Here is a 243,932-nt window from a genome sequence, read left to right on the forward strand (position 1 = left end):
TCACGTTCATGGGAGAATGACCTGTTATTTTCCTTTCTCATCCTGTCTTTTTCAGATTTTAAGATTATGCTACCCTCATGCCAAAGATATAAGGAGCGGTACTTCTATTTCTATACCATAAAATAATTTGCATAAGATTAAAATCATGTATTCCTTAAATTTTGTTATAAATGTTGGTAAAATCACATGGCTTATTATTTGCTTGGTCAATACATTTATTATTGTCTTTATCTGAAAAATCTTCATAGAAAATTGTGGTTTCATGTATTAACTCTCGGCAGCCTGTTTCTGAGCTCTAAAGAAGCTTGCCTTCTTCTGAGCTACCCAACCTTTCTTCCGGGCAAGTGACGTTTTGGGATGGTTCCACTGTTTTTCAGGTTCTTTCCTAGGCTTCTTCTCATCCCCTGGATTCTCTTGTATTGCAGCATGAGCTTTCTTATGCGCCTCCCCCATCATGTCTGGAGCTACAGTGTCCGTCCGGTATTGAGAGAACTGTTTCCTACGGCATCCTCATCTTCTTCAGTCGGGTTATGCATGCAGGTTGCCATGCTTTACCCATGGTGTGCTTTCAGTGAACCTCGGCACTGAAGTCTTTGCTTCCTGACTCATAACCAGGGAATCACACGGTGCTGTGAGGGACAGACAAGCCTCCATCGACAACTCCCTTGAGGGTCCCCAACTTTATTTCCAGTAGTACTCCTGGCAAGTCTTGCATCCAGATAACAGGTCAGGGCCCCTGGCTGACCACCAGTGCTTTCTACACTGCATTCACCTACAGTCACCTCGACTTGGCCTTCGTAAATCTTGCTGATACCAAACCTATTAAGAAGCCTGCAGGTCAGCAGCAGGCCAGTACAATATGCTGCAGCGTTATTTGTCAGGCCAACCATCACACCTTATTTTGGGAGTTCGTGAGCATAAGCTGCGTATCATATCTCCTTTTAGACTGGCGTAAGCAATCTGACAAATGATACCTCTGTTGGTTACATGAACTGTCATTCTGTATTTGAGTGTGTTGTGATTATTTTTATCTTGGGTTACCAATCGTTTCTGAGCATAGTCGTCAGTTTTGCCCTCTCTCCATCCTCTAAATTTCAGTAGTGTCTCTTGAAGTAGGCTTTATTCTTGACAACTTCAACAAACCCCATCCTGTGGGAAAGAGCCTGGAGTTTGCAGCTTGCCAAAGAGCTGGCTTATTTCTTCTTGAACCACGTTTGCAGGTTAAATTTTTCTAGAATTTATCAATTTTATTAAGATTTTGAATTTATCAGGATTAAGTTATAATATCACCTGTCTTTTAAATATCTGCATTATATGGCATTCTGACCCTTTTATATTATAATATTTTTTGTTTATAAATTCTGTTAACTTTTAAAATTAGAATTTGCTAGATTTGTCTCAATTTATTAGTGTCTTCAAAAAAGCAACTTTTGGCTCAGGTCATCGTGTCATAATAAACTTATTTTCTATTTCATTAACTTCTATTATGTTCATGATTTCATACCTTCTATTTTCTTTAGGCGTGGTCACTTATTCTTTTCATACCAAATTAAACTGGATGCTTAGCTCATTACTTTGTAAACTTTATTTTTTCCAATGTAAGTAAGTATAAGTCATAAATTTTCATCTGAGCACAATTTAAGCTGTATCCCATGAACTTTTAAAAACAAGTTTATTAAGATATAATTCACATATCATACAACTCACCAAAGTGAATAAATTAATAGTTTTTGATATATTACATTATTAATCTTTCTAAATTGTGGCAAAATATAGATAAAAGTTGCCATTTTAACCATTTGAGGTGTATGGTTCAGTGACGTTAGCGACACTCTCAGTGTAGTGCGGTCATCACCACTATTCCCGAAACATCTTCTTTACTGCAACCAGGAACTTTGTAGCCATTAAGCATCGATTCCCCATTTCCTCTCCCCTAATGGGAAATAGATGGGGAAACAGTGGAAACAGTGGCTGACTTTATTTCTCTGGGCTCCAAAATCACTGCAGATGGTGACTGCAGCCATGAAATTAAAAGACACTTACTCCTTGGAAGGAAAGTTATGACCAACCTAGACAGCATATTCAAAAGCAGAGACATTACTTTGCCATCAAAGGTCCGTCTGGTCAAGGCTATGGTTTTTCCAGTGGTCATGTATGGATGGGAGAGTTGGACTGTGAAGAAAGCTGAGCGCCGAAGAATTGATGCTTTTGAACTGTGGTGTTGGAGAAGACTCTTGAAGGTCCCTTGGACTGCAAGGAGATCCAACCAGTCCATCCTAAAGGAGATCAGTCCAGGGTGTTCATTGGAAGGACTGATGCTGAAGCTGAAACTCCAATACTTTGGCCATCTCATGCGAAGAGTTGACTTATTTGAAAAGACCCTAATGCTGGGAGGGATTAGGGGCAGGAGGAGAAGGGGACAACAGAGGATGAGATGGCTGGATGGCATCACCGACTCGATGGACATGGGTTTGAGTAAACTCCGGGAGTTGGTGATGGATAGGGAGGCCTGGCGTGCTGCGATTTATGGGGTTGCAAAGAGTCGGACACAACTGAGCGACTGAACTGAACTGAAGCCCTGGTAAACAACGTACATTCTATCTCCATGAATTTGCCTGTTTTGGATATTTCATATAGGTGGAATTATACAATGTTTTTCCTTTTATATCTGACATATTTCACTTAACAATTTTTTCAAGGGTCAATCATGTGGTAGCATTATTCAGAACTTCATTCCTTTTGATAGCTGAGTAATATTCCATTGCATGTATATACCATGTTTTATTTACTCATTCATCTGTCAGAGGACACTTGGATTGTTTCTACTTTTTGACTATTGGATAATACTACAATAAACATTGGCATACAATTATATGTTCCAGGGCCTATTTTCAGGAGTGGAATTGCTGGGTCATATGATAATTCTGTGTTGAGGTTTTTGAGGAAGAAACAGTTTCTGATAGTAGTTGTACCATTTTATACTTTTACATTCTTATCAGTAATGTACAAGGGCTGCAATTTCTCTACATTGCGTCATCGAAACGTCTTTTTTTTTCTTTTTAAAAACTATCACAGCCATTCTAGTGAGTGTGAAGTGGTATCTCATTTGCATATCTTTCTTTGAGAAATGTATAATCAGATCTTTTGCCCATTTTTAAATTGGGTATTGAGTTATAGGAGTTTTTATATATTCTGGATTTTATGGTTTTTCATATTACATAAAAAAAGTCATTACCTTTTTAACTAATAACATATTAACTACCTCAGGTAAAATGTGTTATTATTAACATAGTGATTGGTGTGGCTTCACAGAGGATTGTGGCTTCACTCTAAGTCCTGTTCTCAAACTCGAGGCAGATTTGCTGCTGACTTCCTTCCAGCTACAACCAAGTCACATAAACCACCACCATGATGGTTTCATCACTGTTTATTTCCCACATAAAATTTTTTAATGAATTGTATATATATGTATGTGCATATATATATTTATATTTGTAAGGATGGAATTCTAAAGGGAAGGAGTAAAAGCACAGAAACCCAGAGACTATAGATTACACTTTACAATGCAGTAGGAAAGCATATTGGAAGAACTACTCCATTTAGAACTTTTCTCTTCACTTCTACTTCAAAATAATACACAGGAAGGAGTAAGTTGGGCTCCCTTCCCTTTATTTTCTCTTCTGTTCTTCATTTCATTTCCTGGGACCTTTTATCAGAACTGACAGCGGCTTCACTGGGATGTGGAGAAAAGGAGTGAGCGAAGGTGTCCTTGGCTATCTGATCTCTAGCTACCTGCCAGGCCAAGGAAATGGCTCTCCTCGCTATGTGCTCTAGGCAAGGACCTGCAAAGTGTGGACAATGAGGGGGTCAGATAAGGGAAGTCCACTGGACACAGCGCTCCTTACCTTCTTGTGAGTTTTGCATGAGTACGCAAAGGGAGTAGAGTTAATGGGAGGTCAGGAAGAAATTGGGTGAGGAGGACAGGGGGGGATTAGAGGAAGCAGGAGAATCAATCGATCTGGTCCTCGCACTCTGGGCAAGCTACCAATTTAGAAACTTTTTCATTTGTTGGCATTAAATTGACCTTTGCCTGTTTAACTTTTCTTGTAACACTGCACAAAGTTGGCACTGCCTTCTCAATCACAAATTCACTTGTGGATAGAAGTTTGAAAAAAAAAATTGCTTTTTAAATGCTTATTTTGGTGTTTAATTACTCATCATCATGTGTTGGGAGCCGTTATGGGGGGTCCCGCCCATGACGAGGTCATGAAGAAAATACCGGGCAGGCAAGGCCGTCTGGGACCCCATCCATGACGAGGTCACGAGGACAATACCTGACAGGCAAGGCCGTCTAGGATAAGGGACCCTCCAGGTTGGCCTCGGCCTCTACCCCACCCTATATCCTCCCCCCTTTGCTGCTGCTGTTCTTATTTGCCCTGCTGCAGATTCTTGTGTTGCCTGCCGAGAGCTCTCCTGCTCCTCTTTCACTGAATAAAGACCAACTTAAAAGTTAATTAATAAATCTCCTGGACGCTGGTACCCTATGAAGGGGCCAGGGATGAAGGAAATGCTTCAATTCAAGCCCTTTAGCTGGCATTCTGGCTTGTGTGATAAATGTGTGCTCTCATAGCACAAAATGCTCATGATTGTTCTAAACATCCTAAACACAGTATGCTAACAAAAGAAACTATTAAGCATAGGTCCCTCCGCGGGGTGAGAAAAGCTCCACAAATATTATAGCCACAAACGTGCCTAATAGAAAATAGTTTAGATAGAGATCAGCTGGTGACTTCTTGCAGGTAATTAACTTTTGGACTAAGAGCCTGTTTTGTGCCATATCTGCTGTTTTTGCAATCCTTTGCATTTCTGTTCGTAAAAATGTAATCCTATCTAGTTCCCATGGAGATGATGCCTCATAGAAAGAAAACAGATTAACCACAAAAAAGACAGGGTCGGCTACTGAAGTTGCTTAAAGTTGCACCAGGTGCAAGCCATAAATTGTCAACAGGCCTGAAAGCCAAAAGATATTATACATAGAGATTAACCATAAAAAAAGGCCCTAATAGGCACAGAGCCCTTTGGGGGGTGAGGAAGCCCTATTAGAGAATACAAAAAGTATTGTTTTAAAAGTGGTTATTGGATCAACGTTTGATTGATGTTAATGTGCTGAGGTTGTGCAGTGGAAACTATTGTTAATATAGTTGGAGATCTAGTAAAGTAAGAGTTTAGCCCTAGTGTAAAAACAATAAGATAATTGTTAATTTTAACCAGGAGTGCTGAACAGGGGCTGCCTCACCAGAGCCGCAGAGTCTTTGTGTGTTAAACTTTTTAGATAAATTTAGCTGAGAATTTCTGCAAAAAGACTGACTCTCATGTTAACAAGATTGTGTTTCTATTATGTTGCAACTTGCTGTACCATGAGTGCCACTTTTCTGTTTTCTGCTAAGCTCAAGGTCAGAAGATAATGTACAAAAAAATCTATGGGAAAATAAACAAAAATATACAGAGAACACCTGGTTTCATGAAGGACAAGCTGATGTCATGTTAATCTAAGTCTGTGTGCTTATCTGCCCCTTAGAAATGTGCCAACTTAGGGTATAAAGGCGATGGTGAAAAATAAAGCAACTGCCAGACTCTGCCGCACCTTCGTGGTCCGGTCTCTCTCTCTCTCTCTCTCTCTCTCTCGCCAACGCCGTTCATCCTGAGGGTTCCCCTGGATCCTGCTGGGGGCTGGACCCCGGCAATCATGATTAGAAACTCCAACTGGAAATGGCCCAGTCCTTTCCAGACCTTTGAACAAAACATTATTAGGACTTTCAACACAGTCAAAAATAAGTGGAAGAGGCTCAAGGTAAGGGTCCCAAACAAGATGTCTGTGCAAAAGGCTACCAGTGAGATTTTAAGATTGGATGTAAGTAAAGAAGTGTATTCAGTAAGAACTACAGGTCACTGGCTCACTACCCTACTGGACTTCAAGCTCTAGGAGAGCAGAGATTTCTCATTGATATATCCTTAGTGCCAGAACAGCATATGGACATAATACATATCTTTTTTGAGTGTATGAATGAGTCTCAAAACTAGTAAGTTTTATTTTGTAAAACTTATTTTTTTTAAATGGTGATATAAGAAAAATTTTATACTAAAAATGCTAATTATGATATTTAAAAATAACATTTCAAATGAGGGAATTACTTTCATTCAAAAAAGTTTTCCTTAGTGTATGTATCTCAGCATTTCCTTCTGTATCATGTTTATAAGTGTTCATAAGAAATACCACAAGGTGGCATACAAGGCCTCATGAAGACACTGCTGTTTTTTTGGTCAAATTTTACTCTATGCTCACAGAACAACTGCCTTAAGCCCTGGTTAGAGGGACTCACTCTGGGCTCTTGGCTTACGGGCTGCGCTCCGGCCCCCTGGGCAGTGTCCCTCAGCATAGAAGCTCACGGGGCCCAGGGACGTGCCCCTTTGCCACCGGGAGAACCTCGTCAAAGCCTCCCTCCCAGGGGCGTGGCAGAGGCGGAGATCACACTCCAAAGGCTGGGGCTGGCCAGAGGGTGCATCCGCAGGGGCTCAGATGGAGGAGCGGTGCACAGGGGGCAGCGGAAAGTCCTCCTTGGGGGAGGATGGAGTGGAGTGGGTGGATGCTCTGCTATCAAAGGAGGCCAGCTATCCCTGCTTTGCCACTTAGTCATGTCAGTCTGAGGAGTCTAAGAATTCGAGGAAGCTTGAGGCACATTTGCTGACGCAGAAACAGTTTATTAGCTTGATTCATAACTTCTCAATATTTAGGTATATATACCATATGGTATATATATGGTATATTAAAATCTATTTTCACTCTTGACAGGACCCTGTAAACATTAAGATAAGATTATGTGTATGTATCTAATTTGTAGGTATTTCCTGTGTATTTAATATCTGTATTTTAGAATCTACATTAGAATCCTGAGATTTCAATAATAAAATCAGCATTTTTATTTGAATAGCTTATATTCACAATCAGGAAATAATGTAACTTTCAGCACAAATGGCCTTTAGTAAAACCTGCAAACAAAGATGAGTTTTGGCAGTCACTGCATCAGCCCACCGACGCTAGTGCTCCTCCTTCCGAGGCCTGTAATAGACTGCACTAGGCATGGCTAGGTGGCTAGGTTTTGTTTGTTTTTTAAGCTTTTGTTTAGACTCTTACACAACAAATGTATTGAGATATAACTCTCATAAAATTCAGCTTCTTAAAGCACACAGCTCAGTGGATCTTAGTATTTTCAGTTACATATCCATCACCATTAACTTTAGAACACTGCTGTCACTACGAAAAGAAACCTGTACCCGCCAGCGGTGCGTGACTAGATCTGACCGTCGTGATGGGAGGAGGAAGGATGTCCGCGTCTTCTCACTGACCGAGCCAGCCAGCGCTCCGTTCACCGTGCTCTGCCCCTGCCATGGTGACGGGGCTGTTCCAGAAGTCAGTCTCTTTCAGCCTGCATCCTGGAGTTGAGGGCGAAAGTGGAGCCTCAATGAACCAAGAGGGTGGCTAAGAAGTCAAAGTCTTATTTTAAGCCACTAAGAACTTGGGGTGATTTGTAGACAGAGTGTAGTGTAACACAACAAGATCAGTGCACACAGGATGAAGGTCTGTTTGAGAAAGTATTTAGGGAAGCAGAATTCTAAAAGAAAAAAAAGGTTTAGAAACTATAATTCTAAAATGACTCATTACTAATTACCCTGTTACAGTGGGAAAATATTTACTCAGATATTGAAAAGAAAATCACTTCATTTCAGTTAAGAAAAGGAAACCTGACCACTTACATTTACCAAAGAGATTTCAGTATGACTCCATCATCAACTTTGTTCTGCTAATGGGAGAAGCATAGGAATCATGGTTTGAGACAACTATGTTTTCCTAGGCATTCTTTGTGGAATTCTATGTGGAATCTATTTGGTCTGCGATACAAGATGAAGTTTTTGATTTCTTTCCTATAATTATTTTTCATTTTGAGTTCAGTTCAGTCACTCAGTCGTGTCCGACTCTTTGTGACCTGATGGACTGCTGCACACCAGGCCTCCCTGTCCATCATCAACTCCCGGAGTTTACTCAAACCCATGTCCATTGAGTCAGTGATGCCATCCAGCCATCTCATTCCTGTCGTCCCCTTCTCCTCTTGCCCTCAATCTTTCCCAGCATCAGGGACTTTTCCAATAAATCAGTTCGTCACATCAGGTGGCCAAAGTATTGGAGTTTTAGTTTCAGCTTCAGCATCAGTCCTTCCAATGAACACCCAGGACTGATCTCCTTTAGGATGGACTGGTTGGATCTCCTTGCAGTCCAAGGGACTCTCAAGAGTCTTCTCCAACACCACAGTTCAAAAGCACTGGTGCTCAGCTTTCTTTATAGTCCAACTCTCACATCCATACGTGACCACTGGAAAAACCCACAGCTTTGACTAGATGGACCTTTGTTGGCAAAGTAATATCTCTGCTTTTTCATATGCTGTCTAGGTTGGTCATAACTTTCCTTCCAAGGAGCAAACATTTCATTTCATGGCTGCAATCACCATCTGCAGTGATTTTGGAGCCCAGAAAAATAAAATCTGACACTGTTTCCACTGTTTCCTCATCTATTTGCCACGAAGTGATGGGACTGGATGCCATGATCTTGGTTTTCTGAATGTTAAGCTTTAAAAGCCAACTTTTTCACTCTGCTCTTTCTCTTTCATGAAGAGGTTTTTTAGTTCCTCTTCACTCTCTGCCATAAGGGTGGTGTCATCTGCATATCTAGGTTATTGATATTTCTCCCAGCAATCTTGATTCCAGCTTGTGCTTCCTCCAGCCCAGCGTTTCTCATGATGTACTCTGCATATAAGTTAAATAAGCAGGGTGACAATATACAGCCTTGACGAACTCCTTTCCCTATTTGGAACCAGTCTGTTGTTCCATGTCCAGTTCTAACTGTTGCTTCCTGACCTGCATACAGATTTCTCAGGAGGCAGGTCAGGTGGTCTGGCATTCCCATCTCTTTCAGAATTTCCCACAGTTTATTGTGATCCACACAGTCAAAGGCTTTGGCGTAGTCAGTAAAGCAGAAGTAGATGTTTCTCTGGAACTCTCTTGCTTTCCGATGATCCAGTAGAGGTTGGCAATCTGTTATGTACGTGGGTTGTGTGATCTATGTTTCTCACCAGATGCTAAGTCTTTTGGGGACAAGGCACACATAGCTTTTATGTATCCTACAACATTCTTCAAAGTGCTTTAATACAAATATTTGTTGAGCAAAGTTGTAACTATTATAGAAATTATAGTTTAAAATCTTTGATATCAGTTATTTTATAATTTTCTTTTTTTTCCATTTATTTTTATTAGTTGGAGGCTAGTTACTTTACAATATTGTAGTGGTTTTTGCCATACATTGACATGAATCAGCCATGGATTCACATGTGTTCCCCATCCTGATCCTTCCTCCCGCCTCCCTCCCCATCCCATCCCTCTGGGTCTTCCCAGTGCACCAGCCCTGAGCACCCATCTCATGCATTCAGCCTGGGCTGGTGGTCTGTTTCACCCTTGATAGTATACTTGTTTCAATGCTGTTCTCTCAGAACATAATTTTATAATTTACTTTTTTAAGACTGCAGAAAAAAATTTATTAATGGATGCTTTTGACTTTAATATATACTATGGAAATGCACACATTTTCAAGCCAATATATAGTTTCAGATCCTAATCCTTAGCCTGTCTAACAAGGTGAACTTACCAATACCCTATAGGAGCCCATTAAGTAACTACAATATTTTTAGATGTTTCAATGACACAGGAATAGGTTTCATTTAACACATTCAATAAATATTTATTAATATAGTTCTACGTAGTTCAAACAGTTTTTAAAAGGGGGGAATATTAAAAAAAAAAATGGAAACTGAAAACATGGTAACAATACCAAAGTTTTGAGTTGGAATTTAGTTTACTTCCCAAGAAGCAAGCATGCTTTGCCTGTTGTTTTTGTAGAAGGAAAAATGATATCCATATATTACATGCTTCCTTTGCCTAAATATATATACATATATATATATATATATATGCACTGACATTCAAATGAAGAACTTCAGATAAATAATTACAAAATAAACCTTCAGGATTTAGTCATTAAGAGTTTGTCAAGATACTTTTTCTATGTAATCTTTTTGAATGGAAAAGATAAGATTCAAGGTGATATATTCTCTAAACAGCACTTCAAATGAATTTTTGTGTTTACTAAGTTAAGTACTCAAGGACTTGGTTTGAAGAGTCCAAAAGACTAAAAGTCTGCTTTTCAAGAGCATTATGATCTTCCATCAGCGGAGAGATTTTGGCATTTCTGTATTCTAATAGCTCACGATCCTTGCTTGACGTCAGTAACTCGCTGTCGACTACTCCAATGGCCGCATCTTCCACCAGAATATTTGCTTGGTATGCTCCAACTGGAAGCTCAGGCATTCCAACGTAGTCATGATCCGCCACTACTGCACCATGTAAGGGATGGAGACCATCTCAAAGAAGGAACACAAGTTTGCCTTTCAGAACCATAATTAAACCACTTTAAAATGAAATAATGTAAAATAAGGAATAAAATCCTAAGTAATACAAATTAACTACCAAGATTAATTTCTGGTGGGTTCTCTTATCTCCTAAATAAATACATGTTGAAGGATGAATAAAATGATATATGAATTTGACAGTTCATGCATACAGAATTCAGGAGAGATCAAAGAATTAAGAGAGTCAGACTTTTTAAAAAAAATAGGAATAGTATAAAGGAAAAAAAATAATAAAAATAGGAATAATATAAAGGGATTTTTCTTTTACGAGTTAAAAAAATTTTTTTTATTGTGGTACTATTGATTTACAATGTTGTGTTAGTTTCAGGTGTATAGCAAAGCGAATCTGTTATATACATATACATATACCCAACTTTTGGGGGGTTCTTTTTGCTATAGGCCATTACAGAGTATTTTCTTGATCTGTCTTTGGTAGGTTTAAGTGAGGGGGTGGAAAGGGCTGAGAATCATGGTATAGGTTAAAAACAAAAGTTATAAGCTATATTTTTGATGTTGATGATACCCTTAATATATATCTCAAAGCATTTCTGGATGCATTTATGGGGTCCTGAAAGATAATTTAACAAGTGGAATTGTTAAATCCTTATATTTACAACTTTAGATAATTCTTTAACCTTTATAGAATTCATATTAGGACAATAACATCAACTTGTCACACTGTGAAGTGATAAACTACAATGAAGATAAAGTTCCTAGAATCAGGTTTACATAAGAGGTATGCGCAAGTAGGCAGGCTACAATGGATTAGATTAATTAGCTTCCTTAAATCTAACTTAATATTAAAATGCTCATGAACTTTCAAGGTGTACCTAAATCCATACTAAAATCCTGACAAGGAATTTTCCTTGTCAGTATTTTATTCTATTTTCAGCAAATTTATCTTCACTATCAGGGGAAAAAAGTGCTTAGAATGAGGGTAAAACAGATAGCAAAGCAGCAGAATCTTTATAAACAAAGGTTAATGTAGATAAAAGAATTCCACCCTACACAGTATTCTAATTCATTACAAAAAAGAACTATTCCACTACTACTGATTAGCTTCCTGGACCCCTGTCTTCTCTTTCTGAATAGTCTCCCAAAACATTAACAGAATCTCTTAAAGATTTTAATAGCTTAGTTCAGTTCAGTTGCTCAGTCGTGTCCGACTCTTTGCAATTCCATGAATCGCAACACGCCAGATCTCCCTGTCCATCATCAACTCCCGGAGTTTACTCAAACCCATGTCCATCGAGTCGGTGATGCCATCCAGCCATCTCATCCTCTGTTGTCCCCTTCTCCTCCTACCCCCAATCCCTCCCAGCATCAGGGTCTTTTCCAGTGAGTCAACTCTTCGCATGAGGTGGCCAAAGTAGTGGAGTTTCAGCTTCAGCATCAGTCCTTCCAATGAACACCCAGGACTGATCTCCTTTAGGATGGACTGGTGGGATCTCCTTGCAGTCTAAGGGACCTTCAAGAGTCTTCTCCAAAACCACAGTTCAAAAGAATCAATTCTTCAGCGCTCAGCTTTCTTTATAGTCCAGCTCTCACATCCATACATGACCACTGGAAAAACCATAGCCTTGACTAGACAGACCTTTGATGGCAAAGTAATGTCTCTGCTTTTTAATATGCTGTCTAGGTTGGTCATAACTTTCCTTCTAAGGAGTAAGCATCTTTTAATTTCATGGCTGCAATCACCATCTGCAGTGATTTGGGAGCCCCAAAAAATAAAGTCTGACACTGTTTCCACTGTCTCCCCATCTATATCCCATGAGGTGATGGGACAAGATGCCATGATCTTAGTTTTCTGAATGTTAAGCTTTAAGCCAACTTTTTCACTCTCCGCTTTCACTTTCATCAAGAGGCTCTTTAGTTCTTCCTCACTTTGTGCCATAAGGGTGGTGTCATTGGCATATCTGAGGTTATTGATATTTCTCCCGGCAATCTTGATTCCAGCTTGTGCTTCCTCCAGCCCAGCGTTTCTCATGATGTACTCTGCATATAAGTTAAATAAGCAGGGTGACAATACACAGCCTTGATGTACTCCTTTTTTAGAACCCTCAAATTCTGAGTTCAAGAAACAGCAAAAGGAACATCAATGGCTCATTTAGACTAGAGATCAATGAAAGTTTCTCAGAGCAGATAAATGTGCTAATATATCCCAGAACATGATTCCACCATACTTATCCTCATACTAATATTGGAAGGACTGATATTGAAGCTGAAACTCCAATACTTTGGCCACCTAATGCGAAAAGCTGACTCATTTGAAAAGACCCTGATGCTGGGAAAGATTGAAGGTGGGAGGAGAGGGGGATGACAGAGGATGAGATGGTTAGATGGCATCACCCCCTCAATGGACATGAGTTTGAGTAAACTCCGGGAGTTGGTGATGGACAGGGAGGCCCTGGCGTGCTGCAGTCCATGGGGTTGCAAAGAGTCGGACGTGACTGAGTGACTGAACTGAACTGAACTGAATATGTGAAAAGCTAATTGAATCTATTCCAACCCTGTAAGCCACACATTTATGAACTTTAAATTTACAAATATCAAAAAATCAAACAAAGCTATGCTCTTTCCTAATAGGTAGTGTAAGTAGACTTGAGCTTGTATGGACATTTAGTTTTGCCCATTTACTTCATTAGGGTATTTTAGTTTTGAGAGGTTTTCTAAGTTTAACCTCACCAATTCTTATTAATGCAAAAGCAGTAATTACATTGAAAATGCTGTTAAGATACACATAGTTATGATGGAAATAAAAGTATGGATAATTGAAGGTGATAACAAAATAATTCTATGTTAGTAGGCAATGAAATGCTGAACAAGAGAACAATTCTGAAAGATCAAAAAAAAATCATGCAACCCATGAGATGTGCTATGCTCAACAGTAGCAGGAAAGAGGAAAAAATGATCGGTAAAATCAAAACACCTTTAGAATGTGTTGCTAGAGGTTCAACATCAAAGTTTGCTATTAGTCTGTTAATAACAGAGAAAGCTAGGAAGTCATTTAAAAGAACTTGAAAGGTTAGGTAGGGTAAAAATGTTGCTGATGAAATTTTTCTAATTAGTCGTGGAGAATTTCATAGGTTCAGGGTACAATGCCACAATGTATTAGTGAGAACAGTTACCATAAGCATTTTAAGTATTCCAAATTGGATCTTTGCAGAGATCTTTGATGAAGGAAATTTTCTGTCTCAAAATGTTTTTCCATACAGATAAAGCAGGTCTACTATAGAAAAATATGTTCAGTAAACATGTATCAACAGGGAAACTATGGATAGATGTAAAGTTTTTAGAAGTTATCCCTTTGATTTCCTGAAAATGAATTCAAAGACCTTGAGGGTAAGCACCTCCTAGTTACACAGACTTTGAAACAAAAGGACTTGATCAACCTCACTTGTTTGTAAAAGAGGAGAGCGTCCATGTGTAAGTAACCAATATATACATCTGAATGTATACACACACACTTTCTTTTAAGTAAGCTTTAAAGTAACTGAGTGGGACAAAACTGCAGCGAATCAGGATTATACTCAGCAAAGTCTAAACAAGTTACTCTGTATGCAATGGAAAACTACTCTGGAGATTTCAAGTTGCCATTGTACAGAAAAAACAATTCTCATTCATTTGGAAAGGTCAAATATGTTTCCATCCTACTTTGTTTTAAATCTAGTGAAGCCAACAGAAATGTTCTTTAACTTCAGAAAAGATTACCAAAGATTTACCAGAAAGAGAGTTTTGAGGCCTTACATGAATGCTGAAATAATACTATTTTGGATATATTGGATTATTATAAAATATATTACTAAAATTATTTTCACCTACTTTTTTAAACATGATTACTAGAAAATTTTAAATTATATATTACATAGTTTTTTCATTATATATCTATTAGACAGTACTAATTTAGAATAATCCTGAGTTACGGATAAAGAAAAGAACAAGATAAGTTTTTGCCCCCAATGTAAACAGAAATAAACAAAACCATATTAAAGGACTAGTCTACTCAGTCACATTACATGACAAAATTTACTTAATTTTTATTTTTTCATTCTATTGATTTAGTTACTAATATAAATGCTTGATGAAAGTATTATTTCAGTTTTGACCAGACTGACTGATTAAGTCTTTAGTTTCTCAGAAGGAGAGGTATTTTCAAGACATGTCAGGAAGATGTTATCAGCAGTTTTGACATACTTTTCCTTATTTAGAGTAAAAACAAAGTGAGATAAGAATGTTACAATTTCACTAAGGAGAAAAATAAAAAGCACATATTAAAACCAAAGCCTCAGAAAAGTCTCAGTGATTTGGATTAACTTATTTTTTCAAATAGAAAAAGTATAAGGTTTCAGGACAACTTTCTAATTCTGAAATGAAGTGTCCTGACTAATTCTATGCATGGTCTGACACCCTAAAACTAGCACAGTGTGCTGCCCTACTAGTGCTTTTCTCAGGATAAAATAAATAACTGCAATTTGATACTACTTAATTATTATAGTAGCTAAACCAATACTAACAGAGAACTGAATGATTCTTACTTTGAGATGACATAACTAAGAGGTCAAAGGGAGGCACTTTGCAGAAACTACAATTGGTCTTCATACCCCAAGGGTTGCACCACGGATGTGGAGGTGGGGGAGAACAGGGCCATTTCATACAAGGGACCTGGGTACGCGTGGATTTTGGTGTCCATAATAGGGGTCCTGGAACTGACCCCCTGTGGATACCAACAGATGACTGTGTATTAATAATAAAGTGAAGCTTTATTTAATATAGGGACTAAGTTTTGTTTTCTATTGTAAGTGCAGACCATAACTGTGTTAGGCAGAATAGTGGACCCCTAATGGTAGCTATCGGAGAAGGCAATGGCACCCCACTCCAGTACTCTTGCCTGGAAAATCCCATGAATGGAGGAGCCTGGTGGGCTGCAGTCCATGGGGCTGCTAGGAGTCAGACACGACTGAGCTACTTCCCTTTCACTTTTCACTTTCCTGCATTGGAGAAGGAAATGGCAACCCACTCCAGTGTTCTTGCCTGGAGAATCCCAGGGACGGGGGAGCCTGGTGGGCTGCTGTCTATGGGGTCGTACAGAGTCGGACACGACTGACGCGACTTAGTAGCAGCAGCAGCAGCAGCAGCAATGGTAGCTATGTACTAATTCATGAACCTTGTGATTATGTTACCTAACATGGTAAAGAAGGATTAGGGTAGTGATGGAATTAAGGTTGCTAACCAACTGACCAATCAACTTTAGAGTAGGGAGAGTATCTTGGATTATCAGGATGGGCCCAAGCATAAGTGTCCTGAAACGCAGAAGATGAAGGAAGAGTAGGAGGCTGGAGCGATGTAACGTGAGAAGAACTCTACCCCACTGCTGGCTTTTAAGACAGGAAGAGGACCACAAGTCACGTGATGTGAGCAGCCTCTGGAAGGTGGAAAATGCACAAAACCCCCTCTTGAGCCTCCAGAAAGGAACACAGCCCTGCTATGCCTTACTGTAGCCCACTGAGACCTACACTGGGTTTCTAAGTACAGAACCATGAGACAGTAAGCTCGTGTTGTTTTAAGCCACTAAATTTGTCATAAATTGTTACGGCAGCAATGGGAAACTTATAAAAGAATAAAAACCATTTCACAAACTCTGAGACGCAATCAGACCAAGGCCTTTAGGGGAGGCAGACACATAGTGATCATGACAATTTCCAATCAAAACAAAATTACTCAGAATCTATGTCACATGCAATAATGAGGAGTCAATAGCATTTTTCCACTCAAAGGAAAATATTATGATTATGAAGAGACACGATGGTATGGCATAAAATTTCTTGTTAAAATAGTCTTGAAAAGGTGCCTGGAACTGAACTAGACAGAGAGACACATAGGCCTGCTTAAAACAGCAATGAGAAACACTGCCAGCCTGGTGCTGAATGTGCTCCCTCTGGGTAAGAATGGGTGAGGAGTTGGCAGCAGAAGCCTACCTGTTCTGGATGGTGAGCTTTAATGCCGTTATGATATCTCGAAGCTGGTAAGAGCAACAATGCAGACAAATTCATAGTCCTTTGGGCTACACTATGTTCAAATTTATGTCAAAAGAATGGGATGGCTACTCAGAGACATAATATTTGCTTTAAATTTAGTTCAAAGACTTTAAAATCAGCTTTTGAGGTGAAGATTTTGAGGAAATATGTGATACCAGAGGAAAAGATGACAGAAATCACATTTGTTTTGAATTTCTACAAATAGAGAAACACAAAAACAGACCAGAGTAAACAAGAACCGGACTCCAGGATAGCTAGATTAGTACTTCTCTTGATTACAAAGAAAAAATAATTTTATCCATCAATCTCAGGTTCCTTATATGTACACTAGTACTAATTTTGCAATTTCCTTTGTATTACTGGAAGAATAATCTGCAGAGAATTTAAGCATGAAGCAAAAATTGTCCTGCTTCTGTTTAGAAATTGTTCTATTCAGCTGGATTCTGAAATATTCAGTAGTAGCAGAATGTTAGGTCTCTTTAAGAAATTCTTTGGCAAGAGCAAGTTACAAAACAGTGAAACAGATCCTGATGCAGTTAACGTTTTAAAAAAAGATTTTGCATTAATTTAGGAAGGTTAACACATTAGAAGGAATCAAGTCCTGAACACCAAAGATTGAGGGGAAAATCAGAAGAAAAGACAACCTGCACCTTATAATCTTTTGTTCCTATTTAACTTGCAGAAGGAAGAAATCATAAAGGGTAGCTTAGAACTGAGAAGGCACAAGGAATAAAAATGCTTCTTTTAATAGAGAATGAAGGTACTGGGAACTTTCTGAGTTGGAATGGTCCAAGATAAGTTTACTAGAGCAACTGCTTCTGTCATAAGCAGAAAGAAAGGTACTATAGGAGCTTTCAACATGAGAGTTGTGACCCAGATCAGAAACAGCTGAGCAGCCTCAAGGGCTTCATATCCTAAGAAAGAGGGTTATCTATTATCATTATTTTTGTAATTATTATTTACTTAAGGCTGTTAAATAACACAGTTGTTTATACTGTTTTAAAAGGCACTAAATTGCATCTTTCTTGTTACTCAGATTCAAATAATTTTGATGCTTTATCTTTCTTTACAGAAAAAACAAAAGTAACTTGCTAAGATACCAATTTATTCCCTCTCAGTTATCTACCTCAAAGAAACTCTAGAGAGCAGATACAATAGGACAAAATAAAAGCTTCAGTAAAGTAGGATTTAAACTGAAAGTCATGTCAATTAGCTCTAGTCTACAAAAGAAAGTATTAGAGAAGATCAGGATATCTTAACTATTCAGATGCACGTTTTGGCGCAAGTAGCCTCGTCTAGGGCGCTCTTCACCTCCTGCAACAGCGTTTCATACCATCCTCAGTAGGATGATATGATGATATGATATGCTCACTCTCACCTTCTCCTCATCTACGGTGGCCGTGACTAAGATGCAACATTAAAAGTGAATCATATTTTTAAACATCCCTTAATATATTTATCTCACAACAGAATTTGGCATTATTTATCTTAGCTACTACCATGTCATGCTAAAAGTGACAAAATATGCTGAAAGTGAAAATAATGAAGATATAATTCTTCCCTCTAGGAAAGATGTCCAGTATCTTGCACATGAACTGTGGGAAAAAGTGTGTGAAAGTACACCAGAAATCAAAATAAAATCTCTTACAAACTTGACAGTTTCAGAAGTCATATGCTAATAAAAAACACTCTTTGGGCTCCAACACTGTACGAAATTTTATAAAAACGAAAAGGGAAAATAAAACCCAACCAAAAGAAAGGCAGGGAGGAGGAGGAGAGATTTCTTGTAATTTAACTTCTCTTTTCATTCAAAGAAAGTAAAAATGTAGAGAAGGGACAGATATTTACCTTGTTCACGCGATTCTCTTACATAGGGCTTCAGGTGGGACATTTTGATAGGTCTTTTGAGTCTAGCTCCAGTGCTGTCCCGCAGAACAGCACATCCATTTTCTGTAATATAGTCTATGACACAAGGACCGACCCATTCAGACTGGAAACGACCATCCTTCCACCAGTTTTTCCTCTGCCGTAAAACTTCATGACCCACTTTTAGATGAAATGGATTTAATTGCTTTGGTTTCTTTTTAACAATGATTTTGCTTTTATTTAGTTCATCAAAATTGTTTTCCACCTGCAAGTGTGGAAAAAAAAAAAAAGAAGGATGAAAGAGCTATACTTTCTTGAAAGTAAATACAGATAATATTATAATAAAAACATTATTGAGATGCTACTGAAAGCTAGGGAAGAATCTCATTTAATTTTTTAAAACAGTATTTCAAAATCAGTATTATTACCCTAACTTTATAAAGAAAATAAAGTAATATGAGATGAAGTAACAGGCCCAAGTTAAACAACTGGGAAGCAAGACCAGGGATTTGAAAATTCAGCTGTACCTTCATTCCAAAACACATGGTCCTATTAACGTCTCTCAGAACTTCACAGCTAATAAACACACTGTTTAATCACAACATGCAGAATTCAATAGAAAAAATTGGGTTTAAGTGTATATCATATGTATGTGTGTGTGTGTGTGTGTATACTGAAAAAACATTGTTATATCATTTAATAGACTTTTTATAGTTTTTTTCCTATTAGAATCACCTGGCCCACTGAAGTTGTCTTATTCTCCATTATTTTATCAGCTTCTTTAATTTCATCTAGAATTTTGGCAAACATACTTGTATTATCACCATCCACTTCACGAATATCTGAAGATTCAGGCATGTAAGGATTTCGATTAAACATTTGAAAATATGGTGTATTTTTAGTAGGTTCCTATCAAGAAAAATAAACAACCATTTGTAATAAAACATGCAGTCAAGAGATAATCATAACTCAAAAGTACTGAATTATAAAAAGATACATACCAAGTGAGTAACATTGAAGGCGAATGAAACAGCTGATAGGTGATCATCCCAGTCGTTTGGGTAGTCAGCACAATGTTTGGAAAGAAATGTTTTGATTGTGCTAGATGTACTTTCAGTTGGATTCATTGTTTGGGAGGCATGAGAAATAACAATTTGCTTTGTGCCAAACAATTCACATAGTTCTACATTGATCTGAAAAATATATTTAAAAAACAGTGACTTTAAAAGTCTGTACTTTATTTTTCCCTTGATTGAAGGGTTTCAAAAGAATTTAAATCTTGCCTTTTCCTTGACCATTTGTGTGCTGTGTCACTTGCTAAGTCGTGTCCGACTCTTCTGCGATCCCATGGACCATAGCCCCGCCAGGCTCCTCTGTCCATGGATTTCTCAGGCAAGAATACTGGAGTGGGTTGCCATTTCCCTTCTACAGGGTATCGTCCCGACTCAAGGATCAAACCTGCATTTACCGCCGAGCCTGGGAAGCCCATTCTATGAAGGGTAGTTTGGTGAAAACTGGACAATATCTAGAAACTTGATTAGTGTCAGTAAAGCAAAACAACGAGTGAGGGGACCACTATGGACTCCATGTGTTGCAGATTCTCACTTTTCTCCCAAGATACATTTCCATACCATGTGCGACGCACGATCTGCTTTGCTGATTCAGGAGACTATTATCAGTTTATACATATCAGTAAAAGTTTCATTTCTTTCTTATTGGATGGAAAAAAAAAAGCTCTAATATTGTCATTCCCTATTTTGCAGATGACTGCTACTTTAGTCAAGGTAGGCAAGTTACAAAACACAAGCAGGCTCAGGGTTCAGCTCAGAACGTTTACTACTCGCTAGGACAAGGGCCAGGCTGGGCCTCAGCAGCACGTGAGTCGGGCACCTCCAGATGTTCAGGCTGGTTTTAGAAAAGGCCGAGGAACCAGAGATCAGATTGCCAATATCCGCTGGATCATCGAAAAAGCAAGAGAGTTCCAGAAAAACATCTATTTCTGCTTTATTGACTACGCCGAAGCCTTCAACTGTGTGGATCACAATAAACTGTGGAAAATTCTGAAAGAGATGGCAATACCAGACCATCTGACCTGCCTCCTGAGAAATCTGTATGCAGGTCAGGAAGCAACAGTTAGAACTGGACATGGAACAACAGACTGGTTCCAAATAGGAAAAGGAGTACGTCAAGGCTGTATATTGTCACCCTGCTTATTTAACTTGTATGCAGAGTACATCATGAGAAACGCTGGGCTGGAGGAAGCACAAGCTGGAATCAAGATTGCCAGGAGAAATATCAATCACCTCAGATATGCAGATGACACCACCCTTATGGCAGAGAGTGAAGAGGAACAAAAAAGCCTCTTGATGAAAGTGAAAGAGCAGAGTGAAAAAGTTGGCTTAAAGCTTAACATTCAGAAAACTAAGATCATGGCATCTGGTCCCATCACCTCATGGGAAATAGATGGGGAGACAGTGCAAACAGTATCAGACTTTATTTGGGGGGGCTCCCAAATCACTGCAGATCGTGACTGCAGCCATGAAATTAAAAGATACTTACTCCTTGGAAGGAAAGTTATGACCAACCTAGATAGCATATTAAAAAGCAGAGACATTACTTTGCCAACTAAGGTCTGTCTGGCCAAGGCTATATCATTTTTCCAGGGGCCATGTATGAATGTGAGAGTTGGACTGTGAAGAAAGCTGAGCGCCGAAAAATTGATTATTTTGAACTGTGGTGTTGGAGAAGACTCTTGAAGGTCCCTTGGACTGCAAGGAGATCCAACCAGTCCATACTAAAGAGATCAGTCCTGGGTGTTCATTGGAAGGACTGATGCTGAAGCTGAAACTCCAGTACTTTGGCCACCTCATGTGAAGAGTTGACTCTGGAAAAGACCCTGATGCTGGGAGGGATTGGGGGCAGGAAGAGACGGGGACGACAGAGGATGAGATGGCTGGATGGCATCACCGACTCGATGGGCATGAGTTTGGGTAAACTCTGGGAGTTGGTCATGGACAGGGTGGCCTGGAGTGCTGCAATTCATGGGGTTGCAGAGTCGGACATGACTGAGCGACTGAACTGAACTGAGGACAAGGTCAGTCACAGGTCAGGGTGTCTCTCCAAAGCAACTGTCCTCCCCTAGATACCCTAACAATCCTGGATGAGAGAAAATCCGCTATCGCTTACGGTAATACCTGAAATATTCAGTTGATTCTCCAGAGAGAGAATAAGACTGGAAGAATGAAGAATTGAGCATGAAGTTTTCAATACTTCGGGATAAAAGTGGCACACATTCATTCATTTAATTTCTCTGGCTAGATGTGTTACTTGGGTTTACCCACCTGCAAGAGGCTAGGACAGGCTATCTGGAAGGCTAGGAGAACTAGTTATTGCTGAGCACCAATCAGAAAACAATAAGATTGTTATGTATATTTTAATCACTAAAAACTATAGAAGCAACATAAAGATAACACAAACTGAAAAATTAAGAAAGCAAATCTATAACCTCATTACTCTTAAAAACCCCGTACAATTTATATAGTTAACCATACAAATTTTTGTTTTAGCTTCTTTACATCTATTTTTTTTTAATTTCTAAAAAAATTTTTTTTTACTGTATTTATTTTTAATTGGAGAATAACTGCTTTACAATGTTGTGTTGGTTTCTGCCACACATCAGCGTGAATCAGCCTTGGGTATAGGTATGTCCCCTCCCAAAGAACCTCCTTCCCACCTCCCACCCGACGCCACCCCCACGGTTGTCACGGAGCCCCGGGCCGAGCCCCTGCGGCATACAGCAGAGCCCGCTGTCTGCCGTACACGCGGCGATGTGTATGTGTCTGAGCCCCTGCGTCATACAGCAGAGCCCGCTGTCTGCCTTACACGCGGCGATGTGTATGTGTCTGAGCCCCTGCGTCATACAGCAGAGCCCGCTGTCTGCCGTACACGCGGCGATGTGTATGTTTCTGAGCCCCTGCATCATACAGCAGAGCCCGCTGTCTGCCGTACACGTGGCAATGTGTATGTGTCTGAGCCCCTGCGTCATGTTTCTGAGCCCCTGCGTCATACAGCAGAGCCCGCTGTCTGCCGTACACGCGGCGATGTGTATGTTTCTGAGCCCCTGCGTCATGTTTCTGAGCCCCTGCGTCATACAGCAGAGCCCGCTGTCTGCCGTACACGCGGCGATGTGTATGTGTCTGAGCCCCTGCGTCATGTTTCTGAGCCCCTGCGTCATACAGCAGAGCCCGCTGTCTGCCGTACACGCGGCGATGTGTATGTTTCACTGCTACGCTCTCAGTCTGTCCCAGCCTCTCCCGCTGCTGTGTCCACACGTCTGTCCTCCCTGTCTGTGTCTCTACTGCTGCCCTACAAGTAGGTTCATCAAGACCATTTTCTAGATTCCATATATTTTTTACATAGTTATCTACATAAAATATGTATGTATAATATATGTAATAAAATCTTTATCCAGATTTTTAATTTAGTCAGAAGACATATATGCGCATGTGTGTGTGTGTGTGTGTGTGTGTGTGTGTGTGTGTACGGCTCTTACTGGATCTCTGACAAATTGTTTTACAAGAGTTACTTTCAAGTTGCAATTCTACCAGTAACGTAAAGCTGTATTATTTTACCTGTAGTCTACTTGGCATTTTTGTTATTACTATTTTTCTTGATATAGATAACAAATAATGGTGTTCATTTACCTTACTCATTACTATTGGGTTTGAACCTTTTTCATATTATTTTTATTCCCTCTTGTGAGTTACATTTCTGCCACTGACTCAATTTTTTGTTTGAATCTTTTATAATAAAGGCATTAGCACTTTCCTGCATGAGTCTGATTTTTGTTGGCCTGTTTCTTGGCCTTTATGTTTTGGTTATTTTACCACATATAAATTTCTAATTTTTAAATATTTGGTGATTTTTCCATTCAAATCTATGCCTCTATTCCCTAAGCCTGGAATGTTAACTCAGTCTTTGGAGATTTTTTTTTTAAGTAAATTGAATTTTTGCTTGTTTCAATTAAAAACCACAAAAATTTTAATTTATCTGAAAATAATTTTGGTATGCAGTAATTCTAAAATAATATTATAAAAATAAATAGAAATAATTAGAAAATTTTTATTTATGCTGTTAATTAAATTAAATGTATTAAATAATCCTTCCCCAATCCACTCTCTTGTAATACCAGCTCTCATTTTAAACATAATTACCAAATTCTGTGCCAAAAGGCCCCCTTGGCATCTGTTGGACACCTTGGAAACTACTAGCTTAAGGTAGTCTACGGTTTCAACATTAAATTAAATAAGACTACATTCCTCTCGATAATGATGTATCTTTACAGAACTGTTCTTTGATAGGTGCTATGATTCCCTAGGAGCTCAGAGAGTAAAGAATCTGCGTGCAATCCGGGAGACCAACGTTCAATCCCTGGGTTGGGAAGATCCCATGGAGAAGGGAATGGCAACCCATTCCAGTATTCTTGCCTGGAGAATCCCATGAACAGAGGAGCCTGGTAGGCTACAGTCCATGGGGTCACAAAGAGTTGGACACGACTGAGCGACTTTTGCTCTATGCTCTATGATAAAGAGCTACAATTGTATAAAAGTCAGTGTGAAACAGGAAATGATTATAGTGTCCAATCTGATTCCAAGGTTTGAAAAACTGAGCAGAGGTCAACAGGTATATGTGTCCCATTAGTAACTAACTGCAGCTATTTAAGAATGAAATGAAAATAGTTTTCTATCAATTTATGACTACTATTCTCTTAAATGGCTAAGTGATTAGGACATAGACTCTAAGTTGTTTGGACCTGTGTAGAAAGACTTAACACAACAGAACTAAGGCTGCTGTCCTGTGAAAGTCCTGCTTACAAGGTTGGCCCTTGGCTGATGACTAGGAACTTGGATTCTGTGAGGGTTTCCACCATTCCCTAACCGATTAAGGGTGGTACATGGTGCCTAAGGGCTTCCCTGGTGGCTCAGAGGTTAAAGCGTCTGCCTGCAATGTGGGAGACCCGGGTTTGATCCCTGGGTTGGGAAAATCCCCTGGAGAAGGAAATGGCAACCCAGTCCAGTATTCTTGCCTGGAGACTTCCATGGTCAGAGGAGCCTGATAGGCTACAGTCCACGGGGTTGCAAAGAGTCGGACACAACTGAGCGACTTCACTTTCACTTTCATGGTGCCTAAACTGTTTTACAAAGAAGGTGGTTTACGCTGAAAACTTCTTTGGAGAGTCTAGAATTTTTGGTGCCAATGTGATCAACTCCCAGTTAAAATCCCAGGCACCAAGTCTCTAATGAGCTTCCCTAGTAGACAACAATTTACATGTGTTGCTACAACTCTTCACTGGGAGGATCAAACATGTCCTGTGTGACTCCACTGGGAGAGGATGTCTTCCAAGTTTGTTCCTGGTTTTCCCCTGGACTTACCCCCATGAGCCTTTTCTCTGCTGATCTTGCTTTGTATCCTTTAATCATATAAATCTCGGGCATGAGTATGACCGTCTGCAGAGTCCTCCTAGTGAATTATTAATATAAAACCTGGAGATCACTTTAGGAACCCCCTGGCCCAAGCCCTAACTATTTATAACTTTAGGTATTTCTTCTGGATTGAGATATCAAAGGTGCTGTGAACTTAGACAGTCTGGTTGCTTATACCAGTATTCTGTCAATTGTAAAAATTTAATAATATGCCTGAAGTATAGTAGTTATATTCCTTTGTTAGAATTTTTGTATATATTACTGCCTGCTTATTTTTTAAGGTTAACTTTAATTTGGATAAAGGCCAGGGCAAGGGAAAATGCTTCCTCCTTTTTAATGCTGATTAGAAATCCATTAATTATATAAATTAATTTTGACTTGGGAAAAATTGATATTTTAATATTGAATATTCTCATTCATGAACATGATGTATAATACTTCTCCATTTAGTCAATTCTCCTTCTACATGTCAATCACAAAAATTTTAAGCTAGTAGCAAAAAAAGACTATTTGGTCCAATCTCCTCATTTTAGTTTGAAGAAAACTAAAGATAACTTTACAATTTTTTAGTGGCATAGTAAGTAATGATACTAAAATACTGGTCTCTTAATTTCCAGTTCAAAAAAAAAATTTCCAGTTCAACTACTTTTGTACTATACAATATTAAACCTTTATATCTGTAGGAATTTATCTAAACTTATTAAGTATCACATAATAAACTTTGTTGCGTACTGAAAAGTGAGTAAAATATGCTCCTAGATCTAAGTAGCTTATTTGTCTTACCTGATGAATGAATTCATCTCTTTGGTCCATTATTATTTTCTGAGGAGGCCCATATAAGAAAAATATGTTGATAATAGCTTTAGAAATTTCTGATGCTGAAACATCACAAAGAGGCAAAATCACAACCCATTTTGTGAACAAATCTGTCATGATTATAGCATATACATGACTTCTGTTGCTTGTATGAAATGGGCCCATCAGATCAACAGTAACTATACTCCATGGATTCTCCACTTTGAGAAGATGATGTTTAGGTGCTAGAATAACTGTATTTTTTGCCACTTGGCAATGCGGACAAGCATATACCTATAAAACGGGCATACAATAAAGAAAAGATATACAAGTGTTAATATATCCAATATAAAAAAAGCAGTATTATAAATCTGAACTTTGTAATGGTTGATACAGGGACTTTATATCTTGAGGGAGAAACTTTTGGACTGTACTCAGAATAAAATGAAACTTATTCAGAATAATCAAATATTACTTGCTACTACTATTCAATGACCACCTTAATGGGTCTTATTTCACATGGAACATAATTCTGGTTTATAATCAATAAATATTTATTAAATGAATAGATCTCAAAACACATTTGCTATAATTTTACATCAGTATGTGAGTATATAATTTCTATAAGCAAAAAAGATTTTTCTTTTAAAGATACCACTCTAATAAGTTCATTCATTCATCTACTGCAATAATAGTTACTAAAATATAACTTTATTCAAACAATATTTTTAGGTGCCAGAAATTTCTCTAGGTCCTAGGAAAAGAGTATGAACAAAAATACAGTTCATTCTGTCATGGAGTCCAACTTATGGAAGATGCCATTGTTCAACATATTTCTGGAATTCTAGTTTGAAAACTACTTTCAAATCAAAGCCTGAACAGAATTTTTAAAATGATTTTACTGAAATATAGTTATTTTTGATTAAAATTTTTATTTCTAACTTAAACTAGTTCTCATCACAAATAACCTTACATCCAAAAATTATTTCTCAATGATAAAGATTTGACAAAGATTTCACTGAATGTCAGAAAAGGCGTGTGTGGCAGGTTCTAAAGGTGAATACAAACACTGAGGTCTTTGGGATACCTTCACAGACTCACAAACGATACTTGGTTAAATTAAATATGTTAATTTTTTATGCCTGAAATGACAGTCTTTTAATGCACTATCACAATTATTAAAGAATCCTCACACATAAACCAAGGAATTTCTACCATTTGCTACAGAGAGCACACGACCACACTAGTAGGGATCAGCTGACCTAACAGCAAGAATCCCTGAATTTTCTATCAGAAGAAGCTGAAGGTCCTAATGGGTTATAAAGTTACAAAACTCAGAATAACTTCATTATCTTCACAACTTGATTTGTTGGTTGGGGGTTTCTGTCATACTTGACATTTTCTATGTCAAGACAGTTAACAGGCACAAAAGATGAGAAGCATACTGGGCTTGATTTATCACGAACATTCTCTTGTCAAGAAAAGACTGTATGAATGTTATTAAAAATGTAGTAACTTATTTTTAGTCAAAGAAACTTCAGCCCCATTTAAATTCTGCCACACAAAATAGTTCAATGATGAAAATCTGTGCCTAAGATAATCTAAATATAGAAAATTCAAATATTTAAATAATGCCTTGTTCTAGTTCAAATTATATTTCAGTGATTTTAAAGAAGACTTTTGACGGGAAATAAAACTCTCTTTAAATGTTCTGTACAAAAAACTACAAAAAGTACTTAATGAGGAGTGACCATACAAAAAGTACTTAATGAGAAGTGATATCTAGAGTTAATCTGCAGCAACAATGAATTTTGAATGTATACCATAAAGACATTTCCAAATATTCTGAAGACAGAAGCCATACCCACTGTCTGACATCACTGGTCACGGAAGTCCAGTAGTAGCGGCACTCCACCAGAGTGAGGGTTCTGGAGATGCCGTGGTGGGCGCCGGCGTTGCTTTCATGGCATTCCCTTAGGACTTTCTTTTTTTCTTCTTCTGAGACAACTACCAAGCGATCCTGTTTTCTGTCTTTTCCGACATAAAACAGCTTCTTTTCTGGAATAAAAAACACCAAAATGATATCATTGCAATTTTTAGACATCTATATATTTTTAAGATAATCACAGCCTTATCTTCAAACCATGAGGTTTTTTGTTTTGGTTAAATCTTTCTCCCTCTAAGATAGAATATTTGTGATGAGGCTACCATACAATCTGAAACATCTTCAGCTGCTATACTTACTGGATATGTAGAATGAGCTGCTATAGTTTTGTAGCTATGAAATCAAGTAGAGCTAGCCTGCTCACCAAAGCACATGGTAATGTGGGGGTATAAAATCACCTTCCTGTGGGAGTAATCAAACTAGAAAAACACTCGCAGCAGGCACCTCCTAAAAATGGCATGAATCAGCAAATAAATTATACACAGATAAGTAACTTCTGGAATAGAGTTTTCCAAAAGAGTGTTTCATCAGAGCTGTATTTTTGTAAGCCACTACCTCTCTTAGGTTTTTCTGCATTGGAGTAGGAAATATGGTTGGTAAAGCCAAGAAAGTAGCAGAACTTGAATCTTCAGGACAGTTCTGCTTTCCTTTGGATACACCTAAAAGAGTCTGTGACTGGGCAATGTAATCAGGGCATGAAGAGAACTGCCACTTCTCCAGCGTGGACGAATATTCAAACTCCAAAAGACACCATTATTCGTGTGCTTAGCTAAGAATATGCTGAGTGGAACATTCCTTACTTGGATTAGAAAGTAAGCAACTTGAGGCCAGGAGGCTAATCTACTTCATTCACCAGCGTGTCCCAAGGCCTAAAATGTGACTGCACGCAGTGGGAGCTCGGTAAACAACTGGTGCCTGGATCATCAGATGAACGAACGGACGAACGCCCTTCAGTGTAAGATGTAATGGGTGTGAGAGAGACAGAAGAGACGCAGGTCCAGTCCCGGGGTGGGGAAGACTGCCTGAAGATGGAAACGGCAACCCACTCCAGTCTTCTTGCCTGGAGAGGCCCATGGACACAGAAGCCTGGAGGGCTACAATCTACGGGGTCGCTAGGAGTGGGACGTGACTAAAGCAACTTGCGTTCTTAAATTTAAGGGAGTTACTGGAAGGGATGTACACAGGGAGAAATAAATAGGTATTTATTTATAATCTTAGAATTTTCTTGGCCTGCTTTGAGGAAAGCCTGATTCTGTACCTATAGGCAAAATTCCCATTAATACCACCAACACTCATTTAGCCATCTGGTGACTGGACTTTTTGCTTATCCATCTCAAACTTCTCTTCCCTTTTGGAGGAGGAGGACAAAGAGGGGAGAATGATCATAATCTTTCAAGATAAATATTCCACTGCCTTTCAAACATTTAATTCACTCACGGAGATTAGGAGTTCAAAGATAAATATGATCCTAAAATCATTTAACAGCAGTGAGAGGGAGGAACCACAGAAACAATAGAGTAAACATTTTCCTATCAGGTATCAAGTCAGTTCTTCATTGAGCGTGACGTGAATGCTTGCAAGTGCACCACTAAAGTAGGACTCACCAAGGGACAAGAGCGGTGTTAATTTAGACAAGTGTTCTGGTTTTTTCCATGCTATCATTTTCTGTCTATGATTTAAAATGCCCTTTTCATGCTTACTAACCTTCAGTTAGCTTCAATGTGATTTTTACTTTGCTTTTGACTGAATGGCATTATCAATTTAAGCAACAACCAATTGCTACAGAAATTCTCAGGACTCCACAAAGAACTCCACATGGAGAAGCACCTATATAAAACTCTATACTAAAAATTGGGGGTATTTTACCTTTGAAGACAAATTTTTTTGCTGCTCTTCTTATGCCACTTCTCTCACTAGGCAGTGTAGTTGGATGATATTCACCAGTTCGTTTATAATATGCAATCTGTTTAAGATGAAGGTCACCATTTTTTCCACTACGAACCATCATGAACCTAGGTAAAAGGTATTTAAAGATACAATTTAAGTGATAAGCTAATTCAGTTGCTATTTCAGTTCAGGCTTGTGTCATATTTGTGCTTATCCGTGAATTGAACTTTCCTGGAATATTATCAGTGACAAGAAATAATTGCAGTACAGAAAAGGAACAGTATGATGTATATTAACTAGAATATTCAAATGCTATTTTTGAGATACAACATGACACATTATCTTATCTCTTTCCAAGTGAAAAGAAATACTGAAAAATTTTCACATACTAGGAAAAAAGGAAATAAACAAGCACACTTCAAAAAGTTTGCTTAAAGTCTCTTATTACACATCACTTGAAATGTTACTTATATAGGATGGTTCTGTTATGTAACATTTAAATAAATGATAGGTGATAAGAGGAAACTGTAGTTTTATGTTACTCCTAAATATACTCATGGTCACAAAAAATCTAATTCATTTATGAAAAAGTTCCATTTTTAAAATGTTCAAATGATAAGTGACAAAGAAGATTTTAGCTATGCTAGATTTCATATACTATTCTGAACAACATGTAAGCTAATTTTTCTTGAACAGAAAAGATTTTTGTTCTGTGTGTACTTTCTCTGTGTTATAAAGAAAAGTCTGGCTGTATTGGCCAAAACAAAACTTCTCTATTTTAGACCCAAAGCATTATGAAAAACCAGTACATTAAAAGAAAAACATCTTTTCTTTCATATTTTCAGTTGAAACAAACTGTTCTGTGCTGGTTATTCTGTCTGTCACCACCCAACTGATCCAGATGTATTTTTGACCTTTCTCTCCCTGCTGCTCTACCCTAACAGACTGGCCCTTACAGACTGCATTTACAGTCTTTTGGTTGGCCTTGGCCAGCAGGAGGGGTGAGCAGCCAAATCGGACAGCAGAAGACACCAGGACATTTATTTCCCAGGTCCTTCCTCGTGTAAGCTGCAACCCTCTACAACCACAGCTCCTCACCAGGAAGCCCACCTGTGTGTCTCTAGCTCTCACTGCACCATTTCCTCCTCCTGACACTTCAGCCCTAGCGGCGGTAGCTATTTTCTGCTGTCGCTAGTCTCCAGGAGCCATGCTGCTTTCTTTGACCCTTCCCATTAGGTGTGTAAACAGGAGCTTTATTAAATTTTCTCTAAAATCCCAGCAGAGTATATCTTCTGTTTCCCACTAGAAATGTTAATTGATGCAAAGACTTAACATTTTGAATTTTCAAAATCAATATGGACGTTTACTGACCGCTAGAAGATCTAAGGATAAGGCTAAAAGAAAATATTCCTGCAGAGAGAAGGTCAGAACAAAGCAGAATAGACCAGGCCTATGAACTAGGTCTTAAATAGCCTATTAAGTCTCTTTGCCAATGAAACAGCACTTTGCACATTTAATAACCATCTTTCTGATCTTTTTACAACTCTGGAATATCATATGTTTCTAACGTCGCTTAACCTTAGATTAGCATAAAGTGTAGGCTATTTTAAAAGCAAACATTCTGCAAGGCTAATTCTCTCCTATCATAACCAAAAGACAGGTTAATTATGTCTATAAAACAGTTTATTCTAAATTAAATTCTTAATTAAATATATTTTCTTCATTTTGTAATAAATGGTTGCAAATGAAAATCAAACAAATGTACCTTATTACAATTTCTAAAACATCTCAAAAATAAATGGGTCAGACTTTAAAACCATCTATAAAACTACAGTAAATACAACAGTGAAGTCTCGGCATAAGGTTAGACAAACAGGCCATGGAAATAGAATATGGAGTCCAGAATTAAATCCACATGTATATAGTCAATACTTTACAACAAGTGCATTAATACAATGGGAGAAGAGATGGTCTTTTCAATAAATGATGCTGAAGCAATTGGATATTTGTATCAGAAAAAAATTAATATCAACCATCTACCAACATCTTCTACAAAATTCCAGATAAATCATAAACCTAAATATAAAACGTAAAGTATAAAGTTTCTGGACAAAAACATAGGAAAAGATCTTCAAAACCTTGGAAAAAAACAAAGGTTTCTGAGACAGGAACAAAAAGTCCTATTCATAAAAGAAAAAAATTGTAACAAGTTAGATTAAAATCAAAATCTGTTCATCAAAAGGTCATTAAGAAAGGGAAAAGATAACTCACTGACTGGGAGAAGATATCTTTAATACATATATCTAACAAAGGACTCACACCCAGCAAATACAATGAATTATGACAAAATCAAAAAGAAAAGGATAAAAATATTAAAAAATAGTGAAATACCTTACATGAGATTTCAAAAACAGTGACTGCCCAAAGGGATAATAAGCAAGTGAAAATGTCCTCAAACATCATTATTCTCAGGGCAATGCAAACTAAAGCCAAAATGATTTACAACTATACACTACCAAAAAGGCTAAATTTACAAACACAGACAGCAGGTATTGGGAGGACACTCTTAGGCATTGTTTGTGTAAGTGTAAAAGGCTACAGTCACTTTGGAAAACTGACAGCTTCTTCTAAAGCTAAGCATATGTCTGCCCTGAGGACTTACAATTCTATTTTTAACTTTACATCTTAGTGAAATGAGTGTATGACCATCAAAAAGATGTGTATAAAAGCTTTCATGGATGAAACCGGAAACAGTAAACGCATCAAGAGGGTTTACCCTGTGTACACTCGGTCCTAGCCCTGTAGACACCTGTTGTTTTCCAGTTCCCTGTTGCTCTAAATCTGTGCTTTTCAAACTGACTGTGGTGAAGCACTACCTCTCTGCAACCTCAATCTGGGACAGTAAACCCCTTGATGCTTTTACTTTCATGTCACCCATCCTGTCTATAGCCTTTCCTCTGCCAAAGGATTCTGTTAGCAAACTTCCATCCTTCATCAATTTTCAATTTAGGAAGCTGTGTGTGGTTTCAAGTAGGGAGTATAGACTCTCAGTCTACTATCTATTTGCCTGTCATTCCAGTTTTGTATTAATTCTCCTTCACTCTTAAAACAACCAACAAACCAGCAAAAATCATTTTCCTGTCTTACTTTTATCTCTAAGATACACTGACACAAGCTCTTCCAAGTCTAAGAGAGAGAAGAACCTGCTTTTTCTTAGTTTAAATCATTATGATCTATATTCTGTAAAATTTATAATATACTACAAATGACCCCAAATTCTTGTTTTCCTTTATTGGCTTGTGGGACCACCAATATTCTAAATCATCTAAGAGAAAACTTTAAAAAAAATCCCAGTTTAGCCACTGGGAGCACAGTACCTGCAGAAAGATGTTTATTTTTTTAAAAATGTAAAATTCTCTGTTGCTTCCATTTCAGAGACCAGTAAAGGTTGCAAAATTTCCTGACGGACATTAAAGGAAAGGGGAAGAAGTCTCATCGGGCCTCTAAAAAGCCTGCAGAAGTGAAAGACCAAACTCGCACACCTCAGAGGAAGCACAGGTCTTAAGACACAGGTTTATACTAGGGAAGCAAGGATTCTTCAGCATAAGCAAATCAATCCATGTGATTCACCAAACTAAAACATAGGAGGATGTGGGTAATTGTAACCGGTAGGAAAAAACTGGCCATGAGGAAACATGAATGTCCACAAAAAGCAGAGAGATGTCTATATTTTGCCCTTACAGTTAAAAACCTGAGTTCCCATAATACCCTTTCTCTCTTTCCCTTCTCCATGGTGTCTTAGTCCATTTGGGTTGCTGTAACAATGTATCATAGACTAGATGACTTAATAATAACAAACATTTGTTTCTCCTAGTTTTAGAGGCTGGGAAGTTCAAGAACAAGTGGTAGATTCCCTGTCTGGTGAGAGCTTGCTTCCTGCTTCCTAAATGGCATCTTTGCTACATCCTCACTTGGTAGAAGGGGTTCAGGAGCTCTCCGAGTTCTCTTCTATAAAGACACTTGTTCCATTGACACTTATTCCATTCCTGAGAGGTCTACCCTCAGGATTTAATCACCTACCAAAGGCACCACCTACTAATGCTATCTCATTAGGGCTTAGAACTTCAACATATGAATTTTGGAGGGACACAAATAACATATAGCGTTGAGGTAACTCTAGTTTCTTACTAATGGGATGCATGCATCTCTGGTCAATGTTTCACTTCTCACCCCTGAGAATCAGATTAAACACTGTCAGCTTCCTTTCTTCCTCCATACTGATTTTCATGCAGTATTTGCATTATTACCACAGCCAACATCCAAAACCCAGTTTTGCAAAGATGTAAAAGAAAGGAAAGTAGTGTGACCTAATGTTGAACTGTGAACTAGTAGTCCACAAGGCATCTGACAAATGTTGAATGTAGCTGTGTTTTCTCTGAAGCTTTAAAACACTTCATGGTACCCTGTGAATTCACTGTGATGTCCTGGAAAGCCTTGGCACAGAGTCTGACAACTCTGAGTCAGGCATTTAATAAGTAAACACAAATTAGATTTACTAAATTTTCAGAGATTAAGAAAAGGTTGTAGACTGATAACACTGATATTATAAGTTGCTTAGAGGTACAGACTAAAAATTTTCAGCATTTCTTTAACTGAAATTAAAGAAACCTGGCAGAAAACAAGTTAATACTAAGTTCTTTAAGTGTATAGCAAAAAGCACCTATCAGGTCATTTCCTTGTATCTCTTTCCTAAGCACTTCCTAAATAAACAAAATAGGGTAGGAGGTAATTTCACAGAAGAAAAAGGCTTTGCATTTCATTTTCTCCTTGTAAAATTAATTTTTACAGTTCTTTAACACATCATTCTTGATGATGTGTACTTCTAATTTCCAAAAAGTTCAGGAAATAAGAGTCTCTAATTTAGAAAGACCAATTATTATTAACAGGAGAGTTAGTTTATTTCATTATCTCTATTCGGTTTCATTATTCTATTCATTATTTCTATTCTTTCACACAATTATAGCAAAGGATAATAAAATATATTTAATCTTCACGTAGGGAAAGATGAAAAGATTTTTGAAAAATTAAATATACCACATCACACAATGAAAAATTAGATCTCAACTAAAAACACTTTAATACAGCACTGAAAGGAAGCCCATACAATATCTCATTTCCCAGATAAGAAAAAAAGACCTCAAGGGGTTAATTTAGATTGAAATTGGCTGGTAAATTATAATATCAACAATGGAAGTAAATTATTCCTTTCTGAAATACATTAAAAAATTCCTCTACAGGCTTCTGCCTGGTGGAAAAAAAATCACTCCCCACCCTAACAATGAAAAAAGTTGTATAAACTCACTAAGATGTCAGTTCTCCCCAAATTGATTTACAGAATCAATGCAATGCAAACAGAAACCCAACAAGCTCTTTAGTAGAAACTGACAAGCTGATTCTAAAATTGACATAGTAGTCCAGTGGTGCTGGGGGTATGTTAAATTCCTGGTCATGGAACTAAGATCCTGTATGCCTTGTGGCACGGACAAAAATAACAATAAAAAAAAAATCAATATGGAAAACCAGATGACTCACAATAGCTAAAACAAGTTTGGAAAACAAGAATATAGTTGAAAATTTGTATATGACTTTGTTTCAAGACTTACTTTAATGCTATTGTAATCAAGACCATGTGGTACTGGCAAAACGATAGCCATCAATCTATGGAACAGAAAAATATCCAGAAATACAGCTACACAGAAATGGTATTTATTGATTTTTTTACATAGATGCCAAGGTAATTCAACAGAGAAAGAATAATGTTTACAACAAATAATGCTGAAGCAACTAACTAAACATCCACATTAAAAAAGATAAATCTCAACAAACACCTGGCACCATACAAAGAAATTAAAATTATTTACGATGGTTTACAGATCTAAATGTAAAACCTAAAGTTAGAGAATTTCTATAAGACAGTAAAAAAGAAAATTTTTGTAAGCCTAAGTTAGACAATGACTTCCAGATAGCAAACATAAAGAACTCCCCATAAAAGAAAAAATTAAACTTACGTTCTCTTTAAAATACTGTTAAGGAAACAGTAATCACAGCTGGGAGAAAATATTTGCAGTACACATATATAATAAAAAAACTTGGGTCCAGAATCTATAAAGAACTCTCAAAGCCCTATAATTAGAAAGCAAACAATCAGATTTTTAAAGTGGGCAAAAGATGTGAACAGATACCTCATCAAATAAGATACGGTTAGCAAATAACATGTAAAGACGTTCAACACCATCATGCAATGAGAAACGCAAATTAATACCACAAGTTTTTGCTGCTGTTCAGGTGTTAATTCGTGTCTGACTCTTTGTGACCCCATGGACTGCAGTCTGCCAGGCGCCTCAGTCCATGGGGTTTTTCCAGGCAAGAATACTGGAGTGGGTTGCCATTTCCTTCTACAGGGGGTCTTCCCAGACCAGAGATTGAACCCACATCTCCTGCACTGGCAGATGTATTCTTTATCACTGAGCCACCTGAGAAGCTCCCAATCGCAATAAGATACCACTACAAATCAATCAAAATGGAAAAAAAAAATCTGCCAATACTAAGTACTACCAAGTATGCAAAGCACTGCTGGTAAGAATAAAAAATGGTGTAAACATGTTGGAAAACAGCTTTAACTTAAGAGAAATGAAAGTACATGTCACACAAAAATCTGTATGTGAATGTTTCTAGAATGTTTATTCATAACAGCCAAAACCTAAAAACAGTCTAAGTGTTCACCAACAAGTGAATGGATAAACAAATTGTGGTAGATCCACATAGTGGAATACCCCTCAGCAAAAAGCAACTACAAATATATTTAATAGGGACGAATCTCAAAATTACTGTACTAAGCGAAACCCAGACACAAAAGGCTACAAACATACTACATGCTACTCTTTTTATGATATCTAGAAAAGCCAAAATTATAGATGGGAAACAATTTTTTAAAATTAATTTTTAAAAAATAACTACAAAAGCAAATTTTAAAAATAGCTGCAAACATTTATACGGTACTATACTGTGATGATCCTCACAACATCCCAAGGGGTAGGTAGTAATTTTGCATATATTTCAGAGATTAAAAAACAGAGCTTCAGAGAGAGGAGCTTCAGAGAGATTATCTGCTCTCCTCAAGGCAAAAAAGTGAGTCCATCCATTGACATTTAAACCTTGGTCTCTGTTGTTTCAAATTTCATGTTTTTCCAACAGCAACCCCTCTCCCCCACTAATTTAATTATTTCTCATCCTCAGCTTTCATAACATTGATACTTGGTTCAGTCTTCTGTTAGAAAAGCTACAAGGTGACTTTTATAGGGACACAGTGGCTATTCAACTATTTGTGAATGAACAAGAATTACTTGCATTTTCTGACAGATGAGGTAGCACTGAATTTAAAAAGAGCACACCTTTCAAAAGGTGACAGTTACTTCACTTCAGAAAGGACCTATGGAGTACAGCAGGAGAAACGCTGGGCTGGAGGAAGCACAAGCTGGAATCATGATTGCCGGGAGAAACATCAATCACCTCAGATATGCAGATGACACCACCCTTATGGCAGAAAGTGAAGAGGAACTAAAAAGCTTCTTGATCAAAGTGAAGGAGGAGAGTGAAAAAGTTGGCTTCAAGCTCAACATTCAGAAAACATGGCATCTGGTCCTATCACTTCATGGCAAATAGATGGGGAAACAGTGGAAACAGTGGCTGACTTTATTTTTCTGGGCTCCAAAATCACTGCAGATGGTGATTGCAGTCATGAAATTAAAAGACGCTTCTTCCTTGGAAGGAAAGTTATGACCAACCTAGACAGCATATTAAAAAGGACAGACATTACTTTGCCAACAAAGGTCCATCTAGTCAAGGCTATGGTTTTTCCAGTGGTCATGTATGGATGTGAGAGTTGGACTGTGAAGAAAGCTGAGTGCCGAAGAATTGATGCTTTTGAACTATGGTGTTGGAGAAGACTCTTGAGAGTCCCTTGGACTGCAAGGAGATCCAACCAGTCCATCCTAAAGGAGATCAACCCTGAATATTCATTGGTAGGACTGATGTTGAAGCTGAAACTCCAATACTTTGGTCACCTGATGAGAGGGGCTGATTCATTTGAAAAGACCCTGATGCTGGGAAAGATTGAGGGCAGGAGGAGAAGGGGATGACAGAGGATGAGATGGTTGGATGGCATCACCGACTTGATGGACATGGGTTTGGGTGGACTCCAGGAGTTGGTGATGGACAGGGAGGCCTGGCATGTTGCGGTTCATGGGGTCACAAAGAGTCGGACACGACTGAATGACTGAACTGAACTGAATAAGGTAAGGCTTTTAGGAGTCAAAATTTCTAGCCTGCAACAGTTACCCAAATCTCAGTATCCATGTTTGACAAAACAGAAATATTACTTATCCTTTCTTTTTCACAATTATAAAGACCAATGAGATAAAGGATTTGAAATGCTCTTTGCACATGATAAAGCAATGTATAATTATTGTTAAAATGTTCAAGTATTATCATCCATAATACTGTTCTGTCAGTAAAGACAGATGACAAGAAGAAACAGAAATGCATAAGAAAGAAAAATCAGTTCACAAAAAGTATGGCCTTCTAAGTGAAAGTGTTAGTCACTCAGTCCTGTCCAACTCTTTGCAATGCCATGGACTGTAGTCCGCCAGGGTCCTCTGTTCACGGGATTCTCCAGGCAAAATACTGGAGTGGGAGCTATTCCCTTCTTCACCTGGGTCTCCTGCATTGCAGGTAGATTCTTTACTGTCCGAGTCACCAAAGAAGCCCAAGTGGAAGGTTAAAAGTTTCCTGCAAATGTTTGCTATTTACTTATTGGTGAAATTTAAAAGAACTAATAATTTTTCCCTTCTCTAAAGTACATTCACTACTTGGACCCTAGAAACCACCCCAGCAGTTACTTTGAGAAAATGGCTTTAAGCTGTAATACTCAGAACAAACATAAATAAAATGTCTGTCTGCAAATATTATTAAGGAAAGAAATGATTTACAAGGGAGAATTAAGTGGCTTGAGTTATAAAGATGAAGATTACACTACACCTTTTTTTTTGGATATGTTCATATTTTCAAGAATTCTTTGACAAATAATTGCTTGTGTGCTGAAATACCTAGGAGTAAAAAAAGGCAATAAAGTTGTCTGATTACAACTCCTAATTGATGACTCTCAGGGTCAAATCTGATTATTTTTTACACTTCGTCCCTGGTAAAACATTGAATGAAACCAGTGAATACTTCTTTTAAGTGTAAATACTTATTACTAATTCCTTTAATAATTTTATCTTGTGTTTAATAAAGGTAGTTAAGTACCACTTTAAATAAAATTAGGATTTCACTGTGTTTCACCTAGGGCAAAACCCAACAGGACCACCTAACTGAAGCTTCTAAAAGGTTATAATATGCACAAGTTTCAACTTTAAAATTTAAAATCTGTAGTATTTCAATAAGCATTTTACTTGGGATGATTAACTTTACTCCTCCATTACTCTATTTTAATCTCTGAAAAATTGGAAGAGCACAATTTTATGTTACGAAAACGACTGGGAAATCCAATTACACAAGACTCTTCCCTATAATCTGCTTTGCTTCAACGTGCAACTTTCACTTAAAAACGCCTTCATCTCCATATGCAAATGAAGCCACGTGTGAGAAATGAATTTTTAAAAAAACTATTTTTCCATTTTGGTTCAGACATACTAATTTAAAAGAAAACTCACAGAGGTGTAATTTTCTTTCAAAACAAAAGGACAAGATTCTCCTGTAAGCTCGCATTGCTCTCACCGCACAGAGTTTTGATCTGGGTCAAAAATGGAAAATACCCGATGAAAGGACAACCAGGATAAAGTAAGGGGGGCGGGAGGGGAAGAAAATCCTTTCCTGTCGGACAAATGCGACACTCAAACTTCCGAGTTTGCTCCCAGTTTCAGATGCCACTTTGAGCATTTCCAGGGCGTTCTGGTTACCCGTTAACTAACTCTTAGGGGCAAGGTCCAGCTAAATTTAGCGTAAGCAAGAAAATGACCTGTTAAGTAAAACTCAGGGTCCAATCTGGTTATTTTTTTTACTCTTTGTCCCTGGTAAAACATTAAATGAAACCAGTGAATACTCCTGTTAAGTGAAAATACTTATTACTTAATTCCTTCAATAATTTTATCTTGGGTAGTCACCTCCCGCAGCCCGACAACGGAACTCGCCCCTCGCCGCTCGGCGGGCGCCGGCAATGTAACGCCCCAAACAGGGCCCTCCCGCCCAAAGGGCGCCTGCGCAATCTCCACAAAGCCAATTAAACCCTTCTTTAAATTGGCTGTCTCTCCTGGCTTTGAAATTAGTCAGGTCACGCCTCATTTTAAAACGATCAGCAGCTGTGAGAGCACACTAAAACGACCACTCACCGAAGTGGTCCAAAAGGTTACCGTCAAGATTTAAGCTTCCTCTCGCGACTTATGTGGTGCTGCCGGAAGCGGAACTATTCGCGTGGTTGTTCACATGGGGCGTGTTTCTGCCGGGGGTGGGGGGGTGTCTCGGAGCCGCGGTCAGAAAAGGTTAGGCGGGGATCGGCTGGCTCTTGCCGGAAGTCGTTCCGCCCGGGGAGGTTTCTGTGTGAGACCGGGAGCGGGAGGGGAAGAGGCGTGACCGGGCTTCGGGAGGTGCGGTAGTACCTTTGGTACCTCTTTGTGGGCCCTTCAGCAGCTGCTGAGGAGAGAAGACCCACGTTCCCGCTAGCAGCTGGAGTCTTCTTCGACAGGCGCCTCCATCCTGCCCGCCCCCCAACCCCCGCTCCCCCGGGATTAAGGGGGGGAAATGGAGTCCCTGAATGAACTCGGACATCTGCAGTTCGCGTGACGACCGCAGTCGTGGCAGGTGCGGGGGGCTGGGGGGGGCCCCCCCGAGAACTGAGGAGAATGGAGATGGGGGGAACTGAGGAGAATGAAGATGGGGGGCCCGCGAGAACTGAGGAGAATCGAGATGCGGAGCCTAGTCCCCAGCGGTTGGCAGGGCAGCTGTTTGAAAGCTGGCTGCCGCTCCTCCGCGGCGCGTGTGGCCAGAGAGAAAGGCGGCCCGGGTGTGGCGGAGTGGCCGTCACAGCCTGGAAGGGATCCTTCGGCGTCTACATTTCTCCTCCGCGACTTCCTCCTCCTCCACTCCTTCCCTCTTTCTTGTCTGGGCTTTGAAGTAACGGAGGTCTCACCTCAGCTCGAAAGGCACTAGCGAGGCGCTGGCGGTTTCGTTCCCCCAGAGTCGGCAGTCTCGAGTTTGGGGAGGGGAGGTAGAGAGCGGCTGCTTTTCTTTTCCCTCCTCAGCCTTCGCCCGTCTGCCCCTCGCCAGCTCCCTCCGCCCCGCTTGAGGACACCCACAGCCGCGTCCTCCGCGGAGGAGGCTGCGGGGCCCTGTCGCGCCGAACCGGTTGGGAGAGGGTGGCGTCCCCGCGCGCTGCCGAGGGAGAAGGGGTGAGGCTGGGGACCGGCGGGGTCCCCGGACCAGGTTCTCCGCGGCTTCCTGGCGCCTGCGACCTTTGCAGCCCTGTGCAGAACGCCAGCCTCGGCGTCCGCGTGCGGGCACGCTTAGCTCTGGAAATAGGAAGCTCTCCTTGCTGACTTTAGCTCTGCAGTGGGACAGGGTTTTGCTTCTCTGCTGAAAATTCCGCGTGAAAAATAAAGGTTTGGTTTCAAGCAAATTAAGAAATAGCTGCCGTTCACTGAGTTCTTGTGTGTCCCAAGTGCTTTACGTCTTGTCTTCTGTACTTCTCTGAACGATTCCAGGAGGTGAATTAGACTGTTATTCTCATTTGACAGAGGTAGGAACTGAGGCTCATCTCTAAGCCTCACTTCACTTGCTCTAGTAAATTTTTGCTGTTAGTAAACGTTCGAACCTGTATTGAAAAGCCGGCTTTTCAGACTTCACCAATCTGAATATTTTAAACTATTAACATTACCTTTGTCCTGCCAGTATGCGTCATGGCTTCCAGTTTTCTTTACTAAGGTTTTCAGTAGCTGAAAGTATTGCTAAGAAAAATATTTGAGATTTCTGCTTGTGTCTAACGACCTACACAAGCTGTCTTCATGGAGCTTTACTATTCTGAGGCAGAATAAATAATTCAGAAGCCAGGATAATTTACATGGCCTTGTTTAAAGCAAGTGATTAAATGGTTGGGCAGAAGGTGCAGGTTGTATAATCAAAGCTTGCTTTTGCAAGTTTTAAAATCCCGACTTGCAGGGTAGTTGTGAGGGTATTAAATTTAGCAATTGGTGGAATACTTACTCCTCACCCGAATAAATGCTATGTAAAAGTACTGGGAATTTATAGATGACATCTTTATTCTCTAAAAGCATCCATTCAACTACATTTGAGTAGTATTATAGAACCATTAATTTTCTCATGTGGAAATGATATTGTGGTTATGTAAGAGCATGCCCTTGTTTTTAGGAGATGCATACAAAAGTATTTAGAGGTGACATGTATTCATGTCTACAGCTTAGATGGTAGAGCCGTTGTTGAGTTCAGTGGTGGGTATATAGGAGTTTATAGTAAGCTGTTCTTTCAATTTCTCTGAATATTGGAAAATTTTCACAATAGAAAGTTGGGGAGGAAAACCATAACTCTAGTGGAGACATTAAGATAGATCCAGAATGCTGTGGAGCATAAAGGATGGGAGAGGGTACTGATGTGTATTTGAGGGTTGGCAGAGGTGTGACTTTCAGGCTCTTAGTTTAGTGGTTTAACAAGCCTTCCAAGTGATTGCAACGCGATATAGAGTTTGAGAACCAATGCTCTGAGTGTGGATACTTCAGTAGCATGTACTAATTTCAGATTTAGAAATCAGCCTTAAGAGGTATTTGTGTTTTGCACAAATAAACAGATTACGAAATCTGGCTGTACATTGATTTGCTCAAATATAGATTATCTGGTTAAGAAATGCTGCTGCAGAAGATTTGTGGTAGGTCTAGTAACTTCAGCTTTTACAGATATTCCCAGTTAATTCTAATGTAGCCAGTCCTTTATGGGACTATTACTATAGAAAGAATCTTAAAAATGGGAAAGGCTCAACTCTGATATTTGTCTTTAATGTCTTTAAAGTCAAACAGTTGCATGTTTTGGAATTTATGACAGGATGTAGGTTGATTGAAATGCTCTATAATGCGGAAAGGCATATGCTATATTTGGTTTATCAGGGATTCAGGTGAAATAGCAATTCATTTAGAATGTCTTGAATCTCCTGTCGTGCCCATGAGATTTCATTTTGTGCTTCAGTGTACATTCCACTTGGGTAGGGGGAACAAAAAAATAGATTTATTTCATACTTTTAGTTTTATAAGTATTTATTAAGTATGGGTAATGCTGTGATAAAGACTGTGGAGTCCTGATTTTGCCTTTAAGTGTTTATGATGGTCTTTGGACCTGGATTTGATTTGTTTTTACAGCTCTTATTGATTGTGTGATTACAGTTGAATTTCTTGAACTTTCTATGCTTCATGTTCTCATTTATAATGATGGACATTTATGTACTGCAAGCATTTATTAAATGAGGAATATATCTCTAATCCTAGGATTGCTGAGAATAATTGCAAAATCACAAAGTCATAACTGCTTCCCAACTTTCTTTCTTGTTAGAGCATGCATAGAAAATGATAGTGTTTGTGCAGTGTTTCCAGGAGAAACTGTAGAGAGCAGTGTTGGAGGTAACTGGCCAGGGGGTTCTGGGTTCCAAAAATGCTGAGAAAATTTTTTTGGCATATGCTTAAAGTATTGATTCATGGTGAGGCTATGTGTTGGGAGGCTCTGGGTTAACAAATTACTTGCCAGGTAGCAGTGTTGAATAAATGTTCATTCTCTTGAAGCTTATCATGTTTTGAAGGGATATACGTAACCAAAACAATTGCCAAGGTTGCAGATGACCAAAGGTCAAAAGTGAATGATTCAGAGAAAAAATCTTGGAAATTGTTAAGGAAAGGTTTGTGGAGGAATATTTGTTAGCTACTTGATATTTGACGTGCCAAGCATCAAGAAGACAAGACTCTGCTTCATCACTTCTGTTTTTTATCAGATCATCAGATTTCCTATAATAATAGCTTGCTCTCATAAGGAGCAAACACATGTTTTGCTTACTATGTGCTTCCATTGTTCTACACTCCCCCTTCTTTTTTTGGGTTGTACACTGGTTCTCAAACTCAGCTGCACATTAGAATCTGAGGAGCCATAAAAGTACCTGGGCCCTTCTCCCAAATGTTTTGATTAAATTGGTATGGAATATTGCCTGAGCAATGGGATATAAGACTTTTTAAAATATAACTTAATCTGTAAAATGACTTAAAAGATATGAGAGGTTAATTAACTTGCTCAAGGTCACACAGCTACTGGAATTAAGATTCACCATCAAGTCTTTTTGGTTCTAGAATCCACACTTTTAATCACTAGCCTGTTCAGCCTATTTCTGGTATTTGTAAGTATCATTCATATATCAAAAGAGAAACAAAAAAGAAGGCCTTTGCCTACCTTTATAGCAAAGCCCTCCTAAAGAATCGTCAGGATAACTTGCCTCTACTTCTTCCATTCTCTTAAATCCAGTCACATTTAATAAAATTGAAAACTCTCACTGTGGTTTCTCAGTCCTCTGTATGCATCCTATTTACTTTTCCAACTTTATTTCCTGCCATTTTTTCTTTGTTTTCTTGCTCTGCTCCAGCTGCAATGGTCTCCTTACTTTTCCTTGGTCATGGGAAATATGCCACATATTTATCAGTTTTAGGACCTTTATAGTTTGTTTCTTATCTGGAATGCTCTTATCATATAACTCCATGACTGGTTTCCTCATTTAATTCATATTTCTATTCAGATATCACTATATTATTGAGGTCTTCCTAACATACATTTATTTTTTGATTTGTCTGTTGTCTCTCTCCAAATGAGTGAATGAGACTTTCAGACCTAAACTCATAATCAGATGGGGGACATACATTTTTATACTTGAAGCAGTGTTAAAGACTGAAACAGAATTTAAGCGAAGAGAAGGAGACAGATAAATCATTAATTAATACTCTTGGAAGAAATGTACAGGATACACATTTTTCTCCACAAGCACATTTATACTCACACATAATACATGTATAAAGTAGCTTAAAAATTTGGGAAAATATATTGTAAAGGGACTAGTAGTAAATACAACCCAGTAATTCCATAACTAAGAACTACAGTCAGTAGTTGTGCCACTGGGTCATGGTATTATTTATCTCTAAAATTTCATTTTTATGCACTCTAGACTTTTCATGATGGACACTAATTAATTTTGAGGATTAATTTTAAATTCTGGCTGTAGAACAGGATTTTTATTGCTTTCATTAGAGTAGCTAAATTAGAAAAAAGTACAATTTTAAAGTAATGCCATAAAGTGTGTACGTATATACATACTTGCATACATACATGTATATATAAGTGAACATACTTTTATATGTACTGATAAACAGCTCTCTCTGTTGCCTCCTTAGATGACTAGAGACCTTATAGCATATTTCTATTGTCCAGCTTTGTTGGTGCACTTACCACACTAAAACAGAAAATGTTAATTTACTTGGCTGTCTTCCTTCTAGACCTTAAGCTCCTTAAGAAAAAGGTTCATGTTTACTTAGTATTGCCACATCTAATACTGTACCTTCTCTATAATAGGTTAAAAGCTATTTGTTGAATAGATTTACATCCACAAATAATGGGCAATATCCATTCTGTTAGGTTTTCATGTTATGTTAGTAGGGAGCGTAGTTTATAGAGTGCCTGTGGAAACGAACGTTTGAGTGCTTAGTCTATACCAAACATTTACTTACTTTTCACAAAGGTACAGGGTTTTATGATACTCCCTTTTTTTATAGCTGAAGAAACGGACTTAGAGAAACTAGCATAATCTGTTTGTCATTTAATGAAAGATTTAAATAGGTATATCTGACTCTAAAACACATGCCCTTTCTGTTAGTAAATATTAGACTAGTTTTAGATGGATTGGAGAAGTAAAAAAGTAAAAAGAAACCAAAGATGTTTGCCTTTTGATACAAAAGAAAACTGAGATCAACTTACCTCCAAGTTTTACAATTGGAAACTTTATTTTGTTCTTTTTCAGCACATATCTTTTATACATAAAACAGTGCAAGGGAAATAGGAATAAAAAGCACTGATATATAAAGTGAATGATTTTGCTTTTATTCTTTAATCACAAACTTTAAAATTTCATAACAATGTAGTTACAATTTTAAAGGTGGATAAAGGCAAACCTGGCTAGGTAAACTAATTTTAACGTTTCATAGGGTATCACCAATTAAACTGGAATTAGACCTTTAGGAATAGGATTTTTGGCATTATGCTTTGCAATTCTAGCTAGCTTATCATTCAACTCTTAAGAATGTTTAATCCAGTAGTTTCTTTTTTTTTCCCCATTTATTTTTATTAGTTGGAGGCTAATTACTTTACAATATTGTAGTGGTTTTTGCCATACATTGACATGAATCAGCCATGGATTTCCATGTGTTCCCCATCCCGATCCCCCCTCCCGCCTCCCTCCCCATCCCATCCCTCTGGGTCTTCCCAGTGCACCAGCCCCGAGCGCTTGTCTCATGCATCCAACCTGGGCTGGTGATCTGTTTCACCCTTGATAGTATACTTGTTTCAATGCTGTTCTCTCAGAATTTCCCACCCTCGCCTTCTCCCATAGAGTCTAAAAGTCTGTTTTGTACATCTGTTTCTCTTTTTCTGTTTTGTTTGCATATAGGGTTATCGTTACCATCTTTCTAAATTCCATATATGTGCGTTAGTATACTGTATTGGTCTTTATCTTTCTGGCTTACTTCACTCTGTATAATGGGCTCCAGTTTCAGTCATCTTATTAGAACTGATTCAAATGAATTCTTTTTAATGGCTGAGTAATATTCCATGGTGTATATGTACCACAGCTTCCTTATCCCTGATGCCTGCTGATGGGCATCTATCTAGCTTGCTTCTAATCCAGTAGTTTCATCTTGGTAATTTTTAGTTTTAACATAACCAAGGAACCGAGTACATGTAAACAGCTTTACTAAGGAATATTTTGTGGTTATATCACTGTTATGATAGTTCTTAAACTGATGTTCATGGGCATCAGTTTTTGTGGAAAAGTTTGGATGCTCTGTCAATCACATACAGTTCCTTGCAGAATTTAGTGTACATGTGCATTTTTTTTCTGAGAAGATTCATAGATTTTAGTAGATTTGCCAAAGAGGTTTTTTTTAGGCTTTATTTTTTACTTTAAATTTTTATAAATTGAGGTATAGTTGACATATTATGTGAGTTAGGTCTTCCCCTGTGACTCAGTGGTAAAGAATCCACCTGCCAGTGCAGGATACGGAGGTTTAATCCCTGTGTGAGAAGATTCTTTGGAGAAGGAAATGATAAACCACTCCAGTATCCTTCCCTGGGAAATCCCATGGACAGAGGAATCTGGTGGACTACAGTCAATGGGATTGCAGAAGAGTTGGACATGATTTAGTGATTAACCAACAATTATGTAAGTTCAGTGCAGTTCAGTTCAGTCGCTCAGTTATGTCCGACTCTGTGACCCCATGAACTGCAGCACGCCAGGCCTCCCTGTCTATCACCAACTCCCAGAGTCCACCCAAGTATATAATACAGTGATTCACAATTTTTAAAGGTTATGCTTCATTTATAGTTATTACACAGTATTGCAAAAGAGTTTTTGATGCTAAAAGTTTACGAGCTGCTTTTATAATGAAATGTTGTTTTCATTCTAATATTGTTTTGTTGATTTATATGTGAGACCAAAATGCAGAATGGTTATGGTCCCCAAAAAAATCTGTTTGCAAATTGAACTTTTACGAATTGAAGCCTTTTAGAAATTGATATAATGTAATTTTAGATTGTTGTATAGTTGTCAGTCGCTTTTAAGCCTGCATTATATTTCATCTATTCTTTTCCATGCTCTTCAGATATTACTGACCTGTGTCCAGAGAGATTTGTCTTTTTATGATTTTGTTATAATTTGAGTAATTTTCTCTTAATTCATTAGACATTTTTAGACTTAAGGAATTTAGTGTAGTCTTTTTTTTTTTAATCTTGTTATTTTGTATCATCTTTGTCAGTTATTCAAGATGTATATAGAAAATGAGAGTATAAATTTCTTAAATTTATGAGAGAAAATGTCTTTTCATTTGTAAATCAAGTTATTGGTAATGATTTTACATATGTCAAAGTTATTTTTACTTGAGTGTTTTTGAAGTACAGTCTCCAAAATTACTTTTTTCATTGCCTTTTAGGTAAAAGGATTGCCACATCAACTCACCAAAGAAGTAACCTCACTATCTTTGTCTTTTAAACTGCATCAGCAATGAAGTAATGATATCTGAGAACACATGAACACTTGCCAACTAACTGTCACCACACGTTCAAGTGATTGTATAAGCAGAAACAAGCTGCAACAGACCCATGTGTCAGTTAGTGTAGAGAGAATGCTTTTTTCAGGTACTGTTTATGTAGAAACAGCTTTAGCATAGCACGTTTAAATTATATTTATGTCAAATGAAATAAAAATGAGTGAAGCCCCCAGATTCTTTGTTGGACCTGAAGATACAGAAATAAACGCTGGAAATTATCGACATTTCTTCCACCATGCAGATGAAGATGAAGAGGAGGAAGATGAGTCTGTAAGTGTTTGCTTGAAGACCAGTAAGATTTTTACTGATCACTGTGAAGGGGAATTGATACCATTGTCTTAAACAAGGGAAGACTTTCTTTTTCCCCACATTGAATTTTGCTGGAAATTTTTAAACTGAAAAGACGTACTGTGTTTCATTAGTTACACTATTGACTCTATAGTGCTTCAGGAAGACGATTAGAGGTCACATTTCTAAGTTGTTTCATAATGACTATTTTAGTGTCTTTCAGTGATATGCCTAGTATAACGCAGGGCTGGGGAGAAAAGATGACAAGGAGAAAGAGTAATTAGGGCCATAAATCAAAAGAGTTCCTTGTATGTAGAAGTACATAGCAAATACATCAAGAATAAAGGACTTTAAAGGTCCTAAAGAAGACAGCTTAACCCGGTTCATTGAGTTTGCAGTGTTGTCAACACAAGTGGTGCTTATTTACCTGAAGATATCCCTATTTATTAACTATTCAGAAGTCTAAACTGCATAGCTAGGAGAAACTACCTCAAGTATCTATGGGAATTTGTATGTGTATATGTATAAACCATGCCAAATCTTTAACACACGTTTATTATGTCTATTTTGCTATGGTTAGCTCAACATTTTTATTGCTCATCATTTTTGTCCCTTTACACATACAGATCTGATTTAAAATACAAACTTAAAATATGTTTTTCTTTTATTCCCAATTGAAAAGATAATTTCATTTTAAAACAAAAATGTATTATCCTTGATTTCAGTAGCAAAAATGTACTAAAAATAGTTATTAGATGACTTCAAATTTTGTCATACTTATTTAATAACAACTTTCACGGTGCAGCGATATATTTGAAATGCAAAATCAGGCTGTCACCCATTTAAAATCTATCCCACCCCACGTCTCACCCCTGGGGAAAAAACAATGATTTTCAAACTTCGTATCAGCTAAAACTTTTTCATCTCGAGTCTCATGTAAAAAAGTCTACCCACTAAAAAATAAAAGCAGAGCTTCTCTGACTGACTTAGACAGGAAAGTGCCGTTGCTTCTGCCTCTGCTACCCTTAGCTCTTTGTTAGGGTTCATCTGGGCACGTTGAGAATAGCACTGATAAATCCCGTCCAGTCTTCTTCCGTAGAAGGCCTTTTGTTTCTCCTGTGTCTAGAACTGCGCTTGCCTGTCTGCTCTTCCACCTTTCATGTTGCAGCAATACCAGATTGTTCCCCACATACTCCGTCTGTCTTGTGCCTCTTTACTAGTGTAAGTGCTCCTTGACCTCTGAAATGTTCCTCCTTTTTGGATACCTTGTGAATGATTTGTTATTCTTCAAAACCTCAGATTTCCTGTTGTTCATTCTTTCCCCTCTCCTTGGCTCTTTTTCCCATGAGGAACTTGAATGTTTTTGCATAGGTAGTTCTTGCATACTTTGACATCTGTACTTCTGTTATCATTATGAACTGTATTACTGTGTTCCCTGTTAGATTCAAAGTGCTTGAAGACAGGTGGTTTCTATATATGTAAACTCTTCAGTGTTTAGCATAGTTCTTGGAATACTGGTATTAATTAAATAGAGTTCACTTGGTGGTGCATAGTTGTTACTTCTGAGGAACTTGATTTGGTTCATTTGACCAATACCTTGAGGAAATGATATGTTGTAGATTGATTTTAGGATATCAAAGATGTTAGGCTGAGTACTCTTGTTGTCTGGGGAAGTCTACATTAGGAACATCATAATGAGTTGTGTCAAGCCTTTTGATAAAGAAAGAACTGAAGAACATAAAACTGATTGATCGGAGAGTGAAAGCAGATCCTAGGGAGGTTAGAATTTACAATCTTGGTAACATCAAATCCAGTACCAATTTTGAACTCTAAATTTCATGAGTGAGAAGAGGCAATAAAGAAACAATGCTAAGCATGAAGAAGAACAATTCAGGTATTATCCAGTGTTACTTTTAGATATATAATAAGAGAGTCTAGTGAAACACTTTTGAACCTGGATTATAATGTCATATGAAATACAGAAGAGAGAAGAACTGAAATGGAAAACTGGACACTGCTTTATATTTGATAAAGCTCAAAATATCTGAATGCAAAGACCTTAGGATGAATCTTGAATAATTGTAGAACTTCATAAGTTGTTTCTGTACTCTGCATTTTAAATTTCAGGCTGAATCATGGCATTTGAGCTGTAGCAATGAGCTGTAGCATTTTGCCAGAGATGGGCAACACTGTAAACTAGGAATGTTGAGTGTGAAGATTGGGGTGTCAAGAGCATAGACACCTCTGTTTAGCACTGTGGCTTTCTCTAAAATTTCCTTTTAAGTTTTCATTGGTGATCAACATACATTCAAACTCAATCTACAAAAGTAGTTTAACTCTGCATAGCTTTATAATGAGAGCGTCTTATTTTAGGGAAGAGAGTTCTTTACCTCTCTCCCATTGTCCTTTTTATTTTAGGCCTTATTTGCTCTTTTTTGGTGTGAAGAAGGCAAATAAATGCCTGAGCCAGTTAAATAAGTATTTAAGTTTGAAAGCTGAATGAAAATTGTAGTGGTGTTCTGAAACTCAAAAAAGTTTTTTCCAGACCTTTGTATAAACCTATTTTTTTGTAACAACAGTATAATCTTGAAAAATGTCTGTTTGGTTAATTTGTCACTTCTGTTGATTCATTGCATGCTTTATCTACTGCTGAGAGAGATTTAAGATAGCTGTACTTTGGAGATGTTATCAAGTCAACCTTATTTTTGCTTTCTTTTTGTTTTAGCCTCCGGAAAGGCAGATTGTGGTTGGAATATGTTCCATGGCAAAGAAATCCAAATCCAAACCAATGAAGGAAATTCTCGAACGGATCTCCTTATTTAAATATATCACAGTAGTAGTATTTGAAGAGGATGTTATTTTGAATGAACCAGTGGAAAACTGGCCTTTGTGTGATTGTCTTATTTCTTTTCATTCTAAAGGTATTAAAAAAACAGGGAGGGAAACCTCTTCATTTTCTCTGACTATAAAACTAGTAGATAAAATAGAAAAATAAAACTCACCTAGTCTTACAGATAAGTGATGTTAACATTTTGATACATTTTCAGTCTTTTTTCTGTTTATTTTTTACAAACACATTTAATGTTATAGTGTACATGTAATTTTATATTTAATTTTTAACCTAATTACATCAAGCAGTTTTCTCCTTTTAACTCATTTGTCAAAAAGCTAGTTTTCAATGGTATGATCATGTATCATCCTGCAGATATAATATATCATGCTTAACTAATACCCTGAAAGTAAGATGGTTTCCAGTTTTTACTATTAAAAATAGGGCTGTGATGAACTTTTGAATGTTTATCTTTGTTTGCAGCTCTTAAGTTTCTTGGGATAAATTATTGATTTTTGAGTATTATAAACCAATATGTTTTGCCATACAGAAAATGATCTATCATTCCTCCTATACTTACTCATACTTTATTTCTTAACAACATAATATTTGAATTTTTATTTTGTTTGCTGTTTTCTATAAATCACACTGAAATATCAATTAAGCTTAAGTATATATTTTGGGCTTCCCTGGTGGCTCTGATGGTAAAGAATCCGCCTGCAATGCCAGAGACCCGGGTTCGATCCCTGGGTTGGGAAGAAACCCTGGAGAAGGGAATGGCGACCCACTTTAGTACTCTGGCCTGGAGAATCCCATGGACAGAGGAGCCTGGTGGGCTACAGTCCATGGGGTTGCAGAGTCAGACAAAGTGCACTAATCAAAAGTTGTTAAGTGTATACCTGAAAATTTATAACCGAAGAATCTGAATTTTCACTTAGAACTCTAAAATACTTGCACTCAGTTATATAATAAATGTGTTCACAGTAAATCATTTTTGTTAGCCAACTATGTGGCCTCCAGCTGTGTTAAAGTTTCACTGTAGTTAGATATTTAAAAAGCATCACCTTTAGCAATAAGGGGATGCAGCAGGTCAAAACTGTATTCCCATAGACGAGATATGTATATTGATTTTCATCATTTCATGGAGAAGACAAAACCCTGGTCTTCTTTACAGACTGAAGATACTCATTTCAGAGAATCTTAAAAGTTGGCTTAATCTGGAGGATAAGGTGTTCTTCCCTTACCATCACATGGTTCTTCATATATATTAAGTAAAAGTTAGTTATTTACTTATAAAATCAAGCTACCACCTAAGGTCATATCCCATATGCTGTCTCTTTAACAGCAGCCAAAGCAGGATAATGACTATATAGGGGTTTCTTATTTCCTGAATTCTGTTGGAAGGCTTCAAACCATACACGTTGTGATATCTTTACAGTAAGTGATGAATTCTTAGTCATAAAATGGGAAGGGCCTGTGATTTATGGCCAAGTGATTCTTGGTATAGAGTATTTAAATATTAATTTAGAAATAAGTCTTTTTTAACTAACCATAGCTTTTTTTTTTTAACTTCAAGTTTAACACTTCCTCTCAACTATTCTGATAATGCTACAAAATAGTGTCTTCACAGATACCCTGTAGCATACTGTAGTTAAATACTATGTGTGCCTGCTGGCTGTTACTCTTTTCCTTAGATAAGAAATGTATCAAAATATTGTTACTTAGGGAATGATAAGTTAACATTTATTGAATATTTATTATGCCAGATACTGTAATAAATGTTTCATATGGACTATTTTATTTGATTTCCCAAAAACCTTTCTAGGTAAGACTGTTAAAATATTCCTTTATAGCTGGGAAGCGGAGACTTAGAGATGTGAAATAAACTTGCCGGAGGTCACACAGCTGATGAAAGATAGAATTAGGATTTGAACCCTAGTTTATTCTGTTAACTTCCCTTGTATTCTGCCGTTCTTAATCATACATGTTGATGGATAAAATTGGAGTCTTTTAGTGTCAATACAGAAAGTGAAGTATAACCATTAAAATAATTTAGATTTTTAAAAAATCTCTTATTATATCTGCCTTTTGATTTATTTTTCATTGTAATTAGTAATTTTACCAAAGTCTAGAAATTTTAAGAACTTAATTTCTGGTGTGTTAACATTGACCTAGTATCAGTATATTTTATATTTAGAGCATGTCTGTTGAATATAAATTAATTTTTTCTTTTGCTGTTTTTAAAGATGCCTCAGTTCTTTGAATTATCAGCTAATTTGTGTGTGTAGCATCAAAATATCTTTAGTGAGGAGTCCCATAAACTTTTTTAAAAAGAACACCAGGTGATTGTAATACAATTGTGTTATTTATGTATAGATTTCTGTTTGTATATGAGGTAGCCTTACCTTCTCTCAGCTGACTTGGAAGCATCAACTAAACATATCAGTACTCTAAATGGAGTTATATAACCACTGACTTGCTGTGAAGGCACAGCAAATCAAATTAAGAAAAAATAAGATTTATTTAATAGTACAAGATAAATCAAATTTTATGTATTTATTATTTTGTCTTACAAAAAACAGCTATATGCATAATGAACTTAGTCTTTTATGGGATGTGGCATAAATTAAAGTTGATTAAGTTAGAAATGTCAACTTGAGATTGTACAGAATATGTTAATAATATGTATTCTTAGGATTTCCACTGGACAAAGCAGTTGCCTATGCCAAACTCAGGAATCCATTTGTAATCAATGACTTGAATATGCAGTATCTCATACAAGATAGGTGAGTGGTTAAGTTGGCTACAGTAAGGGAAGAAAATCAACATTTATTTAGTATCTACCTAAACTGGCATAGTACCAATGCTTTTATATATATATATGTATAAATTTGTGGTATCCTGGAAATAATACTTAGTAATAGATACTTGTATCCAGTTTTATAGATGAAGAAATTACGGTAAAGTGGGACCATTTTGAGAAATATGTTACTATATATCTTAGCAATTCATTTAACAGATCAAAAACATACATATTTAAGAGAAATTGTAAAATACAAATGCATATATTGCATTTATTTGATGCCATTAATGGCTACCCTTATAATTTCACTAGCATAATATTTTATTCTGTGTTAGCATTACAGTAAGAGATTATATCTAAGAAAATGCTATATAAAATGTGAGGTCTTAAATTTTTTATTTTTCTATTTTTTTTTCTTTCTTAGTAGTGTTACTAATATCTGAAATTTTGTAACATTTTTCCAAGGTTTTTGTATTGATAGATGTCTATAATATTACAAATGTGAATGTATGTGGGAGTGCATATATATGTGTGTGTGTGTGTCTGTGTCTGCATTCATTTCGAGAAATTTAGAAAATAAATGAAGAAAGGCATTTAATTTAACCCTGCCATTACATCTACCATATTTTTTCATAGAAAGCAATACATATATGCACTCACATTTTACAGAATTAGGATCAGTAGTCTCTTTAAAGACCATAAACATTTTTCCGTGTCATTAAATATTCTTTGAATATAAGATTTTTAATACTTTAGGTGATATTTTGTCACTGTGATATAGCAACTTTAATTAGCTGTTTCTTTTTATACACTTATATTCCCAGTTTTAAAAATTAGTCTTTTAATATGCCACAGAAAGTTTTGTGCATGCAGTTTTATTCTAATATTACTGAATATTTCCTTAGAATACATTTCTTCAGTATTTTAAATGACATTTGTTTAGTTACAAAGAAAGACTATATACATGACTTTTTTAGAGGTAGAAAAGTAGTAATACACTTTATGAATAGTAACAGTAATATACTTATCATGAAACATTAGAAAAACAATAAGGGTTTTCTCTTTTTTTCTTCAGGAGAGAAGTGTATAGTATTCTTCAAGCTGAAGGTATTTTGCTTCCTCGTTATGCAATTTTGAACCGTGACCCAAATAATCCCAAAGGTAAGAGTAAGAGATTTTAAACAAACTGTTTTAAAAGTCTCTTAACAAAGACCTCTGAGCCACTCTCCTCCATAATTAAGTAGAATTTAAACAACTTATGCATTCTATTCAATTTTTTTAAATGATCCAAATAGGCAATTAAATTTCAATTAAAATGGGACATTATGAGCTAGAAGGCTAACTATAACCAGGAGGTGTATATCATATATTCATTGGGTCCATGTTTGGCATATCTGAGAATCATAAGGAAGAAGTTTTACATACTTAATAAATTTGTATTGATTGGGGTAAGCGAGTCTATAACAGTTGAATTAAGTGTTAGAAACTTCATGCTAGTATAGCACAACTAAACTTCTGATGAGTAAGAATTTTGAAATATTAATATTTTAAAGCTTTTGCTTCATTTTCCTGCTTATTTACAGCATAGCATGTAAGTTACACATACTGTAAAAGGGCAAGATAAATGCTTATTTGTCTTACTATTGAATATTTTGATAACAGTATTTTGGGGAATTTTAATGACCATATTGTACATTAGAGCAACTTTGATTAAAACCCAGATACCAGCATTATAGCAGGTCCATTAGATTTTTGAAGAATATAGTTTCTTATGTCATCATAGATAATAAATGCTGGCATATGTTTGCATAAATATTTTTAATTAAAATCAAATCAAGGACTTCCCTGGTAGTCCATTGGTAAATAATCCCCCTGCCAATGCAGGAGACAAGGGCTTGATCCCCGGTTCGGGAAGGTTCCATGTGCCACAGAGCAACTAAGCGTGTGTGCCGCAACTCCTGAGCCCACCACTGCAGCTGCTGAAGCACGCACACCCAGAGCCCATGCTCTGCCACAGGAGAAGCCACTGCAGGCAGAAGCCTGTGCATCGCCAGCTGAGAGGAGGCCCTGCTGGCTGCAGTTAGAGAAAGCCCCTGTGGGGCACCGAAGACCCAGCCAACCACAATAAAACCAGTACATCATCCACAGTTAGGTTTCTTTGTAACCTCTGTTTAGTGAAGAAGTCCTCAATAATAATAATACTGTGGTTATATTATATCTAGGTACTAAGCCGTTTGTAACTTTTCTTGATACTATGTTTGATTTATAGAATGCAATCTGATTGAAGGCGAAGATCATGTAGAGGTAAATGGGGAAGTTTTCCAAAAGCCTTTTGTAGAAAAGCCAGTCAGTGCAGAAGATCACAATGTTTACATTTATTATCCAACCTCGGCTGGTGGTGGAAGTCAAAGACTTTTTCGAAAGGTTAGCCTAGTGACTACTGTTCTTTATACATTGTTGCATAAACTTTACTAAAAGTAATCAAGTATTTGTTAGCCTAGTGACTACTGTTCTTTATACATTGTTGCATAAACTTTACTAAAAGTAATCAAGTATTTAATAAAACTATGTTTAAGAATGTATCATTGAGAGATAAATTCATAAACTTGATGTCATCATTTGTTAGAGAAAAAAAGGCATCATTTTAGTTATTAAATTTACGTACAAAATACCAAGAAAGTTATTTGATCTTTCTACCTTCCATTTATGAATCTGTCATATGAGAATTTCAGGTAAAGATCAGCATTTTTTTAGAAAAATGGCCTACAAATGAATAGTTCCTAGAAAAAATAATACCAGTGATCTTTTAAAAGTATGCTCAAAATTGCACCCATAATAAAAAAAAGTGTAAATCGAGTCTAAAAGATAATGACATTAAGTTACTTTTTGAATCAGCAAGATCAAAAAGATTGAGGTAGCTGGAAAACGAGCATAAGCCCAGACGTTGTTATCGCAATATTTCTTCTAAAATATAGCTTAGCAGTATGTCAGTATTAAAAGTGCACATGTAAGCAATCGTGGAAATGCAAAGCAAGAACACACTGAGGTACTTGTTCTATGTCCATTAGGATGGCAAATATTAGGTCTGACAATACCGAGTTATAGATGATTGTACATCAGTGGGAATACCTACACATTGCTGGAGAGACTCTAATTAAAAATGGTTTTTAAAAGATTTTGGCATTATTTTGTAGGTTGAATGTGAGCATATTCTGTCACTAGTGGTTTCACTTTGAGTATATGCCACAGAATACTCCTGCACATACTTGTCCCAGGAATATTTAAAAGAAAGTTCGAAGCAACATTTCTTTACTAGCTAAATCTTAGACAACAGCCTGCCTAGATATATACTATAGGCAAATGAATGAATTACTGAATATTATACAGAGGAAAATTCTGTAGTAGTGACAAAGCAGAGTTACCTGCAGCAATATGGTTGAATCTTCGAAACACTGTTCTAAGTGTTCATTGTATTTTTATGCTATTTAAGTTATAGCAGGAAATAATATAGTGTCAACTGCATAACGTGTTGTTAAATATTTGTAGACTAAAAAAATTTTTGGAATATCAATGATAGAAATAAATGGTAAAAGAGAAGATTTTATAAAAAGAGGAAAATAATTTGGTTTTTACATTGATAGGCTTCTTTTCTTTTCAGATTGGCAGTAGAAGTAGTGTTTACTCCCCAGAAAGCAATGTACGAAAAACAGGCTCCTATATATATGAAGAGTTTATGCCTACAGATGGTACTGATGTTAAGGTAGGATTGATAAAGTATATTTTAAGTTTATATTTTGAGTTTGCCAGTGATATCAGAAAAAGAGTTTACAATAGTTGCTGTTTTTGTTGTTATATAGTTGCTAAGTCGTGTCTGGCTCTTCTGCAACTCCATGGACTGTAGCCTGCCAGGCACTTCTGTCAGTGGGGTTTTCCAGGCAAGAGTACTGGAGTGGGTTGCCATTTCCTTCTCCAGGGGATATTCTTGACCCAGGGATTGAACACAGGTCTCCTGCATGGCAGGCAGACACTTTACTGCTGAGCCATCCGGGAAGTCCATTTAATTAGCTATCTCTGACCTCTATTTTGGCTCTCTTTCTTTATAACTAGGTATTCTTAATTTATTTACATTATGAATGTCTTTGGCAATCTAAACCTATGGATCCTTTTTATAGAATAATATTCTTCAGTGCTTAAAGTAAACCACACAGGATTACAGTGGAGACAAATTTTACTGAAATAAAGTTAATCAAAATATTTAAAAATCAATCCAAAATATAGTGGGTTAGAGTCTAACCACCACAGTTTCTAAGCATCAGTCAGTGTAAAAAATGTTTAGAGAGCTTTGACAACTGTAATGTGATTCCAAAAAATAGGTGTGATTTCTGTTGGTGACAAATAAGGTCTTAATTGCTTTACCTTTAGCCACTCTGTCTAACTTGTTCAGTCTCTAAGTTGTGTCCAACTCTTAGCGACACTATGGACTGCAGCACACCAGTCTCCTCTGTCCTTTACTGTTTCCGGGAATTTGCTCAAATTCATGTCCATTGAGTTGGTGATACTACGTAACCATCTCATATTCTGCTGCTCCCTTCTACATTTGCCTTCAGTCTTTCCCAGCATCAGGGTGTTTTCTAATGAGTCAGTTCTTTGCAGTAGGTGGCCGAAGTATTGGTGTTTCAGCTTCAGCATCAGTCCTCAAATGAATATGCAGGACTGATTTCATTTAGGATGGACTGGTTTGATCTCCTTGCTGTCCAAGGGACTCTCAATTCTTCAGCATGCAGCCTTCTTTATAGCCAACTCTCACATCCATACATGGCTCCTGGAAAAACCATAGTTTTGACTACATGGACCCTTGTCAGCAAATTGATGTCTCTACTCTTTAATACGCTGTCTAGGTTTGTCGTAGCTTTTTTTGCAAGGAGCAAGCATCTTTAATTTCATGGTTGCTGTCACTGTCCACAGTGATTTTGGAGCCCAAGAAAATAAAGTCTCTCGCTGTTTCCACATTTTCCCCCTTCTATTTGCCATGAAGTGATGGGATTGGATGCCATGATCTTAGTTTTCTGAATGTTAAGTTTTCAGCCAGCTGTTTCACTTTTCTTCTTTCACTTTCATCAAGAGGCTCTTTAGTTCCGCTTCACTTTCTCCTGATCAGTTCAGTTCAGTTGCTCAGTCGTGTCTGACTCTTTGTGACCCCATGAATCGCAGCACGCCAGGCCTCCCTGTCCATCACCAGCTCCCGGAGTTTACTCAAACTCACGTCCATCGAGTTGGTGATGCCATCCAGCCATCTCATCCTCTGTCGTCCCCTTCTCCTTCTGCCCCCAATCCCTCCCAGCATCAGGGTCTTTTCCAATGAGTCAACTCTTCTGTTAGAGTGGTGTTATCTGCATATCTAAGGTTGTTGAAATTTCTCTCAGCAATCTTGATTCCAGCTTGTGATTCATCCAGCCCAGAATTCTGAATGATGTACTCTGCATATAAGTGAAATAATCAGGGTGACAATATTTTAAGTGTTACCTTGCTAGCATATGGACTTCCCTGATAGCTTAGTTGGTAAAGAATATGCCTGCAATGAAGGAGACCCCAGTTCGATTCCTGGGTCAGGAAGATCCGCTGGAGAAAGGATAGGCTACCCACTCCAGTTTTCTTTGGCTTCCCTTATGTCTCAGCTGGTAAAGAGTCCACCTATAATGTGGGAAACCTGGGTTCGTTCCCTGGGTTGGGAAGATCCCCTGGAGAAGGGAAAAGCAACCTACTTCAGTATTCTGGCCTGGAGAATACCATGGACTAAATAGTCCCTGGGGTCTCAAAGAGTCAGACACGACCGAGCAACTTTCACTTTGCTTGCATGTGAAATGAATGCGGTTGTGTGGGTAGTTCAGACATTCTTTGGCATTGCACTTCTTTGGGATTAGAATGAAAACTGACCTGTTTTCAGTCCTGTGGCCACTGCTGAAGTTTACCAAATTTACTGACATACTGAGTATAGCACTTTAACAGCATCATCTTTTAGGATTTAAAATAGCTGTGCTGGAATTCCATCACCTCCACTAGCTTTGTTCATAATAATGTTTCCTAAGGCCCACTTGACTTCACGCTGCAGGATATCTGGCTCTAGGTGAGTGACCCCACCATCATGGTTATCCGGGTCATTAAGACCTTTTTTGTATTGTTGTTCTATGTATTCTTGCCTCTTCTTAATCTCTTCTTCTGTTAGGTTCTTAGGCTTTCTGTCCTTTCATGTTTACATCCTTGCATGAAATGTTCCCTTGATATCTCCAGTTGTATTCGAGAGGCCTCCAGTCTTTCCCATTCTGTTGTTTCTCTCTGTTTCTGTGCATTGTTTATTTAAGAAGGCCTTCTTATCTTTCCTTGGTATTCTGTGGAACTCTGCATTTAGTTGAGTGTATCTTTCCCTTTTTCCTTGCCTTTTGCTTCTCTGAGTCTAATAGAGAGTTCTTTCCTAGGTATAAACTGAATCATGAGTCTCCTCTTAAAAATTCTCTTGTGGATCCTCATTGACCACAAGGTAATTAATCAGATTTTTAAGGCTGGCATACAAGATACTTCATGGCCTGCCCTCTGTACTACAAACCTTATTTCATACAGTAGAAACCATAGCAAATAACAAACTCTCACCTGAGTATGTCATGCTGTTTCATTCCTCTGCCCTTTTCGTTTATTAGCTTTGCTTAGAGTGCCTTTCCCTCTCTTGTCTGCTTTTGAATTCTTGCTGCTCTTATAAATCTTCCTTCCATGCTTAGATCTTTATTTTGGCAGTTACTTTCTTCTATAATTTTTTAGTTATTTATACCTCTCTTTTGTTAAACAGTTTGAGAAGGATCACAGCATTATGCATTCTCTTAGTCCCTTATAATGTTCAGTATAAATATTTTTTAGCGAGAACAGATCCTCATTTTACCAGTTTTGCTGTTTAATTACTTATAACCTCTTCCAATGTTGAAAATTTTAACATGTAAAATAGAAAGATGTGTCAAAAAATTCTGCCTGGAAACAGAGGTATTTTTTATTTGAATTTGTTGCTTGCTGTTATATATTTACATATATATCTTTTTAAAGTAATGTATATATTTTAACATTTCTGAAAGGTTTATACAGTGGGTCCAGACTACGCCCATGCTGAAGCTCGAAAATCTCCTGCACTTGATGGCAAGGTGGAACGAGATAGTGAAGGAAAAGAAGTGAGATACCCTGTTATTCTCAATGCACGAGAGAAATTAATTGCTTGGAAAGTCTGCCTTGCTTTTAAGGTAAGATGTTATGCAGGTCATGTAGACTCTTGTAAAAATTTGAATTTTCTTTTTTGAGTGAAAGAGATGTTGTTTGGGCTTATAATAGGAAAGATAAGTAGAGAAAATGAAATAGTATATCTGAATAGTTTTTTTTTTTAACTTTACAAAGGATTCTTGTAGTGCCATTAATAAGAATATATAATAAATGAAGGCCTTTCCTTCTTATTCTTTCTTCATTATGTAGAAGGATACTGAGTTTATTCAGAAATTACAGTTATAGAAGAAAACAACTGAAATGGTAGTTATAGGAGTATTTTTTTAATATACTCCTGTAACAGAACTGGTTATAAGTATTTACTCATAGAATTGATACATGATTTTTTTTTTTTTAAAAAAGAATTCTTCTAGCCTTCACAGTTGATCATTTGGCCTGTTAAATATAGTAAAATATGTTCATGAAAACTACTAATACACTTTTTATTTTATTATTTTTTCTAATACACTTTTTAAAGAAAACTTTTTACTTAGATATTTGACTTGTTCTCTCAGTCTGTATTATTGGGGTTTGATATCCTGTGCAGTAAAGAGTAAAACAGAAGTAGTACAACTTACATCTCATAGAGGATAAACTTTACTTTGTTGAAGCGTTGTCTTGGATATATAACTTAAAACTAGTATATATTGCTAGTTATTAAATAATAAGTTTTTTGTGTCTTAATAATTTGAAGTCTCTCATGGAAAGAATCTTAACCTGAAGTATGTTTTAATAGCTTTATATTAATTGGTTTTTATATGAACTGTTTTAACTTTGTAATGCCAGGATTCCAAAAGCCATGACTTAAAATCGTGTTATACATATACATAATGGTTTGAACATAAAACCTAGAAGATCAGAAAATTCCTAGAGCCTAAGCAGGAAATTTATGCTTTTCTAACTGTTATCTCCCAAATAAAGTAAATTTGTTTCAGGAGCTCACAAGTGTGTAGTTGTCAGAGTTTAAAAGATTCATGAGAATAATTGGACATTTCTTCTGGGCTGTGTCTTCAAAGATTTCTCCTCTTTTTTTTTTCTTTTTGGGTTTTTTTTGTGTGTGTGTGTGTTTTTTAATTGTTAGAATTTCTGCTAGCATAAAATTTATCAAAGCCTTTAAAAATTTTTTACTTTTGTTTTTTAATTAAACATTAATTGAAAACCTTCTTGAGTTCTTGGCCTCTCTAGTCTCTTAAGCATTATTGTTCTACATTTACTTCATAGGAAAAATTTAAATAATCATGTGACATGTGCTATATATTTTAGAGTATTCAAGTTACAAATAAGTAGCTTCCTTGTTTTTTACTTACTCTGAAGTAAAGGGCGCTTATAAAATTTGTATTCTAATAAGACTGAAAAACTCAGTCTTAATTAAATGGAATTTTAAAGTGTATAATTTATTTTAAATAGCAAACAGTTTGTGGCTTTGACTTGCTACGGGCCAATGGACAGTCCTATGTCTGTGATGTCAATGGCTTCAGTTTTGTGAAAAATTCCATGAAGTATTATGATGATTGTGCAAAAATACTTGGGTAAGATTTTTTTCTTTATATTTCTTCCTCTTTACTTTTGTTATAGTTAGTGCATACTCATTATTCAGAAACTAAATAATTGTAAACATCAAGTGATCAGGGCTTTATAAGTACTCTAGAGTAAAAAATCAGTGTTCGTAAAATGATATCCCCAATTCCTGAATTACACTTTGGGTTATGTAAGACAATTTAATTTATGAACAGTGTAAACTTTTAAAGGTATTTAACCTTAAAGATTTAGAAATGCTATATAGTAATGATTTACACAGTGATGGCTGATCATTCATCAAAATGGCTGATTTATTAGATTACCTTATTTCTCAAGTTTTTGTGAGGTAATTATAGTATTTAATGGTACAGAATTAACATTTGTGAAATAAGTAACAAGAGTAAAATAGAAATAATTGGAATTTAGAAATCTTGATTTGACTTTCTACAAGCATATGTTACTCAAAATAATCTCATGAGATTATCAAGTGAACATAAAAGAAATTATTGCATACAGAAATGCCATTTTTCTATTCTTTGGCTTATTTTCATACATCTTGATTTAGAAGACTTGAAAGACAACTTGTAACATTATTTGTTTGTTTTATTTCTGGCTGCGCTGGCTCTTCATTGCTGTGTGCACGCTTTCTTTAGTTAAGGCAGGCGGGGCTCCTCTTTGCGGTTCTGCACAGGGCTCTCACTGGTGGCTTCTCCGATGCAGAGCAGAGGCTCTGGGCACACAGGCTCAGTAGCCGGGCACGCAGGCTTAGCTGCGCTGGCGGGGTAGTCACCAGACCAGGGATCAAACCCACGTCAGGGAAGTCCTGACAAGGACTGTTTTTAACCACTTCAAAGTGTATACGACAAAATACTTATGTCAGAGCCATAAAAACTTACACTATAAAATATATCTTAATCATTGGAGTCAACAATTATAGTATATTTCAAAGGTTTGTGAACTTACCCTTAAAGTAAAATTTAGGGGGGCTCAGTTAAATTTTAGCATGAATAAATGCTAAATTTAAACAAAACAAAAAATGTCCCGTAATTACGTAAAATTTTGATTGTTAACCTTTTTAGCAAACTGTGATGGAAGTGTGTTAAAAATGAACAATGGCATTTAAAATAGCTTTATAGGTGATCAATAAAAGCTAGTAAGAAATACTCAGTGTCCACAGAGATAATCTTGGATTTTAGAATCTATGGAAGTAAATAGGCAGCTATAGTGACATGAAAGGGAAAGTCACTCAGTTGGGACCCATAGACCAGCCTGCCAGGCTCCTCTGTCCATGGAATTCTCCAGGCCAGAATACTGGAGTGGCTAGCTGTTACCTTCTCCAGGGGGTCTTCCCAACCCAGGGATCAAACCCAGGTCTCCTGCATTGAAAGCAATGTGATTTATATTTTTAAAAAGTAAAGAAGTAAATTCTAAATTCATGATATCCCATCACTGTGTTCTGTATATCAGTTTAGTGCTGCTGATCTAATTTTGCTTGATCAGGGCTGATTTTTTTCTTAGTTTACTTTTTATGTACTGCATTCACATAACTACTAGATAGTTTGATTTTTAACTTCTATGATTTTCTTTTGTCATTAACACCCAGGTTTGTCTTAAAATGAACTAGTTTAAGATTTCTATTTTTGTCTTGAAGGAATATTGTAATGCGAGAGCTTGCTCCACAATTTCATATCCCCTGGTCAATACCCTTAGAAGCTGAAGATATCCCGATTGTACCAACTACATCTGGAACTATGTAAGTTTGAATATTTTCATTTAGAAATTCCTTATGTTTTCCTGTTGGCCTGTGCTATCACAGTGAAGATTACATATCTGAATAATATTAAATTCTTTACTTTGTATATTTTCATATGATTCACTTTCCAAATGGAAAAATAGTAAGTGCTTTTACATGGGCTATTTATTTATTTACTTAAATTATTTATTTATTTTACTTTACAGCATTGTATTGGTTTTGCCATACCTTGACTTGAATCCGCCATGGGTGTACGTGTGTTCCCCATCCTGAACCCCCTCCCACCTCCCTCTCCATCCCAGCCCTCTGGGTCATCCCAGTGCACCAGGCCCGAGGATTCCATGGGCTACTTAGAATGAAGGAGTTTCCCAGGTGATTCAGTGGTAAAGAATCCTCCTGCCAATGCAAGGAGATGCAGGATCCCTGGAGTCGGATCCCCTGATCGAGAAGATTCCCTGGAGGAGGAAATGGCAACCCACTCCAGTATTCTTGCCTGCAGAATCCCAGGGACGGGGAGCTTGGTGGGCTGCCATCTGCGGGGTCGCACAGAGTCGGACACGACTGAAGCGACTTAGCAGCAGCAGCAGCCAGTATTCTGGCCTGGAGAATCCCAGGGACAGAGGAACCTAGTAGGCACCGGTCCATAGAGTCATGAAGAGTTGCACACGGCCAACTGAGCACTCACACATGCATTTAGACTAAAGATCTTTTCTGTTGTTAAAATTCCGAAAAAATTTTGGATGATTATAGAACTGTTGAATTAAGCCATAAGAATAAAGGAGGTGCCAGGAGATATATTACTTAAAGGCTCATGGTCAGTGGTTTACAGTTTTCGTGCTCTCAGCATGTAAAGGAAAAATACAGTTATATTTGAAGTAAATTAATTAGACCAGTATTGCCAAAGTGTTTTATAAAATTTCTAGGGAAATTTACTACCTGAAATTCACTTGTTATTCATGTGAGCTAGAGCTTTATGCTAGCATGTTAAATATTCTGAGGATTCCTGATTGGGGCAGAAGATTTCCAAACTTATTTAATACAAAATATATTTTCGGGTAACTTACTCTAGAGAGTTGTGTTCTGTGTCTCATAATTTGAAAAATGGTAGTTTAAACCCTCCCTTGTGGCTCAGCTGGTAAAAAATCCGCCTGCAACGTGGGAGACGTGGGTTGGGAAGATCCCCTGGAGAAGGGAAAGGATACCCATTCCAGTATTCTGACCTGGAGAATTCCATGGAGTCGCAAAAAGTCAGACACCACTGAGGGACTTTCACTTTCACCTTCTTTCATTCTTACTAAGACACTTTTATCTTCCAGTAATTTAAGTTTGAAATACTTTTCTTCTTACGTGGGCAAAATAAATATAGCAGCTTTATTTTGTTTAATTTAATGAAATCTCTCTGTATAATGATCTACCACACTAGGCAGGTAATTAATGAAGTTAGGGAATTATAGTCCATTTGCTTGTATCCAAAGTTAGTATAGTCATCTCTGGAGAAGCAAGTATTATATAATTTGATATTACTCCACTCCAGCCTCTTAAAATCTTTTTAGGATCGACTTCATAAAATTAAAGCTAGTTGTTACAAGCGCTGTTCTTAATGGGAACGTTATCTTAAAGTGGTAAAAGATAGTTCCAGATAAAAAATTAGATGTATTAATCTTAGTTATATAACACAAATCTTTGTTAGAAAATTGAGAATGTTGTTTTTTTTTTAACTTAAGGATGGAACTTAGATGTGTCATAGCCGTCATTCGTCATGGGGATCGAACACCAAAGCAAAAAATGAAAATGGAAGTGAGGCATCAAAAGTATGTTTAAAGGGGAATAATTTAATTCACAGGATGTGATAATTCAAGATTTCTGATGGGTGCTTATCTATTTTGATTAATACATCATGAGGAAAGACTGCCACTATTTCTTGACCAGTAATATTTAAACCACTGGAAAAAATAAAATCAAAACAAAATCCATCTTAAATTGTGTGTATCAGTATCAGAAAATTACTGTAGCAATATATCCATAAATGGTCATCATCCTGACTTAGCTCTTATTTAGTGTTGTAAAGATGAAAATTAGTAGAATGGAAGTTTATTACTTTATTCAGTTAATCTAGTGATTATTAGTTTAATATGGTTTAGGAAAATATTGTTTTATCAATCAAATAAAAGAGTAAAACTGTAGAGTGAAAGAGGGCACTCCGTGTGTGAAGTCCATAGACCCCAAGTCTGTTATTTGTTACTATTACCTTAGTCCCTTATCTATGTTTTATTATAGCTACTTGTTCTATAGAGATAATATTATTGCAAATGCCTAACAGTATTCTGTCTCTTTCATAAGATTCTTTGATCTCTTTGAAAAGTGTGATGGATATAAATCTGGAAAATTAAAACTCAAAAAACCAAAACAATTACAGGCAAGTGCATTTGCTTTCTTGTTGGGTTTTAAACTACTAATGGCAAAATTACATAAAAATTCAGTTCTTTATTCCTTTTACAGGAAGTGCTGGATATTGCACGACAACTTCTTATGGAACTTGGACAAAATAATGATTCTGAAATTGAAGAAAACAAATCAAAACTTGAACAACTTAAGACTGTGTTAGAGATGTAAGTATCTTTTTGAAACCTTTAATTTTGATAACTACTTATAGTGCTTTTTTTTTTTTAATATGTGTGACTTTTCATGTTAATTTCCTTCACAGTTTGATCTATTTTTCTTTTTCTCGCTGTAAATCAGGTGAAATTAGTGAAAGTCTACTAAGTTTTTATTTTTACCAGTGAGAAAAGAGATCATTACATTGAAGGTTCTGTTTTATAATGGTATTAATTTTGATGAGACCATCAAAAGAGAACATCACATTTGGATTGTCGGTGAAGTACTACATAGGATGAAGACCACATTGTTACGTTAACCATAGACTCAGTGCTGTTTAAATGAAAAATAACTTCACATTATGTTTTAATCAGGTGAAATTGGTGCCACCAATATTCCTTTTACAAGATTTATTTCTTTGACCACTCAAAATTTTTTAAAAAGTCATTATTTTAATTTTTAAAAACAAGCTAGATTTTAGTTTTTCTTTAGGAGGTTGTATTGCGTGCTTATTAAATATTCTCTGTTGTATTTGCCATTTTATTTTTCAGGTATGGCCATTTTTCTGGCATAAATCGTAAGGTCCAGTTAACATATCTCCCTCATGGTTGTCCTAAGACGTCTAGTGAAGAAGAGGGTATGTCACTATTAATGCCTATTAGTTTCTAATTCTGTGTAGGAACTTGCTACTCATTGTTGACTACCTTTTTAATCTTCTGTCAGATAGTTCAGGGGTTGGCATGCTGAATAGAGGAAGAATAATGTACAGCTTTGGTAACTGTGTTTTCTATCCTTAAAATAAAAGGTCTTTTACCTTTTCTCCTTTAGGTAAAGGATACCTTTTATTATTTTAAAAACTGCTTAGGAGTGCTCTTTTGTTCTTTTTTATTTAATGGGTCCCTAACCCATACAGGGTAAAAAGGAAGAAAACTCAAGAAGTAGGAAAAGAATATTTGAAAAAATACACCATCACCATGTTTCTAAAGCAGATATTTTTTTCCACTCAATAAATCAGAATAAGCATTTAAAATGAGTCTCCTAAGAGCAGTGAGCACAAAAATCCATAAGTTCATTTACTTTTCAAAAGAAAAATGGTCAAGGGTTGGGGCGCCATTTTATGGAGAAATGGAGATGCCCAGTACAATAGTAATAATAGTCAGTCTTGCCTGTCACACTGGCAGAGTGTTTTCTTATTTTATTCTTTTTTCAAATGGTAATAAGGAATGCTGATGAAAATGCAGTGTGACAGAATTTTATCCACTGGTAGGACTGTAAATTGACAATAACTCTTTGAAAAGTAATTTGGCAGTACATACCAAAAACTTCGTGAGACTTCCCTGGTGGTCCAGGGGTTAAGCCTCCGCGCTTCTGCTGTAGGTGGCGTGGCTTCCATCCCTGGTCGGCGACCTGAGATCCTGCACGTTGCGTGGTGCGGCTGGAGGGTGGGTTGCAGGGGAAAGTTCAAAAATTTTTCATATACTTTGACCTTAATTATACTTAAAAGAATCTATCCCAATGGGATAGTCAGATCTTTAGAGAAAGATCTTCTATAGGGATATTCACAGTGGCCCACTATTTATAGGAGCAAAACTTAAAGTAAAGATTAAATGCAAGCAGAAATTTGACTCTGTTGATCTTTATTCTGAAAGTTTGTATATTGCTCTCCTGTCACACTGCATGATTAGTAACAATGCAGATTAATTTTCTATATTTTGATGTTTATATCAAAAGCATTCCATAAATAACTATAATTAAAAGTCAATTAATTGTCTTTATTATAAGTGAATCTTGGCTTGCATGTACAATTACTGACTAGCCCCAGGGTAAAGGATGATTTTCTATCACTTTTAGTGAATCATTAAATTCTTTAGTGTTTTTTGTGCTACTTTTAAAATGACCTTTATAAGAATAAAATGACCTTTGTTTCTGGAGCCCAACACAGATCTTAGGACATAATAAAGAGTAGGTCAAAATTTAGGATAGAAACTCAGACGTCCTCTGTGTCTGAGAAAATACTTTGTTCTGGAACATACAGATTCTACCACTCCAAATTTAAAAAGTTGTTCTTGGCTATATTTTATTGTATATCTCACTCGTAAGTGTAAATTATAATAAATATTAAGCTCTGTTGTCTCATATCTTCTTAAAAGTTATACAAATCACTGGTTACTAATCATAAAAATGTATATATCTTCTTCCCTTCAGATAAAATTACCTTTTGTGTGACAGCACTGCAAAGACAAACTCTGAACCTGTCATCAGGGAGCTCTTAACCTAGCATATCTAGTACAACTAAAAACATCCTGCTAATGCCGTTGGCCCTCATACCATTTTGAGAGCAGGGAAGGGAGAGGTTTCCTTTCAGAAAACTGGGCAAGAGCCTTCTTTCTAGAGTATGGGAGAGATTTTGAAATTTTAGTAAGATTTTAAGTGAAGCAAGTGGTATTCCTAGTAGAAGCAACAGCCTACAAAGGATAAATATGTTTAAGGAACAAATTAATCTACATAAGGCCCGCATTCCACTGCAGAAGAGACAAAAAGAAAAAAATAATCATGAAATGTATCTGTTTAAAAGAAGAAAACTTGACATTTGCTCTATCCATTCACATGTATCTTAGACAGCCGACGAGAAGAGCCGTCCTTGCTTCTGGTTCTAAAGTGGGGAGGAGAACTAACCCCTGCAGGCAGGGTCCAGGCTGAAGAACTCGGAAGAGCTTTCAGGTGTATGTATCCTGGAGGTCAAGGTAAATCTTGGCGTTTCTTTACTTGAGTCAGATTCATACATCGTCTTTCCATATCCTCATTTTCAGATGTTATTAAGTATAGAAATACAGTGAGATAAAAATATAGCTTAAGTGATTTGAGGATTTATTTTCAGGAGATTATGCAGGATTTCCTGGTTGTGGTTTACTTAGATTACATAGTACCTACCGACATGACCTTAAAATATATGCCTCTGATGAAGGACGAGTTCAGATGACTGCAGCTGCTTTTGCAAAGGTATAAATAAATGTTTTTAGAATTATTAAAATTTTCATCTGATATAGCATTTTAAAAGATTTTTACTGAGGTAATATTTTAATATTCTAAATTCAAGACTTCAGACTAAAACCCTGAAATGACCATGACAATTTGTGTTAATAAAGTTTGTTATAACAGTAAGCATATACCCTGTGAAATTCTGCATGTAACAAAATAGTAATTAAGATGCCTTCTGTTTTGCATACTAATTCTTAAATCTCTTTTGGCTTTTATTTAATGTGTTTAGGGTCTGTTAGCTCTAGAAGGAGAACTTACACCCATTCTTGTTCAGATGGTGAAAAGTGCAAACATGAATGGCCTTTTGGATAGTGATAGTGATTCTTTGAGCAGTTGTCAGCAACGTGTAAAGGCAAGACTTCATGAAATACTTCAGAGAGACAGAGATTTTACTGCAGAAGATTATGAAAAGGTGGGTCAGTGTCTGACGTCTTTTTCTCAATATTATGTTTGTGAAATTCATCCATATTTTTGAGAATTTCCATAGTTGATTAATTTTCATTTCTATGTAGTTTTCAGAGGTTGGCAAACTTTTTCTGTGAAAGGCCAGATAGTAAATATTTTACACCTTGCAGATCACATATAGTTACCTGTTGCATTATTCTTTACTTAACTACCTTTTACAAATTGTAAAAACCATTTCTTAGCTCATAGACTATTACAGGTCATGTTTGGCCTACAGGTCATAGTTTGTTGATCTGTGTTCTATTTTATGAATATGCTCCAATTTGTATATGCTTTCCAATATTACAGTCTGGGGCTGTTACAGTTCATGCTGCCATGAGTATTCCTATATACCTCCTCATGTGGACGAGCGCGTTTCTCTTGGTACATCATATTCTAGGAGGGCCAGCGTTGTGCCTCGCAGTGTCTTATGTTTCAGCATCAGTGTGTGCTGTCAGACATTTTCCAGTCCCTGAGGCAGTTTACACTCCCACCAGAGGCCCGTGAGAGGTGTCGCTGCCCCGCAGGGTCTCTCTTCTCAGTGAGTTTGGACTGTTCAGTCTTGACTGTTCTGAAGGCGAATGTATGGCAGTACCCTACTGTGGCTTTAACACTCAGTTGACCATTTAAGTACCTTCTAAGTACTACCAAACATAATGATTTCCTTTGATAAAGTAGAAGTTCTTATTTTCCATGTATTTCCAGGTGAGTTTTTCCTTTATGTTCAGTTCAGATCAGTCGTTCAGTCATGTCCTACTCTTTGTGACCCCATAGACTGCAGAACACCAGGCCTTCCTGTCCATCACCAGCTCTTGAAGCTTGTTCATACTCATGTCCATCGAGTTGGTGATGCCATCCAACCATCTCATCCTCTGTCATCCCCTTCTCCTCCTGCCCTCAATCTTTCCCAGCATCAGGGTCTTTTCCAGTGAGTCAGTTCTTTGCATCAGGTGGCCAAAGTATTGGAGTTTCAGCTTCAGCATCAGTCCCTCCAGTGAATATTCAGGACAGATTTCCTTTAGGATTGACTGGTTGGATCTCCTTGCAGTCCAAAGGACACTCAAGAGTTCTCTCCAACACCACAGTTCAAAAGCATCAATTCTTCGGTGCTCAGGCTTATTTATGGTCCAGTTCTCACGCATCAATTCTTCAGTGCTCCAAGGCCAAACTTGCTTGTTACTCCAGGTATTTCTTGACTTCCTACTTTTGCATTCCAGTCTCCTGTAATGAAAAGGGCATATTTTTGGGATGTTAGTTCTAGAAGGTCTTGTAGGTCATCATAGAACTGTTCAGCTTCAGCTTCTTCAGCATTACTGGTTGGGGCATAGACTTGGATTACCGTGTTGTTGAATGGTTTACCTTGGAAATGAACAGAGATCATTCTGTCGTTTTTGTTGACTATGATGGCTACTCCATTTCTTCTAAGGAATTCTTGCCCTCAGTAGAAGATACAATGTTCATCTGAATTAAATTTGCCCCTTCCAGTCCATTTTAGTTCACTGATTCCTAAAATGCCAAAGTTCACTCTTGCCATCTCCTGTTTGACCACCTCTGATTTGCCTTGATTCATGGACCTGACATTCCAGCTTCCTATGCAGTATTGTTCTTCACATTATTGGACTTTACTTCCATCACCAGTCACATCCACAACTAGGTGTTCTTTTCGCTTTGGCTCCGTCTCTTCATTCTTTCTGGAGTTATTTTTCCACTGATCTCCAGTAGCATATTGGGCACCTACCGACCTGGGGAGTTCATCTTTCAGCCCTGTCTTTTTGCCTTTTCATACTGTTCATGGGGTTCTCAAGGCGAGAACACTGAAGTGGTTTGCCATTCCCCTCTCCAGTGGACCATGTTTTTTAGAACTCTCCACGTGACCCACCCACGACACCATGTAGGGCTTGGGTGGCCCCACATGGCATAACTCATGGTTTTATTGAGTTAGACAAGGCTGTGGTCCATGTGATCAGTTTAGTTTAGCTTTCTGTGATTGTGGTTTTCAGTCTGCCAGCCCTCTGATGGAGAAGGATAAGAGAATTATGGAAGCTTCCTGATGGGAGAGGTTGACTGTGGGGGAAACTGCATCTTGTTCTGATTTGCAGAGCGATGCTCAGTAAATCTTTCATCCAGTTTTCTGTTGATAGGTGCATTGTTTGGCCACTCACGAGCAAGTCTGGCTCAGTCTCCCACTGTCCTCCAAAGTCAAACTCTCTGGGGCTTCTCAGTCCCTTTGCCGGATCCCCAGGTGGGGAATCTGTTGTGGGTGCTAGAACTTTCCTAACAGTGTGAGTATTTCTTTGGTATAATTGTTCTGCAGTTTGTGGGTCATCTGCTGGGCAGCCCTATGGTGGGGCTCGTGACGACCTCCTCCAAGAGGGCTTGTGCCACACGCCGGGTGACCCCCGTCTGCTGCAGTCAGCGCCCGTCCCCATGGCAGGCCACTGCCGACGTGTGCCTCTGCAAGAGACACTCAGACACTCACAGGCAGGTCTGGTCAGTCTCTGTGCGTTCAGGGCATTTTAATTTATTATTTATAATACCTTTTTCTAACAAGGGCGTCACAGGATATGCCCATGTATGGTCTTCTATAAATTTTTTTTTCATGCTCATTTATCTGCCATACAGCTAAAAATTGACTTTTGTGTGTGCCATTAGATAAGGATATCAAAGTTGGTATTTCCCACCAACCATATGTACATCTAGGTGTCTCAACACCATGTACTGAAAAGACTATCCTTTCCCACTACCTTGTAGGATCAGCTTTATCATATGTGTGTAGTTTCTGGAACATACTCCTTTGTTGGCTTTTCTGCCATTGAATGAAATCTCCCAAATCCTACATGGGTCCTTCTTCAAGTTTTCTTGACTTTTCTTGTATTTCCATATGAAGTTTAAAATAAGCTGGCCAAAGGTCTTGTTGGGATATTGATTTAGATTGAATTAGATCTTTAGTTTGTAAAGAAACATATTTTTAAAAAAATATTTGTGTTACAAATGGTACCTCTAAAACAGTTACTGTCTGTTGCTGCTATGTACAAAGTTTTTTTAATATTGACTTCATATATGTCAACTATATTAAACTTATTTATTAACTTGGTTATTCATTAACTTGCTAATGTATCTTGGTTTTTAAAAAACCTTTCCAAAAGATATCCACAGCTTTTTGTCTTCCTTTCTAATCTTTATGCTTTTAATTCTTTTTCTTGCTATGCTTTAATTGCTAGCACCATCAAAGTCATATTAAATTGAGTGGCTTTTCTGTGTTTGTTCATATTCTCAAAGGGAAAGCTTTTTAACACTGTGCATTAAGTATGATCTCTACAGATTTTTGTTGAAAGAGTTTTTGTCATGCCAAGTTTTTACATTTTATATTCTCTTTCTGTTTGTTAAATATATGATTTTTGATAGAGTCTACCTTGGTTTCTAGAATAAAGTCATTTCAAAACTACATATCTCACTGGTTTGGGTTTACTAATATTTTTGGTTAGGAGTTTTGCATTTATGTTCATGAGTTGAATTGACCTTTATTTTTTTATCCCTGTTGTCTTTGTCTGCTTTCAATATCAAGATTATGCTGTTTTCATAAAATTAGGGAGTCCTCCTTGGAGGGAATAATTCATGTATATATGTTTCATTAGATGTTTGGTAAAATTTACTGATAAATTCCATGGGCATTTTCTTTATGGGAAAACTTATAATTATGGTTCCTAGAGTAATTTAGTAATTTTTATTTATTGTATCTGTGTCTGTATTGTTAAATTTGTCTAGAAATTTGTTTATACAGTCCTCTTGAGTTCTTTGTAATGTCCGCAAGATCAGTAGAGACACTTCTTTTTGTTTCATAACATTGTACAGTCTTTCTCCCCCCTTTTTTTTCTTAATCACTTTTGCCATAGTTGATGAGCTTTATTAGTCCTGTAAAAGAGCTGTCTTTCAAATTTATTGGTTCCCTAAATTATATACTTGTTTTCAGTTTTATTAATTTTTATTGTTTAATTTATTCCTTCCATTTCTACAGTTTTATTTTGCTCTAACTCTTAAAAACTAATGTCCCTAGAAGGATGTTTATTAAATCATGCGTGTTCCGTCTGTTCTAAAACACACACTCTATGCCATAAATTTCCCTTCATACACTGTTTTGGCCGTATTCATAAATTGAGGTTTGTGCCATTTCGGGCATTTTCTAATTGTGATTTCCTTGATCATAGGTTATTTAGAAATGTACTTTTATAATTTCCAAACCTATACATTTTTAAGTTATATTTTTGTTATTTCTGACTTTATATCATTTTGCTAAAAACAGATAGTCTTCCTGATATTGTTTGGTCTGTATTTTCTTTCTTTACTATTGTATGTTAAATTTCCCACCTGTAATTATGGATTTTTCTTGTCTTTGTACTCTCTTAATCTTTGTTTTATGTGTTTTGATGCCATGCTATTAAGTGCATACAAATTAAGAATTGGTATGTTTCAATGAGTATTTTTTTGCCTCAGAATACTTTGAGATTAATATAGCTGCAAAAATTTTTTCTTTCACTTGGTTTTTATATAATACCCTTCATATCTCTTTTAGTCTTTCTGAAACTATTTTTAGATGCATCTCTTAAAATCTGCATGTAGTTTTTTTTAGTTATGAAAATCGTTGTTTAGGGCAATTATTTCATTTGTATTATAAAATACTCAAATTTATGTATGAATCTATTATTCTGTTAAGTGCTTTATATTTATACTGCCTATTTTTATTTTTCTCTCCTTTCTTGCTTCATTGGAATTGGTACTTTTTATTTATTTATTTCCCTGGTAGTTTTAAAATTGTGTTTGATTTTATTATTTGTTTTGTCATTACCCCAGAGTAACAGTAGGCTTTAATGACATCTACCAATTGAATGTTTACATCATACTCTTACCCTCTTCCTGAACAAGGCAAGGACTCTGGAATGAGAGTATTTTTCAAACTTATACTTGAATAAGAGTCATCTAAGGTCTTGTTAAAAATGCAGACTACAGTTTATAACTTTTTTGAACCCCAAATGCAGAGTTTACCAGAGTTCCACCTCTGGAAATCCTGGACTTCACTTTTGTTCAAGCTTCAGTCTTTAGCTTGACCCAAATTAATTAGTTCACCATAACAAGAAGTGGAATTCCACTTTACATTTTTTGTATTTATAAAAACTTATTTAGGGTTGAATGGCCAAGCAAAGTTTCAGCAGTGAAAATTGAAACTGTTTTGTCGTTAGTGGCTTTTGTTGACTTGGAAGAAATCTCATTACAAAGGCATTTACATGATGGTTAAGAGCTCAGGTCTCTAGCCAGGTTACCCGCTTTTTTATGCCACTGTCTACATACTAGTGGTTTGATCTTGGGAAAGGTTCTTTAATCTTTCTTAAGTACCTCATCTGGGAAAACCGATGATAATCATAGCCTTAGGGTTATTACTTGTCAATATGTGTCAAATGATTAAACCATATTTTCAAATACTAAGTGAGTCAGTAAAATATCACTATGTTAGCATAAAATCTCCTTGTAAGTTAGAGCACTTTTGTTAGATTTTCCCTGTGGATAATCTAATGTTAGCTAAGGTTTAGGATTTTTTTAACATGAAATTTTTAGTTTTTTATTTCCTCCTCTATATCTGCAGATTTAATTTAACTACAGATCTGGGGATTTGTGGTTTGAATTTAATCTCCAGCTACTAGAAAATTTTGTATATTGTCCTTTTGGTCAGTTGAGCATAACCAGATATAAAAATGTATACTCTATTCATTTGTAGCTTACTCCATCTGGAAGCATTTCTCTTATCAAATCAATGCATTTAATTAAAAATCCTGTAAAGACCTGTGACACGGTGTATTCTTTGATACAAAGTTTGACTTCTCAAATCAGACATCGAATGGAAGATCCCAAATCATCAGGTAAATACTGTTTTCCTTGGGTCAGAAAATAAAAATCATTATCCCATTTCTGTAAACATTTTAAAATAAGATTCACCAATCATAAAAAAGCTTTAATGCTATCAGTTCAGTTCAGTTGCTCAGTCTTGTCCGACTTTTTGTAACCCCATGGACTGCAGCATGCCAAGCCTCCCTGTCCACCACCAACTCCCAGAGTTTACTCAAACTCATGTCCATTGAGTTGGTGATGCCATCCAACCATCCCATCCCCTATTGCCCCTTCTCCCACCTTTGATCTTTCCCAGCATCAGGGTCTTTTCAAATGAGTCAGTTCTTTGCATCATCAGGTGGCCAAAGTATTGGAGCTTCAGCTTCAGCATCAGTCCTTCCAATGAATATTCAGTACTGATTTGCTTTAGGATGGACTGGTTGGATCTCTTTAAAGTTCAAGGAACTCTCGAGGGTCTTCAACACCACAGTTCAAAAGCATCAATTCTTCAACACTCAGCTTTCTTTACAGTCCAACTCTCACATCTATATATGACTACTGGAAAAACCATAGCCTTGACTAGATGGACCTTTGATGGCAAAGTAATGTCTCTGCTTTTAATATGCTGCCTAGATTGGTCATAACTTTTCCTTCCAAGGAGCAAGCGTCTTTTAATTTCATGGCTGTAGTCACCATCTGCAGTGATTTTGGAGCCCCAAAAATAAAGTCTGCCACTGTTTCCCCGTTTGTTTGCCATGAAGTGATGGGACTGGATGCCATGATATTAGTTTTCTGAATGTTGAGCTTTAAGCCAACTTTTTCACTCTCCTGTTTTCACTTTCAAGAGACTCTTTAGTTCTTTGCTTTCTGCCATAAGGGTGTCATCTGCATGTCTGAGGTGATTGATATTTCTCCCGGCAATCTTGATTCCAGCTTGTGCTTCATCCAGCCCCAAGTTTCTCATGATGTACTCTGCACAGAAGTTAAAGAAGCAGAGTGACAATATACAGCCTTGACCTACTCCTTTCCCAATTTGGAACCAGTCTGTTGTTCCATGTCCAGTTCTGACTGTTGCTTCCTGACCTGCATATAGGTTTCTCAGGAGGCAGGTCAGGTGGTCTGGTATTCCCATCTCTTTCAGAATTTTCCTCAGTTTATTGCTATATCTAAGTATTATTTGAGTTAATATATATCCAGCAAAGGAATAATAGGAAAGTTGTAGTTGCTTTTAACTATGGTAGTGTGAGAAAGGTAATAAAACATTGTTAGTTGATTAATTATGTAGCATTACTTTATAGTTGGGGCTTGCCTGGTGGCTCAGTGGTAGAGAATCTGCCTGCTAATGCAAGAAACAGATTCGATCCCTGGGTGGGGAAGATCCCCTGGAGAAGGAAATAGCAACCCACTTCAGTATTCTTGCCTGGGAAATCCCATGGATAGAGGAGCCTAGTGAGCTATAGTCCGTGGGGTCATGAAGAGTTGGACACGACTGAGTGACTAAAGAACAAACAAAAAACCATACAGCTGAGCAGCACAGAGGCAGCATGACAAGGAGAAAGCAGGAGGAAGGTGATCTGTGCTCTGGCGCTGAGAGTGGCTTAGTTAATAACTAAGGGGAAACTGACGTATGTAACGTATGGAAAGGTCTTTTATAAAAACAGTTCCTAACCCATGTATTTGTACCTTTATTCAAATCTACAGAATATATGGTTGCTAATAGTATATGCCTATGATGATATTTCCTAGCTTGTTAACAAGTTTAATATAGTAAAATTGTTATGTTGTTTTAGATATTCAGCTTTATCATAGTGAGACCTTAGAGCTCATGCTCCGTAGATGGTCCAAGTTGGAGAAAGACTTTAAGACAAAAAATGGAAGATATGATATTAGCAAGATCCCTGACATATATGACTGTATAAAATATGATGTCCAACATAATGGTTCCTTGAAATTAGAAGACACGATGGAATTATATAGGCTTTCAAAGGCATTAGCAGATATAGTTATCCCTCAGGTAAGTAATTTCTACATTTCAATTTTCTGGTATTTTTATATAGATACTTTTAAAATATCTATCCACTGTTAAGAGAGAGTTGGTTTCTGTGCCTCAGTAAACCTATAACTTTAAAAAGGAAATTGAGTTGTTATGAATTTACAAAAACTTCTTGTATTAAATCACTGTTTGATTTTTTAATAGTTTGTAATGACCTTTTAAAATTTAAGAATTGATACTCTTAAAGAATAATTCAAAAATAATTAAAGGACAAACAACTGAAGATACGATGGGATAAATCACTTTAGTATTTATTGAACGTTTCTTGTGTGCATGCCAGTACTGTGCTATGGGAGTGCGTGTAGAGTGGGAGATAAAGGTAGTTGTGTCTCTATATTAATTTTGGAAGTTTTTTTTTTTTTTTTACTTTATGTGAAAATATTTTGAAAAGAATATTTAGAGGTCAAGATGTAAATAGTTATTTGTATGGTGTGGTAGAGGGGTCTTTTCATTATAGAAGAGTAAAAATAAAGGTGTACTAAAATTCAAATAACTAAAATTAAACATGGAATCAGATTGATAATAACAAGTCAAGTGACAAAACAAGTTGAGATAAGAGATGTGTTAGAAGAAAACAGTGACAGATGCCGTTTGGCGATCTTTTCTCACCTTCATCACTCAAAGGTTATTTGGACATTGTGAAAGGGAGATTGGAGTGAGTCACACATTTCCAACTGTGAACCGAGGTTACAAACAGGAGAAGGAAATGCAGTTGATTCTTGAACAACGTGGGTTTGAACTGTAGTGCATCCACCTACATGTGGATTCTTTTCAATAGTAAATACTACAGTACCACACGATCCACACATCCGTGATTGGTTGCATCTGCTGTGGATGCAGAGCCACAAATAAGTTACACTTAAATTTTCAGTGGCATGGAGGGTTGGCACTCCTAACCTCCACGTTGTTCAGGAGTCACTGTACATGAAAAGTGTAAGGATTGAATATTTTTAAAAAAGCCTCACTTAAAGATACTCATATGTAGGAAACAATAGGGAAGTTCTTTAATAACTAAAACTGGAGCTACTGTATGATCCAGCAATCCCTTTCCCTGCCATAGATCCAGACAAGATAAAAACTCTTATTTCAAAAAGATACATGCACCCCAATGTTGATAGGAGTGCTATTTATAATAACCAAGACATAGAAACAACTGAAGTGACCATCAACGTATGATTGGTTTAAGATATGGTGTATACATGTATACATGCATGTGGAATATTACTCAGCCATAAAAATAAAATATTGCTGTTTGCAGCAACATGGATGGACCTAGAGAACATTATACTAAGTGAGCTAAGTCAGAGAAAGACAGATGTTATATCACTTGCATGTGGAATCAAAAAAAAATACAAATGAATCAATATTAAAAAGTGGAAGCAAACTCATATACATAGGAAACAAACTTACCAAAATGGAAGGATAGAGGGGAAGGAATAAATAAAAAGTATGGAATATAAACTACTATGCATAAAATAGATAAGTAACACAAATTTACTGTATAGCATAGGATACTATATTCAGTATCTTGTAGTAACCTACAGTGGAAAATAATCTGAAAAATATATATATATAAAACTGAATCACTTTGCTGTACAATTGAAACTAACATAGTACTGTAAATCCACTACAATTAAAACTGCAGTTTCCCTTTCCTAATATCACAGAATGTCCATGAAAAACTATAGAGACTTTGAAAAATTGGGAATTCAGACTTTACAACTAAGTATGTGTGTACCTGTTAAAGTTTAGCTTATCCTTTCAACATGAAAGAGCAACTTTTTTTCTTTTTGGTCAGTATATATAATGTAGAGAATTATAAATATATTGTATAAGTCAGTGATTCGAAAATAAATTGATTTCAAAAGAGGGTAAAGATAGCTCATACTTCAAGAATATGCCTTTGGGACTCATTTTAAGAAACACAGACTTAGAAAACATGAATTGACTCTCTGATAGCATCTTTCATTTGTTAAATAAAAGTTTCATTGTGCGAAACAAATTTTATTTTACACAATAAAAAGTTGTATTTTTATAACATTTTAAGATTAATATCAAAATGAACACACTAAATTCTGCAGAACTCTGTTTTAGCTACATGGTATACATAGAAGATTATAGAACTAACACTGGTTGATTATATCTCTTTCAGTAAAGTTACTAAGTCAGCATCTATCTTTGTTATGAAATTCAAGAGAGAATTTATTCAGATTTTGCTTACTAAAAAATTTGAGGAGAATGGTTACTCTTAATTCAGATAAGTATGTAGTTAGTTTGCCCTGGAAGCATACATAGACTGGGTTTTTTTCCCATTGTATTGAATTGCTTTTACATTATTCCAGGCTCAGTGCATCTTAGTTGTACTTACTCTTAAAATGAAGATTATTTTAAAGTATACTTTTAACAGATAAGCTGTAAATATGTGACCCTCTGAAACATTTTTGTAGCTGTATGCATTTGTCAAGGTGGGCTTTCAATATATCTTAACGTCTCACCTACTTGGTGGCTAAATAGATACAACTGAGTATTAGCATAATCATGTCTTGTACATGGCTTCTTCAATCTCAAGCCTCTTCTTTCTCAATTATGTATACTAAGAATTCTAGAGTTGGGAATGGAAAGTTTGTTTCTAAGACTTGGGCTCAAAAGAAAACTTACATATTAATGAGTTTTAGATGATAATTTTTCCTACTTCCATGGTGTATGTGTTTTAGGTACGTTACTTACATAGATGAAGAAAATGTTCACCATGTCCTTGTAATATAAATATTTATAATGAATTTTTAAAGCTTTGTAATTAAAAGAAACACTAAAGATTAAAAATGGTTAGGAAAAGTTTGAGATATTTACCTCCCTTTTTGGTTTGACATTATTATGCAGAAATGGGATTTCCTCTTTTTTAATGCACAGTTGAATTCAGTTAGTTAAATTTTGTTACTAAAGTCTTCATAAATCTAAAATCATAGACAAGAGATAGACTTTTTCAATCACTGAACAAATAACTAAAGTTGTAAGCATATTTAATTATAATGAAGCTGTAGTTTATAATAAAAAATGAGAAATTTGCGTGTTTACTTGACAGATATTTCAAGGTTAGAGACTTGATGACTCAGTCAAATAATGTATTAATTTGGCTAACTTAGATTGAGAGAGTATCAGTATCTTTGTAAGAAAAAGGTATATGTATTCTGCTATGCCTCAGAAAAAATCTGCTTTCACTCTTCCATTGCGTTAATTGTTACAACTATGCTTTGTGAATTATGTAATTCTAATCACGTTGTTGTGGCTCCGACTCTGCAACCCTATGGACTGCAGCACGCCAGTCTTCCCTGTTCTTCACTACCTCCCAGAGTTTGCTGAAATTCATGTCCATTAAGTCACTGATGCTATCTAACCATCTCATCCTCTGCCATCCTCTTCCTCCTTTTGCCTTCAGTCTTTCCCAGCATCAGGATCTTTTCTTACATATGATAAACATGATTTATTACTTTTAGTTACTTTAACAGTTAATAGTTGTGATTATGGTATGTATTTTTGCTGTGATAGACTCAACGTTTCAGCCTCAGTCCTTTAAAAATGATACTTAAAAATTGAAAATACCCTGGCAATCCAGTGGCTAGGACTCGGCATTCACACTGCTGAGGGCCTGAGTTCAATCCCTGCTTGGGGAACTAAGATCCTGCAAGCTGTGTGGCACAGCCGAAAAAAAGAAGGTACTTTAAAAATAGTCACAGTGGGATGTGACGGCAAGCATCATGGCCGAGTGACATGCTCCCTTTGTCTATCCCCCTCAGGCTACAACCAGTAAAATATATACAACTCAACAAAGGTGCCTCTGCTTTGGGCACCACAAAATTCTGTCCGCTTATACCTGAAAGTAGCTGGGCTAGGAAACAGAGCACGCGCCTGTGTTCCCAGACCTCTGGTCCTAGTTGGCTGAGCCTTGAGCCTCAGAGAGCACAGGAGCTTTAGGGGCGGTGGAACACACAGCTCCAGCGTCTCAGCTGCAGCGGCACCCATGGCTGCGAGGACTGGGCGTTAGCAGTCCTGGGGCCTGCCACCCCATCCTTCCAGCCATGGGGGTCCTCCCACTATGGAGGTAAGAGCTGCAGCTCTCACCACGCTAGCCATGGCAGTGCCCATGAACACTAACAACCCTAGTCATGAAAGGGGTTCCTGTGATCCTGGCTGCCTTCCCCCATCTCTTTGTCCCCTTGTAGGGGCGAAGCCTGAGACCTAGGAGACCCTGGACGCAGTGGAGGGGCTCCCTTTCCCGGCAGCCTGGGCAGAGACCCTGGCAGCGCTCATAGAAACAAGGCACCAGCAACCCTGGAGGCAACAGTAGGGACAAGGACACTGGGTGACCATACCTAGCAGGTGCAGTGGAGTGTCAGAATTTTGTTTCTCAAATACAACCGGTGGCTTAAGAAAAACCAGAAGCTTGTGCTATGGTGCCACCTACTGGAGGAGAGATCAAGATTGCCGGGAGAACTATCAGTAACCTCAGATATGCAGATGACACCAACCTTATGGCAGAAAGTGAAGAGGAACCAAAGAGCCTCTTGATGAACATGCAAGGGGAGAGTGAAAAAGCTGGCTTAAAACTCAACATTCAGAAAATGAGGATCATGGTATCCAGTCCCATCACTTCATGCAAACAGAAGGGGAAACAATGACAGACTTTATTTTCTTGGGCTTCAAAAATCACTGCAGATAGGGACTGCAGCCGTGAAATTAAAAGATGCTTGCTCCTTGGAAGAAAAGTTATGACAAACCTAGACAGTGTATTAAAAAGCAAAGACATTATTTTACCGACAAAGGTCTATCTAGTCAAAGCTATGGGTTTTCAGTAGTCATGTATGGATGTGAAAATTGGACCATAAATAAGGCTGAGTGCCAAAGAATTGATGCTTTTGAACTGTTGTGTTGAAGACTCTCGAGAGTCCCTTGGACTGCAGGGAGATCAAACCAGGATATCCTACAGGAAGCCAATCCTGAATATTCATTGGAAGGATTGATGCTGAAGCCGAAGCTCCAATACCTGGTATGGAGAGTCGACTCATTAGAAAAGACCCTGATGCTGGGAAAGACTGAAGGCAGGAGGAGAAGGGGACGACAGAGGCGATGGTTGGATGGCATCACCGACTCAGACAGGAGTTTATGTAAACCCTGGGAGATGGTGAAGGACAGAGAAACCTGGCGTGCTGCAATTCATAGGGTTGCAAAGAGTTTGTGACTGAGCAACAACTGAAGAAGAGAACAAAAACTTACAAATGGGATTACATCAAACTAAAAAGCCTCTGTACATTAAATATTGAAAAGACAAATTACCAAATGAGAAAAGATATTTGTAAATCATATATTCAATTTGGAGATAATAATCAAAATATGTGAAGAACTCCTACAGTTCAACAAAAAACCCAAATAACCCAATTAAACAGTGAGCCAAAGAGCTAAGAATTTTTCCAAAGAAGGCATATAGACTGCCAAGAGACCCATGAAATGATGTTCATCATCACTAGTTATTAGGAAAATGCAAATCAAAAACAGAATGAGAGATCATCTCAGGCCTGTTAGAATCATCTCAGGCTATTATCAAAAAGGCAAGAAGTCATAAGTACTGGAAAGGATGTGGAGAAAAGGGAACCCTGGTACACTGTTGGTGGGAATGTAAATTGGTGCAGCCACTATGGAAAACAGTTTGGACGTCCCTCAGAAACTTAAGAATAGTACTCGTATATGATCCAGCTATTCTACTTCTGGGTATTTATCTTAAAAATATGAAGAGAGTAATTTGAATACATACAGCCCTGTGTTCACTGTGGCATTATTTACAATAGCCAAGACATGGAAATTGCCCATTGATGAATGAACAGATGAAGGAGGGTATATAATACAGTGGAATATTACCCAGCCATAAAAAAGATATGTGTTGTCTTGCCATTTGTGGCAACATGGATGGACCTTGAGGATATTGCATTAAATAAGTCCTTCAGATAAAAACTGATACTATAATTTCACATAAATGTGAAATATTAAAATTTTTTAAATAAGTGAGCAAACCAAGCAAAAGAAACACACATTTATAAAGAAAAGAGTAATAATTACTAAAAGGGAAAGGAGGTGAATTGAGTAAAGGGGGTCATTTGTATGGTAATGGGTGGAAGCTAAGTTTTTGATGTTGCACATACTGTAGTTTATACAGAAGCTGTATGCATGAAACATGTTATAAACCAATATTACCTCATTAGACTGAATAGTAAAAATAGCCTCAATGGTATGATGGACGATAAGGATATTTAAAGATTATAATAATATTTGATATAGCTAAATTATCCTTTGGAAATGTTTAAAATACTTCAGCATTTGCAAAGTTTTTAGAATTCATAATATTTTATATGATTTTTATATGTACATTTTAATAAATGAAATTTAATTAACTTAAAAGATTATATTTAATATTAAGATTCTCTTAATTGAGATGGCGACTGAACTAAACTGAACTGAACTGAGATGGCACACATTTGTTGAAGTTGGAAGATCATTTCTTTGGTTATTTGTAGATAATGAAATGCAGAGAGTTCTTTATAATAGTTTTTGCAACATAAATTCCAATGATACTTATTAAATGTGTCACATAATAAACTTTCAGATATCTTCAGCTGTTATTTTAGTCAGTTCTTTTTATGGCAGAAATACTATAATTATAAGAGAACTTGGGCATCTAACAGTTAATTATTTGGTCCTAACTGGTTGTGACAACTTGCTTTTTCAGATTCACAATATATGTCACTGTCTTGAAGGGAAAGAAGTCTTTACTATGAAAATAATATATCTTTGTTGTAAAATTAGAAAATATATGGCCAAAAAGAAATCAATATGGCATTATCAATTAGACAAAAACATTTCACAATTACAGAAAATTCTAAAAGGCCTTTTCCCTTAAAATTATTGACTTTTTCTTTTTTGTAAATTCATATATATAACAAAAATGTTCTTTGCAAAGATGGAACCAGGAAAGCATACTGTTTTACAACCTGATTTTTTTTTTTCTTGGCCTCAAGAAGTTTTTTCCAAATCAGTAGAGCTAAGTATACTTCATTTTTCCTAATAGCTGATGAAATACTATTTAACCAATTTTTCACACTTGGAAATGAGGATTCCTTTAATTTCTTACACTTTCCTTATGTATATGTCCTTACGTGCAGTTAAGACTATTTCTGTAGCTCCAGATCTCTTTTACCAGCTTTCTTCCAAGCTCTCAGTGTATGAGAGTGACTGTTTACTTGTACCTTGCCCAATAATGACAGAAAAATTTCCTTTGATGATTTTAAATTTCAGCATTTTCCTTTTGTTTGCACATACATATGCAGTTACATACACATTTCATATTTTTCATGCCCAATTTCTTTATGTTGGTGAGATTACCGCACCAACCAAACTTTTGTGTTTAAAGGTAAACGACCCAAGAAGTTCCATTTTCATACATCTTCCATGTGTAATCAGTCAACCTTTTTTTTTATTAGGCAGCTTTGAGATTCATCCATATTAATTTTTTGCCATCTTGGAAGTACCTGATGTAACCTTTAAATACAGGTGTCCCAGAAAAATCTTGGGGAGAGAATGTGTGCCTGTTTCTTCACTCATTATGTCTACTCTTCCTTCTTTCTCTGTCCCTGCTTCCCTCTTCCTTTACCCCCTTTCTGCCTTCTTCCTCTTAAACCTTCTCTTCCTATTTATACACTTATCACAGATTTTTCTTCAGTTCAGTGGCTCAGTCGTGTCCGACTCTTTGCGACCCCATGGACTGCAGGTCGCCAGGCTTCCCTGTCCATCTCCGACTCCCGGAGCTTACTCAAACTCATGTCCATCGAGTTGGTGATACCATCCAAGCATCTCATCCTCCGTCATCCACTTCTCCTCCTGCCTTCAGTCTTTCCCAACATCAGGGTCTTTCTAATGAGTCAGTTCTTCACGTCAGGTGGCCAAAGTTTTGGAGCTTCAGCATTAGTCCTTCCAATGAATATTCAGGATTGATTTCCTGTAGGATGGACTGGTTGGATCTCCTTGCAGTCCAAGGGACTCCCAAGAGTCTTCTCCAACACCACAGCTCAAAAGCATCAATTCTTCGGCGCTCAGCTTTCTTTATGGTCCAGTTACCATTTATGAAGACAGAGACATGAGCAGTGGAAGATAGACCATAGAATTAAAGATCCTACCTCCAGGTGGAACCCTCATCTGTCCCGCGGCCGACCGCAGAATGTCCCCCTACCTCCTCTCCAGAGCATCATTCCTTCGTATCTGCTGCCAGAGCCACAGTGCCATTCACTCCAAGGACTGACTTTCCAAAATTCCACACCTGGAGTGACCTCTAGTCGCCCAGCATCCACTTTGTGTCTTCAAATTGTGTAGGACTGCAATCTTTTGATTAGTTTCTGAGAAAACACAATGAAGCATTTCACTTTTTAAATTTAAAGGGACTAATAAAATATGCAGTTGGTCAGCTCCACAGTTTATTTCTTGCCTGCCACCAGTACCAATATTTCTTGTCATTCCCTGGGATTCAACAAGTCGTATCCTAGCCAGTGTTCAGCCTTACTCCCCCAAATGCATGAAACACTTTTCTCCAGGATTTTGGTGAAGGGTGGGCTGTGTCTAATTTTGCTGACACATCTCCCAGATTTCAGAGAACTGCCAGCTTTGCCATGAGTCAAAGCTTAAAGATCTAGTTCTGCTGTTCACTTTATCAAACCAAAGCTCATTGGAAAAATAATGTGTAGTGTTACTTGTTTTATTACAGCAATTTCCTAATTAAAACAGTTAATTAATGCAAAAAATTATTTTTTTCATGTCAGATCATTTTCTCCTCTATCCCTGTGAACTGTAATTTTTATTACTATTATAATTACTGTTATCTTAACACTTTTGATTATAATTTCTCATAAATTTAATTAACTTATAATGGCAATATAGCTCATTAAATTTGATAATTTCATGGCATTTTTGGCTCACCACTCGTTAAAACTTTGTATTGGCCAAAGACTAAAATAATTTGTTAATCTTTTTAATCTTTGACATTCAAATAGACAAAAATATCATGGCTTCAATATGTATTTCTTTATGTTTATTGACTATTTGTTCTATGCTTTACTAGTTGTGCACTTAATCCATCTTTCTTCTAGGGTTGTTTCTACATTTAAAACCTTATCGAGTTGAACACTTATCTTAACGGTTGCATTCATCATTCATCCTCTCCTCTTTAGAAATTACTTGTTTTTTCCGTTCCACCAAAAAATATTCTTCTAATTACACTGAATAGTTTGGGGACTAATATACTTGAAGTTGTAGAAATGTAAACTAGGAATTGTGTAATGTTCAAAAAAGGCTTAATAAAAATATTTGTTACTCACTAAAATTCTTAAATTTAGTAATACCTTTATTGGAGTTCTTTATTATTATATCCTTTTTCTAATAGTGTGTATTTTCTGCTCAGGAATATGGTATAACTAAAGCTGAAAAACTGGAGATTGCCAAAGGCTACTGTACTCCTCTAGTTAGAAAAATTCGCTCAGATCTTCAAAGGACACAAGATGATGACACTGTAAATAAACTCCATCCTGTGTAAGAGACTGTACTGGTATTTAAGTCTATAGGCATCTGTTTTTGCATACTTGAAATCTAAATTTTTGTTGTTCCTGTGACTAAGGCAGGAGTGTATCACTTGGTACACTGTGGAAATACAGATCATGTAGATGTTCCTAATAGGGAACTTTTCAACCTGTTTTCTTTTTGGCTCCAAACTGAAGAAAAAACTGAGGGACACAGGGAAAGGGGATGTGTGTTACCATTCACATGCGATCATCAGTGATCATCCTCATTCAGCAGCATTAGCATCTGTGAGCTCCTTTAGTGCTGTGATCTTTCTTATTAATAAAGGTGCTTAAATGACCTTCTTACAGTGAACTTGACTGATATTAACTCTTCTTTGTCTAATCTCAGTGGTCTCGGTTAGTTTCAGTTATCTTCATGTTAGAGAAATGTCTACTAAGAACACCTCAATTTGTGATTGAAAGAGTGATAGATTGACTTACTATGTTCTTTTACTTCTAGAAAGATTAAATTCCATTTTACAAAATAATTTCAGTACTTAATAAGTCTTAACTGTATGGTTATGTTTTAACAGTGTCTGATCCTGATTTTTAGGTATTCCAGAGGTGTTCTGTCACCTGAACGTCATGTCCGTACCAGATTATATTTCACCAGTGAAAGTCACGTACATTCTTTACTGTCTATTCTTCGCTATGGTGCCTTATGCGATGTAAGTAGAATAAGTTACCTCAGTCTACTTAACAAATATGTGTTACTGAATTTGTAATCAAATCACTGACATCATTTTTTATTGTACAGTTTTTAATAATTCATTATTTGCCATCATTTGTCAAGAGTCTACTGTTTACCAAGCACTGTGCTAGATGTTGGAGATAATGACTTGTTTTCTTCCTTCTGGAGAAAACCCCTTTAGGCTAACAATAATACAAAATATTCTAAGTGATCTCCAAGCCGGTGACAGAAAGATGAAGAGAAGCTAATGAATTTGCATTATTTAGGGGTTAGAATCGATGGGATTTGGTGTTTGGCCGTGTGACTCTTACTTACTGTAACATAATGAATCAGTGCTGAAGCTTACCGGCTTAAAGCAAGCACAGACCTTTTTTCTCTGTCTTGGTTAAACGCTGGACTTGGGCCATGTAGGCAGCTTTGCATTGTGTCTCATGAGACTGCAGCCAGACAGTGGCTGGAGCTCAAACCACCGCACAGCTGTTTTCTCATGCCTGGTTCCCAATGTGCTGACTGTCAGGTGGGGGCTCAGCTGGGGTGATGGACCAGAGCACCTACCATGGCCTCTTCATGTGACCTCAGAAGACAGCTGCTGAGCTCCAGAAGTGCACTAAGAGAAAAAAGAGCAAGCACAACGTATTTTTATGATCTAGCCTACGAGGTTACGTGCTTTCACTTTTACCAGGCATTTTTGGTTGAAGTGGTCACAGAGATCCATCCAGGTTCAAGGACGGGGAAGTGGTCCCATAGCACTAGATGAGTGGAGTGTCACTTGTCACTCGCTGTCAGATGAGGCCTTGGGATTGGACATATTTTGGCGGCCATGTTTGAAAAGCAGGGTCTGTCACAGTATGTTACCATACAGTCCACATTGCCCCCCCGTGCAGGATTCACTTAATCTCCTCTACAGTATTCCTCTAGGCTTACCTATTATAGCATAAACTTGACCTCCAGGATCTCGTTATCTAAATAGTCCAGGTATGGATGGGACTCTTTGGGCAGAACCCCTTGAGTGCTCAGGAGAACTCAGTCTTGTTTCAGAGACCTGTGAAATGAGGACACCAATTATCTGTCTGTCATATATTTGACATATAGTATTGAGAAGCATAGAATAACTGCTGTAGGCACCCTTTTCAAAAAGAGGGGAAAACAGAAGTTACACCATGGTCACGGGTCCATAGCAGCTTTGAAGTGTGCCTAGGTACTTAATGCCCATTCCTTAATCAGGGCTCTGTCGTACTACTAGGAGTTGTTTTCATGGTTCATGGCTTTATACTTTTGATTCTTGATGGCTTCATCTAGGTCATCCTTCCTTCTCCATAAAAAGTTGCTCATGCTTGCAGCTAAGTAGTTTTTTTAATCTGCTTCCTGCCCAAAGAAGTTTGGAGATCCATAGGTCTGTTTACTTTTAGTTCAAGATGGTATAATTTAAAAAAAAAAAAAAAAAAAGGAATAATTTATAATCTATTCTATTAATTCATTCCCACAGATCTCTTAAGAATAAGTCTGTTTGTACATTGGACTCCCTCTTTGGCTGCTGAGAGAGTACTCAGCAGTCTTTATTGTTTAATAGGGAGTATCTGAGAGACATGCTCATATGATCCTGAGAAGTCATCATGTCTTTGAAAAATCTGTGAGCCCCAAGTCTTTCTGAAGTCTTAGCAAGTGTTTTTACCATAATACCCATGTTTTCATGACAGATTCTTGTGTTTCCATTCTTCCTAAAAGCCACTTTTTAACTATAGCATTGTTTACTTTCTGGAGAGGCTGGAAATAAGAAACAGTTTTATTTCTGATTCCTGCAAGTCTTGGTTCCTTTTTAATTAACCATTTCCTATAGCTTATCTCCCTCTCCTCAGTGTTTATCAGAGGCAACAAGAAGAATCTTGGTGGTATTTTCAGAATTTTTTCAGGAAATCTTGGTAGCTAGTTCGTTGAAATCCACTATCTACAGGCTATAGTATTTCTATATTTTATGCCACTACGTAGCAAGCATTTTTTATCCTATAGTTTCCAATAAGGTTTTTAACCCTCCTATGATCCCTCACCAACAGTCTCCTCAGTGTCCTTTAGGTTTTCATTAACACTCTTTTTGAGGCATCTTAACTTACCTTAACACTCTCCTTGAGGCCCTTCCTGTGCTTACAGGTATGGAAAATAAGAAAGGAGAGTCAAGGAATGTTCCCATATTACCAACATAGGATCATACACAAAATTATCCATCATTCACTGAGATGAGTAACATTTGTGGAAATATCAGGCGTTAGAAGGAAAGCAATGAGTTTAGTTTTAGACAGCTTGAGTTTGAGGCGCTAGTTCTCAAGAGAACTCAATCTCATTTCAAAGACCTATGAAATGAAGACACGAATTATCTGTCTGTCATACGTTCGACGTACAATAGTGAGATAAACAGGTGAAGATAAATCAAGTGAAGAAGACCAGTAGTATGTTCATATGTAAGGCTAGAGGTGTGAGTTGAAGGCACAAGAGTTCGGAAGCCAACACATTAATGATGGCTGAGGCAGCAGCTGTTGATAAGATTTCCAGGAAGTCTGTATTTGAAAAAGTGAGGAAAATGACATTTTAGATATTAGCAATAGGAGTGCTAACCAAGCAGATTTAGAAATTATAATACCCCTTTCTCAGTACACTCAAACCACAGATTATCTAGAATACACTGTCACTTCTATTATATATCAAAAATATCTTTTCAGCCATCTCTAAGCTACCAAAAAATAGGAATTAAAAAATTTACTTACACATATATATATGTGGGTATATACATTTATGCACATCTATAAAAAAAGTAATCCTTAAAAGAAAATGAATTCAACTTCGGATTTTTTTGTACTTATTAAGATAAAGGGCAGTGAAATATACATGAAGATTTGGCATGTCTCTTGATTCTTAATCTCTTATCATTGGGCCTTGGTGAATAGTTATTAACAGTTACCCTAAGGCTGTGTAAGTGTTCCATTCCCATCAACTTTTCTAATTGATCTGTTCTTTCCCCCTTGTTTTTCTTTTTTTATTCCTTAATGGAATAGCAAAGTGGCATCCCTTGACTACATATGCAGATTATGTGTGCTCAGTCGCTCAGTCATGTCCAATTCTTTGTGACCCATGGACTGTAGCCTGCCAGGCTTCTCTGCCCATGGGATTTTCTAGGCCAGAGTACTGGAGCGGGTTGTCATTTCCTACTCTAGGACACCTTCCCGACCCAGGGATCAAACCCACATCTCTTGCATCTCCTGCGTTGGCAGACGGATTGTTTACCACTGAGCCACCTGGGAAGGCCATGTGGATTAGTGAAGCTTTAATTAAAGAAACAGAGAAAAAAATGACTCTTAATTAGCAAAGGCTAATATATCCGTTAATAATGATGAAATTGTTTTGAGGGGGGAGAGATACATTTCTTATGTGATCACCCTTTAACCTTGCACTTAATTATAAGATAGAAAGAACAGAAGATATGGGAATGGATAGGAAGCCTGTGGTTGGAGAATAAAAGTGAATGATGGATAAAATTGTCGCAGATAAGATTGGAGAGCCATTCCAGGATTGGGAAGCCCCTGAAATGTTTTAAGCAAGGAATTGAATGGCTTTGGTTGCTGTGTAGGCATTAGATAGGTAGAAGGATGTGAGGAAGCCAGCTAGGAGGCTGTCTCACAGTGATCTAAAGAGTGTGGTGGCAGTAGTATGTATTGCATTCAGCTACATTTCTAAAACAAAAGCTGGACAACTCCACTGCCATAAAAACCTGGGCTTCTGGGGTTTAAAACAATTAAAGTGAAAATTAAGCTGTATACCAAAATGATGTCCTGTTTGCTAATTTTAAAACTTTAAAAAATTTATTTGAACCATAATTATCCCAACTCATATTATCCTAATAAGAGCCTGTAGCTAATATAATTAAAACCTTGTATGGTCTCTTCCCAGTTGAGATTTCTCATTTTTCAATGTAGACTTGGTAAAAGCTGTCTCTCCATAATAGATTTTTTTAAAAAGATTTATTGAGGAAATAAGACTATAAATAAGATTGCAAGGAATATATTTAATGATCCTTAATTGTTTAAAAAAGATTTTTTATGAATTCTTGCATATTAATTGTGTTTAAGAAGATGCTACAAAATATTTTGTTTTATCTTTTCATTACAGCAGACCTAGCAAAGTCTGTATCTGTACCACTGAATTAGATATTACATGGTGTTCTTAATAATGCCATATCACAGAATCTAATAGATCTTTTCAATCTTGAAAATTTTTAATATTTAACTTCAGCCCATCACTTACAATCATTCACATCTAGTGGTATTCAGTATTCAGTAATGCTATGCTAATTTGTTTTTCCTATCAATTTTGAAAGAAAATGTATGCACATCTTTGCACATACCCCTCCTCAGGCATAGGCGCACACAAGCACACAGAGGCAGTCTACTGTGGAGTGCTGCTTGAGTTGGGAGCAGCTGCTCTAGAGCATTTACATGTGTTAATAGCCATTTGTTGAAATGAGGCTTAAGTATACATGTAATTACACAAATTACATGATATTGCTTTAACCTTACTTTCCAAAAACTTGGAATGCTTCCTCAGAGATAGACGATGTCCAAATTTAAAAAAGAAATATGTGTTGAATTAAAAAAAATCAGTGTGTGGGCTTGACTTTTGGCTTTTACATATCAAATTTTATTTTTTCTTAAAACACACTCTATACTAAAGCCAAAATTCTTATATACTCTCAGTGTATATACAAAACCCTTATATACAAAAAAGTTGCTGGGTGCGTTTATATATTTGTAATGTTGATGACATGAGATGAAGGACATTATCTCTGATGTACATAAGATTTCAGTAGACCTTGTTGATTATTGTAGAGTTTGAACTTTGAGTAGTTTTGCCTTTTGAGATAGAATTTTCTACTTTGAATGCTTGTAATACATGTTCTGTAAGGTCCCTTTCAGTTCCTGAAGCTCTTTAATTACATGTTTAAAGACCATTGATTCTCTAAATGATGGTGGAGTGATTTTAAGAATGGAGGAGATGGTTTTAAGAATCTGCCTGTGCTTTCTCCTGCTGATTGTTTTAAAATATCTACAGTTTAAAAAACTACAGTGGAATGAGAGATATTTAATTATAGTCATTACTTTCATGGGATAGTGTTCTGTTTATGAAGCATGACACTATATTAGTTACATTGGAACTTAAGGTTAACAACTGCCCCTTACCCTCAAAATTCAATTAATAGGTGTCATATCTCAAGATAGTCTTTATTTTTACTTTCTATGAGTTACTAAAAAAAAAAAAAAAAAAACCACTAGAGTTTCTAATACTACTGATAAGAGAATTAAAATTATTTAAGCTTAGGTGATTTATTAAATTTAAATTAGTGGAGTTATTTTGAAAGATTGTGTGTGGAAGGTATTTCATTTGTGTGATGTCAGCTAGGATTAAATGAGCTGTCATAATGAAAATAAAGTGATTTTCAAGGGATATGAGAAAATGCTTACTATATACTTTTGTTCAGGAATCAAAGGATGAACAGTGGAAACGAGCTATGGATTATTTAAATGTTGTCAATGAACTCAACTACATGACTCAGATTGTTATCATGCTGTATGAAGATCCTAACAAGGTAACAGAGTTCTTGATTTGCATGTGTTGTTCAGTCGCTAGTTGTGCCCGACTCTGAAAAGCCATGAAATGCAGAACACCAGGCTTCCTTGTCCTTCACTATCTCCCTGAGTTTGCTCAAACTCGTGTCCGTTGAGTCGGTGATGCCATCCAACCATCTCATCCTCTGTTGTCCCCTTCTCCTCCTGCCTTCAATCTTTCCCAGCATCAGGGTCTTTTCCAATGAGTCAGCACTTCGTGTCAGGTGGCCAAAGTATTAGAGCTTCAGCAGCAGTCCTTCCTGTGATTGTTCAGAGTTGATTTCCTTTGCAATTAACTGGTTTGATCTCCTTTCTGTCCAAGGGGCTCTCAAGAGCCCTCTCCAGGACCACAGTTAGGAAGTGTCAATTCTTCAATGCTCAGCCTTATTTATGGTCCAGCTCTCACATCCTTACATGACTACTGGAACAACTGTAGCTTTGACTATATAGACTTTGTCGGCAATGTGGTATCTCTGCTGTTTAATACACCGTCTAGGTTTGTCATAGCTGTTCTTCCAAGGAGCAAGCATCTTTTAATTTCATGGCTGCAGTCACTGTATGCATTGATTTTGGAGCACAAGAAAATGAAATGACACTGTTTCCACTTTTTCCCTATCCATTTGCCATGATGTGATAGGACCAAATGTCATGATCTTTGTTTTTTGAACGTTGAGTTTTAAGACAGCTTTTTTACTCTCCTCTTTTACCTTCATCAAGAGGTTTTTTACTTCCTCTTCAGTTTCTCCCATCTGCATATCTGAGGTTGTTGATATTTTTTCTGGCAATCTTGATTCCACCTTGTGATTCATGCAGCCCAGCATTTCATGTGATGTACTCTTCATATAAGTTAAATAAGCAGAGTGACAATATACAGCCTTGATGTACCTGTTTCCCAGTTTGGAACCAACCTGTTGTTCCATGTCCAGTTTTGACTGCTGCTTCATACAGGTTTCTCAGGAGGCAGGTAATATGGTCTGGTATTCCCGTCTCTTTAAGAATATTCCAGTTTGTTGTGATCCACACTATCAAAGGCTTTAACGTAGTCAGTGAAGCAGCATTAGATGTTTTTTAAATTCCCTTGCCTTTTCTATTATCCAGTGTATGTTGGCAATTTGATCTCTTTGGCCTTTTCTAAATCCTGCTTGTACATCTGTAAGTTATCAGTTCACATACTGCTGAAGCCTAGCTTGAAGGATTTTGAACTATTAAGGATTATCTTGCTCGCATGTGAAATGAGTGCAGTTGTGTGGTAGTTTGAGCATTCTTTGACGTTGTCTTTCTTTGGGATTGGAATGAAAACTGACCTTTTCCAGTGTGTGTGGCTGCTGCTGAGTTTCCCAAATTTGCTGGCATAATGAGTACAATACTTAAACAGCGTCATCTTTGAGGATTTCAGATAGCTCAGATGTAACTCCATCCCCTCCACTAGCTTTGTTCATAGTGATGCTTCCTAAGGCCCTCTTGACTTCACACTCTGGGATGTCTGACTCTAGGTGAGAGGTCACACCATGGTGGTTATCTGGGACACTAAGAGCTTTTTTGTACATTTCTTCTGTTTATTCTTGCATGTGTTACCAGAGGTAAATCAATAATTTGAAGTTTCTCATTTTGAAGATGTTCTATAATATTTTTTTAGGATCTTTCCTCTGAGGAACGCTTTCATGTTGAGTTACATTTCAGTCCAGGAGCCAAAGGATGTGAAGAAGACAAAAATTTACCCTCTGGCTATGGATATAGACCAGCTTCAAGGGAGGTAATGAAGATGAAATTTTCATTGCATAGTTACTACAGTCCTAAATTTAAATGTGACTTTAAGAATTTTCTGTTACATACTGTAATTCTTATCTCAACTACTAAATAGAAAGGTGGTTTAAACTTCTTGAGGTATGGTTTGGATTGATACACTTTTTTAAGCATATTAGAATTTTATATTTTCTCCTTTCTCTAGATTTTTTGGGGGGATTTTTAATATCATTATTTAGAATAGGTAACTGTAGTTTCTGTTTTTGGCTGTTGTTTTACTTGAGGACAGTCCATGCTTTACTAAACACTTGGAGTTAATTACCGCATTTTAATTCTTATAACCTTACAGAGTTAAATATGTATTCAGCCTTAAACTTTTTTTTACTACTAAACTATGATACATGTTGGTAAACATTCCTAAATCATAAGTGTATAGTTTAATGATATATCACAAAATAAACACAGTTGTAAAACAGCTAGCTGGGTCATAGAATAATAAATATCATTTGAGAAGAAATAGTTGTGTCCCTCAATATCATAACCTTCCTGCTTTCTCCCCAAAGATAACTACTATCTTGACTTCTGGCACATAGATTAACTTTGTCTACTTTTGGACTTTATATATAAATGAACTCACAAAACATGTGCTTTTTTAGGGATGGGAAGTGGATTTGGCTTCTTTCATTATGTGTTTGAAATTCATCTGTTCTTCATTTCTGTTGCCATGTAGTATTACATTAAATAAATACGGTGCAGTTTGTTAATCCATTTCACTGTGATGATCATTTGGTTTGTTTGCAGTTCAGGGTTTGAAGATGGATGCTTTTATGGGCATTCTTGTTCAGGTCTTTTTCTGAGCATATGTATGCATTTCTTTTGGATAAAATGTATAAAATTGCTGGGTTATAGGGTATGCATATGTTCAGTTTTTAAAAATACAGTCAAATAACTTTCCAAAGATACTGCCATGTCTTTATCAGCACTTGGTATGATTAGTGTTTTTAATGAGTTGTTTGGCAACTCATTTGTGTCTTAAATTTACATTATCCTCACAACCAGTAAGGATTAGTACTTTTTCTTACATTCATTGGCCATTTGATTATGTTTTTTGTGAAGTGCTACTGGCTAGGACCAGTATAGTGCTGAGTAGAAGTATTGATAGCAGTCATCCTTGTTCATTCCCAGACTAAAGCAGAAGGTAATGTTTAGGGGTTTTTATTGAAATTAGATAACCTCTGCAGATCATGTTGAGAGACATAACACTTCTAGTTTTCTCTGGACATAACACTTCAGAATTGAATCTTCTGGTCCTAGGACTTGGTATATATATCTCTGAATTTAGTTGGCTATTCTCTATATCTTTTTGATAAAATTGTTTTAATATCTTATTTGTCAGGTTAGTTCCTAAATTCTTTTTTAATGTTGTCATAAATGAATTTTATTTTGTTTGCTATTTTCAATTGAATTTTAACTCAATTTTTGTATAAATATTTTATAACTATCAACCTTACTGTATGCTGTTTATTCATTCTGATAATTTATCCAGTCATTTTAATTTTCTATGTATATGATCATGTCTCTGAATGATGACAGATGTCCAGTAAAATGTTGAGTAGATTTCGTGATAATGAGCATTCTTCTCTTTCAGTGATTTATTATTAACTGTGATGATTTTTTTCTAGTTTTTAGATATACCTTACCTGAGTTGAAGAAGTTTATTTTTTATACCCCTTAGTTTAATGAAGGTTTTTACATACTTTGGCTTCTTTTAGCTAACATATATTTGTGAGGTTCACTGATGTAATTAGTTTTAGTTTGCCCATTCTTACTGCTTTAAAATATGTGTTTCACTGTATGACCTTGCCCCAATTTATCCATTCTATTTAGATGAATATTTAATATAACCTTTTTAAACTTATCTGTTTTCTGTACTATACTTTGAGACTCTTATTTTTTGGGGACAGTATCTTATTCATCTGAATCTTGACACATGGTAGTACTCAGTAAATAGTCAGTGAGTCATCAAATGATTGTTATTTAAGTGTGCAGTCATCACATTTGTTAGAAATATTTGGAATAGAATTTGAATTTTCTATAACCAGATATTGTTTCAGTTTGTGCTTGAGTTGATGACATTACTGGGAACAAACTGACCTTTTTTTTTTTTTACTGTCATTTATGAATATTGCTTATTTATTTGGGCATTGGATGAAATTTTATTAAGCATTTTGTTTTATATGACTTTTTAATTGTCATTTTATTATTTCATTTATCCAGAGAGTATATGTATTTCTTGAAGTTAGGAACTCTGTCATCTGTCTTAAAATACCCAGAATAATACTAGATTTTCATAAGAATTCAGTTATCAATCCATTTGAATAAGTAAACTTGTATATATGTACTTCAAGCGACGATAGCAATTTGTGGTTTAATTTGTTCATCTAAAAAGAGTGACTTGTTTTATTTGAATTTTATTATGTTATATTCTTTCTGCATAGAATGAAGGAAGGAGAGCTTTTAAAATTGATAGTGATGATGAACCACATACTTCTAAAAAAGATGAGGTTGATCGAGCTGTGATATTGTTTAAGCCTATGGTATCAGAGCCAATTCATATACACAGGAAGTCTCCACTTCCAAGATCTAGGAAGATGGCTACAAATGAAGTAAGTATATTTGTCAGAGCATGTTTTTTTAATGAAGTAAACTAACTATATTTTAATAAAACAGAAAAGAAAATACAGCTTTAATTATTAAGCTTGGGAACCTACCAGATTTTTAACTGTCAATTTTATCAATTTTTCAAATAAATTTTTTAAAATGTAGAGGCAGAAAATACAAAGATTACTTTTAGAATTTGGAGCTTTATAGATTTCATAACAAAGTTGAATATAAGTAGTAAAATAAGGCCTTTCTAAAAACTGATCCATTTTTTGCCTTGTTACTTTAGGTTAGTCTAATAAAAAGCTTTTTAAAAAATCTGATTTAATGGGTCAGGAATAATTTTTGGTTAAAAGTAGTGAGGAATTGACAGACACTTCAGCAGCAGCTGATTCCAGTGACATTCTAAATTGTTAAACTGATTGTAAAAGTCAGAATAGGAATTTGAAAATTTGATGCTGTAATTGAAAAATTTACCTTTGTATTTAGATCTATAATTAAATAACTTAGGCTAATTCTTATGCTAACAAAATAACATTTAAGTAGTTACTAAAATAACATTTAAAAGGAAAGTTGAGCAGTTGGAATGAAGTTTGTTAAGTAACATCTTTAACATCTATATACATTTTTATTCTTTAAATACCTTCATTTTGGGTTATTTATATTTTCTATAGGATGACTCATCTCTGATCTGAAATCAGTGCTTATATTTTCTAAATTCTCAAGTAAAAGTATAAAGATAGGAAGCACCATCAACTTTTAAGCTAAAATATTTTTTGATGATTAAAGACGCCAAATCTTGTTAGGTATACTATCTAGCAGTTGGTAAGTAAGAATATACACACCAAAAAAAGAATATGCTCATTTCTCTCGCCCCAAATTATACAGGCATATGTGCTTTTGAGTCTCCCAATTCAACAATTATGCATAGGAAAAGCATCATCTAAATAAAATAGATTGTTGTAATTTTATAATGGAAAGTGCATACTAGTTAGGGTTTCCCATGAATGGGATATTTTAAGTTAATTATAAAAGAGGATGATTAACAGTTATAGAATTTGGGGTTATTTGTTCTAATAGCTTAATTTAAGAATGAGAAACCTGGGCTTATTTTCATTTATCTTTAATTTCAGAAAATTGGGAAATGACATTTATTAATATAACCTAAAATATCATTTGTGTGAGGGCAGTTATTTTGATGATTTTGAACAAAGCAATCTGTAATTTATCAGGTTGTTTAGAATTTCACCATTAAACCTTTTTCTGCACTCCAAAAAATGTCCGTAACACTGATACAGTAAATGTATTCCTTGACTGCATTTTCCAACAGAACTGTATTTGTGAAATCTTCAACAAAATCACTGCCCTTTGTTTACTCTTAAAACACAGAACACAGTGCTAAACCTTTTTCTCATAAATATTTAAATAGTTGCTTTCAAGCGATTATTTCTATGCCATGCTAAACTTTTACTTCCATAAGGTAAATTATTCAAGTAAAACCTTGAAGACTTTTTCCAGCGTCCATCATCTCCATGGATATCAGAAGTTTGTACCTCCCAAAGACACACAGAGAAAAAGACTATTCTCTTCATTTTGTGCAAGTAGATTTTACTATGTCCTCACTGTCTGAAACCTGAACATGCAAACATGTAAAATGAGAATGTTTGCTGCATGTTTTGTCTACTGAACTCTACAGATAATCTTTGGAAGGAGTAAATAAATAGATAGCATAGAAGTGTAGACAAGTGCAATTTGAATCCTTCATCTTATGGTCTCTAATTTTTTTGTCTGGCAAACAACTTTTCCTTTATACATTATATACACTAGAAGTCTCTTTAACCCTTTGAAGGGTTCTTCAGTGCTTTGGGTTGAAAAGTTTACCCAGTATAGCATAAAACCTCTTGAATATCTAAAATTAAGCAGAACACATTCAAATTTTTAACATTGCCAAGATAAAAAATTGTTAAAATCTTTCCAGCTCTAAGAGAGAAGACAACTATTAAGCAGTATAAATATTTTGTATTTTAAGATAAGAAAGTAATTCTCATAATTATTACTCACAATTAGAATTATAAGTGAGTCCTATCAGTTTCTCAAATATTAAAATATTTGGCTCCCAAATTACTGTTTAATAGTTTTTTTAAAAAATTGGTAAGCACAAACAAACTGTATTTTTTTTTCTTTCTGGTCATTTGGCTCTGTTGTATCTAACTTTGCATGCTCTGCTTTTTTTTTTTGCCCCTTTTCTCACTTCCAGGAAGAGAGCCCCCTGAGTGTGTCTAGCCCAGAGGGTACTGGTAGCTGGCTGCATTACACCAGTGGTGTGGGCACTGGGCGTCGAAGACGCAGATCAGGGGAACAAATCACCTCTTCCCCTGTCTCCCCCAAATCACTGGCTTTCACATCCAGTATTTTTGGCTCATGGCAACAGGTTTTTAAACTTTACTTCATTAAACATTTTTCCTCCCCGCATTCAGAGCAACAAACAGCTGTCTTGGAGGACATCTAATCCCTTATATTTTACATCAGAGTAAATCCTTCCGTTTTTTAATTTTGAATTCATTTTGAAACGCTTGTGATGTCTGACAATATTTGAGGGAAAGAAACCACTTACATTGCTTGTGTTTAGCATTTTTACTGGAGGGGGTTAAATATCCAGGATTTTAAAATTAGTCAATAAAATTTACATTCCTGGAACTTTAGCTTGTTAATAACATTTTTTTAAAAGGAAAGACATTGTTTTTAATTGTTCTTTAAAACTTTCAGAAATAAGGTTATGTAATTTGATAGTAAGGAAATTTAATAACCTTTTCCTCCATAATTGAAAAATAGATTCCATTTGGAATTTGCTGAGAACCTGAAAATTTTTTTAAAAATGTCCAGATTTATGTGGCCCTGTGTTAATTAGCAGGATACGTCTAATACTGGTGATTCTCTCCCTCACTTTGTATTATCTGAAAGTATCTTAATTACATACAATATGGTTTTTTTTTAGCTGTATATTATCTTAATACTTTCTTTAAGATAAAGGGTTACAATGTATGTGTGACCATCAACAATATGCCCCAACAAAAGGAGTCAAAATAAATGACTTCAGAAGGACTTTTTGTGGTGACGTTTGGAAACTTAAAATACTGTGGGCTTGGGGGATTTTTCACAATGGAAGGTCTGCTGTTACACATGACTTTTCCAAGAACTTCAGCAATTTCCTTTTGGAAATACAATGCACTGATTATAGGAAAAGGGATTATGGTATCCATTAAGGCTGTGAATATTCAAAGGTTACTCTGATAAAGCCTGTGCATGGATCAGTAATTGTATGGTGATCTCAACAGTCTCTGTCTGTCTTTTCTATTGTTTGTGATTGTTTTCTCCCCCTTTAAATACAGGAGCTGTTTAAGAGTGGGCATTTGGCTTCTTTTAAGGGAGAGTGAAATTATTCAGTCTATATTAATTGTTTCTTTTCATCTGTCTTGTTTCATATGTGATATTTATTCTGAATGCCTGCTTCGCACCACTTCATTGCAAGGACCTCATATGAAATGGACTCCCTTCACAAGGGGATCTTGCATGATCTTTCATATCTTGTGTATTTCTACTAATATTTATCATACAGCTTATTAACCTTTGTCTGTCTGAAACAGGCTGCAAATGAAGTATGGACTTTTTGGTTTATTTTACTGTTTTACTTCATTTATTTTGCTTTCCTTCTGCAGGTTGTATCTGAAAATGTTAATTACTTACGAACACCAAGAACTCTTGTAGAACAGAAGCAGAGCCCTACTGTAGGTATGTGGTCTGAAGGAAGTTGTATTCCAAACCTTAGACTCAGGATTTTGCACACATGTAAAACTCTTCAGAGGTGAAAGCATGACCAAATGCTATGCTTTAGTTTTTATTTAACATGCACTAATTCAGAAATGTTGAGTTGTAAAGCTGGAAATATACAGTAAAGTTTTGATGAAATGAACAAGAAATGACATTAATTTTGTTTTATAATGCTTTCGAATGCCCATAACGTAAACTGCTCAGTCTAATTGCCAGTGCTCATTTTTAATCTAGCTCTGTAAGTTAAAATCCCAGCATGTTTTAATTTAGGAATGAAACTTCATTTTCCCAGTTGATAAAGTTGAAAATAGGCTGGTGCATACAAAAAGAACCTACTTTTCTGGTTAAAAAATTTTTGAAGTGGAGAGTATTTCACTTAAAATTAGTTTACCTAGTTATTTACCTGTCTAGGTATACTAGTGATCTTTTTGGTCATCCCTTAAAGAAAGCCAAAGCAAAACTAATGTTTAGTGGCAGTGTTGATTTTTTTATTGACCTATAGAACATAATTGATTCTTTGTGAACACTCAAGCAAAGCAATGTTGAAGAAAACCTTTCTAAATTTATTTTGGCTTTAAAATCATTATTGATAAACTGCATCAGATAATGACAGTTTCTGTAAATAGTTATCTAAATCAGTTTAATAACAACAAATTTCGTAATGTTTTAACTATGTATATACTATTATCTATTCTAAGTATATGAATGGTCCCTTGATGCCTACATACTTGAAAAATCTTTAATTATGCATATGTTACAATGATACCTTTTGATATCCCCGCGGTATTTTGCTAGATACACACACACACACACACACACACACACACTGCTCCTTTCTTTACATATTGTAATGTATCTGATAACACACACACACACACACACACACACACACACACACACATTGCTCCTTTACACACACACACACTGCTCCTTTCTTTACATATTGTAATGTATCTGATAACACACACACACACACACACACACACACACACACACACACACACACACACACACACACACACACACACACACACACACACACACACACATTGCTCCTTTACATATTGTAATGTATCTGATAAAAATTTACTTAATCCCTACTTAATGGTAAAAGGTTTCCTTGGTTGTAAAGACTTTTACTACAAGTTAAGCATCAAATTGGGCTTCTTATTAATTAAGATCTTAAGTTTTTTAAGTATTAGAAATTTAGAGTGATTTAGACCTGAATGACCACACTGTAAAAAGAATTGTTTCACCTGGCCTTCTTGCAAATAAGTAAACTTTGATTTACTTTATTTCATAACAGATATTGATAACTCACATTCAGGGGCATCAGGAAAGCTTCTTCATTCACAGATATACATTCAAAAATATTGATTTAATATTATTTAATTTGTGCTAGGAGAGGTTTTCTAATATTGCCTGCTCATGCAAACTGATTGACAAAATTCCTTATCATCCTAAATAAATTTTTATGATAGTGTTTTTTAATACTTTTAATATGTATATGTCTAATTATTGTGTGGGTATATTATTTTCCTCAAAGAACATTTTCTCCAGTGTAAAATGCCTCCATTTGTACATATGGTAAATGGTGGTGGTGACTCTATTAAGTTGACATTGTAAGTGAATTGTGACCCTGTTGAGGGCACTGCCAAATACGTGTGGTAAGAGCCATGTTGTTGCATGCTGCATGAGTTCCCAATGTGAACAGAAGAACACCCGTTGTTGTGTGTATTTTCTCTAACTCCCATCAGGGTCTCACTGTGCGGGCCTGTTTAGCACCTCGGTGCTCGGGGCTTCTTCAAGCGCACCTAACCTACAGGATTATGCTCGTACTCATCGTAAAAAGCTGACCTCTTCTGGCTGCATAGATGGTATGTGCGCACATGCACACACAGAACCGTACCTGCACCCATGCACACACCCATGAGCACACGATACTTCTCAAAGGCCAGCCGAAGGCCACTGGCGGATGCAGACAGGATCCCGTCTCCGTCTGCCTAAGCGACTATCAGGGTGCTGTTATCCACCCCTTAGGTCCACCTTTCCTCAAGCAGTTAATCACAGTTAGACTTACAGGACTTGTTCAATGAGTATTTCATTGAAATATGAAATTTAGAACTGTATCACATATATTCTTTTAAATAGCTAATAAGCCATTTTATAAAGAATAAATATTTCTTTGTTCTCTTAAACATTTTTTTTATTCTTAACCCTTATTTTACTTCTAAATAAAATGAATGGAATGTTTACAAGAAAACATATTGGCATTATTTTTGTAAGAATAAACATAAGGTGAGAATATTTTAGGATCGCTAGGTGAAGGAAATCTCACTGTTAATGCACCTTGAGTTTTAATATTCAGAAAGTCTCTTGCGGCTCATCAAAGCATGCCCCTTTTGGTAATAGGAGTACTTACTAGCCCTTTTGAAATTAGCTTTATCTAAAACTTTTTCTCATGTATCCACAAGTTCATTTTAGTTAGTAAAACATGGATTTATCAGAATTGCCAGCTCATCCTGCTTTTCTTTCTTTTGTATATTTTATTGAACACTTTGCCTCTATCATCAAGCCATTTTACGTCTTTTAACCAGTATTTGGCTTATTTCCCTCTCTCATTGTCCCTTCTGCATGTCACCTAATTCTAACCTCCTTATATATTTGTTTTTCCTCCTCTTTTTTTAAGTGTCCTTCTTTTGGTAGCTGTTACGAATTTCAGGTACCTGTTTTTCTCTTTCTCAGACGCCACACGCGGTTCTGCTGTTAAAAGGTTTTCTATCTCATTTGCTCGACACCCAACCAATGGTACGTTTTGCTTTTATTTTAAAAGATAATCCCCTGCTTCATCCTTTTTTATTTTTCTTTGATTTTAAAATGTGGGATATACAGTATCATACATTTCTCAATCCTTAATTTCAATTGGCATACAATTCTAACTTATTGTTCACCCCAAATATTGATACTGTCTAACTCCCTTTTTCAGCTGTAATTTACGCAGTGATTTAGCACTACTCATCAAACTTTTAAATGACCACAGTGATGAGTTTTAATACTTAATTAGCACCTAAAAGTTCCTTCTGATTTCTCAAGTGATCAATCTACATAATTTTAAAAATGCAACAATAAATATTATTTATTTTCTTGTTAATTCTTAGTAATTTAATGATCTTCTTCTGAATTTCTCTTCTGATCACATGATTGTTTCATTGAGTTATTTATCTAAAATACGGGATCATACCTGTCAAATAACCAAATGAGATGTGTCCTTGAAAAGTTCTTGGGAACCAGGGGATGCAGGTTTCACTGTGTAACATTATTGATCCCTGACTGTCTAAAGCAAAACTCAGTTTTGCCTGGAGCACTCTGAAAACATCATTCAGCATTCACTTAGTCCTGCTATGGCAGTGTGGTTTGCCACTGTCAGGCAAACAGTTTTGGGAAGAGTCCCTTGCTTTTTGTTAGAATTTGGAGGGCTACTCACAGGAAGATGATTAGGCTAAAAATCTAGACAGCCAGTTCAATTAAATTCAGTATTTGAGCCTGAAGAGGAAAATTGTGTGGCCGTTACTTACACACCGAATTTTGCACTATTACAGGTTTCTTACATAGAGTTTTTTTCTTGTGGGACAAAGGAATATTTACTAATCATTAAAAAAAAAAAAAAAACTCAGAATCAAAGAATTTCAAAGAAAACCTACATGTTTTCACTTTTATTCAGTGTGAAGTTGTTTTTAATCCCTGCAACTTTTTTTCTTTTTCTTTTTAATTGTAAGTAAGTCTTTCAAAAATTCAAGTCAGGTTTTTCAGAAACTTTTTTGAAGCTCAAGGATTGAACACAAGTTTGTTGTCATTTCCCTCCTTCTGAATCCTTTTAAGAGGACACCTAAGTAGCAGTGCACTAATACTTCTTGAAGGTGGAGTATGAAGATCCAGTTCTCAACAAGTGAAAATTTGGCCTTAAAGCTAAATATTCTTTTCCTCCATTGTGCCTGTTTATATGCATCTTTTTGAAGAAAAAGACCCTTATTTGATACAGCTACAGCTTCTAAAGAACCAACATGTGTAAGAACTTCTTAGAAGAAAACTGAAGTCACAAGAAAAACAAAAATCGCAAAATTCTGAAGAAGAGACGTTGAAGGTTTAAGACTGTAGTTTTTGTGCAGAGTGCTTATGTGTTATTGTGCCAGTATTGCAAGTTTTATACAGGAGAAGTCTTTGCCTATTGAAGCTTAAAGAAAAAGCCTTTGTTAAGTTTAACAGAAAATAATTTTATATTCTTTTGATTTAGGCTTTTTTAAAAAAATGTGGATTTTTCCACACATTGTGTAACTTGATGCTTATAAAATGCATCCCTTTCAACTCTAGAAATATTTCTCTTGGGTTTTCAAATTTTCTTTCTTTCTTTTTTTTTTTTGCTGTGTTGTCTGACCTGTCCTATGAATTGTCATTTGACTCTTTCTTTTACTTTTTATTTTCCTTAACTTTCATGTTTTTTCCATCTTAACACATATCATGGACTTAACCCCTCCCCTTCATCTTTAGTTCAAGGAACATGGTGAAACAAGTATCTTCTGACAGTGCTTTACCTTATTTTCTGGGCCTCTGTGCAGAACACCTCCACCTCTATAGGTGCTGGTCCGTCTCCTCTGTGGAGTTTCTAGGCTCCAGTGGTATGTTTCTATAGCTTCTAAACATGACAGCAAGGCGGCTTTTTAAATTGCTGCGCTAACCCTTTCATTGTGCATTAAAGAAAAAGTTCACTACAGATAGATGGAAAAAGATGCAGTCCAAAGGGACTCGATTATATTGTCATTTGCCTGTTAACAAAATTTAACAAGCAAATGCAGGAAAATAGTTTTACAAAAAACTAATAACCATTCTGAGGAAAGGATTTTTTTAAAAAGCCACAGTGTTTAATGTAATGCAAGGAAAGGGTTTGCGCTTTTTTGCATGAATCTTGTAATTTAAAAAAAATGTAATACTTGTGCAAGCCTAATTTCTTTAGTGCTTAACGTAGGTGCTTTAGCTGCTATTATGGTATTATAGTTTTGTTTTAAGTATATGTAATGTTCTGTCATGCTTTGGTTTGCCCCTGGAAATCAAACATAGCAGTTTTGTAAATCATTTGGTTGTTTTCATTGAAAAATTAGATTCTCTTTTAACTAGAGTTTCCCTATTCCAACTAAGAATTAGACAATTCTTACGTCAGTATTTTCTCCCAAAATCAAATATGAGTCAGTGTTAAAATGAGCACATGTCTATTGAAGCAGAAAGTTTTCCAATCAACTTAAGTTTAATTAATTTTTATTTTAAGTTAAAAATATTAGACTTTATATAGAAACTAAACATTAAAAGTATTTCTTTTTGGAGGAGAATTAGTTTAAATTCTTGAAAAAATAGATGCAGAAAGACTTGGTATTTTAGTTGTATCTAAAAACAATTTTAAAAGTCACTCAGTTGAATAAAATGTAAATAAGCAATGTTTATAAAAAAGTAAATAACCTAGGTCCTATTTGTTTAAAGAAGCTGTATATTTAAGTGCTTTCGTTTCATGGATGGTATTAATACATACCTGCATGGTTTGTTTCATGAAATTTTTGTATTTGTGCCATTGTTGAATGCAGAAATATTTGTATTTTGTATGGCTTTTTACTTGACCTGACTTCACTCAGCTAGCAATTTCCAACAATAGGATTAATTGTGTTAATTCAGTCAAGGTAGGTGAAATATGTTTTGAAATTTTAATTTCAGCATAAATGAATGGATGTTGCTTTGGGGTTACACTAGAAGTGTTGTTGGCCTTGGTATGACTAGAAAAGTATTTAAAATCACTCTTCATAAGCAATTACTTAATTGTTTTTCAACAAGAAGTTACCTTTAGCATTCCAGCATCAGGGACACATGGCATCAGCTTATTCATCTATCAAATAGACCTGATTTTAAAAAGTAAAAACCGTGAAAACAGTGTATTTTTTTGTTTGTTTTTTATTATTCCCCCAGGTTTTTAAAGCATTACTCTTAGATTTTCCAAATACAGAATGAATCGTGTGCATGCTGAACCTTGTGATTATATTTAAAATGAAGTCTTTGTCACATCTTGTTCCAGCCCCATACTGCATAGCATCTGATGTCATGACTTCAGAGATCTTGTGTGTTTGCATGTGGTAGATTGAAAAGACCTAAACTGTCCAGTTCTAAGCAATGATCTTTTTCAGTTAATGAATTTTAAGATATCCAACTTTTGGTTTTGGTTTTGTTTTTGTTTTTTCCCCTCAGGTTTTGAATTGTATTCGATGGTGCCATCTATTTGTCCTCTAGAAACTCTTCACAATGCCCTGTCCTTAAAGCAGGTGGATGATTTTCTTGCTTCCATCGCTTCTCCATCAAGTGAAGTTCCACGGAAAACCCCTGAAACTTGTAGGAAAATTATTATTATTTGATTTTTAGACAGTAAATTTTATCTGAATATAAAATAATTATGAAAATATAAATTCAAGTAGTGATAGTAAGTAGAATTTTAGGAGAGAAAGGGGTATACAAGGACATTGTTTGGAATCTTTGGTGTAATGTGCAGTGTATCACTTGTCTTGACACTTCCCCCAAATTTTTTCTCTTACCAAAAGGAGGAAGAAATCTAAGACCCAGCAGTAGAAATCAGCAATATATAATACAAAAATCATAGTCTTAAAAAAAAAAAAAAAAAAAAAAAAAAAAAAAAATCATAGTCTTATTTTCTACTGTCATTGTATAATTAGCTTTTTTTAAAAGACAGGATATTAGTCTGCATTAATGCCCATGTGTTCATCCACTCAATACTTTTGACTCAGAGCTCTTAACTGAAGAGAGCAAATTAGGGCAACAGTTTTTCAAATTGTGTTCTGTAGGAAATATTCTGAAGAGGTTAATTCCTTTGTGTAAAGTAAATGGGTTTGTGGCTAAGCCAGTTTTGGAAACTTTATTATAAGGAAAACTCCATACCCACATTTTCCAAAACTTATTTGTTGAGAAAACATTTTGGTAACACATTTAAATATTGTATAGAATTATTCTGAGGGACTTCAGTTTGGGAAATGTTCAGGGCTTCCTTTTTAAGTGTGAGAAGTCAGCTGGCTGTTGTCATTTTCAGCACTGTAGGATGCTTTGCACACTGGAATTCCAGTGTAGGAAGCATGCATTTTGGGAGGGCATGCCCTGCTGAGAGTTAAGAGTCTTGCTGGTCTTAGTCGTATGTTTGAAAAGGTGGGCTACTGTCCATGGGGTCTCAAAGAGTCGGAAACGACGGAGAGACTAAGCAGATCCCAAGTAGTATTTCGTAAGAAGAACACTGTAAATGTGTTTTCCTGAAGAATAAAATTGGAGCTCTTGGGATGAAAGCCACTATCTCGTGTGGCTGTGACTCTCCTCCCTCTCCTGGGCCACCACACTGTGTGATTCTGTAGAGGTCTGTTCAGCGTATTCTGTCCAGATAGGACCCCTTGCGTTTTTGCTTTTCTCTTTCACATCTGGTGGCAGAGATCAGCTTTCAACCTGAGAGGTATCTTGGTGTGAAGGTTTTAAAATATATCACTTTAGAAGTGGTTTGGAGAAGCAGGTTTCCATTTTAAAATTGCATATGAATTTGTCTGATGCTGAGAATTGATAATAATCCAAATGAAATAATCTGCAAGCTGTACAGTTGAAGTGAGGAAACTAAAGGACGTTTCTCCTTTTCCGTTCTCTGTTAGCTAATAGAAAGGCCAGTGCTGTTCCTCAGAACACAAGAGAGAATCTGAATAAATAAATTCTCATTTTTATCTTCTACCTGACTTTATGCTTCCTTGGGGCAGGGAATTATAATCTTAAATAGAAATTAAAGAAAGACTATAGTTAGTAAATAAGAGTTTAGGGTAAGCATTAAAACTGTTTTGAATTGAGAAGATCTTCAATCAGTGACTTAAAGCTAAAGTAGCAGTAATGACACCTGTTTTGGAAAGAGGCTTTTGGTGGGATATTTACTAAAAGATAATCTTTGTTTATACTGTGGCATTGCAGTTTTATGATGGCTTCATTTCTGTGGTTAATGAGTTCTGTTCCTCAGAGTGTATTACTGAGATATGTTAATGAATTGAAATATTCATTAATTAAATTCCTTTTAAATTCCTTTTCCAGTTCTCATTAACTTTTCTCTATACCACCTTGAACACGCCCGATCTCGTCTCTATATCATAGATACAAGTTGTACCACAATCCCTCTAGCTCTCTTAAAATTTCATTCCATTACTTACTAAGGGAACTAAATGAGAAAATATATACAGTTAATGCAGTTCATAAAACTGGATAAACCTTAGATTGTATTTAGTTCATTGGTCTTCAGACTGTATTCCCAAGAGCTTTAGGAAGTTCCCATGAGGAAGAGAAAGAAGCTGAATTATTAGGCCATTCTTTGATTGATTTTAAGTAAGATTTCATTTGAGAGAAGTTTACTGTATTGATGGAAAAACTTAGAGACACCATTGAGGAAATCAACCAGTTAGTGGTCAAGCAAGACTAAAACCCAGCTCTCCTAAAGTGTGTGACTTTTTTCATTCTCTTTGAATATTAAAGAAAGTAGGGTGCCAGTTAGGGCTTTCGCAGGTGGCGCAGTGGTAAAGAATCTGCCTGCCAGTGCAGGAGATGCAAGAGACGTGGTTCAATATCTAGGTCAGGAAGATCTCCTGGAGTGGGAGATAGCAACCCACTCCAGTATTCCTCCTGCCTTACCCCACGGCACTGACCCTCAATTTCAGAATACTAATTGGTTAAATTAGAGGTTGGAAGTTATAGTAGAAGATGTAAGCAGAAAAAAGCTAAGTAATGATGTACTGCTTTATGAGATGTTTTAAGCACTTTTTTAATCAGTTTGGTTCAGTCACTCAGTCGTATCCGACACTTTGCGACCCCATAGACTGCAGCACGCCAGGCCTCCCTGTCCATCGCCAACTCCCGGAGTCCACCCAAACCTATGTCCATTGTCACTTGTATATTATTTCATTAGTGACTACTTTGATATTCTGCCAGTGTGAACTTTATATTCATCCCGCGTAGTTACCAACCCCTGCAGTCACATGTGCCACAGCTGTTCCACGTGTTGATTTTTCAGAGACACACTCTTTACTGCCATCAGGTCCTCTTCTAAGATCGCAAAAATTGACAAATCTGCCTTGTGTTATCTCCACCATCATTTGTTTGGGATCCCAAAAGCTCAATGTAGTAGCACCCCCTACTGCAGCCTGTCCTATTCCAGAGGTCTTCATACTTAAGAATTGTACCTACTTGTTCTTTTCACACTTCTCAATCTCCCCACTTTAATTAGAAAGAAGAAAGAATCTTTAACATTTTCTTGCATGAAAATAAATATCATCTGGGTACTATATTAATAGGAAGACAGTCTGACTCAATTATTTATAATTTGATTAGTTTATATTTGATAGACTTGCCGCAGAAAATTACTGAATTACTTTGTTTGATTTTTCTTTTTCAGCCTGTTTAACTTCACGTTCCAGTCCAATAATGAGAAGAAAAGTATCTTTAAATACATATACACCTGCAAAGATCCTCCCAACGCCAACAGCTAGCATCAAGGGTACTAAAGCAGGCAGCAAACCAGGTTAGGCGTGTGTGCGAATTTGTGGATTCCATATAGCAATTAGAGGAGTAGTAATAGCTTGCTTTGTAGGTGTAAAAATCTGTTTTTAAGTAGGATGATTACAGTCTACAGTCGAGGAAATCTGTTACTGTATTGATATGTTTGAGGTGTTTTTTCTTTTGTTAATTATCCCCCTTCCCCTCACGTATGTTAAAATATATTTGATACTCACAGTTTTCTGAACTGATTCATGGACTGTCTTCTCTTGCTTTTCTGTTCAGCCCGGATTCTACCTGAATCTTTTTACTATTTCTTATACTTCGTATTTGTTACTCTATCTGAAAATAATCTTCATTTTACCTTCATTTTTGAAAAGTAGTTTTGCTTGACAGAGAACCTCTGAAGTTTTTTCTTTCAGCATTTTAAGGATGTTGTTCCACTTTCTTCTCATTCCCCTTGTTGCTGATGAGAAGTCCTTGTTAATTTGAAGACTTGTTCTTACATGTGCAGTGGGTTGATGAATTTCTTTTCTCTGCCAGCTTTCAGTGTTTTTGCTCTATCTTTGGTTTTCAGAAGTTTGACTGTGGCATGCTTTGGACTTTTTTTTTGGTAATAAAATCCTGGTTGATAGTCACTTTTACTTGTCATCTGCATTCTGTGGTTAAACCATCCAGTGAATTCTTATTTCAGGTATTTATTCTTTAGTTTTAGGCATTTGTTTTGATTCTTATATAGTTTTTTCTTTCAGAGATTTCCTGTATTTTTATTCATTATATGAATATTTTCCTTTGTTCTTGAGTGTAGTTAAAATAGTTGCTTTAAAATTCCTGTCTCTTAGGCTGTTCTCAGGACTGATCTCTTATGAACGTACCCATTCCCAAGAAGGAAGTTTTTTTCCATGTTTTTCATATATTGAGTAATTTTGGATTGTATTCTAGATCAACTCTTGACTCTGTTTTTCTCTTATGTTCCTACAGAGAGTATTGGGTTGTTTGGATTTTTTTTTTAAAGCAAAGTATTGACCTTGGCTGAACTTAGATTGCGATACTATGTCCCCTGACGTAACTGACAGCTCACATTTCACTTCACTGGCTTCAGTCTGAACTGGACTTCTCTGGAGCTTATTCTGCTGAACTCATACGTTGGATCAGTGTTTACACAAAGAATTGGAATTTCCCACCTGGCTTACCAGCCACTGTTGTTGCCTCAGTACTTTTCTGGTGCTTCGTACTGGAAAGACTGAGTTTTACGTTGTAGTTTTAGGCATTCCACGTGGTGCACACCGGACCCTATCCTTAAGCCAAAGCTTTTTTTTTTTTTTTTTTTTCTTTCAAAGGACAGGGAAACTAATTCCATGTTGTTCCCTTCTTTCAAGTATTGATTCTTTTCTAGTATATTGCTGCTTTTGTTCCCTCTTCAGTGTCTTCAGATAATTGTTTTTTTCATATTTTATTCGGAACTTATACTTGTTATCTGCAGGAAGATTCATCTACAGGACCTTACCCATCCATACAGAAGTGTAACTTAGAATAATTTCTTGATAACTCACTGGGGCCTGAGGTTAGTTTGGATATAAAAGGATGATTCCTGAGTCAAGAATGTTTCTAGTTTTCTAATCTTTCAGCTTTTTAGACAGTGGTAAGATAGGTAATACCAAAGAAAATAGAGGTTGGTAGGGAAATTGATGAGTTCAGTTTTAAACATGTTAAGTTTATATTTCCCATCCAGTATCTATATAGAGGTTTCTAGTAGGATATACAGATCTTGAGGTAAGGGAGAAAGCCTGGGCCAGAGTATAAATTTGAAGGCTGTTAGCATAGTCATTGTGGCTTCCTAGGTGGCGCTGGTGGTAAAAAAAAAAACCCGCCTGCCGATGCAGGAGACATCAGAGATGTGAGTTCAGTCCCTGGGTCCGGAAGAACCCCTGGAGGAGGGCGTGGCAACCCACTCCAGTATTCTTGCCTGGAGAACCCCACGGACAGAGGAGCCTGGTGGGCTGCAGTCCGTGGGGTCACAGAGTCAGACACAACTGAAGTAACTTAGCAGAGTGCAGCACAGTAGTGATAGTTAAAAATGATGGAATAAATTAGTTTCCCAGGAAGAAGGTAGGGAAAAAGATAAGTTTTGTGTTATTTGATCTTTTGTTGATTGTTTTGTATTATTTGAACTTGGATTGCTCATGAAAATCTAAGCCGTAATTTTTCTTTTTTTTTTTTTTGTATAGCTCCCAGCGGACCTTCTACTACAGCTGCTCCTAATACCTCATCGCGAAAAAAGGGCGTGACTAGCAAAACAGAAATGCATGAACACAAAAAAAATACTTCGAAAAAAAAATGAACTCTTCTAAGCAGAAGCTGCAACTCCTTGTAAAAAACACGTGTTCAGTAGGGAAAAAAAGGCATGTAATAAACCTTGACTGAAAAATATCAAAGCAAGTAATTTGTGTCTCCTTGTACATCTCTGTATTCATTTAAAGATAGATTAAATCTAGAGAATTCTTTGTATATATTCAGGTAAGGAATTTTTGTCATGATCTGGAAGTGTTTGAGAACAATGTTTATTAGCATTTTATGAATAGCAGAACTTAGGGTGATAAAGGTCCATTGTTAATGTGATATGTGCCGTGTGCCCGTGGTAAAGAAAAGAACCGTGAAAGCCTGCGCCTGTCACACAGTGGCGATGGTTACTGAAGAGTCTGTGAGGCGGTCTCTGTACATGTTCCTTTTCATGGGGTTGCATCTTGGCTGTAAAATCCTGTAGCTTGAAATCTGATGGCTGTACTGGAGACTTCTTAAAAAGCATATTTCCAAAGAGACTTCATTGACCACAGTTTAGAATAGAAACTTTCTTGCCCCAGTTGTTATAATAACATATATGCTGCAATATTTAGTAACTGGAGTATTGGCATATGGGTTATTTTTTCAACCTGTGCTTTGAATTTTTTATTGTGTTTGATTTAAAATACGTGCCGCTGGGATGACTATGCCTTTATGCACATAGATTTGTGCATTAATTTGTGGGAAATATTTTCTTTATAATTTCCTTACATAAGGTGCTTTTGTTCATCAGGAAGTTTTTTGCTTCATATATTCGGCAAGAAAGACATCTTTAGGGTTTCTTTTTAAGAGATATAGTTGACAATTTATAAGTGTTAGTTATTTTCAGAATTCTTTTTAGATCTGAAAAACTGAGTTCCAAAATGAACCTCATCAGTGTAAGGAGAATATCTGAACTCCGCTGTCAGTAGATATGATTTGTAGCACCTGTTTTAACCATTTCCATTCTTATCTTTAGAATGTCAGTTGATCTCACTAAGAAAACTTATAAAGATTGAGCATTTGAAATAAATGCTTATTTCAAATTATTAGATTTTGGAGGAACATTGAGATTATTGTATTGTGATTTCATCTATGATGTGAAAAATATTTATTATCCTTGGTGCTTATTTTCCCCTGATGCACAAATAATTATAAACCAATTGAAATGACTTAAACTATAAACCGAACAGTACATCTTGATAAGAATTCATCCATTGCTAGTCAGGTAACTTAAGTTGCTAAAGCTTTAGTTTGAGACTTAGGTTTAGAAAAATTACTGAATTCTTGTATGAATGCATCTATTGAAATTCTTCAATAGAGACTCTCCTAACCTTAAATCATCATATATGAACTGACTTTTAGAAATTAAGCATATTACAGGTTTATTTTAAAAGGTACCAGATGCAAAAGTCACAAATATGTACAATTATATGTTAGTATGTCAGTACTTCACATGAATGTAAATGTATTATGGAGACATGTTTTGTAAACGGTTGAATGTACCTAAGCTTTCTGTATGTGAAAATGTGGTTAATGTGCTCATTGTTGGAGTAAAGAAACTGCTTTTATTTTTTCAGTGGAATTGAATTAAAATATTTTATTTCTGGAATCAGAGAATGACTTAAATGGCAAATTATTTTTTTATTCTTTTCTTTGTCCCTTTACTTTTAGCTTTCAGAGTAGAAAGAAGAAGGCAACTATTTTAATATTCAACAATGCTCATCTTAGATATTCGATAGAATTTCGTAGTCTTAGCCATAGCTGTTGCAATATCTTCCCTAGAAATTAACAAGGAAGTTCCGTACAAGTCACGTTTTCCCGTGGTTACACGAGAACTAGAATTTCACTGAAGTCACCGAACTTGGTAATACTGCTGTGTAAGCAGGACAGTTTTATTTACAAGGATCTTAGATTCATTTTCCAAAACAAACAAAGTCTTCTATATAAGAGCGAGAAATTCAGTTACCATTCAGCGGAAGTTTGACTGAAGCATCTGTTTCTCACTCGATTCTGTCCCCATAAAGTGTGTTTTTTGTTTGTTTTAAATACTAGAAGATATTTCTTCTCACAGCCTAATCCTCCAACCGGCAAAGAGATGGGAGGGCGCAGCTGAGGTGCTCTCCTTACCCTCGCATGTTAGTCTTCATAGTGCGCTATTCAATCTTTTCACCCTTAAAAACCCTATGTGTGAACTCAGACCCAAATTTTGCCCTTGAAGTCCAGAGGCAGCAAGTTCTGCTGCTGTGGTTCTAATGAGGTCTTGCGGTCCACTGTTAACAACCAGCAAACGTTCTGGGGGTGTTCTCGAAGTCCATTCTTAACCGCCAGCAAATGTTCTAGGCGTATTGTATAGTCTCAGGTTATGGGGAGGAAGTGTGCGAAACACTTTGTATCATGTTTCCTTTGAGCAGGAAATGGAGGCAGTAGGAGACCAGTATACATGTGACAGTATGCTTTTTATACATATACCTGGAGCACGAGGTTAGTAGATGGCATTATGAGAGAAAAGTTAAGTGATAGTTTTCAAGAACTGTCTTGTTAAAACTAGACAAAGGGAGTCTTTTTTTTTTTTCTTTTAAGTCAGGTCACCCAGATTTTTCTCCAGGTTCTGATGACTGATCTACCTTACGCTTCCACTATTTAGTTCCACGCCAGTTTGAACGAAGAGTTTGCTTTTTTGTCGTGTGTAATGCACTTGCGTACAAAGTTCTCCGTCTTTCCTTGTGTGCTTATCACAGTTTACCTTGCATAGAGCATTCACTAGTTTTTTGTCAGTTTACCCTTGCCTTATTATCTGGACAGTGAAGGCTGCTGTGTTTTCCTTGGTCAGTTTGGGGTGACTTCTGTGAGGGCCCAGAATGCCCTCTCTGGCCCCTCTCTAATTCTCTTTCTTTGTACCTGGTCTTACCACACGCAGCAGCATTCTTACCCATGGCGACAGTTTTCACGCTTCTGGAGTCCTTTGTGATCAGGAATCTAAGAAGAAACAGCTATCCCTGTGTGTGGAATCCTGGTATCAAAACTATTGCCATGTCAAGTTTTCTTTATATGGGTCAGTTTTTGTGGAAGGTCTAGTCACTTCAGAGAATGGAGGCTATATAAAATGTATGTATTGTTTTATACTATATATGAATTATATTGGGATTAAAGATACTTAAATTTTCTATAGCCTTTTTGGTCCGTATGCTTAGTCATGATTTGAGAGGGAAGTAAGTTAAACATTCCACTTACAGATTATTGTCAAGTTCTCCTTTTATTTTCTTTGGTTTTTTACTTTTTTTCTGTACCATATGTGGCTATGTTTTCTGTACAATATGTTGCTTATGAACTCACAATTGTCAAATTTCCACTGTGAGTTTTACGTTTACCTTTATATTTTTATAATATTATTTTTTTCCTCATTGGATGCTTTTGAAATTCTAGATACTATGATTATGACCTATTTTAGTTTGGCTTGCATTTGCGTTATACACCTTTATTTGTCATTTTATTTTTTATACTGTGTCGATTGATTTAGGGATTTTATTTTAATATACAATACTACGTGGTAGATTTTGCTTTGTGATTCTATTTTAGTATCTTATTTCATATATTAGTATAGTGTAATTGTATTCATCTATATGTAATATATCTTTGCTCTTAAGTTATGCTTTCTGGTATTATTGTTTATCTTTTTGTAGAGGGATCCTTCTCATTGCAAGTAAGAAAAACTTCAACTGAAATTGACTTAAAGTTCTAAGGAAATTTGTTGTAAACATTTCTGAAGGTACAAAGTTGGTGAGTCCACCCACAGTTCTATCAGGCACGTCATCAAGGGCCCAGGCTCCCTCCTGATCTCCTCCAAGTAAACTTGATCCCAGAATTGTTTTGCCTCATGTTCACAGGATGGCTGCATGTTGCTGTGTTCATGTCCAGCACAACAGAAACGGAGGAAGACTCTCCTTCAGCCATGGAATTGTAAGTCTTCTACTTCAGTGTGACTGAGCTGACGTCTTTGGTCATCTCTCCACACTCTGGATGAATAACATTCACCAGGAGAATTCTCTGACCGTAGAGCTGGTGATGGGGTCACGTTCCCTGCAAAGCCCCAGCACCGCTGATACTCTGGAGAGGGTGATTCACTTTTGGAGGCAGTTAGGTACATTGTAGAATGTTTTGCAGTATCCCTGTGCCAAGCTACAGAAGTGACACAGTGAGCCAAAATGAAAGTAACAAGTCCTATTTGTTTAGTGTGGTAAGTGAGAGGCCGAAAAGGAAAGTAGGGCAGGAGAGCTTGCGCCTCACCGTCCAGCCTCCCACTCGCTGTGGGGTGGCCCTGGGCAAGGGCCGGTCAAATGACGGATACACAGGTGGAGGAAACTGTCTGCTGAGAGCCTGGAGCAACGGTTCCTGCTGCTCTATGAACCAAGGGGAAAGGCCAGGAGTGAGAAAACCAGTCATGTGGAGAACAGGGTCTTGGTCAAGGCCGCCCCATGAGGGGGTCTCAGTGGAGGGACCTAAAATGTGCCTCAGCCGAGGTCTCCTCAGGCGGCCTGTGAGTGAAGGTGTCTGCTAGGAATACAGATAACGCCTCTGACCACGCAGGCCCAGGGGGAATGACTGTAATTCCTTTGGGGAGCTATGTGGGAAGGACAGCCTTTCCCCATGAATCCTGCCTGGCAAAGCCTTTGTAGTGGCCTATGATAAGATCTGAAAGATCACACGTAGGATTTGGCCTGGAGCCAGCCACCTCATCTGGCCTCTACCCTAATGCCAGGAGTACTGTACCTCTGTGAGAATCAAAAACCTTCAGACAGTATCAGATGTCCCCCGCAGGGCCGAAGCATCTTCAGTCAAGAAAGAATGCCCTAGGGCCCATGACAGTGAGAAGGAGGGGTGGATGTATGAACACAGGGCTCTGATAGGAAGGAGAGGTGAGGGGATGCGTAATGAATAAGTAATCGGTACAGTACACTATCAATTATATTATCCACGTCTGCTGTCGTCTCTTTGGTCCCACTAGTGGCTTTCTTTTTAGCTATAACTTTGAATTACACATTGTCTAGGTGCTATTGATCCCCTGCTATGAGCAGTGTTCTGTTGGTATACTTCCTTCTGCCTTTCGCTACTGCAGTGTTGGCTGATTTACTTGGTTCTCCTGTGTTTAACTTGATGAGTGCCTTGTTACATGCTTATCAGCTTACGTGTTGTATTTTGAACTCCTGGGTAATCACGATAAAGAGGACATTTCACCTTATGTTCTCTCTGCCTTCTCTTAGTTTAGCTCAGTCTGTATTCCTTCAGGTGGGACCTTATTTCTGGAATGTCTTTGTTTCTCTTTCTTTTCTGAGCTGTCACTCATATTGCATCTCCTCTGGTGGTTTTGCCGGCTAGCTTCTGATCACCTGTATATCTGGATGAACTTTCCCCTAAATGTTTCGGTGTTTGATGGTACATTTGGTCCCATATTTTGCATGCACAGTGAACTCGTTTTCTCTGTGGAATGATTTTTTCTGCTTTTATGTCCTGTTCCCTTTCTTGGAGTGTTTACATGAGCACCGTGCAAGGTCATTCTCATCGATTACTCTTTAAAAGAGGTCAGTTTCTTTCCAACTCACCTACTCGGTATTAATTCATATGGTGGATCAGGCACCATTTTGGATTAATAGTTCTACCAGGGTTACAGTGAAGCTCCTCAGGACAGGACTGTGGGTCTGAGGAGCTATTTGAGCCTTTTTTCCTCTCCAGCAAACAGGGATTGGCCACTGCAGAGCTCCTCACCTCAGAATCTTTCCTCCCTTCTGACTCATCTACTCACTGCTGACGGTACGTACATGGCGTGTCTATATTTCCTCCTCTGGCTTTGCTATTCCTGTTCCTCTGTCGTACCAGGTAGTATTCAGAAAATCCCCTCCTGCTGGCGCTCAGTCCATTTCCATTTTTTCAGACAAGGAACTGGCTTTTTACCTCTCCAATTAGGCAATCTCTTTTGGAGTCTTTTGGTCTAGTGATTTTGAGATCTGGAGCTGTAAGCCTCCTCTCCAGGCGTCATCCTGTTTGACCTTGACTGCATACGTCATCCATTTCTCATATATTGTGGTTGAGGTTATACGTGACTTCTAGTTGTGTTGAAGACAGTTTATATTTCTGTTTTATGTTTGGGGATAAATTTTTAGTTGAGAAATGATTCCTCCTTGATTTTCAAACGGGGAATCGCTTTTTTTCTTGCTACTGTCCTATAATAAGAAGAAAGAGGAGGAAGGAGAGGAGAAGAAGCCCTTGTCTTCTCATCACAGTTATATTTTATCCATGAAGCTGATAATGCCAGTCCTGCCTTCAGTACAGTGTCGGCAGGGTCAAATGAAATGCTAATTTCATAAATCATCAAGGGAAGAACAAAACTGAATTCTTGTTTGCATTCTTCTGTGGTAGGAGAGTTGTATGTAGTCCACATGTTGACCAGGCCTGTTTTCAGGGCATTTCACCATTTTTTTAGTCAAGGATATTCTGAACAGCTCCTCGTACACCTTTATGGTTACTCTCTTGTTGCTATGGGAGCAGCCTGCCTAGTAACAATCAGATAAACACCCCCCTTCCCCGCACCGCCACTCCCAGTCGAGGTTATTCTGGCATCTTTCTCTTTTTAAGAATAAAATATTTAAAGTAAGGCCATACAGTCCTTCTTAAAAGCAGGTTAAAAACACACACACACAAAGTAAGTAATCAGGCCTGCCCTCCCATGCATCCGTCTCATCTTGTGTGTGGTGTGAAGGGCACAGTTGTGTGACCCTGGTGAGATACTGGCTGTAGAGTTTAGAGGCCTGTCGTCAGGCACTTACAAGCATGTATGCTGAGGAAAGGGAGCTACTTATTTGCCATTCTGTGTAAGGTGCTTCAGGAGTGCTTGACACACGGAAAGATGATTTTAAAAGGAAAACAAAAACGGTGCCTCTGAGTGTTTTGCTGCTTTTAAAACCCAGGCTCGTCAATGCTGAATAGAAAGCTCAGTGATTTTATAAAGGTTGATGGATGGACGGACAAATGAGAGACAGTGAGAGAGAGGTGAGGCAGAAAATAAAAGAACACAGGTCCTACTTTGATTAAAAAGCATTATGCTGATGTGAACTGGAAACCAAATAATTAAAAGCTCTGTTTCAAGTAAAACACGGAAGTGCACATTTGTCCTGTAATGTCTAGCACAAGACTCATGACAGTAATATGAGACCCAAGAGTCTCAAATGTTATAACACTGCAACTTCCTATTACCTGTTCTTCATTGGTCAAGAAATCATTTTGAAAGTCCTGTATGCCATACCCACATCCCAGTGGAATAGATGGAAAAGCCACAAAGAGAGTAAACCACACAGTAGTACCCATGTTGGAAGAAAACAGCGTCTGCTCCACCCGTGGGAAATGCAGTCACTGCAGAAATGTGAAGACTGAAAGAATCACAGTTCAAGGAAATCACGGAGTCCATTCGGAAATCCTGTATGAAATGTTCAGTGTCCAGATGGGAATCCGGTGACTGAAATCCCCTCGTGTGGTCTTTCCACAGGCTGGGCAAGAGGACAGAGTACAGATTAGCTCAATGCTTTAATTCCATTTTTAGCAATGAAATCTGTGCATGTAAAACGTGCATGTGGAACCACCTGGTTACAAGGTTTTTTCCAACACTGTCAAAGCCTCTTCAGGAACACAGCAAAGTCACCGCTCTGAAAGTAAATAAGAGACTGGGAGAAAGGAGACCAGGTTTGGCCTCCCACGTCTGCTGCTGACTCTGCTGAACCTCAGATTCCTCATCTCTGCATCCAGAGGGTTTGCCTGAGGCCCTTTCTTCTGAAACTTTGCGTGAACTTGCTTTATCTTCCCTTCAACTTTAGTACCTTGACTATTCCCTCTAATATCACTGGCTCCCTCTTCCTTTATCAGAGTCAACAAGTGTTTTTGTGAACCCTTGTTTAGTTAGACAGCATAACTCAAAAAACAGTTAGTGGTACTAATTCCCATTACTACTCAGTCTTGTTCCCCAGATGCTCTTTTGAGGAATTTACTGTTAATACAGTTAATGCTACAATATTTATAATAATAACTTTGAGAATTATTAACTACTGGTTCTTTAAACCAACATCCATAAGATTAATCTGTAAACAATCATGTAGATCCTGACCTCTCACAGTTTATGATGCCATGATTCTAATAGGGAAGTTCTTTCCTTATTATCTTCTGTCTTCTATATTCTGACCAATGTGGCTATCACATATAAGTACCTGGTATCCTTCCATCATAACACTTGTTTATAAACAGCTATAATTCATTTTGACACACCAAATTATCCCAAAAACTTATTTATAAACAAGTTTTTGTAACACTTGTTTATAAATAGCTATAATTCATTTTGACACACCAAATTATCCCAAAAAAAACCAGAGTGACTCCTTAGAAATTGGGTGAGCTTATCTTACTAGGTTGGGCCAAGAGGCTACTACATAAGCGAAGAGTAAGGTGTGGGAATTTGGAAGGAATTTATCTGTTCAAAATATCACCTACTTACTAGATTTAGTGTCTGAAATGTCAATATTGGAGATTCTTTGAGGGGGAAAAAAGCATAAAGAAAGCTCAATGAACTCCCCTGTGAACACATAGATAGCCCCTTTTAAAATGCAAATATCCTTGGAAGGTTACCCCATTAATATGGCCATTAACCTCATAATTAATCAAATACTTTTCTCAGTCATCTGAGAATAGTCATTTCTTCCCCAAATGTTTGATGATTATAAACCAGTTACTGTGCTGAGCCCAGATAATAACAAAGGTGACAAGTTCTGTTTTCTTCAAGGAATTTACTGAGGACCAAGTTCTGTAAAGTAATCAGAATTCATTCTAAGCACTTAAAAATTCTGGACAAATTATTTATTTTGAAAATACATATGACAGTTCAAAAACAAGAAATTAAAGCCAGAAGCTGTTCGAGATATAAAAACAGTAGATAAACTTGAAGGCTTTTTATACAAGGGATTTAAAGAGTACCTTGATCTCTGATTTTTCAGGGCTAATTTATTTAGTCAATGTGAGCTATAGCTAAAGGTTCACTTGAGAAGATACAATAGGGGTTGTGGTTGCAAACTATATGCATGGCAAGTTGCCGGAACTGGGCTCCGTTCATAAAGGAGAAAGCGGGAAACACTTCACTGTCGATAATCGCTGTTAGAAACTCACTTATTATCTTGATTAAGTCCTGCTGGACCATGAAGAGAAGCAGATGCCAAAGCATACCACGAGGACACTGACAATCCAGAGCTCACACAGGGCGCTGACAATAGAAAATCAAACTCCAGGGAATCTCACAGTTAGAAAACAACTTGAAAATCCCAGGAGAAAACCACAAGAGACAGTTGGCACCCTTGGAGAAGAGACTTCTCATCTGAGGAACTACTTGGTGGTGTGACTGTGGCATAAGGCATAGAATAAAGCTGGAGCAGGAAGAGGCATTCAGAGGGGAAGCTCGGAAAGGCGAATGACAACTTCATGGACGTGCCTGGGCTGGTCTTGAGTGGGAGGCTTCAGTTTAGGAGGCTTCAAGAATTCCAGAATGCTGGAGTATAAACTACTGGAGGCAGGGCTGGTTTTCGTCCTAATAGAATCCCAAATAAAAAATATACTCTAAATGTTATTCTGCAAGCTTTTCAAAATAAAATGACATCAAACTAATATAACATGAAGTTAAGAATATTTGAAGTCATTTATTATCCCGTTACCCTAAGAAAGCTTTTCATTTTTCCATCATCTCTTCCAGTTATTGCATTTTATGTAGTTTTAATCACTGTGCCATAAATGTACAATTTTGTTTTCCCCTAGGTTCTTTATTTCATATTAGATGACATTTTCCCACATTCATATTACAGTACTACCCCCCCCCCAACCTTATCCAAGAGGGATGCATTCTAAGACCTCCAGTGGATGCCCGAAACCACGATACTGTCAAAATCTGTGCGTATTGTTTTTTTCCAACATCACTACTGTTGCACTTTGGGACCATTATTAAGTAGAATAAAGGTCACTTGAACTCAAACAGTGCGATACCATGACAGTTGATCTGATAACCAAGACAGCTGCTAAGTGACTCAGGTTTGAGGGATGGTACATACAGGGAGGATATGCCGGACGAAGGGATGAGTCACATCCTGAGCGGGATGGGGTGGGACACCGAGAGATTTCATCACGCCGCTTGGAATGGCCTGCAGTTTAAAATTTATGAATTGTTTCTGGAATTTTCCATCTAATATTTTCAGACTTTGGTTGACTGCAGATAACTGAAACCACAGAAAGTGAAACTGCAGATGATGGGGATGACTGTATTCTTAATGTTAATTATCATTTTAAAATTCTGGCATTTTACTTAAAATTTTAAAAAGTAATTATTAAAAGATACATTAGGTCATTTAGAATGTAGCAAAAGACTTGAATTCCCTGCCTCTTCTCCTTGACCTTTATCCATCCCTACCCCTACTCTCATTTTCTTAAGCTTTATTTTCTCCTTCCAAATTTTCTAGCTTTTTCTCATATATTTGCCTCCATATTTCTGTGTAATAATCTTGTACATCAGTGCTTTGATTTACCAGTTTTAGATACTATATTGACTTCTTGGACTTCCTATATGGCTCAATGGTAAAGAATCTGCCGGCCATGTAGGAGACACGGGTTCGATCCCTGGGTAGGGAAGATACCCTGGAAAAGGAAAGGACAACTCAATCCAGTATTCTAAACTGGAAAATTCCATGGATAGAGGAGTCTGATGGGCTACAGTCCATGGGGTCACAAAAGAGTTGGACATGACTTAGCAATTAAACAGCAACAAGAACAACAATTAACTTCTTGTTATGGCAAGAATTAACTTTCTAAACTCTATTTTTCCTCCCTACCCTCTAAAATTATAATATTTTAAATCATTAGTCAGTATTTACAGTATTCGTGGCTGTGTAAACATTGCTTATTGCCAAGCCAAGTAGTGTATTATAATTGTTTCCTTTCTTGTACAATTTAGGTCTCTTCTTGGAATTAATTGTTTCATCAGTTTTCATTCAGTTCTTATATTGCATGTTCTTCAGTTTCTCCAGTGGATATGTAAAGCACATTTCAGTATTATTTTTAATATACTAGATAACAAATTAGTTCCATTTTCCTCCCCTGAATACATCCTTCCTGTATCTTGTCAGTAGAATAACTTTAGAAGTTGGGCCCACAAAGCTAGTAAAAAGCAATGGCAGATACGCAGAAATCAATCCAATGTTATCATACTATTCCTAAGAATAGTGTGGTCCCACCAGTCAGGAAAAATTTGAAATGAATGAATGAATGATTTATAAAGTTTAGGTTTTAAAGTTAGGCAGGGAGATATTTATACTTTAAGAAGAACCAGAGAAATACAAAATCCAGTCAAGTCATATGGTCAATTAGATGGAGGTGGCAGACTTTGTCTATGAGTAGACAGAAAAATTGGGTATGTACATTTCCAGTCTAACAGATGGCAGACTACTTAAAAACCTACTTCTTTAGGCATCAAGTGCTTAATGCAGCAACTATAAAACGATGCTCAGTAAATCCCATCAGTGTTAAAGGCAAGAATCCAGTCCTTGCCCAGGCCAAAGTCTTCTCTGAACATGAAGACACTTAGGGATTGTTTTGTTTTGTTTTACATGAAGAAACTGAGCAAGCTGAAAGGGTGGTTACAAAAATGACATGGGATGGTAACTTCAATATTCTGGTGGTGGATAGCAATTTTTTCTAAATGGCAAAGAATCATCTTTTAACTTTGGGAAGATTTAGAAATAAGTAGAGGAACATTAAGGAGAACAAACCAGTCAATCTTAAGGGAAATCAACCCTGAATACTAGGAAGGACAGATGCTGAAGCTGAAGCTCCAGTATTTTGGTCGTCTGATGCGAACAGTTGACTCATTGGAAAAGTCCCTGATGCTGGGAGAGATTGAGGGCAAAAGGAGAAGAAGGCATCAGAGAATGATTTAGCTGGATGGTTTCATTAATGCAATGGATGTGAACTTGGGTAAACTTCGGGAGCTGGTGAGGGACAGGGACACCTGGTGTGCTGCCATCCATGGGGTTACAAAGAGTCAGACATAACTGAGCAATTAAACAATGGAGGAATATTTAAGAGACTCAAAATTAAAGTAACAATATTTTGTTATATGTTTCCAAATCAAGAAAGGATTACGTCAAGGCTGTATATTGTCATCCTGCTTATTTAACTTATATGCAGAGTACATCATGAGAAACGCTGGGCTGGAAGAAGCACAAGCTGGAATCAAGATTGCTGGGACAAAAATCAATAACCTCAGATATGCAGATGACACCACCCTTATGGCAGAAAGTGAAGAACTAAAGAGCCTCTTGATGAAAGTGAAAGAGGAGAGTGAAAAAGTTGGCTTAAAGCTCAACATTCAGAAAACTAAGATCATGGCATTGGGTCCCATCACTTCATGGCAAATGAAAGAAAGAAAGAAAGTGAAGTCACTCAGCCGTGTCTCACTCTTCTAAAGAGCCTCTTGATGAAAGTGGAAGAGGAGAGTGAAAAAGTTGGCTTAAAGCTCAACATTCAGAAAACTGAGATTATGGCATTGGGTCCCATCACTTCATGGCAAATGAAAGAAAGAAAGAAAGTGAAGTCACTCAGCCATGTCTCACTCTTTGCAACCCCATGGGCTGTAGCCTACCAGACTTCTCCATCCATGGGATTTTCCAGGCAAGAATACTGGAGTGGGTTGCCATTTCCTTCTCCAGGGGATCTTCCCAACCCAGGGATCAAACCCAGGTCTCCCACATTGCAGTTAGACACTTTACCCTCTGAGCCACCAGGGAAGCCCTCATGGTAAATAAATGGGAAAGTAATGGAAATAATGAGAGACTTTATTTCCTTGGGTTCCAAAATCACTGCAGATGGTGATTGCAGCCATGAAATTAAAAGACGCTTGCTCCTTGGAAGAAAAGCTGTGACCAACCTAGATAGCATATTAAAAAGCAGAGACATTACTTTGCCAACAAATGTCCATCTGGTCAAGGCTATTGTTTTTCCAGTGGTCATGTATGGATGTGAGAGTTGGACTATAAAGAAAGCTGAGCGCTGAAGAATTGATGCTTTTGAACTGTGGTGTTGGAGAAGACTCTTGGGAGTCCCTTGGACTGCAAGGAGATCCAACCAGTCCATCCTAAAGGAGATCAGTCCTGGGTGTTCATTGGAAGGACTGATGCTGAAGCTGAAACTCCAATACTTTGGCCACCTGATCCAAAGAACTGACTCATTGGCAAAGACACTGATGCTGGGAAAGATTGAAGGTGGGAGGAGAAGGGGACGACAGAGGATGAGATGGTTGGTTGGCATCACCAACTCAATGGACATAAGTTTGAGTAAGCTCCTGTTGGTGATGAACAGGGAAGCCTGGCATGCTGCAGTCCATGGGGTCGCAAAGTGTCAGACATGACTGAGTGACTGAACTAAACTGATTTTGTTAGAAAATCTCTGAATTAAATATTTAAGAAAACGTGGTCAATTGAGTCAGCTTGTGATTCCAATTGTAAGACGTGTAATTGATTTAATTTTATTTTAACCTGAAATCAAACTTATTTTTTAGATGTATAAGAATTATATGAGCACCTTGGATTATTTGTTAGACCTTTAAATATTTAAAATACTTTAAAAAAAATGCTTAAACAAGTGTCATAGACCAAGCTAGTTAATGAGACGGAGTATTAATAAAAAGATCCTTTGAAAACTGATTAAAATTAGCTAGAGTTACAAATAAAATAATGTCTTAAAGTTAAGTGCTTAGGAATTTTGAATTTCTGACTTTACTAAGTGGAATATTTTAAAAACCAAAGTCTTCTCTGGGTGATCTCTCTCGTATCCGCAGGCTGCCCTTGGAGGTATTCTAGAACTCTCGCGTTAACAAGTCTGCTGCCCTTCTGTTCCAGTCTGGACTGATTGCTCTCTGAGCCTGCTGCCCCGCCTCACCTGTGTTAGCTTCACGTTACCCAGACTCTGTACATGCGTGTTGCTCCGAGTCTCAAGGCCACATCATCACACGAAAAAGGGTTCAGCGTCTTTCAGGAAGGGAGAGGGGCAAACATGCCACGGGCTGGGGAAGAAATAGATGTCGAATAGAAAACCGTTGCTTTCCTGGAAATCTTGGAGGCTGTTTCAAAGGCTGTCTGCCACGCAGCCTCTGCTCCAAGCCCCATCCCGTCCTTGCCTCCACCGCGCTCTGCGCCCCCACCCTCAGCATTTCTTGGTTTCTTGGAGCAGCTGGTTTGCTTTTCTTTGCTGTTTCTGTCTGCGGTGCCTTCGGATGCAGTTGCCTCTGTCTCTAAATGCAGTATCACGATGTGTGCCCTCCACTTTCCAAAGATCTGTCGATACCCTGGTACTCCTTTCATTCATACTCTTTATCATTTATTATTGTTCCTTTCTTGTCATTTTAGAATGGTTTGAGAAGGCATTAAATTGCATGAATTCGGCTTTCATTATTGGCATCGCCCATCATTTTTACAGTATGTATTCACGTTCTACTAGTTGAACTACCAGAATTTGTTGAAAGTCCCAATTGAAGAGCACTTAAATTTCTTCTTTTTCTTTCCTGTCGGCTTGTTTTCTTCTGGTTTGGTCTTTGGTACTGTTCAACCCTTAATTTTGTATATTGCCATCAGTGTGATAAGCAATTTATCTTTTAATCTACCCAAGTTTCAGTACTCAAATTTAGATTGAAGTGAAAGTGAAATCACTCAGTTGTGTCCAACTTTTTTTGTGACTCCAAGGACTGTAGCCTACCCAGCCTCTCCGTTAAGGAATAATATTTATTCCAAAAATCAAAATACTCTGCAAAGTAAATAAGTAAAATTTAAAGTAAAAGTCTGGCTTTAAAAAGTATGAAGTAAACCCTTTGGGGTTAATATCCTTTTCCATAACCACCTTAATAAATTTAATTCCATTATTTGCTATATTCCACCCTTAAAATGTCTCTCATTTTGAAACTTCCTATGTATCAAATCAATGCTAAGTTTTATCTAAGTGTCCATACCCTTAAGGCTTCCTAGGGTAGGCATCTGAAGGTTAAACAATGCTTTTCGCACCTAATTAGGGTTTAGCAAGTGGAATTATAACAAAAACAAATTCTTTCACTGTCTTTTGTAACCCACATGCCAAGTTATTACACCTTTCTTGAATCTTGCCAGCTTTCAGGTAATTACATTAAACTAGTGTGAATGGGTGGAGAAGGCATTGGCACCCCACTCCAGCACTCTGGCCTGGAAAATCCCATGGACGGAGGAGCCTGGCGGGCTGCAGTCCATGGGGTCGCTAAGAGTCGGACACGACTGAGCGACTTCACTTTCACTTTTCACTTTCACGCATTGGAGAAGGAAATGGCAGCCCACCCCAGTGTTCTTGCCTGGAGAATCCCAGGGACAGGGGAGCCTGGTGGGCTGCCGTCTATGGGGTCGCACAGAGTCGGACACGACTGAAGCGACTTAGCAGCAGCGGCGTGAATGGGAGGATGGTTTGCTTGCCTCGTTGTCCTACTTACATTACCGAAAAGCTGATTGCCAAAACTGCACAGAACAGATTCCTAGCTTTTCTGTTTTGGTTTTCACTTTACAGAGACTAGTTTGCTACAAAATGTGTTTGATTTGAAACCTCCCCAATTTTTCATTCACTCTCCTCAAGCCACAGATGAACCATTAAGTATTTCCTCGAACATACATCTCACCTTCAATGGTACTTTTTTTAAAAGAAAAGTTCAAGCAAACAGTCAATGGGAGTAGTTATTAGAACATCAGAAAGGAACATAAAATTGTTTAATGACATTCTTCTGACTGTTCATGCATTTTACCATAAATAAAGTACACAATTAACAATGCTAAGCCTGCTTATTATTCACATGGCTTAAAGAGCTGAAGCGATTCAACCACAGGGCTTTCATTTGTTTAGAGACATTCTTTTTAACTTCATCATAGATTGTTATGCCAAGTCCTTCAAAGATCCCTGGGCGGTAAGCACAGCGTGTGTTCTTACTTGACAGATAAGGAAACACATCCAGAGAGTTTGCCAGAGGAAACATAATGAGGCAGTGACAAAGCTAGAAAATGCATTCAGGTGCCACAATGGTACATTTTTGTCTTACAGAATCATCTCTCGGTGACTTTAGCTCTCTCACTGCTTATGACGCAACACTTTAACTTTCTAACCTTGCTGAGTGGCCGTAGTTCTCAGGGAGTATCTTTTCCTTTCTGTAATTCATGATGCAATGGTTAAAAATGAATTTTCATGTACACCCATGGCTGCTTCATGTGAATGTACAGCAAAAACCACCACAATATTGTAAAGTAACTAGCCTCCAATTAAAATTAAAAAATAAAAATAAAAAAAGAATTTCCTAAATTAGAAAAAGTATTTTAGCTAGAAATTCAGGTAGCTTGACTGGGTTCTAAAATGTCTTCATTCAAGAACCACAGCTCAGTGCTGTCTTTTATTTATTCAGGCTCCATCTCCACTCTGTGATGCAGTTGCAGGGAGAGAACTGGACGAAAATCTAGGAGGCACGTCTGTTTTAGCCCTGTCCTCTGCCGGGACACGACTCTGGGCAGGCAAGTTGGTCACGCGTCCCTAGCCTTGGTTTCGTCATAGGAAAAACTGAAAATAACATCTACTTTTCCTGGGTTACTGGGCGTTTTGTGATGAGCACCAATAAGATGGCATATGGGAACGTTGTTCATAAATTGTAAATCGCACCACCAAGGTAAGATAGTATTATTTCCTCAGTATCGCAGAACAGGTGAAGAGAGACCTCTTAGGCTAGTATAAGGACGAAAGTGAAAGGCCATTTAAGACGTTTCAGCCTGAGCTGTTGTTGGGATTCGTTTGCTTGAATGATAGAAGTTGACCTTTAGCAAAAATTTCCACTATGAAAACAATCTAAGGCTGCTTAACACCAGGCAGAGCAAGGTGACATTCCTAATCTTCACAGATGAGAGTGCTGGGAGTAAGCTCTAGGATTAAACTCAGTCAGTCTGTTCAGTCGCTCAGTCGTGTCTGAATCTTTGCGACCCCATGGACTGCAGCACACCAGGCCTCCCTGTCCATCACCAACTCCCGGAGTCTACTCAGACTCATGTCCATTGAGTCAGTGATGCCATCCAACCATCTCATCCTCTGTCGTCCCCTTCTCCTCCTGCCCTCAATCTTTCCCAGCATCAGGGTCTTTTCCAGTGAGTCGGTTCTGCGCATGAGGTGGCCAAAGTATTGGAGCTTTAGCTTCAGCATCAGTCATTCCAATGAACATGCAGGACTGATCTCCTTTAGGATGAACTGGGTGGATTAAACTCAAGTACAACATAATTTGGGAGTCTACTAGTTGTTGTCAGATTTTCTCTCTGGCTGCTGGGTTTTCAAATTCTCTTACCCAATGAGAACATCATTTTTTTTTTAAAGAAAAATAATAAATTCTGTGTGTGTGTGTGTACATGTAGGCACTCATGCAGGCAAGAACTAAATCTTTAGAGAAAAATTGAATTGTTCAAAATTATTTTTGACCTTTTATCATTCATGGAAGATTAATGAAGCTTAGAATACAATCTAATGCCCAGCATGGAATACTCATCTGATGGAACACACTGACAAGTTTTAGGCTTAAACTTTCTGTTCCTTTAAACACATATTTTTGATGGTGGACCGCACTACATGTCACACAGAAAAAGTTCAGAGGTGGTTCTTCGTTGATAGCATAGCAAATTCTTTTGACTGAGAACCAAAAAACAAAAGTAAATGCTTCCTTTTGTTCTTTCCAGGCCACTTCATTCCTCTGATTTTACTAAACCTTCTTCTGGAATCCAGCCTGTTCACATATAATGGTGTTGGTAGCACCCAGGCCTTTATGAATGGTTTATAAAAAGGTGTTCATTTAGAACAGTTAATAACGTAGATACCCTGGATGTTAGCAGCAACTGCTTGGGGGAAAAAGTTAAATGATGGATTAAATCTGGGAATAAGCTTACATTAAACAAAGTTAAATGGGCTTCATTAATACAGGAGTCCTCACACCCTTAAAAACAAATCTGTGATTCTTCCAGTGGGGAATTTAATAGACAATATTCCCCAAATGTATTTGATCATGAAATCCTTTTCTCATGAAGGCAACTTTTGGGAAAGAGAGACCATTTAGAAACTGACATTGGTGTAAACATTAGGAAAGCCTTTAAAATAGTCTAACTCTGACTAGAATCAGAGTCATAGTCTGATCTTTGCTGTTTATTAACTAAGTCCCTAAACAAGCCTTTCTGAACCTGTTTTCCCATCTGTAAATGAAAATGAGAATACTTCAAGTTGTAATTATGAGGATTAAAAAAAACTATGCACCAATGCTTATAAATGTCAAGGCATAAGAATTAATGAAAAATATGGTTACAGCACTAAAAATTGATCTCACTAAGAATGTTTGACCTACTCATTTTTTTAACATGTGCTTTGACATTAGATTAATGAATGTGTAATAATCAGATTCCCTTATTCAGCACGGGAGAGTTGCTTTCTTCCAGGTCATTCAGATAGTGAAGCATTAACTTTAGGGGAAATAACCATAAAGTAATGAGGCAAAGGTTTCTATGTGGCTCATTATTTTATAACACTATCACATGTGAATTCTTGCATAGTGCTTATTGAACTAGAGATGATAAATGTTAAAGAGTAGGCTTCATCCAGTTGGTGAAATACCAGACTAAATTTTTCTCACTTGGATTACTATGAAAATACTTAGAAATGAGGAGGAAAAATTATGTAAATAAATAAAATGGCTTTGAGTTTCATCCCCCTAGTACCAACTGGATGGCTGGTGGAGATGTTAATAACCCTGTAAACTGACAGTAAGCAGGTTGTAGAAAAGTGAGGAAGCAGAGGTACTAAGACGTTTTGCAGTCCTGAGACAGAGTGAGTTGGCTGATAATGCTCCCTTAAGATGTAATATAAGTGCTGTGGGCTGAATTGTGTCCCCCTCAAATTCATATGTTGAAGTCCTAACCTGCCTCAGAATGGGACTGTATTTGGAGACAGGGTCTTCAAGAGGTAAAAAGATAAAATGAGGTCCTATGGGTGGGTCCTAATCCAGTATGACAGAGGTCCTTACAAGAAAGGAGACTAAGACACAGACTGGAAATCCCATGTGGACACAGTGAGAAGATGGCCCTCTACACTCCTAGGACAGAGGCTTTAGGGGAAACCAGACCTGTCAATCCCTTCATCTTGGAAGGACACATGAAAATAGATACTGATAACTCTAACGTAGGCTTATCCATGGTTCCTATTTTAATCAAATCTGTGCTATTACATACAATTGTTATCTAATGAAAGTTTATGTGGCTTAGTCATGGACGGGTTCCTAAATTAGAAAGCCTTGAATGTTGTGTATTAGGGAAATAGTAGACTATAATAAGGAAGAAGGTTTGGAGCCAGACAGCCTGAGATCAAGACCTAGTCCTGCCACTATACAAATCATCTATAAAATGTGTATGCACGTAGAACCTGTTTCATAGGGTACAGCAACCCTATGAAAATTCAACCACAGCAGAAAATTAAACCAGTTTGACCTTAAGGTTTACTGCAGACTTTGAACTTGCAATTCATATATCCAACACCAGATGGCAGTGTGGCCATCCAAGGTCAGATAGCCACGCAGTCAGGCTGATGGAGCGGGCACCGATTCATCTGAAACACAAGGTGACCAAATTCTGTAAGATCTCTATGAAACTGAGACACATTTAAAACCTCTGTGCATGTGCACAAAATAAAAGCTTTTTTAGAAAGGAGAGGCTTGAGTGAAATGTCTCTGATTACCGTTAGTTGCTTGCCTTCACTAGTTTATTCAAATGGTAGCTCCATTGTTTCCCTTTTTTAAATGATTTATATTTTACTTATTTTTGTCTGTGCTGGGTCTTCATTGCTGTGCGGGCTTTCTCTCACTGTGGCAGGCAGGGGCTCCTCATCACGGTGGCTTCTCTTGTTGCGGTGACCAGGTCTAGGGCGCGTGAGCTTCAGGAGTTGTGGCTCACGGACTTAGTTGCTCCTTGGCACATGGGATCGTCCCAGACCGGGGATCAAACCCATGCCTCCTGCACTGGGCAGGCGGACTCTTTACCACTGAGCCACCAGGGAAGCCCTCTATTGTTTTCTAGCTGAATAATCATGGACAAGGTATTTATCTTTAGTTCAGTTCACTTGCTCAGTCATGTCCGACTCTGCAACCCCATGAACTGCAGCACGCCAGGCCTCCCTGCCCGTCACCAACTCCCGGAGTTTACTCAAACGCGTGTCCATCAAGTCGATGATGCCATCCAGCCATCTCATCCTCTCGTCCCCTTCTCCTTCTGCCCCCAATCCCTCACAGCATCAGGGTCTTTTCAAATGAGTCAGCTCTTCGCATCAGGTGGCCAAAGTATTGTAGTTTCAGCTTCAACATCAGTCCTTCCAATGAACACCCAGGACTGATCTCCTTTAGGATGGACTGATTGGATCTCCTTGCAGTTCAAGGGACTCTCACGAGTTTTCTCCAACACCACAGTTCAAAAACATCAATTCTTCAGCACTCAGCTTTCATTATAATCCAACTCTCACATCCATACATGACCAGTGGAAAAACCATAGCCTTGACTAGATGGATCTATGTTGGCAAAGTAATGTCTCTGCTTTTTAATATGCTGTCTTGGTTGGTCATAACTTTCCTTCCAAGGAGTAAGTGTTTAAGTCAGGTTTCTTATCTGTAAAATAATATTTCATTTAACAAAATGTTGTTGGGCTCCTACATGTGTCAGGCATTGTTCTAGGCACCAGGGATGTAACACTGAAAAAAGAACAAAAATCCTTGCCTGCGTGATGCCTACACTCTTAGTCACTAGACCGTAATGAATAGACAGAACCATTATCGTTTAATATCAGATACTGATCACGTACCTGGATGTTACAGTGAGACTCTGTCTCAATGTGTGCCGAATTCCCAAGGGCACAGACCAAAACAGTGGGTTGAAAGTGGCTCTACATTTTATAACCATTGATGAAGAACCTGGAAAGGGGATGGTCAGCAACTGCAAACCTCAGCTGAATGCCTACCTCAAGCATATAAGAAAGCCTGGATAGGCTGAAAGAGAGGATTGTTTTTAAAAGGTAATTTACTTGGAGAGAGTTTTGGAGGACTGCGCATATCCATCACCTCACTGTAGTGAGGACAGGGTTGCATTCTTTCTCACCTAAATGAGAAAAGAACTTCAAGAGAGTCGCGGGAAGGGCTGACATGAGTCTCCTGGAGTTAAGGCACATAAAACCTGGGTGAGAGGGTCTGCGGCTGCTCCAACCTGAGGTGACAGAGCTGAGAGAAGAGAGCTGCTCTGGAAGCAAAATGCGCTGCTGTAGCCAACAGACAAAAAAGCACAGGTGTGTGTCTCATGGACCACACGTGCCCTCGGAGGGATCCCTGTCCGGAAGGGCAGTGTGATATGCATGCTCAGTTGCTCAATCGTATCTGACCCTTTGTGACCCCATGAACTGTGGTCCACCAGGCTCCTCCATCCATGGGATTTCGCAGGTAAGGATACAGGAGTGGATTGCCATTTCCTCCTCCAGGGGATCTTCCCGACCCAGGATTGAAATCACATCTCTTGCAATGGTAGGCAGGGTTTTTGTTTTTGTTTCATCACTGAGTCACCCAAGAAGCCTGGACAATGTGATATCCTCTGTTGAAAGATACAATGAGGCACATCAAAATTTTCAATAGTTAAGCAAACATCAGTGGGAATCAGGCATTGCAAAGCTGGAAGCTGTAAAAAGCTAATAATCTCCAATACTCTGACCACCTGATGCGAAGAACTGACTCATATGAAAAGGCCCTGATGCTGGGAAAGATTGAAGGCGGGAGGAGAAGGGGACGACAGAGGGTGAGATGGCTGGATGGCATCACCAACACAGTGGACATGAGTTTGAGTAACCTCTGGGAGGTGGTGATGGACACGGAGGCCTGGTGTGCTACGGTCCACGGGGTCGCAAAGAGTCAGATGCGACTAAGCAACTGAACTGATCTGAAATGAATAAACTGAAACCTCAGTTTAATACAGTTGGGATTCCAGAAGAAGAGCCTTCATACCCTGTGATGGTAATGGAGCCCAACTGGAAGAAGAAAGACTCCTCTTGTTTCCTAACAAGGACACAGCCAATGTCCTGGGCTCTTCGTTTATTATAGCCCTCCCAACTTCCTTCTCTTTCTTCTCTTTGAGAGGGTTCTCCTTCTCTTGCTGAGTGGGGACTTGGCATGTGACTTGCCATGGCTGTAGACACCAACTGCAATTCTCTGTTGATCCCTAATGAGCTCAACCTTGCTGGAGAAACATTTGGTGGTCTATTTGTTTCAGGCCCACAAAGACATTAGGAGTTCTCCTCTGAAAGGAGTGAGGGGAAAGGCTTTTATAAAAGCAAAGCAAGGAAATTATTTGATTGGCTACAGCTTCAGTGGTTGCCTTATCTGGGAGAACCTAGTTGGTTGGTTGTGATTGGTTATTCTTAAATTTGGTTTTTTCCATACAAGTGCATTTACAGAACTGACTCTGGCTTGACCTACGAAGGCATTAGAGTCACCTGGTGTAATGGCATCTGTATTTAATGACTTTAACACCACAAAAGGGGCAGACTGCCAGATAGTTGCTCAGGGCTCGAGGGAGGAATCCTGATGACCAGCGGGAGCCAGGCGATGTTGGCATCACGGTGTGAAGGTCCCAGCTGCAGGGTCTTTGAGGAGCTGCCCCAGGGAAAGAACCAGTAGTGCGGAATCCACTAGCACAGAAGAGCCCCAGAGGTTATGTCTGTGTCAGCCAAGTAGAGCTCTTCCATCCCTCACTTCTGCCATCCTCATTCCAGCTCAAGTAAGGGCATGAGGAGCTGCCCACGCTCGGACAGGGAGGAGCACGACCGCAGAAGAAAGTTGGACTATTAATAATCACACTGCACTGAACATTTTAATTGTTCAAATGACAGCATTCTTGTGCCTAGAAGGGATTACAGGATTCATGTTATTATTAAGATTCTGAAGGTTATTATTGGCTTCCCTGATAGCTCAGTTGGTAAAGAATCTGCCTGCAATGCAGGAGACCCCGGTTCAATTCCTGGGTTGGGAAGATCTGCCGGAGAAGAGATAGGCTACCCACTCCAGTATTCTTGGGCTTCCCTTGTGGTTCAGCTGGTAAAGAATCTGCCTGCAATGCAGGAGACCTGGGTTCAATCCCTGGGTTGGGAAGATCCACTGGAGAAGGGATAGGCTACCCACTCCAGTATTCTGGCCTGGAGAATTCCATGAGGTCACAAAGAGTCAGACATGACTGAGTGCCTTTCACCTTCACTTTCAAAAGTTACAATGGCATCTGCCCAGGATTTCAACCAGGGACAGGAAAATACTTAGCCCTCCAAGTACAGTGAAAATGGATGCAACATATATAAAATGCTTCATATGGGAAATATTTTCTGTTTTCACCACTGTCCTTACAATCAGACCTTATTACATTATCTGACTCCCAGCTTATAGCTTTAATACTGAAGGTTAAGAGAAGGCTTTGCCAAAGATGCTAAAATAGCACACAGTCAAGAAAGAACCAAGTAGAATGCAACCATTCTTTTCCTTCCTTCAACATCCATCCACACCCAAGGGCACGCTCTGCTCTTTAGGGTCCCAGAGGAGGAGAAAGACTGAACGTCTGATTCACATTTTCTGTTCTTTGGTATGTAGTCCTTGTGAGCTGTGGGTGAGATCTGTGGTCACAGCCAAGGAAACAGTCAGGAGTGCTCATCCGGAAAGTCTTGCGTGGAGCGGGCCCTCCGGAAGCATTGGTAGGTTGAGGACCCTCGTGGAGGTCCTGACCTGGAGCTGGCACTCCATAAGCGATTGTAGATTGAAGATTCATGTGGAGGTCACAGCATGGAGCGGGTCCTCGGCAATCGTTTGTAGACAGGACTCGCGTGGAAGCCCCGGCCTGGAGCAGGCACTCTGGAAGCCTTTGCACAGTGAGGACTCGCGTGGAGGTCCTGGCATGATGAGGTTGCCCTTCAGAAGCATTTGTAGATTGAGGACTCGTGTGGAGGTCCCGGCAGGATGAGGGGGACTGAATCACTCCTGGGATTTTGGTGATGAACCAGTTCCGGCCCCCAGATTAACGTGATGTCCTGTGAATGGTGCCTTCTGAATCATGTCTTTCCCCGCCATTTCTTTCACAGCAGAGCATCTGTCTTTTCAGCGGCATTTTCCCAAATGATGTTCTGCCAGCTCTACCAGGAATTAAGAGGGATACAGAAAGAGTATAAAAGCCTCTGTCATGCAAGCATTTGGGGAATTCCGCACATGTTTTCGTCACTACTAGGACATACACATAGGACAGATGCATATTATAGAGTCTCCGGAATGGCATACACTAATTTTGCTAAACTCAGCGTGTTCACTGACTCCATAGGAGCTCAGAACACCTTCGGTCTCAGCACACTTGCTAACATTCCTCTGACCACTGTTCTGTGTCACACCATCTGGTTAGAGAGGATGAAGTCATCGTCTCCAGAAATGCCCTGTGCAAAGGAGCCACATGTAAGTCAACTAGCGTGGAGATTCCCCCCAGGCTCGATTCTGGAAGGTAGAGAGCCCTGTGAGGAGGAAGGAGCCATTGTGAAGCAAATGGTAGTGTCTGATGAGGTGACGGAGGAGCAAGAAGAGATTGCGGAGCACTGTATCTGGAAGATGGGGAGGTCAAAGGCTGCAGCGGCCCGGCGGTGAAATGCAGTGTTTCACAATTCCGTGTGTGACAAGATCCAGAAGGGTTATTTCATGTTGCTGTAGGGAACAAAAGGCTAGAGGATGATCAAAGAGCTGTAGCCTATAATTTAGTTGCAGTAATGTTATCTCTGTAATAGCAGTGAGTGCTGTTTCTACAGCATTCACTGTGTCCCAGGCACTGTTCAGAGCGGATTACAAACATGACTTCATTGACTTCTCCACACTGTAAGGTAGGTACTATCACTTTCACCTCCATTTCAAAGACGAGGGGACTAGGACACAAAGATGTTTACTGACTCGCTCGGGGTCCAGGTCATCTGTCTCCAGACTCCAAGCTCTGAATCTGGGCTCGGGCGGCCTTTGTGAATCCATCAAGTAGAACGAGATGTGGCTGGAGGTGATCCCAGATCATTTACTACTACGAACAACAGCTGCATGTGTTAAGGAAAACCTCCCCCTCTTCCTGGTCCTCTGAAATGGAGAAAGTTCTCCACTTTAATCAAAACTGACTGATATTAATGTTTATTCCTGTAACTTCTTGATATGACCTTTTATATACCCAAGATGAAACGAAAATTGATGTCAGGGATAGCATTCCAGGTAAGACAACTTCAGTGATAAAACTTGTTGCTTCAGCAATGTTGCCCGAGGGGCAAACTTACATTTTTCATGAAAAATGTTAGGCAGAAGGTCTTGATGTCATTTCATGCACCATTTAATCAGATTTCGCTCAAGAGACAGAAGGATTTGGAAAGCTATACTTTCCCTTTTAAAAAATATAGCTCACATTTTTGGTATAAAAGTAATTCATGCTCACTACAGACAATTTTGGAAAAACACAAATTATAGTTAAGTAAATAAAAATTATACATAATTCTACCACCCCAAAACAATTACTTTGATGTATTTAGTTCCATTCTTTTTTTTCTGTATTGAATATATATGTATGTGTTTAATGCAATTGAAGTCTGAATATATTTTACATCTTACATATTTTACTTAACATTGTGTTATGGACGCTGTATGTTGTATGTATGTTTTCCCATGTCTCAAAACAATCTTTGTATAATTGTAGTGTTTGTTCTGTCTGTTATCTTAAGTTGCTTATTTTTGTTGTGGTGCCATCTCTGTCTTTTAATATAAGAAATATATATTGGCTTTTGTCTTCTACAATGATTTGTATGATTTTCCCTTCTTGTTTGTACTGGCATTGAATAGGTAGGACTCTATGCAAGTCAAGATTAAAACTGACTTTTTTGACTCAGCCCACGTATATGGATGAGAAGTTTTCTTGAGTTTCTATTTCTACGTATGTCATTTTGGGATTTAAACTATTGTTTAATATTTTACTTATCTATATATATAAGAGGTTTCCTTCATAGCTCAGTTGGTAAAGAATCTGCCTGCAATGCAGGAGACCCAGTTTCGATTCCTGGGTTGGGAAGATCCCCTAGAGAAGAAAATGGCTACCTACTCCTGTATTCTTGCCTGGAGAATTCCATGGACAGAGGAGCCTGGTGGGCTATAGTCCACAGGATCATAAGAGTCAGATACCACTGAGCGACTAAACCACCACCACCTATATAAATAAAGATGATTTGCTAGCATTTATAATAATTATTATAACCATATTTACAAGTTTTTTTCTTTTTACCTTTTTATTCAGACAATTTCAGACTTTTAAAATATTGCAAAACCAGAAGTAGTATTAAAAACACTCCTATAGACTCCACCCAGATTTACAAAATATTTCAATATAGTTAATACATACTTCACCAAAGAGGTATGTCGATATTAAATAAGCATGTGAGAAATGTAACATCACTAGTCATTAGGAGATTGTCAGTTAAATCACTATACCTTTATTAGAATGAATGAAATTAAAAACACTGATTACACTAAGTATTGTCAAGGAAGCAGAACACTGGAACCCTCATACACTGCTGGTGGGAATGTAAAATGGTATGACCACTTTGGGAAAAGAGTTTGACAACTTCCTTAAAAATTAAACATATGTCTATTGTATGACCTGGTCATTGCACTTCTAGATATCCACCCTAGGTAAGTGAAAGCATACGCAACAAATACTTGAACTTGAATGTTCAAAGCAGCTTTATTTGTAATATCTGTATATAGGTGAATAGATATGTTGTGATATATCCATGGTGCAGAATATGATACAGCATTAAAATAGAACCAGCTATAGATACATGCAGCTGTATGAATGAGTCTCCACATAAATATGATAATTATAAGAGTAAGAAAAGTGGAAGTCGCTTAGTCATCTCTGAATCTTTGCAACTCCATGGGCTGTAGCCTGCCAGGCTCCTCTGTCCATGGAGTTCTCCAGGCCAGAATACTGGAGTGGGTAGCCTTTCCCTTCTCCAGGGGATCTTCCCAACCCAGGGATCAAACCCAGGTCTGCATTGCAGGCAGATTCTTTACCAGCTGAGCTACCTGGGAAGCCCTGGTAGGAAACCAAGCCCCCCCAAAACAACATAGTTTCAGTTCATGTAAATAACACTTTAGAATATAAAAACCAATGTAATGACAGATCAGCGGTTGCCTGGGTGGGAGGGAAGACGATAGAAGCACAGGCAGCTTTTGCAGCTGGTGGGCGTCTCCATCGTCCTGACTGCTGGGATGGCTTCACGAGTGTGTATATGGATGAATACTTCTCAAATGGTACTGTTTAAATCAGTGCAGTTTCCTGCATTTTCACTATACTTGAATAAATCTGTAAAAATGTATACAGGGACAAAGTATTTGTTGTATATCAAGTACTGTTGTTTGGCTCTTTATAAAACATATAAAAAATATATAAAAGCATTTAGCACTATAGTAGGCACTTAAAGTAGGCACTCAATATGTTACTTGGAAATAAATCTGATTTATGTGAATTTTTTCTATGAAAATGCTTGGCATAGAGTAAAAATGTTATCTCTAATTTCATGCAGAATCATAGTTTTTTAGATACATTTTTTAGACTAAACAAAAAAACAATATAAATATAAGGATAAAACTTTTCTAGCCTGTGACACCCAATGAGAAAACAGCATGAACAGACTCACAGTCATCGGCCTTAGACTCTAAAAATAGATATAACATACATGTATACATGCATGTAAATACACATATTAATACAGACATGTAATACACAGAGATGTAAAAATTTAAATTCATCCAGGGATTAAATAGATTCTTTGGAATCTATTCATTGGTATCTGGATGTCAGAGATTACAAAGTCAATTTATTAATAAATTGCCTAAAGCATAGTTGGTGTTCAATGAATACTTTTAAAAAATGAATCAATGTACAGTCTTATTTCTCAAATTACTTTCATATTCATGCAAAAGCCTTTCAGAGAAAATGATTTCCAGTATTTAAAAAGTAAGTTAGTTTTGGTCCTATAGCCCTAAAAGTTGCTGCTATTTATGAAAACCACCAGTTTTAAATAGTTCCTAGTCCAAGATGCTAAATAAAATGAATGCTGTTTCCAAAATTGTTTTGGCATTGAAGTTAGCATTATTTGTGTAACACTAATTGGAAACAACTAAAAATGAAGAAAGTCATGCAATGGTTCAATATCAGGACATAAAAAGTAATACCATAATATCTTTGTAACTAGTTTTTCACAATTTGAATATCTGCATGTTGTCTTTACTTACAATCCTGGTTTATTAAAGGAGAGAGCTCATTGTAGAGTTAATACTTTTAAAAAAAAAAAGTAAAGCTAAGTTGTGAAGGTGGAAAAAGGTGAAGAGGGAAGAAATATGAGAAAAAGAAGGTGGGAAGCTGAAGATTTCTTCTATTCAGCATGCAAGACGACTAAACGTGTATACCAAATATGTGATTTCCAAAAATCATTGTTGAGCCTTGAGACGGTGTTTCATTGATTCATCAATCATTCAGAATTTATTAAACTTCCATAGTTAAGCAACTATGAGAGATGCATGATCCCTAAATCTACAAGAAAGATAGCACATATAAGAAAGATAGCCCCAGGCTGGAAACTGAACCTGGGGAAACACACTTATGAGGGATATGGAAGAGGTAAATCCAGTGAGAACAAAGAGAGAGAATAGGAGAGATAAAAGGAGAGTCTGAGCAGCATGTCTTCTAGGAAATTGAGCTTATATTGTTACTGAGAGTTATATAACTGACAGGCATTTAGGACATGTGCGATGTTACCGGTGGCCGCTGTTACAGGCTTGCATCCTGTTCTCCTCTCCTTTCAGGGTGCAGAGCGCATTTTCCAGCCCCCTTGTGGGCAGACGTGGAAACCTGACTGGCTGCAGCCAACGAGCTTTGAGCCGCAGTGGCAGGCGTCTGCGCCGGGCACCGGTGAGTGGACAGATGTCCTCCCCCCCTTCTCTGCCTGGTCGGGGTGGGGAAATGTCCATCACCGCGTGTCCTCGAATGACTCCCCGAAGCAGAGCACTTTCCTTCCACATGTAAAGTGAGGGAGAAATTAACTTGTGTGGTGTGAAAGGACTGAGATTGGAGGCTGTTTGTTTTTAAAAGGAGAAGTTTAGCTGTCTTAACTGAAAAGGAACCAAGGGGTTAACATTGCTATGTGTCAGAGACGTCAAAGCAGATTTTTGACAACCAAATATGCGAGAACCTGAGGTGGCTTAAAAATAGGTATGATGATATCTTAAGGGGTTTTCTCTGTGTAAACTGGAAAACCAACATAATCCTGTGGCTCAGAGAGATTAGATAAGGCAAATACATAGCACCATTCTTTGGTGGTATGTATTAATCTACCCTGTACAATTTCATATCCTTAGTATATTTAATCGTAGAACACAGTTTACATACGTAAAGGTTCCACATGGCAATTATCGGTGTATTGAAGTAGACATCTTACCACTGCGGGCTATGTAAAATTTTAACAATTTCCATGAAGTATTTGGAACACTAAAAGATTATTTTCTACGGAGTTCTAGTAAGGTAGGCTTTAGTCACCTCTTCTTACTAAGACGTACTCTTAAGTATCACAGAGTCATTCCTCCAAGATTAACTCCAGCAGAAATAGAAGCATCAAGAGGGACATGAAGCTGTCAGAAATTCCTGGGGAGATGCAGGGCTGTTTTAAACTGTTGTGTGAGGGGTTAGTGATTAACAGTCCTAGTCTAAGGCATTTTGCTCTGGACCTCAGTATTCTCTACCTTGCCTTGAGGCCATCAGTTGTGCCAGAATCCACGTAAATGCAGCTGTCCTCAGGCGTAAAATCTTGGCAGCACAGATTCTGATTAGGAGCATCAAAAGTGTGCGATGACTGATAAACCTTGGATAGTCACGTCTCTTCCCCACCGCCTCATTGAAACCTCCAGGATGGGTGATGCATACTAGGATGGTTTTCTGGTACTCAAGCTACTGCACCTTTAGGCTCCCCCCTCCATTCTGCCCCAACAAGCATCAGGTCTGAGACAGATGGAAGTCTGACCCTTGACTTTCCCCCATCTGTGCTACTGGACAGAGCAATGAATATCTCAAGAGGAATACTAACTGACAGGCCAAAAGGGGAAGATAGCTGGAAGCATAGCTCTTTCCAAGGAAAGCAGCAGAGTGGATGGCTGAGTCCATCAAAAAAGAAGCAAGCTTTAAAACTGATGGGGCAAAGATAAAAAATCAGCATTTAATATATAGCAAAACAGGTAAGGAAAGACATTAACAGCATGAAACAATAAGGAAGTGTAAAAGAAAAGGACCAAGTAGAAATATAATGTGTAAGAAAAAGCAATAGCTGGAATACAGGACACAGTGTGGCTGTTACCGTTGTTCGGCTGCTGACTCGCGCCCAACTCTGCAACCCCACGGAATGCAGCACGCCAGACCTCCCGGGGTTTGCTCAGGTTCTTGTCCACTGAGTCAGTGATGCTATCTAACCATCTCATCCTCTGCCACCCTCTTCTCCTTCTGCCTTCCATCTTTCCCAGCATCAAGGTCTTTTCCAATGAGTCGGCACTTCCCATCAGGTAGTCAAAGTTTTGGAGTTTCAGCTTCAGCATCATCAGTGAGTATTCAGGGGTGATTTCCTTTAGGGTGGACTGGTTGGATTTCCTTGCAGTCCAAGGGACTCTCAAGAGTCTTCTCCAACACCACAATTCGAAAGCCTCAGTTCTTCAGTGCTCAGCCTTCTTTATGGTTCAACTCTCACATCCATACATGACTACTGGGAAATCCATAGCTTTGACTATACAGACCACAGAGCACAATAGATGAGGTAAAATGTAGAATTAATACAGCTGAGGAATTGATTAACAGATTGGAAATTTTGATTAAGGCACTCTCCTAGAAGGAATCAGGAAAAGATAATGACATAGAAAATAGAAAAGTTAAGCAATATGAAGGTGATACATTGTCCATAAGAAATTGTTACTTTTCTAAGCTATCAATTTGCCTGTTAATTGAACCAAATTGGCCTTATTTAACAAGGCTGATCATAAAGATAATCCAATCTGGTTTGAGGACATGAATAACTAATATAAGAGCAAAACCACTTATTCAGCAAGACCAGGGAAAATGTATTTTTCCTTGGATAGATGCCATATTTCTTATTATTTTAAAATCCTAAGCATATAATCTTCTGACTGAACATATTATGCTATCTGATAACTATGAAGAATTATATACAGATTAATATCCTAATGGGAGAAAATTAGAATAAACATAATCATATCCATTTAATAGTGTTTATGATCATTGTATTGCAAAGTAACCTTGCTTAGATAGGTAGCAGTTCCTGCAAATGAGTGTAAGTAATGTTTTATAACCAATCAGAATTTTTGTTCTCTTCTCATTTTTTGGTCCTCCAGCTAAACATCAGTGTTTCAGGGAAGAATTACCATCACTGTCGTCACCATTACCGCCATCGTCTTTATCATCGTCACCCTCTTGGATGTGAGTATTCCCAGCCCTCTCCTTCTCCTCAAACAGACACAAACCAGCAAAGGCTTGTTTCAGATTGTATGAGCGTTGGCATTTCCTTGCCACCCATCTCCTTATACCATGCCTTAAAGCATAAGTGCCCAGTTTTTTTGCGTGTTTGATTTTGCTAAATCATTGGCAAAATGTTCCATCCTTCTTTTCTTCCTTCTTTCCTTGCCTCAGCATTTGCTGAGCGCTCATTATGTACCAGTACTGAATGATGTTGGTGATAAAAGAGAAGAAAAAAGCTATGGCCCCTGACTTTCGCAAGACCTCAAGGGCTGGTGACCAGTTGTTATACACTGGGCTGTCCTGTGCCAAGTGTCCTGGGAGCTGGGGGATTCAAGGAAGCAGAAATTCTGAACCATGAAGATACTGACTACGTGTCACAGATATGTTCTCAGGGTGTGGGGACAAAGAATGTTGCTAGTCCAGGATACGCAGCCATGGAAAAGCAAGGGGGGAGAATGTGACTACAGAGATATGATGAAGGTAAGCTGGGTTTTAGGGAATAAAGAATGATCAGCAACTCCTCCAGGAACATAGGAATGTTTCTGCCTCATTCTCTCACAGACTTCACACACATACACAAACACACCCCTGGTTTGAGCTAAGGACCAACCCTCAGCACACACACTGTGGTTTTAAAAACCAGCTCTTTCTGACTCTGATGATTTAGCACTGGGAAACAAAGGCCTTCGTTTGCCTGATGACTATGATACAGTTAAAAGTGTAGTGTCTCTGAGATGGCCAGGTTGCTAAGTAGCACAAGAACCAAAGTGCAGATTTATGATTTCTGGCTGATGAGTCATGAGGATGGGTTTACCTTTCAAAAATAATCAAGTGATAGTGCAGAAATCGCAGTGCCTTATAAGGAAGGCACAGTCATGCTACCATTTGCTAATGGTACTTAATGTGATGACATGTTGACTAAGGTCACTGAATTGATCGCGGTGTATGTATCACTTCCTTGAAAGACTAGAAGCTGTCAGATGTTGTAGAAGAGGTGAATACAGGGAAGATCTCTGTAAGACAGCCACGGGTCTTTTTCCAGTAAGTAGTTAGATGTTCAAAGAACAGAAAGCGTAGCTAGAAGAAACAAACTCTAAGGCTCTTGTCTTCTGGGTTTCCCTGGACAGAGGTCTAAATAGGCCAACAAGAGGACCTTGATAACCTGTCTAAACCTATGATGGTGTGTACACTTCTTACGCAAGTCCTACATAAGCAGGTTTCTAATCTCAAATTGGTTTTCTCTGCGAGGAAAAAATAATTCCCTTCAGAAGTGATTAAGTAGACTTTCTACTCCAAATTCATCTCGAGAGACTTTGGGTAGTGATTTTTTTCCAGGAAGTGGGTAAGTTGATCTTCACAGTTGGAAAATCACCAACAGCAGTATAGTCTGAGAGAAAAAGAAATCGCACAATACTTTTTGAGTCCCAGTTTATCCTCCATAGCTATATGCCTCACAATAACGTTTCAAAGCCTGTGTCACACACAACGGAAGGGGAGGCCAGTCTTGGAATAAGCCAATCTCTTTCTATAAACGAAAAAAATAGTGTCACTGAGATTGTGAACATTTAGGTCTATACTATTCTGTCTCTGGGAGTCTTCTATTCATGAATTCTGCTGAATACTTAGGCAGAATGATAACTTCAATACAAAAATCTCCTCAGAGTTAAAAGAAATCTAAGAAATGATAATGATTTGTTTGGCATACATTAACATATCTGTTCAGTTCAGTTCAGTCGCTCAGTCATGTCCGACTCTTTGTGACCCCATGGATCGCAGCACACCAGGCCTCCCTGTCCATTGCCAACTCACGGAGTTTACTCGAACTCATGCCCATCATGTTGGTGATGCCATCCAACCGTCTCATCCTCTGTTGTCCCCATCTCCTCCTGCCCTCAATCCCTCCCAGCATCAGGGTCTTTTCCAATGAGTCAACTCTTCACATGAGGTGGCCAAAGTATCGGAGTTTCAGCTTCAGCATCAGTCCTTCCAATGAACACCCAGGACTGATCTCCTTTAGGATGGACTGGTTGGATCTCCTTGCAGTCCAAGGGACTCTCAAGAGTCTTCTCCAACACCACAGTTCAAAAGCATCAATTCTTCTGTGCTCAGCTTTCTTTATAGTCCAACTCTCATATCCATACATGACTACTGGAAAAACCATAGCTTTGACTAGATGGACCTTTGTTGGTAAAGTAATATCTCTGCTTTTTAACACGCCTTCTAGGTTGGTCATAACTTTCCTTCCAGGGAGCAAGTGTGGTTTAATTTCATGGCTGCAGTCGCCATCTGCACCATCTTAACACATCTGTACTATTATTGAAATGAGTATATGAAAGTTCCGTGATTTGCTGTCCTCTCGACTATAGTTTGACCTAAGAACTTAGTATATGCAAATTGTACATCAGTTGCGGCAAAATACTTTGGGTAGTGAATGTTAGTGAAAGTGAAAATTGCTCAGTTGTGTCAGACTCTATGCAACCCCATGTACTGTAGCCCGCCAGGTTCCTCTGTCCATGGTATTTCCCAGGCAGGAAATACTAGAGTGGGTAGCCATTCCCTTCTCCAGGGTATCTTCCCAACCCAGGGATTGAACCTGGGTCTCCCACATTGCAGGCAGATTCTTTACTGTTGAGCCAACATGGATCTTAAGTGAATGTGAAGTGTTACATGTTATTGTAGGAATTTCAAAATGGCAACTGCAAACTTATTGTAAAAGGTGTGTCTCAAAAATGTATTCTTTACATTTCCAACGTTTCAAAAACTCATCTAACACATGTGCCTATGGAAACAATATGGAAATACAGAAACATAAAGAAATTGTCACTTACATATTTGCAAATGTGATTTGATGAACACCAGCTTAATGTCTTACGGAATTGCGACTCTGTGGGTGCCATTATAAATTAAGGTGGACGCTTGTGTAGGTGCAACTCATTACCAGTGCTACTCTGCCGATTTAATAGGAATTAACCTGTTAAAATGGGCTCAGATTGATTTGCTGTCTTATTTGGTTACCTGACTACACATGTGACAATTCTCTGACATTGAAAGTTTACTTGTAATGAAAGAAAGCCCCCAAGATAAAAAGTGGAAAGGCAAGTGTGGGAACTCAGGTTGCTTTTATTAAGGTTTTTTTTTTAGGCTGTGTCTTGGGATTTGCGTGATTTTAGTTCCCCGGCCAGGGATCAAACCTGTGTCCCCTGCAGTGGAAACAGAGTCGTAGTCACTGGGCCACCAGGGGCGTCCCAGGGGTGATTTTCCTGTTGTGAGTAGGAGTACTTTGTGTCTTCCCAGTGTGACCTATGTGGGCGGCTCCTCCGATTTTTATATTCCACACCTTGTCTTAGTACCGAATAGTCTAATTCTCCCAGAGTACCAGCCGTCAAGGCTGTATGGGTGAAACAGTTTTCCCTGAAGAATTGGGGGTAATTAAAGAAAATTAATTACAACAGAGGAAAAAAAAACCCTTTTAATATCATATCCCACATATGTCTGTCTTCCTAGTCAAGGGAAGGAAAAAGACAAATTCAGCCCCTCACAAGGGGTCACTTAAGGGCACACACCAGCCCTGCCTTGCTCCCCCGCCTTCTTTTTCTTTACCTTCAGCGCACACCCCTCTCCTTTTTAGTAAAAGTCTATCGCCCACCCCCACATGGATTTGTTTGACCCTGGTTTCCATCTCTCTCCTCTAGGAGAGTAATCCAGAGAATGAAGTCATCTGCAATCATATATTCTCAATGACATATTTGATCTGGAACAGTATCAAGGGGACTTCGGCAGAACGTCCTGGCTGAGCTCACTGGCAAAGCAGAAATGTCTGCAGAGGCATCACAGGGAAACGTGAAGAAGGCTGGATTTGGAATTGAGACTCCAAGGCCTAATCACTGTACAGTCATTAAACTGGAAAAAGGAGTAATTTGTAATCCAAAGACGTAAAAGTGATTTTTTTTTCCCAATGGACAGCCTGAGTTAACGACTAAATGAAAGGCTGAAGACTTCAGAGGAATATCTCTGAAAGGAAATTTGAGAATTAAATCTAGAGTTAATGTAATATATTGTAAGATATCTGAAAGACTGAGATATATATAAAACAACAACAAGGAAGTCTCTGTTTTACAATGAGTGAGAAATGGAGGGATTCATTTTTCCACTCAAATATTTATCAGGGGCTTAATATGTGCCAGGAACATTTGAAGTGCTGGGAAATAGAGCAGTAAATAAGAGAAATAAAAACATCTATGGCTCAGATGGTAAAGAATCTGCCTGAAATACGGGAGACCCAGGTTCAGTCCCTGGCTTGGGAAGATCCCCTGAAGAAGGGAATGGCTACCCACTCCAGTATTCTTGCCTGGAGAATTCCATAGATGGAGGAGCCTGGTGGGCTACAGTCCATGGGGTCACAAAGAGTCGGACACAACTGAGCCAATAACACTTTCACTTTCACCTTCATGGAGCTTACATTTTAGAGGTGGAAACAGAAGGTAAAGATGATAATTAAATGAATGGGTTGAATGCCACAAATACTTTCAAGGCAAACCAAACAAAAAAGGGGGAGACGGACTTGCTGGAGATGTCAGAGAACAGTGGCTTTTTAACTCTTGTGCTCAAGGAAACTGTATGTTTGTAGATACCGATGAAAATTTTTCTGTAAGTCAGAAATTACTATAAACAGAAGCATGAGGATCTACAGAAAACAATATGAATCTGTCACATAAGAGAAAAATGTGATCTTACCTTATGTCTCTATTCTAAAGACATCCTTTCACTGTAAGATGAGCATGACTACATTGTTATTTAAACAATGGCTTCAACAAGGTGAGGTTAGGTGCCCCTTCCACAGACTTCCGTAGTACCTGCTACTTCCTTATTGAAGGAGACCCTCACCCCCAATATTGTTCTTGGAGAAGTTGAATATGACAAAGACGCAGCTAATGAAGCCTCTGATAGAAAAGACTTCTAAGCTTCTGCTAACTTTTAAGCTTCCACAAGGTTGGCTTACTTTTTGTTTCCTGCCCTTATCTTCTGAGATATGTGTCCATAAAATGTTCCCACCCTTAGCTATTTTGATGGGCCTCTGTTTTTTTTTGCAACTAAGCTTTTTGCTTTCAGTAATTGTAGCTCTGAGTCACTATCCTGTATTAGGTACTGTATATAGGTTATATGAATACTCAAAGCAATCTAGAAAAATGGATATTATTATACTTGTTTTCTAGCTGGGGGAACAAATACAGGTTAAATAATTTTAACAAGGTCACATGACTAGAAATCCTGGACTATATGATTTCAAACTCCAGGCTATCTTGATTTTATCACATTTCTTGTAAAGTAATTTGTTGATAAGGTAGCATGTCAATTGACCTATAAATGTAAAAATAGTCCACAGCTGTTGTAACAAATAGGAAAAAATTTTTCCATAAACTCTTTTTATTCTGGAAAAGATTGCATATACAAAAGTGAATCTTTATAATTAAAAAAGAAGGATTTTGGCTATTTGGGAATAATGAGAAATTGCAGTAATATACTAGGCTTTTTTTTTTTTTTTACCTTTTTATTTTGCATTGGGATATAACCAGTTTACAACGTTGTAATAGTCCCAGGTGAACAGTGAAGGGACTTAGTCATACATACACATATATCCATCCTCCCATAAACTCCCCTCCCATCCAGGCTACCACATAACACTGATCAGAGTTCCATGTGTTATATAGTAGGTCCTTGAATACTATGGTAGGTTAATGATTAGAAAGGTTAAAAAAAAAAAAGCCCCTTTATGTAATTTCTGAATAGAAAGTAACAGTGTAATGTCTGTTAACAATTCAAAAGCATCAAGTTTTGACGGAGGAATTTAAAAACTGATATCTAAAATTTTATTTTTTGACTAGGCATTCATTTTGCATGGATCAAAATTCAAAATATACAAAAAATATATATAGTAAAAAGCTGACTTCCTACCTTTGCTCCCCAGCCATCAGCTTTTCCTTCCTGGGGCAATAATGTTTTTCACTTCCTGGCTATGCTTCTAGAGGTATGTTCTAAATATGCAGATGTGTTGCTTTTAAACTGCCTTAGGTTTTAAAAACATATTCTTTTGAGATGATTATGTGTTCACATGCAGTTATAGGAGAGGATACAGAGGATCCATATGCCCCTTACCCAGTCTTCCCCATTGGTAATTTACAGTAGAGTACTATATACTACTATGCTACAGCTCACCAGCACAACCAGGATATGGAACATTTGCTGTCCCCCAGGGTGGCCTCTGGGCTCCAGAAACCCTGCCTTCTCCCTTTGTTTCTCCAGTTAAGCTGTAGTCGCTAATTTCTGGACTACCTCATTAACCACCTTTAGTGTCTTGAGTTCTTCTTGCATCAATGGTCTTTGTTTGTAAAAATCTGAAGTAGTCTCTGTTTTCCAGGCTAACCTCTGCCTGAAACAAGGTGGTGATGTGGCATTTCTTGCACACCTGGCTTTGTAGTTTCTGCTTTATATCCACTGTGCTGTTGTCAAATAGATCAGGTAGCTCTCCTGATCTCTCAAACTGACTGTTTGCTAGACAATGCTATTTACACCAATGTATACTCCTTCCCAGATAACCATCATTTTTTTTTCCCCTGGTCTCACCCTGCACCTTGTAGAATCTAAGTTCCTGGACCAGGGATCGAACCCCGGGAGTTCTAACCACTGGACGAGCCAGGGAACTCCTGACAACCATCATTGTAAAGTAATTTTTGGGGAAGGAGCATTGAGGCAGAGATACAACTTACAAAAGGGGCATTCGAGATGGAGTGTCTGACCCCGCAGGTTCAGAAGGCCTTTCAGAACACAAGGTCAATCTTCATGTGCACCCAATTTTTTATTAGCATCTCATTTTTCTTTATAGATTGAACAGATCATCACAGAACATAGGAAACCTCTGTTTTGAGCCTTACCCCCACCCCAGATACCCCCTTCAGTCACAGCCCTCACAAGCCACGACTGATCTGAATTAAGACAGTACCCAGTCACAGGCTTAGGTGCCCCAGACACGCCAACGAGTGCATGCGTGTGTGTCCAGTTCTATCTGACTCTGCGACCCTGCGGACTGTAGCCCGCCGGACTCCTTTGTCCGTGGAATTTTGCAGGGAACACTGGAGAGGATCTTCCCAACTCAGGGATCCTGTGCGTCCTGCATTGGCAGGCGGATTCTTTACCACTGCGCCACCTGGGACGCCCACATCAACAAGGACCCACACATAAAGCTGTGATCAGCCTTTAACTGCCTGGTGAATTGGTTTAGTGGGTGTGCGACACTCAAGAGCCCGCTGAAGTTTCAACTGAGTGGAGTCAGGGCTAGGGTGGGAGAATGAAGTGCCGCCACGGAGGGAGGCGGTTTGGACACAACGCCCTCTCAAGCCGGCTAGCCTTGAGCCTAATAAAATTAAGGGCAAATCAGAACTTTACCGCTCTGGCCAAAGAACACTGCCAACCTTCCAGAGCAAAGGGCAAGAACAAGGCATTCTTCTGAAAAGGTTACAAGATTTCAGACAGAACAAAATGAAAGTAAGTTTCTGAATATAAAATATACTGTGTCTTGTAGGTGATTTTATGAGAATGATCATGGGAACACTACACTACTGTGTCAAATATTATAATCTGAAATAGTTTTTGGTGTTCTCCTAAAGTACTGATGAAAGAAATGTCCATTCATTTGTTTATTCAATGCACGTTATGTCATGCCAGGTTCTGTATTTGAGAAATTATACATAATTTGTGCCAGAAAGAAAGTAATTTATGTTTTCCTAAAATTGTTCTATGATCTTCCCATAGGTATTTTAGGGTACATAAGGGCTTCCCAGGTGGCGCTAGTGGTAAAGACCCTACCTCCCAATGCAGGAAATGAGAGGTCAGGGTTGGGTCCCTGGGTCCAGAAGATCCCCTGGAGGAGGGCATGGCAACCCTTCCAGTATTCTTGCCTGGAGAATCTCATGGACAGAGGAGCCTGGCAACTTACAGTCCAGAGGGTCGCACAGAGTCGGACACAACCGAAGTGACTTAGTCCCAGCACAGGCAAGGTAGTATAAAATGTCTTCTAGCTGAGGAGCCAGCTAGAGCTGGCGGGCTCTAGCTGCAGACATCACTGTTGAAATAAGGGTTTTCAGATTTGTCTTTATCATTCCAGGGGCACATATAGATTTTGGAACAAGTTTGAATCAACATTTGTTTAAATTTGTATTAATTTACACCAAGATTATGCTTTTTATGTGCAGATAAGACATTTTGTTAAAAAAAAAAAAAAAAAAGGAAGAAAACAAAAAAATGACAACAAGCTCTCTTGGATTGAGACCGAAACGCAAATTAGCAACACTTACAAACAATTCTGGGGTTCCACGGCTTGGGTTCAAACCTGGCTCTGCAAAGAGCTCTTGTGTGTGTGACCTTGAGAAAATCACTCACATTTTCTGCATCTTTAAAATGCAGCTCATAATTAATCGGTCACTTCTCTTACAGAATTCTTGTGGACTCTCAGTCAGAAAATGCATGCAAAAAGGCCTGGCACGTAGTGAGAGCCAAATGAATGTCAGCAACTACTCTTATCTCTGAGTCTATTAACCAAGTTGACAGAGGAGATGCACATGCCTTGGGAATAGGGAAGAAAGATCACAGGAGAGCATTTATTACAAGCATGGAGCACATCGAGTCTGAGGATGCGAAGAGCGGCTCATCCAATGAGAATCTGAATTTGCCCCTTGTCCCCACATGCACCAGATAGTCAGCAATTTTCCCAGGTTGACCCTACAGTCTGTCGTTCCGCGGGTTTCTCCTAGTTCTTCTCTAGTTCTGCTCAGCGCCGCGTCCTCAAAGCGGAGGCTCAGGACGAACACCGCCTAAAGTGGGGCGACTTGAGCCTCGCCAGGCCTGCGAGGGGGGAGCTCTTGCATCCTCGTGCCGGGTCTGGACCGGGCAGGGGGGTGTGAGGACGCCCCCTCAGCCGCCCCCCTCCCCCCTCAGCCCCCCCAGAGCCCTCCCCGCCACCCTCAGCCCCCCTCGGCCGCCCCAGCCCGCCCCTCCCCCTCTCAGACCCCGTCAGCCGCCCCCCTCCCCCTGAGCCGCCCCCTCAACTCCCCCTCAGACCCCCTAGCCCCCCCCTCAGCGCGCCCCGCCCCTCTTAGCCCCCCTCAGCCGTCCCCCCAGGCGCCCCCCCAGGCGCCCCCCGCGTCCCTCGGCCGCCCCCCCAGGCGCCCCCCCTCAGCCCCCCGCGTTCCCCGGCCGGCCCTCCCACGAGCGCCTTTCCCGCCCGGGTCCGCCCTTCCTCAGGGCGTGTGAGCCGGGCGCGGGAGGCGGGCTCGGCGCTGACGGGGCTGCGCCTCTGCGGCCTGAGGGAGGAGGGCGGGAAGGCGGCGGCGGCGGCGGCGGCGGCGGGGAGGAGGCGGGGACTGCGCCGGGCGGCAGCTGGCGCCGAGCGCGCCGGGAGCGCGGAGAGGCACCGGCAGGCTCGAACCGGCCGCCTCAGCGCCGCAGCCCCGCGCCTCTGCCGCCCGCCTCGCGGTCTCCGCGGCCCCGGGCACGACGGAGACGGCGGAGCTGGGGCCGCTGGTAGGTTGCGCGGGGCCGGCGCCTCCTCCTGCAGCCTTTTGTGCTGCGGCAAAGGGAGCGGTGGGGACGGGCGGGTGGCGGGGCGGGGGACGGCGGGGAGGCTGCCTCAGCCCTGGCTGCTCAGCGCCCGGCGGCGGCGCCGCCCCCTTCCTTCCGCCTCGTGCCCGGGGCCGGGCGCCGAGGAGCGCGGGGCCGGGCGGCCTCGGCAGTGGGCGCCGCCCTGGCCTCGGCGGTCGGGCCCCCGCCCCGCTCCCCGGCGCCCGAGCACGGGGCTGGGGGCTGCTGTGCGGGGCGCGGGGCCCCGGCGGGGTGCGGGGAGCCCGCCGTTCCTGGGCCCCGGGGTGGGGTCGGCGACGCGGCGAGGGGCCGCGCGTGTGAGGAGGGCGCGGCGGCGGCGGCGTGCGCCCGGGTGCGCGCGGCGTGCGCCCGGCGGGGAGGTGCGGGGCGCCGGTGGGCGCCGCCGCCGTGCGGGCCCTGGGGGTCGCCGGGCCCCGGGCCCCGGGGAGAAGCAGCGCCCTTCCCGGGCCTGCCGCGCCTCTGGCCGCTCGCCCGGGCCGCGCGCCGGGTGCGCCTGCCCGGGCCAGATAGCGCCTCGGGGCGAGCCCGGGGCCCTTATCTCGCCTGCCCGCCTCGCCTGTTCTGCGGTCTGAGGGGAGCTCGGGGGTGGCGAGGCCGCCCGGGAGCCGGGGCGGCGCGGGGCTCGCGTGGGGACCGGGAGCGCACGCGGCAGACGGCGCTGGGCATCGCTGCCCTCGCCCCACCTGTCGCCTTTGGGCCCGGCGGGAAGCGGAGGGAAGGGTTTCCCGGGCGGGCGGCGGTCAGACCTTGAGGAGGCGGGCCCCATTGTGAAGCTGCCAAACTCTCTAGTGGTGGAATCTGCGCATCTCTGCCAGGGAGGAGATGGGGAGCGCGGCAGGGACGAGGGCCGCGGCCCCGGCCCCTTGCAGGTGTTCGCATCCTCAGGGGCTCGGTGCCGCTCCGGCCGCGCCGGTTGGCACGCGGGTAGGTTACCCATTGACTTCTGTCGAGCCGAGATGCTCGAGTTGTGTCTGTGGTCCGACTGGGGCGCTCAGGTAGAACTGGGGCTAGGAACTTTCTCATCATTCGAGGAAAGAGGAAGAATGCAGGCGTTTATCGTGTGCTTGCTACTCCTAGCCGAAAGAGCAGTGTCTTGCACAACGATTCTGACGCTTCTAGACTCTTCATTTTGCATTGTTTTTCTCAGAGAAGCCACACTGCAGTTGAGAGTTGTAAGTTGCCTTATTACTATTATTTTTTAAAACCCTGTGGAGCAGATTGGGCGCTAGGGAGATCGAAATGACCTCTTCCCCAAGTTTATTTTCGCAGTCGTTTCAAAATACAGTGTTGGTTATTATGGTGAAGCTTTTTGGTACTTTCTTAATTCAGATCGTGATTTATGCTTACGCAATTACACTTCATGAATATTTGACAGATTTCTCAGTGTTTTCATTATGTAACTGTACATGCATTATAGACTTAATAAAATGACCAGGGTGAAATACAAGGATTAACAAGCCCAAAGGCCTCTTGATTTGATGAGAACTGTTTAGAATATGCTTCTGCCTTCGTTATTTAAGTGTAAATGAGACTGTTTAGTAGTAACTCTTCCAGGATGCAAGATAGAAGGTGTTTATTGACCTTATATAATGATCAGTGATTTTGTTTACTTTCTGTGTATCATTTTGTATACTTTGGAGAGCTAGTGGGCACATTAATCCTTAAAAGTATTTAGTGTTGTGGAAGTAACACAACGTTACATACGGGATTTTTTTTTTTTTTTTCCTGATATATATTCTCTGGGGGGAAATCAGCTTTTCCTCCAGAGAGAGCTCTGATTTCGTCACATTCCTATCAAAATAAGTTCTTGGTTTTAAGCTTTCATTTGGAACGTTAGGCAATTCCATAGTGTACACCTGTCCCAATTCAGTTATGTTTCCTGAAGGGGAAATTTCTTGTAAAGACTTCATGTAGACCTATAGTTCGGTTACTGTCAGTCATATTTGTAGTGAAACTGAATTCTAAAAGTAGAAGGATGATTTCACATAATGATAACACACTGGTAATGTAGCTTTGATTTCTACTAGTAGAAATAAAATGAAAATGAATGCTGCTTTTTAAGGAATTTGCTATTAAAAGAACTGATATTAGAAAGAGAAACACATATTTTTCTTTCTGAACCAATTATGGGTTGTCTGTCTAGTTTGGTGTGGTTAATGATTTGTTTGTAAGGTCAAGGATGGTTTCAGAAAAGTCACACCCTACTTTAACAACTCTTCTTAAAAATTATTGATGATTTAGTTTTTGTAAGTTGCAAAGAGAAAAGTAAGATTATTTTAAAGTAAGCTTTAAGATGAACATAGCTAACCGTTTTATTTTCATTGTATTGTGCGTAGGCAGTTAAACCATTTTATTTCTGCACAGTGTTTTGTTACTTTTAAAGTTGCTTTTTTTTTTTTTTTTGCCAAGTCCTTGTTCATTATTGATCTCTCCTCAAATAGCCACTCTGAGGGAACTGCCTGCTTCCATTTTTTTTTTCCCTTCCTGTTTTGGGAGCCAGAATTAGAACCAATGACTTCTTCTGTACCAGTTTTCTTTGCCTGAAATTTATCTTGCTTTCATAATGTAATCTTTAATGATTTGTGAGATTTATTTACCAAAATTCTTGAAGGCTATATGCTGGCCTTGATATTTACAACCTTATGATGTTTAGAAGTTATATTCTGTTAAATTTTTTCATATTGCTATTTTGTTAATAGATCTATGGTGAAGTTCGAGATTTGTGGCTTTTCTGTGTGTAGGAATTTTGTGTGGCATTGAAAATTTCCATTTGGAGCTTTTATATTTTTGGGAAAATCACTCCCTTCTTTAGGTTCACAATGCCATTCAAGTTTATTGTTACGTGTATTAGATTTATATATTTCCATGTTTGTCCTCCCTCTTGTCTCAGGTTTCACTTTTTATTCTTGCACCAGCACCTGTACAATGCTGGGACACAGTAAGACCCAAGAAATATTGTTGAGTGAGTAAATGAATAGTTGAATGACTGAGTGGATACAGCCAAAGAAATACTCTTTGAAACTGTAAGGAAAGCCACTGTGTGAGCAGAAGGGTCTTTCTTTTGTAATTCATTGCCGTTCCATTGTTATATATTACTTTTGAGTAGGATAACAATACAGTTACCAAACTGGGACACGGTTGAGAGATAAAGGCGGGGTGCTGTGAATAGTTATGCCAGGGTACCGGCTCTGAACTGAGACATATAGTCAACCCTACTTTTGAAGAACTTGCTTCTTTTTTTCTTGTGATGGTATCTGTCACCTGCCTGAGAAAATCTGACACACTTGCTAGTTTATATTTGCAAACTTTTCTGTTTGTAGAGGCTTCATTTGCAGTCATATGATGGGTGTCTTTTGCTTAGTCACCCTTGACCTAGAGGCCTATGGGTAGCTCTTGGCCAGGCTTGCTTTTTCCTAATTTCATTGCTTAGAGGATAACGTCACAGGACTTTCTGTTTGTAGCAACTGCTTATAGCTTGAAGGTTTATATACTCTAACCTTTGCTCTGTTTACTTCCGTTCATTTTTTTATGCAGTGTTTATTCCATCTTGTAAGAATTTCCCATGAGTTCATTTCCCTCTGTCTGTTTTTGAGAGGGGATCCATTGATAACCTTGCCAAAGCTTCATGTTCAAACCATTGGCTGAAATCAATTGCAAGTGTTGAGATTTATAGATTTTAAGGTATTCTAAAGTTATTTTGGAGGTCTGTATTTTGGGGACTTTTGGATTATAGTTTTTTAGTTGTTTCTAATGGGAGATGATAGCAAAATCCTTATTAAATTTTTACTAAGTTCCTTTATAAGTAATCTATTCTAATTAAAAAAAGATTGATTGGCGTGTAGTTGCTTATAGGCAATCTCTTAAAGAAGCTATCTTCTTATACTAGTTTCTGACCTTGTTCTATGTTATATTCTTTTCCTCTTTTTCATCATCTTCATCATCCTCTTAGCACCTGTGCGTAGATAGCATGCAGTTACACACCAAACAGTGAGTGGAGTCTGAAATGAGTGAGACATGGAACAGAGTTCCTGCACCTTGGTTTTGCACTGTGTCGCTCCCTTGGACTCTGTTTGTATTCTATTTTTAGCTTGGCATTGGCTTAATAGGGATAATCAGTTACTACACTTTGTTTACTATGAAATTACCAACCATTTCCTAGACTTCCACATCAGTTCTAGTGCAAGAGTTGGGTAGTTACTTTAAAGCTCCTCTGCTTTCAAATCCAGAATTAAGTTTTAGGCTGGTTTTCCTTTTGGTCTTGAAAAAATATTGGAAAATATATTTTCCCAAAGCATTTGAAAGCTTGAAAAGAAGAACCTATCACCAGAAATATGGGGCACATTATATGAAAGTTTGAGATTTTAGACTGTTTTCTAAAACTATTTTTACTTGAAATTTGAGCAGTTTTTGATTTTTCTAATGTACCTATTTCTGGGCTTTCAGTGAAGATTTCTAAAAGTCTAACTGAAATCTGTCTTGCTTTGTGATAGACGTAGTCCTGAAAAATTAAGTGGAGATATCTTTCTGTATGTGGCATCCAGCCACATAACCAGCAAATATTGACTGATACATTTTTTCCTGCTTTGGAATTTTTGACTTAAAAAAAATCTTATAAGCTCTGAGGAGGAAGGGTTCACGATTTAGAATGGTTTTATATAAGACTCTCATCTATATGCTTTAGAATTCTAACACTTTTCATGTTGAAAATAACCCTAGAGTTAGTAATTAAAGTTACCTCCCTCTAACCGTGTCACAAATGTGGCAATACAGGTTTTAAATAAAATAACCCTCCACATATTTAAAATAGGATTCCACTTACAGAAATTAATGTACATTTTTCAGGAATACGAGTATTGTGTAAAAAGCTATATATATACCTGGTCTTATCACTAAACAGAGCCATTATGTATATAAAGTGATGTCAGTGGGCTTTGGAGCCAGACAAATTGGGGTTTGAATTTTTGCTCTGACTCCTAAATAGTATTACTTGATTAAATATTTTAAAAACAGGGGTAATATTTTCCTGATGGTAGTATGTAGTTGTTAAAGTGATATAAATGGCATATGGCTTTGACTTGTAGAAAGTGCTAAAACAATTTTTTTTTAAGTTTTAAGAATTTCTCTTCGCCATTAAAAATCCATTTACTTAAATAAGAAATCAATTTGAACTGTGTAACATTAGGATTGGGGAGATTCTTTAGGGTAATTGTATTAAATAAAAAATTATCACTAGATAACAATTTTTGTTACATTGTAATTCATTTTATGTTAAAACTAGAGGCTTCATTTGTGAAGCAGACTTAATTATCTAGGTTTCTTGGTTACCCAGTTTGAAAATAGTTTATGGCAAAAAATAAAGAGAAAGTGTCTGTAAATTAAAGAAGTTCCAAAGGTTGGTAACCATGTTGTTTTCTGGGAATGATAGTTCTGGTAAATACTTTTATTAATTCAGTAATAATCCATTTCCTTTGGGTCAAACTCTTCCCTGCTGATAAGAAAGATAATAAAGTAACAAATGTTTGGGGGAACAAGTTGCACTGTTGCCACTTCTTCAGGCTTTGTGCACCTAAGTAGGTAAAATGAATCTCCAGCTGATTTGAGCCACCAGGCTCCTAACAAGTTAAATACCACAAAAAACCCAACACCCAAAGGAAGTTTTACAGGTGGAAGAAAGTTTTGAGTTTTCTTGATCTCAAGAAATTAACCCAGTTAACTGGGGAGGGAGGAGATAAAGACAGATTTTCTTACACATTTCCTCCTCAGATAAGAGGTGAAAGGCACAGAAACCATGTTAGAAACTTGTCAGCACAGCAGTAACTCTCCAGAAGTGTTTTTCAGGTTGCTCTCTTTTAAAAAAGTGTTTTCCATGAGTCTTCTAATCATATTCCTCAGAGCAGTCTTAGGGAGGATTGTTGCTGTTTTATGGCTAAAAGGAGTAGACACCAAAAATTAATTGCATAATAATATCACACATTCCTAAGGGCTCTACTGCATGAAAAACACATTCACCTACCTCTCATTTCATCCACATGACAGCTTTATGAGGGAGGAAGGATGGGCTTGTCCTCATTTTAAAAACTGCTACTGATGCAAAGTCAAGGGGCAGAGTTCGTAGTAAGGCAAGGCCTAGGAGCTTTTCTTTTGACCCGGTCTCAGCATTATTTTTTTCCATGGTGTAATACTGTGCATCTGTTGAACACATGCATAGGATTTGGAACTCACTTTTAAACCCCTAATTTTTCTTGGCCCTTTATTTAACCTACTTAACAACTATTAGTCTCCAGGTAGAATTTAAGCAACAGAACAGAGGGGAGCAAGCATGATACAATGTTTGAGGTTTAGCTGAACAAATTTGAAATTAATTAATATTGTATTCTATGTAACTTGTACCTGGTATTGATACCTCCTGCTAGTTTCGTCCTGTTTTGCAATTAGAATTGTTATAATTGCTTTATAAGTTGTGTTACCTGTTAAATTAAAGGTTTATTTTTATATTTCATGTTTAGTATCTGGAGTAGAGCAGAAAAATTATTATGCCTGTGTTCCCTTGGGACTCACTGGAAATTGTACAGTGACATCTTCTGGGATTTAGGCTGGTGAGTTATATTTTGCTTTTTCTGTTAACCAGTTGTATGAACATAATATTATACTGTGTTTTAAGGACTATATAAACCAGATGAATATGAAATGTCAGTATATTGTTACAAATGTATATACTATAGGTACGAAATTTTTAATGGTGAGAACTGAAATTATTATTACAAAATGCTAATGTTATTATATTTGAAATGTCTGACATTTTGATCAAGTAGATTTTCCTTTTTTTTTATTCTTATAAGATAAAGGAGGTTTCATAGAGTAATATTTTGAAATATAGTAGTTAAGAGGTAGTTGCTCTGATTTCAGGAAAGCTTAAAAAAATGTTCGTCTCCAAAGACTGGTGAAACAGCTTGCAGAAAGTTTGGTTGTGTATCATCATGTAAAGAATGGCGAACCCGTGACTGAAGGGAGTGTCATTTTCAGGTAGTTGTTTCGAAGTTCACTGCGAGTGTGACGTTGGTTTTATCACACCGTGGATGTAAACTGTTAAAGACAGGCAGTGCTGATGTTGTCTTTTACCTGCGTGTCTGTGCATCTGGACTGACATTGTTGTCCTTGTGGCTCCCAAGTCCTTGAAGGGGAAACATTTTAATAATTTTAGCATTTAAAAGATTATATTAGTGTGAGTTCATGCTTTGCTGTGTTATTCTGCTTGGTCAGGATCTTTCTAGGTCTTTGCTTTGAATCATGTAGAGTGTTTATAAGCTTTTGAAAAAGCAGTTTCATAATAAGTGATTTCCAGATTAGCAGTTAGTAGCAGAATGATTCAAAAGAATAATAGGGAAAAACAAACACCCTGTTTCATTTCATAGATACAACCTGTCAAATTTATGAAATGTATTTTAAGACATTGAAAAATGGAAGTATAACTAAAATTTTCAGGAGATTTTGAGGGAAAGAGAAAAATTTTGAGGCAAAGAGCAAGAGGTTTGAGAACTGGAAGTAGAAAGTACTTTCAGAGATTATTGAGTAAGAAATGATGTGACTGGATCATTAACTTCTTCCCCTGAAGTAAAGCACATACAAGGAACAATGAGTAGAAGCTACAGAAATGTGTGTGTGTGTTATCTCTGCCTCTCTCCATACAGTGTACATGTATGTGGACATATGTATGTATGCATAGTTATAGATGTGCTTATATAGATAAACGGGGCTTCCCTGGTGGCTCAGATGGTAAATAATTTGCCTACAATGTGGGAAATCCAGGTTCAGTTCCTGGGTCGGAAAGATCCCCTGGAGAAGGAACTGACAACCCACTCCAGTATGCTTGCCTGGAGAATCCCATGGACAGAGGAGCCTGGTGGGCTGCAGTTCATGGGGTCGTGAAGAGTCAGGCATGACTGAGCAACTAATATTTCACTTCTCCTCACTAAAAAAGATTCCTTCAGATTCTGGGATTACACGGTATCAGAAAGAATTCTTTTTTTTTTTTGGCTCTGCCGTACAGCATGTGGGATTATAGTTCCCTAACCAGGGATTAAACCCTGACCCTTTGCATTGGAAGCAAGAAGTCTTAACCACTGGATTTCCAGAGAAGTCCCCAGAATGATTTTAAAGAATTTTAAAATTTGGAGGGCCATCAGAACCTTGGTGGTGGTGGTGGTGTTCAGTCACTCAGTCATGTCTAACTTTTTGTGACCCCAGGGACTGCAGCACACCAGGCTTCCCTGTCCTTCACCATCTCCTAGAGCTTGTTCAAACTCATGTTCATCAAGTTGGTGATACCATCCAACCATCTCATCCTCTGTTGACCCCATCTCCTCCTGCTTTCAGTCTTTCCCAGCGTCAGGGTCTTTTCCAGTGAATTGGTTCTTCGCATCAGGTGGTCAAAGTATTGGAGTTTCAGCTTCGGCATCAATCCTTCCAATGACTATTCAAGGTTGATTTCCTTTAGGATTGGCTGTTTGATTTCCTTGCAGTCCAAGAGACTCTCAAGAGTGTTCTCCAACACCACAGTTGAAAAGCATCAATTCTTTGGTGCTCAGCCTTCTTTATGGTCTAACTCTCACATCTATACATGACTACTGGAAAAACCACAGCCTTGACTGTAGGGACCTTTGCCGGCAAAGTAATGTCTCTGCTGTGGTGTAACAGGCTTTTTTAAAACTCAGGTTTATTGAAGTCTGAATTTTGTACTCACCCGTTAAGGGGTGCAGTTTGGTGATGTTGACAAGTGTATCCATTGTGCAGTGTCAGTGCGTATGATACTTTCGTCCCCCCAGATTCTCCTGAGCTCCTCTGCAGTCCGCCCTCTCCTCCCAGCCCCAGCTCTTGGCAGCCATCGATTGATTTCTGTCCCAGTAGTTTTCACCTTTTCCAGGATGTCATATAAATGGAATCACGCATTGTATAAGGTTCTCTGTTTCTTTCACTTAGTGTAATCCTGGTTTGCTCCTTCTCATTGCTGAGTGATATTCCATTTTATGCATGGGCCACAGCCTCTTTATCCATTACCCTGTTGATGGATGTTGGGGTTGCTTCCAGTTTTTTGTGTGTGTGTGTGCGGGCTTATGAATAAAACTTAAAAACATTCATGTTCAGGTCTTTGTGTGAACATATATTTTCATTTTTCTTAGGTAAATACCTACAAGTAAGGCGGGTGGGTTTTGTAAGCATTTATTTAACTTTATAGGAAATTGTCAAGCTATGTTCCAAAGCGGCTGTACCTGACATAGGCGTCTAAGAGTCTAAAATAACTATAGCAAAGTATGTGCAGATGAAGAAACCCAGTTCCGATTCAGTGCAGATTTATTTATATGTTATATCCAGTTTTAACAGGTTTGGTTAGCAGATGTTTTTTTAGCACGCATTGGATTAGAAACAGTAAATTAGAAGGCCTTAGGGATAGGTTGTTAGCAGTTGGAAGCAGCCAAAAATGATATTCACTAGTGTGACTATAATTACTGATGAGGAAAATGAAAGCGGGAACTTACAGGAGAGAAATTCTTCTATCTGATATGTTCTATCTGACAAGTTCTCAAACATGTCTGCATATCAGAATCACTTGAGGGATCCTTTAAAAATTTTGGAGCCCAGGCTACATCCCGGATGGTTTACATCACAGATCTGAGGTGGAGCAGAGTCAGTGTTTATTGGTGGCCTTTGGCTGTGTCGGTGTGTAGACAGTTTTGAGAACCATGTGCTAGAGGCGCAGTGTGATAACATTGAAGGAGCCGGGGGCTTGGAGCTGGGACACCGCGGCCTGCACTCCTGGCTCTGGGCAGGTCCCTGCCTAACAGCTTACGTGTCCTCTTTGCTGTAATCAGAGGTTCCACATCGGTGAACTCCTAGATGATTCTGGCACTAAAACTAGATGGCTCTAGATACCACTGGACTGATGCTAGTCATGCTTAGGAAGGACTCTGTTTCCCAAGGAATGACTCTGTTCTGAGTGGTTCATTTCAAGTACCTCTTGAAAAGGATTTTCAGTTCAGTTCAGTCACTCAGTCGTGTCTGACTCTCTGCGACCCCATGGACTGCAGCACGCAAGGCCTCCCTGTCCATCACCAATTCCTGGAGTTTACTCAAACTCATGTTGGTGATGCCATCCAACCATCTCATCCTCTTTCATCCTCTACCCCTCCCGCCTTTAATCATTCCCACCATCAGGGTCTTTTCCAATGACTCAGTTCTTTGCATCAAGCGGCCAAAGGATTGGAGCTTCAGCTTCAGCCTCAGTCCCTCTGATGAATATTCAGGACTGATTTCCTTTATTCACATGGTATTTTTGTTCTGTATATTTAAACAGTTATGTTACATCTGTTTTGTCTTAAATAGTGTTGCTGAGAAACAGTTCAAGCATATTGGAGCAGTTTCTTGATTATTGAGGATGACTTTTTTTTTTTTATAAGCCTGATTTTATAACACTCCTGGAATGCAGTACTTCTCAAAAAAGAATTCTTCTTCGTATAGTAGTTGTGAAACTTACCAGCTCTTTGGAGAGCGAGTCTAAGGAGCTGAGGTATCTCAGTTATATTTTCAAAATGTTGTTCCTGGTGCCAGATGTATAGGAAGCTCGGTATCTTGGAGGGCGTTCAGAACTGAGTAGTTGCCACGCAGTCCCAGGCTTTGAATGGGCTGCCTCTGCTGCACCAAGTTCTATGTGTGTGTCGCGCTTTGGACCTTTGTTTTAGTTTCAGCTGTATTTCACAAATGCATGCTGCACCCAGTGTTTTCAAATGTACAGAATGTGCACTGTGTACGTTTTTCTAGTAAATAAAGTGTTTCCTTGTCTGACTGACTAACTGCAAGTCACTCAGTCGTGTCTGACTCTTAGTGACGCCATGGACAGTCCATGGAATTTTCGAGGCCAGAATACTGGAGTGGGTAGCCTTTCCTTTCTCCAAGGGATCTCCCCAACCCAGGTCTCCTGCATTACAGGTGGATTCTTCACCAGCTGAGCCACTAGAGAAGCCCAAGAACACTGGAGTGGGTAGCCTATCCCTTCTCCAGTGGATCTGCCCGAGCCAGGAATTGAGCCGGAGTGTCCTGCACTGCAGGCAGATTCCTTAGCAACTGAGCCATCAGGGAAGCCCCGCTTCCTTGTCTAGCATTGTCTAGTTTTGAATCTCATATATTTCATTTTTTAAAATTAATTTATGTTTTTATTGAAGGATAATTGCTTTACAGAATTTTGTTGTTTTCTGTCAAACCTCAAGGTGAATCAGCCATATTTCAAAGAAGCAGAGTGGGGCGTGTGCACATTGCAGGTCTTCTGTATGCTGTATAAATATACCTCAGTGCCTCTGTTACTGATTGGATTGTGAGGGAATTGGCTATTGAAGACCTTAGGTGTCATTTAAAAAATTTGTTGTTGTTCCTAGTACTTCTTTATGAAACTCAATTTTAAAAGTATTGTTCAACTACACGTTGGCTTTTTTATGCTTGTTGCATTTTCTGTTCGACTGTATTCCACAGAATATTGCTGCTTCTGGTATCATAACAGTACTTCCTGTTCTCTGTTTGCAGTTTTTATTTCTGCTTTAAACTACATATGAAAGGCATTTGTGGAAGCTGTTAAGGGTCTCTGTTGTTGGTCTCTGATTTGTAGTGCTCTGCAGTGCCAAAGTTAGCCTTGGGTCTGGTTTCTGGGTTCACATGTATTCTTACTGATGCAGTGGGCGTGGTGCCTGGTCCACACCCCTGCGGTATTTACAGACAGGGCTTTGTGATTGTTTATCTTGGCAGTATGTTTTTTGGATACAAGGTTTATCTTAGAATATAAAACAGAATGCTTTGTCATGAATACTGTTAACAACAATAAGCCCGGAAGCAGAGCTTTCATTGCAGTTTATGAAGAATGTCCTGCTAATACAGATTATGTCCGATGTAGTCAGGGTAGTTGAATTTCCTGATAACTGCCTTTTAAGAAGAGATTTTGCAGTGAAAATTATTGAACATTCCTATATGCTGACTTGGAGACCTTTCAGTCTTCATTGTCCTTCATGTCATCCCTGGTTTTTTTTCTTTTTTTTTAGAATTGGGGTACTTCTTCCTCTTCAGATGGGACAGTACATGCACCACTTCTGCCCATTGAAAAGATAATTAACCATTGATTGTGTAACGGCTCTCAGAATCTTGCTCCAATATTTAAATCTCTTCCAGAAATTCTCGGCAGTTTAATAACATAAGAAGTTTTGTTTCTGGCCACATTGGAGGATGAAAGGTTATGCTGCTTAGTCAGCATTCTACCCAGCCAAATATGAAATGTTCACTTGCGATTGACTAGCCTGTATGTCGCTTTCTTAGTGCCACACAGTAGATGGTCTTTAGAAGGGTGATATGTAAGTAAAAAGGATCTCTTTTTTTAAAAATCTAAGCAATTTGCAGGGTTCTGATTGTACCATTCACGCTCCTACGTGAATGTCAAAGTTTGAAGATGTTCTTGTATATAAGACAGTATGCTGCAGAGACCATGAAACCACTTCAAAGAGCTGTTAGTTTTGAGAATACTCAGTTGTTTGGAGTAGAAGTATTGATGTTTTACAACTAAAAAGTTCAGTTTTCCAGCTCTTAGAATTGTCATCAGAGGTTCAGCAGGCAGCAGGTATTATGCATGTACTCTTTAAAACGAGCACTCTCATGTTTCAGTACAGCAACACTCTGATTCGGAAGTTTTACAGAGTATTGATCCTTGATGTTCAGTCGTGTCCGACTCTTTGCGACCCCATGGACTGCAGCATGCCAGGCTTCCCTGTCCATCACCAACTCCTGAAGCTTACTCAAACTCACGTACATTGAGTAATTGATGCCATCCAACTATGTCATCCTCTGTGGTCCCCTTCTCCTTCTGCCTTCAATCTTTCCCAATGAGTCAGCTCTTTGTATCAGGTGGCCAAAGTATTGGAGTTTCAGCTTCAGCATCAATCCTTCCAATGAATATTCAGGACTGATTTCCTTTAGGATGGACTGGTTGGATCTCTTTGTAGTTCAAGGGACTCTCAAGAGTCTTCTCCAACACCACAGTTCAAAAGCATCAGTTCTTCACTCAGCTTTCTTTGTAGTCCAACTCTCACATCCATACGTGACTACTGGAAAAACCATAGTTTTGGCTAAACGGACCTTTGTTGACAAAGTAATGTCTCTGCTTTTTAATATGCTGTCTAGGTTGGTCATAGCTTTTCTTCCAAGGAGCAAGCGTCTTTTAATTTCATGGCTGCAGTCACCATCTGCAGTGATTTTGAAGTCCCCAAAATAAAATCAGTCACTGTTTCCACTGTTTGCCTATCTATTTGCCATAAAGTGATGGGACCAGATGCCATGATCTTAGTTTTTAAGATGTTAAAAACTTAGAGTTTTAAGCCAGCTTTAAGCCATGTTGAGTTTTAAGCCAGCTTTTTCACTCTCCTCTTTCACCTTCATCAAGAGGCTCTTTAGTTCCTCTTTGCTTTCTGTCATGAGGATGGTGTCATCTGCATATTTGATCCTTAGTTACTAGGTTAAATATTTTTCTAAGAAGATGTTGTTGTTGTTGTTTAGTCGCTAAGTCATGTCCAACTCCTTTGTGACTCCATGAACTATAGCCTGCCAGGCTTCTCTGTCCATGGCATTTCCCAGGCAAGAATACTGGAGTGGATTATCACTCCCTTTTCCAGGGGATCTTACAAATCCAGGGATCAAACCCAGATAGCCTGCATTGGAAGGTGTATTCTTTACCACTGGGCTGCCAGGGAAGCCCAAGAAGATATTGGAAATACATTAAAAAAAACTTTTTAGTTAAGTAGTGTTTTCTACAGAGGGTGTGTTGTTTAAAAAGTCTAGTAGGTTTTCTTACATATTGTAGGTTTTCTTAAAGTATAGTAGGCTGCTTGGTTGAAATTTCCAGAGTTCTTAAACCACATCTTCTGTTTGACAATCTAGGTTAAATCATTGTCTTATCAGGTTAGATATCTGAAGATCCTGTTGGATAGTTTTGCCCAAGCCAAGTGATATTTTACATGGCGTTTTGGCCAATGGGAACTTAACCCCATAGTTACTCATCTAAAAGTAGTGCATATTTTTTGTCACATCAAATTTTGACCTTTATAGTTTGCCTCACTCACTTTCTTCACTTTTCTGATTTCCTAGGTATTGATTTTCAAGCTCATGTATACTTTCTGACTTTTTCTCTCAGACCTTTGTATCTTGCCGTTCATTATCCTCACCCTCTAGAGACTCAAAGAGTTCCCTCTTGTTCTTCCTTGATGCAGCTGCTGCTGCTGCTGCTGCTGCTAAGCCGCTTCAGTCGTGTCCGACTCTGTGCGGCCCCATAGACGGCAGCCCACCAGGCTCCCCTGTCCCTGGGATTCTCCAGGCAAGAACACTGGAGTGGGTTGCCAGTTCCTTCTCCAATGCATGAAAGTGAAAAGTGAAAGTGCAGTCGCTCAGTCGTGTCCGACTCTTAGCGACCCTTGGACTGCAGCCCGCCAGGCTCCTCCGTCCACGGGATTTTCCAGGCGAGAGTGCTGGAGTGGGCTGCCACTGCCTTCTCCGCCTTGATGCAGCAGGACTGACCCGAGGGAGCAGACTTGTGCTACGTGCGTTGCTGAGAGAAGCCTGCACTCGCTCTCCTTGACTGTGGCTTTGTACACTGTCAGCTTGCTTAGCAGTTTGTACACTAAGGGGCTAATAAGATGACTTCCGGCTTCTGAGTCTCTTTTTGAATTATTCTCCAGTTCAGAACAGGTGGGGTGAGAAATCATGGATTTTAGGGAGTTTATAATGTACCAGATGGGAACGTGGTAGGGTGGCTGGTGGGAATGCTTGGGCTGTCGCGGACTGCCAGGTCCGGAAGGAACCTGGAGCAGTGCGTCACTCAGTGTGGACTCACGGCTTGAGCATCCCCCCTGGGGGCCTCTCCTCGGGCGGGGTGCCTGGCCTCCATCTCCCCCACAGCCCTGATTATTTAAGTCTCACTGAACCCTCCTCTCCTCTTTCAGAATGACGTATCAGACAAGCACTTCTTGCCTGTAGCTGCCGGTCAGGTTAGGGATGTTGGAGGCCTTGCATCTGTCTTCTTGTGCTCTTTCTGGACTGCAGAATTAGTGAGAAAGGAAGGATTAATTTGTCATTTGGCTTAGAATAAGCCAAATTGTTCAGCATACTATCTGATGAGGCTTCATATGGTTCTCTAAAGTTTATTAGATGAGAAATCTTTAGGCTTTTGCATACATATCAAAGCAGGTGGTAGTCACCTCCTATTTCCATCCTCTCAATAGAGAAATAAATGATACGATTAAATTTATTTTAACATCAGTAAAACAGAATAAAGCCAATTACTTTAAATCTAGAAGTGTTAAGAGGGACTAAGATAATTTGGTTAAATTAAAATTGGAAATAGTCTAAGATTTAGAGTAAAAAGTAAGTAAGCAAAACTGTATGGATCCCCTTTGGTGTTTGCTTTATCCCAAGAATCATTCTTGATACTATTTTTCAGTTGTACTAGCAATGTGTGGGCCATAATGAGACTAGGATGGCATCTGGCAATTCTTCATAATCTTGGTTTATTTATTTTCTAATGAAGGAAAAAGGAAACACAGCATGTAAATGAAGAGATAAGGTTGGGGTTTTTTTTTTTTTTTTTTTTTAAGCTTTCTAATTGCTTGGATTTTAAACCAAATTTTAGAAAGTGATTCAATTAGGAAAAGGTTATTTGTTTTACAACGGGATTTGTGAGAATTACTTAATATAATAGCTTTTTTCAATCAATATTTAATCTTAAAATCACATTTTTTGACATTATTAGTTGATATCAATTTATTGAGTGATCTGAGACTTAAAACTTCTATCTACTTCTGATTGAAGATCAAGAAGAAATAGTTTATCAGAAGTGACATTGTCAGTTTCCTTTTGTATTTTTCAAAATTTGATTTAAGTTATGAGTTTCTAGGAAGCTGATCATTGTTTGTGATACTTTTTGTTGTTGAGACTTTCCAAATTATGTACTATGATCATTGTAATGAATAAAATTAATATTTATTGTGAATTGTTCTGCCACTTACTAAACTGTTCCAAAGTTTAGTGTCTTAGGTGTTACGGAATAAAATAGCTATCAAATCTATGGTATATTTTATGATTAAATAGTCAAATAACATCTGATTTTTATATATGTTTAATATTAAAAATGGCCTGATTTATTGGATTTAGGATTAACTTTTAAACTACAAAATGATTTTCTCTAAATAAGTGGAGATATGGAAGAAGGAACATTGATAAGGTTTGTGGGACCCTTCCCTTAAGACTCGACCATACCTTGAAAAACTTTTAGGTCTAAGTTGGATTCTTTGGAGAAATTGATCAACTTTTATCTTTTACTGTTGAAAAGATTAAAAGTTGAAAAATTAAAAGATAACTTTCATGTCGGAAATATTTTGCGGATTCTTGTGAAATTGTGCTTGATTATTTTTATTTGCTTCATTTGGGATCCGTATTGAATTTGCTGAATAATCACATCAAGGAATAAACTGTGTGATTGAATGGAGTGCTGTATTTAGAGAAGTATTGTTGCTTTCTCTTTGCTCCTCCATGAGATGATGTTAATCTGCCTTTGAGTTCTTCAAGGCACAGAAGTAGTAATTTCATGCCTGCTGTGGAATGTTTAACAAACATACATAAAAATCTGCCCGTTGTACATTGGCTGTTTTTCAGGCCCGTGTGATTTCAAGCTCCCGGAGCCTTCTAAAACGATCCGGCTTGGCCCGAGGTTCTGGGCGTTATACCGTTCTAATCTGAGTCTGTCTGCTTTCAGGAGTGTGCAGACGGGTGCCTAAAATGGAAGTCGATGTTAATGGCGAGTCCCGAAGTGCCCTGGCCACCCTGCCCTTGCCTGTGGCCGAGGCCAGCTCCCCGGGAAAGGCGGAGGCGGAGAAGCCCCGCTGCTCCAGCACGCCGTGCTCGCCCATGCGCCGGACTGTGTCAGGCTACCAGATCCTGCACATGGACTCGAACTATTTGGTCGGCTTCACGACCGGCGAGGAGCTCCTGAAGTTAGCCCAGAAGTGCACAGGGGCTGAGGAGAGCAAGGGAGAAGCCGTGCCTTCCCTGCGCTCCAAACAGCTGGATGTGGGACTTGCTCGTTCCTCTCGTTTGTACAAAACCAGAAGTAGGTACTACCAGCCCTACGAGATTCCAGCTGTCAACGGCAGGAGGCGGAGGCGGATGCCCAGCTCAGGAGACAAGTGCACTAAATCTTTACCGTACGAACCTTATAAAGCCCTCCACGGGCCTCTGCCTCTTTGTCTTCTTAAAGGTAAGAGGGCTCACTCCAAATCTCTGGACTACCTCAATCTAGATAAAATGAACATCAAGGAGCCAGCTGACACAGAAGTGCTACAGTACCAGCTTCAACACCTAACCCTCAGAGGGGACCGTGTGTTTGCTAGGAATAATACATGAGGGACTTGCAAGAGAGTGTAAACCAATTTAGGTCAGCCTACACTTGGCTAGAAAATTCCACTGTTGTACCCTGTACAGGACTCTTACATTATAGATGGTTAAATCAGCTAAGTGTTCCTGGAACATACAAATTGTCTGGATCAAAATTTGAATACAGGAATGGAATCACAGGTACTTGAGGGGAGATCATTCTAGAGCACGCAACTGCAAGGAAAAGAGAAGGTTGACCATTAGTTTGTATAGCTTTTTAGCTAGGGGGAAAAAAAAGGCTTTGGTACGGTAATATCATCTTTAAAATTCTGATACTCAAATTGGAAATGTTATCTGCTTGGTTGTTGCTGACTTGGTATGATTCATTAGAAATTTATATCTTAAGTACTCAAGTACTTCTTTAATCTCTGTATTTTACTATAAAATATATGTAATGATTTGTTTTATGAAATTTAGAACTTGAACATTGCTAAATTGGACCACTTTTTATTTTTAAATATTGAGTTTAAATATTTTATAACTGGTTTTGCACTGAAAAAATTAACATTTCAGATTGACAAGAGAATAATCTTTCTTCACTTGCCTCAGTAATATTATTGAGCAATGAATTTTTTATTTCCGCATGGAAAGTTATTGATCTCTATGGCTGTAAAATATTTCTTTATAGCGTTATTAAAGTGTGTCTTAATAAAATTAAATTTGGGATACAAAGTATTTATTTTACAACGGGTGGAGGGAAACTTTACTGGAAAGTTTCCAATATGAAGTTTTCATAAGTTGAAAAGTTTCCTTAGTGCTTATTTTCTAATTTAAAATTCATCTGGAACTTTAAAATGGAAAGGATTCTTTAAATTGTGGCTTATAGGCAAATACTGTTTGCATCTGAATGTTCTGTAAGTGAATGGAACTCTAATAGAGAAACTCATGATTTCTACTATCGAATGCTTAAACTAAGTATGAAGTGATACCATTCAGCATGGCATCGGGTCATTCCAGTTTTAGTTCTGTGCAGCACAGGCACTCGTTGAAATTCTAGTTTCTAGGATTAGTGCAGGAGCCTAAAGTGCTTCTACAGTTTTAATGGGTTAATCCTGGATTACTTAACAATTTATGTCAATTGCACTGGTTTAATTTGTTGCTAAAGAAATAATGCCCTGGCTTTAGTAACAAATACAGCTCAACTATTCTTGAATATATTTTGAAAAAAAATGTATGTAACCTACCTTTTGTAAAAGTTTCTATTGATATTTCTTTTTTTCTTTTTTGACTCTTGAAGGTGCAATTTATTACTGAATTGGCATTTCTGGCAGCATAGACCTGCTTATTTTAAATTTTATTTTTGGGGCTGTTAGTTTCTAAGGTATTAGCAATCTTGCTTATAAAATAAGAACACCTTTTAATTAAATGAGTGGGTCATTCCTGGTGCAGTTGTGACTTTCTTTAACCAGAATGAATGATACACTCTAGGGCAGAATAAGTATTAGAAAACCCTAGGAACTCTTAATCAACATTTATTAAACTTCCACTGAGGCAGATCACGTGAAAGAACCTTGGGGAAGTTGGCCCATATCTTACAGAGTTGTTCAGATTTCTTGGTGGAAATTTTCAGCTGTTGTACATTTTAAAGTAAATTGCACCTTTGTAACATATTGTATCGACGGATGATCACTAAGATTAACTATATCTATACAGTCATTAGTTTGACAAGAAATAGAATCCTGTCAGATGCCAAAGAGTTGGGATTTTTACGTTTAATGATTAAACTCCATTATTTATTGATGATTTACCCTGTGGAACTGTATTATTTCTAACTATGAAATAAAAGGGTGATGTAAACACACATTGTGGTGTTGTGCTTTAACGAGGTCCACTTGGATCAACAGGCCAGTTTACTTTTCAAGGATTCTCTGAAGCACTTATTTTTAGATTCCATTTTTGTTAAAATAATAATTTTGCCTTTGGTGCTCATTCACATTTCAAGGTAAAGGATGTATTGGTGGCAATGATGTATGTTCGGTCACACAGCTGTGTGACTGAGGTCTGTCTCTGTCCATGCACCTACATAATTTTTTAAGCTAAATAAAAATATATAGCCATTTGTTTTGTTTTGTTTCTACTTAAAGACATGTTTCTACATGCGACAAACATGAAAGGGGTTAAAGGTTTGAGATGTGATATTCTACTATTATCTGATTAGTAAATATATGTAATTTAGAGTTTGGTGTCCTGGAAAGAGTTTCCAAACTTAGGGCCAGTGGTTGTCAAACTGCGTCTGCAGAGCGCCCTCGCTGGCTCCGTCTTACTTTCCCCGTACTTCAGTGCTTGTGACCCTGTAGTAGGTAGCGCTGTCCCATCAAGAAAAAAGGTTTGGCTAGATCTTTTTAAGCTGGGGGGGGAAAAGAATCCCATTTTCCTTAGCCTTTTAACATGATTTCTGTTTTTAAATTGTTCCTTCCCTCCTTTTTCATCCAGTTTGCTGTTCTGTACTAAACAAAGCATACTTTTGGCCATCATATACCTGCTGATACTATCTTAAAATACACTGCAGTGTCACGTAAGTTTTTTTTAATAATTTTTTTTTAGCAAAAATCCCACTCTTGGAGGCTCAGCCGACGCACAGGCAGTAGTGAATTTCAGCCTTGCCTCAGTCCCAGCTGAGCGCCTGCGGCTCCTTGGCTTCCGCCTGGCTGCATGTGTACCTCCGGTCCCAGGGCTTCCAGAGTCAGCAGTCGAGGAAGAGAAGACCATGGGGGTGGACTGAAACGTCAGCCCGTTCAGAGCCCCACATCTTCCTGACTCGGGCTCAGCCAGGCTACGGCTGAGACCCATCGAGTCCTGTCCGTTTGTCTTTTCCCTCCCTGAGATGTCTATTTAGATTATTTCAGTATTGGGGGTGTTGGGGACTTTTAGAAGATTCTAAGTTAACTCTAACAGGCAAGTCGACCTTTCACTAAAGAAAGAGTATTACTTAAGATCTTAAGAAAAGCAACCTAGTTTTACTTATTTTCTCATTCTAACAGACTTCTGTCTTGGGAAGGCTTTTATTCCATTATAAGCATTAAGTTTTTTTAAGGGAACTTTGAAACAACTCTGGCCTAAGTGGTTTGTTCTCAGTTACAGAAAGGAGGCGGTGAGCCTGTCAGCATAAATGTACTAGAAGAGTTGGGGCGGAGAGACAGCCAAGGCATATGCTACTATAATGGAGAGAGGGCAGCAAGCGTTAAGTGAATTTGCCTTTTTAAACAATGTGATTTGATTAGGGGAGTGGACATTGATGAGGAAGATTGCCTTGGAAATATAATAAATATGATTATAAAGCTAGAAGTGGAGGTTGTCAGCCATTAAGGACACACCTTCTGTTTTGTAGTGTGCTTTTACAATTATGAAATGGATCTTCTGATACCTTAGAAAAACATTCAGGAATTTTCTAGCTGAGGAAGAACACTCATAGAAACAAACCAAAAGAAGAAGGGGTGTGGTTTCTTATTTTGAGTTTGCTGGACTCCCTCAGTCGCTGCTTTTACTCTAGTCGAGGAGTGGGGCTGGATGTTGAATTTGTATTCTCGCCATCGTAAAAGGACTTCGTGCCAGGTTTTGTTAAATGGTTTCAGAGGAAAAGTCTGAAACCAAGCCTGCCAAATGTTGTCACCCCGATTTGGGGTGGTCTGGGATGTTACAGATTTATGGGTGAGCACAGGATGAGGAAAGGGAACTCTTTAAACAGAAGATCGCAGTGTCTACTGGGAGGAAAGAGTTGCTGCAGAGACAGTGGCATCTTTAAGTGGCTGGGTCACTTCTGGAACAAAGCACTTTGATGCTTTTGCTTTTTGAGAAAAGTTTAAAAGTTGCCACAAATACTCTTGCGAAAGGGTTCTTACTGTGTGCTGGTTCAAAGAGGAGGAGAACACTGGGTCTGTGATTGACCTTAAGTCTAATTCACTCGGAAGGATATTCTTCACCAAACTTTTACATAGAAGGATTATACATGGAAATGTGTATTTAGAAGAACCTCGAATTATCTGTCCTTGGTCCGATGCTTCTGTTAGGGGAAGGAACTTAGGCAGTAAGAAATACTTGAACTTAGTGGAATTCAGACCTTGACTCAGGTTTTAGAGTTGAGATGGCAAATACCAAGCACGCATACCACCATGCTTCTCATCTGTTCATGCGGTAGACGTCACTAACCCTTGAGTTTCAGTATACGTTCTCTTTCTCAGTCCAGGTGTGGCCTCCGTATTTTTCTTAGCACTTTAGGCAGCTGCTAGTGAATTTCAACATTATTGTGGAGATGAAACCTGTTTGCACACCACACCCTCTGTGATGGGTTATAGTGTGAATTTAAAAATAATCTGAATGTTTCTGAGGAGACCCATTTGGAACCCAGTCTTCTAACAAGAGCAGAATTCACCCCCAAGGTCCCTACTGAGAACATGCGGGCATTCTGGGGACAAAAGGGATTCAAGTGGATTTTTTCCCTGCAAGGACATATGCCTGTTACTGGGAGAGGAAGGGCAAGGTAGCATAAGATGCATGCCAAGTGAGTGTTTTGTAGAATAAATATTACTTTAAGAGAAGAGCCTAAATCCTGCAAGACTGAAATCTGAGAACTATCTTGTTCATTTTTCTGTTAGTAACTTGGCCTATATACCGAATGTGCTCATTTAACATTGCTCATCTGTGTAGAAAGTGGAAAAAAAGTGCCTTTATGGCGAAGTGTGGGGAGATGAAAAATAAGGGGAAGAAGGCACAATCTTAGAGTACTGGAATCTGAGAATGATCAGGGCATGCCAATGATGTTCAGTTGTTACCTGCACCTTTCTTGTTGCCTGCTAAGATGGGCTGGCCCACTTTCTGGAAGAAAGCATTAATGTGGAGGGGTAGTGAAACAACTGAAGTATTGGAGTTGGGGGCAGGGGAGGTGAGAGCTATGAGGAAATATGAGGATATTTTAGTGATTGGCTTTCTCTTGCATTGCCCTTTATCCTGGGGTGGGGTGGACTGGGGCTGACTGAGAGGTTTGCTTTATTTAGGGTCTGAAGTATATTTTAAAATGTGTATTGTTGACATAGTTTAAGAAATGAAACTAGTGTATGGTGTTCCGCTCAAGAAGTTTCCGAACACAGATTGTCTTTTGAAATAACTACCACCAACCCTGAGTTTGTTGGTAGATATCTGTGTTTTATTCTAGCATTTGTAAAGTTTGAGTTTTGTTATTACGTGTCCCATATATTTTTAGTGACACGCTCATCTAATGAGAAATTAATGCAGTTGTAGGAGAAAATGTTTAAGGGATTGGGTATTTATAGGAATGAATACTGTTTTCTGGTAGGCCACATAATGTAATCTTGCTAAATGTGACAGATAATAACTTTTTTTTTTTAACTTTTTTTTTTTTTAAGGGGAAAAGGGCACATTACCTTTGGTGTAACATTGCCTAACTACTTTTTTTCCCCCCAGCAGAAATTCATTTCTTAAAATATGCTTGCTGGATCAAGCCCTCAAAGTAAATAAATAGGTGGAGATTACGTTTTTGTCTTTCAGATTTTCTTTAAACTTTTCTTTACTTTTTTGAGGAACCTTTTGACTAGAATAGACATACCAGAGAACAGGCAATTGAAAACATGACTTTCCCCACTGGCTCCCAGGTTACTCTGTTTAGAAATTATAGAAAATGCTGCAAATGATAATAATTCCTAATTTGTGAATAGAAAAATTGTAAGAGCTATCTCATTTGTGTTAGGCTACACCTGTGATGTGACTAATAACAAGAGAAGCTTCCTTTGTATATTGACAGTCAGATATAGTCATAAGGCTACAACCTGAATGTTCAAAGAACTATGATGGATTTTATATAAGGTATATAGAGGCAAACAAATTGAGAACCATTGAGACAAATCTATTATATCTGTGGGAATTAATGCTCCTTCAGATTCACGATTCAACCTTCATTTATCTACCAAATATTATTGCGATATGTTATGTGCCTAGCACAGCACAGGAATAAGTTGTGGGAATACAAGACGAGTAAATACAGAAGCCATAGTCAAAAACAAATAATTGTAGTTGAAACTAAATGTTTCTAATTAAATACAGATTTAAGATTTTTTTTTTGAGCATGCAGATGAGAATGGTCCTAATTCTACCTTATATATGGGGAAGGCTTCACCAGGGAAGTCATGCTTGGGTGTGGAGGGTGAAAAGGAGTTTGCCAGGTGAGTAGGAGAGGTGCAGCCTTCCCAGGTAGACGAGAATGCCTGTATGGACAAAAATTACAGATCTTTGAAAAAAATCTCAAGTGAAGGAAATGATGCTGAATCACTACTGTAAGTTTATGCCTGTATGGACAAGTTATAGATCTTTGAAAAAAATCTCAAGTGAAGGAAATGATGCTGAATCACTACTGTAAGTTTAACCCATGTTTTCTGGTGAAGAATTTAGCAGTGGAGTTTCAAATCATGGTATTTAAACTGGCAAACAAAATTTTAAAGTAGCACTTCTCCTAATTTGACAAACTTTTTATTGTAAAGTAGCTTCCCCCGCCTGGCGGACCCTGTCATCTTTTGTGAGACTCTTGGTCCAGAGGCTTCAGAGCCAGCTCCATATGGGTCTGCCCAAGGGAGAAGCATTTTGGCACCAAGTAGCTGGTTTCAGGCCCTGTTTGGGAACGTGGCTGGAAACTTGAGTGGCAGTCCAAGACTGACCTTGCGCGCAGTCAGCCTGCTGACTGAGAAAGCCTCGCTTTCTCTGTCCTGCTGAGGACAGAGTGAACGCCCTGCTCTGCAAGCCCCAAAACTTACCCTTAATACCTTCTCTTTTAAGGGAATTCCTGTAGTCCAGTGGTCAGGACGCCATGCAGGGGTCAGCCCCTGGTTGGGGAGCTAAGTTCTCGCAAGTGGTGTGGCCATAAATAAAAACAAATTTTTTAAAAGTTCTCTTTTGAGATTAAAGGATATTGTTTTGGGAAACAATAAATGAAGCTCTGAGGTTTTGGGCAACTCCATCAGAGGAAACTTACCCACTGTAACCACTCCCGGAATTCTCTTCTGCAGGCCTCTTCCTAGGACTTAAAAGTGCTGTTTGCTGGATGAGAAGCAGGTGGAAATGTCTGGGAGCTGTTGTTATTGTTTTATGCTAAAGAATTTTTAATAGTTAACAGTTTATTTCTCAGTTCCCTTCTCTTTGCTTTAAGGAGTCAGCTGTAAACAAGATATTGAAACAGGTTAAGATTCTTGGCCCTTGACATCAGGTCCTATAATTGTGATCATCTTGATTCTGTGGTTTTAAAGATCCTACCCTGGTTCTACCACTTATTTGTAGGATTTGGTTGATCATGAACCTTAATTTCATTTTTTAGATAAAATGGGAAAAATAATTTTACTTTATAGTTCTTGTAAGGATTAGATATATGTAATATAAAATACTTGTGACATAATTGTTGCTGAATAAAGTACAGCCACTGGCAGGAATAAAACAGTCTTTGAAACCCTGATCTGCTTTATCTTTATTCACCTCACAACTGCTTTAGAAAGCAGTATGTTGTACTAATATTAAAGCACTACAATTAAAATTTAAGTATTTTGGATAAACTAGTACAAAATCTCCAATGTGTATGTGAATGTAAGTTATGAAATTATGTTGCCCTTCACATCCAATTAACTGATGAATTCTGAACTAATAACATCCAAAGTGGTGCAAACATGGTCCACTTGATTGAGGGAAGAAAATATTAGACTAGATCTGCTTTTAAAATAGTTTAAAGTTTTATCCCCAAAACCTTATTTGTTGTATACATCATGTATATAGTTTGCCAATATAATACTAAATGCATGAAACGTGAATGAGTATACATTATACTGGAGATAATTCTTTTTTTTTTTTTTTTGACTTGTTTTTTCAACTCATGACCATGAGTTTGAAAAGCACTGAACTAAACAGCCACATCCATTATATCCTGGAAATTCTTGTTAAGGCCAAAACGTTTGCTTAGCATTTTATCTATAATGCTTGAACACAGGCTTGAGATTTAGCAAGGTTGAAAGTAAGGATCATTTAGAAATAATTGTGGACAGTGTTATTTTGATTCTTTTACTACTTTTTTTTTTTTTTTTTTTTGCTAGTAATTTTCTCTCCAATGCAGTAAGTTCCTCAATTTCTTCCATTTGCTTTCTACTTTCTAATTTGAGGTCTTGATACAGTTTGGGGAAGAAAAAGATAGTAGAAGAGAACCCACCTGCCTAGATAGGTTTCTGATGTTTTTATCTGTTAACCTTTCCTCGTGCACACAAGATGTTTTTGGTTAGGGACTTCTGAACCATGCGGTGAAATATTTGCCCATATCCCATTTGCAGAATCCATTATTTGTGCCTCGAATGAGGTTGTGTTCTTGGTAATGGTCGTTAGTCGTGTGTTTTAAGAAGAGGGTAACTGCTCGACCTTGCAGCGCTTTCTCCTTTGCACCCCCCAGTTCTTTCAGGCAGCCGTCTGATAATTTGAAGATCTTTTTTAGAGAAGGCTGGCAGAATTCCTAGTCTCATTGGTGTGTGAGACCCTTACAGACTCTGTGTCCCCAGTGGTCACCTCTCTAGCAGGGACAGCTGAAGTAGTCATGTGATTACGGTCCTATCCAGAGATGAAGAGAGAGTAAAACCGGAGTCTGTTCTGATACACTTTGTTTTCAGGAATTTCGGCAACAAAGACCTAAATAACAGTGACAGCCGGTGTCTAGAAGGTGGCTGCTTCCTCCCATCCTTCTTGCTCTCCAGTTCCTTGTCCTCGCCTCCCTGACGCTGCTCCCACTTCTAAGAGCCGGAGCTGACCCGCACCCTCTCTAGGCTCAGCTGCCGCAGCTCAGGGTAGAGTTACGTGTGGTCCCAGGTGATCTGTTTCTAGGTCATCAACACTGTCCTGTCCATCTTTACTCCCATCTTGCTCTCCCCACACTCTACAGTGTAATGTACCCCGGAAATACCTGCAGCCGTTCCTCACTCATCCACAGTTTCGCTTCCCGCAGCTTCACTGCGAGGTCAACTGAGGTAGAAACTATTAAGCGGAAAATTCCGGAAGTAGTTCATGCGTTTAAAGTGGCACCCTGAGAGGTCACCTGAGGTACGAAAATATTAAACGGACAATCCCGGAAGTACTTCCTGCGTTTAAAGTGGCACAGCTGTCCTGAGCAGCGTGACGAACTCTCGTGTGGTCTCGCCAGCGTCCCGTGGGTTAGTCACACAGCCGCCATCTTGGCTAGCCGCGCGAAAGGCCGGGAGGCGTTTCTGTCCTTCAGTTCAGTTCAGTTCAGTCGCTCAGTCGTGTCTGACTCTGCGACGCCATGAACCACAGCACGCCAGGCCTCCCTGTCCACCAACTCCCGGAGTCCACCCAAACCCATGTCCACTGAGTTGGTGATGCCGTCCAACCGTCTTGTCCTCTCTCGTCCCCTTCTTGCTGCCCTCATGTTCAAGTAATTTGTTGTACTTCGTAGTGGCCCCAACATACAAGAGTAGTGATGCTGGCGATTCAGTCATGCCAAAGAGAAGCTGTAAAGTGCTGCCTTCAAGTGAAACGGTTAAAGTTCTTGACTTAAAAAAAAAATCATACATTGAGGTGAATTAAGATGTACAGATCTACGGGAAGAGCAAATGGTCTACTGGTGAAATTATAAGGAAAAAGAAACTGGCTTTGCTCTCACACTGCAAACTGCAAAAGTTATGGTCGTGATTGCGTGGTAAGTGCTTAGTTAAAATGGAAAGGCACTGAATTTGCACAGTAAGCTATTTTGAGAGAGACTTCATTCACATAGTTTTTGTTAGGGTATATTGTTATAATTGTTCTTTTTTTATTAGTAGTAGTAGTTATTATTGTTCATCTCTTTCTGTGTCTAATCTGTAAATGAAACTTTCTCGTAGGTAATCATGTATAGAAAAAAACAGAGTACATATAGGGTCTGGTACTATTCAAGGTTTCACGCATTCACAGGGGGGCCTTGAATTATATTCTTGGATAAGTGGGACTTCTGTAATTGCTGCAGTTAACTTTGCTGCAGTTAGCTCCAGACAGCCCAATTAACCTCCTGTAAGGCATACATGTTACTTTTACCTAATAAGAAAGGAGATCCATTTTCATTGTTTCTTTACTCTCCTTAGGAGGAAGCAAATATTTGCAGGTACCATACCTGCATGTTTATATCTCTCCACTAGACTTGTTTGGCTGTCATTTCAATGCCTGTTCCTGTTTCTAGTGTGTATTTCTCTTCTTTAGGGTTGTTTTTGCTTTGCCTATGACAGGCTGAGAACCTAGAGGGGAAATTTTCAAATATTTCTGCTGGAGTTTGCCTGAGTTGCAAACAACGCCCTTATTTGTCATCTAGCCCCTGTGCAAACTGACAAGGACTGTTGAGAATTTAGCTTATCTTCATTTTTCCTATAGAAATATATTAGCCATCTTTTGATATTTTGTCCAAAAGTCTATTCTGACTGGTGCAGCTTACTTTTTCATACTTCCTGAAGTAAAAGCAAATTTGTCTTTTTTTATGCACAGCTGTAGAATTCTTCATTCTGTGACAAAGCTTCAAAATGATATTGTTGTGCTCAGTCGTGTCTGACTCTTTGCTATTCCATGGACTGTAGCCCGCCGGGCTCCTCTGTCCATGGAATTTTCCAGGCAAGGATGCTGGAGCGGGTTGCCATTTCCTTCTCCAGGGGATCTTCCCGACCCAGGGATCAAGCCTGCGACTTCTGTGGCTCTAGCAGGTGGATTCTTTACCACTGCACCACCTGGGAAGCCCCCAAAATGATACTAATTCTTACCTTTGAGACTTTGTGATACATTTGAAAAATGGACAAACTGGCAAAAAAATTTAACAATCAAATTTTACTTGGTTGCAAATGGAAAAGGCAAAATAGCTTGTTTAGCTTAAGTCTGCATTCACTATTCGTCTGTAGCTGCTAGTTTTAATAAAAACAGCTGAGGCAATGGAAAATTGGCTGTGGAAGAGGGCTCTGCTGAGTGTGTGATTGGACCTTTTAGAATTAGAGAAATTCTCAAAACATTTTGTACCTAAAGGCTTTTCAAAGCAGTATTCCATTCATACAAATTTAGATACACAATCAGAGTTTATAAAGACCTTCTGTGCAGTTGATTGCTCAACAAAAATTTGTCCTAACAAGCCTCTTTATGTGGGCTGGTTAATGATAACTCCCCATTCACAGTCTGGGTTGAGTGTACCTGGGAGATTTTGTTGCCCTTTCTCAATGTCTGCCTCATGCTTGCCATGCTTCATACTCATTCTATCAGTGTTTTGTTTTGAAATCAGTTACTGTTACTGGGTTAGTACATTTATTTACTCTGGCCATTTCCTAGACTAGGTTTATGCAAGTTATGTACTGAGAATCTCCTGTGTACACAGTGTTATGACTCTGAACCAAATCAGGTACTAGGTAGCTCTTAAGGATAACAGTTCATGTTCTGAATTTGAGTTTTCTTTTAGTTAAATAGTTCAATCTCTTTGTTTTGTGTACATATAACCAAAGGTATCACAGACTTGGGTTGTCATTGTAGTTTTATCATTGGTACAACAACTTGATAATAGTTCAATGCTGTTATTGATGTGCTATTTTTGTGCTGTTCTTGAATAGCACTATTCAAGAATCTTTGAAATTATTTTTCTGAAAAGAAAAAATCTTTGCAAGTAAATAATTTCTCTTAACGTTTGAGGAAATAATGTGAATAAAGGGCCTCAGAACGTTCAAGTGAGCCTGTGTGAGGGTTTCTGAATAATTCCTCTAGATTTGTTCAAACCCGTATGACACTGATAGTATCAGAAAGGAAAGGAGCAAGGCAAACAATATGGAAACAGAAAAAAAATCTAAGTTGCTTCAGTTACACTTACTCCCTCCCCCCTTTTAAAAAAATTATCGCCTGGTTTAGATGTAAAAATAACTTTCCAATTGCAGAGTTCCAAGTTTATTCCAATGTCCTCAGTGCTGTGGGCTATATGTGGATGCACAGTGTGTGTTAACAGTACTTTTGTAACCATCTTGGGATTTTTTTTTTTAAATGACTTGTTATTTCAGCAGTCACACACACACAAAAAAAGCAACTGCTGAAATATGCAAGAATTAGAGCAAGGTGATGGAATCTAGAACGCCTTATAAAAGCCTGACCTTACTGCTGTAATTTATTTAACTCCCACACAAGCTTTTCTTCTCAAAAGTTTGATTGAGCTGTAGTTGGTTTTTGTTGATTAGGATAATTATGCTAGAATGACTTTAAAATCTCTTTGCATGCACTGTTTAGCTTGGCACTCCTTGTAATCACTTAGAGAGGGACCAGAGTGTCCTACCCAGAATTCCACAGTAGAGCAGTGGGAGGAAACCTCCAGGGAAAGAGCAAGGTGAATTTAGGGAAGCAGTTATCTTGGTTCTGCCTGCAGTGTAGCTGTACAGTGCTGCTAAGGTCCTTCATGGCATTGAAAGCTGCCTGACTGTAAGAAGCCAGGTCAGTCTGAAACCAAACAGCAGAATATGCAATGGAAAGAACATGGGGGTTGAAATAAGATAAAACTTGGATTTGAATTCTGAGCTGAACCCTGGTTCTGACACTTGCAGCTGTATGACCTTGAGGTACTGTCTTCGAGACTCAGTTTTTAAAAATTTATTATGGAGGATATGAACCAGGTTAACATGTAATTGCTTAGCATAGTGTATGGTGCAATAGACTCTTTTCTTCCCCAGCTTACTTATGATAAACAGACAGACATCTATTTGCCTTTGTAATGTAATTAAGGATGTTTGCGTCATTTATTTTTATTGACTTTCATTAATTTTCTTGTATTTATTTTTTATAATTAAAAAAATGCCATGACGTGTCACAGACCATGAAAACTAGGTTTAAAAGCAGTTTGGGGCATTTTCTTCTCTTATGAAGCAAAAATTATTCTCTCAAGATATCTTTCATATATGTTATTGTACAATAGAAGTGATATGGCTGATGTCCAATCTGAATCAGTTTCCTAGGAAGTATATCAAGAAGTTGTGCATTTGATCCTAGCTGATTGCTGAAATGACTTTCTAATTTATGCACTTTATTTTAATAGTGAAGTCAGTTTAAAAAACAATGCATGATCAAATCTTTTTATTAAGATGAATCAGTTTCTAGCTCACTGATTTAAATTTCTTTAAGAAAAAACAGAAAACCCCTGCCCTTCCATGACTAAACCACAAAGCATCTTTTATTAAAACTGCAAAATTAATGGAATTACATAATTTTTAGATAAACTTTAAAAAGGCATATCTAAATTGCTACCTATAGTATAGACCTGTAGGTTAGTTATAATGGGTTAGACTTCTTAAGTATATTCTTAATGTTTCCTGATATGTAGTGATAATTAAATGAATGTCCTCTTGGAATCAGTTACTGTAGTGTAGCTAAACAGATTTAAGTTGAAAATTTATTTAGAGGCTCAGTTTGAGGTAGAAATAAATGTAAGCTTGAGGTAGAAATAAATGTAAGCTATCTTAGTTTCAAACAGCATTTTAAATAAGGTATAATAAAGCTTTGGTCCTTGGTCTTTTTTTGGTTATTAAATCTGCTTCATTTTTAGTATAATTCTAGGGTAAAACTTTTTAACCTTTTCTCTGTTAGTCCTAAATCATTAATTAGTGTTTTGTAGGATCCTAAGAGATTGCAGTATTTCATAATTATATGCCTTTGAATTCACTTTTGGAAATATGAAAGCTGTTGCAAATTTAAAACTGGAGATCATGGTAACTAGCTTTCCTAAGTTACTTTTTATTGACCCTTTTGGGATCAAGGATTTGTTTTCTGTGTGATTTCCTGAACTACTTAATTAATAATTTGATGTCATGGCAATTTTATGAGTTTGTACCCTAAAATTGCTTATACTGAGAGGAGCAGGTTTCTCTAGGGAATATTTACTTAATATTTTTTTCTTTTTCCCTGATGGTACAAGGCAGGAACTTTCTAGACCAAAACAGAATCCTTCTAATAAATATAACTTCATTTACACACTCTAAAAAATGTTTTGTTAGGTTTAGTTTATCACAAGGGAAAAACATTTTCCTTTAACGGACAAATAGGAGAGCCATGTTAAATGTAGCAGATAATCTTAATGCAGTGAATATGCTGAAGGCCCATAAGTATGATCATTTTCCAATTTGAGTTCCCTAAATGGGGGCAGTAAGTGTAGAAGTCTGTGGTCAGCTGAAATGAATGAGAAATAATAGCAGTGACCTTTGCATCCGGGAAAGACATCATTCTGCTTCTGGCTTTTCACAGCTTATGTGTTTGTGTTTTTAATGTATGACTCAACCTGAAAGTTCATCCCTAATCTTAATCCACAGGGAAATGGCAGAAATCCTAGCCAGCCAAATGATACAAATTTAAATTTCCCGTGAAGGAAAGGTCAGTAGCATTCTGTTCGGCTGGGGACGATCTCAGCACAGCAATCTTTCTGATTAAAATTCCCGTTGAGAGCTAGTGATTTGTCTGATTGAAAAACTAAATAGGTCCTTAATCACCTAGATGAGATGACATCACAAACTGTTCAGCAGATGAAGAATAACCCCTCTCAAACATCAACTTCATTTTGAAATTGAAAAACAAAAACATTGAGGCTGCCTTTAACAACTACTATTTATAGTTCTGTGATGTAAGGCCTCCAGTTTCCTCTAATCCCATTGTTCTCTAAAAATAAAGACCCATTTAACCCAGGAGGACTGACAAGTGGTCTTGTGATGGATTTGAGTTATTGTTCAATGTCTAAGGCTAGGCCGAGCACCACAGCAGCACCGCTGGAAACCTCGGGCCTGTGTGGTGGCTGCTGACTTGCCCGCCGTAGATGCCTGTTTGCACACTGGTACTGTCGGAAAAATGGCTCTCTCGGGGTTAGTCTCTGCTTTTCCCGTGCAAGACACAGCCCTTTTTAAAAGATCAGTGCACACCTGTGTATCTAGTTGGAAACAAGTGACCGACCTAATAAATTAGGTCAGCACAGAGACGATTCAGCTCCCCCTATCCTTAGAGTTTCTGTTTTTTAAATGTAGGAGTTTTGTATCTGCGCCACCTACGTCTAAGTAGCATGTCTTGAGGTAGCCATTACCCTGAATTTAAAATAACCTGAGATGCACCATTTTACCTAGAGGTCAACAAAAGATGTTGCATCCTTCTTAATGTCTCCACTGTAGATTTTCTTGACAGTCCCTACTTATAGTTTGCTTCTTTCTTTTCTTTTCCATCCTTTTTTTTTTTTTTTTTTTTTTGAAGTAGAGTTGATTTATAATATTGTGTTAGTTTCAGGTATATAACAGAGTTATTTATTTTTTTGGCAGAATATATTCCATGATAGGTATTGGGTATAATTCCCTGTGCTATACAGTAAATCCTTGTTGCTTATCTATTTTATGTATCAATATAAAAACCAGAAATAATCTGGCAGACCCAGAAAACAGACTTATGGTTACCAAAGGGGTCAGGGAGCAGGGAAGGGACAGGTCAGAAATATGGAAGTAGTGGACACTGACTACTTTATTTAAGTAAAGAATTTTTAAATTTCTATGTGCACTGTGGTGTCTGTTGTCTTCCTTTCTTGAAAAACAGAAGAAAGTAATACAAAATAAGTTAAGAAAAAACATACAGGCAGACTAGATGCATTTCCAGGCTCACTCTGAAATCACATAAGGCAGTTCACGTGTTCCATAGCTCTGAGGTAGGCGCTCCGGAGGAGAGCCAGGGACTGTCTCCTTTCAGAAAAACCCTGGGAGTCCTTGTTTGAGGCTTCTCATTCTGTCAGGGCTGAAGGGCTGAAGGAGAATTCAGGCACTTTGCACAATTGGAATACCCTGACATTTCTTCTTTAATCTCTTTTCCAACGTGCAGTCTGTCAGATGCTCTGAGAAGGTACCCAATTACAGTCTGAATTGCTATCCAGTCTCTTAAAAGTGCTCAAGAAAAGGGCTGTCTTTTCAGGAACAAGATAGCATATGTGTGTCCAGAGCTTTTAGCTTTTCATATAAAATTATAATAAATTGTGCATGAAGGTGAGACACAGAGGATGATGTAGCCTTATTAAATTGAATTTAGTGGATGGTTAATTCTGATGACTCTGAAGTATTGCTTATTCTAAAGTAGGCACATTGGTGCCAGCAAAGTCCTTGATGGAGTTTGGCATGGAACTGTGACATTTAGCTATTAGAAACTGGAGTGAAATATCTTGAGTAGAGCTGAAGTGATGAGGGCTAAGTACTTGAATGGTTTCATTGCTAATGAATTTGGGTAGTTCTCCATGTGTGCCTAATTATGAATTATTATAAAAACTATAAATTTAGAATTTATAAAATTATAAATTAGGAACTTAGATGTCCTAATTGGTAAATATACATATTCAAATAGATTTAGAAAGCTTACAGGTCTGATTATTAGGTTTAGGATGTATCTTTAAATATCCAATTTGCACATTTCCGTTATTAGAGCACAACCATATATTGTCTTGCAAGTGAGTTTAAAATCAGAGAGATAACAGAAATGTATGACAAAGGGAGAAGCTGTTAACTAATGCTTGCATGCAGGTGTGCATGCTCAGTCGTGTTTGACTCTTTGCGACCCTGTGTACTGTATGTAGCCTGCCAGGCTCCTCTGCTCATAGGATTTCCCAGGCAAGAATACTGGAGTGGGTTGCCATTTCCTTCTCCAGGGGATCTTCCTGACCCAGGGATCAAACCCACATCTCTTGTGTCTCCTTTATTGGCAAGCAGATTCTTTATCACTTCACCATCTGGTTTAAAAAACAGAATAATTTCAAATACTTGTTTTTGAAGTAGACACATATTGTAGGAAGCAATGAACAAATGAAGACAAATTCATAGACTGAAAGCTTGATAAAAATTTCTCTGTGGACAAATAAAATGATAATAAAAATGGAAAAAAATAAAGCCTTTTAACTATGCTTGCCAAGCCCAATGGGAAATTTCACAGTACTAAGTACTGATAAGGCTGGTGAACCCTGAGAAGGTACATAAGGCTTTTTCTCACCATTCATATAGAATTAGCTGCAGATAGTTGTATCTTGAATGATAATCACAGCCCCACTTATAACCCAAGTTCCGTAATATCCATTTTCAAGGCCTTGATATTGTGAAATTATTTTGATTTAGTGCTAAATTTTTTTTTTATTAGTGAGTCTTCATATTTTAGAGAGAGAGATGAAAAAAATCAAAAGTGCTTATTCTTCTTGGTGGTCATGAATGCTTTGCACCATGATTTGCTTTGCTGACACTAGGGAGGGTTGTGTGTGGGTGACAGACGATGTTACAGAGTCTGCCTCAAACGCTACTCAGACTCCACAGGGGTCACACAAGGACAGCAAGAATCTGCAAGGGTGGATTATTTTCAAGGAGGCTCCAGATGGTGTTTTACTTATTTATTTAGAGTTGATTTAGAGATACATCCAGTTTTGATGCATCAGACATAGATATAAATAAGCAAAACATAATGAGCTGGACCTGTCTTTAGTGGTTTGTAAGTTATCTATCCTGTGTTCTATCCTGCTTTATAATTTTCCACAATTTATTCTGGAAGAACCTAGAAGAATCACATCTCTCATAAATAGCATAAAAAATAACCAGCGTTATTAATCAAATATATGATTAACCTGACTTTATCACACATATAGGGGAACAAAATATTTAAATGTTTAATAGTGAGTTAAAAATACAGGTCAATATTTTAAAAGCACTGACTCTTAGTCTCCCAAAGCAATAGAAATAAAAGCGAAAATAAACAAATCCTCATCAAACTTACAAGCTTTTGCACAGCAAAGGAAACCGTAAGTAAAACAAAAAGACAACCTCCAGACTGGGAGAAAACATTTACAAATGATATGACAAACAAGGGATTTCTTTCCAAAAATAAAGTGCATATAACTCAACAACACCACCACCACCAACAGAAAACCCAATTAAAAAATGAGCAGAAGAGCTGAATAGACATTTCTCCATTGATGACATATGGATGGCCAATAGACACATGAAAAGATGCTCATCATCACTAATTATTAGAGAAATGCAAATCAAAACTACAGTGACATATCACCTCACACCAGTTAGTGGCGGTCATTAAAAAGTCTACAAGTAACACGGGAGAGGATGTGAAGAAAAAGTAACTCCTATACCATTGGTAGGAATGTAAATTGGTGTAGCCACTATGGAAAATAGCATGTACATTTCTTAGAAAACTAAAAATAGAGTTGCTATATGATCCAGCAACCGTACTTCTGGGCATATATCTGGAGAAAACTCTAATTCAAAAACATACAACACACCCTGATATTCATAGCAACATTACTTACAATAGCCATGATACAGAAGATATCTAGGTGTCCATCACCAGGTAAATGGGTCTAGAAGATGTGGTATATGTATGGACTACTACTCAGCCTTAAAAAAGAATGAATTAACGCCATTTGCAGTAACATGGGTGGACCTAGAGATTTCCACACCCAGTGAAGTAAATCAGAAGAAAGTACCATATGATAATGCTTTATATGGAATCTAAAGGTATGATACAAATGAACTTGTTTACAAGACAGAAACAGACTCACAGGCATAGAAAACAGATTTATGGCTACCAAAGGGGGTAGGGGAGGGATAAACGAAGAGTTTGGGATTCGCAGATACAAACTACTGTATATAAAAGCAACAAAGTCCTACTGTATAGCACAGGGAACTATATTCAGTGTCCTGTACTAAGCCATAACGGAAAAGAATATGAAAAGCTATGAAAGAAAGTGTTAGTTATTCAGTCATGTCCAACTCTTTGTGACCTCTTGGACTGTAGCCCACCAGGCTCCTCTGTCCATGGGATTTTCTAGGCAAGAATACTGGAGTGGGTTACCATTTCCTTCTTCAGGGAATCTTCCTGACCAGGGATTGAACCTGGGTCTCCTGCATTGCAGGCAGATTCTTTACCATCTGAGCCACGAGGGAAGCTCGTGAAAAACTATATGTATATGTGTATATATATCTATATATATATCTGAATCACTTGGCTATAAACCAGAAGCTAATACAATGTTGTAAATAAACTATATTTCAATTAAAAATTTAAAAAAGCACTCATTCTTTATACCAGGGATGCCTTCCCTTGCAAACCTACATAAAACTGCGAAACTACTTTCAACGGTCCCAGTACACTTTCTTTGCTTTGTGTTTTTTCTCTCAGTTTTTTTTATATTTAACATATTAAATATTTAGCATGTTTATTTTCTGTTTCTATCAGAATGTAAACTCCATGAGGGTAGGTATTTGTCTGCTTTGCTTGGTGCTGTATCTCCATTGCCTACAACAGTGCCTGGAACACCACATAAATATTTGTTGAATGAATGAATTAATTAATTTTAAAAGATACAATATTCATTCCTTCATTCATCAGACATTTATTAAGACACTGTGCGATTCTGCCTCATATAAATACCTGTCTTGGTTTGTTAGTATATCCAGTTAGTTAACAGTTTATTAAACATGCAGTTCTAAGCACCCTCTTGTGATTTCCAGTATCTGTGTTCATTAGGTCCCTACCAATATATGAGAATTAACATAGTAAAAAAGATCTCTACAGGTACGGTTTAAGTACTAAGAATATCTGTTTGAATCACTCTAGGTGAATTATGTGCTTTAGGATAATGGAACAGGACCAAAGGAAAGGAAGAATCTTCAAATTCTACAAATTATGATATACTTAGCGAGATGAGACCTTGCTTTCTGTCACTTGACAATTTTGAGAGGCTGTTAAAGAGTTGCAAGCACAGACCTGAGCTTAAAAGCTGGACCCATCACTTACTGACTGCGCCACTTGGAGCAGGCTCTTTAGCCTTTCATGGTGTGCATCTGAACAGTTGGGCCGTGGTGAGGGTGAAATGAGATAATACAAGTACAGTGCTTAGATCAGTGTCTAGCACATAGTACGTGCTCACTGCTGGCGCTGGTGTGCGATCTACCTAGCTCGAAGCAGATTTCTGTACTTCGCTTACTTTTGCATCTTGTTTGTACTTGGAAATAATGTCTTAATATTTTTCTCACGCTGGAAGCACGTGGCAAACTGAGTAGAAAAATATACTCAATGCAGTAGCACTGTTTTTTGGATGCTTGACATTTGTTTGGTTTTTAAGCGCTGCGTCATCCACACCCTCCAATATTTTTGCCTCATTTGGGGAAGGAAAAACGTGGGTTATTAAATGTTCTGTGTCTTAGTCCAGTGTTGCTTTCACTCTCAGGGGGAGCTAGGGACTGTGTATGCCGTGTTCCAGAAATGAAGACTCAATGATAGAGGTTTGTGAACCCAAGAAAAATGCAGGAGGACAGTTGCCAAGGGCTTGGTCCTCTGGGGATGGTGCTACCGGCGGAGAGAAAGTAGGACAAGCAGCCAGAGGCCCCGAGGGCTCCAAGCTGTGATGGAATCTCCATTCTGCTGTTGCTTGCTGGTAGTGCGGTCTTGAATCAGTTTCCCCTGACATTTTTGAGAAGCAGAACAGAGTGATGAGTGGGTGCTGTGTCGACAGAGACCGCAGTTGGAATCCCACTGCTGAGTAATTACCTGAGGATTTGCAGCCACATTGCTGGGTCCCTCTCATCTTTTCTCATTAGTAGATTGGCCATAAGAGAATCTCACAGTGCCGGTAAGATAGGATGTAATTTAAATCCCTTTGTACTGTGCTTGGCACATGAAAAACAGTACACAGTCAGTTGTTGCTATAAGCCCAACATACACGGCACTGGGTACATGAGAAACGCACAGTGAGTTAATGCCACTCTAAAGATGGGTGATACCAGCCTCTGCCCTCAATGAGACAGAGGAAGCACTTGTCACGTGGTATATGTCTTTAAAATGTTCTCACCTGCTTCCTCTTCAGCTCTCCTGGAAACGGGTGTAAGTCTCCTCCTCCCCTGGAGGGGAATCCCACCTCCCGCTCCCTTTTCTCCTCTCCAGCAGCTCCTTCTCACTCCGTCTCCGCGAGTGATGCTGGCACAGCGCGTCTGCCCACGTGTCTTTGCTTCGTGTTCACAAAACGCGAACTCCGAGGAGGCTGGCACAGCGGGCCACTCAGCGTATGCTGATCTTCTTGAGGCTTTCCACTGGAAACATACCTACCTACACCCCTCTCTTCTTCCCAAAGATGATCACATCTCCTCAAGTGCTTAAGAGAACCCTGATGCTGGACAGAGTTTAGTCCAGAGGCTGACAAGGAGGGCCAGAGAGCCAGTGTCGCCTAGAGGTATTTTGCTTCATTGTCCAGAGTTGGCTTCTGTGGTGGTTTTAGAATTTTGAATCAGTCCATTGTGTTTTTGAAAGTCAGACATTTCAAATTAAAACGTGCACACATTTCTGGCTGCGCTGGCAAAGTGGGGAGAATGTGGCAACCCCAAGTGCAGGTCCTCCTGGAGACGACGGTCTAGGATAGACCAGCCGCGCCCTTTCCTTACGCTTGGACCCGTCCCCCGTCACGCGGTCTTGCTTCATCTCTGTGCCTGTGAGGCTGCTGCTCCCACAGGAGTCCTGTTGTCTCCGTGTACAGACAAGGGACCTGAAGCCAGGCAAGGCTTGGCGCACTGAAGAAAGAATTAGTAACCGAGTGAAAAGGAGAATTCTACTTTTTGGATTCTTGAACCCCTGTTCTTTTTAATCATCTTAGTTAAAATTCAGGGAAAATCATTGTTCAGCCGAAGACAAGTTTTTCCTTTTTTTTTTTTTTTAAGACTAATTTCTAAATGCCTTGAACCACTGTCTGCCTTGGTTAGAAAGTGACCAGGTCCCGATGAATTCACAGGTTCTGTCTGGCTCTTCAGACCCACTTCCTCCATTGTGTCTTGCAGCTCCCAGCCGTTCCCCCTGCACTTGTTCCCCAAGTTTTAAGGCACCGGTCTTGCTTGTAGACACTGTTAAGGAGCATTAGGTGACTTGACTTGATACCACTCACCCGGGGATGGCAGAGTCAGAAGCTCCTTCAGGGCCAGGCACTTAGCTGTGTGTGACCGGCTGGGGTGACCTGGAGACAGTCAGCCCTGAAGAAAGCTCAGCCAGTCCTGGTTGTCAGTTGCTGGGAGGGAATCCTGATGCTGCTGTATCTCTTTGATGCTTTTATTTTTAAGGAGAAACCCCAGATCTTTACGTGAAATCTTCTGGCTTTAAAATAGGCCATTCATTCACACTTCTAAATAAAACTGTTTTTTTTCTCCCCCTAAGGAAAAGAAAGCCTCAGCACTCTGTGACCCTTACTGAGAAGTAGGGGTCTCAGCAAGGGAGAAAAGGAACTGCTGACTAACGGCACCTCCTGCTTCCGGAGGGGCGAACAGCGATGCCCAGAAAGGCACTGGCTGTGGATTTAGACAGACTTAGGTTTGGGTCTCAGTTCTTCTGTTCCTCCTATGTGGTATCACCCAAATCACTTCATCTCCGGATTTCAAAACCCTGCATCTGAAAACACGCCTTTCATCATACCTTAGGGTGCCTACGTGAGGACCAACGTGAGACCGTGGGTCAAAGCAACACACACAGGTCAGAACCGTCCAGAAATGTTGGCAAATTCAGATGTCCCACTTTAGTTTTAGACATATTTCAGTACTCACGGCAAAAGACTTAGAGGTTGGTTTGGTTTTTTTCCTTCCTGATTGGATCTTTATGAACTGTGGGGGAATCCTAAATGCCTCTGAATAATGAGAGCTTTTAGACGGAGGAAAGACAGCAGAGATGCCCACCTCTGCTGATGTCACCGCTGTCAGCCGTGTGTGAGGCTGGGGCAGGAGTGCAAAGAACTAATTATAAACAGAGCTATGGAATTAAAGCCTCTACCTGTTGACTCTGTTATCATCCAGTTAGAAACTCTTTGATTGTTAACAGTTCCTTGGCTAATGATGGAAATCAGCATAGCTATGGAGAAAAGAGTGGAGTCAGAGGTCACCAGACCAACTTACTCCACACTGAGACAGCTGTGGAGCTTATCCCCATCCATTTCCCTGTTTTTACTTCTCCCTGCCTCTCTTTCTCTCTTTCTCTCTCCTGATGATGTAGAAGGGCTTTTCTTCTCTTTGCCATTAGATTTACCCTTCCCCAAGGAGGGGTGATGCTATATACATCTTTTTTCTTAAATTAGTGCAAAGAAAGTTTTTAAGTTCGCTAGGTATTTCTAAATTTAGGGGAAGCGTTCCCATGGCAAGGATAAAATATATTTGATAAAAAATCTTTTTATATATTTTCCTATAATTTCTCTCATGGCTTAGAAGTGGTCTCAGAGTTTCATGATGTACCCGTTGCTAGGGAAACTTGCTTTTTAGTGAACAGCGATTTTCCAAAGCAGATGCATTTCCTCTCTTACTAATGAGTGTGTAAATGGTACCTCTATTGCTTTTCGCCTCCATATTTTGAAAACAACTTGCACTATTTGCTTAGGACAGCAGACATCTGCTTTATAAAATTGAAGCAGATAGGCTCCTAGAATGTCTTATTTATATGCAACTTGTGCTGCATATTTCAAAAGCACATTTGCTGTTTTGCACTTTCTTATTAGAAGACATTTTACACCTGTTAATACCAGAAATAATTACGTAGATGAAAAAAACGCCCTTTCTGAAAGGTTTTACTATGTTTAGTCACATTGTGCGTTTCATTCCCACCAGTCTAACGGTAGGGAGGGGGAACTTCTCCTGATCTGAGCTGGGAAGTGGGCTGGAGGTTGTGCTGCATAATAGCAAACCGAATATTGTTATGCAAAGTTGAGTGGGAGCAAGGCTATTTCAGAGGCAATAACGTTTCCTTCCAGTTCACTGATCCACTAATTTCTATTCACTTTAAACTGCTCTTGTATTTTTCAGAGGAAAAAAAGCTATTTTCTGCCATTTGCTCAGTTCTCATCTTTGGCTTTGAACAGACTCTGCCTGGATAACAAGGAGGAGCGGTCACTCTGCTGCTTTTATGGGCAGCTGTAACGGTCCGAGCACATGCAAATAGGAGTACAGATATTTCCATAAAAGGTGGGGCCACATGCCCTCTAGTTTGCTCTCTGATTTTAGATGGAGGAGAAAGATAGATTTAAGGAATTAGAAAGGGAAAAGGCCAGAAAAGGAGGGCAGCAGCTTGGAGAACGTAAAGGATTATCTGAGCAAAAGACAATATACTTGCATTTTGTTTTTTAGTAGCTCCCTCCCTGAAAGAGTCCTTGAAAAGTTTCTAAATTTGGTGGCTTTTTCTTGTACCACTGAAATGAAAGAATATTATTCTGCTTATTAGTTTAAATTCATAAGAATTCCTCTTCTTGTATGCTTATACAGGATTGCATATGACTTTTTGTTAAATCATTAACTCATTTTTTTCTTAGAAGTTTTGTACCTCTTGACAATCTTCCTTAAAGGGATTAAAACTGTATTAGCATTGGGCATATTATATAAATAGCTTCAGATTTCCATTAATTTAACTTGAAGTTTTTTTGTAAGTAAATAATCATATTCTCTTCATATGGTTTATAACCGAACTGGCTTTCTGGTTGTGGCATATGTAAGGGAGAATGGAAAGAAATTTATATTTCTATTATATCTTTACAAGAATCATCAAGAGGATTCTAATGTGCACAGAATGAGCACCAAATTTTCTATGTTACTTTTTTTTAGTCCCTTTTTAATGAAAATGCAAAACCCCAAGGATGCCTTATTAGAGACCATCTGAAATGTGCCCTCCAAAATGTGATTTGAATTCACTTCAGAGAAAGCTCTTAACAGGCCAGCTTTTGACGGCTACCATCTTCTCTGAGCTGCTGTGTAGCAGTTACGGAAGCAGAGCATCTCCACGCCAGGATCCTGGGTTGTCCTTCATGTTAGCGTCCCATGGTACACAGAGAGCCGGCTCAGGGACCAGAGGATCGCTGTGCCGAGGATAGCTGCGTGACCTCAGGCAGAGCCCTTCGCCCAAGAGAGGGGCTGTTTCCTCCTCTGTGAAATGGAGATAGCAATGCTTTTCTTACCCATCTCAAGGAATTACAAAAGGACTCTAATAAATTAGATAACAAAATTAGTAGAATCCTCATCTTTCCTGTTTAGAATTACTTACTAGAATACCATGTGTTTAGCCTACTTATATATTTATCTTCTCCACTACAACACTGTACATTCTTCTAATGCCATTTTCCTTTGTATCCTAATTATTGTAGGATCACATGTTAATGGAATGAACTATTGGCTTTAAAATTAAAGTACCGCATACATAGAAGGTGCTGGGTGTGATTTTGCATTCATATTGACAACAGGAGTCAGTTTAAAGATGAAAATCCCCCTGTGAGGTAGTCGTTTAACGCTAAAGGGCAATGTGTCCTGAATGGATGGAATCAGCCTTTTTCTCTGAGTTCAGTGTTATGACCAAAAGCATCATTTACTAAGCCTGGCCTCCTCATGAACAAATTCTATGAAACAACTCGTCTTTTTAGTTTCTATTTTCCATTTCACATTGAATGAAATGCATTCCATGGTGGAATATGTGTTAGAAGGAATGAAGATAATCCAAATAAAAAATTATTATTAAGCTGTAGACCTTATAAATAAGGTTCCCGAATACATCCATAAAATCACTGCATTTAAAGGACACTTTGCACAAACATGGACTCCAACAAGTTGCTTTGAATTGTAATAGTAACAGAGACTTCCTTTGTGGATTTGATGATGTTATTGCCGCATTTGCCATTCCTGTATTGAGAATATGAATTACCTGCTTCTAGGGAGTGAGAATATTTCCCCCCTGAGTTAGATATCAGAATATAGTTTCTATTCTTGACAGTCTTTTCTTATTTTTTTTCCTTTAAAACCAAACTCTAGACTTTATGTGGATTTACTAGTTTTTCCATTGATGTCATCTTTCTGTTCCAGGATACAATACAGAGAACCACATTGTATTTCATAATCCTCCCCCTAGTCTCTCCTGGTCTTGGACTGTTTCTCAGTCTTTACATTTTCCCCTCAAGACCTTGACAGTCTTGAGTAATACCGGACAGATAGCCTGTAGACCATCTCAAGTCTGGATTTATCTGGTTTTCTCTTTTTCATGTTATACGATGGTTATGGATTTCTGGAAAGAATGACTTAGAGGCAAAGTACTCTTTGTGTCATATCACATCGGGGAAAGTGATGTTCACATACCACTGCTGGTGGTGGTAAACTTCCGCACTTGGTCAAGGTGATGTCTGCCACACTCATCCACTGTAAAGAAAGGAGTCTTGAAGTCCAGCCAACACTAAAGGGGGCAAGGTGGGAATTAAATGTCACTTCTTGAAGGGGGCGTGTATCTGCATATACTCCTTGGAATTTTGTAAGGAAGGTTTGTCTCTTCTATCTATTATAATTTATATCAAAATGAATTCATGTATATTTATTGTATACAATGGGTTAAATCCAATACTGCTTTATATTATTGCTTAAAGCATTCTACCTTTGGCAACTGGGAACTCTCTCAGGTGGCTGTTTGTGTGCTTTTGACGTAACCTCAACCTTTTGTTGTTGTGTGTGTGTGTTTGTTTGCTTTTTTTTTTTAAGCACCATTCTAATAGGTATGTAGTGGGATCTTGTTTTAATTTGCATTTCTTTGATGACATATAATATGGATCATCTTTTCATAGGCTGATTTCTTTGATGAGGTGTCTGTTGAGGTCTTTGGCCCAGTTTTTAACTGAATTGTTTCTTACTGTTGAGTTTTAAGAGTTCTTATCTATTTGGGATAACAATCCTTGGTCAGGTGTGTGCTTGGCAAATGGTTCCTCCCAGTCTGTGGCTTGACTTCTCTTTCTCTTGACATTGCCTTTTGCAGAGCATAAGTTTTTAATAAAGCCCATCATATCAATTACTTCTTTAAAGAATTGTTCCTTTGGTATTATACCTAAAAATTTATTGCTATACCCAAGGTCATCTAGGCTTTCTCTTATGTTGTTTTCTAGGGATTTTGTAGTTTTGAATTTTGCAAAATGTGATGTTTTAAGTTAATTTTTGTGAAGATAGCCACTGTTAAGAAAGCTGTATTTTCACTTATGTTAAAAAGTCTGTTGTAACCAGTATGAACATGTAATATCATAAAATGACATTTTTCAATATCATGGACCATAGCAATCGTAGCCTCATTTTATTATTTTTTAGCTCATTATTTTTTTAATTGGGATAGGTATCTAATGATATTATGAGCTGAATTGGTCTTCCTCCAAGTTCGTATGTTGAAATCCTACCCTAGTACCTAGAATGTGACTGTGATTGCACCTTTAAAGAAGTAGTTAAGGTTAGGTGACAGCATTAGAGTGGTCTTTGGCTGCTATAATGAAATACCATGAGCTGGCAGTCTTAGACAATTGACATTTATTTCTCTTATTTCTGGGAAGTCCAAAATCAAGATAGCAGTAGGTACTGCAGAATAAATCACCCCAAAACTCAGAGCCATGAAATGGAAATGATCTTCTATTATTAGATCAGGGACTCAGGAGTGGCAAGGCAAGGTCTTTTCTGAGGTTGCAGTCAGATGTTAGCTGGGCTGCAGTCATCCAAAAGCTTGACCAGGGATGGAGTATCTCGTGCACACGGCTGGTAAATTGGTGCTGGCTGTGGGTGGGAAGGCTTTGTTCTGCTCTATGTGAGCCTCTCCTCAGGACTGCAGAGTGTCCTCATATGTGGCAGCTGACTTCCACAAGACAGAACATTCCAGAAAGCAAGACAGAAGTTGCAGTGCCTTTCATGACCTCATAGAGGGAATAACAGACTGTTCAGTTCTGCCATTTTATATTGGTCGCTGTGGTAAGCAGAAAAATGACCCCTCAAAATTGTCCTAAAACAGTAGAACCTGTGAATACGTTATCCTTTAATACCAAGAGGAATTTGCAACTATTTTTAAATTAGGTAGATTATCTTGGGTTATCCAGGTGGGTCCAGTGTAATTGCAAGGGTCCTTGTAAGTAAAACAAGTAAAAATCGAAAGTGTTAGTTGCTCAGTTGTCTGACTCTTTGTGACCCAAAGGACTATAGCCCGCCAGGCTCCTCTGTCCATGGAACTCTCCAGGCAAGAACACTGGAATGGCGATAACCCTATATGCAAAACAGAAAAAGAGACACAGAAATACAGAACAGACTTTTGAACTCTGGGGGAGAACGTGAGGGTGGGATGTTTTGAAAGAACAGCATGTATATTATCTATGGTGAAACGGACCACCAGCCCAGGTGGGATACATGAGTCAGGTGCTCGGGCCTGGTGCACTGGGAGGACCCTGAGGAGTCGGGTGGGGAGGGAGGTGGGAGAGGGGATCGGGATGGGGAATACATGTAACTATATGGCTGATTCATGTCAATGTATGACAAAACCCACTGAAATGTTGTAAAGTGATTGGCCTCCAACTAATAAAATAATATTTAAAAAAAAAAAAAAAAAAGAACACTGGAATGGGTAGCCATTTCCTTCTCCAGGGGATCTTCCCATTCCAGGGATTGAACCCGGGTCTCCTGCATTGCAGGCAGATTCTTTACTGTCTTAGTCACCAGGGAAGTAAAACAAGAGGTCAGAATTATAGTCAGAGAAGATGTGACTACAGAAGCAGATATTGGAGTGATGTGATTGCTATCTGGAAAGAAGCCACAAGCCAAGACATGCAGGCTGCCTCTAGATAGTGAAAAGGGCAAGGAAATGGATTTTTCCTTCAAGCTTCCAAAGAAATGCACCCCTGTCAACACCATGATGTTAGCCCACTGGGACCCATTTTGACCTTCTGTCCTCCAGAACTCTAAGATAATAACTGTATTGTTTTCAACTTCTCATAATTTATCACAGCAGTCATAGGATGCTAATGCAGGCTCATACCCACACTTCCTGGTGGCAGGGAACTACATAAAGGGTTGAATACAGGCAGCACAGACCACTGGAGCCATTTTAGATGCTGCAAAGGGTTTACCTACTTTAAAGGCTTTGATGTCTGTATTGTCAAACTGCCCCCTAGAACGACTGTATGGATATTTACATTTTAAAATTTGGATAAATACAGTGAAATCAAGGGAGGTGTCTTTCCAGTGTCTTCTTGGGGAGGAGAATATAAAGGGGAAATGGGTTCTCTCATTGTCTAGTCATCCTTCCTTCCGAAACAGTGGGAAATCAGGTAGCAAAGGGGAGGCCTCTAGCCAAGGACCTGTCTCTGTGCTTCTTAAGGGCATTTGTTCCTACCACACTTTATTCTGACCCTCTTTAAGAAAGCAAATTCCTGGATGCAATTCTACACATGTATTTTCACCTAAAAGAATTTAAGATCCATGTCAGACTTTAAAGCCAAGAGAATCCTAAATATAGCTGAATGTTTTATTTCCTTTAAGCATTCTGAGATTTGTCTCTTAACCAGGTGAACATTTTCATACTAGTCCAAAAAGAGGCGCTTGAAATAAAGACACATATTTAAGAGGAAACAAGTGATTTCCATGGCAGCTGAGGCAAGCTTATTCTCTGCAGAAGGCAGATTCTCTCAGGGGAAAATTTTCAAATGCATCTCTCTGGCTCCCTTGGTCAGATCTAATATCTGAATGTGCTTTCATGATGCTGATCATACAATCTTGGGCCATAGTGAGTGGGAAAATATTTATTTTTTTCTACAAAGTATGTACTGCCTCACAAGGAAATGCTGAGCAGGAGTCTTTCTCATTTTGGAAGTTTTGTTTTCTTTTCCCTTAGAAGATACAGAATGCTTTAAAAATTAATTAAAGCAAAGCAATGATATGCCAGTAAGCAGATGCTCTTTCCAGCACGGAAGTCCACATCCCTTATATATTTTCCCAGGCTTTCCCCACTGAACTCACAGAATTTCTCAAAGGGGATTTAGAGACCACTTAGTTCCCTTTTTCTTATAAATGAGGGATCTTTCTCTTTCTTATAAATGAGGGATTTTCTTATAAATGAGCCCTAGAGGCTTGATTTGCCATGAGGGCTCAGGGTATATACGTACTAGAGCTAGTACTAGACTGAAAAAGAATATACTTTATCACCCAAGTGAGTTTCTCTTTGCTTTTTATCTTTTCCCTCTTCCATTGTCATCAGACAAAAACTTTCAGTCGAGTTACAGAAAAAATTTTGCTGAACCTTATTTAAGCCCACAGGGTGTTTATTGAGTAAAAAAAACTTAAAGATTCACAAGTAGGTTCAACTCCCATGAGGTTTGTCTCAGGTACTCAAGTGCTTTCTCCAGGACCTGATTTTTGCCTCCATCTCTTTTTCTGTTTCCTCTGTGAAAGACCCGTTTTCAAATACATTCTGTCCTTACAGTGACATGAGCCTCTCATTCTCCAGGTTCAGGTCCAGCTGGAGAAAGTACTTCCTCTCCTGGCTTCCCAGCAAGTTCCCATCATTGCTTTGTTTTTTATTGGGACCTGTGCTCATCACTGAACCAATTTTGTTGGCCAGGAGGTTGCATTTTTCTCCTTCATCAGATCCAAGCCATGGACCATACCCCTGGAGCTGGGGATGTAGCCAATACTTTTTGAGTCATAGGAGAGTTGAGGCAAATTTTGAGTATTATTACTAGTAGAAGGAGAATATATGCTGACTGGCCCCCTAGTTACAAATGGTTTTCTGTATTCTCTTTTAAAATCTCTTCCTTTACGTTTCAGTATCAAGCACCTACCAAGTATCAGGTTTATATATGTGTTCAGTTGTTCAGTTGTGTTTGACTCTTTGCAACCCCGTGGACCTTAGTCCGCCAGGTTCCTCTGTCCATGGGATTCTCCAGGCAAGAATACTGGAATGGTTGCCACTTCCCTGTCCAGGAGATCTCCCAACCCAGGGATCAAACCCATGTCTCTAGCACTGGCAGGTGGACTCTTTACCACTGCGCTCCATGGGTTTACGGTTGGGATAAAGCAGGCAATGTATCTGACAGTTGTAATCCTCGGCGGGATTGTGTGTAGAAACAGTCATCAAAATAAATGGTTCCAGGGATAGGTTAAGTAAGAAAAACTAAGAGAGATTAGTGTTTATCTCTTAGAAGTATATGCTAGAACATTTACAGATAAAATGATGTGATGTCTGGTATAATTTCTTCAAAGTTGTCTGGGTTTTTAGGGGAGGATGGGGGTGTAGATGAAATTTAGTAGACAACTGATGAAGCTGGTTGATGGTTGTGTGGGGATCTCTACTTCTGTGTATGCTTGAAATGTTCTGTAATAAAATGTTTAAGAAAGTCCTACAGACAAATATGCTATTAAATAAGTTCCATGACAGAAATACATATATAACACAAGAGGACCCAACGAAGTTTCAGAGGTCAAGAAAGAGTTTCCAAGGAAGTGAAATATTATAATCTGAAGTAGGACTCGTGAGTATGAAGATATTAGGTAGACAGTACATCACACCCACTCCTGCTTGAGTTTGGAAACAGTTGAGAGAAAGACAAAGGACTCAGGCTTATGGAAATCAAAATGTCATCTTATTACCGACACAGTTTAGGATATGGTTTACATATGTAATCAGGTAAGCCCGCTAATACGCCTCTGAGTTGAACTGATGCTCGAAGACTGAAAACGAGATTGCAGACCACAATACAACCTCGTGAAAGCTGGAACAAAGGATGAGACAAGGGCAGAACTGGGTGTACTTATTCCCCTTTCACAAACCCTGCACTGGCGCTCCTCGTCTTCGGGTGGAGGAGTGAGCCAGAGCGGGACCAAAGGCCACGCTTGTCCCTGCGGGAGCTCCTCACAGATGGGTCATTGCGGAGCGGGGTGATGAATGGCTCCCTCTTGAGAAGTAGTCGGAAACTCGGTTCAAGGATGGCTAGGCAGGTCAAGAACAGGGAAATGTCTTCTGGGCAGGTGGGGCTGCCCATGGGAGGCCCTACATAGGCCTCGCCCTAGTGCTGGGCATGTATAGGAATGAATGAGGCTTGGTCCCGCCCTCAAGTCATCTGTGGTTTATGTGGGAGATCTACACGCAAAGACCCCACCACGGTGAACAAGACACACCTAAATACTGCTAACGAGAAGTGCAACACGAGTTGGTATTACTGAGGGAGTCAAGCTGAATTCTCAGCGTGTCCTAGTGGAGGAGGGGGAGAAGGAGGGAAAAGAAAGAAGAGGAGGATTAGGAAGGCCTTCCTGGAGGGGCAGTTATTTATCCAGTCCTTAAAAAGAAATCGCTCAAAAAAAAAAAAAAAGTCGCTCAGTGTCCGACTCTTTGCGACCCCATGGACTGTAGCCCTCCAGGCTCCTCTGTCCATGGATTCTCCAGGCAAGAGTACCGGAGTGGGTCCTCATGCCCTCCTCCAGGGATCTTCCCAACCCAGAGATTGAAGCCGGGTCTCCTGCACTGCAGGCAGATTCTTTACCATCCCGGCCGCCACTGGAAGCCCACCTGCCCCTTCAGGCGAGGTAGAAGTCCCGGGAGGAGAGGCTGAGGAGGGGCCCTCCAGGGAACAGGGGCTGTGCGCTGCCTCTCCCGGCCCGTCCGTCCAGTGTTCCCACCTGTCCCGTGTCCCCACGCCGGTCCAGCCTTTGAGGGAGGGGAGGCCTCGGGGTGTTTTTCTTGCCCCCAGATAATTTGTGTATAGTGAAAGCACAGGTGACGGCTTGCCACACTGAATATTTGGAACCTTGTAGCATTTATAGCCCCAGTTCCCGAGCAGGTGGTTTATTTTTAATTTATTTTTTTTTTATTGAGGGATAATTGCTGTTTTCTGTCAAACCTCAACATGGCTCAGCCATAGGGATACAGACAGGCCCCCCCTTTAGAACCTCCCTCCCAGCTGCCTCCCCACCCCACCCCTCCAGGTTGACACAGAGCCAGACTTCACGTTCACATTGGCTGTCTATTTTACACACAGGAGACCTGGGAAGTTGTTCCCGATTGTCTCCTATGGTCAACAGCAGCCTGTTGATAAACCGTCTGGCATTCCGATAAAAGTTTGCCTCTTTTTTTCCCTAGTAGATTTGGAACCAGAGGGTTTATCGACAGGCTGTTGTTGACCACAGGAGACAATCTGGAACAACTTCCCAGTCTCCTGTTGTAACCCTTCGGGTTTTAGCTCCTCAGCAGATGTGGCAAAGGCACCCTTCCCCCAGCCAACACGGTAGGGCTTGGCAGGCAGAGCGCCTGCTGGGCTTCGGTGCCCGCCACGTCGCTCCTCCGGGGCTTTCCTGCCGTGACTCCCCCGCAGACTGGTGGCTGTGACCAGCAACAGACGGACGAGCGACTGGCCTCTCTGGTTTGGGTTGCTGGACTTCCTATTTTTGCCGAAATGACGTCTTTTTAGACTCGCGGGTTATGATGGTTAGTTTTGTTTGTTAACTTGCCTGGGTCATAGGGTGCCCAGATATTTGGCCGAACGTTATTTTTGGGTATGTCTGTGATTGTGTGTCTCGATGAAATGAGCGTTTAAATCAGTAGACGGAATAAAGCAGATTTTCCTCCCCGGTGCAGGTGGACATCATCCAGTGAGGGCCTGATCAGAACAAGAAGATGGAGGAGGGGAGCATTCTCTCAGTCTGGATTTCTTTCTCTTTCCCCCTCCCTCCCCCTCACCTTCTCTCCCTAAGCACTTGAGCTGGGACATTGACCTTCTCCTGCCCTCAGACGGGACTCACAGCACTAAGGCGCCTGGTTCTCAGGCCTTCAGACTTGGACTGAAACTACCCCACGGGCTCTCCCGTGACCCTGGCTTGCAGATGGCATTGTGAGACTTCTCAGCCTCCACAAACATGTCAGTCAGTTCCGTATTTTACACACACACACACACACACACACACACACACACACACTTATTCTATTTCTCTGGAGAACCCTAGTACAAGAGTCAATAATGAATAAAATTTTTTGATTTCTCACAAATACGTTAAGAAGTTTTCTTGACCAAAAGATGTTTATTCTCAGCAGAATCACTTTTTTAAATCTGATTTTCCACATCACTTCCCTCTCTTTAAACCACATTGTTGTAATCTTCCCATCCCTTTTGATTCAGGCTGCATTTCTACAGTGCGCCTCAGTGCTCTTAAGGCTCTTCTGGAAATTTCAGTTTATTCATACCCATTCTCAAAGGGATGTTCTCTAGAGAAGGGTCAAGGAATAGAAAGTTTGACTTAGTCACTAAAAATGGGTCGCATGTCTGAAACTGTTAACTCAAGAGTTCCTGCACATTTTATTTTATTTTTTTAATTAATTAATTTATTTCTTTTTCTTTTTTTTTTTATTGTAGTGGTTTTTGCCATACATTGACATGAATCAGCCATGGATTTACATGTGTTCCCCATCCCGATCCCCCCTCCCACCTCCCTCCCCATCCCATCCCTCTGGGTCTTCCCAGTGCACATTTTAAATTAACAGATTTTGAGATGATTAAAGACAGGATATAGATTCCATATAAACAGTGTATATTTGATTTATTCATCCATTAGTTGAGTGTCAGATCCTAGCTAGGTGCTTTGGAGAAAACAGAGAAGATTAAATGGTTACACGTGTAATCCAAGTTCTTACAGTTTACTGACATAGACAAATACAAGCATTATGATAAATGATGTTGTTGTTCAGTTACTGTTGGCCCAATTCTTTGCAACCTCATGGGTTGTAGCCAGGCTGTTGTCCTCCACTATCTTCCAGAGTTTGCTCAGACTCATGACACAAGATACAGTGGGTCTAATAAGCAAGTTATAAAGGAGAGCTGTTTTCTGGTTAGTAGGACTTGGGAAAGCTCAATGGAAGTGACTTTTGAACAAAGGTTGGGTTAAGAATCGGATGACAGGGAAGGATTACAGGTCAGTGCTGTGGCAAAGCACAGATGGTATGGTAGGGGGGTGGTGTGTGGTCTGATTTAACCAAAGCATAGGGTATTGTGAGAATTTATTGACAGAGTGCCTGCTACGTGCATGCATTGCTTCTAATGTGCAAACACTATAAGACAGGCATCGCTATTCCCTTAGCAGATGAGAAGATCGTCATCTCAGAGAAGTTAAGTAACTGTCCATAGTTATGTAGCTGTAAGCCGTGATGTTGGGAGTCAGATGCAGATCTAGATGACTCAAAAGCCTGTGTTCTTTCTGCTCTACTACTACTGTCCTTAACTTGTGTGTGTAGGGGAGAAAATGTGGAATTGTACTTCATTCAGGAGGTAATAGAAGGGAGGCATGGGCAAGGAAAAGAAAACGCTCTGATTGAAGAGGCCTTATTGATAGCATATTTTTTCTGGTAAGGCATGCTCATATATAGATGGCATTATAAAAATGATGGTGGTGACAACATGTAGGTGTCATTTGCTAAATGCCAAAAATAGGTAAAAAATTATATCATCAGTGATGCTCAGAACTCTAGGTATCACGGTCGTGCAATTTGTTACCTGATGTAGTGGAAAGAGCAGAGGTACAGAGCCCAAAAGAACTTGGTTCCAATTCTGCTTTTCTAGTTATTGAACTCTAGGCAGTTTATTATTTATGAACTTTGATATACTCATCTGTAAAATAGGTCTACATACATATGTCATGGAGTTGTAAATGTTAGAAAAAGATTTTTTAAATCTTAGTGCATTTTATAACAAAAGCAGAAGAGTTAGATAATAAAAGTAAAAATTCTGCTGTAGAAGCAAGAGTACATCTGAGTATGTCTAAATGAAAAACATAATAATATGACAAAAATATGAATAGTCCTAGTACCAAAATTTAGTCTACCTTAATAAAGGCTGCTTTTTTATTTACAAAAAGAATTATTTACTAGAGTAGGCAGCTAAGGATATGACTATGAATTTAAATATATTCTGAGAATGGAGAGGATTTAAATTCATGTATATAAAGCAAAATACACCTAAACATAATTGTTGTAGAACCTCGTAAAAGATACAACTCATTCTTACTATCCATGAAAAAGCATATGAAATATGCTTTTACATCCATTGTATTAATGCTTCTCTGTCTAGATTTTTTAATGACAGTTTTTAATTCTTTTTGAGAAGAAATTCAGTACATCAAAAATAGGTCATGCTGTGCATGGATTTCTTTTCCTAGCTTGATGTGTGCTTACATAGTAGATTGAGAATTGAATCTTCTCAGAATGAAAAATGGATGCTTCTGACATTCATATAAAGCATCAGAAAATTGTAAATATATTTATTGAAAGTATTCCTGCAGTTGTTTTGAATGTAATAATAGTCTTGCAAAGAATGCCCATCTAGAAGGCTTTGTTTTTGTTAATAGACTCTTCTAATTGAGACTCTTGTGTGGAAACCTCCCAAAAGGAAATCCTATAATTGGAGAAAGCAGGGAGGGAATATACAGCATTCCAGATAATTTCACCTTCTTGAAGCCTTAGCGAGCGGTTGGTGTTTTAATTGATTTCTTGCCCCAAGTCAGGACACTGGACCTCGATTAATGTATCTAAAGAAATACTAGGAACAACTTTTAAACATATACAGTTAGTAGAGTCTTTAGGATGTATTTATGTTCTTTTTGTAAGGTGTAACTATTACTGGAAAATACTGTGAAGGACCCCATTGAACTATCAATAGTCTTACTAGATTTGTAAGCTGAAAAAGTAATCCCTAAACTGGGAAAGTATTTTCTCCAGAGGGTTCTTTTCAGGACACTAGGGCAGAGTGCTGAAAAATAAGTCCATTCCCGCAAAATATTCTGTCAGTCTTTCCCTGGAGTAAGTTGTGTACAAGGTATAGTTTTAAAAGTTGAGGTGAGTAAATGCTTGCAATGAACTGATTAGTCTATCCCTGCCTTGCAATCTAAATCTGAGTAATTTATTTCAACATAGAAATATATAAATACTATGATACCATTCATTTCTCTTATATTCTTAATATCCAGGTATTCCCAAGTCTTAACAAAATTTATGCATCATAACTTTAGAATTTACCTTATTTTAGGGATGTGTCCTGTGTAAGTGGCCATAAGTTTAGATGCATAAAATGTACAAAAATGGCTGCTATGACATTATTTATAAGAATAATGCTATAATGAAATCCTAATAATAGCAGAGTGCTCAAAAGTGTTAGGCTAGATTCAGAAGTTGGAATAACATGCAGCCATTAAAAATGGAGTTCTTGAAGACTAAAGATATTAGAAAATTCTTGGAATTTGATGTAAGAATTATAATTACAATTATGTATATAGTATCTATCCAGATATAAAAATATCAGCATATCAAGCATTAAAATTATTAGAAGGAAATACTTCAAATATAACTGATTATTTGGGGGCACTGGAATTTTGAGGGATTTGTTTTCTTCCTTGTTAATTAATTGATTAATGTCACAGGCCTTTATTAAAACCTAACGTGTGGTAGGCACTATACTAGAGAGCTGTTCATTCAATAGTGAGCAAAAATAAAATAGCCCCTGTCATCATTATGCTTCTAATACAGTGGAGAAGACATATTAATTTTTTAAAAGCATGAATAAGTATAAAACTACAGCTGGGATAAGTGCTAAGAAGGAAGGAGACTGTGAGCACCTATGACAGGGAGCCTAGCATAATTTGGGGTTTAATTCACTGCAGAATTGACAAGTGCATGAAAGCCCAATGTGTGGGCAGGAGATTTTAGCAGGTGCGTGCGGGAGGAGGACTGGGAGCATTTCTTCGCACAGCAGAAGCCCTGTGGTGGGATGGGGGCTGAGTGTGGTGTTATGGGAAGAGGGGTTAGGGAACATAATATAGTATTTGTGTTTTAAAATTTTCATTCTCGTCTGCAGTGCGGAAAAGAGATTAGAAGGAGGAGAAGCACAGTCAGGAAACCTAGCCAGGGCATTATGGCAGCAGTATAGGTCAGTGGTGATAGTACTTCGGATTAAGGAGGTGAAGGTGGAGACATAGCATGGAAGGGATGGAGTCAAAACACATTTAGGGGGTAGCCATGCAATGGACTTGATGATGGATTATACATGGAGATGAAGGAGCAGGGAAGACTGAAGAGGACTCCTAGGTTTCCAGTCTGAGCAACTATTTGGAAGGTGGTGCCAGTCATTTCAGCGAGTGATCCCGAGGTCCTGAGGAATTCTGTAGGTTGTCAGGTAGAGGGTGGTTGGGTAGAGCTCATTTCAAGTTGCCGCTACGAATCCATGGTGACGTTCATCGGCCCTGATGGTGGACTTTCTCCAAAAGCCAGGCTCGGTCACTCAGGGAAAGAAGGTGGGGCTCACCTCCAGAGGTGGGATTTGGCTCCACCAGTGAGGAGCAAGTGAGTTTAGCACGTGGGCGGGAAGTTTTCAGTGATGAGGAACCGAGAAACCGATGATGAATGCACATGTTTTTTTAAAAAAAATAAAATGAGAAGGCTTGGGGAGTCTTGCGCGTGGCGAATTGGGGGTGATCGTGGAGTACCTTCACCGCGGCTGTGATCGGCGGTGGTCTTCCCAGCCACTAAGGGCTTCCGCAGCGCCCCTGTGGGAATTGGGCACCGATGGAGAGGCAGTGTCACCGCTGTAAGCATCGCAGCCCTTCGGATTGCAGGGGGAGCTGATTTCCACCTTCGCCTGCGGTCTGCTGTGGCTGCAGGCCAAGGAAGATTCCTGGGGCTCCGTCATCGGTGGAGCGCTCACCCGGGCGGTGCTGGCGCCCCACGGTGGCCCCTTGGACATAGTGGGCTCGGCGATGATGGGGGGCATCTTTCTGACCCTCATCCTTCTCACGGGCCACCCCACCCATCGGTTCCGCAATGCACCCCCATTCCTGGAGGACCCCAGCCAGCTGCCCGCTAAGGAGGGTGCCCCGGTTGCCAGCAGTACCTCTGAGGACGTGACCCCGTATCGCCGCCACCGCGGGCGCTCCTCCTTCCTCCCCTCCCTGGTGATCTGCCTCGAAGGGAGGGCTGGCTCCCAGCTGGCGCATGGAGCCTCCAGAGGGGAATTCTATTTGCTGCCTAATCCCAGGGCACCCCAGCTGCCCTGATGGGTGGGTCCCTTTTCTCTCAGGGCACCCCAGCCCCCACTCATAGATTAACAGGCTCTCCCCAGCCCCTTTGCACTGCGCTCTGATGAGCATTTAAAGCCGGTTTTGAAATGCCCGCCGCCCAAAAAAGAGAGAACGCTCCTAATGTGCTCATGATGTATTGACTCTAAACAGAGGGTTCAGTGACTCACGTTTCCCAAATGTTGAAGGTTGACCATAATTTCGAATAATTAAATAAGCAAGCTCCAAATGTGGAAGTTTTGTCAAAAGATGGAGTTCTTGAATAAGTGCCGTTAGATAAGAATTAGTTATAGGTGACTAAAAGATCTTTTCTACACTTTGTAGTATTTTTTGATGTCTCTTTAATATGTACATCTTGCTATTGTAATCATAAAATAGGTATAAAACAAAAGACATCCTCATTTTGCTTTCAGTTGAGGTCAATATTTTGAAACTGCTAAATGAATGAAGGGAAGTCTAGAGAGAGAGTAAATAGTGAATAAAAAATCTTGGATTTAAGTGGAATTAAACCAAGAGTAAACATTTTCTTAGTTCCTGAAATCCACTTGAGATTTTATATCCCATTCACTAGGACAACTGTCTTTAAGAACCTAACTGCAACCTGAGTGTTCTGTTAGCTTAGGAACTAACCTAACTGTTCTCCCAACCTGGCTCACAGTGGCTACTTCTGAAAAAATGGACATGATCTGTTCTTGTTGGCATATTTAGGGGGAAAAAGTAGGTATATTATTGTTTTCAAGATATTTTTGAGGGTAATATTCAAATGGAGGAAATTTCTTAGCATCAAATGGTACCGTATCTGTGATATATTGGCATTAGAGTCAGAGGCTCCTCTTAGTCTCTTTGAGTTTAGGAACTTAAAGATCGTCTAGTCCTGCAGATTTATTTTCACATGAAGAATCTGAGATTTAAAGAGTGACTGATGCAGTCTAGCTTCTTCCCTCTGCCTTATCCTGATGAGGCTGTGTAGCTTTTTAAACAGAGAGTCTGAACATTTCCTAATAAGCTGTCAAATCTTAGTCCCCACATTCAAAGCAAAACTAAATGCCTTCTCTATTCTTGTGTTTCTAGTCTGGTGGAATCCTTAGTGGCATAATCTTATAGCAGCATTTCCCGAAATGTGTTCCAAAAAAAATTAATAGATGCTCTATTAATGTTACATGATGTATTCTCCCTTGGACATGCACACCTCACATTAGCATATAAAAGCCTATCATAAGTCCTGAATTATATTTTAAAACTTTACTTAGTCTAGTCAAATTTACTATATGTTTTTAAGGATTAGATTTTTTACCATCTTTCAGTCTTTCATTTTTAACTGGAAGATAATTGCTTTACATTCTTTTAGTGGTTTCTGCCATATGTCATCATGAATCAGCCATAGGTATACACACGTCTCCTTCGTCTTAAACCTCCCTCCCTGTCCCACCCCCTAGGTTGTCGCAGAGCACCAGGTTTGGGGTCCCTGTGTAATACAGAAGATTCTCACTAGCTCTCTGCTTTCCGTACAGTAATGCATGTGTTTCAGTGCTGCTCTCTCTAATCATGCCACCTTCCCTCTCCCTCACTGTGCCCGGAAGTCTGTTCGCTATGTCTGCCTCTTCATTGATGCTCTATATATAGGCTCCTCAGTATCATCTTTCTAGATTCCATGTACGTGCATTAATATATGATATTTGTCTTTCTGACTTATTCACTTTGTATAGTAGGCTCTAGGTTCATCCACCTCATTAGAAATAGGTCAAATGCATTCTTTTTATAGTGGAGTAATAGTCCATTCTTTAACATTGCCTTTCTTTGGGATTGGAATGAAAACTGACCTTTTCCAGTCCTGTGGCCACTGCTGAGTTTTCCAAATTTGCTGGCATATTGAGTGCAGCACTTTAACAACATCATATTTTAGGCTGAAATAGCTCAGCTGGAATTCCATCATCTCCCCTAGCTTTGTTCATCATGATGCTTCCTAAGGCCCACTTGACTTCGCATTCCAGGATGTCTGCCTCTAGGTGAGTGATCACACCAAGTGGTTATCTGGGTCACGAAGATCATTTTTGTATAGTTCTTCTGTATATTCTTGCCACCTCTTCTTAACATGTTCAGCTTCTGTTAGGTTCATACCATTTCTGTCCTTTATTGTGCCTATCTTTGTGTGAAATGTTCCCTTGGTATCTCTGATTTTCTTGAAGAGATCTGTTGTCTTTCCCATTCCGTTGTTTTCCTCTATTTCTTTGCATTGATCACTGAGGAAGGCTTTCTTATCTCTCCTTACTATTCTTAGGAACTCTGCATTCAGATGGGTTTATCTCTTCTTTTCTCCTTTGCCTTTAATTTATCTTCTTTTCTCAGCTATTTGTAAGGCCTCCTCGGACAACCATTTTGCCTTTTTGCATTTCTTTTTCTTGAGGATGATCTTGATCACTGCCTCCTGGAAAATATCACAAACCTCTGTCCATAGTTCTTCAGGCACTCTGTCTATTCTGTCTAATCCCTTGAATCTATTTGTCACTTCCACTGTATAATCATAAGGGATTTGATTTAGGTCATACCTGAATGATCTAGTGGTTTTCCCTAGTTTCTTCAATTTACGTCTGAATTTGGTAATAAGGAGTTCATGATCTGAGCCATAGTCAGCTCCTGGTCTTGTTTTTGCTGGCTGTATAGAGCTTTTTGACTGCAAAGAATATAATCAGTCTTATTTTGGTATTGACCATCTGGTGATGTCCATGTGTAGAGTCTTCTCTTGTGTTGTTGGAAGAGGGTGTTTGTTATGACCAGTGTGTTCTCTTGGCAAAACTCTGTTAGCCTTAGCCCTGCTTCATTTTGTACAATGACACAAAGGCAACGCCAAAGAATATTCAAACTACCGCACAATTGCACTCACCTCACATTCTAGCAGTCATGCTCAAAATTCTCCAAGCCAGGCTCCAATAGTACATGAACTGAGAACTTCTAGATGTTCAAGCTGGATTTAGAAAAGGCAAATTGCCAATATCCATTGGATCATAGAAAAAGCAAGAGAGTTCCAGAAAAACATCTGCTTCTGCTTTATTGATTACACCAAAGCCTTTGTGTGGATCATAACAAACTGGAAAATTCTGAAAGAGATGGGAATACCAGACCATCTTACCTGCCTCCTGAGAAATCTGTATGCAGGTCAAGAAGTAACAGTTAGAACCAGACATGGGAAAATGAACTGGTTCCAAATTGGGAAAGGAGTATGTCAAGGCTGTATATTGTAACCCTGTTTATTTAACGTATATGCAGAGTACATATTGCAAAATGGTAGTATGGATGAAGCACAGGCTGGAATCGAGATTGCTGGGAGAAATATCAATAACCTCAGATATGCAGTTGACACCACCCTTATGGCAGAAAGCAAAGAGGAACTAAAGAGCCTCTTTTTGAAAGTGAAGAAGGAGAGTGAAAAAGCTGGCTTAAAACTCAACATTCAAAAAACTAAGATTGTGGCATCCAGTCCCATCACTTCATGGCAAATAGATGGAGAAACAATGGAAACAGTGACAGCCCTTATTTTTGGGGCTCCAAAAATCACTGCAGATGGTGACTGCAGCCTTGAAATTAAAAGATACTTGTTCCTTGGAAGAAAAGCTATGACCATTATAGACAGCATATTAAAAAGCAGAGCCATTATTTTGCCAACAAAGGTCTGTCTAGTCAAGGCTATGGTTTTTCCAGTGATCATGTGTGGATATGAGAGTTGGACTGTAAAGAAAGCTGAGCACCGAAGAATTGATGCTTTTGAACTGTGGTGTTGGAGAAGACTCTTGAGAGTCCCTTGGACTGCAAGGGGATCCAACCAGTCCATCCTAAAGGAAATCAGTCCTAAGTATTCATTGGAAGGACTGGTGCTGAAGCTGAAACTCCAATACTTTGACTACCTGATGCGAAGAACTGACTGATTGGAAAAGACCCTGATGCTGGGAAAGACTGAAAACAGAAGGAGACGGGGACGACAGAGGATGAGATGGTTGGATGGCATCACCGACTTGATGAACATGAGTCTGAGCAAGCTCTGAGAGTTCGTGATGGACAGGGAGGCCTGGGGTGCTGCAGTCCATGGGGTTGCAAAGAGTCGGACATGGCTGAGTGACTGAACTGAACTGATTATTCCATTATGTATATGTAGTACAACTTAGATTGTTTTGATAATAGAGCAGGAATAAACTTTTTGGATTTATTAATGGTAACAGGCATAGAAACAGGCATGAAGTTGTACAGGGAAATCATCAAAAATGCTTATTGAACTTGCCTCCCCTCTGTCTCAAGACTCTATCAAGTCCTTCTAGGATGCATTGGATGCACTGGAACACAGCAGTTGGCCTTGGAAAAATGTGGAAAGGATGGTAAGGCAACATTAAAGCACCCACTGTCACAGCAAGCAGCAGAGTCACAGTTAAAATGGCCACCTATGGTGATGACCTAAGGCTTCACCTAATGAATACCATCTTCTAAACTGACTAAAAATCTAGCCATTAGATTTTTATGGATCGCCAAAGTGTTGATTCTAAAAAGTCTCTTAAAGATGTAGTTATTTAAAATGGAAGAAGCACTATATTAGAAGGGCAGGTTTATGTGTAAACATGCAAAATGATATTGCAAAATTCCATCATTTCTTTGGCAATCCTTTAATGTTTTAGTGACGAATAGGCCTGGTGGCTCAGATGGTAAAGCATCTGCCTACAATGTGGGAGACCTAGGTTCGATCTCTGGGTCGGGAAGATCCCCTGGAGAAGGAAATGGCAACCCACTCCAGTATTCTTGTCTGGAAAACCCTATGGACAGAGGAGCCTGGTAGGCTACAGTCCATGGGGTCGCAAAGAGTCGGACACGACTGAGCGACTTCACTTCAGGCCAAAATCCACACAAAGTGGGTATTTACCTTATTTAAGTTAGATGGTGAGTATTATAAAGCCTAAATTTTAAAATTGGTTTTGAAAAAATCTTACATGCCATAAAATGGGTACCTCTAAAGTGTATGGTTCAGTGGGTTTTAATGTACTAACAAAGTTATATAACCATAGCTAAAATCTGATTCCAGACGTTTTCATCACTCCCAAAAGAAACTCTATGTCCATTTGCAGTCACTTTCAATTTTCCCTGCTCCCTGGCCTGGAAACCATTAGTCTTTCTGTTTCTATGAATTTGCCTATTCTGGACATTTCATAGAAATGGAATCATACAATACATGCCCTTACGTGTCTGGCTTCTTTCACTTAGCATAATGTTTCCAAGACCCATCCATGTTATAGCATGTATTTATAATTCATTCCTTTTAATGAGTAAATAATATTCCATTGTATGGATACTCTACATTTTCTCTATCCTTCATCTGTGGATGGGCATTGGGTCATTTACATTTTTGACAGTTATAAATAATGCTGCTGTAAGCACTCCTATATACATTTCTGTGTAGTCATATGCTTCTGTTTTCTTAGATACATACCTAGGAATGGAATTGCTGGATCAAATGGTAACTCTATGTTTAACTTTTTGACAAACCTCCAAACTGCTTTCCAAAGTGGTTGTACCATTTTGTATTCCCACCAGCAGTGTAAGAGAGTCCCAATTTTTCCATATCATTACAAGCATTTATTTTTGTCTATCTTTCTCATTCAAGCTATCCTCACAGGTAGGAAATGGCATCTTATTGTGGTTTAGATTTGCATTTCCCTAATGGCTAAATTTGGAAAAGTCAGCAGTGGCCGCAGGACTGGAAAAGGTCAGTTTTCATTCCAATCCCAAAGAAAGGCAATCCCAAAGAATGCTCAAAGTACCGCACAATTGCACTCATCTCACACACTAGTAAAGTAATGCTCAAAATTCTCCAAGTCAGGCTTCAGCAATACATGAACGTGAACTTCCAGATGTTCAAGCTGGTTTTAGAAAAGGCGGAGGTACCAGAGATCAAATTGCCGACATCCGCTGGATCATTGAAAAAGCAAGAGAGTTCCAGAGAAACATCTATTTCTGCTTTATTGACTATGTCAAAGCTTTTGGCTGTGTGGATCACAATAAACTGTGGAAAATTCTGAAAGAGATGGGAATACGAGACCTCCTGACCCACCTCTTGAGAAACCTATATGCAGGTCAGGAAGCAACAGTTAGAACTGGGCATGGAACAACAGACTGGTTCCAAATAGGAAAAGGGAGTACGTCAAGGCTGTATATTGTCACCCTGCTTATTTAACTTAAATGCAGAGTACATCATGAGAAATGCTGATCTGGAAGAAGCACAAGTTGGAAGAAGTATCAGTAACCTCACATATGCAGATGACACCACCCTTATGGCAGAGAGTGAAGAGGAACTGAAGAGCCTCTTGATGAAAGTGAGAGAGGAGAGTGAAAAAGTTGGCTTATAGCTCAACATTCAGAAAACTATGATCATGGCATCCGGTCCCATTACTTCATGGCAAATAGATGGGGAGACAGTGGAAACAGTGTCAGACTTTATTTTTTTGGGCTCCAAAATCACTGCAGATGGTGATTGCAGCCATGAAATTAAAAGATGCTTACTCCTTGGAAGGAAGGTTATGACCAACCTAGACAGCATATTAAAAAGCAGAGACATTACTTTGCCAACAAAGGTCAATCTAGTCAAGACTGTGGTTTTTCCAGTGGTCATGTATGGATGTAAGAGTTGGACTGTGAAGAAAGCTGAGCACCGAAAAATTGATGCTTTTGAACTGTGGTGTTAGAGAAGACTGTAGAAAGTCCCTTGGACTGCAAGGAGATCCAACCAGTCCATCCTGAAGGAGATCAGTCTTGGGTGTTCATTGGAAGGACTGATGCTGAAGCTGAAACTCCAGTACTTTGGCCACCTAATGCGGAGAGTTCACTCATTGGAAAAGACTCTGATGCTGGGAGGGATTGGGGGCAGGAGGAGAAGGGAATGACAGAGGATGAGATGCCTGGATGGCTTCACTGACTCGATGGACATGAGTCTGGGTAAACTCCAGGAGTTAGTGATGGACAGGGAGGCCTGGCGTGCTGTGATTCATGGGGTCGCAAAGAGTTGGACATGACTGAGTGACTGAACTGAACTGAACTGAACTGAATGGCTTAATGATATTGAGCATTTTTACCTGTTCTTGTGGCTATATGTTTTTTTTGTTTGTTTGTTTTGTTTTGTTTTGTTTTCTTATGGCTATATGTTTATCTTCTTTGGAGAAATGAATGTCTCTTTAGGATCTTTGCCCATTTTGAATTTGGATTATATGTCTTTTTATTAAGTTGTATGAGTTCTTTATGTATTCTGTATGAAGAATGCATCTTCATATATTTTCATATTTGTGAAGATATATATCTGTATTCCCTTATCAGATATGATTTCTGAATATCATCTCCCATTCTGTGGATTGTGTTTCCACTTTCTTGATAGTGTCTTTTGAATAGTAAATGCATTTATTAATACATTTCTTTCTTATGATTTTTTAAATGGAAATATAGTTGCTGTATAGTATTATTTGTTATAGGTATACTATAGTGATTCACAATTTTATTCTCCATTTATAGTTATTATACTGGAGGCTTTCTTTGTTGCTCAGATGGTAGAGTCCTCCTGCAATGCAGGAGAGCCGGGTTTGATCCCTGGGTTGGAAAATTTCCCTGAAGGAGGGCCTGGCAATCCACTCCAGTATCCTTGCCTGGAGAATCCCATGAACAGAGAAGCCTGGTGGATTACAGCCCATGGAACTGCATAGAGTTGGAACACAACTGAGCAGTTAACACATACATTTTTATTATAAAACATTGACTATTTTCCCTTTGTTGTACGATATATCTTTATAGTTTATACCTTAAGGTTTGTCCCTCTTCTTCTCCCACCTCCTCTGTCTTGCCCCTGCCTCATTCCCTCTCCTTACTGGTAACCACTGCCTTGTTCTCTACATCTGTGAATCAAATGCATTCTTCTTTATATCAGCTGTCTTAGAATCGAAAACTTGGAGGCAGTGGCTAAAAGTGAATGAAAATTTAACAGATACAAAGCAAATGTCCAAGAACATATTTTATGGGACTTTTTCACTTCGTTAAATTCAGCTGCCTGGAATTATTTGCTAAATACTTTCCCATTCAAATTTTTGGAATGAAGGATTTGTCTTTTAAAGAAAATTTTTCATTTCACTGTAAAGAACATGCTGTCCTTGCCTTGATGCTTTCTCACAAAATGGCTCTTTATCATGTCCTTTGCTTAATAAGTAGGAAGAGACATTAGAGCAAGTTTGTTTCATGGTAAGGCGCGAAGATACAATAGATGAGTGACAGTGCGGTTCACATACTCTGTTCCCCAAACATTGCAGGTGGAAACTTTTTAAAGTGTTTTTCCTGATTCACCTTTCTCAACTCTGTCTCAATGAGAATGCAAGAGGAGGGTGAACAATATCTTAAGGTAACAGCAGTAGTGTTCCCAAAACCGTATCAGGGCAGCACTTTCAGTTTGGAGAGTACTGTTTCTCCTGGTTACTAGTGGGATATTTTTGTAATAATTATAATGATAGTAGCAAAATACTTGGTATTTTTTTTATGGAATGTGTCAGATACATACATTAATTTATTTAACCCTGTGAAGTAGATATTTTAATATGTTCTCAGATGAGGAAACTAATTTTAAAGAGGTTAAATAAATTGCCTTAGATTGCACAGCTAATGGTCAAATTCCTTTCAAAGAAGTGTTTGAAAGGGAGCGTGTTGGTTCTATACCGAGAAGGCCAAAGGCAGCTAACTTCTGCTACAGGCCTCGGCTGATTATTTGATTTCCAAGGCACCCTTCTTACCCTAAGAGTCTGTACATCTGTGACTCTGTTACCATTGTCCGTTCAGGGTTGGGTGATGATGTAGGTTTTGGTGATGAGGATAATAACAGCAGTTACAGTAATAATAATAGCTTCTTCAACCATCTCCACAGGCCAAGTACATTCCCTTTGTCATCATCAATTTCTGCAATAGTTCGCTAAGGTAAGGCGTTTTTATCCAGTTTACAAAGAACTGAAGTGCATTGAGAAGAAACGGAGGTGTTCAATGAGCTGTGACTCCTTTGGGGTTATGCAGTGGCAGAACTGAGAATGAAACTGGTTTTATTTGACTTTGAAATACTGGCTGTCATTCCATGAAGATTGGGGACCTTATATGATGAATCTGCCACCAACTCTTCGTTATCAGGCTTTCCTTAGATGGCCATCATGCCGGATTTACATTGTATATACAAACATAGAAACAACAATATAAATTTAGCTGAATATAATTAATTTTACAGCCAAAGTAAGCCAAGAGGAAGATAAATTCCAGTAGTTAGCCATTAGTTGCCTGCCAGTTTCTTCCCTTTGCACCAACCAATAGCCCTGATTGCCGTAAGGGAGCAATGTGGATGTAGGGAGGTGATGCTGAGCTGGGGGTATAAACCATGTTTGATTTAATCCAGTTAGGAAGCTGTTTTTCACAGATTCAGTAACTGATTCACAGGTGCTGTGACCCTGTCCTATCAGAATGAATTTAGAACTTTTCCTGAGAATGCTGGGAAAAGATGCTCCTGTCTAGTATGTAGGGGAACAGCCTCAAATGACCACGGCCATTTTTGTTAACACGAGAAAGTCATCCAAGGGACTGGTAGGTAGAATTGGGGAGCTAGGAGCATTACTGAGAATTGCAGCGAGTCTCAATACCATCACCAACCATCACACTTAAACACTGGCCAGGGTCTGGGCCTCTGAGGCCTGTGAATTAATAGGTTCCCTTATTTCTTCCTCCATTTTGAGATGATTTCCTAATACTCACAACCTGTCTGTATTGATGCCATCTTCTGATCCCGCTTGCTGGCTCTAGGGTTCACATTGTCCTTTGTTCATATGGCATCTTATCTTGTCAGTATTTCATGTATCATCGGATTTTATTGATTTTTTTAACCTATAAGACTATAAGCGTCTTATTGCCTGGCCAGACACTCAAAGACTATTTGTTGCATTAAAAGGAAACATGCCACTTTCCAAATTATATTTCATACAAAAGATACATGCTGCCTATTTAAGACTTTTAAAGGGTAGGGCAAATAAAATCAATTTAGAGCCAGAGGTGCTTGATGTCTACATAGTTTTTATTATTAAATATAATAGACTATCTAAATAGCAAATAAATTCAATACCTGTCAATGGTACTTTTATTTGTGTTATTATTAAAACTGTCATATTACTGTTCAATTAGGTACTCTGCAAAGCAGACCATTATCACTGAGAAAAGAGCTGCCTAGTGTGAAGGGAAGGTGCATGTGAATGGGTGTTGTTGCTTCACATTCACAAACAAAATCAATGCTGTGATACAGTTAACCCATTTCCAACAAATACAAAAAGTATATTTTGAAATATTCAACAAATTTAATTCATCAGTCGGGTGCCTCTTGAAGGTGTTAAACATTTTTTTGTGAACAACTCTTTATACTGACAGAAATTTGAAGCCCCCCTCACTCTAATAATAATATGGTTTTGTAGCTATTACTCAAGAAGGTAATTTTGAATGATATTGGACTAGATGCAAATCCAATAGGAAAGTTAGATAGTTTATCACAACCATAATTTTGAAGATATATGACATTTAAAGAGTGTCATCTGTAGGTGGATACAAGTTGGTTAGAAGTTAGGAAAAGTAGCTGTTGAACTCCAACGTCCAGCGTGAAGAATAGTTGAGCTGTAGCTTTTCAGTGATCAATTTTGAAAGGATTTATGGGAGAAATGACACTTTAAGAGATTTTAAATTAACAGCAAAGAGTGGCTTAGTATTTTTGAGGGAGAAGTTTGTTATAGGTCCTTGGTATTTCATTGAAGAAAGATTTAGTGGTGCAGTTGAATGATGAATAGACTGTGATGTGTACAGATATGTCTAAGATTGAGGTGACATCAGTCATCGGAGGGGAAAAACACAAGACTATAAACTCCTTGACTCCATTTTCCTTTTCATTTCCTTTGCCGAGGCAGAATTTCTTAACTTTACTTCTCAAGTTGATTTGGTTTCTATGAGGTGATTCTTTTGCACCATGATTCTATGTACTCTCATATATGCTATTGTTCTCCAATTAATGTTGGTTAATTTAAAAAAATCTCTAATTGTGAGAAGACAGGAAATTCAGAAGATGACTGCATATCACCTGTGCTTTTTGGATGTTGAAGGGTGGGAGGGAAATAAAACTGTTTAATGGCATAAGAATTTGTTCTTTCAGAGCTAATCCAAAATAGTTTCAGTAGCAGTGTGATTTACAATTCAGTTTAGAGGCTATAAAACCTAGGTTAATGTAGTCTATCTGAACTAAGTACATTTCAGTTTAGAGCCAGTCTCTGCCCCTAAAAAACTGTGTGACCTTGAACTTGCTACTCAAACTTTTTATGTCTCAATTTTGCAACATGAAGCTTTTTGAGGATTCAGTGAGATAATTCATATAAAGCACTTGGAATAATGTCTGGGACTTGAAAAGTTTTAACTATTTAAAAAAAATTTCTCATTAATGAGATATTACCAGTGTTATTCTACATGGCAAGATCTAAATGTCAGCTTTTGTATTTGCATAAAACTGCCTGGGAGTTGGTGATGGACAAGGAGGCCTGGTGTACTGTGGTTCATGGGGTCACAAAGAGTCAGACATGACTGAGCAACTGAACTGAACTGAACTGTTCACTGGTTCATTAGCATTAATTCTCAATAAGCCTAACCATTGGCTGTTAATACATATTAAATCATAGTGAGTGGATAAAGATCTGACTTCAGACATTGACCTAGTGCATGAAGTAAATCTATTCATTTAAAGCCGTCAAACCTTCCTGACCCAATTTTAGCTAGAATTGTCAGAATTGGAACATATTCTTAGAAAAAGCATAGAATAGCAAGCTGCCTTCCACATATCTCCTTCCGCACACCTCTAAATCCTGAACTCCCAGCCATTATACATTTTGACTCTGAAATCTCTAACAACAGAAAAAAAATTTAGCTGTTTTTTCCATGCTGTTTAGAATGAAGTCATTACACCACAAACAACAACTATTACTCACAAATGAGTGGCAGTGTAGTGGGCTTACAAAATGAAGGAAATGATAAGTTGTTTTTCTTAAAACTGTGGATGAAATAGAATCAATAATCTTGATCAAGCTTAAGATAATTTTCAAAGTGTTACAATATAGAGAAGGCAAATATTGACAGAAACACGGAACATAGCCTCAGAAAATTCTTCAGTGATTACTCGAAAAGTTTTATATTTGAACAGTGGAATAAGTATCATTGAAGTTAATTGGCAGTCAATGCATTCTATGAAGTATAACCCAATTGATTATTCACCTAACAATGAAATGTCTAATTGCATAAATGCACAGTATCCTTGATTAACATTAATACCCTTTCAACCTATCTATTTGTACTATATACAATGTATAATGTTGTATTAATTGATGTATTAATATTGTATATATAAAAGAGTCAGCCATATCTGACTCTTTGCAACCCCATGGACTGCAGCACGCCAGGCCCCCCATCCCTCACCATCTCCAGGAGGTTGCCCAATTTCATGACCTTTGCATCAGTGATGCCCTCCAACCATCTCATCCTCTGTCACTCTCTTCTCCTCCTGCCTTTAGTCTTTCTAACCATCAGGGTCAAATGAGTTGGCTCTTCGCCTCAGGTGGCCAAAAGATTGGAACTTCAGTTTTAGCATCAGTCCTTCCAATGAGTAGTCAGGGTGGATTTCCTTTAAGATTGACTGGTTTGATCTCCTTGCTGTCCAAGGGACTCTTATGAGTCTTCTCCAACACCACAGTTCAAAGGAGTCAATTCTTTGGTGCTCTGCCTTCTTTACAATGGTAAAGACTATCTCACAATGGTACGTGACTACTGGGAAAACCATAGCTTTGACTAGACACACTCTTGTTGGAAAAGTGATGTTTTTTGCTTTTCAACACACTGTCTAGGTTTCTTATGCTTTCCTGCCAAGAAGCAATCGTCTTCTAATTTCATGGCTGCTGTCACCAACTGCAGTGATTTTAGAGCCCAGAAAGGAAATCTATTATTGCTTCTACCTTTTACCCTTCTCTTCGCCATGAAGTAGTGGGGCCAGATGCCGTGATCTTAGGTTTTTTTAATATTTAGCTTTAAGCTGGCTTTTCACTTTGCTTCTTCAGCCTCGTCAAGAGGCTCTTTAGCTCCTCTTCGCTTTCTGCCGTAAGGGTGGTGTCATCTGCATATCTGCAGGTTTCTCCCACCAACCTTAAGTCCATTAATCACTCTCAAAAATAGAATTTTTAAATTCTTCTTGAACTATTTGAGAAAGTCATATGTTCACCTTACAGTCATGTCTCTGTGAAGTTGAACAGTGAATCTATTGCAGATGCTTCTACTGCAGTTCATAAAATTTAGGTGACTTTCTTTCAAGTTGAATAGAGTTTATCAGTGGCCAGAGATGACAACAGTTTCTGTGCAGTTATGGCATCACAGAATCATACATCCAATTCAAATTCAGTTCTCTGTTATGTCAAATCTTCTCAGAGATACTGAGTTTTGAGAACTTTGGTGTGGATGACCTACAGCTTGGCAGGAGAATATATACAGATCATGTTTTGGTTAGCAAGTCTTCTGTAGTAGCTCTTGTTGATCATTTCATTTGCCAAGTTAGCTGTTGGAGCATTTCTTGCACTCACCCCAAAATGGAGAAATAAACACATATTTATCTCATTGAAAGGTTTATATAACCAACTCTAATAATTACAAGTTGGTGGGTGGGGGGATGGCAAAGAGCACAGAGATAATTAAAATTCTCAGGTGATCCTTAGGTCTCATATATGTTTTGGCTTATTTCTTTTCCAAATTTTTGCCAAGTTACAAAGGTAAAGCAAAAAGCATTGAATGAGTATCACTATGACCTTTCTCTCTACACATTGATAAGGAAGATAGTGAGCAGTGAAACCGAGTAGTCAGCAGCAGGGAAAAAATGGCTCAAGGTCATCTGCTTGTACATTAGTTTTAGTATAATCATGAGTTTACTGCTTTTGGATAATCTCTTTCCAAATTAAATGAAGGCAATGAGTCCAGTTTTTATTTCTGAAAAAGTTGAACACCCCTCTCACTCCCCATAATGCGCATAATACATGCTCTTCCAAAATGGCTTGATTACCTAGCGCCGAGTTGTTCCATTAGCACAGAGGCTTTCGTTGCTTGGGCGTGAAGGCAGACACGACGGGAGCATGTGGGCCGGTGCTTAGTTATCAAGGGCAGCTGTGCCCTGAGTTACACCCTGAGCAAAGAAGATCGCGGCAGACCGTCTCCCTACACTGACTTCAGCTGAGGAGACACCAGCCCAAACAAAGAGGGAAGAGATAGAAGAAATGGTTGCTAGCAGATGTACTAGCCATTTCTGCACAGAAATCAGTATCAGAATCTGGACTAGTGAAAATCAGAGGTGAGGATTCTGAGAAAACAAAGGGAATAATAGGGAATAGAGGTGATTTTATTGATTTTTTTCTTTTTTTTTTGTTCTTCACATTTCTTTCGACTTATTTGTAAGGGCTGGATTTTTGTAATGGCTTTTTGTGATATGGCTCTTGTGACGTGTGTGTGTGTGGGGGGGGGTGGGCTTTGGCTGGTGATCCGTGCGTGTGTGGTACTTGACAGTGTGTATGCTTGTTGTGACCTCTGTGTGGCTCCAGAATCCCTAGGACAATCTTGGTTTTTTCCCTATGGGGATTCTCCTTGACCATGGGAGTAGTCTGACTTCCAGGACTTAACAAAGTATCTCTAGAAGCACCCCTTGGATTATTGGCAGCTTGCACAAATTAGTCTCGGACTGACTGATGTGGTGCTGGGTGGCATAAAAAACTAGCAAAGAACAACCTTTTAATGAACCTTATTTGGGCCAAAGTTCGTCTTTTTAACCATCGACTAAGAAGCCCTGCAACAACTCAAACCCCTAATTCATACTAAAGCACAATATCCCCCTTTGGACACGTAAAAATATTCCTTCCTTAGATTGTGTTTTATACAGGTAAGTGCAAAGGGGAGGATAACCCCACATTTTGTTATCTGGCATGTATGCAAGGTGACTCTGCTTCAGTAATCACAACAGCCAGAGAAGAATTATTGCTTCTTTGATTCTGTAGTTGCGTTTTTGTCCTCTGGAAGTGTATCCCCCCAAAAATCAATGTCCTTTAGAGGAAATGTTTTTAATGGACCTGCTGCTGCCTGGTCTCCCCGGGATGCTTAATCACTGTGTCTGCACCAGGGATAGAAGCACTGTGACTCTAGGAGCCTGGGTCTGGGCAGAGCATCTCAGGGGCTCCAATGCTTGCAGAGGTCAGAGAGGCATTGTAAACGGGCGGAGCAATCAGGTACCCAGCACCAGGGAGTACGAGGGACTGTGTGAGCCTGGGGAGTCTGTCTCAGAGACGTTCCACCCCCTGGTCACCCTGAGGATATGGGCCCCCTGTGTCGAGGGGACGTCTCTCGCGGTTTCTCTCTGTATCTGAAAGAGAGTAAATTGGGGTCACACACAGTTAGGCCTGTGAGCGCGTCTCCCTGAGGAAAAGGATTAGAGAGTCCTCTGATAGTAAAACCTCTCAAGGAGCACCAAATTAGTTTCCTAAGCTACCATAACAAAACGCCACAAATTGGGTGGCTTAACCAGCAGAGGTTAATTTTTTTTTTTTTGCAGTCCTGTGGACTGGAAGTTCAAGATCAAGGGGTTTACGATTTGGTTCCTTTTGAGGCCTCTTTGCTTAAGTTGCACATGGCTGCCACGTATCCTGACATTATCTTTTTCTCTGTGCTCAAGCATTCCTGGATTTCAAACTTCCATCTGCGTGTCCCCAGATTTCCTCTTCTTGTAAGGATGCCAGTCAGGTTGGATTAGGACCCATCCATCCCAGTGATCTTCTTTTAACTTGATTAGCTTTTTAAAGGCCCTGCCTTCAAACACCGTCAGCCTCGATGGTGCAGGGGTTAGGGCTTCAGTATAGAAATGTGGAGGGGACACAGTTTGCCCACAGCAGAGCAGCACCCAGCAGCCTGGGTTCCGCAGAGGCAGGCAGCGTGGGCATCTGCATCCCATTTTCCACGTTCAGACCAGCAGACAAGTACGTATTATAAACCAGGAGTGAACAATGATAGCATCATATGCAGTGACTTAATTAATGGTTTAAGCTTATCCCTAGACAAGAATTCCCAAAGAAACTTGTGATTAGTACAGATTATAAAGGCTTGCTAGAGAGAGCGTGGATCCACTCGACTCCTCACAGCAGAATCAACTTTTTCTTGATTGTGAGCTTTATTCCATTCTGGAGAGGGCATTGTCCTTAAATAGTGAGTAATTGGTACTTCAGTGTGCCTTCCGGCATTTGTTAGCACGAGCAGCTCCAATTCTCTAAAACAAAGCATCTGGGGTAAGAAATGGTGGTTTATGCTGTCTGCGTGTTGCCATAGTCTTAGCAGTCAATAAATGCTGAGCCTTCCAGATAAAGACTCCCACACTGATGATGAGAACAGTTGCACAGACTGATTTTTCCAGTAAGTAAAGATGAGTTTACCTCTTGTGGGAAAAAAAAAAAGAGTACAAACTGAATATCCTAAAAATGTGCTTGAAACTCTTCACTTAAAAAAGAAGTGCATGTGCTTCTGTTGGATGGGATGAAAAGCAACAATATTGGTTTGGTAATTTAAGGATTTGGAACTGAGTATTCTCACATCATATTTCTATAAATTCACTTGGCTACTGGATGAATCAAAATGCTATGTAGGTACTGAGGCATTTTTGCAGTCGTATGCATTTGTTTTGCGTACATGATCAGTCGTGTCTGACTCTTTGTGACCCCATGGACTATACTTGCCAGGCTTCTCTGTCCATGGAACTTTCCAGGCAAGAATACTGGAGCAGGTTGCCATTTCCCTCTCCAGGGGATCTTCCTGACTCAGGGATCGAACTCACATCTTTTTCACCTCCTACCTTGGCAGGTGAATTCTTTACCACTGTGTAATCTGGTAGAACATCGAAATACAGTATCCTATCTGGGAGTCCTAGAAGTCAGTCTTTTGGAAAAGTCAAAGGTAACAGATGTCTGGGACACTTGACCTAAGCTGTCATTAGTTTTTCCACTTAAAAATTTGAAATTGGGTCTCAGAGGCTTTAGTTCATCCTTATTGGATGTGAGGGGATAGAAAAATAGGGTTTTCAGGTGTGACATATTTGGGTCATGTGCATCCCAAGGCAGAGAAAGCCTGCCTACAAAGAAACAAACAAACCAAGGGATGGGAACATCTCACCTTTCAGGGCAATGGTGAATGTAACTGCAGCTCCTAACCCCCTAATTTTCGTTTCCTTCCTCAGTGTGGATCAGGGAGTATTTTCTGCCTGATCAGGTAGTATTTTCTGGAGTCCCAGATAAAGAAAAACAGTAGTTCATTGTGAAAATCAGCATCTAATTTTGAACAATCATCCCTAATCTTTTCGTTTCTTTCTATGACTTTGCCTGTGTAGTCAATTGTAGTTTTCTCCTGTCAGTTTATACTCTTTACAAGTTTTGAAGAAGTAAATATAATCATTTTACCTCCTGGTTTCCATTACTTATAGTCAGATTTTTTTTATAGTTTGAAAGTTTTATTTCTGAAATATGTGAGTCAGTATGTTAATTTTAATGCTGTAGTATAAATATTTGGGCTTCCCTGATAGCTCAGTTGGTAAAGAATCCGACTGCAATGCAGGAGACCCCGGTTTGACTCCTGGGTCGGGATGATTCACTGGAGAAGGGATAGGCTACCCACTCCAGTATTCTGGCCTGGAGAATTCATGGACAGTCCATGGGGTTGCGAAGAGTCAGACATGACTGGGTGACTTTCAGTTTCTTTTCATTAATATTTAACACACAGATGGCTCATATTAGAGTCTGAATAAATAACTGTGGACCGATTCATTTTGACTTCTCAGTCCTTCATATGGTGCAGAGCCTCTTAGTGGGTACTGCCGTGCTCTGTGCTGTGATAGGACTATGTTGGGATTGGTGCAGCAAATCTATCGGTTGCCTGAATGCAGATACTGTCAATATATTAAATATTTCAAGCTTCTTAACTTCTTTCTTACCTGCTGTGGAGGACTGCCAAGTAATCCAGTCCATAGAAGTTTATAGCTAGACGAGGATTTATTTTCTTGGATAAGATGTGAGATGGTGTGCTATTTAATTAATGGTATAATTTGGGTCTTTTGTGTTTCTGTAAAATTACCAGATATATAATAAGTTGGATAATCAGGACCAAGCCTAAAGTATACTGGGTATTGCTGTCAAGTGTAAAGCCCATGGGATTTTTTAACACCAGAAAGGAAGTCTGATGCACTTATTCTTTAGAAGAAAACATCATCTGATTGCTGTGATTTGATAGTTTTGCCTTCAGCTCTAGAGGGCTTTCCTGGTAGTTCAGATGGTAAAGAATCTACCTGTAATGCAGGAGACCCAGGTTCGATCCCTGGGTTGGGAAGATCCCCTGGAGGAGGGCATGGCAACCCACTCCAGTGTTCTTGCTTGGAGAATTCAGTGGGCAGAGGAGCCTGGTGGGCTGCAGATCATGGGGTCACAGGCACAGAGCTGGCCATGGCTGAGTGACTCACACTTTCACTCTCAGCTCTGGAAGCTGCTGCCAGACCATTAGTGCTGCCTCCTTCAAGCAGTCCCTGCATGTGCCAAGTCATCTTAGTCACTCTTCATGACCCCAGGGACTGCAGCCCGCCAGGCTTCTCTGTCCATGGGATTGTCCAGGCAAGAATACTGGAGTGGGGTGCCATTTCCTCCTCCAGGGAATCTTCCTGGCCCAGGGATCAAACCAGCGTCTCTTATGTCTCCTGCACTGGCAGGCAGGTTCTTTACCACCAGTGCCACCTGGGAAACCCTAATAGCTAAGTCCCTGCATCGTTACTCCTTATACTTTAGTCAAGAATCTAGCCTCCTTAATTCATAGCTTTCTTAATGCCTTTGTTTTTCCTTTTTACAAAAGGAAATATAACCTTGTTATTTATATAATTAAAAGTGTGCATACACTAATGTGAATATAATTAACTTTCATACTGCCAAAGCATGAAAGTGAAAGTGTTAGTCACTTTAATTCTTTGTGACCCTATGGACTCTAGCCCACCAGGCTCCTCTGTCCCTGAACATCTCCAGGTAAGAATACTGCAGTGGGTTGCCATTCCTTTCTCCAGGGGATCTTCCCAACACAGGGATTGAACCTGCATCTCCTGCATTACAGGCAGAGTCTTTATTATCTAAGCCACCAGGGAAGCCCCTAACACTAGCAAACTGTACACTTAAAAATGGATAAGATGGTAAATTTTATGCTATATGTACCACAATTAAAAATAAAAAAATTGAAAAGTGGTGTGTGATCTTATTTATGGTTTTCCTGAGACCACAGGCAAGTGCCTGTATAGACTAAAATGGCCCCTTTGGCTTTAATTTTATAGTAAATGTTTTCTTGAATTAGTGCTATCCAGCCATTTACCTTGAATGTTACACATTTTCAGGCATCTCTTAATACCCCTGCCTTCCATCTGTTGGCTTTCCTTCCAGAAACATTTACTGAACATTTATATATCTGGGATCAAAGAGCTGAGAAGCAGGGGTTGTTCTCTGCCCCCAAGAAGCTGCAGACTGGTTGGGATGACTGACAAACAAAGGCAAAAATTCCAAGACAAATACGTGTACATGGTGTTTAGGAATCCTAGGAGGGGCATCCACCTATGTCTGCAGTGCGGTAGAGGGTGGACATGCAAGACCTGCAGAGGAGGCAGTCTCTGAACCGAGTAAGGAAGAGTGAGTAGAGAGTGGCTGGGTGAAATGAAATGGAGAGCAGGGCGTTGCAGATAGAGGAACAGCATCTAAGAAGGTGAGGAGCACGCAGGCCCATGAAGTGTTACAAAGAACCTCAGATCCTTGGTGACTCGTGCTTATGTGAGAAGGGGTTGAGAAGAAGTCAGAGAAGCGGGACAGTGGCAGGAAATGAGGCTGGAGAAATAGGGTCAGATCCTTCTGTACCATGCCCAAGAAATTACGCTTTCCTTAAATGTTTGGGGTAGAACTAGAGAAGGAATTTAGATGGGAAATAACATCAGATTTGTGGTTTAAAAAAATCACTTTGACAGAGTTGTGGGAAGATTAGAATGGAAGAAACTGGATGATTTTCCAGTAATTTAGATGAGAAATAACAAAGGTGTGAACCAAAGCTGTGGTGCTGGAAGAGAGGGAAGGGAGTTAAGCAATAAAGAAGATGTTTGAACATGAGAGGAGTGGGAGGAAGAAGAAGCCAAGAGTGAGTTGCTCTTTGAATGATACACTGAAGATCTGCACCTTTCAGTAGGTGAAATTCCTCTTAATAATAGGCATGGTTAAGTGTTTAGAGGTGAAGTATATGATGTCTATAAGCTACTGTGAAATATGATGGATTGATCGAAGTGTAGATGGTTTAATGTGCGATAAAGCAAATATAGCCCAGATACAGTAGGATCTGGTTTTATAAATATATGCTTTTTAAAAGAAGACACAATTATCAGAATAAAATATAGGGAGAAGATGTTGCTCCTAAGTTACTTCATGCAGTGTAGAGAAGTTATAATATACTTTATTAGGTAAAAAAAAAAAAATGCAGTATAATTCAAGTTAGCAAGACCACACCCAATAACCCAAAGCTCCATCCCATACACTACTTCTGTAATATCAATAGGCAACATTTCTACACTGTGATCATATTAATAAGTTAATGGATATTTTCCTTCAGTCTGTTTTCTTTGGGGTATGTGCAAGTCATATATCTCCCCACCCCATGCCAATAGCTAGTACAGTGACAGGCAAATAACCAGAAAAATAATGCATTGCTCTAGACAGCAAGAAATATCATTGTAAAATATTGCTTACCCCAGGATATGTTATTCCTCTTAGAAACCAGTGTAATTGATTTTGGGTACTGTGTGTGAAATGAGAACAAAGTGTTTTTGAAAAACAAACACACACACACACACACACACACAAAGAACTTCTGATTCATTTTGTGCCAAGGGCAATGATTGCTGCTATAAGCAAGGTTGAAACTCTGGGGAAAAGAGCAGATTTTGAGTCAGGGGACACAGGCAGAGAGGATTATTTTAGATTTAGCAATACTGAGTCTGAGGTGTCACTGACAGCTGGACATGATGGTTTTGGAACTCAGAGGAAGATTCTGTGCTGGAAGGGCCAGAGCTTCTGGAATAGGGCCAGAGGCCACATAGATGAGGTCCTGGGTAGAGTGTAAAAGATGACCAAGACTAGAATTCTGAGGCACATTTGAAGGGACAGAGAAGCTCAATGTTCCTAGGAGACTTGGAAAGCATATACAGATAGGAAGGAGGAAAATGCAGGAGCAAAAGAGCTTGTGGGAAGGGAGAAGGGAGAAGAGATGGAAGAGGGGAGAAGGGGTCGGTTGAGGAAGAGAGAGGGAGAGAAAGCGCACTAATACAGAGAGGTCTTAGAGGAAAGAGTGAATCAGAAGGGAGGAAAGCACCATGTCAAGTGTTTCTGCGAGGTAAAGGCTAAGGAGGAAACTCTTAATACTAGGTATGGTGATTCTGAGGGCTTCCCGGGTGGCTCAGCGGTGAAGAACCCGCCTCCCAATGCAGGACATGCAAGAGACACAGGTTCAATCCCTGGGCCGGGAAGATTCCCATGGAGGAGGACATGGCAACCCACTGCAGTATCCTTGCCTGGAGAATTCCATGGACAGAGGAGCCTGTTGGGCTATAGTCCATACAGTCGTACAGAGTTGGACACAACTGAAGCAACTTAGCACACATGCACACGTGGTGATTCTAAGTGATTAGAAACCATGGTGAGAGCAGTTCCAATGAAGAAGGTTCAGAGGCTGGATTATAATACAAGAAGGAGTGAAGGAGCGAATAGGAGGCTAGCATTTGGATGGAGCCAGTGAAGATTGTTCTTTAAATAAATCTGACTAGGAAACACAGAGGTAATTTATAAAAGGATAACACCAAAACTCATTATATTTAAGGTGGGGGGAGAATCCTTGGAAATTGATTAAACACACAGAAGAGGAACTGGTAGTAATTGAGGCCAGTTGCTTGAATGGCTGGGAGGGGAAGGAACCCTGAGGCCAGATGGAGAGAATAGACTGGTATATGGGTAGGGGGACCTCCCTGTCCTTCCACCAAGATGAAGGAAAGAGGTAATGGTGAGTGTGGATAAGTTCCTTTTCTGGGTGGGGGATGAGGGCAAGCAGGAAAGTGAAGAAGCTCTTGTTACTGGTATCTTATTTTCTCTGTAAAGTATATGAGGTCACCAGGTAAAAGTGATAGCGAGAGAAGTGGGTCAGTGTCTACTAAGATGGTTGGAGTGATTTTACAGAATTGTGAGCAGGAGCAGAATGGAGACAGGGAAAGGAATGTCAGGCCCCCAGAAGGCGAGGGTGGCACCTTTTCTCCAGGGGCTGTTAGCTTCTTAGATGTAAAGGACATATCACTAGCTATTTCTATTTTCTGAACTATTCATCAGCCCCCAGCTGTCTTCTGCTCTCGATTTAAGCCTCATCACAGACTGTATCTGAAGATGGTACTGTTTCTTTTCTAAAGGGCTAAACAACTTCTACCTGTACAACTTACAAACAAATAACAAAAAATGAGGTTAAGTGTGTTTTCTCCCCAAACCTAATGTAAAATATAGTTCTTTTTAATAAAGTTGGTAAATAGATGAGGAAACAATGGAAACAGTGGCTGACTTTATTTTTTTGGGCTCCAAAAAAGCTGGTGATTGCAGCCATGAAATTAAAAAACGCTTACTCCTTGGAAGGAAAGTTATGACCAACCTAGACAAAATATTAAAAAGCAGAGACATTACTTTGTCCACAAAGGTCCGTCTAGTCAAGGCTATGGTTTTTCCAGTGGTCATGTATGGATGTGAGAGTTGGACTATAAAGAAAGCTGAGCGCTGAAGAATTGATGCTTTTGAACTGTGGTGTTGGAGAAGACTCTTGAGAGTCCCTTGAATTGCAAGGAGATCCAACCAGTCCGTTCGAAAGGAGATCAGTCCTGGATGTTCATTGGAAGGACTGGTGCAAGCTGAAACTCCAGTACTTTGGCCATCTGATGCAAAGAGTTGACTCATTGGAAATGACCCTGATGCTGGGAAAGATTGAAGGTGGGAGGAGAAGGGGCCGACAGAGGATGAGATGGTTGGATGGCATTACTGACTCAATGGACATGGGTTTGGGTCGACTCCAGGAGTTGGTGATGGACAGGGAGGCCTGGTGTGCTGCAGTCCATGGGGTTGCAAAGAGTTGGATATGACTGAGTGACTGAACTGAACTGAACTGAATAAAGTTGGTATCATAATGATATCGACCTACACACGAACCTGACCATGAAACCTGGACATGGCCTAGTATTAGACTGTTCAGCTTGCCTCCTTGGGAAGGCAGCATATTCTGCTTCTGCAAGCCTGAGTGTTCTTTTATGGCAAGACAGAAGATGCCAAGTCTTATCACTTTCCCTGGATTCTACCTTTTCAGGTGGTAGGCAAGACTTCATAGCTTTAAATCAAGGTCTCACTATTCACATTTTCATTTGCCAAGGACCAACCAGCCTCCCAGTGTTCTTTCTGGAAAAATCACCGCCAGCCCTTATCTTTGCTTTCTCAAACAGGATTGCAGGGTGGGAATAGGCTCAGCGTTGGGATCATCCTCTGGCGTGTGGCTTCCTGTGTGAGTCCTAGAGGCTTCATTTTGAAACCTTGCTTCTCATGCAGTTTTCATCTCAACCTCAGTTTCAGCTGCAAATCCTTCCTAGGAAGTGAGGAACTTCCTAAGCATGTTTGGTGGTCATCTCCCTGACTGCTTCTGGTGGCATTCTTAAGTATCACTGCCGTGTCTCTCCTGAGTCACTGCTCTCCAGGGACCAAGCTGAGCCTCCATTAAGTCTGGTTTCCCATGGAGTATGATTAGTAAATGTTTCAGAAATGGTTTGTGAAATATTGAATCAATTCTGTATTAGAACTCAAAATAATTTCGTACTCATTTCACCTTGAAGATTTAATGCCACTTAGATCCTCTTGTGGTTAGTCATTTGACGAGTTCAAGTTCCCTGTCTTCTGCTTACTCAGAGGTGCTCCCCAGGGTCCCAGTCAACGTGTATTTATTGAGAACCTACTTGAGCTTATCATTGGTGATAAAGAGGTGGGTAAATCATAGTGCCTGTCATCAGAGGCACCCAAAGTTTAGAGACAGGCTAATAGTTAATATATAGCAGCAATTCTTTGAATGTAGTATACAGAGTAGTCAGTTGAAAGCCTAGAAAAAAATGCAGATTCCTAAGCCCATCCTTGGGGAAATATTTTCTATAGCAGTGCCAAAGAATCTACATTTTTAATAAACATGTTGGTGTGAGAGGTCTGGTGAATGGTGGAGGTGAGTCTAATGCAGAGAGTGTGAGACTCACATTTGGAAAAATTGCTGTAAGATGACAGTACAAAGCTTACAATAAAGGTGTTTATTCTGGATACTGTGGGAGCCGAGGAGGAGCTCACTGACTCTGCCAAGGGAAGTTGAGGTAGAGAGACTGAGGAAAGGAGGTGTTTTGGGATCACTACACTCTCTCCTCTCAGAGGAAATGTGAGATCTGTGAATCAGATCAATCTCCTTGTTCTTGGTCCTTTATGTCTAAAACTTCTACTAAAGGATTTTCTGCTTGATTTATAGTGTGTACTCTTGTCTCTTACACATTTTTTTAATCTTTCCTTTAAGTTAAATAAGTTGCCCTATCTGCAACTTCATGGGTTTCGTGTGTCTCTTCCCATTTCTAGACATATTGTAATTTAAGTACAGTTCAGTTCAGTTCAGTCGCTCAGTTGTGTCCAGCTATTTATGACCCCATGGACCACAGCATGCCAGGCCTCCCTGTCCATCACCAACTCCTGAAGTTTACCCAAACTCATGTCCATTGAGTCGGGGATACCATTTAACCATCTCATCCTCTGTCGTCCTCTTCTCCTCCTGCCTTCAATCTTTCTCAACATCAGGGTCTTTTCCAACAAGTCAGCTCTTCGCATCAGGAGGCCAAATATTGGAATTTCAACTTCAGCATCAAACCTTCCAATAAACACCCAGGACTGATCTCCTTTAGGATGGACTGGTTGGATCTCCTTGCAGTCCAAGGGACTCTCAAGAGTCTTCTCCAACACCACAATTCAAAAGCATCAATTCTTCAGCGCTCAGCTTTCTTTATAGTCCCAGTTTCCTCTAAAAGTGAGTGTCCCATTCTCAGCTCCTTATTTCTGAATTTCACTGACTGCATATGCATCTTTGCCTTTAGCAAACATGCTCTTTTCCTAAACACCAAGCTGAAAGTATCAGCCTTACCTCACTTAGACATTGAATGTATTGTTTTATTTTGTCATTTTAAAAGGAAGGTGTGGGCTATTGTTTTGTGAAAATTATTACAGAATAACTTAGCATCATTATGCTTGTGTTGATGGATTTGCACTTTAATGTGGAAAAAGTGAGAAATGTGTCACATGCAAATCTTTATGCAGTTGGTCTTAAAACAAGTCATTATTGACAAATGGGAAACAATGTGAAGCTGTAGTATATTTTCCTTTTTTTATATCCCGATAGTATTTCTCTCATATGGAAGTGTTGAAATATAGAAACAGGAGTTGTGTTTTGTTGGCAGGGAGAAGGGATGTGGAAAAGTTGTGCCATCCATTTTTTGAAAGACATTCCTGTGGACCGAACTGGGTTTCCCCAGATTCATATGTTGAAGCTCTAACCCCCTGTGTGACTGACTCCATTTGGAGAAAGGGCTTTTAGGAAGTGATTAAGGTTAAATGACGTCACGGGGTGAGGGGGACAGTCCTAATATGCTAAAATTGGTGGCTTTATAAGAGGAGGAAAGGAAAGAGTCTCTCTACGTGTATCCCTGCGGATGGCCCTGTGAGCACACAGTGAGAAGGCTGCCATCTACCAGCCAAGAACAACCTCTCACTAGAACCCAACGTGGCTGACACCCTCGTTTCAAATTTCCAGCTTCCAGAACCACGAGAAATAAACTTCCATTGTTTGAGCCACCCAGTCTTTGGTATTTTGTTATGGCTCCCCGAGTTGCCTAATACACGCTTGGCAGCATGAAAGCCTGTGGTTCTGGTTCCTAGTTCTGAATCTATTACCCTTAGTTCTTGTGGCTCTGGAAGTTTCATAAGACCTCACCTACCTCTTTGCAAAATAAGGAGTAAAACTGTCTCTCAAGATAAGCTTCAGTTTTGAAATCTTTGAGTCTGATTACATGAAATGAACTGCTTTGTTGAAGAATGTGTAACATTGAGTCTGAAGCAACTTGCAAGGCCTTTTTGCCCAAGTCTCATTTGGTGGATAAGGAAACTCAGGCCCCAGTGGATTAAGTAACATGTCTTTCTCAGTGTCCCAGTGATACCCCTGGCAGTGCCTGGAAATGTAGTTTCTTTTTTGTTCCTCTTCCTTTTACCCTCCTGAGTGAGTCCTCATCTATTAAATTGAAATATAGGGTTTTCTTTCCTGGACCTGTTTCATTGGGAAAATGTTAATAAGCTGGAAAACACTAAGCTTTTCAGAAAAAAGTTTTCTTAAATTATTTTATGGTGATTTATGATGAAAATACTCTGTGTTTTCTTTTAAAGTTATCTATTATTGCATTTAAGTATTTCTCTCTAAATGTTTATTAAGTAATGCCAATATGCATATGTAGTGATAATCTATTTAAAATTTGTTTTTTCAAAGTAACACATGATATGTGTAAAATTATACCGGTGCATTTATGATGAAAAGTAATAGTTTCTCAACCAAAATTCTCTATTTCCAACTATTCTCTGCAAAGGCAAACTCATGCTGTTAACTTTTTAGATTTCTAGATTTCTCTTGAAGACTAGCTTGACAATGTTAAAAAAGGTATTTATTCCTGTACTCTTCCATAAATCAATAAACCACTTTCATAGACTTCCTTTCATACTGTTCATGGGGAAGCTGAAACTCCAATACTTTGGCCACCTGATATAAAGAACTGACTCATTTGAAAAGACCCTGTTGCTGGGAAAGATTGAAGGTGGGAGGAGAAGGGGACGACAGAAGATGAGATGGTTGGATGGTATCACTGACTCGGTGGATATGAGTTTGAGCAAGCTCCTGGAATTGGTGATGGACGGGGAGGCCTGGCATGCTGCGGTTCATTGGGTCGCAGAGTCGGACATGACTGAGCGATTGCACTGAACTGAACTGAACTGATAGACTTCCTATTAAGAAACTTGAGGTAATAACTCATTCACAATCCTCTCCCATGCCCATCTCCTTTATTAAAATTTGATATTAATACTATTTTTAGTTTTCTTAAACCTTTATAATTTTTAAATAATATCATAGAACATTGGCGGGAAATTTTGATTCCTTGCTTTGTAACACGAGCAGATCTAAGTAGCTGGACCCCTACTTTTTTCTTACTTTTCCTTTCCTGTTTCTGCATCTTCATGTCAGTTACACTTTGGCTTTTACATGGTCAAGGTTAACATTTGCATTTTATTCTGCAGCCACAAATATGTCATCTTTGCTTATCTAGACCTTGAGTCTACTGTTGAAAACCAATAAAACAATATTTTGAAGAATGTTTTGGGACCCTCGATATTCTGTACAAATGGATTTTCTGCAAAAGTGGAAATTGGCTTCCTAGGCAGTTTTGGACTAGAAATTACCTTTATTTGAATTACGATGGGAGATACGTATTCCATTATACTCTACTGTGCTTTTAAAATTACTTAGCATAAATAGAATGTCAGAAAGGATGTCATGAATATCACTTAAATAAGTTTTCAAACTGTGTTAATTTTTATAAAATTTGAATTTCTGCTTGGGTTCAAAAGGTCTGATCAGACACTACATTAAACTGTACTCCTTTAGAAGTCTTGATAGTGACTCTTTGATAACAGGTTTCCTCACTGAAGTCAGTAAAATTCTATCTTTAATATATTTCTGTCATGTGATGCTTAACATTATTCTGTGTAACTAAGTCAGAACCTCACTGTGAATCATCCTTAGAGTCACACCAAGAAGATTTCATCATTGTTAAAAGTGAAATTGCGGCAGTTGGTTTGAGATGACAGGAATGTCTTAGCCTTAATAATCTCCTATGTACTGATTTCTGCTGTGTCCAGTGAAGCTTGTGGGAAGTTTTGATGGGCTTTGGGTCACGTATGTCTATATTTTTAATTATATTAACAGCTGTGACACGTTGCCTCTATTTTGTGGTCCTGTTCCCAGAATGGTTGCTAGAGAGCTGTTTGAACAGCAGGGATTACAAGCCTCTATGCCTTTTTGATGAAGCATGTTCTCGAGCTTCCTTGCCTGTTTAGCATTTTGTATCTTGCAGACATAAATCCCAGAGCTAAGCCTAGCTTGAAGAGCTCTGTATATTTTCATTTCCCCAAGGGTAGTTATGTCATTTCTGAGGTAAGAGGATCAATATGGAATAGAGTTCTCTAAGTAAGGGCTAAACCAGTACCAAATATAGCACCGAAGGAGCATTTCGTGGCTTCCTGTTTGGGAACTTCATCAAAGTTATAAAGCTGACTAATACCAGGATGTGAGTTCTACAGAAGGCTAGATGGTCACCAAATATCCACAACAGTCTTTGTACTTGTAGTTGTGCCTGGAGATTTCTTTTTATTTATTTATTTATTTTTACAATAGATCATGATGGAATGCCCTTTTATGACCTTTAACTTCTGATTAAATTGTGTATCTCATTATGACAAAATTTATTATGAACTAATATCAATATATTTCTATACTTTAACTAATACTAATATATTTCCATACTTTCTACTAGATTATGAACTAATAGGGAGTATTCATTATTCTTCATCTTCTTTATATCTCCCAGAGTGTACGAGAGGGTGCTTCTCATACATAAGACAGTTGGCAAGGCCTAGTTTTCTGCCTGGCAAGTGTTAATCAATTTATATGCATTTTCCCCCTTTAACTTAAATAACAACACCACGAGGGAAGCACTTTTCAGTTCTGTTTCATGTATGATTAACTTAAGGGAAAAAGAAATTGTCACTTGACTAGAGGTGAACAGCTAGTTAAATATTAGAGACAAAATTAGTCTATGTGACTGAACTCTTCCAAAATATCTGTTTTTTTCTCTCTTATAATATCTTTTTCTGGTTTTGGTATTAGAGTAATGCTGGCTGTATAGAATGAGTTAGAAATTATTACCTCTTCTTCTATCTTCTGGAAGAGATTATGGAGAACTATCATAATTTCTTCCTTAAAGGAACCACCACAGTTCACCTCTAGTCAAGTGACTTAATTTCTCTTTCCCTTAAGTTACTTGACTGCAGCCATGAAAATAAAGGACATTTACTCCTTGGGAGAAAAGTTATGACAAACCTAGACAGAATATTAAAAAGCAGAAATATGACTTTGCCAACAAAGGTCTGTATAGTCAAGGCTATGGTTTTTCCAGTAGTCATGTATGGATGTGAGAATTGGACTATAAAGAAAGCTGAGCACCGAAGAATTGATGCTTTTGAACTGTGGTGGTGGAGAAGACTCTTGAGAGTCCCTTGGACTTGCAAGGAGACCCAACCAGCCCATCCTAAAGGAGATGAGTCCTGGGTGTTCATTGGAAGGACTGATGCTGAAGCTGAAACTCCAGTACTTTGGTCACCTGTTACGAAGAGCTGACTCATTGGAAAAGACCCTGATTCTGGGAAAGATTGAGGGCAGGAGGAGAAAATGATGACAGAGGATGAGATGGTTGGATGGCATCACTGACTCAATAGACATGAATTTGAGCAAACTCCAGGATTTGGTGATGGACAGGGAGGCCTGGTGTGCTGCAGTCCATGGGGTTGCAAAGAGTTGGTTATGGCTAAGCTACTGAACTCAGTGGTAGAATCCTCTGGGCCTGTGCTTTCTGTTTTGAAAGGTTATTAATTTTTTATTTCTTTAATAGACATAGGCCTCTTCAAGTTCTCTATCTCAAGTTTTGACAAGTTGTATCTTTTAAGAAATTTGTTTCATCTTTCAAGAAATTGATTTGTTATCAAATTTGTGGTTATAGAGTTATTAATACTATTCCTTTATTATTCTTTTAATGTATACAGAATAGTAATGTTCCCTATTTAATTTCTGATATTGAGAGTTTGTGTTTTCTCATTGTTTTTAAAAGTTAACCTGTCCATGTACCTATGGACACCTTATCTTTGACAAAGGAGGCAAGAATATACAGTGGATAAAAGACAAACTCTTTAACAAGTGGTGCTGGGAAAACTGGTCAACCAGTTGTAAAAGAATGAAACTAGAACACTTTCTAACACCATAATCAAAAATAAACTCAAAATGGATTAAAGATCTAAGTGTAAGACCAGAAACTATAAAACTCCTAGAGGAGAACATAGGCAAAACACTCTCCAACGTAAATCACAGCAAGATCCTCTATGACCCACCTCCCAGAATATTGGAAATAAAAGCAAAAATAAACAAATGGGACCTAATTAAACTTAAAAGCTTTTGCACAACAAAGGGAACTATAACGAAGGTGAAAAGACAGCCTTCAGAATGGGAGGAAATAATAGCAAACAAAGCAACAAAGGATTAATCTCAAAAATATACAAACAGCTCCTGCAGCTCAATTCCAGAATAATAAATGACCCAATCAAAAAATGGGCCAAAGACCTAAACAGACACTTCTCCAAAGAAGACATACAGATGGCTAACAAACACATGAAAAGATGCTCAACATCACTCATTATCAGAGAAATGCAAATCAAAACCACAATGAGGTACCACTACACGCCAGTCAGGATGGCTGCTATCCAAAAGTCTACAAGCAATAAATGCTGGAGAGGATGTGGAGAAAAGGGAACCTTCTTACACTGTTGGTGGGAATGCAAACTAGTACAGCCACTATGGAGAACAGTGTGGAGATTCCTTAAAAAACTGGAAATAGAACTGCCATATGACCCAGCAATACCACTTCTGGGCATACACACTGAGGAATCCAGATCTGAAAGAGACACATGCACCCCAATGTTCATTGCAGCGCTGTTTATAATAGCCAGGACATGGAAGCAACCTAGATGCCCATCAGCAGACGAATGGATAAGGAAGCTGTGGTACATATACACCATGGAATATTACTCAGCTGTTAAAAAGAATTCATTTGAATCAGTTCTAATGAGATGGATGAAACTGGAGCCCATTATACAGAGTGAAGTAAGCCAGAAAGATAAAGACCAATACAGTATATTAATGCATATATATGAAATTTAGAAAGATGGTAACGATAACCCTATATGCAAAACAGAAAAAGAGACACAGATGTCTAGAACAGACTTTTGGACTCTGTGGGAGAAGGCGAGGGTGGGATGAT

The 243,932-nt window shown here is 38.8% G+C and overlaps 3 protein-coding genes and 1 pseudogene across 20 annotated transcripts; 2 read left to right on the top strand and 2 right to left on the bottom strand.

Annotated features, from left to right (window-relative positions):
* Window positions 1-267: 267 nt before the first annotated feature.
* LOC136169150 (large ribosomal subunit protein uL18 pseudogene) lies at window positions 268-1,148 on the bottom strand (annotated as a pseudogene).
* Window positions 1,149-9,574: 8,426 nt separating this feature from the next.
* GIN1 (gypsy retrotransposon integrase 1) lies at window positions 9,575-40,155 on the bottom strand. 4 transcript variants are annotated; one of them, XM_065920714.1, is made up of 9 exons: window positions 40,027-40,088; window positions 35,650-35,764; window positions 29,561-29,706; window positions 27,614-27,807; window positions 25,738-26,043; window positions 19,474-19,665; window positions 19,208-19,381; window positions 18,455-18,737; window positions 10,552-12,566 (listed from the first exon to the last, which is right to left on the bottom strand). In XM_065920714.1, the coding sequence occupies exons 3-9, from the start codon at window positions 29,700-29,702 to the stop codon at window positions 12,085-12,087; spliced, it is 1,773 nt and encodes a 590-aa protein (XP_065776786.1). In that variant the 5' UTR covers window positions 29,703-29,706; window positions 35,650-35,764; window positions 40,027-40,088; the 3' UTR covers window positions 10,552-12,084. The 4 variants fall into 4 exon arrangements, with proteins under 4 accessions (XP_065776907.1, XP_065776860.1, XP_065776786.1 ...); XM_065920835.1 differs by lacking the exons at window positions 10,552-12,566; window positions 35,650-35,764 and adding an exon at window positions 9,575-10,496 and having other exon boundaries at window positions 40,027-40,155; XM_065920788.1 differs by lacking the exons at window positions 10,552-12,566; window positions 35,650-35,764 and adding an exon at window positions 9,578-10,523 and having other exon boundaries at window positions 40,027-40,155.
* A 91-nt stretch (window positions 40,156-40,246) lies between these two features.
* PPIP5K2 (diphosphoinositol pentakisphosphate kinase 2) lies at window positions 40,247-116,292 on the top strand. 10 transcript variants are annotated; one of them, XM_065920887.1, is made up of 31 exons: window positions 40,247-40,495; window positions 47,920-48,306; window positions 51,050-51,245; window positions 53,850-53,940; window positions 55,033-55,118; window positions 56,227-56,381; window positions 57,616-57,717; window positions 61,073-61,234; window positions 62,658-62,779; window positions 64,420-64,521; window positions 66,246-66,332; window positions 66,862-66,941; window positions 67,025-67,130; window positions 67,668-67,753; window positions 69,735-69,860; window positions 69,995-70,116; window positions 70,385-70,567; window positions 76,367-76,508; window positions 78,267-78,490; window positions 88,023-88,150; window positions 88,733-88,847; window positions 94,392-94,499; window positions 96,155-96,271; window positions 98,760-98,927; window positions 101,180-101,353; window positions 102,639-102,711; window positions 104,508-104,627; window positions 105,496-105,558; window positions 109,030-109,170; window positions 112,253-112,378; window positions 114,582-116,292. In XM_065920887.1, exons 2-31 carry the CDS (start codon window positions 48,175-48,177, stop codon window positions 114,692-114,694), a joined length of 3,750 nt encoding a protein of 1,249 aa, XP_065776959.1. In that variant the 5' UTR covers window positions 40,247-40,495; window positions 47,920-48,174; the 3' UTR covers window positions 114,695-116,292. The 10 variants fall into 10 exon arrangements, with proteins under 10 accessions (XP_065776959.1, XP_065777027.1, XP_065777199.1 ...); XM_065920955.1 differs by having other exon boundaries at window positions 69,998-70,116; XM_065921127.1 differs by lacking the exon at window positions 109,030-109,170.
* Window positions 116,293-155,856: 39,564 nt separating this feature from the next.
* Window positions 155,857-221,454, top strand: MACIR (macrophage immunometabolism regulator). Of its 6 annotated transcripts, XM_065921932.1 has the most exons (4): window positions 157,056-157,267; window positions 158,986-159,057; window positions 162,602-162,691; window positions 172,921-175,394. In XM_065921932.1, the coding sequence occupies exon 4, from the start codon at window positions 172,944-172,946 to the stop codon at window positions 173,565-173,567; it is 624 nt and encodes a 207-aa protein (XP_065778004.1). In that variant the 5' UTR covers window positions 157,056-157,267; window positions 158,986-159,057; window positions 162,602-162,691; window positions 172,921-172,943; the 3' UTR covers window positions 173,568-175,394. The 6 variants fall into 6 exon arrangements, 4 of the variants coding, with proteins under 4 accessions (XP_065777914.1, XP_065778085.1, XP_065778004.1 ...); XR_010661498.1 differs by lacking the exons at window positions 157,056-157,267; window positions 158,986-159,057; window positions 172,921-175,394 and adding exons at window positions 155,857-156,017; window positions 221,412-221,454; XR_010661492.1 differs by lacking the exons at window positions 157,056-157,267; window positions 158,986-159,057; window positions 172,921-175,394 and adding exons at window positions 155,857-156,017; window positions 171,610-171,645.
* Window positions 221,455-243,932: the final 22,478 nt, after the last annotated feature.

The sequence above is a fragment of the Muntiacus reevesi genome, chromosome 1 (assembly GCF_963930625.1).
Source record: "Muntiacus reevesi chromosome 1, mMunRee1.1, whole genome shotgun sequence".
Taxonomy (NCBI): Eukaryota; Metazoa; Chordata; class Mammalia; order Artiodactyla; family Cervidae; genus Muntiacus; species Muntiacus reevesi.

Coding starts and splice junctions, on each gene's coding strand:
- PPIP5K2 (XM_065920887.1), top strand. CDS start 48,175: ATGTCAAATGAAATAAAAATGAGTGAAGCCCCCAGATTCTTTGTTGGA. Junction 51,246..53,849: donor TATTTCTTTTCATTCTAAAG/GTATTAAAAAAA, acceptor ATGTATTCTTAG/GATTTCCACTGGACAAAGCA. Junction 53,941..55,032: donor CAGTATCTCATACAAGATAG/GTGAGTGGTTAA, acceptor TTTTTTCTTCAG/GAGAGAAGTGTATAGTATTC.
- MACIR (XM_065921842.1), top strand. CDS start 172,944: ATGGAAGTCGATGTTAATGGCGAGTCCCGAAGTGCCCTGGCCACCCTG.
- GIN1 (XM_065920642.1), bottom strand. CDS start 29,702: ATGATGGTTCGTAGTGGAAAAAATGGTGACCTTCATCTTAAACAGATT. Junction 27,808..29,560: donor AAAAAAATTTGTCTTCAAAG/GTAAAATACCCC, acceptor TTTTTATTCCAG/AAAAGAAGCTGTTTTATGTC. Junction 26,044..27,613: donor CCAGTGATGTCAGACAGTGG/GTATGGCTTCTG, acceptor CCCGTTTTATAG/GTATATGCTTGTCCGCATTG.